General features: G+C 42.8%; 3 protein-coding genes across 5 annotated transcripts; 2 read left to right on the forward strand and 1 right to left on the reverse strand.

Annotated features, from left to right (window-relative positions):
• The first annotated feature begins 17,120 nt into the window (after positions 1–17,120).
• On the forward strand, positions 17,121–33,187 carry LOC147901076 (uncharacterized). The gene is made up of 3 exons (XM_087376378.1): positions 17,121–17,642; positions 17,731–17,889; positions 31,886–33,187. The coding sequence occupies exons 1-3, from the start codon at positions 17,328–17,330 to the stop codon at positions 32,267–32,269; spliced, it is 858 nt and encodes a 285-aa protein (XP_087232504.1). The 5' UTR covers positions 17,121–17,327; the 3' UTR covers positions 32,270–33,187.
• A 62,971-nt stretch (positions 33,188–96,158) lies between these two features.
• LOC147901077 (Pseudouridine synthase family protein) lies at positions 96,159–231,918 on the forward strand. 2 transcript variants are annotated; one of them, XM_087376333.1, is made up of 10 exons: positions 96,159–97,189; positions 105,307–105,362; positions 105,469–105,551; positions 123,157–123,222; positions 123,437–123,515; positions 163,870–163,980; positions 193,698–193,807; positions 208,447–208,530; positions 228,625–228,662; positions 231,008–231,918. In XM_087376333.1, exons 1-10 carry the CDS (start codon positions 96,208–96,210, stop codon positions 231,094–231,096), a joined length of 1,698 nt encoding a protein of 565 aa, XP_087232459.1. In that variant the 5' UTR covers positions 96,159–96,207; the 3' UTR covers positions 231,097–231,918. The 2 variants fall into 2 exon arrangements, with proteins under 2 accessions (XP_087232459.1, XP_087232460.1); XM_087376334.1 differs by lacking the exon at positions 123,157–123,222 and having other exon boundaries at positions 231,008–231,916.
• Positions 231,919–281,517: 49,599 nt separating this feature from the next.
• LOC147901078 (uncharacterized) lies at positions 281,518–284,735 on the reverse strand. Of its 2 annotated transcripts, none has more exons than XM_087375507.1 (2): positions 284,607–284,735; positions 281,518–284,576 (listed from the first exon to the last, which is right to left on the reverse strand). In XM_087375507.1, the coding sequence occupies exon 2, from the start codon at positions 284,475–284,477 to the stop codon at positions 282,045–282,047; it is 2,433 nt and encodes an 810-aa protein (XP_087231633.1). In that variant the 5' UTR covers positions 284,478–284,576; positions 284,607–284,735; the 3' UTR covers positions 281,518–282,044. The 2 variants fall into 2 exon arrangements, with proteins under 2 accessions (XP_087231633.1, XP_087231634.1); XM_087375508.1 differs by having other exon boundaries at positions 281,518–284,567; positions 284,607–284,721.
• Positions 284,736–288,358: the final 3,623 nt, after the last annotated feature.

A 288,358-nucleotide genomic window follows, 5' to 3' on the forward strand; every position in this document is an offset into this window, starting at 1 on the left:
TTAGGCTGCTAAGTTGGCATTGATATTTCAGTAGAGCAATACATGAGCTTCTGCTAGATTTTGAGGGGGCATAAAGTGAGATACTTAGGCTGCCAAGTTGACATTGATATTTCAATAGAGCACTAGATTTCCTTAGCACTTGGAGAGTGAAAGGTGCAAGCTTCTGTATTAGACCTCGGCCAAACTCTCTCTAGTAGGCAAGGGCCTTATGGTCAACCAGGTCCTCTTAGTGAAAGCGTGGTAAATAGCCTCATACTGGTCTTTCCATAGAGGTTGCATGGGGTAGCTTAGGCGCTTAGTGCACAATTTCTTGTGGATAGGATCGAATGGTATGAGGAACCCTAGAGCCAAGGTGGGCTAGTAGACAATGATCTCACTAGGTGCATGGGAGGACTTGGCATTATCAATCCCAAGATGTAGAACAAAGCCCTTCTGAGCAAGCTATTGGTACAAGATCTCACCCCAAGTTGGACCCCTAGAAACTCTTGCTTCAGCAAGGACTTTTAGAAGACCCTCACATAAGAGGACAGTGGCAACAGTCCCATAAATGGGTCTTCTCAAAGGCTGCCTTTATAGGAAAGGGCTCCCCTTTGATGTGGAGCCTTCACAAGGTGTGGCAATATTTAAGTGGACTCATCCAGGCCAACCCCTCATGCCCAATAGTTTCAGAGGTAGCCACTCATTTGGCACCTAGAGGTGTAAGATCAAGAGGGACTTATGCTACAGCAGCCAACATACATTGGCTAGGCATAGTGGGAAAGTGTCCCAGCTAGGTCTTTTGGGACTTGGAGATGCCTTCCCATGGAGATATAGCCATGGGGGTAGGCACTTCTCATCTAAGTTAGGAAGCCACCTAGATGATAGAGATTGATGTCGCAATCCCAAAGGCATGGTGGGAGGGATTGCACAATGCCTTGGCCCGCCAACATTGATATGGATAGTTCAAGGATTGGGGTGCCTCTAAGGATTCGATTTCTAGAGCAGTCCCTTGGCTCCTACTAGTGCAGACTCTACAGAGTAGGGCCATAGAGAATTTTCCAACCAAGAGAATGTGAGGGACCTGGTAGAGGATGGAGTTTTGGATTTGCTCGAGTGGCAGCAGTAAAGGGTTAGAGTGGTAGGCCACTTAGGCAAGGACTGGACCATTGACCCAATTCTAGTTTGGATAGGTTAGGAGGGAGCAAGGTGGTGCCTTTGGCTATGAGAGGATGGCTTCTTATAGAGATTCCATGGGATCCGAGGGAGTGGTTTTGACCAGTTCAAATAGGGCAGTCGCACAAAGAAGAGGAGATACCCTTTTTTTCTTACACCACTCAAATTGTGCAATGACTACAACTGGAGGTGTTAGCTTAGTCTCCCTCATGAGAGTGCCATTGGTTGGAGTAGCAGGCACCTATAGATGTGATTTCCCACTTTTTATAAATCTTTGGACCAACCTCAAGCCTCAAAAGATCTCCTACTTCTTCTAGATGGTGGCGCACAGAGGCTTGCCTATTGGTGTGTTGTTCAAATAGATGCAAGTGGATGGCAGATGTCTACATTGTGCAAATAGATTCTAAGATAATTTCACACTATCTTTAGGACTACTCAGTAGCAAAAAGGATTTTGTTGGAGTCCTCGAAAGCCACCTTGGTCGCTGTTCAGCAAGATATCATCTAAAACCTACATGCCATATGGAGCACAGGACTCCATGTTATAGAGCGATCACCCAAAGGCAGGATTGTCTCTACAAGGCTTGGCCTGCAAGTATATGCTATATCATTACCAAGAGAGGTATTCGCTAATTGTATAAACCTCCTTCGTGGCTATTAGCCTTTGTTCCATGGATTCCCTAGGTAGTAAGTTGGGTTCTCTAAAAACATGCTTTTGCCCTGTGGATTGCTAATTTATATGGTTGATTCTCAAGTTTTAATAGAAGGTTCTTTTCTCTAGAAAAAATAGAAGAAGACACCATATTCAAGCATGCATCTATGACAAACGATGTCTTAAAATATCTCTTTAATGAACCATCCCTAAAGCCTACAGAGTTAAAGATAATTTAAAAATCATTAATGTAGCCAACACCAACCAAAGAAGAGGCCAATGAACCATAGGAAGAATAGCTTCCCAAACAACAACAAGATGCAAATGCAAATGGGAAGTGGCAAGGAGAGCCAAGTGGGAGTGCACAACACTTATTTACAACTAGACATGTGGAGATCACCTATGAAGGATAATTCTTGTCATCGATTCCATGAATTGACATCAATAACGCTATTATTGCACTATAGCGATCTTTACTTTCAAACATTTTGGCAAGCCATCAATGTCATCGCCCGTGTTAAGAAAATTTCCAGCCTTGAGGAATCGATAATTCACCCTACAAGAGGCAAGGCTGATTTGCAAAGATTTAAAGCCATGTCCATCACCTCAGAGGCTGAACAATTGAATCCATCCATTCCTTGCCTTTGGGATGATAGAGATGATTTGAGGATGGAGGGAGGTTTTTAGTACAATTGAAACCATCAATGCATAGACCTTGGAGGACAGACATGATTCAAGTGTTAAGGGAGGTTACACAAGGGAAGAGGAAGCACATACATTTTATTATGTCTTGGAATTGAAAGTCAATGCCTTTTTATAGTTGTGGAGAGGTGAAGACATGGACCAAAAGACACAAACAGGTAAAAGACAATGAGAGGATTACAAGATGGCTTTTACAAGAAATAAGAAAGGACCTTATTGCACAAATTTGTTTGCAATTCTCACTAAATGCACTATTGAAGGATTGAAAGGAATTAGAGGAAGGAGTATGTGATAAATTGAGAGAGAGAGAGAGAGAGAGACGCTTTAAGGTCCATAGGCATATTGCTTTTCTCTACATTCTTTTTACATCTTTATTTTTTAAATCACTAATTTATGACCATTATTAACAATGTGTTGATTTTCTCTACCCTTTAGTATTGATTATTTAATGTAATGTGGTTGCATATGGTGATCACTTTTGAGAAGGTTGATGTAAGGCACATCACATTTGATTAGGGAAGCAATGTTAATGATATAAATCTCTTGCAGCAAGATGGATATTGTTGAAACAATTATGACATTATCTATGTGCCTTGTAGAAAATATCAACTCAACAAAATTTTGGAATTAGCTTATCAAATTGTTAGTTTTACATGTCCCTTGTGTGCAAGTAAGTATTATAGGAACATTATTTCTACCTATCCATGACAAGTAAGTATTTATTGTCCCTTATATGCAAGCAAGCATTATAGAAACATTATTTTACCTATCCATTGTGAGCAAATAAAGCATTCTTCTAAGGACGTATTCATTCTACCCATGCATTTTGAGCAAATAAGCCATGAACTTCTCATGGATTCAGCCTTTTCTCAACCTTTTTCCAATTGAAGACAAGTGGGGATACATGATTCAAGTTGCACTTAGAATGTGCCATGCGGAAGGAAGTGTGAAAGTTGAGTAAGCAATGGAAGATGATGAATTAAATGAAATGGCAACCTACACTTATTATGTACCTCTTGCACATGTTGTAAAGAATGAAAAATGGTTTATTAGCTAACTACGATTTGGAGATAAATGAAATGGCAACCTACACTTATGACAACTCTTACACTTCTTGCAAAAAATGACAAATGGTTTCTCAGATGACTATGATTTTGAGATCTACATTTATATTGCTGGAGTTGTGGGCCTTCACCCCTCAGTTTTGTGTGCGGAGCTTGAAGGAATGTCATGTGCATTGATACATGTACCGGTATTAGAGTTAGGGCTGATCCTTATGAAACGCATCATGGTTGTGCATGCATGACATGTGGCAGTGCAGCTATTTTTGGACTGGCATGCTTGCTATGGAGGTGTACTGATCCATGGCAAGTAGATTAAGTGCAACTTGACTATTTGTTTTGATGATAGTGGCAATTAAGTATAACTTGACCACTCATCATTTTGACAACAACTGACTATTCCTGACTGCTTTCACATGGAGCTCCTTGTGGACTTTCCCAACAAGCTACTCATGGAGCTTGGTGGCGGTTGGTCTTTATGGTTGGCATGGACTTTGGGGTGAATTTGGTCTCTTAACACTCATGCACGTTGCCTTTGGTTTGATCAGCTACTCATGTTGCTGTTTACCTTGGGTTTTGTCTATAGGGGGTGTTGGAGGTGTTGACTTTAACCCCTCATTTGGGCATGTGGAGCATGGTTACTTGAAGGAATGTTGTGCACATTAACGCATGCACTACTTGGAGGGAATTAATCCCATTTGCATATGTGCACTTCTATGACACTTAAATGTATTGGGTCTTGAACCCCTCTAAAGATGGAACTTGTGGAGGGCTCTGGAGGCTCCAACCTAGCTATTAGGTGGGAGTGGAACCTTGCACCTGATTCTATTCAACATGGATCCTTTTGGGCGCGAGCATATATTCATAGGATACACACGGCATGACTATGGATTATAGAGTCAACAACACAAAGCTCAAGAAGATAAATGCTGAGAACCATATGAGCTTCGCTTGACTACACACCTAAGGTTGAAGATGGACACACAATACTAGATCTGTTGTATATCATGTTTAATGTTTCCAAGCAATCCATATTAACTTTAATCATAGTATTCCCTCGAATTTTGTGTTTAGTAGCTCCAAACATATTTTAATGCCTATATCCAAGGTTTTTCTTATGCTTTTTTAAATGCTATTAGATGTTTTTTAAGGCCATTTTTGGATGATGTTTTTATAGATATTTTTTATGCCAATGTAGGCACTTATTTTGATATTTCAAAAAATATATTTTTATTCCCATCAATGTAAAATTAGTATTAAAAATGTTGTGTTTTATTGCAGTGGTTGTAAGTGATGCACATATAGACATGCTTCATAAACCTAGTCACATGAGGAAATGTAGCCTTGCTATCCCTGGGAGAAGTGGGCACTTCAATAACCATGTTAAATGGTCATTTCATTAAATGAAATGAGGGCATGGAGGTAATTTTTTAGGTTGTGCTGCTATCCACATGCTTTTCACCTCTCTTACATGCAACTGGATTATTTTCAAGGGTACAGATGGTTATGAATGTCTTACTGTGACTAATTATGGTATGCTTTTCAACTTTTTTTATTTTTTTATTCATAAAGAGAATATCTTAGTGAGCAATGAGTAGAGTATTATGTCTCAATATCAATCTATGTGCCAACATGACAAATTCATGGCAAAAAAAATCATGTTTTATCACCATAATCGACATGCAAGTCTATTATGGGCCATCACTCCTAAGAGTAGAACGCATGCTAAAATTCCAATTGCAAACTAAGCATCTATAATCACTACTAGCTAAATATAACAAAGTGTGAGCATAAAAATGCAAAGAGACTAAAGAGCATTTCTAAAGGTAACTCTTTGTAGCAATTTTGATACAAGCACGGCTCAATGAAACATACAAATGAGACTTGAAATGCAACATAAAATCCCTTAGCTAAATATAACAAAGTGTGAGCATAAAAATGCAAAGAGACTAGAGAGTGTTTCTAAAGGTAACTCTTTGTAGCAATTTTGATACAAGCATGGCTCAATGAAACAATACAAATGAGACCTGACATGCAACATAAAATAGCTTTTTGGCCAAAAGAAATAAGGGAGAGAGAGAGAGAGAGAGAGAAGCATGGCTCAATGAAACAATACAAATGAGACCTGACATGCAATATAAAATATCTTTTTGGCCAAAAGAGAGAGAGATTTTAAGGTATATAGGCATATTGGCTTTGTCTAGTACATTATTTTTATATGTTTTACAATGGCGATATGTGATTTGCACTTATGATGTGCAATGTGGTAGGACATGTGAAAGTTAAGCAATGGAAGAGGAGGAAATAGAGTAAAAAATAACAAAGGGTTTCTCAGATGACTACGGTTTGGAGATCTACATTTACATTCATAGGATGCACATGACTCAACTATAAATTATCAACTCAATGATACAAAGCTCAAAAGGATAAATGTTGAGAACCATATGAAGCTTATCTTGACTTGATAGCCAAGGTTGAACATGGACAAGCAATAATAGATATGGTGTATATCATGTTAATACTTCCCAGCAACCATATTAACTTGATTCATACTATGCCCTCAAACCTGTGGTGTGCAGTAGCTCCAAAATTACTTTAATGCTTATATCTAAGGTTTTTCTACACTTCTTTTGGTGCTATTAAATGTTTTTTAAGGCTCTATTTGATGTTTTGATGTCTTTTTTTATAGATATTTTGATACTAATCTGGGCACTTATTTTGATGTTTGTTTTTTTAAAAAAGATGCCCATTAAGGTCAAATTAACATTAAAGATATTGTGTATTATAGTAGCGATAAGTGATCCATTAAAAATGAGGTGTGGATTATTATAGTGGTTGTAATAATGCACATATCAACATGCTTCATAAAGCTAGTCACAAGACTTGCTATCCATAGGAGAAGTTGGCACTTAAATAACCATGTTAAACAATCAGTTCATTAGGCAAAATGGGGGCACAAAGATAGTTTTTTAGGTTGTGCTATTTAATCTCTTTTCACCTCTCTAACACTCGATCGGATCATTTTCAAGGGTACAAATGGATATGAAGGTCTCATTGACTACCTATGTTACTTGTGTAAAGATAGACTCTTCTCTAAGCAACAAAATGATCTTTTTTCTTTTCTAAACTAATGAGAATATCTAAATGATCCATTAGCTAATGAGAATATCTAGATGAGAATATGTCTCATTTCTCTTTCCTCTCCCTCCATTAGAGATTATTAAAATTCTTCGAAAGACCAAAGGGTATATGAGACTAAAAGAAGCCGAGAATCAACACCCATGATGAGTACAAAAGAAAAAGTCCATAATCATGATCATAACCATAATGGCATCAATATATAGAGAGCAAAGCTCTCTAAGGTAAGGTGTCAATCTCAAGAAGTGGGCACCACTGTGTGAGACTATTGTGGTGGCATAAAACCTATGATGGAGTGCTAGTGTTTGTCAACATGCGTGGCCTGCTGTCGTCTCTTGGCTATGGTCCTTCGATGAATAAGCACTATTGTCACACCTATGGATCCTGTTTCTAGTCTAGTGAGAATAGAGGGAAGGTCCCCTAACATGATCTATGCCTTAGACCACTAGCAAGTCTATCATATCTCTGGCTTGGGTTCTCATGTCTGTCCTCCTCACAAGTCTTGTTGATCAAAGCCATCTAGTTGGAAGAACTCGATGATCATGCTCTGAGAGGAGTTTGATTGGGTATCCTAATCATGCCTATGTGTCCAGAGCAAATAGTCCCTATTTTGGATGGCCTCATGAATGAAGGTTGCCAAACATCTCTATTTTTGGTATGAAAGGAGACTATAATCGTCATTGTGCATAAACACCCAAAAGATGGAGGCTTGAAAAGATGTAGAAGGAATTTTAAGTCTTTTTAAAAGAAGAGAATGTAAGCATTATAGAAACATTTTTCTACCTATCCATTGTGAGCAAATAAGCATTCTTCTAAGGACACATTCTTGTACCCATGCATTTTGAGCACATAAGTCATGCAACTATCATGGATTCACTCTTTTAAAATTCTCAACTTGTTTTCCATTCTGATTGAACCAATGATAAGTATTGATACATGATTTAAATTGCACTTAGGATGTGCCATGCATTAAGAACTATGAAAGTTAAGCAATGGAAGATGAGGTAATAGATGAAATGGCAACCTATAGGTATGGTGTGCCTCTTGCACATGTTCGAAAAAAGCAAAGGTTTTTAGATGACTATGACTTGGAGATCTATATTGATATTCATAGCATGCACATGATTGGCTATGGATTATCGAGTCAACTCAGCAACATAAGGCTAAAGAGCAAGAATCATATGAAGCGTCACTTGGCTAGATAGCCAAAGTTGAAGATGGAGAAGCAATATTGGATATGTTGTATATCATGTTAATAGCTCCAAGCGATCCATATTAACTTGAGTCATCTTATGCCCTTAGAGTTGGTGTGTTATTGCTTAAAACTTATTTCGATGCTTATATCCAAGATTCTTTTGACGCTTTTTTAAATGCTATTAAATGTTTTTAAAGGCCATATTCAGATGCTTATTTTGATTTAATTTTTTATGGATCTTTTGATACTAATCTAGGCACTTATTTTGATAGTAATGTTTATAAGTGATGCACATATATACATGCTTCATAAGGCTAATCACGTGAGGAAATGTGGCCTTGCTATCCATGGGAGAAGTGGGCACTTCAATAACCATGCTAAATAGTCCTTTCATTAAATAAAGGGGGCACAAAGTTAAATTTATAGGTTGTGCTATTCAATCACTTTTCACCTCTCTTACACTCAATCAGATTATTTTCTAGGGTATAGATGAATATGAAGGTCTCACTGACTACCCATGCTACTTTTGTAAAGATAGACTCCTCCCAAGAGACAAAATGTCCAAGCAAGGTTTTTCAACTTTTTCCTTTTTTTATATACAAAGAGAATATCTTAATGAGCCAACAGTAAAGACCTATAGGTCAACATGATAACTTTAACATAACTTCACACAAACCACTTTCCATGGTAATCAAAATCAAAATCATGCAAATCTATCATGGGACATCACTACTAAGAGTACAACCGATGCTTAAATTCCACTTGCAAAGTAGGCATCCATAGTCACTACTAGCTAAATATAAGGATGTGAAAGCACATTATGGAAACATACTAGAGATATTTTTAAAGTTAAGTCTTTGTAGCAATGTTGGTACACGCATGGCTCAATGCAATAATACAAACGAGATATAAAATGGAACATAAAATAACTTTTCAAATAAAACATACTAAGAGAGAGAGAGTGTGTGTGGGAGAGCCACTAGGCATACTTAAAGAAAGAAAATAACATCCTTTTAGAACCCTTTATGTGAACATCTATCTCTAAAATTTCTATGAAAATAATATTTTTAAAGAAAAACAAAACTAGGAAAGTGATAAGAAAGCAAATAATTTATTCTAAATTTAAACCATCGCGAAAGCCTCTCATAAACTAATCAATAGATTGAATAATTTTCTAAGAGTAGGCTTGATCTATTAAAATGTGACTTGATCAATGGATTAAATTATTTTTCAAGAGTAGGCTTGAGCTATGAAATGTGGCTTTGTAATACTTTTACATCAACTTGTATATAAAGCTCACTTTTACAAAATATCTATGTGAATTGTAGGTAAAGCACATAGAAGTTGAATGTCACAAACATTATCATATATTAAAGTAACTATACATCAATTTGTATATAAAGCTCACTTTTGCAAATATCTATGTGAATTGTAGGTAAAGCACATAGAAGTTGAATGTCACAAACATTATCATATATTAAAGTAACTATATGTTATAATTTGAAAAGAAAAAAAATTCATGTTGAATCACCAATAGAGAGACATTAAATGTGTTAGTACGTCACCCAAAAGGAAAATTTATAAGTTCAAGCATTGTTTCATTTCTATGTACACTATATATTTTCATTTTTGTAACATCCTTGACTCACACAAGTACTTTTTTAGCATATTTAGATGATTTAGTACAAATAGGAACCAAGAAGACACGAGATAAGAATCCCAGGAAGATTGCTTTCTTGATATCTGAAAGGGAACTATCTTTAAAATTTCTACAAAAATAATATGTTTAAAGAAAAAGAAAAATTAGAAAAATAAAAAGAAAGCAACTAATTTTTAATGCATTGCACATAAAAATGTCATTTTGATGTTTTGGCAAAAAACTCACAACTTGATGTAGATGTATTTTTTGACAATTCCCTCTCTTGAGCATAAGGTAGACTCATAGGACTATATTTGAAAAATATAAGGACCACATAAAATCATTCTATGTGATTACAAAATGCTCACAAATCTATGGTAACACAACTTTTCACTTAGGTAGTATTCAAACTTGAAACTTTGTCTAGCATGCTTGAAAATAAAAATGATTTTAATGAGCTAGCCATTTTTACAAAGTTTTTATAAGTATATCAAACACCAAATAACTATTGACAAAAATTTGTTAAAAATTAATTTTAGAAAGATTGATTTAACAAATAAAACGAGTGGTTAGCCTAATGGGTTGCATTGTAAGTTGCATTTCATAAATAAGCATCTTTATATAGTACATTTAATAGCCAACAAAGTGTCATATCTTAACAATACCAAAATTCTATCATAGGGAAAAGTCACCACATCATAATAAAGGCTACATGAAAAGAGTTTCAGTGCTCTTAATCTCAACTATCAAAATAAATTCCGCATTAAATCTTACTTTTATAGTTTGGAATTATCCCATATATACGTGTCTACATATAACTTTTTTAATTGGTATCACTCCTTCATGAGTAGAGGTAGCTCTATAAGTATAATTTAGATGTTTAAAGGTTCTTGGTTTACTATAGAATGAGGGCGGACTTGGTTTGGTAGACATGGAAATGCCAGCTGCAAGATTCATGGGGAGCTGAGCATGCTAGGCATCAAAGATGCAAAGTCTGGAAAGACTACCTTGAGCTATTAGCTCTATTTGGATAGGAGAAATGTATCACTCAAGGTTTAGGGATGGAAGGGTTTCTCTAGGAAAACTGTCACCTTTACAACTACAAAGACTCAATATGGTTTTTGATTACTTGGAAGGATGCTCCCCTATGGGATGAAAATCTAAAACTTGCACTCATGAATGAAGAGGAATCAACTCTTACAACATGAACTTAGACTTAACCGTTTACTTTTTCTCAAAAACATACTTAGGATGTGGGATAGAGACTCCCTAGTCTAGTTAAGGGTAGACAATTGGCATAAAGCCACAAAGAGACTTCTCCCTATTCCTGTCTTGTCAATCTAGCAAGATCTATAAATAAAAGGTCGTTGAGACATGATGGTCCAAATGTGTGGAAAAAGAGGTGTAGAAAATTTGTGACTCTGATATATCAAAATACATTCCTATCTACTAGTTTGGACTGGTGCTAGAGTAGGCTACTAAAGAGCAAGATTCAACAATATGCCAGCGCGATCATAGATCCCCTGAGGACATCTCCTGTCTCTTCCTAATCTGCAAATTGCCTCAAGCAGTCTGGGACAGCGCCAGACAAGTTTGTGGTTTTTTCCCTTTGAATTATGCTTATATTTTACTGGGTGGCTCTCCTATTAGGCTAGATGGAAAGGAGTAGGTTGTTAGGGGACAACTGCTGTGGTTTATTTGGTTGCAAAGAATGTCTTTGCTGTTTAAAAGTAAATTTGTTGATGCTTTTGAACTCACTATGCATTGGTGTTGCATACATGACATAAAGTTTTATATTTATGAAGCAAATGCACTTATTGATAAGATTACAGCTAAGCTTAAGAAGGACGTTGCTCTTGCTTGTAAAGATCTGGATATTACAAAGAAAGTGCCCCCTCTCTCAAAATGGAGGGAAGAAAGAATGGAGTTTGTTCAGTCTCTACTCTCAGAAGTTCTATTGATGTGTCCTGGTTATTAGTTGCATTGGTTACCACTTCTCTAATCACAATGATTTATCCAGTTTTGGCTTGCTCTTTTCAAAGGAGATGTACATTTGTTGAACTCTTTTTGATATAATAATAAAATAACCCTCTTTTTCTTTTTGACACTCAAAAGGCAAAGCCATAGAGTTTGTTTTGGATTCTCCTATGATGGGAATTGTGGAAGGGCCTTAAAAGAATGCTATGATAGAAGGTTAAAGTGAGAGGAGCTTGAACTTTGAAGGGTTGTCATAATGTAAGGGTGAGGTTGTGACATGTCCTTTGCTAATTTCTTGCATATTTCCCAAGCTGAATGCTAAGCTGAGGCTCTCTCTTTTCCAGACCCTTAGAGTTCTGAATGCTAAGCTGAGGCTCTCTTTTTTCTAGGCCCATAGAGTTCCAAGTTTCCATCTCTTCGGAAACATCTGATAAAACACATAATAATAGGGCTATCTTTTGCAATATGTCGGCTGAGTTTCCTCATTCGTCAGCCAGGTCGAGCTCTGCACGAGATCCCAAAGGAGGTGTTGTGCATGGCGAGAGACTGCCTCAGCAGTATACACTGCGAGCCATGCCCCATTCGCTTGAAGACATCTTGTTTTGTGTCGACGCCAATCGGCAGGTGGACGCAGAGATGAAAGTTACTGGTGTCAAAGGTCAAGTCATTCTTTGATGACATGATTACAGGGTAACTTCTTCTAGAAGCTCTGAAAGATAGGTGATTTTTTGGCTGATAGGCGACTGATCTAAAGACCTCCGAGAAGCCTGGGCTGGATGAAATCAATTGGGACAGCTCCAAGAAGATGAAAAGCAGCTAGGCGATCTGTCTAAGAGCTTTGATAGGCCTCCCATAGCTTCAAAACAGCTAGGCCACTAGTTTGGAAGCCTTGGTAGGGCTCTGGCAAGGGTATGAATCAATAAGTTGGGCTCTCGGAAGGTGTGCACTGCGAACAGCCAACTCCCCCCAAAAACGACCTACCTTGGATATATATAGTGCCTTGAAAAGCTAGGCACCCGATTGCTTGGCCCTCAAGTCATCTAATTTTGGAAAAGCTGCCTTTGCATGTCTTGCAAGTCACCTCATCCAAACTTGGCCTCCAAGCCCACTTAGCAAAAATGGATTTTTACCCCTCTCTAACCTTCAGTCCCTTGCCTAGGCCCATGGAACTGGCCTTTTAGCCATTAAATTCATCAAAAGGCCATGGTATTCACTGTAAATTGGTGACAGCAAGGTGCAAACATAAATTGTAGCATAATGAACAATCAAAAGAAGGCCATAAACTATTGGGTATCCCCATGGGGTTTTACATATCAATGAAAGACAAATGGGAATAGGTGTATTAAAGGATTAAAAAGAGACTTTAAAAATGGCATTGTCTACAACCTTCTTCAGCACATTGAAAATTCATTTTGAATCATCATTTATTTTATTTCTTATCGAGCTCCATCCAAGGCTCACCTTAGTTAATTAATCTCTTTTCGGGACTCTCCTATGGGGGGGAGATGAAGAATGCAAAAAAATTTCTAAGGTGATTGGGAGATTTGTGCTTTACTATAGAATGAGGGTGGACTTGGTTTGGTAGACATGGAAATGCCAGCTGCAAGATTCATGGGGAGCTGAGCATGCTAGGCATCAAAGATGCAAAGTCTGGAAAGACTACCTTGAGCTATTAGCTGTATTTGGACAGGAGAAATGTATCACTAAAGGTTTAGGGATTTGAAGATCAACGTGGAGAGATGGAAGGGTTTCTCTAGGAAAACTGTTACCTTTACTACAAAGACTCAATATGGTTTTTGATTACTTGGAAGGATGCTCCCCTATGGGATGAAAATCTGAAACTTGCACTCATGAATGTAAAGGAATCAACTCTTACAACATGAACTTAGACTTAGCCATTTACTTTTTCTCAAAAACATACTTAGGATGTGGGATAGAGACTCCCTAGTCTAGTTAAGGGTAGACAATCGGCATAAAGGCACAAAGAGACTTCTCCCTATCCTGTCTTGTCAATCTAGCAAGATCTATAAATAAAAGGTCGTTGAGACATGATGGTCCAAATGTGTGGAAAAAGAGGTGTGGTAAATTTGTGACTCTGATATTTCAAAATACATTCCTATCTACTATGTCTCATTCTACATAAAGCAGTTTGGACTGGTGCTAGAGTAGGCTACTAAAGAGCAAGAGTCAACAATATGCCAGCGCGATCATAGATCCCCTAAGGACATCTCCTGTCTCTTTCTAATCTGCAAATTGCCTCAAGCAGTCTGGGAGAGCGCCAGACAAGTTTGTGGTTTTTTCCCTTTGAATTATGCTTATATTTTACTGGGTAACTCTCCTATTAGGCTACAGGGAAAGGAGCAGGTTGTTAGGGGACAACTGCTGTGGTTTATTTGGTTGCAAAGAATGTCTTTGCTGTTTAAAAGTAAATTTGTTGATGCTTTTGAACTCACTATGCATTGGTGTTGCATACATGACATAAAGTTTTATATTTATGAAGCAAATGCACTTATTGATAAGATTACAGCTAAGCTTAAGAAGGACGTTGCTCTTGCTTGTAAAGATCTGGATATTACAAAGAAAGTGCCCCCTCTCTCAAAATGGAGGGAAGAAAGAATGGAGTTTGTTCAGTCTCTACTCTCAGAAGTTCTGTTGATGTGTCCTGGTTATTAGTTGCATTGGTTACCACTTCTCTGATCACAATGGTTTATCCAGTTCTGGCTTGCTCTTTTCAAAGGAGATGTACATTTGTTGAACTCTTTTTGATATAATAATAAAGTAACTCTCTTTTTCTTTTTGACACTCAAAAGGCAAAGCCATAGAGTTTGTTTTGGATTCTCCTATGATGGGAATTGTGGAAGGGCCTTAAAAGAATGCTATGATAGAAGGTTAAAGTGAGAGGAGCTTGAACTTTGAAGGGTTGTCATAATGTGAGGGTGAGGTTGTGACATGTCCTTTGCTAATTTCTTGCATATTTCCCAAGCTGAATGCTAAGCTGAGGCTCTCTCTTTTCCAGACCCTTAAGAGTTCTGAATGCTAAGCTGAGGTTCTCTTTTTTCCAGGCCCATAGAGTTCCAAGTTTCTATCTCTTCGGAAACATCTGATAAAACACATAATAATAGGGCTATCTTTTGCAATATGTCTGCCGAGTTTCCTCATTCGCCAGCCAGGTCGAGCTCTGCACGAGATCCCAAAGGAGGTGTTGTGCATGGCGAGAGACTGCCTCAGCAGTATACACTGCGAGCCATGCCCCATTCGCTTGAAGACATCTTGTTTTGTGTCGACGCCGATCGGCAGGTGGACGCAGAGATGAAAGTTACTGGTGTCAAAGGTCAAGTCATTCTTTGATGACATGATTACAGGGTAACTTCTTCTAGAAGCTCTGAAAGATAGGTGATTTTTTGGCTGATAGGCGACTGATCTAAAGACCTTCGAGAAGCCTGGGCTGGATGAAATCAATTGGGACAGCTCCAAGAAGATGAAAAGCAGCTAGGCAATCTGTCTAAGAGCTTTGACAAGCCTCCCATAGCTTCAAAACAGCTAGGCCACTAGTTTGGAAGCCTTGGTAGGGCTCTGGCAAGGGTATGAATCAATAAGTTGGGCTCTGGGAAGGTGTGCACTGCGAACAGCCAACTCCCCCTAAAAACGACCTGCCTTGGATATATATAGTGCCCTGAAAAAGCTAGGCACCCGATTGCTTGGCCCTCAAGTCATCTAATTTTGGAAAAGCTGCCTTTGCATGTCTTGCAAGTCACCTCATCCAAACTTGGCCTCCAAGCCCACTTAGCAAAAATGAATTTTTACCCCTCTCTAACCTTCAGTCCCTTGCCTAGGCCCATGGAACTGGCCTTTTAGCCATTAAATTCATCAAAAGGCCATGGTATTCACTGTAAATTGGTGACAGCAAGGTGCAAACATAAATTGTAGCATAATGAACAATCAAAAGAAGGCCATAAACTATTGGGTATCCCCATGGGGTTTTACATATCAATGAAAGACAAATGGGAATAGGTGTATTAAAGGATTAAAAAGAGACTTTAAAAATGGCATTGTCTACAACCTTCTTCAGCACATTGAAAATTCATTTTGAATCATCATTTATTTTATTTCTTATCGAGCTCCATCCAAGGCTCACCTTAGTTAATTACTCTCTTTTCGGGACTCTCCTATGGGGGGGAGATGAAGAATGCAAAAAAATTTCTAAGGTGATTGGGAGATTTGTGCTTTACTATAGAATGAGGGTGGACTTGGTTTGGTAGACATGGAAATGCCAGCTGCAAGATTCATGGGGAGCTGAGCATGCTAGGCATCAAAGATGCAAAGTCTGGAAAGACTACCTTGAGCTATTAGCTGTATTTGGACAGGAGAAATGTATCACTAAAGGTTTAGGGATTTGAAGATCAACGTGGAGAGATGGAAGGGTTTCTCTAGGAAAACTGTTACCTTTACTACAAAGACTCAATATGGTTTTTGATTACTTGGAAGGATGCTCCCCTATGGGATGAAAATCTGAAACTTGCACTCATGAATGTAAAGGAATCAACTCTTACAACATGAACTTAGACTTAGCCATTTACTTTTTCTCAAAAACATACTTAGGATGTGGGATAGAGACTCCCTAGTCTAGTTAAGGGTAGACAATCGGCATAAAGGCACAAAGAGACTTCTCCCTATCCTGTCTTGTCAATCTAGCAAGATCTATAAATAAAAGGTCGTTGAGACATGATGGTCCAAATGTGTGGAAAAAGAGGTGTGGTAAATTTGTGACTCTGATATTTCAAAATACATTCCTATCTACTATGTCTCATTCTACATAAAGCAGTTTGGACTGGTGCTAGAGTAGGCTACTAAAGAGCAAGAGTCAACAATATGCCAACGCGATCATAGATCCCCTGAGGACATCTCCTGTCTCTTTCTAATCTGCAAATTGCCTCAAGCAGTCTGGGACAGCGCCAGACAAGTTTGTGGTTTTTTCCCTTTGAATTATGCTTATATTTTACTGGGTAACTCTCCTATTAGGCTACAGGGAAAGGAGCAGGTTGTTAGGGGACAACTGCTGTGGTTTATTTGGTTGCAAAGAATGTCTTTGCTGTTTAAAAGTAAATTTGTTGATGCTTTTGAACTCACTATGCATTGGTGTTGCATACATGACATAAAGTTTTATATTTATGAAGCAAATGCACTTATTGATAAGATTACAGCTAAGCTTAAGAAGGACGTTGCTCTTGCTTGTAAAGATCTGGATATTACAAAGAAAGTGCCCCCTCTCTCAAAATGGAGGGAAGAAAGAATGGAGTTTGTTCAGTCTCTACTCTCAGAAGTTCTGTTGATGTGTCCTGGTTATTAGTTGCATTGGTTACCACTTCTCTGATCACAATGGTTTATCCAGTTCTGGCTTGCTCTTTTCAAAGGAGATGTACATTTGTTGAACTCTTTTTGATATAATAATAAAGTAACTCTCTTTTTCTTTTTGACACTCAAAAGGCAAAGCCATAGAGTTTGTTTTGGATTCTCCTATGATGGGAATTGTGGAAGGGCCTTAAAAGAATGCTATGATAGAAGGTTAAAGTGAGAGGAGCTTGAACTTTGAAGGGTTGTCATAATGTGAGGGTGAGGTTGTGACATGTCCTTTGCTAATTTCTTGCATATTTCCCAAGCTGAATGCTAAGCTGAGGCTCTCTCTTTTCCAGACCCTTAAGAGTTCTGAATGCTAAGCTGAGGTTCTCTTTTTTCCAGGCCCATAGAGTTCCAAGTTTCTATCTCTTCGGAAACATCTGATAAAACACATAATAATAGGGCTATCTTTTGCAATATGTCTGCCGAGTTTCCTCATTCGCCAGCCAGGTCGAGCTCTGCACGAGATCCCAAAGGAGGTGTTGTGCATGGCGAGAGACTGCCTCAGCAGTATACACTGCGAGCCATGCCCCATTCGCTTGAAGACATCTTGTTTTGTGTCGACGCCGATCGGCAGGTGGACGCAGAGATGAAAGTTACTGGTGTCAAAGGTCAAGTCCTCGCCAGACTCGATGCTATCAAGCAGGCCATCTTGCTGTTCGTTTATTCTAAGCTCATGCTGCATCCAAACCATCGGTTTGCCTTCGCTACCATCGGTCACACAGCTTCCTGGGTAAGCCCAAAATGCATTCCCAATCTTTTGTCCTAGGTCGATCGTTTGGTGCTTTTAATTTACATCGAGAATGTGCTTGTCACTACAGCTTCAACAGAACTTCACGAACGAGATGGATATAATCAACAATTCTGTGCGAGGTCTATGTTCCAATGGGTCTTTCCCTCAGTGCGATCTGTCTCAACTGTTCCGGATGGCCGCTTCTGAAGCTAAGAAAACTCAAGCCCACGGTCGGATTGTGAGAGTGGTAAAATATGCTCTTGCAATGTTTCTCCTGTTCTGAAATAGTTTATCTAGGTTTTTTGGCATACTTTTCTAAAGAGACAAGACCAGGGGCAGCAGCATCCTTCCTTCTTCTAATTAAAATCAATCTTGGACACCCAATTCCGATGATTTCGTTGTCAATAAGACTCTACAGATCTACTTTTCCACACAAACTTGAGCATCCATTTATACAAAGGTCTTTGTACGTCAGCACTTTGGAGGTGAAGAGCAAACTTAACTGTGACAAAGGCTAGTACTAAAGGAGAAGGCCAATAAAAAAGTAGTCCACATTCTCTTCCTTCGAGTTGCATTTTCTTGTGAAAATTGCAATGTCTATGATCAAGCATTTTCTTGTGAAAATTGCAATGTCTATGATTGATCAGCTCAAGGAAAAGGGAAGTATCTTTACCAAACAAATGAGGCTGAAAAATATTTTAACGCTTCAAACAGCTAATAGCCTAGGGTTAAAAGTAGGTGATCCAAATGAATCTTTTATCCATTTGAAACAGATGCAAATGATAGAATTGTAGGATTGTGGAACTCTAAACCCTTTTCCAAAATTAGAGAAAGTAGTAAAGTACCTATGGTTGTTGAAGCACATGTAGCTAACGCTAATGTGCCATGCAACTGCCAAATCTCTCGCCATGAGTGGTGCCACATTTCATATGTTAAAAGGTGCCATGTGCCATGTACTAGTGGTGCTAGGTATCAATTCCATGTCAAACTATATAAATTTGGCAATTTGAAGGTGGATGGATTTGAACCAACCATTTACTCATATTAATATGTCCAAAGAGTTCAAATATGAGCGTTCAATTCACAATATTTTGTCTAAATTATGGTTTTTTGAGAGGTTTAAGTAAGGCTTGAGAGCTCAAAAGTGTCCTTTTACAGCATTAATTCATTCTTTCTGCCAAAAGCCTTTAGAGGAGTGTTGTAATGGTTGCAAGTGTAAGGAAGAATCTCAATATGCACTTCCATGTAGGTGATAGTCCATCCTTTCTTCTTTTAACTGTGTTTGTGGTCGGAAAGCACCGGACTGTAGAGGGGAGGCATTCTTTCAAGCTTCTAGTTTGTCAGTCCAAGGTAGAAATGCATCGTATAAATTGATCGTGCACATTGATAGATACTTGTGTGTATGCGGACGAGTCGCCTAGTCTTGGATATATCATTGGCATACTAGTATGTCACCAAGATGTTGAAAAACTGGGAATTCCTATTAATTAGTTGTGGGGAAAAGAAGAGGGGTGAAAAGGAAGATGGAAAGGCCATGATTAAACTAAGGGATATAGGGGGGAAGGAAGGAGTTTCAATTAAAGAATAATGGAGGTAGGTGGCATTAAAGAAGGAGCCACGTGAGGTGAGATTGGGGAGGGGAGAAGGGACCACGTATGAAGGGGGCAATAAAGAGGAAGGGACATGGAGGGGGAGGAGGGACCATTTATAATATTATATTTATCTTTAGGGATGATGTTGTACTCTATAGCTTAGTGGTAAAGCTTAAGTGTGTGAAATAAAGGATTATGGGTTCGAATTTGCTCTTCCTTTGGTCAAGAACTTGTGCTTAAAGGCTCTCCCTGCACTTTTTTTCAAAGTTTGAGAGGGTTGCATGATAAATAAATCAAGGAAAAAGCTACTTTTTCAAACATAGATATATTACGTAATTAGATAGTGATAGTCAACCTTGTATATGACAACAAACAAATTCATAGTATTCTACCAACATCTTTGATTACTTTCTATGTTGGTTAGCAGACGATGCTAAAACATTTAATTCCGTAGGAAAATTTGAAGGTTACACATCCAAACTCTCACTCAACAGCTTTGGGTTGTGTGATTGGTGCACAAAGTGTCTCTTGGAACAACAATGGGTATATATAACAAATGTGCAAGCACTTACCATCTTGGTAATATTGTTATTGCAGCCACACGGCTGGCTCAATTTAGAATCACATTACTAGTTCAATGATATTGCTATGTATTTCTATTCCAATCATGTTGGTTTAGGACAATCACATAATTGGTATTTGATTGAACCAGATCGGTGGTCCAGAGCCCAACTTATTGATTCGTACCCTTGTCAGAGCCCTGCCAAGGCTTCCAGACTAGTGGCCTAGCTGTTTTGAAGCTGTCGGAGGCCTGTCAGAGCTCTTAGACAGATCGCCTAGCTGCTTTTCATCTTCTTGGAGCTGTCCCAGTTGATTTCGTCCAGCCCAGGCTTCTCAGAGGTCTTTAGATCAGTCGCCTATCAGCCAGAAGGCTTCTTGTGAAATCGCCTATCTTTCAGAGCTGCTAGAAGAAGTTACCCTGTAATCATGTCATCAAAGAATGTACCTACAAAGGCTGTGTGATTTCGAAATATCCTGTCCATCATGCGATTGAATGTTGCGGGAGCATTAGTGAGTCCAAAAGGCATGACCAAAAACTCATACAACTCGAAAGAAGTCCTGAATGCCGTCTTATGCACATCTTCTCGGCGTATGCGAACCTGGTGATACCCACTCTTTAAATCAATGTGGCTGAACACAGCTCCCCCCTTCAACCTATCCAGAAGATCATCTATCTTGGGTATCGGGAAGCGATTTTTAATGGTAATCTTGTTCAAGGCGCGATAGTAGATTCACATACGCCAAGAACCATCTTTCTTCTGCACCAACAGGACCGGATGATCTGGGCTGAATCAGCCCTTTCTCCAAGAGTTCATTAACTTGACTCATGATCTCCTCCTGCTGCGCCGCACTGACCCTATAAGATGGTTTATTAGGTGGACTACTACCAGGTATAATATTAATTCCACGGTCCTCTGGCCTATCTGGCGAAACCTCACTAGACAATTCATTTGAAAAGCAAAATGGTTTGGAAAAACAGAAAAACAGCCCTTTCTCTCTTCATACGAGAAATAGTATGCTCGTCATTTATTGGAGGAATCTCCCTAGTGAAAACCATGTATGCAAAAATATGACTTTTTATTACAGTTTTATGGTTGAAGCCATTACAACTGGGACAGATTCCCCTTTCAATTTTGCATCAATTACATGGGTCTTCCCTTTATGACAAGCTGTAATTTTTCTCTTTTTGGCTTCTATCACTACATCCAAACAGTGCATCCATGGAATTTCAAGCAAAACATCACAACCGGAGAGAGACATGATATAGAAGTCTTTGGTATTCACCAAATACTGAATATGCAAGTGAAGCTTCCCTATAATAGGAGTGATAGGAGTGCTAAACTCTGGGTTTGACATGCCGGGGCTAGCTTATCTTCTTCTTTGCAACAATCTTGAACCTGTAGCTGAAGTTGGCTAAGCCTTTGAAAATTATCTCTAAGTTCCTATGATCATCCACAAGTTTGAAAGTACCCATTAGCATCAAACTAAACATCATTGAAAACCTTAGTACACCTTTGATACCAAATGGTCCATATCGTGGAGATACGGATAACATTTCAGGGAGCTCTGCTTGGGGAATCTCCCAACAAGATGTAAGCATAGTGAAAAGGAAAAAAAGCCGAGTGTCTATGCACTGTGTCTCAAAGAGATTTAGAAAAACTGCAATTGAGGAAAAGATGATGAATATCTTCCTAAGCCCTGTGGCATCGTTTGCACAACTCGCCCCCAGACCTATCTTCCTCACCCGGCTTGCTATCCAGACACCCTCACAACTTGGCCCCATCTCATCTGCACGGATCCCCAATCTGGTTGCCATATTTGGAGAAATAAATTTGGCCTTGGTGCCAGGATCAAAGAAGATGAGGGCTGTTTGATCCCGAATCTTACCCCAAGCCCTACATAACTCTGTCTTTTCACCTTGGGGCTATTCATTGATTACATCTGGCATCAAACTAGCCATGGTCTTCGATTTCCTCGGGTCACCCTTGTCTGCACTTCTCCTCTTTCCACTGTGGACAATCCTTGGATATGTGTCCCGGTTCCTTGCATTTAAAGCACTTCTTTTCCTCATACAAAGACTTCAGCTCTTCTGGCATGTTCCTTTCTTTGAGCAGGTAGAAAAGTATTGTTGTGGTTTGCGAAAGGAGCTCAGAGACTATTGTACGAAGGCAAAGGTTTCTAACATGTCCCAACTGATTGAGAATGCTAGCACAGCATATGCCTTAATGCAGGGAGAGACGTCGAGATTCAAAGGCAGTCAGAAGCACGAAGCCAAGAACGACAGCATAGAGAGGAAATTTGGGTCTCGGCCTTTCAAGATAGAGAAGAAGGTTAATCGTGAGAAAGCCGTGTATATTGCAAGGCAGCGACAAAAGAATAAAAAGAAGCCACCCAAAATTTGCTGTTGTACTTCTCGAGATCTCGGCAGTTGCTTGAATTCAGCTCATGTCAGGCAGTCATAATGTCAACTTCAAAAGTCATGGTAAGCCACGCACCTGAAAACACTTGTTTGGAGCCTACCCAAGTAATAAGTGCTGTGTTCTGCATAAGCATAGTGGTCCACCACTGGAGAGCATTACCTTCCAAAAAGCTTGCAGCCCAACGTATCTTAGATGCTTTAGAAAAGTTCCCTCGTGTGTACGTTGCATCAAACTATTGGGAGCCTTGAGCTTGTCCTCTGAACCACTGAACATCTCAAATTTAACCGCAGCTCCAGCTTCCTTGTAATCTTTCACTTTACCTTTCAACACTATGAGGCAAAGCTGAATTATTCAAACCAGCGCCTGAATTTTGCATGTTTGGCATAAACATGTTGCCGGCTACTGCATTAGGCATTCCCGTTTGCATCCCTAGGGCTGCACCAACATTGGCATACATCAGATTCTGTCCCATGGGCTGCAAAGTAGTTTGAAACCCCACCATTTGACTCGTAGGCATACCAGCAAATTGTGCATGAGGGCTGACCATCGCCTAGAAACTGATCCTTCCCCAAAATAGGGTGCCATAACTCCTTGCTGTTCGGAAACCATGGACTGAAAATTATTGCCGTGACAGTACATTGCTGCAAACCATAAATGTTTTGTGAGGGCTGGTCTTGAAAGTTGGCATGCGGTCTCTTGTTAACTTCGAACTCCCTATCTGCCTCATCAAGCTGCCTTTTCTTTGGCTGTGCATCAGATTCAGCATCTTCTAGGAGCGAGGGTACTGTGTAAACTGCTTGAATGACTAATGAACCTCTACAATTGTTGATGGGATATCTCAAGGTGTATGCCCCAGGCACACCTTGGTTTCTCTGTGTGTGTGCTACAGGCACAGTTAGGTGCCCATAAGCACTGTTAGGTGGTGGTAGAAGCCACATAGGATGATTGAGAGAATCTAGGAGCTGATTGAGGAGATGATTGTGGAGCTCAGAGGTCATCAGTGATGTCAGTGATCATGTAAGAGGTGCCCACATAAGGACCTCACCTTTCTTCATTCCATAAGCAAGAATTCTCAGTTTGTGTTCACTCCATGCTTTCCTTTCAGTTCACCAACATGGTATTAGAGCACTTTGATCCTCCTTGAGTCCACTTGTGCCACATCATCTTCTTCTTCTCCATCTTCTTCTTCTTCATCTTCACCATTTCTTCCCTTTCTTCCCAAATCTTGCTAAAGCTTGTTCTCCCTCGGTTCTCCGCCATTCTCCAAGCCCTTCCTGCTGGAGATACCCCTCGTTTGGGCGAACTTCCACCTGCAAGCAATTGAAGAAAAGATGTCTCTGCTGGTCGCCATTCCCCAAATAGCGCATTTTTTCATCATTTTTCTGTTGCAGAATACTTCCTGCCCGCTGCACCATTGCTCGAGCCCTCTTAGGAGTAGATGGGCGACCTCAAGACGAACATTTTGAGTGACTTTGCAGCCCATTTGGTTCAGCAACGAAGGAGAAAACGTCAAAACACAGGTTCAGCCTGCAGCAACTCCCCCGGGCAAAACAGCACGCCATTTCGCCCAACCTCTGTGCTGGATCTTCTCTGGTATATGAGCTTTCTTTTGCTTCAGAAAGCCCTATTTTCTTTGTTTTGAAGAGTGAGATACAAGTCCTCCAAGTTCAGGCCTCTGTTTTGGACAGTTTTGACAAGGTTATGAGTTTGATGCTACATTAGATGCTACTTTAGCATTTCTGAGGTTTTAAAGTATTGAAAAGCATCAATACAACTGTGGCTATAACTTTCTTTTAAGTTGCTATACCTGGATTTGCTTGGAATACTTTCATTTAGTCATCTCTATGAAGCATGCAAGTGAAAGCATCATTGATTTGTAGTATGGATTTTGGTTGCAAGCCTTTGCTACTCTAAACGCTTGTATTTTGAAGCTCTTCAACTCTTTCTAGTCTTGTAAGAGAGTAGACACTGCCCGTTCTGGGTTAGACCCTCTCATGGCTACCATCTTGAATATGGATAAGTTCAATGGTAAGGGCTTTCACACATGGCAGATGAAGGTTAAGTTTGCATTGATGAGGGAAAACCTCTGGGGGCTTGTCAAACCGGTTTCAACTTCTTCTTCAACAGCCTCCAATGCTCAGCTCCGACACGCCCGGCAAGAGATCCTGCTAGAGAGGAGAAAGCCTATGGCATCATTGTTCTTGCCTTAGGAGATGACTATATTCATCACATCTCTGACTTAGAGTCTCCTTCAGAAGCTTGGCAGAAGCTTGACATTATTTTTTGTGCTAGCTCTCACATCTCAAAATTGTCACTTAAGATTGCTTTCTTTGAATTGGATGGTTAGTGGCACTCCTTTGGCTACCCATGTCAATTACATGCGGAGTCTCATGACTCAACTTGCTTCTATTAACTCTCCAATCACTACAGATGATGCAATGGCAGTGTTGCTCAAGAGTATGCCTAAAGATTATGATCATGTTGTTACCACTTTGAAAAATCTTCCTAATCCTAATCTTGAAGGTCTTATTTCTGCTCTTCAAGAAGAAGAAAGGCACATGGAACTCCGGAGAGGCAATGACACAGCCTATGCCATAAAAATCCAGAAGGGCAAGTTTTCACCTTGCAAACATTGTGGGAAGACTAATCACCTCTCAAAAGACTGCTTCAAGATCAATCCATGCAAGCACTGTGGCAAAAACAATCACCATGAAAAGTTTTGTAGAGCAAAAAAGGAAGCAACTACAAAGTCAGAAACTGCCAATCTACTTTCAGTTGATGTGCCTCCACAAGATGAGGCATCCTATGAAGATTATGCTTTTTGAATCATCTCCATATATGCTCCAGATCTCTCTCTTTTATGTTGAGTCAAGGTTCTCAGCCTGGATAGTCCTCCAAAATGAATGAAATAAGTTCTTTGTAAACACCTCTGGTCACCATATGATGTAGGCCATGTGTATGTGTTTTGCTTCATGGTACCTCCTGCAGACATTGTGTGCATGTACATGCAGGGGAGATAACCTTTGGAAGGTCTTTTGTATCCCTTTTGTTTACTTCACACCCTTGGGAACCCCTTGCTAGCATGAGAACCTAGCCATAGATTTATCCTTGACCACCATGAGATGGCATGAGAAACTATGAGACTAGATGTATCCTTGACATAGCATGAGGCATTCCCTTGAGGGGGGGTATGATGGGATATCTCAAGGTGTATGCCCCAGGCACACCTTGGTTTCTATGTGTGTGTGCTAGAGGCACAGTTAGGTGCCCATAAGCACTGTTAGGTGGTGGTAGAAGCCACATAGGATGATTGAGAGAATCTAGGAGCTAATTGAGGAGATGATTGTGGAGCTCAGAGGTCATCAGTGATGTCAGTGATCATGTAAGAGGTGCCTACATAAGGACCTCACCTTTCTTCATGCCATAAGCAAGAATTCTCAGTTTGTGTTCACTCCATGCTTTCCTTTCAGTTCACCAACAATCGCGCCTTGAATAAATCCACATTGTGAAAAGCCAGGCTTTTCGAGAATGCAAATGTGTGCAATGCATGCAGAATTTGAATGCCAATTGGTCCTCTAATGGGGAAGAGCGCCCTCCTGAGAGTTTCGACCTACATGCAAGGTGGGAGAGAGAAGGCAGATGAATGCAATGTGGTAGAGAGAATGCGACGTGAGATTCACAATGAAAGGGTGATACCCTTTCATTAATGTCCCTTGAGATCACTCAAGTTCCATCTTCCCATTTACACCTACCCTTATCGTATGACCCATGCACCTACCATTCGATGCACTCTAATGCACCCTTCCCTTTCCTATTGCCCCTAGGACCTAGACACGTGTGTGCACATCTTTATTACTAATCATTGGCCAATGTTACATAGTTTGCCGATACTATTTACACCGCTTGATCGATCATAAATACAAACATATAACCGCACCATCAAATTTGCGCCTAATAATAATAAGGTTCTGATGACTATTAATTAACTAAATAATCATTTCTTGTCATGACACTCCCTCTTGCTTGAATGAGCAGAAGTCCTCTTCTGGATTATTGCTGGTCTCTTCCTCTTATGTGCACTTTCTCTTGTTACTTCTGCAATTGCATCTCCTCTTTATAATCTGTGAGTATCTGTGGAAAATCTGTAAAGAACTCTTATTGTGCATCACTAGCTGGCTGGTTTTTAAACTTCAGTAAATACACTTATCTCTTCTTTCCACGAGTACTCTTCTCTTTATGGTACACAATTTGTTTCGGAGTAAGAACTTCAGTCCCATCTTCAAGTTCAGGTTCTTCTTGATGCTGATCATTTAAAAACGCAGAAGTATCGCCATGGTATCTCTTCAAATTGCTCACATGAAAGATATTCTTCATATGCGAGTGGGTTGGTAATTTCAGCTCATATGCTCTGGATCCTTCTTCTAGATATAAAGCTGCTGAAATCTGAAATGGACCATAAAACTTCGGTGCTAACTTGACATGTTTTGTAATTCCTCTCACTGACTTGATTCTTCTTTTATCAATCTTCTATAAAACCCAATCATCCTCCTTGTAATAAACTTCTTTTCTTTTTTTATTGGCTGCCTTGGATTGTTGAACCTGGGCCTTCTTAATATGTTCTTTTACCTGCTCAATAACGTGGGACATATCCTCAGCAAACTGGTCAGCAGCAAAAATTTGCTCCCCCAAGTGTGTTATTGGAGTGAGTAAACATTGCCCGTAGATAATTTCAAATGGGGCTTTCTTGGTGAAAGTATGTACAGTGTTATTATAAGCAAACTCTAACATGGATAAGAACTCTGGCCACCTTCAAGGTTGGTCATGGACATAAGCTCGAAGTAAAATAGATATGGTTTGATTTGCGTTCTCACTTTGTCCATCTCCTTGAGGATGGAAGGCTGTAGTAAATTTCAGTTTGGTTCCGAGATTCTCAAATAGGGCTGTCCAAAAGTTGCTAATGAAACGGCCATCATTATCGGATACAATAGATTTTCGTAACCCATGTAACCTAAAGATTTCCCTAATGAATAACCTTGCTGTTTCAAGAGCAAACAACTCTTTGTTACAGGGAATAAAATGAGGCTATTTATTCAGCCTATCTATAACAGTGAAAATCTGCTCAAACTGACCAACCTTGGGGAAACCTGACACAAAATCCATTGTACTGTGTTCCCACCTTTCAGAAGGAATAGGCAAAGGTTGCAAAAGACCAGCAGTCTTACTTGTGTCAGATTTAATGCGCTGACATACGTCACATTGTTGAACAAAGGTTGAAACTTCTTTGCGAAGTTTAGGCCAATGGAAGTACCTCTCAATATTGTCAATGGTCCCTCTAATGCCTCTATGTCCAGAATATGGACTCGCACGTAACTCAATAATGACTAGATACCGAAATGTTTTAGGTACACATATGGCACATCTCAACAATAAGTATCCATCACGATGGAATAAGCCTTTAAACCCTCGACCTCATTACGCTGAATCTTCCCATAAATGTCAGCAAAGTCCTCATCTAAAGGATAAGCTTTAACCTTTGCTCCTAATGATTTCTCCAATATAGGTGCTCCAAATGGAGAGCTGCTTGGTCAAATCAAGCCTTTTGGCAATAGATCTTCAATTTGTTTTTCTACCTCCTCTATTTCTATCCTGTATGAGACTCTACATGGAGGAGAAGCTCATGGCTCTAAGTCTATGGCATGATCGTCTTCTCTCTCCATAGGCAATTCGAATGAGTCATCTCTTGAAAATCGATCCTCAGAAGCTCTAAGGAACTCATTTCTCTCCCAATCTTCTTTTGAGATATGAAGATCTCGTGAATCCCGTATATACACAAGATTACACTTTACCTCTCTTTTTATCAATCTTTTCGCTTGGGAAGGAGTAATCAATGGAATTGTATACACGTCTCAATCCCCTACGATCCTTATGTTTTCATCCTTATGTACAAAGCAACAATGATGAGTATGAGGATGAAAAGCAAGGTTAAAATCGTACCGCCATGGTTTACCTAGATTCATGTCAACGTCTTATAAAGAAGCTTCTAGAAAATCCCTTCGATCTCTATATTTTTGTATACAAAAATGAATATTCCGTACTATGGATGTGTCTTCTTCATTGTGTCCCCTAAAAGCTCTTGAGAGTAACATGTTTTGGTTTAAGATGGAGTAATTTTACCAATCTATCACTTACTAAGTCATAATTACATCCATCGTCTAGGAGAACCACTATTCTCTGTCCATTCACGAATCCATACACCTTAAAAAGATCATGAGGCCCAAAGGTATTGGCTGAATGGACAGTATTCACTATTGGCTCAATGGTCATGGTAGATTTCGAGGGTGACAAGGTAGAAGCCTTACCCTCCTGCTTGGATGCCTTGGTTTTTCCTTTTACTGAATTTGTCTTGGCAATTTTAGCCAAGAGAACGGGACACTTATGCCATACGTGCCCTGGCTTATGTTTCTTACACCCAAGCATTTTTCTTTCTTAATCAACTTCTTCTTCTCTTCGTCCGTCATAGAAGGAAATGGCACCCATCTAGGACGTGATTGGCTATTCACATTCCTTACAAGAGCTTTACCCTGTGTGTTGGGTTTCGAGTTGAAGGTGTAAACTCATCACCTTGTTCTTGGCTGGTCTCATTTCTTCTTTCATTACAAAAGGAGAACTCCCTATCAAGAGGTTTTTGAAGGAGAGACTGCTGTAAATCTATTTGTGGGTTATCATACTCAAGATGTGTGTAACTCTCACCTAATCCATCCTCTTCAGGAGGGGGTGAAGGTGTTCTTTCTCTCTCTCCTTCAGGTAATGGAGGAAAAGGAATAAGTTCATTGTTATATCTCCCTTCCCCTTCCATTCTTTCCTTTTAGTAATACAAGAGAGAAAATGACTTGCTGTAATTTCTTTAAAAAAGGGTTTATTTTATAGGAAAAGTCAAGTGTTGTAGAGTTGGTGGTACTTATCCGACTCCCGCTTCACTTGTGTCCAAAAACCTCTTCAAATGACCTCTTCTTCCCTCTCTTTTATGCTTTTCTTCTTGTATTTCTATTGTAAACTGATACACTCTATTTGAGCTACTTATTTTGAGTGGATTGGAGCTCTACATCCCGTTATAGGAGGTACTTGGTGGGTGGATCACCCCCTTAAAACCTTGTTCTGATCCGACTTTTCGTTTGGGAGAACAAGGGGGTCCCTTTTCCACACGGTTTAAGGATTTTAAGGGTACATTCACAGCGGGGGGAGGGGAGTCACCCCGTTTATAGTTCAAGACAAAAAATTTCCAAGAAATCCCTCGTCTCAGAACCTCAAGAATTTAGGGTTGGGAGGAAAGGAGAAGCTGGTTTGCAGCCCTGGAAAAGTAGCAATGTGCGGAATGCACTATTCGTAGCAAATGCTTGCCAGCAAAGATTCCGTCATCCGTGTTTCAGTTCATGGGTTGTGCTGTCCACTCTTCCGCCCACGCTTGCTTCCATCATGGATCGTGCCTCCTTCTCTGCCGTCCGCAATTGCTCCCGTCATGGATCGTACCTTCTTCTCCGGCATTCGTGAGTGCTTCTACCGCACCCATCACAATTCCACGCGTTGCTCTCTCGCTCTCTTCTCGTCCTGGTCGTGGACCGTTACCGTTCTGATACCAAATGTGAAAAACCAGACTTTTCGAGAATGCAAATGTGTGCAATGCATGAAGAATTTGAATGCCAATTGGCCCTCCAATGGGGAAGAGCGCCCTCGTGAGAGTACTTGTTTCTATTTCGACCTACATGCAAGGTGGAAGAGAGAAGGCGGATGAATGCAATGTGGTAGAGAGAATGCTACGCGAGATTCACAATGAAAGGGTGCTACCCTTTCATTAATGTCCCTTCAGATCACTCAAGTTCCATCTTCCCATTTACACCTACCCTTATCCTATGACCCATGCAACTACCATGCGATGCACTCTAATGCACCCTTCCCTTTCCTATTGCCCCTAGGACCTAGACACGTGTGTGCACATCTTTATTACTAATCATTGGCCAATGTTACATAGTTTGGCGGTACTATTTACACCGCTTGATCGATCATAAATACAAACATATAACCGCACCATCAAATTGGCGCCTAACAATAATAAGGTTCTAATGACTATTAATTAACTAAATAATCATTTCTCTTCCAAAAAAGGAGTTTGGGTTCTATATTAGCCATCTTAAATGGGATTCTCCTTCATTCTCGGTGGATGTGCATATGGAAGAACTTGTGAGTGTTTCTCCCAACTCACTAATATAGTTTCTGCTATATGCAAGGAATACGTCGTCTAGGTAATACCGTTTTTCAAAGGTGCTACATTGCCTTGGTGATTCTGTTTAGTGTAGGGGTAAACCTCTTGGCTATATAATTTTTATGAGGCAGTGACAGAGTGGTGGGACACCAGTCCTCAATTTACTGTGTCTATATAAACCTCCAGCTAACCACGCTTCATTGGCCATCTCATCAGATCCGTTTCAGTGGTATTCTAGCAGTTGCCTTGATTCTATCTTCTTCATCACTTTCTGTCAAGTTAATGATTGTGGAGGTTTTGGTTACTTCTTGCTCAGAACTTTCTCTTCTTGTCTTTGAAAATCCTGATTCCATCAATGGATTCAGCGACATCATTCCACACTCTTTGTCTAAAAGTTCATCATCGTTGAGAAGTGTCATATTCAGTTCAAAACTGGTGGAAGACCGCTTCATGATGATTCTTTTTTCTGGGAATGAATGCATTTTATCCAGACTTGCTTGAGCTGTTTTGGTACCAAGTACGTATCGGCTTGTTTGATGATGTAGGGAATCTTTTATCCAGAGTAATTTCTCTTAATTATCATCTTTTGTCCAGAGTAATTTGTCTTAACTTTATATCGTTCTGTGCAATGAATTCATTCTTGCCCCAACCTGATCTTTACAACCCTGCACCATATTAACATCTTCTTGATATTCTCATTGTACATCTTCTTTGTTTATGGCATGGCCTTGCAGACCAAGAAACTGAACAACCTCGAAGGATGAAAGCCAGTGTGGAAATAAAAATGCACCGAAGCAATGAGAGAACAACTCTGCACAATGAGATTTAAAACCAGAATCAAGAAAGAGTTTACACTAACCTACTAATTGACCAAAGACACAAACAGAACTTTCAATTGACCATGCTCCACTGAAAAAGACTTTGTTTATCATGTGTTCAACGGGTCGCTTTGTATGGATTTTATGACTTTGTGAGAAACGTTCTGAGTGCCCATGCATATTTATTGTAATTTATTCAATATTTTTATGGATTCTGTACGTCTTTGTGAGAGCTCATGCAATTGTTTATTGTAATCTTTGAAGAATATTGGCTTTTATATTTGTACTGTGCTGGCAGATCTTTCATTGTATATTTCTTTTTTTAATTTTCTGCTTGTGTTCCTTAGAGGGTGGACGAATCTTGGTTTTTGTTTCCATGCACATGTAGTGCTCTTCTTTTCCGTTTGCTCATGTTTTGCACCTTAACGACATATGCTGTTTACCTCAAATCAAGATCTTTGAGAAGTCTCATAGAGACCGTCATATGTGAGATAGTGACTGGGGCTTTTTTAATGGTTAGGGAGAGAGTGGTTTGAGTGGAGGTTATGCACCTGTGGATTCCTTAGGTTTCTAACAAGTTGTACATTCAAATCAGATCCTTATTTATTGCCGTTCCGACTGCGTGCCGGAGTTCTCTTATTGGTCTGAAAGTCAGCGCTCATTTACATTTGATGCCATGTATCTTCATGACAAACCTACACAGTACAATTGTCCTCAACGAGTATATGATGCTTTGGTGGAAGCCCTTGAACGAGCCAGTTTATCAGAGGGCTACATATATGAGAGTGGCTCAGGCCTCTCTCGTGTTCTCTTTCGTCAGATGTGCTGTTTATTGTCACATACACAACAGCGGTGTGGACAGGATGATTTTGAAGTACCTAAGGACATTTCAAAAGTTGCAGCTCCTTTAGATGGAAGTATGAGTCCAGCATCTACAAAAAAGGAAGAGGATAGTGGTGCTTCACATTCGTTTGCATGAAATACAGCCTCCAGGCAGCTTGCAATTCATCAAAAATTATAATTTGCTGAAGGGCATCTTCTTATCATCAAATTGTATGTACACAGAAGCACCCTGTTTCCTGAAGTCCATTCATTCGAGTGTGTGAGTTTGCTTTAAATAACCAAATTTGCCAAGAATGAGCTGCCTTACTTTACGAGCCATAAGTGGGGCTGGCATCACGTTCATTTCTGAGTCTGACACTCTCTCTAGTCATGCCAAGAAACCTCGTTTAGTATTGAGAGTTTCTAGGCGATGAGAAAATCAAGGGGTGCAGACTGAAATATACTGGTCTTTGGAGTAGACCTCAGATCAGGAAGAGATGATTGTTGCAGGGTTTATCCTGGCAAGTGACGAATGTGACATGTTAATGACTAGAACACCAATGATAGTTGTGATGACTTTTGTATGGTCATTGGTCTCTTCTAAGTTCAAATGGCAAGGGAGGAATGCACCATAGTGACGAAAGTGAGGATGAGATGGGTGTCTTAAATATGTAATAACGGTGCAACTCAGGGCATCTTCCATGTTCCAGCTTCTGTGATGATATCTATAAAAATTCAGCTTGGCGGTTTGGTTGGCTCAACATTTTTTTTGTGCAGCAGCTGACACAATTTTTTGTTATATGCTTTGAAAGGACTCCAGCATTATGGCATTATGCTATGTTGCCACATAGTAACAAGTTAAAAGACAATTGAATGGTTCTTAAGGTTGGTCTATCCTGTTTTAGGGGGGCCCATTTTAGTAGCTATTAAGTTTGTACAAAGAAAAATTATGTGCGTGTTCACAAGTTCTTCAGAGTTTGGGTGGCATTGTCAATATTCACAAGTGGAGAAGCAGGCAAAGTATGTGTTTTAAGAGTAACTTTTATGTTTGATTTTTGGCAACGGTAGGCCCTAGTGGTGGAGGCATAGGGTCTTTGGTTATTGGGAGGTTTCAATAAATCTTTTTCAGGGGAAGCATGCTGCCTTTCTTATTCTCTTTATTTGGGCCTCATCTATCGAAGCTTCATCAGATCTGCGTTTGCACTTTATGTCATCGTTCAGGGTTTCTGACCTTGTGGCTTCAACATGAGGCTAAAGTTTTAATGAATCAAATATGCTTTTATATGATCAGTTTTCCCATGTATATATATGCACTGATTTTCATTGCTTATCACTTTGTGTATTGAATGTATGCGGTAAGTAGCCTTTAGTAACTAAATCTCTTTTAGGACAAAACATGTTATTTTGTTCTTTGGTTAAGGTAGTTTTTGTAGATAGTTGTGCATGTGAGCATCAGTGATCAGCAGCTTATGTGGATAGGCTATGAGCACTTCATCATTGAAGAATCTTTGGAAACTGGTAATGAAATCGTTGAGCACAAGAAAAGATTAGGGAAAACAAGTGGTGATTGGAAGGGATTTATCCTCTGCCAAAAAAAGGAAAATGGAATCATCATCTTGTATTTTTTACTTCCATTTGCCACAAGGACACTAGCTGAGGATAGGGGTAAGTACTTGGTTCCTGATCAATATGTGATGGATACAGATCAATAGATGAAGATCAAAGAGTTAATAGAGAGATGTAAGTGACAAGCAAACTTTGACGATCCATATCTGGAATTGCCTCGTTCGCTAGCCTTCCTTTTCCCCCTTGCATCTCCTCCTTTTCCTTACTTCGTCTTTGGCATAGTTTTGCTTAGTGTTGTTGCTTAGTTGGAGTGCCTTTTGCCACCCTTTCTCCCCTTGGTTGCATGACCGAGTTGGTCATTGCTTGTAGCCCCTTTGAGTCACTCCCATCTCTCCCATTCGCAAGCCCTCTCCTCACCCCCTCGACTCGTTGACCCTTATCTCCTACTATCGCTGCTTCAAGGCTTGTTTCCCTTGCTTGGTTTGGGTTGGCCCTAGGGCTAGCTAATTGGCACTTTTGAGTGGCTTTTGTAAGCCATGGGGTTGGTTGGCCCACTCTTTTGAGGTTCCTTCCTCACTATTTCTTCTTCCCTTTTTGCCACTCTTTCCCTTGGTTGTTTCTTCCCCTTGTCCTCTTGGCTCTTCTTTGTTGTCTTTTTGCTTGTCCAAGTCTTCCTTCCGCCTTTACTGCAACCTACATGCCTCCTCTTTCTTTCCATTATCTTTCTATTAGTAGATGTTCTTGGCTTTTTGTTTGACTAAAGAAAGGGGTTTCATTTGGTTTGGCAAGAGAAGCTCAAATGGTAAGTTTCCTCGAGCCCTACTAGTATTGGATTGTCCTTTTCCTCAATGACAAGTAGTAGGTACAGAAAGTTGTTTAGCCATGTAGGGTAAAGCTATGGCAGGACCCATTGTTAGCCTCGACGACAGATTGGGATTTGGATCTAGGTGAGTCTAGATCACATTTAGTAGCTCATCAAATATGAGAGAGGGGTTATCCTTTTTCCATGTGACTTCCTTAGAGACCATGCTAGAGTCCTAGTGTATTTGGGTTCACGTTTATTTTCATAGTGGATGATATGGGCTTGACTCATCATGTTCCCATCATGCCTCTAAGCCATTCCTTCATCCAAAGGTGCTTGTTTTAGGAGAGTGTTGGAGGGTCCTAGGAGAGTTAGTATACTCTAGCCATGGGTATAAAACATACGCCTAATGAAAGAAACACTCTTGCATATAAAAAGGGTAACATTGCACACAAGGGGAACTAATATATAATATGTTTTTTAAATGTAAATATTTGAGCCTTTGTTTCAATATTGAATAGATTGTTGTGCACTCACTCTAAAAAAAACATTGAAAAACAAAGGCTTGAATTTTGGGATTTTAAAAATGTGTAGTTTAGCAAATTCTTTAATATAGTTTACTTTAATAATATATATACTTTTGATATTGTCGCATAGTCAAGAATTCCATGCGGATCCTTTTAGTTGACATATGAGTAATGCATGTTAAATACTAATTAAATATGCTAGGAGCATAGTACATATGTTTTCTATGCACTAAAATGTGTGTTAGCTGCATCTCTCGTGAGTACATTGTACAAGCATATCAAATATTAGTCCTCATGAACACAAGTAGTTATAAGATGCAAAAATAAGTAGTTAATGTCTTGGAGGTGCAAGTAGAATCAAACAAGAAGTACCATTCCTTAGAGTCACTACATCGAAGGATTCTTCTTTTCTATTTTATTGTTAGTGAAGCTTTTATTTCCTCTCCTCCATATGAGGCTTTCGCTTCATATTAAATTGATGATATTCTAGAAGCACAAGAATGGTATTAGATATATTCACATACATAACGATCATCGCAGGAAATTTGATGCGAAGTCACATAAATGCATCATGGTTGGCTACAGTGAAGAAAGCAAAGCATACAAGTTGTATGATCCCATTAACCGAAAGGTCATTAGTTTCAGAGATGTAATCTTTGATGAGGAATCAGAATGGAAGACCTCAAACATACATGAGATAGACACACCGATTTCACAGTCATCTATAGAAAAGGTTGATGAAGAAGAGCAAGCATTGTCAGAAACACCCCGAGCAAAGCTACAACTCAGACGGTCTACTAGGGAAAGCAGACCTCTAGCCAGATTGACATATGCTCCAAAGCAATTCAAGTTGAAATCACCAACTATGCTCTTATGACTACCATCATGGCTACAGAAGAGCCAGTGTACTTCGAAGATGTAGTAGACAAGCCAGAATGGCAAACTGCCATGAATGAAGAAATGGAAGCTTTGTACAAGAATAATACTGGGAAATTATGCGACCTTCCACCAGAAAAGAAGACCATAGCAAACAAATGGGTATACAAAGTGAAGTACAATTCAAATGGCAGTATTTAAAGATACAAAACCAAACTAGTTGCAAAGGGAGTTGCATAGCAATATGGTCGGGATTACGATGAGACTTATGCTCTAGTAGCAAAGATGGATTCCATATGGTTCTTGATATCACTAGCGACACTCAGCAGATGGAATGTGTACCAGCTCGATGTCAAGAATGCATTTCTCAATGGTTATCTAGACGAGGAAGTCTACATGCAACAACTAGCATATTATGTTGAACCAGGAAAAGAGAATCAGGTTTGCCATCTCAAGAAAAGTCTCTACAACTTAAAGCAAGCACCCAGAAGTTAGTATAGCAGAATCGACAAGTATTTTGCTGATCTGGGATACATGAAATCTAATGCAGATCATGCTCTCTACTACAAAGTTTAAGAGGAAGACATTACTATTACACTTTTGTACATATGAATGCATTTCTCAATGGTTATCTAGGCGAGGAAGTCTACATGCAACAACTAGTAGGTTATGTTGAATCAGGAAAAGAGAATCATATTTGCCATCTCAAGAAAAGTCTCTACGACTTAAAGCAAGCACCCAAAAGTTAGTATAGCATAATCGACAAGTATTTTGTTAATCTGGGATACATGAAATCTAATGCAGATCATACTCTCTACTACAAAGTTCAAGAGGAAGACATTACTATTGCACTTTTGTACGTAGATGATCTGATTGTGACAGGAAGCAAGGATAGCTTCATCAAGAAATTGAAACAAGACTTATCTGCAGAGTTCGACATGAAAGATCTTGGACTTATGCACTATTGTCTTGGTATTGAGTACTGGGGAGATTCAGACAGCACCTTCATGAGTCAGCTCAAATATGTTGACAATCTCCTGAAGAAGTTTCATATGGCAAATTGCAAGATTGCAGCCACTCCCATGGAACAAAGTTTGGAACTTACTAAAGACTTAGAAAAGCCTACAGTTAATGACAAGTGAACTTATTGCATAACAAATATCTGACCATGTGATAATCAGATATATAAGAGATCCGATGAGCTGCTAGCATAGTTTATGATAAATCCAAAACATTCTCATTAGAATGTAGCCAAAAGAGTTTTGAGATACATCAGAGATACAAGACAGTTTGGGATAGAATACAGAGGAAGTCATCCACGGTTGCATGGATACTAGGAGATCATGAGACTAGGAGATCCACACAGAGGAAGTCATCCACGGTTACATGGATACCGGAGATCATGAGACTAGGAGATTCACACAGAGATATGTATTTTTTCTTGGTCAAGGTGCTATATCATGATTGTCAAACAAACAGCCAACTATTTCTTTGTCTTCGATTGAAGCTGAATATAGAGCACTCACTACAGGTGCATGTGAGGCTATATGGCTCAGAAGACTATTGTCAGAAACATATTACTTTGATTAATCAAAGCCAACAGCAATATACTGTGATAATCAATCAGCTCAAGCATTGGCCAAAATTTCAGTATATCACCCCAGGACAAAGCACATTGATGTCAGAGAGCACTTCATCAGAGAAAGAGTGTTACTTGGTGACATCACACTGTAACATTGTGATAGCAAAGAGAATGTTGCAGGCATCTTTACCAAACCACTCAAAGAGCTTTTCCAAAAACACCGACAAGCTCTTGGTTTGATGTAAAGGAAGGACATTCCCATTAAAGAGGTGTAATGGAATGTAATGTTCAGTCCTTCTTTGATTCCCAAGAATCATCATCTTGAGGGAAGGCCTACTTCATGATGTTGATCTTGAGGGAAGATGTTGAGAGACCGCACTCAACATCCTATGATTATATGTGCATAGCACTAACCGAATAGAGTGCTATAAAGGAAAGAGTTAGATGCCCTAATCCTAACCCTAAATGGGTTTGTATATATTCTATATTTTTAACTAAATCTAGCATATAGCTAGTCATTTGTGGTGTGCTCTCTAACTGTGCCCTCTCTCCTCATCTCCACTCTTCTCCTCTCCCCTCTTCATATTGTCACATACTTCTTCATAGTTCATACTTTTATGAGCCCTATTGCATGATATATTTTGTTATATCCTTTACTGATTTTCCTAAGAAGAATGATAGATACCTCCAAGGAATTTGTCCACTCGTTATTCCAAATAACGTAAAACAAAGGATTCATGACACAATTAGACTTATATATCCCTAGACTTTAAATCTAAAAAGAATTCATGACACAATTAGACTTATATATCCCTAGACTTTAAATCTAAAAAGGCTATTAGATTTTTGCAAAGTAGACTAAGATGGAATTTGATAATAACATCTCTAGAGTCAAGATGTGAGAGCGTATTTGCACAAGAAACAATTATTTGATATGCTTGATGTTAGGCCATGGAACTTACCCCCATGACCTCTATATGCTTGAAGCTAAGAAGATGAGGCTCTATGGTTAGAAGTTCCAAAGGTTGGGTGAAGACCATTGTGATTATCATGTTGCTTAGGAGGGCGAGGTAGAAACCGACGACATTAAAAACAATGGTATGTAACATTAGTCTCTTTCATGAGCACATTGATACACTATTAGTCCTCATGAACATGGGATGGGAAGACAAAGTCAAGTTTCATGAGTATACCTTTTTACAAGTAAAGTCTTGAAAATAAAGAAAAATCCTTGCAACTCAAACCACAGAGATATTAACATGTTTTTGAGACAAACCCAAAAGTTAGCATATGTCTTAAAGTAGTATTAAAACAACCTATGCAAAGCATACCTCTCAACTTTCAAAGATAAGTGCAAAGTACTATCCTTACCAAATTGTAAGTTATCATCCTTGACAAATATCCCATCAATTGAGTCCAAGAAAATGAATGTAATATCTTTTCAATGCCCAACTAAGACCAAAGCAAGATGGGGGTGCTGCATATATGTAATGTCTTCTCTATTTGGACAATTCCTAAGCCTTAACAAATATTTAAATAACTGTAGCTTTGTCGAGAAGTAGCTTAGTGTTAAAACTCATGCATTCAATCTCAAGCCCCAAGAAAAGTATTACCAAACCAAATTTGTTGATGGGATATATAGCCAACAAAAATTTCAGAATTTGGATCATGCTATTAACACCATATAATCTAAATATCATCATATAGATTATGATGTTTTCAACTCTTAACCTTAACAACCAAGAATCACACCACATAACACTATTTTCAACTCCTTTTCCAGCAAATATATGAGAGTCCAAATGTAATACAAAACTGATTTCATTTTGTGTAGTCCAAAACTCCAGACTATAGACAGCCCGAGGATTTGCTATGTGCAAAGAGGCATCCATAGTGCCATATACAGCCCAAGGCTTTGCTATGTGCAGAGAGGCTTTGGCAGTCCAAAACTATAGACAACCCAAGGCATTGCTAGGTACACTTACATTGTTTCCAGCTTCGAATCACACCTTCCTTCTTGCATTCAATTGTCCATTTGGGGACCTTTTCAAGGGTCCTGTCCTTTTCAGGAAGAGCAGCATTCTCTTCCTCGAATGCAAGTTTGGCAGAAAGGAGAACCTCATTCTCCAAGACTTGCGACCCCCCACCTTCGATACCATCGTCAGGTCCACCTTCCACAAGAGGCCCTTCATTTTCAGCTTTGGGATTAGCTTGCGCAGGTTTTTTCCCTCCCCTTTTTTTTGGAGTGCAAGGGCCAAGACCCCCCTGTTTCTTAGTGGAGCAGCGATCATTATCTCCTTTGGTTAAACCCTGCACATGCAACCAAATGTGAGAGTTGAGCTGCAGGAGGGTTCACAGGGTTTGCACACACGTAGCAAAAACACAAAGGGAGCAACAAAAAACACCTACCATAATGACGTCTACTAATCTAACTCCCTGTGTACACGAACGGACCTTCTACTAAGCGAGACGAGAGGCAGAGCGCGGCATCATTTGTGTTAGCAACCCGATCTCGGGCGGACTCCAAGGCTTTGCAATCCCTCACAAAAGATAGCGTAGGTTGAAGGAAAAAGGGTGGATCTTGGATGGCAACGCGGGGCCACAAAATGACATACTAACGAGGGAGGGAGTTAGTCGTAGAGCTTGCCTTGGAAGCAGGAACATGCCCTCGCATGGTATTGAAAGCATTCCGATTTGTCAGAGCAGCCAAAGGTGAACGTCTTACAGGTATTGGTTGATGTCCAAAGCATGAAGAAGATTGAAACTGAGTGCTAAGAACAACCTCGTCAAGCTGTGGAGATCGTGGGGGGGGAAGGCATTGGAACTGCATGCTGAAAACGACCTCCCCATTTTCTTCTTGACTCCAAGACTCATTGAGACCGAAAAACCACGCCATACTCAAAAAGAACACACAGACAGATCTGAGGAATGCAAACGAATAGGCCATGGTGCTTTACAGTTAGCCAGGCATGGGATTGCCTCCAAAACGAGTCGCAGGAGACTTGATATCTGCCATAAAGAGAGGGGACGGCATAGTAGAGAGGAGAAATGGGGGAGGGGGTTTGCATGATGGCGGAGGAAAAGCATCGTGAAGAGGATGGACTGTTAAGGTATCTCGTAGGGAGAGGTGTCATCCAACGTAGGGAGGGGGAGGAGAGGTGGTTCGGGTGCTCGACTGTGGAGGGGAAGGAGCAGAAGACCAAGGGGAGGTATTCCATAGGGAGAGGTCATCCAACGTAGGGAGAATCTCCTTCTCTGTGCACACTGTACAAGGAGCCCTTTCCCGATACGCAAGCAACTGCACCACTGGACTCCTTGATCTTGTTCATTCTGACGTCTGTGGCCTCCTTCCAAGTTCCCACTACCTCTCTCGGCGGCTCCAGGAACTACGTCGCTTTTATTGATGACTTTTACCACTACACTTTCATTTCTTTCGTCGCCCTCAAAAATGAAGTGCTTGCAAAATTCTGTGAATATAACAGTTCACGCATCTATATCTATATCGATATCTATATCTATAGCTATACTTCTATATCTATACTATCTATTATGGAGGGAGAGAACGAATCTTGGAGCCACGTGTCGCGAGCTTGCCTTGCCACGTGTAGCGAGGGGAGAGCAAAACGGCGATGGAGAGCAAAACGGCGCGACGGAGAGCAAAACGAGCGAATTTTAAATCTCCATCAATGCTCAGCACGCCACCAGCCGCCACAGGTCTTGGGCTCCACCCTCACGGCTCCCTCACGGCTCCCTCCTCACATCACCCTCTCCCTTTTCGCCGTTCCGCTCCGTTCTGCTGCCCGTTCCGCTCCGTTCTGCTGCGGCTCCCTCCAGCTCTGTCACGTTTCGTTTTTTGCTACCCGTTCTGCTGCTGCTCCGTTCTGCTCCCGCTCCGTTCTGCTGCCGCTCCGTTCTGCAAGGACGGAGGAGGACGTTACCTTGCCCTCCCATTCCATTGCCCTCCCATAGTATAGAAGGAGGGAGGAGGACGCACGCGCATGCAGACTGCACGCAGACCATCAGGCCGTGCTCCGTGCTCCGCGCTCCGTTCCATTGCTCTCCGTGCTCCGTTCTCTGTTGGAGTTTCTGTTCGACGGCTCTTCCTTGGATGTAAAGCTTCAATGCATTTTTATGCAAAGTTTCATATGTCAAGAGGTTTTTTAAGCATTGTATTCTTTCTTTCTTTTTTTTTTTGAGAGAGATAGAGAGAGAGGGGGGGAGAGAGAGAGAGAGAGAGAGAGATTATGTTTGTGTGTTTGTGTGTGTGTGTGTGTGTGTGTGTGAGAGAGAGAGAGAGAGAGAGAGATTCTCCCCCCCCCTTCTTCCACTTATCTTTCTCTTACTTGGGTAGAAAAGCACGCACTTTTGTACCTCTACCCTCTATGTATCGACACACTTACTTGGGTGGAAAAGCACGCACTTTTGACTTTCGACACTATCTGTCGAAATGCACATCTCAATATAGACACACAGAAAAACACATACATACACACACACACACACACACACACACATACACAACACACACACACACACACGCACGCACACACACAGTCTTACGCACATTTTTGGGAGATAGTGGCATTTGAAGTTTTGTATTTTTGTGCCTCTAGCCTCTATCTATAGCATCCATAGAAGTGTACATGCCATTTTTAGAGAGAGAGAGAGAGAGAGAGATTCTCCCCCCCCTTCTTCCACTTATCTTTCTCTTACTTGGGTAGAAAAGCACCCACTTTTGTACCTCTACCCTCTATCTATCGACATACTTACTTGGGTGGAAATGTGTTAACACCTCTAGCTACGGGTTTTTTTTTTGTGTGTGTGAGTTGAGATGTGCATTTTGAGAGATAGTGTCATTAGTCATTTGATAAACCCTTCCCCTCCCCCCTCCCCCCCCCCCCCCCTCTCTCTCTCTCTCTCTCTCTCTCTCTCTCTCTCTCTCTCTCTCTCTATAGCTATGGTTTTGTGTGTGTGTGTGTGTGTTGAGATACACATTTCCAGAGGCAGTGGCATTAGTCATTTGATAAACCCCTCACCCCCCCTCTCTCTCTCTCTCTCTCTCGCATTCACAAATCTTGCATGGCGCTCACATTCACACACAAATGTAAAAACATAACGTTTATAATCCTTATAATCCTTACAAGCTATATGTATATCTAATAAATTATGTGTGTGTGTATGTGTGCGCGTGTATGTGTGTGTGTGTGTGTTGTGTGTGTGTGTGTATGTGTTAACACGTCTAGCTACGGGTTTTTTTAATGTGTATTTTTGTGCCTCTAGCCTCTATCTATAGCATGCATAGAAGTGTACGTGCCATTTTTAGAGAGATAGAGAGAGATTATGTGTGTATGTGTTAACACCTCTAGCTACATGGGGGTGTATGTCATTATGTATTTCTATGAGAGAGAGAGAGAGAGAGATTGAGATTATGTGTGTGTGTGAGAGAGAGAGAGTGTGTTTGTGTGTGTGTGTGTGCTTTTGTGTTTTTGTGAGAGAGGGAGAGAGAGAGAGAGGGGGGGTAGAATTTTTGTATGTGGTTTTGAGAGAGAGAGAGAAAGAGAGGTGTAGGGGTTGATCGATGCTAGGGGAAGATGAAAGGGCATGAATATCTAAGGAAAGGAGATGAAAGAAAATGAAGATAATGGAGGAATGAAAAGAAGGTAGATTTGAGCAAGCAAGAAGAGATTTTCCTGAAGGAAAAGAGGTAGTGTGCACCCTACTATAGGTCAATCAATTGCCATCGTGCAACCTTGCATGTAGACACATATGCTACACCCTCCTTTCCCTTCAACTAATTAACTGATTTTAGCATATTCCTTAAGTTAGGGTACATGCTGGCGCCAATCTTACGTGCATTTTGGGAGATAGTGGCATGTGAAGTTTTTTATTTTTGTGCCTCTAGCCTCTATCTATAGCATGCATAGAAGTGTACGTGCCATTTTTAGAGAGATAGAGAGATTATGTGTGTATGTGTTAACACCTCTAGCTACGGTTTTTTTTTGTGTATGTGTGTGTTGAGATGTGCATTTTGAGAGATAGTGTCGTTAGTCATTTGATAAACCCTTCCCCTCCCCTCTCTCTCTCTCTCTCTCTCTCTCTCTCTCTCTCTAGCTATGGTTTTGTGTGTGTGTGTGTGTTGAGATACACATTTCCAGAGGCAGTGGCGTTAGTCATTTGATAAACCCCTCGCCCCCCCCCTCTCTCTCTCTCTCTCTCTCTCGCATTCACAAATCTTGCATGGTGCTCACATTCACACACAAATGTAAAAACATAACATTTATAATCCTTACAAGCTATATGTATATCTAATCAATTGTTTTTGTGTGTGTGCGTGTATGTGTGTGTGTGTGTATGTGTATGTGTTAACACCTCTAGCTACGGGTTTTTTTTGTGTGTGTGTGTGTTGAGATGTGCATTTCGAGAGACGGTGTCGTTAGTCATTTGATAAACCCTCCCCCTCCCCCCTCCCCTGTCTCTCTCTCTCTAGCTATGGTATTTCTATGAGAGAGAGAGAGAGAGAGAGAGAGAGAGAGAGATGTACAGTTATACGAGTGCCCTTGAGCATCTATCTTCTATCTATTGCCTTCCCTTCCTTGCCTCATCGCATGCTCCTCTAGCACATAACAAAAATCACTTCAAACATCCACTTTGAGACGTAACTGAGCATCATCGGCCCAAAAGTGAAGGAAAAGTATCTCCTCACTCATGGAGGTACATTGGAGGTTTGCGGCATAAAGAAAAAGGTGAGGGAGTGTGATTCAGTTTATGGAATCTAGACCATGGAGGGCCCATGTAGTGAGGCGAAGGGGTGCAATGACTATTTCATTGCATGCGCCGAAAACAAAAGAATATGGATTAAATCAAATATAAAGGAAATGGGGAGGGGGGGATAAAGGTGTAAGGCATTAGCTTAATTTATACGTGGGGGTGTATGTCATTACGTATTTCTATGAGAGAGAGAGAGAGAGAGAGAGAGAGAGAGAGAGAGAGAGATGTACAGTTCGCTTAGCGTTACTTTTTTTTGGGGTTGTTTTTCTTGCAGGTGCTTCAATTTATTGTTGGACTAGCACTAGCTTCTCTCCACAACTTTTGTTTATCCAGGTAGGTGATCACTTTTTTTCCAATTGACATTGTGTGTGTGTGTGTGTGTGTGTTTGCATCTTAAACATTTTCAAAATCATTGAAACCATTCCGATCTGATAATTCATGAATTCTCTGTTACATTCATGAAACCATTCTAATCGTAATTCATGGACGCTTAGATTCTTGGGAGGGGAAAATTGAACTAAGAACCATCTTTTTTCAAAAAGATAATGGAGGCGAGAGAGAGAGAGAGAGAGAGAGAGAGAGAGAGAAGCTTAGAAGCTACATTTTTAAAATCATCCAAACCATTATGACCTTATAGTTTCTAGATGATTATATTATTGAGACAGAAGAACTAAAAGATTATGGAGGCGAGAGAGAGAGAGAGAGAGGGAGAGAGAGAGAGAGAGGGAAAATATAATGGTGGATAGAAGTGAATTAAGTTAGTATATTAGTTAGAGACAAGGCGATGATGGGGTTGGACCAGTAATCATTAAATGTAATTGTATCTTTCATAGGGGCATCTTGATGACCTAGCAATATGTCTAGAGATAAGCTTGCACTGTCTACCCTAAGTGATCTAATCTAACCTTCATTTTTGAGAAGCAAGCCTTGCTTTTCAATTGACTTTGCTTTCTATTTGGAATTCTTTGCTTCCTTAGGATACGTTGTGTGTGTGTGTGTGTGTGTTTGCATCATTTAAGACAAGCTACATTTTCAAAATCATTGAAACCATTCCGATCTGATAATTCATGAATTCTTTGCTTCCTTAGGACACATTAGTTAGAGACAAGGCGATGATGTGGTTGGACCTTAAGTGATCTAATCAACCTCTCGAGGAGAGTAAAGGATTATGTATGTTTCATGTCATGTGCATTATACCCATGAGAAGTAACCTCCAGAGGTGAGGCAATTGGATATCAGTAATCATTAAATGTAATTGTATCTTTCCTAGGAGCATCTTGATGACTTGGCAATATGTCTAGAGATAAGCTTGCACCCTCTACCCTAAGTGATCTAATCTAACCTTCGTTTTGAGAAGCTAGCCTTGCTTCTCAATGAGAGTAAAGCATCAAATATGTTTCATGTCATGTGGACTATAGCCATGAGAACTAAGCTCGAGACGTGAGGCGATTGGATGATAGGTCGGGCTACACACACACACACACACACAGAGAGAGAAAGAGAGAGAGGGGACGAAAGAATATAATGGTAGGGCAGAAGTGAAATAAGACATGGCCATGATGTGGTTGGACCAGTAAGCATTAAATGTGATTATATCTTTCGTAGGAGCATCTTGATGACCTGGCAATATGTCTACAGCTAAGCTTGCACCCTCTACCCTAAGTGATCTAATCTAACCTTCGTTTTGAGAAGCTAGCCTTGCTTCTCAATGAGAGTAAAGCATCAAACAAATATGTTTCGTGTCATGTGGACTATAGCCATGAGAACTAAGCTTGAGACATGAGGTGATTGGATGATAGGTGGGGCTACACCGAGAGAGAGAGAGAGAGAGAGAGAGAGAGAGAGAGAGAAGGGACGAAAAAATATAATGGTAGGCCAGAAGTGAAATAAGACAAGGCCATGATGTGTTTGGACCAGTGATCATTAAATGTAAGCTACATTTTTAAAATCATCCAAACCATTATGATCTTATAGTTTCAAGATGATTATATTATTGAGACGGAAGAACTAAAAGATAATAGAGGCGAGAGAGAGAGAGAGAGGGAGAGAGAGGGAGAGAGAGGGAATATATTGATGGACAGAAGTGAATTAAGTTAGTGTATTAGTTAGAAACAAGGCGATGATGTGGTTGGACCCTAAGTGATCTAATCAACCTCTCAAGAAGAGTAAAGGATTATGTATGTTTCATGTCATGTGCATTATAGCCATGAGAAGTAACCTCCAGAGGTGAGGCGATTGGATATTAGTAATCATTAAATGTAATTGTATCTTTCCTAAGAGTATCTTGATTACTTGGCAATATGTCTAGAGATAAAGCTTGCACCCTCTACCCTAAGTGATCTAATCTAACCTTCGTTTTGAGAAGCTAGCCTTGCTTCTCAATGAGAGTAAAGCATCAAATATGTTTCATGTCATGTGGACTATAGCCATGAGAACTAAGCTCGAGATGTGAGGCAATTGGATGATAGGTGGGGCTACACAGAGAGAGAGAGAGAGAGAGAGGGGATGAAAGAATATAATGGTAGGGCAGAAGTGAAATAAGACAAGGCCATGATGTGGTTGGACCAGTAATCATTAAATGTGATTGTATCTTTCGTAGGAGCATCTTGATGACCTAGCAATATGTCTAGAGATAAGCTTGCACCCTCTACCCTAAGTGATCTAATCTAACCTTTGTTTTGAGAAGCTAGCCTTGCTTCTCAATGAGAGTAAAGCATCAAATATGTTTCATGTCATGTGGACTATAGCCATGAGAACTAAGCTTGAGACGTGAGGCGATTGGATGATAGGTGGGGCTACACCGAGAGAGAGAGAGAGAGAGAGAGAGAGAGAGAGAGACAGAAAGAGACAGAGAGAGAGAGAGAGAGAGAGAGAGAGAGAGAGAGAGAGGGGGGGGGGGGGGGGACAAAAAAATATGATGGTAGGCCAGAAGTGAAATAAGACAAGGCCATGATGTGTTTGGACCAGTAATCAATAAAGGTATTTGTATTTTTCTTAGGAGCATCGAGCTGGCAGTATGTCTAGAGATAAGCCAGCATCCTCTTCCCTAAGTGATCTAATCTAACCTCTTTCAGAAGTTAGCCTTGCTTCTCAAGGAGAGTAAAGGATTAAGTGTGTTTCACGTCATGTGCTTTATAGCCATGAGAACTAAGCTCGAGAGGTGAGACGATTGGATGATAGATGGGGCTACACACACACACAGAGACACACACACACACACACACACAGAGCAAAATATAATGGTGGACAGCAGAAGTGAAATAAGTCCATGATGTGGTTGGATACACCTTCATGAGTAGACAATAAGATTGCAGTAAGATTTCTTGGTGATGATCATAGGACTAAGGTCTCAGATTTAGGGTTGGGTAGAGGAGGCTAATGCATGGCAAGGGGAGGTTAGGGGGATTTGATTTTTGAAATAGACGCTAGGGCCATGTGCCCTCCATGTCGATTTCTCCTTTTAATATGTCCTATGATTTCTACTTCCTACCACCATATCCTTGGTCACTCTAAGCAACTTACCGCCTTTGAATCGGAAAATATTTGCACGAGTGCTTGGCAAGAGCTCATTCACAAATATCTCAATCCATCTAACTTGATTCCAAATTCTTTGTTGAGAGGAGATGGGCTACAATCTTTGGGTATCTACCTCCTATGCCAATTGATTTCTGCTCATGTTTATTCTATGGAATCTATGTGATCCAATTATACAATTGAGCCAATACATACCTGAAAAGGTTTTTGTATTTTATTATGGATGCAGCTCCAGAAATGGCTTCTACCGTTGTTTCAAATCTTGGGGAGTCGGGTTTCCATGGGCGATAAAGCCTTCGAGCAATAAAGCGAGCTGCAAGGGTGGAGGGCTCTGCAGTTTCTGACATTGTGTTGTCATCTTTTCCTGAGCCAGATAGCCTTCATGTGATAAATCAAGTTTTTGCAAGGGCTGAGACTTCAACCCCTGGAGCAAATCACGGTCCCAAGTTGCCTTCAAAGCAACTGAGCATTCAAGTCATTACAATCTTTTAAAGTCCATTCAAGCCATGTGCGAGAATAATAAGGATGCATGTGCCATGAACACACGATATTTGGGCTCTTTGTGGGGAGAAATCCATTCAGATGGTGCTGCAGTAATAGCGCAGGGCATGGCAGAATTGCCTGGAACTCTCATTGCAAGGATTTCTCAAATTGAGAATAGCGTTAAGGACTCTAATCAATGGATGCAGCAGATTTTGGGGAGAGGTGGAGAAGGGGCAGTTGTATGTGAGAATGGGTGTAGACTACAAGTTGATAAGCTGAAAGAACAAGTTCAGCTACTGTCCACTGAGGTGTCAATGTTCAAAGTTGGTTTAAATAGGCTAATTGCTTTGATGACCAGGATGAGCCGTAAACTAGAGCAGGTCGCAACCCGTGACAATTAAGAGAGTCCTGAGACTTTTATGTCACTTTTTGTACTGGAATCCCAAATGCTTCTATGGGATTCATGTACTTGGGTTGCCCTTATGTTATTTGGCAAGACAAGTTTGACTCCTGAGACTTTTGTGTCACCTTTTGTACTGTAATCCCAAATGCTTCTATGGGATTCATGTACTTGGGTTGCCCTTATGTTATTTGGCAAGACAAGTTTGACTCCTGAGACTTTTATGTCACTTTTTGTATTGGAATCCCAAATGCTTCTATGGGATTCATGTAGTTGAGTTGCCCTTATGTTATTTGGCAAGACAAGTTTTTTGCAAATGATTATATTTACTTTCATTTGACGTATATATGGCAATGGAAGCTAATTTAATTCAATATTTGAATTCCCTATTGTTCCTTCCCATTTTCGTTTTATTTAAGATATACTCAAATATTTGTGATTTTTTTGAATCATGTATTCGCATAAATGCTGATGCAATGCTTATACTTTTTTGAGATGATCAACTTTGAGTTTTTTTAGATATGTTAGCTTTGGGTTTTATGTTTCAAATGATGGTTGCACATATGGGATTGTATTTTGCTCACATGTTGAAAAAATATGAGCATTACTCTTACCAAAGATAGTGAGACACTGAAACTTGGTCATGGGACACTATGAGTTCAATGCATAGATGGTCCGCTCTCAATTTTAGATAGATGGGAAAGGGATGGCTTTGCTAATTAACCTTGCTTCTTGCTTTTCTAAATTATTTTCTTCCTAGGGCACATTTGTTGAGATCCATCAATTTTTGTCGTGGTTAGGGATGATGCATAAGTTTTTTGATTAAGCTATTTTTCCCTTTGAGGAATAGATATTTATGTAGTTGGTTGAGTGGATACAGAAGATGGCAAGACAAATAGAAGAGAGGCTACATTCAATATGTTCTCATAGGAGAAGATTGTTGGATTCAACGCGGGCGGCCCGTCGTGCTTATGCTATACAAAGAACAAGGTCTAAAACACAAGGTGCTAGAAGGATGAGGGTGGCTATGGAATCTATGGGTGTAGAAGTAGGAGTTTGCAGTCAACATAATCAGACACATGGATGCAATAATGTAGCGTGCATTGTGGCTGAAAATACAATGGACCTCAATACTTCAGTAACAGTAGGTAGAGTGCATCAACATGCTTCAGTGATAGGTACACCTACTCAAATGGATTCAACACGGGCGGCCCGTCGTAGTTATGCTATAAAAAGAACAAGGTCGAAAACACAAGGAGTTAGAAGCGTGAGGGTGGCTGTGGAATCTATGGATGTAGAAGACGGCCTTCGCAGACAACAGGACCAAATGTATGGGCACAGTAATGTAGCGTGCATTGTCGAAAATACAATGGACATCAATACTTTACGAACTGTAGATAATGAGCATGAACATGCTCCAGTAATAGGTACAACTACTCAAATGGATTCAACGCGGGCGGCCCGTCGTGTTTATGCTATACAAAGAACAAGGTTGAGAACACAAGTTGCTAGAAGCAGAGAACAGAATCAAATGCATGGGCACAGTAATGTAGCATGCACTGTTGAAAATACAATGGACCTCCATACTTCACCAATAGTACGTAATGAGCATGAACCTGCTTCAGTAGTATGTACAACTACTCAAATGGATGCAAGCAGGGATGCTACTCATTGAAGAGGCCGAAGGCGTGTTGTTCACAACAGGGCTGTGATTTTGGGTGCAGGGGGGAGCCTCTCTATCTTGCATACTTTTCCGTTAAGGGAAAATGTAGAGCATCCATCTTTGTATCCACTGGTCTTCAATGCTCCTTCTGTTCATGCACTTGGATCCATGGATCATACATGCAACTTTTGCCAAGCTCAACTGTGGAAACAAGAGACGCGAATGCATATGCATCAAGTTGTGGGCAAGCACTGTTGCAAAGTTGGTCGTGTGTCATTGTTGCCGTTAGAAGAACCACCAGAGATTTTGAGAGTTCTATTGCACGGACATGATGCTAGAAGCAAACTATTTAAGAAAAACATTAGGGCTTATAATAGTGCCATGGCATTTGTTTCATTGGGAGCTCATGTTGATCAAATGTTCCATGGGAATGGGGGTATACAAAACTTTCGGGTCCATGGTAGTGTGTATCATCGGATTGGAAATTTATTGCCCGATGAGGCTAGGCAAGCCACGTTTTGCACAGTTGTACGTGTATGACACTGATCATGAACTAGAACACCGTTTACATGGGATGCCTGGTTTGGATCCAGGCATTTTGGAGTTGTTGCAGAGAATGATGCACGAGTGCAATCCATATGCCAGTGCATTGATGGCTATTGGGCAAGTGCTAAGAACAAATCCACATACAAACCTGAGGATGGTTATTTGTGAGAGCCGCTCCACCTCAAGGCAGTACTTGGCTCCTATGGCTAGCGAGGTTGCTGCAATCATGCCAGGACAAGGGGATGACTTCGATATTGGAAATCGGGACATTCAGATTTTTAGCCGCAATGGGTTTGTGCGTAGAATATCTAATTTGCATCGATCATACATGCCTCTCATGTATGTTCTTTTGTTCCCTCAGGGGGAAGATGGTTGGCATCCATATATCCCATATAGTGATGTTCCTAATCACACACCATTGCACGAGATACATGGACAGAGTTGTGTCACCTAGAGACAATACTACGCATATCGTTTGCAAGTGAGATATGATACAAATGCATGTCTTTTGCGTGGGGGTAGATTGTTGCAGCAATACATGGTTGATGCCTACAGTAGCATGAAAGAGTCCAGGTTGGTGTGGATATGAAACAACCAAGCTTCCCTACGCGCTGAAGTCTATCAAGGGTTGATGGACATGGTGAATACAGCTGATGGGACACGTACTATGCTTGGCAATGTTGCAGGGCGTAGGGTGGTGTTGCCTTCTTCTTTTACGGGAGGGCCTCAGTATATATGTGTCAGCTATACCAAGATGCTATGGCAATTGTCAAAAAAAGGGGCAAACCTGATTTATTCATAACATTCACCTGTAATCCCAAATGGCCTGAAATATCTATAGCATTGTTGCCGGGGCAAACTGCGCAAGACCGTCCAGATTTGACAGCCCGTGTGTTTTTCCAAAAGCATAAGGACATGATGCAGTCAATTACAAAACATAATTTGTTTGGGAAGGTGGCTGGATATGTGAGTGTCATAGAGTTTCAAAAGAGAGGTCTGCCACACTCACACATATTGTTGATATTAGAAAGTGGTTTCAAACCCGTGGAGATCGGTCACTATGACCGATTAGTGTGTGCGGAGTTGCCAGATAAGGCTATGTTCCCAGAGTTGCATGATATTATTGTGCAATGTAATGTCCATGGTCCGTGTGGCGCACTAAATCCATCTGCAGCTTGCATGGTTGATGGAAAATGCATTCGTCATTATCCACGTGGATTCTCACAGACGACTACTATTGGCAATGATGGCTATCTAGTTTACATGCGTTGTGATGATGGTAGAAAGATACAAGTGAAAGGGGGTGTGATTGATAATCGTTGGATTGTGCCATTTAATCCTTTCCTCTCCGTGAAGTACAAGGCACACATAAATATTGAAATATGCTCCACAATCACTGCAGTTAAGTATTTGTATAAATATGTGTACAAAGGTCATGATAGAGCCATTATCAAGATGCAGGTAAATAATGCAGGAGAGCAAGGGCATTTGCACAACAGAGTTGACGGTGGCATTGATGAGATTAGTAGTTACTTAGATGCACGTTATGTGTCAACATCAGAAGCATGTTGGCGGATTTATGAGTATGCCACGCACGATGAAAAACCCGATGTGCAAAGATTGCAGGTTCATCTTCCAATGCGCAATAATGTCATCTTTCGAGATGATGATGATTTGCAAAATGTTGTAGGCAGGGAACAAAATCAAAAGACCACCCTCACAGAATGGTTCACTTATAATCAGTTGCAATCTGACGCAAGCAACTTGCTGTATGGTGACTTGCCAGACAAGTTGGTTTGGAACAAAACCAATAAGCGGTGGACTAGAAGACAAAAGAGGAATACCATAGGTCAGATGTACAATATTTCCCCCTCAGCTGGTGAGCTCTACTTCATGCGTATGCTTCTTAATGTGTGCACGGGATGCAAGTCCTTTGATGACCTATGTACTTTTGACAGCCAAGTGTACCCTACTTTCAAGGCAGCATGCATAGCACGGGGATTGTTGGAGAGTGATGATGAATGGTTTGTGTGTATGCAAGAGGCTGTGTTTTATCAAAATAGTGCACAACTGAGACATCTATTTGTGACAATATTGGTTTTTTGTGAGCCAACATCTCCTCGACTTTTGTGGGAAAAATTTTCCCTTGAGCTTTCGGATGATTTTTTTAATATATTGGAATCAAGTATGGGGAATTTAATTGGTCATCGTGAACTAGCAATAAAGAAAGCTGTATTGCACTTGGAGCACATTCTTCAACAACATGGGCGAAGGTTGGCTGAGTTTGACGGAATGCCTGTTGTAGATAGAACATCTTTGTTAGAAGCTGGAAATGGCTTATTGCAAGAAGAAAGAATGTTTGATTGTGTGAAAGAAGCACAGACTACCCAGCAAATGGAAATGTCCTTGAATCACTATCAACGTGCTGCATTCGATCGAATTTTGGCAAGGGTCTATAGAGATGGTGGTGAGGTCTTTTTTCTCGATGGTATAGGAGGGTCTGGAAAGACCTTTCTCTACAATTGCTTGATCTCTCGATTGCGTGGGGAGGGGCTCATCGCTTTGGCATGTGCATCTTCTGGGATTGCTGCATTGCTACTAGCCAATGGATGCATGGATGCACGGCACACTCACGATTCAAGATACCGTTGGAGCTGGATGGTACTAGCAGTTGCAATATTAAGGTTAATAGTCAACTCGCAGATGTTTTGAAGATGGCTAGGTTGATAATATGAGGCACCCATGACTCACCGGTTTGCTTTCGAGGCACTAGACAGAACTTTACGAGATATCATGTCCAATGAGCAACTTTTTGGTGGGAAGGTGGTATTGTTGGGGGGGGATTTTAGGCAAGTTTTGCCAGTTCTTCCAAAGGCAGGACGAGAGGACATTATCAATGCTACCTTATGCCACTCAAGGATTTGGGGTCACACTACAATATTGAAGTTGACGCAGAATATGCGGGTCCTTCAGAATGGTGATAATTGTGCTGAGCAAGAGTTCATGCAATGGGTTCTGGACATTGGCAATGGGATAAATAGATGTACACAAGAAGATACTGTTGTGATTCCATCGCATATGCTTTTAGAGACAAAGTCCATGGAAGGCCTCATTGGATGGGTGTATCGAGGGCTTGCAACTGTTTTGGACTGTGCAACATACTTTCGAGAGCACGCTATTCTTGCACCTCGAAACACCGAGGTTGATGCAATTAATGCTATGGCATTGAAGGCAATGCCCGGTGAGGAAAGGGAGTACCTAAGTGCAGACTCAGTGGACAACTTAGGGGGAGATTCCTTTTTGTTTGCAGTCGAGTATTTGAATAGTCTTGATCTTGGTGGTGGATATCCCCTGCATCGGTTGGTTTTGAAAAGGAATGCTCCTATAATTTTGTTGCGTAATTTGAATCCTCGCCAGGGTTTGTGCAATGGGACACGGTTGATATGCAAAGAGTTTCATACAAAAGTGTTAGAAGCTGAAATCATTACTGGTAACAATGCTGGTGATAGAACGTTTATTCCAAGGATAACATTCATTCCGACCAACCTTAAACTTCCATTTGACATGAGGAGACGGCAATTTCCTATCCGATTGGCATTTGGCATGACAATCAATAAGTCACAGGGTCAAACATTGTCAGTTTGGGGCTGTACTTGGCGACACCGGTATTCAGTCATGGCCAATTATATGTGGCATTTTCACGTATCCGAGCATCAAACGCTGTTAAGGTTTTCATTTCGCAGGGTGCGTCTGATGCCAGGGGTGAGGAGATGGATAATACTTCTACCACAAATGTTGTGTACAAGGAAGTTTTGCAATTGGCAACAGCAAGAGCCTAGGAGTATGACATTGCTCTTTCAAGCCCTCCTCAGACTTTCTTAGGTGGAAAATCTTCATTTCGGTAATCTTTGTATAGCTTTTTTTAAGTTCTTTCAATATTCCAACTATCATAGGTCTTTGGGAATGTTGGCTATTTATACAAAGATAGAGTGAGACGTAATATTTCATGACTTTGTCCTTGATAATGTTTGGATTTCATTTTTTATTTGAGTTATGGGTTTGTAATACACTAGAGGCTATTTTCTCTTCAAAGCCTATTGTTTTTTTTCAGTATATGTAGATTGACACATGCATTCTTTTTTTGCAATGTGATAGGATGTCTAGGCAATTCACGTTTGTCACCGAAACAAGAGCACAGGTGCAAGGTACATAGTTGCTTGACAACCACGTTTTATGTTGACACATTTAATAGTATAGTCACTCACTTTTTAGAAAATTGTAGATCCTGCGGGCTAGGGATCTCTGGAGAGCGCGCAACTGTTGTTGGATTTGCTTGAGCTGGAGAGCTACCTTGGGTAAGAACTATGTACATTGTTTAATGCTTTATTTTTGTTAAAATAAAAGTTTTTTTGGATTATATTTGAGTGGGAAAACATGCTATTGTTTGTCTTTTAGGAGTATTCCTGATTCAAGGTTTCTAATGAATCTCCACGTCCACAATCCTTTGGATGGACGAGTCCATTTGAGATATTACGCTGTCCTGGCTTGCCGGCTTCATAGGGATGATGGATCACAGACCATCACTGTTCACTGGCTGGGATACTATGAATGTGTGCGGACACGAATTTTCTATCGAGGGCGAAATGGGGACTACACGTATACCTTTCTCAGCGTTGTTGACAGCCCTTTGCATCTGAGTAAGTACTCTAAAGAATGAGTTGGGTTTTACCAACATACATATATAAAAGTTTTATGGCTCAATAATTATAGTTCCTAAATTATCTTTCTATGTGATGCTGGTCCAGATACTATTGTTGGTACTCCGTTGTATGTTCGTAGCCGCGGTGGACGCGGCGGACGTGGTGGACGTACAATGAATGGCCGTCGCAGGCTTTTCCCTGCAGTACATGGCCGCAGACTTTTCCCTTAGGGATGTTTGTGTGTGTATTGTAGATTTTGTATGTTCAGTTTATGACTTTATTTTGCGGCTGTGTATTTGGATATATCAATCAGTTCTTTGATGTAGCTATTGCATGTTCAGACATGTGACTGCACTTTTGGATGTGATATTTTTTGAAGTACTATGTCATAGAGAAGTTTATTTTGGACGTGGCAGATGTGGAGTACATGGCCGGCACAGGCTTTTCCCTATAGTGCATGGCCGCAGACTTTTCCCTTTAGGGATGTTTGTGTGTCTACTATAGATTTTGTATGTTCAGTTATGATTTTGTATGCGGATGTGTATTTGGACATATCAATGAGTTCTCTGGTTTCACTTTTGGATGTAATATTTTGAAGTACTATGTCATAGATATTTTTTTTTGTTAGAATATGTTGCTGGCTTTAGACATTTTAGCATCTTAAGACCCAGCAGAGCGGGTCGCTAGCCCGTCGTAGACGGGTCAGGTTACTCGAAAGAGTTTCACACGAAAGTGTTAGAAGTTGAAATCATTATTGGTACCAATGCTGGTGATACAATGTTTATTCAAAGGATAACATTTATTCCGACCAACCTTAAACTTCCATTCAACATGAGGAGACGACAGGAGTGCAGGTGCACGGTACATAGTTGCTTGACAACCATGTTTTATGTTGACATGTTTAATGGTATAGTCACTCACTTTTAGAAAATTGTAGATCCTGCGGGCTGGGGATCTCTGGAGAGCACGCAACTGTTGTTGGATTTGCTTGAGCTCGAGAGCTACCTTGGGTAAGAATCATGTACATTGTTTGTTGCTTTATTTTTTTGTACATGTTCATTGTTTGTTTTTGTTAAAACAAAAGGTTTTTTTTCGATTATATGTGAGTGGGAAAACATGGTATTGTTTGTCTTTTAGGACTCTGTTCGTGATTCAAGGTTTCTAATGAATCTCCACATCCACAATCCTTTGGACGGACGAGTCCATTTGGGATATTACGTTGTCCTAGCTTGCTGGCTTCATAGGGATGATGGACCATAGACCATCACTGTTCGCTGGCTGGGATACTATGAATGTATGGGGACACGAATTTTATATCGAAGGCAAAATGGGGACTACACGTACACCTATGTGAGCATTGTTGACAGCCCTTTGCGTCTGAGTAAGTACTCTAAAGAATGAGTTGGGTTTTACCAACATACATGTATAAAAGCTTTATGGCTCAATAATTAATGTTCCTCAATTATCTTTCTATGTGATGCTGGTCCAGATACGATTGTTGGTACTCCGTTGTATGTTCGTAGCCATGGTGGATGCGCCGGATGCAGTGGACATGGAGTGAATGGCCGTCGTAGGCTTTTCCGTGCAGTACATGGCCGCAGACTTTTCCCTTAGGGATGTTTGTGTGTCTATTGTAGATTTTGTATGTTTGGTTATGACTTTATTTTGCAGCTATGTATTTGGATATATCAATCAGTTCTTTAGGCTTTTCCCTATAGTACATGGCCGCAGACTTTCTCCTTTAGGGATGTTTGTGTGTCTATTGTAGATTTTGTATGTTCAGTTATGACTTTGTATACGGATGTGTATTTGGACATATCAATGAGTTGGGGGCTGTAGTTGGCGACACTGGTATTTAGTCATGGCCATCAATGCATGGCATTTTCACATATCTGAGCATCAAACACTGGGGATCTCTAGAGAGCACGCAACTGTTGTTGGTTTTGCTCGAGCTGGAGAGCTACCTTGGGTAAGAACCGTGTACATTGTTTGTTGCTTTATTTTTGTTAAAACAAAAGTTTTTATTTGAGCGGGAAAACATGCTATTGTTTGTCTTTTAGGACTGTTCCTGATTCAAGGTTTCTAATGAATTTCCATGCCCATAATCGTTTGGATCGACGAGTCCATTTGGGATATTACACTGTCCTAGATTGTCGGCTCAATAATTATAGTTCCCAAATTATCTTTTTGTGTGATGCTGGCCTAGATACGATTGTTGGTACCCCGTTGTATTTTCATAGCCGCGGTGGATGTGGCAAACGTCGCAGGCTTTTCCCTACAGTACATGGCCGCAGACTTTTCCCTTAGGGATGTTTGTGTATCTGTTGTAGATTTTGTATGTTCAGTTATGACTTTATTTGCGGCTGTGTATTTGGATATATATCAATCAGTTGTTTGATGTAGCTATTGCATGTTCAGAGATGTGATTGCACTTTTGGATGTGATATTTTTGAAGTACTCTGTCATAAAGAAATTTTTTTTGGACATGGCAGATGTGGTGTACATGGTCGGCGCAGGCTTTTTCCCTATAGTACATGGCCGCAGACTTTTCCCTTTAGAGATGTTTGTGTGTCTATTGTAGATTTTGTATGTTCAGTTATGACTTTGTTTGCGGATATGTATTTGGAAAGAGTTTCACACGAAAGTGTTAGAAGCTGAAATCATTACTGGTACCAATGCTGGTGATAGAACATTTATTCGAAGGATAACATTCATTCCGACCAACCTTAAACTCCCATTCGACATGAGGAGACAGTAATTTCCTATCCGATTGGCATTTGGCATGACAATCAATAAGCCACAGGGCCAAACATTGTTTGTTTTGGGGCTGTACTTGGTGACACCGGTATTCAATCATGGCCAACTATACGAGGCATTTTCACATATCCGAGCATCAAACGTTGTTACTTAAGGTTTTCATTTTGCAGAGTGCGTCTGATGCCAGGGGCGAGGAGATGGATAATACTTCTACCACAAATGTTGTGTACAAGGAAGTTTTGCAATTGGCAACAGCAAGAGCCTAGGAGTATGACATTGCTCTTTCAAGCCCGCTTGAGACTTTCTTGGGTGGCAATTGACATCTTGAGACCCGGCGGAGCGGGTCACTAGCCCGTTGTAGATGGGTCAGGTTACTCGTTTTCTTTAAGATGGCGGCTCAGCAGTGCTCAAGTGCTCTACTGCTTCTAGGAGCCAAGTCACGACAACACTGGACTTTGCCGACTCGCTCTCCAAGCCACTTTCACCTCTAGATGGAGGGTTTCTCTAAGTGTAGGGTATGCTGAACTGGGCAGACGGAGCAGGGTTTTTCATTTGTTTCTCCCTCCCTTGTGAACTATTTCACTTCAAATCTGGACACAGGCTAGCTCATGATGTTGTGTAAGCATGGCTCAGAGGAATTTTGAAATGGTTGCTCCAGCAAGTCGTATTGCATGAAATGGCATTAGGAAGAAGGCGGTTGTTGCGCAGGTCTGTGGGCACCATTGCCTAATTGCTCTGATGTGGAAGGTCGCCCATACAAAGGGTCTCTCCAACCAGAAGGACTCTGGGAATGGTTGCTTTAGGTAGAGAACTTAGCCCTCCAAGTGGTTGGGCAGAAAGGGGCAAAATGGAGAGGAAGGTGAAGAAGAAGAAGAAGAAGATAACATGGCATAAATGGGCTCAAGGAGGATTATAGTGCTCTGATACCATGTTGAAGAAGTGAAAGGAAAGCATGAAGCTAAACATGAAACAAGAGAATGATTGCTTATGGAATGAAGAAAGGTGAGGTCCATATGTAGGCACCTCTACATGAGCCACCAAGCTCCACAATCATCTCCTCAATCATCTCCTCAATCAGCTCCTAGAATCTCTCAATCATCCTATGTGGCATCTACCACCACCTAACAGTGCTTATGGGCACCTAACTGTGCCTCTAGCACACACACATAGAACCCAAGGTGTGCCTGGGGCATACACCTTGAGATATCCCATCATGTACAACATGGGCACAGGTTGTGGGACGTTGAGGAAGAGATAATACCCGCTTGCAGTTTCGTGGAGTGGCCTTCGACTGGGTCGCTACTGTTGAGAGGTGGTTGTATGCAATTGTGGTGGAGGCGCTATGGAGTTGTAGACTTCCCAACCGGCCTCCTTCTTTAGCTACGATGCTTAGTGAGCAAACACAAGCAGCCCATCAAAGATATGGCCACCGCATGAAAGATCAACCGCTTGCCAAAGACGCTTAGCAAGAGCCAACACAAGTAGCCAACGTTCTTCTTCAGCTACGACGCCCTATGGGAAGGCTAAGGCGCTGTCAGAGAGACGACAGTAGTCTATAGCTGTTGACATATGCAGCATCATTGGTAGCTCATTGAGGTCTTGTAGGAGTTGATGTTCTTTGTGCATTTGCTGGAGCTGTCTTAGCTTGGAGTGTAGCTGTGGAGCACTTAGTTGTAGCTCTGTGGATGTAGGGAGCCTTAGATCCCACTTGCTTGCTAGAAGTGTTCAGCTCTTTGGAGCTCGATTGGCCAAGGGGCTTTGGAGGTCACTATTTTTCTGAAGAGAGACCTAGCTCTTTCTTAGTGTCTCTCAAAGATGGGCAGTTCCCTCTTTCAAAATAAGAATCTCTCTCTCACAGCAACAAGATCTCTCTCTCTCCCAATGCAAACCTTTCTCAATACTCTCTCTCAAAGTAATGAATCGAAAGAACTCTCTCTCACACAAAAGAGTAGTGGACAGAAACTTTCTCTCTCAATCAAATGAATCGACATCTAATCTAGGAGAGCTAGGACCTAAGCTCTGATACCATGTTAAAGCGTATGGACCAAGCTCTCCTATGGACCCTAATCTACTCTAAAGACAACACTAATCTAAGGTGGATGAATCCTAAGAGTGATCATGATCTATATATAACTCAAGTCAATTAGGTTCCAAGATAGATTAGCTTGGACTCATAAAGAGAATCTTGAGATAGTGCAAAGTGCTTGATTGATATTACTTCAAATGAACCTCCCTTTCATAGGTGAGGGTACTTACATCCATATGCTTGCTCACATGTGGGATATGTCCTCCATGCCATGTGGCAGCTTGCCCTTTACTCATACCTTTGCTCTACATGTGCTCATGGCACCACAACTCTCAGCTAAAGCTCCATCATCTGCCCATATTTGTTAATCAAATCCTTCTGAAGAGAATAATTCTCTTAAGTCCCTCCTCATGGCAATTCTTGCCTTGTTTGGAAGTGTCTCTGAGGCCTTGAGTTCTGCTTACCTAGTGTAGAGTCTGCTTGACATTTCCTTGTTTTTCAAGTAGTAGGCCATTTTCTGGCTCCTTCTCCCTAGCTCTCTTTATAAGCATAACTTGAGGCTCCCCCAAATAGATAGGTGAGACTATAGGCTGTCCTTCATCCACCTTCTGCTTCCCTTTTTCTTCAAGTGTTTCCCTACTTGTGCTTGCTCTATCTGTGACCTATATGTCAAAATCATTGCCCCTATTATTCAAATTATTTGGCAATGGGAATGTATCTCCCTCTCTCCAAAGCGGCTTATCACAATTAGGCTGAGTATGACCCGATTCTCCACAATTGAAGCACTGATAAGGCTCATACCTTTTTGGTTTGCTCCTCTAACAAAACTGTACCTAGACCTGAATGCTCTCCCTTGTCCCCTTCCCACTCTTGCAAAGAGATTAAGGCTAAGATTCTTAAACATATTCACCACCTCATGCATCTCCTTGCATAAGCTGTTATCCTCTACACTCTGTACCGCCACTTGTAGGATCGAAGAACTGATAGAAGGGTGCTCCTACTCCTTGAGTACCTGCCGCACTACCATGCCCAACTGCTCCACTCCTTTCCTTTTTCCAAATCAACTACATCTTGGAATGTTGCTACCATTGGCTTCAATCCAATTGTCATTCAAAGTGGCCCTCTCCTTCTTAAGCATAAAAGGAGGTAGCTCATCTCCTACCATCTTGCACCATCGATCCCACAAGTGGCTAAATTGCTACACTTAATAGTTCAAATACCCCCTTTGTGTGGCATTTTGTATATGGTGCCACAACCTTGCAATCCTTTACCTTTCAATAGTGCTATAAAATGTGGCTTTAGCTAGCTTAAAAGTTACCTATATCGATAGTTCAACAGCTACCTGAGGGGCCTCATAAGTACGAAACCATTTTCTGGCTTCATCCTCCAATAAGCAATAAGTGAGAATCCATGACATGAACGTAGGATCCTATAGGTCCTTGATCAAACAATTTTTCTCCAGCTGTTTCATAAACTTCTCAGCATACTCTCTCTCAGTGTCTCATGAAACAAAGGGAAATCTTGCACCATGATTGTCGTGAACACCAACCAACTCAATCTTGTAAACTGAAGGTTCGGATTTTGATCCTCCCTAGAAGCACCAAAAACGTGATGAGTCAGAAGAGAAAACACCGAAATGCCTTTATAGCCAAATACACAAGTTGTGTTTACACTGAACGAAAAGAAAGAACACAACCCCGACAATTAAACCACAATAACCAAGATCACAACTAACAATGCCATGAACTAATAACTACCCATCTGGCATGTGGAGCCGCATGGTGGGTGGGGTATATGATAGTATGAGTGGATAGAGGCATGTATGGGTAGTGAGGGAGTGAAGAAGGGAGGTGGTAGGATGCGAAGGAGCATGGACGTTAAGTAATTAATGGCGTGAGGTCACCTCGAGGCACAATCGAGTGAAGGGCCAATAGCAATTGAATACTAAAGAGGCTACTTAAGGGCACACGGGCAGGTGAGGGGCCAACAGCTGAACGCTGCAGAGCGCAGAGGTTGCAGTAGGAGGAGCAAAGAGGAGTGATGGTGAGAATAGCACGAGAACGTAAGGGAGCTTATATAGGGTGAATAATCGAGGAGAAGTAGAAAAGGCGGGAATTGGAAGAGTAATGGGAGAAAGATAGAGGACCAAGGGGTCGGGGGGGTTTAGAGAGAGATTTAAGTAAATTTAGGGAAAATAGTAGCGATGAAGAGTAACCGAGAGAGAGAGAGAGAGAGAGAGAGAGAGAGAGAGAGGACGGGAGGGAGGGAGGGAGAAAAAAGGGGGTATTGAGGCAGAATTATAGAGAAAATTATGAAGAAGAAATAAATCGAGAGAAAAAATGAAAGAATAATAAATTAATTAAGAGAGTTAGAAAGAGAGAAGAAAAAAAGAAAATTAAGAAGTAATAAATTGTGAAAATAAAGGGTAAAATGAAGGACAAATTAAAATAAATGAAGTCGAAAGGAAAAGGATATTTTAAAAAAGGAAAATAGGAGATAATTTGGGAAATTAAAAACTAGTTTAAAATTAAGAAAAAATAGGGTAATTAGGAAATGAGGAAAAAAGAAAAAGTAGAAAAAATAAATAAAAGATTAGGGAAATTTTTAAAAATAGGAGAAATAGAGAGAAATTAGAAACAACTTAGGAAAAATTAGGAGAAATAGGGAGAAACAGGAAATAATTAGGGAGAATTATGAGATTGGGAGAGTAAGGAAAGTTAAGGAAAGAAAGGGGAGAATGGGAGAAAATACAAAAAATTAGGAGACAATTAGGAAAAATTAAGAAATAATTAGGTGCTAGAGTGGGGTAAAGTGAGAGGTTTGGGGAGTTTAGGAGAAAGAGAAGGGAGAAAAGAGTAGAGAGAGAGTGAGGGAAAAATCTAGAGGGAGGGAGAAAGAGGGAAAGGTAGTATGAAAGGGTATTCAAGGGATTATAAAGGGAAGAAAAGTAATTAGTATGTTTAAGAGAAAAAAGAGGATAGTAAGTGTGTGTGTGTGTGTGTGTGTGTGTGTAGAAGACATTACAACACCCCTTTTCATAGTGAAGAGAAAACAATTGAAAGTAAGAATGAGAAATGTTTAATGACAAACTTTAAAATAAATAGAAAATCCACTATGAATGAAGTAGCATCACTAGACGGTGAACTTTTTTTTTTGAAAAAAGGAAATGTGAGAAGTCGAGCTTTGATAAGTCGTTGGCAACATCATTTTTATTGTAGAGGAGAATTTGCCTACCTACCACCATCCAACAAGAAAAACGTAGTGAGAACCCAGTTAAACCTTAGTTGGGAGGACATGTGTCATAAACACCCCTCCCTTGTCATTGGGGTCACAATAAAAATAACTCATAACCATAAACCTATCAAGCGAGTTACTATTATTTAGGAAAATCAAGTCAATTGGAGTAACTATGAGTTTTGTGTTTAGAGGGTGAAATTGTGTAAGTAAAGAAGGGGGGATAAGTTGGTGGAATAATTAGGAGAACGTAGTTTTAAGATCATAGAGGGAAAAAGGACTTATAGAAGGGAATGAGATAGTGCAAAGGTTTTAAGAAAGGTGAAAAGCTATAGACAAGATAGAGATGGAAGGGTAATAAAAGAAGAGAGGGGGGGGGAGGTAAAATATAAGAGGAATTAAAAAGGGGGGTATAAGGGGAATTTTAGAAGGGAAAAATATAAGGGGAATTAAAAGGGGAAAAGTAAAGGGACAATAAAGTGTAAATGATATAGGTAGAGCAAGGGGAGGAAAAAAGGAAAGGGGGGAAACGAACAACAAAAATTAGAAAGAGATAGGAGGGGGGAGAGGGGAGAGAATGTTTGAATACAGAGGAGGGGGGGGTTAGGGATTTAAAAGGAGGAAGATGAAAGAACGAAGAAAGAGGGCGGGGGGGGGGAGGGTTAATAAAATGCAATGGAAAATACATTTAAGACACAGGGACCTACGAGTCCATCGTTCGGAGGAGGCATGTAAGAATTGAAGGCAATGCAGATTGGGTGGCGACCGACTTACCATGGTCTTGGAGTAAAAGCACAAAGTGAGGTAAAGCGTGCATAGCTCAAGGCCCATGAGTAGCAACAGTCACTCTGCAGCAGCGTGCGCAAAGGCCGAGATAGTAGTGCAAAGGACGAGGAGGAGAGGCTATACATAGTACAGAGGGGCAAAGTAGAAGGGGCCAAGGGCAATGCACCAAAGATTATGTACAAGGCACAGTGACTGCAAGGAGTCTAGAGCCGCATGCAGGCTAGAGGGTAGGGGGCGGGAGGGGCATGTGCAGTAGGTGTTGTGTAAGGTTGAGTACATGGGTGAGTGTGGAGGATTGTAAGGTGGTTTAAATAGGGTATGTAGTCAAGGGAGTCAAGAGAGAGAACGTCATAGGTTTGGAGAAAGTCAGAGGGGTTTGGGGGGGTGGTAAGGTTAGGTGGGTTTAGAAGGGTTAGGATAATAAATTAGAAAAACTAAGCAAACTAAACTAAACTAAAAATTAGAGGGGAAAATAGGAGAATTAGGAAAATAAAGAGAATTACAGGAAAGAAAGGTTAGCAAAAAATTAGGATAATTTTTAGGAAATATTTTTCCCCTCTTTCATGCTTGCAATGTGAAGAAATCTATTTGGTTTGAGGATAAAGAGGAGGGAGACAAAGAATGGAGCAGACGGAGAGAAGAAGATGACCTCTTTTTTTCCATCTTCTCCATTCTCTTTCTTCCCTCCTCTTTTCCTTCTTCCATTTTCCTTCTATGCCTATTAAAAGATCCTCCCCTCGCCTTCTCTTTTCTTCTCCCTCTCCATTTAAAATCGCAATGTGTTTGGGCAATGTACCTTTGGAAGGCATGATGTCAAGAAAAGGTTCAGGAGGAAGAAAAGGGGCTTGGTTACCACCTCAAGTAGTAGCATCAAGAAGGTGCATAAGTTGCTTGTGGATTTAAAGCTTAACACAAGGGTGAACCTCTAGCAAGAATTTGCAAAGCAAAGGTAGACCACTTGCCTCTATCTCTATCTCTCAAGTTTACACTTAGGGCAAGGGAGAGAGAGAGTTCTCATGATAAGACACTCTTCCATGGGACGTGGAAGTAGTACCATGGAAGTTGACTCCCAAGCTTCCACAACTCTACTCTATGATGACCAAAATCACATCGATTCAAGAGACAAAAGGGTCATCAATTGCATGCATTAACTCTATAGCTCTGCATTTAAGAGAGTAATGCAAGACTTTCATCAACAAAGTGAAAAGAAAAAGAATTGGGTTTTGAACTCTTTGAGGTTAAAATTCTTGAGTTAGATAAGCACAAGTTTCTCTTATTGGATGTTCATAGAATGTTTCAAGTGCTTAAATAAAAAAAGAACAAATATGTAGGGCAACAAGAGATGGGGAATGTAAGCCTACTTGGACCCAATTGATGATATCATCGACCAAGCACGCGTTTGGTCGATGACATCATCAGCCTGATGGGATATCTCAAGGTATATGCCTCAAGCAAACCTTGGTTTCTATGTGTGAGTGCTAGAGGCACAGTTAGGTGGTGGAGAGCCACATAGGATGATTGAGAGAATCTAGGAGTAGATTGAGGAGATGATTGTGGAGCTCTGAAGTCATCAGTGATGTCAGTGAGCATGTATGAGGTGCCTACTTAAGGACCTCACTCTTCTTCATTCCATAATGCAAGTATTCTGAGTTTGTGTCCACTCTTTGCTTTCCTTTCAGCTTACCAACATGGTATCAAAGCCCTTTGATCCCCCTTGAGCCCATTTCTGCCACATCATCTTCTTCTTCTTCATCTTCTTCTTCCCCATTTTCCTCCTTCTTCCCAAAATCTTTGAGAGCTTGGTTCTCTGCCTAACGACCATTGCCCAAACCCTCTGAGCTGCAAACTCCTCTATATGGGCGAACTTCCACCTGCAAGCAATTGAAAAAAAAACGTCTTTGTTGGCTGCCATTCTCCAAACAGTGCATTTTTTTGCCATTCTTCTATTGCACAATACTCCCTGCTTGCTATGCCATTGCTTGAGCCCTATTAGGAGTAGATGGGCGACCTCAAGACAAAGATTTTGAGTCATTTTTCAGCTCATTTGGTTTAGTAACGAAGGAGAAATCGTCAAAACTCAGGTTCAGCTTGCAGCAACTCCCCCGGGCAATAGCGCGCGCCATTTCGTCCAACCTCTGTGCTGGATCCTCTCTGGTATATGAGCTTTCTTTTGCTTCAAAAAGCCCTCTTTTCCTTGCTTTGAAGAGTGAGCTACAAGCCCTCCAAGTTCAGTCCTTTGGTTTTGACAGTTTTGACAAGTTTTTGAAGATGATGCTACATAAAATGCTACTCTAGCACTTCTGAGTTTTTGAAGTTTTCAATAGCATCAGTACAAGTGTGGCTTTAGTTTTTCTTTGAATTGCTAGACCTGATTTTGATTGGAAAGTATTCATTTTAGCCACCTCTATGAAGCATGTAAGAAGAAGCATCATTGATTGAATATTGGTCACTAGTCTTTGCTACATCAAGTGCTTATATTTTGGAAGCCTTTTAGTTATTTTTTGCCTTGTAAGAGAGAAAGACACTGCCCAATATCTAGGTTAGACCCTCTCATGGCTACCCTATTGAATCTAGAGAAGTTCAATGGAAAGGGCTTCCACACATGGTAGATGAAGGTGAAATTTGCATTGATGAGGGAGAACCTCTGGGGACTTGTCAAACTGACTCCAACCGCTTCTTCTACAGCCTCCAATGCTGGAGAATCCTCAACTCCGACATGCCTGGCAAGGGATCCCGCTAGAGAGGAGAAAGCATATGGTATCATTGCTCTTGCTTTAGGAGATGATTATATTCACCACATCTTTGACTTAGAGTCTTCTTCAGAAGCTTGGCAGAAGCTTGACATGATTTTTGGTGCTAGCTCTCACATCTCTAAATTATCACTTAAAATCTCTTTCTTTGAATTGAAGATGGTTAGTGGCACTACTTTGGTAGCTCATGTCAACTATATGTGGAGTCTTATGACTCAATTAGCTTCTATCAACTCTCCTATTACACCAGATGATGCTATGGCAGTGTTACTTAAGAGTATGCCTGAAGATTATGATCACATAGTTACCACTTTGAAAAATCTTCCTAATCCTAATCTTGAAGGTATTATCTTTGCTCTCCAAGAAGAAGAAAGGCATATGGAGCTCAGGAAAGGCAATGACACTGTTTATGCTGTAAAAGTCCAGAAGGGCAAGTATACCCCTTGCAATCACTGTGGAAAGACAAATCACCTTTCAAAGGACTGCTTCAAAATTAACTTATGCAAACACTATGGCAAGAACAACCATCATGAGAAGTTTGGTAGAGCCAAAGCAAAGACTGAAAATGCAAATCTACTTTCAATTGATGAGCCTCCACAAGATGAGGCATCCTTTGAAGATTATGCATTTTAAATCATCTCTATGTATGCTCCAGATCTCTCTTTTTATGTCAAGGTACTCAGCCTGGATAGTCCTCCAAAATGAATGAAATAAACTATTGTGTTTTGTGTGTTTTGTAAACACCTCTGGTCACCTTATGATGTAGGCCATGTGTATGTTTTGCTCCATGGTACCTCCTGCAGACATTGTGTGCATGTACATGCAGGGGAGATAACCATTGGAAGGTCTTTTTGTATCCCTTTTGTTTACCTTACACCCATGGGAACCCTTGCTAGCATGAGAACCTAGCCATAGATTTATCCTTGACCACCATGAGATGGCATGAGAAACTATGAGACTAGATGTATCCTTGACATAGCCTGAGGCATTCCCTTGAGGGGGGGTTTGATGGGATATCTCAAGGTGTATGCCTCAGGCACACCTTGGTTTCTATGTGTGAGTGCTAGAGGCACAGTTAGGTGCCCACAAGCACAGTTAGGTGGTGGAGAGCCACATAGGATGATTGAGAGAATCTAGGAGCAAATTAAGGAGATGATTGTGGAGCTTTGAAGTCATCAGTGATGTCAGTGAGCATGTATGAGGTGCCTACTTAAGGACCTCACTCTTCTTCATTCCATAATGCAAGTATTCTGAGTTTGTGTCCACTCTTTGTTTTCCTTTCAGTGTTGAGATGTATGCCTCAGGCACACCTTGGTTTCTATGTGTGAGTGCTAGAGGCACAGTTAGGTGCCCATAAGCACAGTTAGGTGGTGGAGAGCCACATAGGATGATTGAGAGAATCTAGGAGCAGATTGAGGAGATGATTGTGGAGCTCTGAAGTCATCAGTGATGTCAATGAGCATGTATGAGGTGCCTACTTAAGGACCTCACTCTTCTTCATTCCATAATGCAAGTATTTTGAGTTTGTGTCCACTCTTTGCTTTCCTTTCAGCTTACCAACACAGCCAAGAACGTTCTTGGTTGATAAACATACGCCAGATCGATGATATCATTGACCGAGAGCCAAGTGCATGCTTTTCCATTTAGGATTTTTGAAAAAATTATCGGAAGGTACCCATGTTTGCAGTCATTTTTATGGTTTTGGGGCCTTTTGAGCTCATTTCGGATGTCAAAAGTGCCAAACTATGTATGTATCAAAAGTTTTGATTTTTTTCTCAAGTAATTTAGAGGTTTTGGCTCACTGGAATTACATTTTTCCATTCTTTCTTTATGTGATTTAAAAGGAGAGGGAAAAGTATCATTTGGACAATAATGAGTAGAACATGCTATTAGGTGCAACAAGCTAAGATAATAAAAGTTATTTTTCGAGAGAAATACAAAGGTCACAGGGAGGAAAAAACTTTAAGACTTCGACAATAGAGAGAATCAAAATATATTTTACAATATAGTGGAGGTCCTTTTTAATTTCTAGGCATGATGTTTGAAAAATGCATGAATTTAGGAAGTTTTTAGATTTTGACTATGCAAAATATAGCTCTTTTTTTTAGTTATATTTTTTAATGAATTTTCAATGGGACCTTAAAATAGGTACCAATGTTATGTACCGAAAATAGATGCTACGTTGTTCTACTAAGTTGGCGAAAGTGGGCCAATCCCAACTAGGCTTAGAAGGCAAGGATGCCTTTAATGAATACTTTGTAAGCTCACTAATGTTTTCCTTGTTTTAAAAATTTTGATCGTAGCATCTAAATCATATGTACTAGCATGTATTCTTCTAAATGTTAGCATACCAAAATGAACAGGGGGTGTATGGAGGAAGAATATAAATATGAGTACCAACATCATATGAGTGCATCTTTGATTGGCTTGTGCAAAATGGGGAATTTGTTCCCTTTATTGATGTAAGCTGTTCAAATTATACATATTTATTTTCAAATTATCAAATTGAACAAGTAGAAGATGTAATAACCTCTAACACATGTGCTTGTTGAATAGCCCCAAGATGGAGATGAAATCTTGGAAGAGGCCCATCTTAATGAGCAATTGGAGGGCAAGATGATGATGAGCAATTGGAGGGCAAGATGATGATGAGGAAGGAGATGGTGCAACAATGATGAGGAAGGGGGTGGTGACAACAATGATGAGGACAATCAGATGATGACTAGGAGTGCTGAATACGATGAGATAAGTGGAACAATTTTGTTTACAAGCCCACAATTTTGTATATAAGCCTATGATTTTATAGTCACAAATAATGTAATACACAAATGGTAAAAGATAATGCAATATAGACATATACACAAATGGGTACATTAGGCAAGGCCAAGCCCTAATTTGCCCTTAAAAAAGTTTGCCACTAAAAAAAGGGTTTATATTACCTTCAAAAAACGTTCTATAGAAATTAATATTGTCAATATTACCAACCATGTAATCATCGATAGCACTCTAGAGATTTCTCAATGTTGGTAGTTTTCTCAATATATCTATCAAAAGTAGCATAGGGCAACAATCTTACATATCAATGGTAATATCAACATTACTCCATCAAATTTATGTCGATATACTCACATCAGATGTAATGTGATTTAGCGATGCTATTATTAACAAAAATATCGATGCTTTCCTTTTGATACTCACACCCATGCTAATATCCATGTTTTTCTAAGTTAGAAAAAATATATAATTTTAGTCAAAATGGAGTCAAATTCTTGTAGTGGAAAAAGCGAGGTGTAGGGTTGGAAAGGGTAAGCCAAGGATGATGACAACTTTAAAGGAAATAAGAAAAAAGATAGCGGACACAAGAAAAAGAGGAATTGAAACCAAAAGTGCTTCTACTGGGCCAAATGGGTATATTAGGCAAGGCCGAGCACTATATTTGTCCTTAAAAAAATGTGTCATAAAGTAAAGGGTTGATATTACCATCAAAAAGCATTCTATAGAACTAATATTGTCGATATAACCATCCATATTTAAATCATCAATAGCACTTTGGAGATTTTTTAGCATTGATAGTTTTGTCAATATCTACATCAAGTAACATTCTTACATATTAATGGAAATATCCTCTACTCTTTCTTGGGAATCTTTGTGATGATATTCTTCTTTGTCATCGTTGTTTTGCGATTGTATCTTGTGCTTTTAGTTCGAAATCCTCTACTACCCCGTCCTCAATCTCTTCGAGTTCCAAGAGATCTAGTGGCAATTCATCATCATCCTCCTTGTTTGTTTGAAGGAGGTCAAATGTTAGTCGGCGATTGATTCTTGTTGAATTCAATTTGCTTGCTCCAAGAATGCTTGAGGTTTTGTTATTCCCCTTGATTAATCCTATGGGCTTTTGACTTCGATTTATTCCCCTATCACCATTTGTATTACACCTTCCTTGCTTGATGAATGTGCTGGTGCCTTTCAAGCACTTACTTTCACTTCTTCATCATCTTTTTAATGTGCTTGCTCCTCATGGAGTCAGAGTTGCAAGTGTGTTCTTTGGGATATGGGATCATCATCTTGACAATTTACAGACATTCATTCTTCTGTATGTGCATTGCCATGCCAACCTGTATGTGCATAATCTATTCAAATCAATATGAATTGTACATGATTTTGAACTTGCTCAAGATTATTAGAGCCCACCTACTTCTGGAAACATCGGAATGAGATGATCTAATCCACCGAACTAAATGTTTTGCTCCACCTTTTCGGATGTGGCACAAAGACGATCGCACTATCGTTCCGATAATGTTTCATGGTGCACAAACATCTAATCTTAGTCTTCAATTACAAGATTACTAGTTAGGTATTTGAACCAACAGGATTGCCAGTGTTAAGAGAGCACAAGACATTGATGTATTTGCATGAATAGATTACTGAAACTACTAATGCATTACTGAAGTAGAACACTGGAATATGTAGAGCATCTAAGATCTCTCAATTACCAAGCAGAATGCATCTTATTGTCTCTCCTTTTGGATTATAAATGAAATAGATAAATGAAATACAGAATATAAGGTAGTTGGATCAGAGTCTTCATTACTCAATGAAATGGATCATTACAAGAATGCCTACTATGTATTCTCTTCTCATGCTCTATATCTTTCTTGCTCTCGCTCTCTCTTTTTCACTTGATTGGTAGTTATATATAGGTTGCACCTTCTCACTATCACTACACTTAGCCATCTTGATACTAGCTTTGAGTTAATGAATTGACCCTTTAACACTATCTCAATAGGTGTACTCAGTTTGAGGCTCACCTTAGGATTTTTCATTGATTCCTTACTCATTGCTTGAATCAATTATGGTTATTCCATGGGCAACTTGACCACAAGGTTTTTATCCTTCAGTTCCATGAGCCCTCGGGAGGAAGCCTCAATCTACCTTTTCCAATTAGAGTGTCCTTCGTGGCATTCTTCCCTTACCCCTTTGGCCAGAGTGTCTTGGGACCGCGTGATCATGTGCCTACACTGGTGGTAGTTAAAAAACCATTAGACTTGATTTCTCATCCTTCACATTGGTTTATAGGAGCCTCACATCCTCTTTCCATAGCTTGCATTTAGATTTAATGTGTCCTTTCTTCTCACTAAATAAACACTTTGCCAACCCCTTGCCACAATCCTAGTAGCCATTTTAAGGTTCTTGATCTTGAGGTTGGTTCTAATTGCATTTTTGCCTCAATAATTTATTGTGTCAATCCTACATCAAGGACCCTCGGTCTTTCTTGGAGACTTGATTGGCCTCATATGGTCTTATTGTTATACCAAAACTCCTCTATATCATGCCCTTCTTTGACACAAATGTCACAATACCTAGTTCAACATTTGGCACCATGTGGCCAAGCCGACTACAATTATTGCACCATCTCTATGGCTACTTGGTTACCATGTGGCTAGGCCAATTATAGTTCTCAATATCTATACTTTAACAAAGATGGCATGATACTTGGATCAAATTTTGGTTGCCATGTGGCAAAACCTATTACAGTTTTGCTTGGTTCAAAATTTTGTTCCATAAGGTCAAGATGATTATAGTTACACTTTGTGCACTATTTCTCATTATATTTGGGCCTCCCTCAAATTATCAATTCTTGGAGCACCTTCTTTAGCTCCATTGTGACTAATTATTTCTTTTATTTTATGGGGGAATCTCAACTACATCCTCCTCATCACCATTTCTAGCAAACTTCTTTTTAGGCTTAGAACTGCCCTTGTTCATAGCAATGGCACAATTCAGAAGCTCATCATATTTTGGTTTAGAATCCATTAGTGGAGGACCATTTTAGAGCCATCAATAGCCATGTTCACATAATCCTATTGTGAGGTTTAATGTTGATTTGATTGATGAGTGCCCTCATTTGAAGCATGAAGTCTTGCATGGGATCACTTTTTGTTTAATTTTATTCTAGCATCTTCTTTGTTGCTTCTGGCCATTATCACCATAGAATGTATCCTTCTTTTGTTTCCAATCCTATAAATATCCCATTAAAAGCTAGATAAACCAACACTAGGCTATTTTGTGCAAGGTACAAGGAAAATAGCTCCTCCACATTGCAGTCATTTATGATGCATAGTTAGTAAATGAATAAAGGAGATCTTTTTTTTGGGCAAAAAAGTTTATATTTGTATTAACATAAGATATTTATACAATACTACTCTAGGGCAGCTAGAAAAACATCAAAAGAGAATTAAGAGACATCAAAACAACTTCCATACCTAGAGTAGTCATGGGGTTGACATATGCAAGTGATTTTGGGCATAACTTGGTTTTGAAGACCTAGGATAAGATCTTTGTAGCTACTAAAAGTCCTATGATGTTCATTCACTCCTTCCTATGACTATGCCAGAGCTCATTGTCGTTAAAAATGTCCTAGTCAAGGAGCCACTTAGCCTTAGGAAGCAGTGTAATAGCATATTAGTAGCTATAAGCTAGAATAAATAATTTCAAGAAAAGAGAGACATTCCTTCTAAACCATTGAGAAAAGAGATCAATAGCACTAACAGACTCATCTTAAATTAAAGGGCATTTCTAGCAATCCAAATAAACCACAACCCAATAAGAATGATGCATCTTGAGTGAGTCGAACCCAATAAGAATGAGGCATCCTGAGTGAGTGCCCAAGCAAAATTACTTTGCAATTTATCAATTCCCCTACATGAATTTGCACAACTCGAAACTTTTCTAGCTCCAAGGAAAGCGATAAAAAGGGTGAAAAATGTCCTCTTTGTGGTTAGGGCATCTTTTACAATAACCATTGCCTTTCTAATCCTTTCACTTCTGTAGTTAGTACACACTTCCTTATGAAGGAAGAGCCAGACCAAAGTGGAGAATTTTTCTAGTATTTTCCTTTCCCATATCAATAGAAATATGCATTGCTACTTAAATTTGTTCTCTACAATCTCCCACTTGAGATTGAGAGTCCTAACTATGTCTTCTATGTCATTAAAAGGAGTTGGAACTGGGAGAAGATGAGTCTATCCCATCCAACTAAACTCTTTGGGAGATTTAAGACATGCCCTACTTTTGATGTAGGGTTTTGATTCCACAACTGTATCTTACTTATAGCCAACTCTTGGTCTTGGTTTGTAAGCATGAATTCCATTTTGATTTCAATCCAAGTTTTCCATATGAAATCATTATTTTGCCATACCTGATCCCAAGTCTGGAGCCCTTTTTCAAAAAATTTGAGTCATTAAGAGGATTTTGTTGAAGAAGAAAAAAACCCAGATGGAATCCAAACCCATAAAGAAACCCTTCCCATAAAAAATAATTTGACTCTTTACTTGCTCAAAAGCATACCATGAAGATTTTCAAAGTTGGCTTCCCTTAGTCTAACAAGGTTTAGGATTGCATAAAGGAGGAAGCCTTGGGTAATTTTTCCATTTTGGAGCTCTCAAGGGTCTAACATACTTGAAGTTTCTCATAAGAATATTTCCCCAGCTCATGTGAAGATGAAAATTTTATTTGATCACCCAGGTTACTACCAATTTTTAAGCTTACTTACTATATGTCCACAACACCAATCCTCCCTTAGCTTTTGGTCTTGTATGAAATGACCAACTTACCTTGGCAATTCTTCTTCTGGTTACCTCCCCACATAAGAGGTCTTCATAGCCTAATGAAATTCTCTAGACATGCCTTTGAAGGGCACCAACAAGAGAGGTAAAATATAGAGATGTGGTAAATGCAATGATTTAAGAGTACCCTTCTTCCAGCTAGATTAGCCTAGAAACCCCTCCATCTATCTATTTTACCTCTAAATCTATTAAGAAACCAATGCCATCTTTCCTTCATAGTGACATCAAAGCCCATGCCAATACCCAACATTCTAAAAATTTTGCCTTTAGGAATTGTTTTGTAGCTTAGTTGATCTAGTATGACCTAGACGTGATCTAACAACATTGGATAACATGCTTTGGCATGGCTTATGATTGACCTAAAGGCCAAGTAAAATGTATCCAAGTAGTTCAAAACCCTTGCTATGCCTTGGGGAGAATTTATAAGGGTAAGATTTGTATCATCAATAACTTTTGGTTGACAAGCTGCTTACCTAAAGGAAGTTCAATACCTTTGAGATAAACCTTGACCACCTAATCTTGGATCAACCATCCAAGGGCATCAATAGCTATTGCAAAATCCAGAGGAGCTAATAGACAGCCCTACCTCATAGATATCTTTAGCAAAAAAGGTTGATTCATTTCACCATTAATACATGTTTTTGAAGAGGCATTTTTAGGAGCAATTTGGCATAGGATATGTATTTCTTACCTAGTCCCAAGTCCTCTAGAGATTGAATGAATTTAAAAATCCCAATTTGACCTGTCCTAAAGCCTTGTCAAAATCTATTTTGAGGAAGCATATATCCTACCTTGTTTCTTTTGCATATTCACATCCTTTTGAGACATTTATTATAGGTGTCTTCCTTTTATAAAGCCTTCCTATTCCTATAATATCCACTTGTCCATTTTATTCTACAGTCTTAAAGCTAATGCTTTAACAAATATCTTATAGCTACAATTTAGCATTGTTAGAGGTCTCCAATTCTTAAGCACTCTTTTATCATCTTCTTTAGGAATACGTTTAATTACTTCTCCATTGAGGTGAATAGGGAGCTACTTTAAGCTCAAACTTTCCTGCCACAACTTCAGTAAACATGGCTTAGGTGTGTCCCAAAAGCATTTGTAAAATTGAATAGAGAGCCCATGTTCCCCTAGAGTCTTGCCATTAGCCATTGAAAAAACTACAGCATTGAGTTCCTAAGAGACAATGATTTGTCTAAATTAGAGATTATACTATGCCTAGCTTGTTGGCATCTAGTTCGTGCCCCATAGGACTTCCTTATCATTACCACAGTAGTTGTACTGAGAAGACTTTGAAAGTGTTTTCTTCTCTTCTTTAAGTCTATCCCTTCTTGTAATTTTAAAATTCTACCTTGAAGGTTGGTTTGTCTATCTCACCTATCCACCAGTCTCTAAGTATACTCTAAGTATACTTGTCTATCTCACCTATCCACCAGTCTCTAAGTATACTCTAAGTATACCTTAGCATCCCTTATAATGATTTGCTCTTGATGTTTGATCTCTTTTTTCTGTTTGCAACTTAGCCTGTGTGTCTTGATATCTAGCCCTTTGTTCAATGAATTCCAACTCTTCATTGAGCTTATGCATTCTCCTGGCTCTTTTCATTCTTAGCTTTTATAGTCCACCTTGTTTTTGTAAGTTGAGGAGCATGAGAATTTTCCTTGGGTGGCTTCGGTTTAATCCTCTTCAAAGGATAATTTTTCACTGTATGTGAAGAGATATCACACAAAAAATCAAGAATTGAGAAGGTTCTTGTAGACTAAGGGTTTATCTTTGTAAGTACCCCCATCCTATTAACAAGAACTTATGTGTCTAGGAGTTCTTCAACTACATCCAATTTAACACAAACCTATGGATTGCTTCTAGGTTGATAAAAAACTCCATCTCAATTCCCACTACGTTGCCTAAACTTCTATAAAGGTTTGCTACTTTATTGAAAAAGGAAAAAGGGAGGTTGAGTAGTTCTGCCCATCCTGAGGTGTCTCTCTTGTGGTCTCGCTCCACTTGTATGGATGGCTCTTCTGATGCATTCATTTTTTATGGAAAGGACTCGTTTTTCAAAATCATTGGGAGGGACGGATGGAATCTATGAACCACTCTCTTCTTCCTTGCCTTTAAAACCTTTTTTGGCTTCAATTGGCTTGTCACTGAGAGCTCACTTCTTCCATTGCTTCTTTGGCTTGGGTTTTGTTGTGCTTATTCTCTTGTGATTCCTAGAGACCTTGATCATTGTCATTCTCGTTTGCCAACCTATTCATCTAATTTCCTTGAGTTTCAAAGTTCTTATCTTGTGGTACAGGATTTAGGGAGACCTCCTCCAAGAGCCCCAGAAAAGCTTCTCCATCTTTTGTGTCCTTCCTTGTTGGGAGTGAAAGTATGGCACCATGGTTCTTTTTAAAAAAATAAAAGTATGGCTCCATGAAAAAGGAGGGGAAAACAATTTTCCTTTAAACTTCTTAAGCATTTTCGAGTAAGTGGACCGAGGATCTTTTGATGAACCTCCACTAGAAGGTTTGTTTCTATCAGATCCACTTTGAGTGGATGCAAGAACCATTGCATCCAAAAACATATATGAACACCCCAACAGATCATTTTGAATTTCCTTAGACACGCATCATAAAAGGACAAAACCTTTGCCCATGTATTAAATAGATTACCCTTTAGCAGGAACTTACATTCTGCTATGAGGATTGGAATATCCCAATAATTTAATCATTCAGTATTTAGTTTAGTGAGATCCATCATTTTTATCGCACAGTTGATGCATGTGTGCTCGTTGTTCCGTAGTGATGCATGTGTGCTCCTACATGGCTGGATATATGGCTATGGGCTGTATGAGTGTGTAGCATTGTGTGCACCACTTATGCAATGATGGTATGTGTAGCATGTGTGCACCATCCATACGATTTTATTCATGTGTACCATCAGGTGCACCATGAGATGGTATGTGTTGCATGTGTGCACCATTCATATGTGATTTATTAATTTCGTGTTGCTATAATACTAAAAGGTTGATTGATTGTGGTGATTAATTCCAAGGTTATCTTATGCTTGAAATATTTCATTACTATTGATCGTGTGAATCTAGGGGAAGAGTAATTGATTGGGCGATGGCATCTAGCAAGCATGATCCGCCATATTTTGGGCGCGTAGGCGCAACTCCAGTGATGTAGGGATGAATAAGGCTTATGCCTAATTTTTGATAGTACAAAAGCTTATGTACATATTTGAATTTTTGAATATTAGTGGCTTGGCTAAGTGTATAAACTAAAGTTAAAAAAAGCTTTATTTTTAGAAAAAGCCAACTATTCTAGAAGGTGGATGGGCTTTTTGTAAAAGAGTGCATGGAGGAAAGCACAGGGGGCTTTTGTATGATTTTTGCTCGGAAGCTTTTTGGGAAATATACATAAATACATAAGAGGTGGAAGGAGAGCACCACACCTATGGGGGGAGATTGTACCCAGCACACTTGTTCTGTCTCTTCCATTTGTGAGTTTTGAGAGTTTGTGCGTATTTTCAAAGAGTGTTACTATGTTTTTCAAGGATTTGCAAGTTCCATGAGTGTTTCCCATCGTAGTGGTATTAGAGCCAAGGTTTTGTCATCCATAGCTCGGGAAGCATACGCACGCCATGTCCTCGAACAAGAAACTGTAGCACGCATCAGATTGTGGACATGGACACCGCATACAAGAGGGCAATGAAGGTCGAAGAAGTAGAAGCAAACACCGCAAAACGGCTCATAGATAAGAAAATGTGTGATGAAAAAAAATCATAGCAAAAGAAGTCGGTCGTACGTAGACAAGTCGAAGCTTGTGAATGCACACCTGTACCTTAGCTCCCCCAAGCGTACAACAAAGGCGGTGACCAAGGCATAGTCCTTCGCATACCTAGCACTGAAGGCACTGTTGGTGCCATTGGCTATGTGTGAGGAAGCCTTGGGAGATTGCTCTTAAAACTTCCCGGGAGGTCCCCCATCCTGGTATTGTTCTTGCTCCTCAAGTCCCATTGACAATTGGTGACTATCCACTAGATCAAGTCACTTTGTTGCTCTAGTCTTTGAAGTTCCTAGTCATAAAGATATTCTTCAAGGCAAAAGTGCAAACAAGGGAGCAACCCAACGGATTTTGGAAGAGGAGAATCTCAAAAGCAAGTGTTTACAAGAGCAGGAGGCAGTCTACAAGTGCTATCAGACACGAGCTTTGCTTTGTACCTTGTAATGTGGATTCACTTGTTGGAATCATGTGAGTTCGAGAGCCCACAGAGATACTATTCAACGAAACCGAATTGAGATAAGTCTTGTGTTTGTGTGTATTTCCTTTCATAGTGATTTCTTCTTTGCATTGTGCACATACTTAACTATGTCTGGAAGGCATATTCCATCAGAGATAGGTTATCCTAAAGATCTACATCATGATGAGGATGTGGAAAACGATCACCATCGGTCAAGCAGAAGTTCAACATCGATGACACTTACTGAGGAAGAATGGTGAGAATGCTATCAGCATGAGAAGCAACAATGTCAAGAGTTTGAAGATGCTCTACGCCAAGTGACGACAACTTGGAAGCCACCTATATCGATTGAGGGCAAGGAACCTAGGCATGCATCAGATTCATTGGATGCATGGAAACATCATGGATGGGACCTTGAGCATGAACTTGAGTACATGTGCAACATGTGCGACATGCATAAAGCTAACAAAGAACGCGTAAATCGAGTGTTAAAAGAGACGACTGAAGTCACAAAGAAGCGTATGAAGGATAAAGATGATGAAAAGAGTGAAAGCAATAAATCATCAGACACTAGTGATAGTAAGTGTGGAAGAAGCAAGACGAGACATCAAAGGAAGAAGAAGCGACATGTGAAGACTTCACTACGACGACATCATGACACTACTCCTTCACATGAGTCCAACGATGAAGACAACATGGAAAAGGCCATCTTGAAAGCACTCAAGCTTCGCGATAAGAAGAAGTCTGGTAAGATTAATCACAAAACTTTTTCTTTTCCAAAATATGATGGTAAAATAGATGGATAAGCTTTACTTGCGTGGATTAGTTTTTTCAATCAATACTTTTTAGGAGAACGGTATGAAGAGATCAAGAAGGTAAAACTTGCTACGAGTCACATGACAAGCAGTGCACAATTATGGTGGAGTGTGGTTGCCAAAAGCACTCATCTTCCAAAGACATGGGAAGCATTCAAAGATAAAATCAAGAAGCGCTTCCTACCTACACAGTTTGAAGAGGATACTCGCAGGCAATGGCGAAGATTAAGGCAGTTGGATAATGAGAGTGTGGACACATACACCAAGAAATATCTTTCCTCTCTACTTCAATTGCAAACTATTAAGAAAGTGTCCTGAAAGGAGAAATATCGTACCTTTGTTGAGGGTTTACACCCTACTATTCGTGTTGATGTGCGTATGCTTCGACCATCTACAGCTTCTGATGCTATGGATTTGGCATTAGAGTCAGAAAGAAAGCAAGGAAGAAGCTTTGCTACTCGCACCCCTCGAGCAAAGAAGCATGCTTCATCTTCAAGCAGGAGGGTTTAAGAGGTAAAGTTGGTGGATATGATGGTAAGTCTAATTGGAAACCTGCTAAGTCACGTATTAATCGAAGAACCATAGAACTTGTCACATGTTACGAATGCAAAGAGAAGGGACACTACTCTTATGAATGTCCAAAGAATCCACTTGCTACACACAAGACAGGTACCCAAGCAAAGAATGCTACCAACAACAACCACGGAGGCAATGGAGGGAGAACCAATGGATGTACCAATAGTAATAGTCACCGCAACAACTCTACATGCATCAACTACATTGATGATGGATCCCATGATAAATCTTTCAAGCAAGAGGGCGAGGATGAGGACGATGACACTGAAGATGCCGACTACACCCCTTCAGGTAAGTGTTATTTAGGTAAAAGTGCATCTTACTTTCGTACTTCTTTGTTACATATGACTACACTATTGCACGAAAAAGAACATAGTGTGGGGGTTAAAGGTCGCTGTGCCTTTACCCTGGTTATGTACAATACTCAAACACATATATAAATGAATGAAAAAGATGATTAGGGTGGTTCTGCCCCCACCAAAGCTTGTGGCTCTCTGTCTCTCTCTCTCTCCTTCTTCCATTCTTGCTTCCGTTGAGAGCACTCTCAACTGATATCAGAGCCCGGGTGATCTAGTTGAGCGTGCGTGAATGCTTGAAGCTCAGCAGCTCTGTGGGAGGAAGGAGAAGCTCTATGGGAAGCTTTGTGGGTGACTTTACTTGCATCCGCGTGTATAGAGACCTTGGAGGAACCTTTGGAAAAGTCACTTTGGCTTTGCGAAGTGGTTTTGAGAGCCTACTAAGTGTTTTTCAAAGAAAAAGTCGTTTTTTGAGCTTTTCCCTGTTCTGTTCGATGACAGAGACTCTGTATTGACTTTTAGAGGCAACTATTGCTTGCTTTTGGTGTCCACTTCACTTCACGAGCTTGGAAACACCTTCATTCTTGAGTCTGGGATCATTTCATTGGATTTCTGACTCACTGTGTCAGTTTGTACGTTTTTTGCCTGGGTGTTGGAACTCAAGTTTGGAGCAACCATTTGCAGATCTATCAGTTTCGGTGGACTCAGGAGGTCCTAAAACTTCTACATTGCTCATCATTCGCACTCCAGTGGAGTTTACAAACAGCTCTGTTTCCAAAAACGTTTTTCAGTCCGTGTGTTGGACCCAGTGATTGAGACCACGGTTTCCAAAACCGTCTATCCCATTGCGTTCGGGATGCCCAAAAACCCCTACCTGTCAATTCTTGCGTGATTCGGTGGAGGATTTTCAGAGTTATAGATCTCTGTGTATTAGATTTCGTCTCTCTGTTATGCATTTTTCATTCTAAGGTTTTGAAACCTTAGATTTATGCCACATGGCAGTGGATAAGTGTTGACTCCCATTTCTCACTCATCGGTTCGGATTTTGGAGTTCTGGCAGAAGAGAGATATTTGCAGATTTTCTTGCTGAGTCCGATTATGCAATGGCGACCATGTTTTGAGGCATCTCAGGTTCTATTTTCAGTAGCGATCATTACCGTGGGACTATGATTTCTTGAGCATACGTTATGCAGATCACTCTGGTTGCAGTTTGAGCAGTGTGCGCTCATTCGTGGTATGCATTGGGTTGCAGTGGATGATTTATAGGCCATTTGGATGCATTGCGGTCCTTATTGGATGCGCTGATAGGCCCAAATTGCCTTGTGGGATGCTATTTTTATGGATGCTTTGCACATGGATGCTATTTTATGCTGAGGGACAGCTTTGACACATTGCAAGTGATGCACTGATAGTGCTATGCTCTCTTGGATGAGATATTATTGATGCATATGCCAGTGGACGGTGTTTATGCTTGAGTTATTTGGCACTTATTAGCATTTTCTTTTGGGCCAGATTTGCTCATATGGATGCATAGTATATGCACATGAGTCAGATGCATCTTTTGATGCTTTGAGCTTTGAGTTTTGGTGATATTTCACTCTATTGTGGCATACACATTTGGGTGAACCTGGTATTTGGTATGATTCTCTCTTGCAGGCACTAGCATTTGGGATTTTATTTCATTTGCATCATGGCATCCTCTTCCATGTCTGAAAAGGAGTTTTTCAGCATTAAAAAGTTTGATGGGACAAACTTTTCTTTGTGGAAAGAACAAATAAGGGATGTGCTTATTCAAAAGAAGCAGATTAAACCCTTGGCAGGTATTGAAGCTAAGCTTGTGGATATGTCTGAGGATGATTGGAATGAGTTGGATGCATTAGCAAAGTCTACTATTAGACTTCATCTTGCAAAGTCAGTTTATTTCACAATAGTAAATGAGCAGATACAGAAGATTTGTGGAAGAAACTGTGTGCCACTTATGAGAAGGAAACTGCCTCTAATAAAGTTTACCTCATGAAGAAGTTGTTTGAGCTACAGATGAAGGAAGGGGTCTCCATTGCTTCTCACTTGAATGAATTCAATATTATTTTCAGCCAGCTTCAGGCTCAGAAGATGAATTTTGATGCGGAGACTAAGGCAATATTTCTCTTATGTTCATTGCCATCCTCATGGGATACCTTCCGTACAGCTGTCAATAACTCTGCACCTGGTGGAGTACTGAAATTTGATGATGTTGTGGGTAGCTTGTTGGCCGAGGAGATTAGACGGAAGTCTATGGATGGCAACAAGCAGGATGCAGCCTTAAATGTGCAAAGGGGCAGATCACAGTTCAGGGGGAAGTCCCAAGAAAGAGGGAAGTCTCATAGCAAATCCAGGGCACGGAACATTGAGTGTTACCATTGTGGCAAGAAGGGCCATATGAAAAAGGATTGCTACAAGCTAAAAAGAGAGCAAAAGGATAAGAAAAAGAATGCAAATTGGGGTGCAAATCAAAAGGAAGAGAGTCCAAGGGAGGACAAAGGAAAAGTGAAGATCGAGGAGATCAATGCAGTCACACATGATAGTGACAATGATGTTCTCTTCATATCTAGTTTATCTGCAGAGTTGCTTACCACTTCAGATGATGCATATTCCCATGATTGGATTTTGGATTCTGGTGCTTCATTCCATGTTACTCCCCATAGGGAATGGTTCTCCACTTATGACAGTGGAAAGACAGATAGTGTGCATCTTGGAAATGACTATGCATGTGACATAGTGGGAGCAAGTGACATAAAGTTTTCTTTTGCCAATGGGTTCGCATTTATTTTGAAAGATGTGAGACATGTGCCTAAGCTGACCAAGAGTCTTATTTCAGTGGGTCAGCTAGATGATGGTGGTTTTCACACCACTTTTGGCTTTCAGAGTTGGAAAATTCAGAAGGGCTCTATGCTTTTGGCCAGGGGTGCCAAGTGTGGGACTTTGTATCCCTTACATGTATCAGGGGTATTTGATCATGTTGTTGCAATAACCGAGCAGCGAAGCACTTCTTTGTGGCATTGCAGATTAGGGCACATGAGCCAAAATGGAATGAAACTCTTATGCCGTTTGGATTATGTAAAGCATTTGAGTTTCTCTGATTTTGAATTTTGTGAGCACTGTCTCTATGGGAAGCAGACTAAATCAGCCCATAAAAGAAGGGGAAAGAAAGAGTTTGAAAAGCTTGATTTGCTGCATTCAGACGTATGTGGTCCCATGCCTACACGGTCATTAGGTGGGGCTGAGTACTATGTGACATTCATTGATGATGCAACTAGGAAAGTGTGGGCTTATGCTATAGCTCGGAAGAGTGATGTGTTCCAGGTATTTCAGAAATGGCTGGCCTTGCTTGAGAATCAATCAGGTAGAACGATTTGGACTGACAATGGTGGAGAGTATCTCTCTCATGACTTTCAGCAGTTCTATGATACACGTGGGATTAAGAGGGAGCTCACATCCCCTCGTACTCCAGAGCAAAATCCAGTTGCAGAAAAGATGAACCGTACCATTCAAGAAAGGCTGCAATGCATGCTTTCCAATGCAATTCTTTCTGGTGGTTTTTGGGCTGAGGCAATGAAGACTGCAGTGCATGTGATCAATAGATCACCTAGTAAGAGTTTGAATGGTGGTATTCCTGAAGAGGCATGGAGTGGCAAGAAGCCCTCTTACTCTCATTTGCGTATATTTGGGTGTGAGGCATATGCACATGTGCCAAAAGAGCTTCGAAAGAAGCTAGATCCTAAGTCTAGGAAATGCATCTTTCTAGGTTATGGTAAAAGTGGAGAGATGGGCTATCGTCTCTGGGATCCAGAAGCAAAAAAGATCATACGTAGCCATGATGTAGTCTTCAATGAGAAGATGCATAAGGCACCCATGAGGGATGTGGAAATGAGGAGAATCACTTTCCAGGATGTGAATCCACCTGCATATGTTGATAGCAAGTTATCCATGCACCAAATGTGCAAGAAATGGTACCACCAAGTACTCCCACAGGTATACAATCAAGGGTAGATGACGGATCATCTATTGGTGGAAATGATGAGCCAAATGTGGTTGATATCCAAGTGGGACGACAAGCTGAAATGCCCTTGAGAAGATCATCTAGAGTGTCTAGGCCACCTGATAAGTTTGTTCCAGGGGTAGACTATGTGATGCTTACTGATTGCGGGGAGCCTTCTTGCTACAGAGAGGCTATGATGCGTGAGGATCAACGCAAGTGGGAGTATGCTATGCAATCAGAGATGAGTTCACTTATGAAGAATAAGACTTGGGACTTGGTTTCTTTGCCACATGGAAAGAAAGCATTGCCATGTAAATGGGTCTACAAAATGAAGGTCACAGGTGATGATGTGCCTAGGTACAAGGCCCGTTTGGTTGCTAAAGGGTTCAAGCAAGAGAAGGGTGTGGACTTTGGTGAGATATTCTCTCCGGTTGTGAAGATGACCACACTTAGATGCATGCTTGGACTAGTGGCATCAGAGGATATGGAGCTTATGCAGATGGATGTCAAGACAGCTTTCTTGCATGGGGATTTGCATGAGGAAATTTACATGGTGCGACCGGAAGGCTTTGAAGAAAAGGGTAAAGAGCATTTAGTTTGCAAGCTGAAGAAGAGTCTCTATGGTCTTAAGCAAGCGCCTAGAGAATGGTATCAGAAGTTTGATGCTTTCATTCGGTCCCAGGGTTTTAGAAGGAGTGAAATTGATCACTGCCTCTACACTAAAAGGGCTAAGGATAATAGCTTGATAATCTTGGCACTATATGTGGATGATATGCTATTGGCTAGCAAGAATACTTATGAGCTAGATGCATTAAAGGCCAAGTTGCATGAGGCCTTTGATATGAAGGATTTGGGATTTGCAGGTCATATTCTTGGTATGCGCATCACGCGTGATCGGAGTAGGAAACTCCATTGGCTTTCACAAAAAGAGTATGTTATAAAAGTATTGCAGCGTTTCAATATGGAGGGGGGGAAGGTAGTGAGTACTCCATTGCCTTCATTTGTGAAACTGAGTCATACAGATAGTCCCAAATCAGATGAAGAAAGGGCCATGATGGCCAAGGTTCCTTATGCATCAGCAGTTGGGAGTCTTATGTATGCTATGATAGCTACTAGACCAGACATTGCATTTGCAGTGGGAGTTGTTAGCCGGTATATGGCTAATCCAGGAAAGAGGCATTGGGAGGCAGTTAAGTGCATCATGAGGTACATGAAGGGTACCAAGGAGATGTGCATCTGCTTTGGTAGAGGAGACATGCGTGTACTTGGGTACACAGATTCAGACTATGCAGGGCATGTGGATAGTAGGAGATCCACTTCTGGTTATGTGTTCACCTTTGCAGGTGGTGCAGTGTCGTGGATGTCTCGTGCACAAAAGTGCGTTGCTTTGTCTACCACAGAGGCTGAGTATGTTGCAGCCACAGAGGGTTGCAAGGAGACTATATGGCTTGACCGGCTAGTGGGAGATTTGGGGATTGATACAGGTGTACCGACATTGCATAGTGATTCCATGAGTGCTATTCACCTAGCACGGAATCCGGTCTTTCATGCAAAGACCAAACACATTGAGGTCAGGTACCATTTCATCAGGGAGGTACTTGAGGACAAGCGCATAGAGCTTGTCAAGGTTCATACAGATGATAACCTTGCAGATATGCTGACGAAGAGTCTACCTAGTCAGCGGTTTGAGTATTGTCGTGTATTGATGGGCATTGGATAGTATACTCATTGGTTGTTCTCCCTTAAAGGCACATTGTCCTTTAAGTGGGAGGTTGTGGGGGTTAAAGGTCACTGTGCCTTTACCCTGGTTATGTACAATACTCAAACACATATATAAATGAATGAAAAAGAAGATTAGGGTGGTTCTGCACCCACCAAAACTTGTGGCTCTTTGTCTCTCTCTCTCTCCTTCTTCCATTCTTGCTTCCGTTGAGAGCACTCTCACATAGTCTCTTATTTGATTATGGAAGCACCCACGATTTCATTTCGCAACGTTTAGTTGAAAAGTTAGGGCTCGCAACCATCAAAACAAAATATAAAGTCAAATCAGCTTTTCAAGGATCGAATTATAATTGTTTGCAAATGGTTAAGGATCTTGAGGTGACTTTAGGGCCATTAGTTGAGAGCCGTGATTTCTTAGTCGCTCCTTTGCATGAGCAAGATCTCATTCTAGGGATGCCCTGATGCGTTGATCATAATGCCAAACCTGATTATCTTGAATGCACCATTACTCTAACTCAAGGCACTGAGACTATGACTCTAGAATGCGACAAGAATCTTCCCTCTTGACCTATATTGTCACATACCCAAGCTAAAAGAGCTCTGCACAAATGTGAGAAAACTTATCTGGTTATGGTCAATAAGATTGAGGCTAGTCCTGAGACTAAGAAAACTAAGCAAGAGATTTTGGATCCTTTTCTAGCTACCTATGATGACTGCTTTATGGAAGACTTACCTAGACCTGAGGATCATAAGATTGACCTCATTCCAGGTAGCACACCACCGTGTAAATCACCATATAGGCACAATCCTACTGAGCAGCAAGAGATTCAATCCCAAATAGAAGATCTTTTGGCTAGAGGCCTAATTAAACCTAGTAGCTCACCATTTGGGGCACATGTTCTTCTTGTCAAGAAGAAAAATGGAACTTTCCGAATGTGCATCGATTATCATGCCTTAAATAAAATCACTGTGAAAATTTGATACCCGATTCCAAGAGTTGATGATCTACTCGACAAGTTGAAAGGATCCACAATCTTTAGCAAGATCGATCTTAAGTTAGGATATCATCAAGTGAGAGTGATCGAGCCCGATATTTTCAAGACTACTTTTAGACCCAAATTGGTCACTATAAATTTCTTGTTATGCCTTTTGGATTGACCAATGCACCTGCCACATTTAGTCGGATGATGAATCGTATCTTCCTACCCTATCAAGACTTTGTGGTAGTTTTCTTTGATGATATCATGATTTATAGCAAGAGTCGAGAGGAACATGAGAAACACTTGAATCTTGTTTTCTCTCTGTTATGTGAGAACCAACTGTATGCCAACCCAGAGAAAAGTTCTTTTTTTCTAGCCTAAAATTGAATATCTTGGACACATTGTTTTAGCTGAAGGCATTCGAGTAGATCCCAAGAAGGTAGAAGTGATAGTAAAGTGGCCACAGCCTAAAGATATCCATGAGTTACGATCTTTTCTAGGTCTGTGTAGTTTCTATCGCAGATTTGTTAGAAATTTTGCACACAAGGCACATCCATTGATTGATCTATTGTGTAAGACTCGTGCTTTCTCTTGGGGTGAGCAGCACACTTTAGCTTTTCAACAACTTAAGGGTGCAATGATGCACACACCAGTTTTGACCATGCTAGACTTTATGAGACCCTTCTTTGTCATGGTTATTGATGCTAGTGGACATGGTTTTGGGGTTGTGCTCATGCAAGAACCATCCAATTGCATTCGAGTCACGTAAATTAAAACTATGAGAGCTAAACTATTCCACGTATGATAAAGAATTAGCCGCTATAGTGCATGCCCTTAAACTCTTGAAACACTATCTTATGGGTTCCGAGTTACTCATTAAGACTGATCACCAGAGTCTTAGACATCTCCTTACTCAGCCGGTGATCTTGGATAGGCACATTAAATGGGCTGCCTTTATTGACAGCTTTAAACCGATGATCCAATATCAACTAGGCAAAGACAATGTAGTTGTTGATGCACTGAGCTGTCGACCTAGCATAAATAATATCTCAGTCATCGAGGGAGACCCTTTCGAGCCTATGAAGGTGGACTATCCTATTGATCGAGACTTTTCAAAAATTTAACATAAGATTAAGCAAGCTAATAGCACCCCTATGGCCTCATATTCCATTCACAATGACTATCTATTCCATGAAAAGCGCTTGTGTGTCACTGCACCATTTCGACGCTTGGTACTAGAAGAGGTACATCAGCCACCCTACATGGGACATAGAGGCGTTGTTGCTACGTATCAGACTGTAATTCAAGATTTTTTATGGCCTAAGCTTAAAGTGTTGTAGCTTTTGTTGCACAATGTCTTATTTGTCAAAAAGTCAAGAGCTAGAAGGGTAACTATCAAGGTTTACTTATGCCTTTACCAATTCCTGATGGCCCATGGGAGCAGATTTCTATGGACTTTATTACTGGATTTCCTATGACTGGCTCACGTTTTGATATGATTTGGACTATCATTGATAGATTTAGCAAGTAGGCTTACTTTATTCCTTGTAAGAAGATCTTCACCATAGTTCAGGCTGCTCATTTGTTCATCAAGAACATCTTTATGAACCATGGCCTTCCAAAAGTAATCGTGTCAGACCGGGATAGTAAATTTTGTAGTAACTTCTGGACCGCACTCTTTGACAATCTTGGTATGAAGTTAGATTTTTCCACTGCTTTTCATCCCAAGTCTAATGGCCAAACCGAGGTCACACAAAATACTATTTGTGGCATGTTACGTGCTTACGTGTCTGGTCAGCCAGGTAAATGGGACAAATTTATGCACATATTACAATTTGCCTACAACAACACTAAGCACTATGCTACATGTAAATCTCCATTCCAAATTGTCTATGGAAAGACCATTCCTACTCCATTGGCCCACCTTAAGCACCAAGTAGAGGCTGTTGATCGATTTACTAAAGATTTCTCTAGCATTTTGACTACTGTCAAAAAGAATATCGAGCATGCTCAAGCTCTGTATACTGCACGTGCAAACAAGGGTAGAAAGAAAGTTGTATTTGTTGAAGGTGACCTAGTCATGTTACGTATTGAGAAGCGCAGACTTAAGAGTATTGAGACACACCCTATGGTTAAGTTTGCTCCTAAATCCTATGGTCCCTTTAAAGTTTTGGAGCGCATTAATGACAATGCCTATTGGCTCGAATTACCACCCGATTGGAAATTTCATAATTCTTTTCATGTGCACCTTGAAACCTTTCCATGGAGACCTACCAGTTCGACCTATTTTAGATGATGCACCGTTACTTCAAGGGAGACCCAGCTCTTAGAGCCAGACTAGCTCATTGATCAACAAATCACTCAAACGAGATGTGGAAACTCGTATCCTATTTATCTTCTTACATTTAAGAACCACCCCATTGAGGATGCTAAGTGGATGCCCGATCGATATTTTCGCTAGTAACCTGATTTATTGACTACTTTTTTGTCGCGCAATTGAGGCCAATTGCGATTTTAAGCAAGAGGGATGTTACAAGAATTGGAATTATCCCAATAATTTAATCCTTCAGTATTTAGTTTAGTGAGATCTAGCATTTTTGTCACACAGCTGATGCATGTGTGCTCGTTGTTCCGTAGTGATGCATGTGTGCTCCTACATGGCTGGATATACGGCTGCGGGCTGTATGAATGTGTAGCATTGTGTGCACCACTTACACAATGACAATATGTGTAGCATGTGTGCACCATCCGTACGATTTTATTCATGTGTAGCATCAAGTATACCATGAGATAATATGTGTCGCATGTGTGCACCATTCATCTGTGATTTATTGATTTCGCGTTGCTATAATACTGAAAGGTTGATTGATTGTGGTGATTAATTCCAAGGTTATCTTATGCTTTAAATATTTCATTACTATTGATCGTGTGAATCCAGGGGAAGAGTAATTAATTGGGCGATGGCATCTGGCAAGCATGATCCACCATATTTTGGGCGCGTAGGCGCAACTTCAGCGATGCGGGGATGAATAAGGCTTATGCCTGATTTTTGATATTACAAAAGCTTATGTACACATTTGAATTTTGGAATATTAGTAGCTTGGCTAAGTGTATAAACTAAAGTTAGAAAAAGCTTTATTTTTAGAGAAAGCCAGCTATTCTAGAAGGTGGATGGGCTTTTTGTAAAAAGGTGCATGGAGGAAAGCACAGGGGGCTTTTGTATGATTTTTGCTTGGAAGATTTTTGGGAAATATACATAAAGACGTAGGAGGTGGAAGGAGAGCACCACACCTATGGGGGGAGATTGTACCCAGCATGCTTGTTCTGTCTCTTCTATTTGTGAGTTTTGAGAGTTTGTGCGTATTTTTGAAGAGTGTTGCTATGTTTTTCAAGGATTTGCAGGTTTCGTGAGCATTTCCCATTGCACATTTAAAGGCCATAAACTTCTTAACCTCACCGATTGAAGGAACATGATATGTGAAAAATAGGTACATCCCACTGTTTCCCAATTTTGTCGGCTTCAAGCTTGATGGCATCGAATTTAAGCCTGCAAATTGTCTTGTGTTTGACTTCAATCTCCCGTAGCTCTTGCTTAGAAGGCTCTATCTATCTATGATGTAGACCAAACCCAAAGCTTCCTCATCCATCAATTTGGAGGGGGTTTCCATTTTCCGAGCAAAAACCCCCGAGCGACGAGCAGACAAAAGGTAGGAGGGGTCAAAATATATAGGTTCAAGTCATTTTTGGGGAGCACAAAAATCCAAATTATTTCAAGGAATATGTAAGTAAATATGAAATATTGATAAATAGATATGGATATAAATATACCTTTATATAATATACATATATAATGTCCAAGTGGTGACTTATTTTATCACTTTCAAAAATCCTTTCTTTTCCTTCCACCATTGGTTGGATCATGAAATTTTGAGCAAATATCCTCTTTACAATTCCTCGGAATGACCTAAGAAAATAATATAATACTTTTTTAATAGACCCTCTAAGTGTATTTTTCCAGAGGAATATGGTTTGAAGAGCTTGCCCCAACCCTATTCCGCTGACAGAATACCCTTGGAGAGCCTACGCAGAAGGGGTCATAACTTTTGCTCCTTATCTCAGATTGAGGAGCTGTAAAAAGTAAAAATGCTCAAAATTTCATGATCTATGCAATGGTAGGCTTAAAATTATACTTTTAATAGTTATAAAAGAGGAAAAATGAAAATTTCAAGATGTATATGAGAGTTACAACTTCTCCCTAATTCATATTATGGTAAGAAGGAGTTCAGTAGAGACCATATTTCCTTAAAAGTACTTAGGTTTGGAGAATTGGGAATATTTTGAAAATTAGTTCCTTGCCTTCCCATATTTGATAATGTATTAGAGATTAATTTATGATCGATTATAATGGCCTCAAGTATGAGGTTTCCAATATCTTTTTCCTACTCATCCAAGGAATATGGTATACATTGTTATATGAGAGCTTCAAATATGGCCCTTACTAAAGCTTAGGGAAACTCTTTTAAATTGATTTAATTACCATAATCCTCAAAAGAGAGTATGGTAGGAAGGTATTTATAGGAGTTTCTAAAGTGTTCACTATTTGTTCATATATAGATGATGTTCTCTAAAATGAGGGTTATAATGAAAAATAAGTAAGTATATGGTTCCATAAATGAGAAATTAAGAAAGAATTGTATATTCTTTTGAGAAATATACAAGCATGGTTGGTGTCAAAAATTATCGCTCGAACTTTTTTGCTCGTAGGTTTTTGCTCAGAAAGTGTGCACATCCTCAATTTGGAGAAGCCATTCTTCAATTTCTTCATAAGAGTTTCCGCATAGGACGCCTGAGCGTCTTTCAAAACTTTAGCTGACAATCTCCTCTTTACTTGCTCTCTCTACATTGCCAAGCTCTAAGTCCATTGCATGAACCCTCATCTCACCTCTTTCCTACCCTTTAGAGCTGGTGCAAGCACCAAGATGAATTGATTTTGACTAGACAATGCCGAAACTTCTCACAAACCAACTTGTTGACCTCGATAAGCCCCGACAAACATTAATACTTTCTCAACAACCTCCCTGTAGGACACCTTACACCTACTCTCCTTTACTTGACCATGAGGGAGCTTAGCTTGATGAGCCTCCTTATGCATGACGAGAGGAAAGGCTCATCCGACAGAATAAACTAGAATCAGTGCATGCACCAGCTCACTCTTCCCCAATTGTTCAACCCAAACAGCTTTTGTGCTGTTGCTCGTGGGTCACTTGTGGTGTGGGGTTTTTGGGTACAATGTGTTTTAAATCTTCATGGCTTTATAATTTCATTTTGGTTTGTGTGTATGTGTAGTATAATTTCTTTCTTTAATGGTTTATCTATGGGGATTTTTTCCCATGGTGGTTTTGTGTTCGTTCAATGCTTATTTAGTCTATGCTGCATGTCTATTGCCTTTGTTTTTTTTTTTGCATGGCATAAGCATGTAGAATTTGGTTCTAATATCATGGCTTTTTGCTTTTAAACATTTTTGAGAGTCCTACATGAGTGGATAATTGTTGTGACTAATTCTTGTGTGTTACATTAGTGGGTAGTTGTGTCAGATTAATGTGTGTGATTGGCACGCCTTTGCAAATTTCTATCTTTGCTCTCTTGCCATGCTTCCATTGGATTTTTCTGTTTGGGCTTTTGTGTGTTTGACTACCTTGCTAGTCATAGTAATTATAATTTCACCTATTTTGTGGATTGCCTATTTTCACCTAGACCTAGGATGTGATCAATGAAATCAAATTTGTAGGGACTTCATGTATTTCTCCTTCCAAGCTGCGTATTTGCTGAGTGCACTTGTGAAGAGGGCAGAGAGCTGCACCTTGGAGTTGTGGAACAAACGACATCCTCAGCTTGTCGGTGTTGAATTGTGTGGTTCAAGCACTAGCATCTATTGGAAGCAATATGGTTTTAAGGCCCTCATAAACTTGAGGAATAGCAGTATGGTTTTAAGGCCCTCAATGGCACTTGTGAGTATGTCTATGCTTGAAGTTGGTACCTGTAGAGTAGGGTCAGCGAGCGGTAGCTTCTTGTGGTACTTCTCCACTTTAAGGATTAGGTTCTTGTGAGTCTACCGTGTATACTTAAGTGGAGTAGGTATTCTCTTTGCACAATTGAGAGTCCACTTGCACTCTAGCAGGCACAATGGTTAGATCATCCATGGCCTCAAAGTAATTATAATATTTTGTTTAAAAAGCAAAGGTCCCAATAATAGTGTATCTAGTGATCCTGCTTGTCCATAAATGGAGGCATTCTCAACATTGCTTTGTGAACTTAAAATAATTGAAGGCTTTCATGCCTTCATCTAATTGAAAAATATTAGACATATCATTCCATGGCTTAGTATGCATTCTTTACAAATGTGGCTCATGACCATTCAATCACTTGATCCACCAATCAATTATCTTCATCCTCTCCATTCCTCGTTTTCCAACTCATCATCCATATGCAAGTTACCAAATCATGTTCGCAACAATGTATTGTATCACCACTCAATTAATCCCAACACAATCATGTTTGACATCATATGAAAGTTACCAATCATGTTCGCAACAATGTATTGTATCACCAATCAATTAATTTAACACAATCATGTTTGAATCATAAACATCAAACACACCACCACCAAATATCCACATACCATGAATATTAATTAAAATCACAAAAAATGCAAAGTAATCAAGTTCGATATACACCCAGATGCACAAATAGGTGCCCACGACGTTCAAAAAATGGGTATTTGAATTAACGCAAGGGGTGGGAGGTGTGAATTAAGGGATTAACCTAAGCATTACAAGAAAAATTGGACGCATTAACAATAGTCACGAAGCATTCGAGAAGGGGGCATTCCAAAAGTTTTGTGATCCTCCCATCACCGCCTTACTGCCTCCATCTCTCTCTTACAGATATCTCCCCTTCCTCACCCTTTGAGTCTGCATCCAACTGCCTCTCTCTCTTCATTTGTCACCTCTCACCCACCATCATCTACCTAGAAAAAAAGCTGCATTGTAGGCTACCCATTTTGATTGTGGAGGCCTCTGTGTCACTATCCAACTCCATCACAACGTTTGCGATGGCAATTCCATGGCTCACTTGATGAAATCATGGGCTGAAATCATCCTCCATCCTTATCTATCACTCTCTCCTACAAGCCAAATAGCCTTCATCTCCCACCTTCGAGCATCCTAAGTGTCAAATGACTGAGGCAAACTTACCGAGCAGTTGGCGTGTCAGCCTTGAATGGGAAGGCAAGCAAGGATGAAAATGGGGCTTCAACTGCCTCAACTATGATAAATGAAGCTTAGAAACATTGCAAACAGCCGTCTTTGGGTCCCTATCATTCAAGATACAACAGCCACTCGGGGGGTCGTAGTTGACATTAGAGAGAATGAGAGAAGGGTAGAGGGCAGAGCCGAGAAGAGACAAGGCGGAGGGAGAGCAAACTAGATAATAGATTAAAGCTTAGGTTAATTTTGAGATTAGGAAAGGCGATTTAGATTAGTTAATTGAATTCGTAGAAGCAAAATAGGAGACAATTTCATAGGAGAGGTGAAAAACAAGGAGGGAGGAGGGAGGCAAAGCTGTATGGGAATTTTGTACGCAAAATTCGAGAAATGTTGTTGTGGGTTTGAAGTGAATTAGAGTTGTGAGGTGAGAGCTGTGATTTTTTGAAATCGGAGGAGCCATTAGGCAACCCTAAGGCTTGAGTACATGTTGTAACACCAGGCAACCTAGCAACATTGATATTATTCGGAATCACTCGCAATAGAAACCATCTGGCTTGGTAAAACATAGGCATAGTTAAGGGTCCCTAACTAAACCTCACATAATGCACCCTTCATAATCGACGACACATCTAGTGTGGTTCCATGGATCACCTTGCCATAGTCTCCAACTACGTCTCTTATATGAGTAATACTATAATCATAGTTACCCTAAGCAAGAAGATAATAATATATGAGTAATACTATAATCGTAATTACCCTAAGCAAGAAGATAATAATATATGAGTAATACTATAATCATAGTTACCCTAAGCAAATAGATAATAATGGAAAAACTATTTCCATGATTGTTAGTGTGTTGGTTGGTCCATTGTTGCGTGTTACACATGTTAGTTTGTATGTTGTTGTGTTTTTTGTTGTTTCTTTAAATCGTTTTGGATGCCTGCAAAGTGCCTTGTGTGGCATGGGCCGTTTTTTATGTTAGTTGGGTGGTGAAATCATTATGAAGCTAAAAAAATGAACTCTAACTATTTGTTATAAATTATGAACTTGAAAAAGGGATCATGAATCTAAAAAATGAATTATGACACTGAAGCTAAAAGTTTATGTTTGATGATTCAATATTTGATATGGCCATTTTGCTTTCTCTTTTTAGGCAAGAAACTAAGATTGTTATATTTTTTTGGTGAGCATATATGATTGTAGTAAGATTGGAACAATGACGTTGAAATTGAAAAAAAGGTATCATTAATCAAAAGATTAAAAATCGGTAATGAATGTGAAGCTTGCAAACTATTGAATTGCAAGAATAGGACATTAGTTGGACAATTGGAGAGAGAAGTGAAGAGTGTGCATGAGATGTGGACTCCGGAGCAGAGGATGGACGGTGTCGAGCGCATGTGCACTCCTGGGTTGTACAAATTTCAATGGGTGAGAGGTGCGAAGCTAATTATATATATATATATATATAAAGAATTGAAAAGAGGAAAGGAAAGGAAATTGGAAATGTAATGGAAGATTGGGGATGATGGAGGGAAAGGGTGATATTTTGTAATTGTAGCTTGGAAATGGCCGAAGTGTTTTCTGTGCATGACCATCTCTTACGAGCTGCCTTGCATTCATTCACTAGTACCCGAATGAAGGCCCTGACTCCATTTCTCAGATTGCATCCATTTTCCCCTCGTTCCAGCTTTCCTTCCCTTCAGTTTTCATCCCCCTTATCCTCCACCTGCCCCTTGCTCAAACGCCGTGTCGTTCAATCTGACAGCGAGGACTTGCCTTCCTCTGACAGTGATGCCGAACGTGACCTCAGGTACGCTCGAAAAGGCGACGTCGTTTGGCAGCCTCACGTCGTTGAATTTCCCAGTTATCATGCAATGGAAGAGGAAAAATTCTTTCACGAGCTTTTCGCTTTCCCTTGGGAAAAGGGACGCGCTGAACGTCTCGCTAGGAAGCTCGAAAAGAAGTACTTCCCTAAGCACGGCTTGGACTCTATGTTGTTACCCGAATACAGGGACAAAGCTAATGAGAGTTCGGCGAAAAAGCGCGGGGTGCCAGAACAGGAAGGTTTTCCAGATGATTACTTCGAAAAAACGAAGATGGATTATCCGACACTGGCGAAAGCGCTGAGCACTGGAATGACAAGCCAGGAGAAATTTCGCAGCCAACGCTCTACTCCAAGCTTAACAAAGAGAAATCTCAAAACTGAGGTGGGCAGTGGCCCCGATTTTGATTTGACACCCTCTATTCGGACAATTAGGGCCCCATTGAATCGTGATGCTTTGACTGATTCATCAGCAGTTACACATAATGGTAAAGATTCGGAAGTGCCAGTAGACACAGGGCTTGCCGCGACAACTGTAAATGGAAAACCAAACAAGGATAGTACAAATAGTCTGGATGACTCGAGTAATAAGACTTCCATCTGGCAAGGTAGTGCCGCGGTTGCTAATACTTTTACAAAGCTGCCAGTCTTGAAGCGTGGAATGGAGCTTCCTGAAAAGTGGAATGAGCCCGGTGGGACAGTCGTCCTCGTAGATAAGCCTAAAGGTAAGGGAATCTGGCTAATAGACAACAATGGATAGGTTGGAAGCAATTGAATGGTAGTATGCCTTGAGTTTTATTTTGGGATAGTCGTTCTGATGCCTAGAGTTGTGACCAGACTTGAGACGGATGAAGTCACACCAATTTTGCAGTATTTGACAAAGCTGTTGTTGTTTGAAAGGAGATCATAAACCACTGGATCAAGGTCTGAGAGTATCAGGTTTCCAATAGTCATATACTTTGCAAACCATTAGTTGAAGATACCGGCACTAGCTGCATAAAAGTTTGATACTAAAAAATTCAGCCATAAGATTACCAAACCAAAAGCAACCACACGCTTTCTACCTTATATAGAAGTATTATAAAACATCTTTGCTTATCTAGTCTCAAATGGAATACCTGATTAATTAGCGTCATCTCCAGTCCTTAGAATTCTATCACTCTTTGGCTCATAATTTCTACGTCCTTTTCCACCTTACCTTATATTAGATGCTATAATTGTGTCAATTAAGTTGTGTTGTATTGAAACCCTCTCCTTTATATTCTTGGAGCCAATCTTCTTAGGTAGAATGAAAATAACATGCTAAGAGCTTTTCTCTCATTTGCAGAAGGAATTGCTGTCTTTGGTTACTTTGGTATCGTTACAAGCCCTCCTATGCTGTTTATGAAGAGCCAAAGCTTGCCATTGTGCAAGGCGTTCCCTATCCTAAATTCAATCCAAACTTTGATTGGACGCAAGCCTACTTCATGCTTTATGGATGTCTTCCTTTGTTGCAAATGTTTGCACATTCTTCTGTGAAAGAAAAGAAAGAAAGTTTATGAAAGTCTTCGGAAGACCGATGGGTCTATGAGACTGTCAAAAACCTGATACAATGAGCTGTGGTAGTGGAGCTACTAAACGAGCATCCACACCAATGCAGAATGCAAAAAAATGCAAAATGGTAGTACTAAATCCTAAGTACAACATAGTCATATCTCGACTATATATACCAGTCTCAGCATCATCGTCGACATCATCATAACCATCATCATCAACAGCAGGACATCAGGATGGATGAGGCTGTGGAAGTGGAGGCATGAGGTCAGCAATAGAGCACTGTCGCCCCCCCAAGGGTGTAGTCTTGGTATGTCTCCTGGTCGTAGCTCTGCGTCTAACCAGGGCCACTGTGACTCCCGTCGGTCGGGCTCCGACCCTAAGCAAGGAGGGGATGGCCCCAAGCGTGATATGTGAGTCAACCCTTTGTCTGAGCTGTCGGGTCATAGGCTCTGGGTCACAGTCATGTCAAGGTCTCGCCTCGTGGGGGTTTGTGTGATCTGGCTGAAAAAACTCCGTGATAGAGCTCTGAGAGGTATCAGTCGAGGAAGAAGTTTGCTCCTGTCTCCGTGCTATCCTATCGCGGTGTCTGAGCACCTCATGAATGAAACTAGTCAAATATCGCTGGTCTGGGTAGGAGAGGAAACGGGCCAAAACCCCATAACTATCTCTGAAGAGGCAGTAGAAACGCCCTCGGATCTCATAGTAAACAGGACACCTGAAGATGAAATGCTCCTCTGTCTCAACCTCCTGCATGTCACAAAGTGTGCATATGCGCCTCTCCCTGGGTAACCGCTCTACTCTGCTGCTCTCGATACGAAGTCTTTGTGAAGAGACCCGGAACTGCCCAAGAGAGATCCTCAGCGAGTGGGGGTAGGTGAATCTGTGTATATCTTGGTGGATCAATGAAACCCTCTGCTGTGATATGTAAGAAGTGATCTCTGTAGAAGCCCAGCTTCACTGGGAGATCACTCGGGCCCAACCAAGTCCGGAATGTAGCTGTAGTAGATCCTCACGAATAACCTGGTTGACCTCGTGTGACAGGAGGGGAGAGAAAGGAGCATCCATGCTGTACTGGAAAGAAGGTAGTCTGTCCATGTGGAGCCCTAGTCTTGCAAACCATCTCTCAGTGCGTGCATACCAGCACCTCTGGTCCCCCCTGCTGCAAGTGCCATAGAAGAGGACAGTGCTAGCCATGGTATCCTGCTACGTTCGGATGTGTAGTCCCCATACTCCTTGACTCGGTACAGATACATAATGACCTGAAATGCAGCATCTAGCTGTAATGGGGGTGACCCAAGGTTCGCCTGAATGATCTGGTGAGGGACGCATGGCTTACCACGGATCATCCGTGATAACATGAGAACCTATAGCCGTTCCACCTTGGCCCACTTTGTATCCGACAAGGCTTGCCCCAAGCATGGACTGCCATACATCCCTGCTGGGCGGACCAAGGAGTCAAATTTGAATTACATTTCCATTTTCTGTAGGTGTTTAACATTGACTTCTAAATTGTTCTTGCCCTTCACCTCCAGAGTGCTGACAGAAACTCAGTAGGAAGAACCTTGTATAAATGGATGCTCAAGTACATGCGGGTGTGTAGATTTATGTGGGAGAGCCTATGTTTATACTACGATCTACACCCACTGTTGGACGTTGCTGATGTCCGTGGGGATGTCATAGTAGCTAGTCCTTGCTATGTGTGACAGTTTATGGTTTTCAACCTTACGAGTGACTATCATGAGATTGAAACTGCACTGTGTGTTGTATTTTTAGAGGATGAGTGGACGTGTTCCGGATTCATCTAGATATATATTATCAACATTAGATAATTTGCAAGTTGGCCTTTTTGAGGACTTTTTGAAATAGGAGAGGGATAAGTAGTTTTTATATCGTGCCCTCTTGTCCTTGCACGACAAATCCACTTGATTAAGTACATCACCTCCTTCAAGTCTCCATTGAGAAATGTAAACTTGATATTTCTCTTGTATACGGGCCACCCATAATCTTGAGCTAAGGAAGTAGATACGGATTGCTGTCATCTTTGCTACATGGCCTATGCTCTCATCATAATTAACCCCATCATCCAAAGCATAGAAGCTCCATTGGCAAGCTGGGCTTTGTTCTGGTTCACATTGCCATCTGGATGGTATTTCATTATGCAAACCTATATGCTTTCAATAGCAGTCACATATCACGCCATCCAGGTCTCATGTGTTATTCTCTATGATTGCAGAATAGTTCTGCTGCATGGCAAGCTGCTTAGCTCGCACATCTTTTGAGGGACTTGGGGTCACTAGTGCCTATAGTGGACACCAAGGTAGAATTTGTTTATTAGGGGGCTGTTTTGCTGTTTGCATCTTTGCATCATCCATTGTTTTAAAGTAGGCAATGTTTTCTGATCTGAAGGTGGTCCATGTTAGAAATGGACCAACTGAGGGTACGCACAGCGGAAGACTGATAGAATAGCCCAGGAGCTGACACAGTGTGTGTGGGGTGTGGAATCACAAACTTCTTTAACTTATGTGCATCAAATAGATGTGCAGACTCATCAATAGACAATGAACCAGCAGATATAGAAGCTACCAAAACAATATATTTTCGTCCAAAACCATGGACACAACAAAAGAGAGATAGATCCAAAGTCCCACCAGAGCGTGGTACTTTGATCTTTACCACAAGGTACTTCTACTATCTGCCGGCTATCTCTAGACTTGAGCCTGCGCACTCCACCTCTAGCATATGTAGACTCTTCGTCCTGATCACAACACCTTGCTGTCCAGAAGCCAGCCTAGGTGGGCAGCATTTACTAGCTCAGTCTGGAGCTCCTTTAGATCTCCTTCACCCTCTGGGAATGGGCCCAAGGAATCCCTAAGTGCTGCTCCTGTCTGCTCCGTGTTGGCTGTTCCAGGTGATGAATGAATGAGGCCCAATGGCCTCTTTATATAGGCCCAAGGCCTGCTCCAAAAAATGACCAGAAAGGCTGCCTCTGGCCAACCCAAACAGGCTGACGGGGCCTGATAGGCTGGCTATGACCAGCCCTATCATCCTTCCAGCTGATCAAGGTGCTGGCTCCCTTCGCCAGGTTGCGCCACATGCAGGGCCTGCTTCAGGCCTTTTCCTGCCCAGACCCGCTGCCACGTGGCTTGCCATATAAGCTTCTGTACCCCGGGATACCCCGCCATCTTACTGCTCATCAGAATCCTCTTGCCAGGGCAGATCCAAGGCATGCTGCCCCTGCGATCTCTCCTGCACAATGGCAATGAAAGATGCTTGCAATCACTCGACAACACTGCATCAAGGGGAGCCCTTCCTAGTGAGGGGGCTTCGTGAAGATCCATCTATGAGAAGGCTACCACTGCTTTCTTATCTTTGGAACACCCTTTCTACAACCGGAGCTTTAGGGTTCTGACCCTGGGGGAGGCCTTGTACTATAGCTTGCCCAAAAGGGCTCGACTTCTCTATCCCTTTATTACCTTTTAATTTGCAAATCTAAAATAAACAAAGAAAACGAACCAATTCGAAAATCATGTTAATAATTGTTACCTTGTGTTTGCATTGGTATTTCCTTTGTTTTCCTTCTATATACGTTGGTTTAAAATTGTTCCCTTGTGTTAGCATTACTTGTTGTTGTTGTTATTTCACCCCTGTTCCCCTCTCTCTCTCTCTCTCTCTCTCTCTCTCTCTCTCTCTCTCTCAGAAAAGACTTGGCATTTTTGCAAGATACTATGCAGGCTAAACATGCTGAATCCACCCAGAAGATCAAGAAAGGAGAGGCTGCAATCTTGAATTGGAGAGGTGTGGTCAAGAAAGGCACGGCTGCCCCCAAGAAAGACTTCATGTCAGATGCTCTGGAGGAGGATAAAAGGAGAAGCAGTAAAGCCCTAAATATTCTGGTTCGAGGTCTAACAGTGGGAGACACTCCTATGGCAGATGCAAAGGCCTTGTTCACCAAAATGGGTGTGAACGTGACATGTGAGACAGCTTGGAGAGTTGGCAAGCCCGATGCACCCACAAGGCCACTTGTGATGAAGCTCCGAACAGCCATGGATAGGAAGACCCTCATGAGCACGAGGGTGACTTAGAAAGGACCCCGGATCTACCTGGATGATGACCTCACCCTCCTACAGCAGGAACACTGGAGGGAAGGTGCCTCAATAGGGAAGATGCCACAGAACCCTTGGTATGATGATGAGTGCAGAGAGAGGAGAGCTCACCTCACACGTGAGCGAGCCCTTGGCCACTTGACATCACCCGAGGCACAACAAATCTCACGGTGGCTGACACGCCGTAAGCAGCGGGCCTTCCTCTCCCACAGGATGGACGAGATGATCAATTCATTTCGAGGGGGGGATCCCGGAGGGGAAGCCACCTATCCCCATCATAGACCTAGGTGTTTGGCACAGGTATGCATGCATGCTCTCTTTAAGATGTTCCGATGCAGGCACCGCCTAATATGTCCACTATGCCTAGGCCCACCACTTGTCACTTGTTCACTGCACAGAATGTGCGGGTTGCACTCAGCTGGCTTCATAATTGGAGTGCACAGGACCATGAGGGGCTACGGATTGAGCATTTCAATCATGGACAGGAGGTTTTGGCTCCGTTCCTAGTGCAGATGTTCAATCACGCCATATGTCACGGCTTCCCACCCTCCTGGATGTTGGAATGGTCACCTCCCCATCTGTAAGCCCCCATATGAGGAGAGCATGGGGGGGGTGAACCTGGGTCTGGAGGAGTCATGATAGCTGCAACAAATGGATGGAAAGTTGGCTATGGAGGTCTAGCTTGGATCTGGCCTGTCATAGGCTTGTTTGGAGCAGCACCAAATGGCGGAGAATACCCAGGAGAAAGGCGAGCCACGTGGCATTGCTTGTGGGTAGGTATATGACCTGCAACGGAGCTTGCAAGTGGCGCAGCAGAGATGACGGGTGGACAGTATAGGAGAAGGCCTGACTAGACAGGCTGGTTGGGCTAGATACAGCCAGCCAACCAGGCCTGATTGAAGGGCCAAACCAAGGCTGGAACCTGCATGAAGAAATGGGGCAGTCAGCCCCAGTTTTGGAGCCCTTAAAGGGCTGGTTTTGCAGCAGACGGGTTGGCCTGTTTGGGTCGGCCAGAATGATACTGCTGGTCGGTTTTTGGCAGCCTTTGAAGGGCCTATAAAAGGGGCCTCCAGCCCTCATTTATCATCACTTGGAGCAGCCCTCAGGACAGCAGACAGGAGCAGCAAAGGGGGAGCCTTAGGCCTACATTCAGGAGGACAAGGTGACCTAGGAGAAGCTGCAGACTGAGCTAGAGTGGCAGCCCACCTAGGCTGGCTTCCGGAGGCTGGCTTCCGGACAGCAAGGTGGAAGGGATCTAGATAGAGAGTCTACATATGCTCGAGGTGGAGCACGCGGGCTCAAAGATCTAGAAGTGCCAGGCTTGTAGTTGAAGAACCTTTTGGTATTGTATCTTGTCCTAGTTTCTCGATGGACGGAAATATAAAGTGTTACTTTTATATTTGTCTCAGAGCATTGTCTATTTTCTGGCTTGCACATCTATGCACATAAGTTAAGAAGTTTGTGATTCCACACCCTACATCACACTGTGTGAGCTCTTGGGCATTACTATCAATCTTCCGCTGTGTGTACCCTCTGTTGGGTCATTTCTAACACTGGAGTACCACCACCATTGTACCGATACACAAGGCAGGTGACCCCATGGATATTGGGAACTATCGCACTCTCATGATTGGCCATACGCTGGCCAAGATCTATGGATCAGTACTGGAGAGGGCGGTCAGCAGCCACACAGAGGCAAAAGGGCAGTGTGCTCTAGGGCAGGTAGGTTTCCGGAGACAACACTTCACACTAGACCACATCTTCACCTTGAGGACTATCATTGAGGAGGTGAGGTGAAGACGCGAGAGTCTACTCTTGTTTTGTAGACTTTTGGAAGGCCTTCGACATTGTCCGGTGATCCCGCATGATCTGGAGACTACAGGATATGTAGATTCCAGAGGTTTTGATCTAGGGAGCCTATATGAGTCTGTCAGAGGGAGAGTTCGTGCCCTAGGAGGCCTATCAGACTGGGTTGAGAGCACGATTGAGGTAAAACAGGGATGCCCTTTCTTACCGTCTCTCTTCGGACTCTACATTGATGAGATCACATCTTTCATAGACCGTAGAAAAGGGGCTAGGGGCAGATTTAGAGAAAGAGTGATAGACTAGCAGAAGGGAAGAGAGATAGGGGAAGAAGGGAGGAGAAGGGGCAGAGTGGGAGCGCGACCGACATGGGTCACGGTCGCCCTTGTTAGACGTTGAGCTGTGACCAGGGGACATCGTAGGACTGTGCCCACAGGCAGCTGGCAGCATTCTCTGTCTGATTTTATGCTCTCGCTCCTCCACCCTTGACGAGGGAGATAGGGTGGATCACAGTCGTGACATTGGTGCATATTTCACGTTGTATTCAGATGACATACGATCTGGTGTTGATGATAATAGTGATGATGGAGAGGACTATAATTCTGATATGACTATGTAGTATTTAGCTTTTTTTTTTGGGTTTTTTGTTGCATGGGTGTTGATGCTCATTAATAGCTCCACCCACACAGCTTGCTTGTATCAGGTTTCTCACAGTCTCATAGACCCATCGGTCTTTCGAAGACTTTAATGAACTTTCTTTCTTTCTTTTTCTCTCAAACCCATCCCTCTACAGATGTCAAGCCCCTTAGTCCTCATGTGGGAGCTTATAGGTGGGGCATTGACCCTGTTATTCCAACAATTATGCCTTTTCTTTTGCTGTCACTTGGTACAATCCTAGTTTGATTGGCCCTCATCTTTCTCTCTTTGTGCTGCCATTGGCAGCCTGGTCCACATCTTTTGCATTCTGAAATATGTTTCTCATGTATTTTTGGTTTGGGTATGTGCTTTCTTTCTTAATGCTGAAGTTCTCATTAGAGAGGTGCTGTTGCTGGTCTGGTCGTGTGACTTGATTACTTAGTGAGCAATTGCTCCTTTCATAAAATGATGCATAGAGGTGATTGCCTCTCTGGCTTTCTCATGCCTTCTCTCAACAGACAATATGGGATCTAAATTCTGTGGGGTATGCATGTAAGACCAACAGTATTGATGAAGCAAGATAGAAGATTTGTTATCTGTATTTGCTGATAGGTGCAAGAGATTTTGGTGAAACCTTTGTATATCTGTTAGCTTAAAGCTTGAATACTGTCTCCTATTGACCATTGTCATGAGTAGGGTTTTCTAATATTAAAATGATACTTAAGTGTTAACTTTTTTACAAAATGCTTTGGTGTGAATTTCAGGGTGGACATCATTCGATGTGTGTGATAAGATTCGACGTCTTGTTAGAGTGAAGAAGGTTAGTGGCAGGATCTGAAGTCATGCAGTGAGCATGTCTCATGATTCAATAATTCACCTATTTTTTGCACTTGTATTCTCATCTGCTTTCAGTCCATTCTTGCCAGGTGGGGCATGCTGGCACCCTGGATCCTATGGCTACAGGACTTTTGGTGATTTGTGTGGGCCCAGCAACCAAATTGGCTGACAGGTCCAACCTTTTAGTCACGAATCTCTTTTGTTTAAGTTATCTTTGATGTGACTTCTTCTAATAGTGAATTCTAACTTTTGATGCTGCTCAAACTTGTTCACTCTGGCTGCATCAGATCAACAAGAATATAGAAATGCAAATGCACATATACGACCTTTACCACAAATAATAATCTTCAATCCACTTGGGTGGTGGAAGATGGTTTGCTGGCTAGAAAACTTGCCATCCCTTGCAACCTTCTTGTTGTCTCTTTTCCTCTGACCTTTGACCCACCTTTTAGTTAGTGAGACCGAAGTTCTCAACTCGTCTAAAATCGTCAGTTGAAGAGGACATCCCTTTTCAAAGCATACATAAAATCTGTTAAGAAGACGCTCTCAAAGTTGATTTACTCAGCGTCCTTGGGTTTGTGGCTAGCTTCTCAGTTTAAGAAGAAGAGTTTTCAGCTACATGTAATTACACAGTTTGAGCTAGATATCTTGATTGCCAAGTTGTCTAAATCATTGTGTCACGTTTGATATACTGCTTGAGCATGGAGCACACATCACCCACTTACGAACCATGAACTCCCAAGCAAGAAGATTATCTGCTCAGCAAAACATACACAGTGTGCTAAACTCCGCAGAAAAACACAAAATGTGTAGAGAAACCCCCACTGAATTATAAAGAAAGCTATTTTCCGATCAAGCTGGATAACTGGCACCTATAGATCCTCTGAAAGTGTCCCTGGTTTACACCTGCTGTCAATCCTGCAAGCAATTCGTCACCCCTTCTCCACAGTTTGCTTCCACAACTCTGCGCAAAACCTTGCAAACACTTACTCTTCAACGCATGAAACATCTGATGCGAATTCGGCAATAACTTGCAAGCCAGTAGCCTGCAGAAAACTATGAAAAGCTATTGGCAGCCCCAAGACTTTCCTCACAACAACACTTGGGGTTCCAGCGCAAACCTCTGCGTATGGTCTTCCCTTCTCCTTTCGTTGAAGCACAAGAACCTCGCAAAACTCAATCAGTCACTTGTTGAGATAGTTTCATCATACACTTATCTTGGGGTTATCTTCTCCGGACCCAGCTTCACTATGAGACCCGCAATGCAGGCACGCTTGAGCAGAGGGTATGCTTCACTGGCCAAACTAGAGAGGCAGTGCTTCCGCTCACACTTTTAGGATCCACGCACCAAGGGGTTGCTTTTTGACTCCTTGGTTCGCTCAGCGGGGATGTACGGCAGCCCTTGTTGGGGGCCAGACTTTTCGGATACAGAGTGGGCCCGTAAGGAGCGGCTACAAGTTCTCATGTTATCACGGATGATTCGTGGTTAGCCATCCGTTCCTCACCAGATCATTCAGGCTGAGTTTGGGTCACCCCCTTTACAGCTAGATGCTGCATTTCAGGTCATCACGTATCTAAACTGAGTTAGGGAATATGGGGATTACACCTCGGGGCGTAGCAGGCTACCATGGATATCTCTATCCTCTTCTATGGCACTTGCAGTAGGAGGAGACTAGAGGTGCTGGTATGCACGCACAGAGAGATGGTTTGAGTGACTGGGGCTCCACATGGATAGATTACCTCCCTTCCAGTACAGCATGAATACTCTGTTTTCTCCCCTCCTATCACACGAGGTCAACCAGGTTATTCGTGAGGATCTACTTCAGCTACACACATTTCGGACCTGGTTGGGACCGAGTGAACTCCCAGTGAAGCTTAGCTTCTACAGAGATCACTTCTTACATATCACAGCGGAGGGTTTCATTGACCCACCGGGATACACGCAGATTCACCTACCCCACTCGCTGAGGATCTCTCTTGGGCAATTCCGGGTCTCTTCACACAGACTTCGCATCAAGAGCGGTAGAGCAGAGCGACTACCGAGGGAGAGGTGCATATGCACACTGTGTGACATGTAGGAGGTTGAGACAGAGGAGCATTTCATCTTCAGGTGTCCTGTGTACTATGAGATCCGAGGGTGTTTCCACTGCCTCTTCAGGGATAGTTCTGGAATTTTGGCCCGTTTCCTCTCCTACCCAGACCAGCGGTGTTTGGTAGGTTTCATTCATGAGGCACTTAGACACCGCGAGAGGATACTCCGAGCATGGAGACATGAGTAGACCTCTTCCTCGGTTGATCGCTCTCAGAGCTCTATCACAGAGTTCTTTCAGCTAGATCACATGGACCCCCACGAGACGAGGCCTCAACATGATCGTGACCCGGAGCCTGTGATCCGATAACTTAGACAGAGGGTCGACACACAGATCACACTTGGAGACAACTCCTCCTTGTTTAGAGTCGGAGCCCGATCGACGGGGGTGATAGTAGCCTTGGTCAGACACAGAGCTACGACTAGGAGACGTGCCAGGACCGCACCTCTGAGTGGCCGACATCACTCTATTGCCGATTTCATGCCTCCACTGCCTCATCCATCCTGATATCTTGCTGCTGCCGATGATGATGATGATATTGATGATGATGTTGAGATTGATATATAGTCGACCATCGACATGACTATGTTGTACTTAGGACTTAGTACTGTCATTCTGCATTTTTGCATTTTGCATTGGTATGGATGCTCGTTTAGTAGCTCCACTACCATAGCTTGTTGTATCAGGATTTTCAGTCTCATAGACCCATCGGTCTTTCGAAGACTTTAATAAATTTTCTTTTCTTTCTTTTCTTTCTTTCTCTTGCACAAGAATTCTCTCCAAAAACAACCCTTCCTGCAAAAAACGACGACCTCCTGTGCCAAACTCCCCTTGCATTCCCAAGCAGCCCCTTCCTGCCTTCCCAAAAACAGCCTTTTTTACAAAGATGACCTCGGTAGCGCCAAGATCTCCCACCATGCAAAAAACGACCTTTGTAGCTATTTTTAGCTTAGATGGGCCCATGCAAATTCTTGAGCTTTTACTTCAGCAAAAGATGTCTTGTAGAAATCCACAGGACTGCATGTAACTAATCGATGCTTTATTATTGGCTGCTCATGCGAACTTCCCGCAGCCATGCAACAACTACCTTTGTCAGGAAAACTCTAGGAGAGCGCGCTCATCTCCGAGTGCTTTCCTTGGTCTACATCCTCATCTCTCCAATGCATGCACTTTGCTACCAATTTTCAGAGGTCTGTGGGTACGCTAGTTATCCGAGAGGGGCCATGAGCATTTCATCATCACTTCTTGGAATCAGGATTCCCTACAAAGTCATATTGAGAAAATCAAAAGCAAAATCAAAGGCTCTTAACAATTACTCTCTATTGCTACTTCCTAGCTCTCATGTCTAGAGCTAATTCATACTAGCCTGCACTTGTGCTTAGCAGTGCTAATCCCACCCACCTATCGGTGCTCTTACATGCGAGATATGCAACATATACAATATATACAGTGATTTCCCGGGCTCCAAAAATAAGCCCATCATATTTTTCCCTCCCCCTAACTCTTAGGACATTGATGTCTAGCAGCTAAAAAGAAGAATGCTACTAGATCATAAACTTCACTTTCTGTCTTCGAGGGTTCTTCCGCCACTAGTCCATCTGCGTTATCTTGCAAAATGGTCATTAGTCGAACAATGTATATGTTCAAGCGATTGCCATTCACACTTAGCCTATGCTCTTTTCCATCCAAGTCGGCTAGTTGATAAGTGCCATTGGAAACTTCTTGACCACTATAAAAGCCCATCCCACTTTTATTTGAAACTTTGTTTGAAAGGTGTTGTCCAATGGATTGTTGTAACGAAGCACGAGATCATCTTCCTTGATACATTTGTGTTTCACTTTTGCATTGGCAATGGCTTTGTTCTTCTCCAACATTTGAGTGTAATGCTCATGAGCTTGTAAGCGTCCAGTTGCAGTTCTTGCAAATGTAAGAGTCCTTGTTGTAACGTGTTAGTATTATCATCCCATTAAGACCTTCACAACAACGGGGACCTCCACTTTTGTGGGAAGCAATGCCTCCCTCCCAAACACCAAAGGAGAAAATCTAGTTCCTGTCTTTATTACCACCCTATATGTCCACAAGGCTCCTTGCAATTCCAAATCCCATGTAGTACCATATCCTTTAATAGTCTTTGTCAACATCAGAAGAAAGTCCCTTCTAAAGTGTTCATTCATGCCATTACAAAATATATAAGAAATAAGCTTACTTCGAAATCTCAGCCGGAACTCCAAATTTACAGCATATATCTCCATAAACAAACTTTGCTACCTCTTTATCGTCTAGTTGCCGCCGCACCACACGCGCCTCAACCCACTTGGGAGAGAGAATCCATAGCTGTTAAAATGTAACACTTGCTTGTTGTTGTCATTGGCAAAGGTTCTACGACACCAAGATTCCAATGCTCAAAATTGTCAAAAGAATCAAAACATTCCTTCACCTAGGCTTTAGTATCCTTTTTTTCATCTGTTGGCATTATAGACACGATTTGCACTGATGTGCTACATCTTTTCTTATGGTTGGCCATGTATAGCCTTCCAATAAGATCTTGTGCAAAGTGATCTTCAGAGCCACAGGCGCATTCATTATTTGCCTCCAATATCCTGTGAATTTCCCTTTTCCAAGGAACTTTTCACTAAATAAGATCATCTCCTTTCATGAATAAGACATCACCAATTGAGATATACCGGGTTGCTCTTTTTATGTAAGCACACCTCCGTGATTTCTCCAAGTCCTTTGGTAACTATCCTGTCAATAAGAGGTTCTCTTCTCTTTCCCTTGCTACAATACAAAGTAGAGTCAGACTTGATTAAAAAAACATAAGAAACATTTTGTTGGGCCATAGCATGAGTCTCCTCATTCTTTCCTCGCTCTACATGCTTTATAGTCCAAGTCTCAAACTTTCTTAGCAATCTCTTCACCTTGTTGCATAGTTGCTTCAAAACCACATTCTTGCTTTACAAAATGCCCAAAACTTGCCTCACCACTAGTAAGGTATCATCCACCACTTAAACTCTTTTGATTCCCATATCCGTGACAAAATCAACCCTTTTTCAAGGTCATGTACTCTTTGCATTCAAGGACACACACCATGGTGTTAACTTTACCCTGTGATCATACAATATAATTCCACCAAAAGACTTGTTATGAGCGTTGCGAAAAGAGCCATATAAAAACATAACAAAAGCTCCCTGCAAGTCCACGGTCACCTCCTTATCTTCCTCTTGGGCTTTGATTTGCCTCACATGGATTGGACCTTCACGATCAGGGAGACTTGGTTTAGGCCAAGAGGGTTGACTTAAGTCAACCAAGATATTTCAACCTCGGTTGAAGAGAATTGGTTATAATTACGGCACCTTGACCATTGGCTAAAGCCCCTTAATTATGGTCAAAGAGGGTTGAGTCAACTAGAGAATAAATGTTTATGTATGCACATTGGTTTGCTTGGTGGGGATGCCCACAGAGACTAGGATTAGTCTATATATTATTTTTGCGAGCAAAAGCTAACGATTAATGGGTGCCATGGTGCTGTGTTTCATTAAATTGATGCAAGTACCAGGAGGGATCAAAATACCCTATTTTTCATGGAACCAAGGGAGAACCTTACCACAGCAAGTGACCATGGGAGTTAGAAGGATTCGAAAGACCCATATCCATAATAGTTATAAAGTATCCCATGCATACTCCTGGCTCATTGTGAAGAAAAAAATTCAATTAGTGGGTAACTCATGCTATCGAGGGAATAAGAGGCATTATTCAAGCAAAAATATCTATCAAGAGTTTATGCCACATAGATGGACCCATTAGCGCCCATAAAGCATGGGGGGCCATAAAGTTAATTCGGCCCTCTTTCCCCCCCCCCAAAGCCCATAATGGGGATGGCTCCACAAACCCAAGAAATTATCTCCTCTTCGAATTTCTATATACAATATTAGCTCTTAAAATGAATCTGAATCTCACCAAACATTAGACTGACATCCATATCCCCATGGGGACAATGTCTTCTCATTATCATCTTTTTATCCTAGTCACCTTCCCACCTAGGCTAGGGATGGAGACGAGAAGTAAGTGTGGTCAATCGCTAGTCACCTCCCCCTCTAAGCTAGGTAAGGGGACGGGAAGTAAGTGTGTGTGTTTGTGTGTGTGAAGGACTAAGTTAGATAGTGGCTATGATCATGACACATGGTGCTTGCCAAGCGAGGGGCACTCATCTCCCATTGTATTTCTGATTTTCTCATGTTTTGTAATCAGCCTGCGAGCTACGGATCTGGAACTTTGTAAATCTTTCATTGTGAAATAAAGAGCCTACGGGGGTCCAACCCAATTTGGTTATGGGCGGTGCTGCTGTGGAGAGAGGGGGCGAGAGAGAGAGAGAGAGAAAGAAAGAAATATTAACGTCCAGAGGAGGCCTCGTGGGCCTATGGGACAAAGTACACAGAAAAGCGTACTCATACAAGCCTCAGTGGGCTGAAGCAAAGGGCACGCTAGGACCCTTGCTAAGTACTAATCTATGCTAACAAAGTCATAATCATGAATAGCAATAGTCAACTGCAACTGCATCATGGGCTAGATCAATCTATCTAGTATTAGGAACAAACTGAAAAACTGAAAAACAAGTCAGTCTCGGCACTGGGACTCAAAACAGAATCAGAAACCGAAGCTTGGTATAGTGATGGCTCTTTGGTGGGCTGCGAAGATGTCTTGTATCTGTGTCTGTCGAGTTGTCTCGTGCTGTGGTGGAGGACGTGGTCTCCTTGCTCTCTAAACTCTTTGAACCATGTCGAGAGTGACCCCTCGTCTCTGTCGATCCCCCTTGAGGAAAGCCGTGATAGGTCGGACCTCAATGGAGTGTACTCTGGGGACTCTCTGTTGCGCATGTGGTCTTTGCGTCCCTCTCTTGATGGTACTGTGCGGGCTGCTCAACCAGACTGCTCTCATGTCGGCTAGCTCCTCCTCCACTCCATTGTGTCCTGGGGCTGACTCAAATGTCTGACGCGTTGCTGTGCCCGGTCATCCTCTATATGCTGTGGTGGTCTGGCCATCCCCTGCTGCTCTCTAATTTGTCGCAAAAGTGTCTCCCTGTGCTGACACATTTCCATCAGATAAATCCTGATATAGACCTGGTCATGGAAATGGATCAGTTGTGACAAAGGGCCGAAGCCACTCCCCTCTTGGTAGAGACAGTGGTAGCGCTCCCAGATCTCGTAGTAGGTATATATATATATATATATATATATAGAGAGAGAGAGAGAGAGAGAGAGAGAGAGAGAGAGAGAGAGAGAGAGAGAGAGAGAGAGAGAGAGACGTTTGCGAGAGGCCTCGCGGGCCTATGAGACAAAGTGCGAACCCAAGAAGTACCTCATACAAGCCACTGAGGGCTGAAGCAAAGGGTTCACTAAGACCCTTGCTGAGAACTGAAAACGGAAAAACTTAAAGCAAAAGCTAACATGCTAACATGCTCATCTAGTGAGCAAAGCAAGACACCAGAGTAGCAAAGTAACATAAGCGTGTTAGGCGGTCAAGGCTAGCACTCTAGTAGGTGCTCAGGTTCCATATATCCAGGTAACCTGATGGCACTCTGATGAGATGTGAGAAGCTCTCGTATCTGTGTCTGTCGAGAGCTGTCTCACGACGTGGGGGAGGGTGTGGTCTCCTCGATCTCTGGATCAAGTGGGCTACGTCAAGCATGATGCCTTGTCTCTGGCGGTCACCTCTGAGAAGGGAGGAGATAGGCTGGACCTCGATCGTGCGTACTCTGGGCCCTCTTCCGTGTCGTACGTGAAGAGTTTCACTCGTTTGACCGCATCCTGGTGGATAGTCCTGCTACTGATCCATGATGCTCTCATCTCATCAAGCTCCTCTCCCTCAGCTACACTGGCAGCTGACTCCGATGCATAGAAGTCTGTGACAAAAGTCCTGTAATTTGTCAATGGTGACCTGTGGCATCAGTCCATGCTGCTCTCTAGTTTGTCACATCAGTGTGTCTCTTTGTCGGCGCATCTCAAGCAGGTAGAGCCCAACATAGACTTGATCATGAAAATGTATCAAGCGTGTGAGTGGACCAAAGCCATGCCCCTCTTGAAAGAGACAGTGATATCGTCCTCGGATCTCATAGTAGACTGGATAGACACATAGAAAATGCTCTGTCTCGATCTCCCCCAGTTGGCAGTGTACAAGTCCTCAGCTCTTTAGGTATGCCTGTAGCTCTCCCTGTCTCAATCCGCAGCTGATGTGATGAGACTCGTATCTGACCAATGGCGATCCTCAGTGCATGTGAAACTCTCCTATCCTCAAGATATTGAGGGCTGATGACAAGACCGTGCACTGAGACCCTCAGGAAGTGATCATGGTAGAACTGGAGCTTGCTGGAGAGATCCTCTCCCCCCCAGGCCCTAGATGTATGGAGCTGGAGGATGTCCAACCATATTATACGGTTGATCTCATCTCGTGGGATCATCTCGGGTGGTGTGTCCAGGAAGTACTGAAAGGGGGGAAGTCTATCCATCTGAATGCCGTGACTACCAAACCATGTGGATATCCATGCGTACCATGCCGTATCAACACCACTCTCTACTAGTCGCCTGGAGGATTCAAGTGCTAAGCTCGGTAGTCTCCCCTGGGGTAGGGTCCAAACTCTATGGAGGAATGTCACTATCTTGAAGATGGCATCAGCTTGTAGAGGGGTCATGGCGAACTCTGCCTGTATAATCTGATGGGGGATTGAGGGTTTACTCCGAATCATCCTGGATCCCATGGTCACCTGCAATCTCTCAAATCTCTTCCACTCTATCACTGAAATATCAACTCCCCCAAAAAGGTGCTGCGTACATGGCAGTCGGTCTCACCAGTGTGTCGAAGAGCCAGCCCTTCGTCGGGGGGTCCTGGAAGTGTGCCGGAAGCATCTTCTCTCTAGTCGGAGCCAGACACCCCATCTTCGTGTGAGTCGTTCCGTACCCGCATGGATCATCGTGAAACTTGGTCTAGTGAACACTATCCCCAAATATGTGTAGGACTGCACTATCTCCACAGGCTCGCCATGGTATGTGAAACTATGATGACGGGACGTTGCTCGCCAGGTGTTGAAGACCATAACCTTGGTCTTCCCAAGGTTAATTGTCAAATCTCTCTCTTTGCAGAACACCTCCAGAGCCTCGAGATTGCTCTGCAGCCCTCTTGCTGAGGATGATAAGAGGACTATGTCATCGGCATACAACAATATCTGCACCATGAGGTCAGCCAGGAGCGAACCCTCTCCGCCTAGTTGATCGGCAAAAGAAGCAAGGCTGTCCGCCTAGTTGGTGATAGGGGACAGCCTTGCTTAACTCCGATGGTGCTCTCAATCCAATCTGATAAGCCTTTAGGGGCACGTATCCTCCCTCTGACAGACTCATGACCCCCCAAATCATGATATCTGGGAGCCGTAACTCATGTAGCCTCCTGATCAGGCGAGAGCGTGGGACAGTGTCAAATGCCTTAAGAAAATCTACGAAGCAAGTGTAGACATGCTGACGCCTGGACTTCACCTCCTCAATAATAGCCCTCAGGGTGAAAATGTGATCCAGGGTGGAGTGCTGTCTCCGAAATCCTGCCTGCCCAAGTGCCCGCTGTCCATGACCCTGTGTATGGCTGTTGATCTCCCTCTCTAGGACTGATCCATATATCTTAGCCAAGGTGTGGCCAATCATAAGAGTACGGTAATTCCCAGTGTCCATGGGATCACCTGCCTTGTGTATCGGTAACTATGGTGGTGGTGATCCAGGTAGGTGGGAAGCCATGGCATACGGCATGATTGAACAAATGTGCTAATATCGGGGTCAGGATCTCTTGCCCATGCGCAAAATGCTCAGTGCGTAGTCCCTCATGATCCGGTGATCATCGGTTATGAAGCCGAAGAAGGGCAGCTCGTACATTCTGCAAAGTAAACAGATGACATGTGGTGGGTTTGGGCATAGAGGACATATCAGGTGGTGCCTGACATGGGACATCATACAGAGAGCAAGCGTATGTGTGCTAGACTGTGGGATTTGTGATGGGAATGGGTGACTTCCCTTCTGCCCCATCCCGTGGTAGGATCTTCTCCGCAAAAAGAACTGATCACCTCATCCATCCTGTGCATGAGGAAAGCCCGCTTCTTACGCCGTCTCTCGGCGTGAGACCGAGTGTGCTTCTGGCGCAGTCAAATGTCCCAGTGCTATCTCACGTGTAAGGTGGGCTCTCATCTCTCTGCACTCATCATCAAACCATGGATTTTGGGGCATCTTCCCATTTGGAACACGTGTAGATTGCGTCGTGGGAAAGGATTTGGCGGCAACATCTTGTATCACCGATATAAGAGTGTTTGATGCATGTGTGAGGTCCATCCCATCACCAAGTAGTACTGGAAGCTGAGAGAGAGAGAGAGAGAGAGAGAGAGAGAGAGAGAGAGAGAGAGAGAGAGAGAGATTAACGTCCGCGGGAGACCTCTCGGGCCTATGGGACAAAAGTGCGGAATCAATGTAAGCTCATACAAGCCACTGTGGGCTGGAGCGAAGGGCTCGCTAAGACCTTTGTTGAGTACTAGAAAACACATAAACGGAAATACTAATGTAGTACATCATATCAAGTCAGGCCAGAAAAGCCAAATAGTGTGTAACATGAGTGAGGCATGTCAGGCGCTCAGGGCTAATGCTTCAAGAACATGATCTGGCTCCATGTATCCAGGCTTCGTGATAGTTGTCTGGTGTGACACAAAGAGCTCACGCATTTGCATCTGTCGAGCTGTCTGGTGCTGTGGTGGGGGGCGTAGTCTCCTCGATCTTTGGATCCGATGGGCTATGTCAAGTGTAATGCCACGTCTCTGTTGGTCTTCTCTAAGGAGAGTTGAGATAGGTCGAACCTCAATCGTGTGTGCTCTGGTCTCCTGTCGCATGTGAGATCCTCGTGTCCCTCGTCCAATGGTGGTGTCGTGTTGACTCCCTCTACTGACCCATCTATCTCTCATGTCAGCTAGCTCCTCCTCCTCTACTCCTGAGTGCCCTGGAGCTGACTCAAATGCATAGAAGTCGGTGACCTGCCTCTACGCTCGATCCACCTCAGTGTCTTGTGACGTGGTGGTCGCATCCTGTTGCTCTCTGATCCGTCGCAGTAGTGTCTCTCTGTATCTCTGCATCTCCATCAGGTAGAGCCCAATACAGACCTGATCTTGGAAGTGGATCAGTCGTGAGAGTGGGCCAAACCCATGTCCCTCCTGAAAAAGGCAACGGTAGCGCCCTTAGATCTCATAGTAGGCCGGACACATACAAAGAAAGTGCTCCTCGGTCTCAACTTGACCCATCGTGGGTATGCATGCAGCTCTCCGTGCCTCAATTCTCAGCTGATAGGAGGAGACTCGCATCTGTCCAATGGCAATCCTCAGAGCATGTGAGACTCCTCTGTCCTCAAGATACTGGGGTTTGATGATGAGGCCATCCTCCGATACTCTCAAGAAATGGTCATAGTAGAGCTGGGTCTTGGTGGGGAACTCCTGCCTCCCCCCCCCTCAAGTCCGAAATGTGTGAAGCTGGAGGAGGTCTAACCGTATGATGCGGTTAATCTCATCTCGCGGAATCAGCTCGGGGGGTGCATCCATGCTGTACTGAAAAGGGTTCGCTTGTCCATCTGAATGCCATGACTGACGAACCAAGCAGAGACGCGTGCATACCATGCTGTATCAAACCCACTTTGTGCCAGTCGGATAGAGGGTTCCAATAACAGTCTCGGTAGCCTCTCATGAGGTAGGTCCCAAACTCTATGGAGGAAGGTCACTGTCTGAAAGGTGGCATCGATCTCAAGAGGAGTCATAGCAAACTCTGCCTGTACTATCTGATGGGGGACTGAGGGCTTACTACGAATCATCTTGGATCCCATGATTATCTGTAGGCGCTCAAATTTCTTCCACTCTGCTGCTGAAATATCACACCCCCAGAACGGTGCTGCATACATGGCAGTTGGTCTCACTAGGGTGTCGAAAAGCCAGCACTTCGTCGGTGGGTCCTGGAATTGCACCTGGAAACACAGTCGCTCTAGTTGGGCCAAAGAACCATATCCTTGTTTGAGGCGTGCTCGAGCTTCATGGATCATCGTGAAAACTGGCCCAGTGAAAACTGCACCCAAGTATGTGTAGGACTGCACAATCTCTACTGGCTGACCTCGGTAAGTGAAGCTATGTCGATGGAGCACTGGGCATGAGGTGTTGAAGATCATAACCTTGGTCTTCCCAAGGTTAACTGTTAGATCTCTCTCTATGTTGAGAGAGAGAGAGAGAGAGAGAGAGAGAGAGAGAGAGAGAGAGAGAGAGAGAGAGAGAGATTTTATTAGAGTCTTCGGAAGACCGATGGGTCTATGAGACTGAAAGAAAACCTGATACAAATCACAGTAAGGGTGGAGCTATTGAAACGAGCATCATCACCTGTGTTGAATCCTAAGTCTGATCATACATAATCAAATACATTTGGATGTAACAATGAAAAGAAAAAGACTGGAGCGGAACGGAGTCCTATGTATGTCATGTCGCCCTGGCTGGTGCATAGTCGATGATGGGACGTTGGTGCCCGTCAAGGGGTGCCGTGTGTCTCGGTTCTTGGATGAGGCTTGACGCAAGACTAGAGCCACCGTGACTCTTGTGGGACGTATCCCAGGTCTAAACAATGATGAGAGGTCCCCTAGAGTGATCTGTGTCCCCCCTCGATGTCTGGTGTGTCGTGCTGTGGTCGTTGGGTCGGGGTCTTCGTCAGGTTTGTGGCTAGAGACTGGACAATCAATGTTACTCGATGGGAAGAACTCTGTGATCCTGCTCTGAGAGGTGTCTGATGATGTGGCCAAGCCCCGTCACCTGAGTAAGTACCCTCTGTGTCGGACCCCCTCGTGAATGAAGGCCGCGAGGCATCTCTGATCTGGGTAGGCAAGGAATCTGGAAAGAAGCGCGGAGCCATCTTTTGAAGAGACAGTGGTAGCGACCTCGGATCTCGTAGTACAATGGGCACCTGAAAATAAAATGCTCCTCCGACTCAACCTCCTGACAGTCGCACAATATGCATAAGCAATGCTCCCTAGGAATCCCCTCTGCTCTGCCGCTCTCTATGCGGAGGTGGTGTGATGATACCCGAAACTGTCCGATGGAGATCTGTAGTGAGTGAGGCATATGAAGCTCAGTGTACCGTGGTGGTGTGATGAATCCCTCCTCCGAAATACGAAGACAGTAATATCTGTAGAAACTCAGCTTCACTGGAAGCTCCCTCGGCTCCAACCAGGTCCTAAAGGTGTGTAGTTGCAGGAGATCCTCTCGAATGACCTGGTTGGTGTGTGGCCCGATCGGGATGGTGGGTGGGAGTACCGGAGGGGCATCTAAACTGTACTGAAAAGGAGGTATAATATTGATGTGAAACCCTAGTCTCACAAACCATCTGTGAGTCCGTGCATATCAGCATCGCTTGTCTCCCTCTGCTGCCAACCTCCTGGAGGAATCGAGAGCCAACCATGGCAACCTCTGTCTCCCTGATGTGCAGTCCCCATATGATCTAACCTGGTGTAGATATGTGATGGTCTGAAAGGCTGCATCTAGCTGGAGTGGAGAAGCACCAAACTCGACTTGAATGATGTGATGTGGTACATACGGTTTCCCTCGGATCATCCGTGAGAGCATGAGGATCTGCAGGCGCTCCACCCATGTCTACTCTATCTCTGACATGTCAGGTCCCAACAAGGGCTGCCATACATACCGGCTGGTCGGACCAAGGAGTCGAAGAGAAGAGCCTTGGTCCGAGGGTCCTGGAAGTGGGAGTGGAAGCATTGTCTCTCTAGCCGAGCCAGTGAGGTATATCCCCTACTCAGTCTGGCCTGCATCGCTGGTCTCATTGTGAAGATCGGGCCAGAGAAGATGACCCCCAAGTAAGTGTATGAGGATACGATCTCAACTAGTGACCCACCGAAAGTGAACTGCTTCCGTTGCATGTTTGCTCGAGAGGTGTTAAAGATCATGACCTTGGTCTTGCCAAGGTTGGGATCAGCCGAGGACGGAGTCTGCTCCTGTCTCTGTGCTCGGAGTATCCTCTCGCGGTGTCTAAGTGCCTCATGAATGAAACCTACCAAACACCGCTGGTCCGGGTAGGAGTGGAAACGGGCCAAAATCCCATAGCTATCCCTGAAGAGGCAGTGGAAATGCTCTCGGATCTCACAATAAATAGGACACCTGAAGATGAAATGCTCCTCTGTCTCAACCTCCTGCGTGTCACACAGTGTGCATATGCGCCTCTCCTTGGGTAGTTGCTCTACTGTGCCGCTCTGGATGCGAAGTCTGTGTGAAGATACCCGGAACTGCCCAAGAGAGACCCTCAATGAGTGGGGTAGGTGAATCTGCGTGCATCTTGGTGGGTCAATGAAACCCTCTGCTGTGTTATGTAAGAAGTGATCTCTGTAGAGGCTAAGCTTCACTGGGAGAAATCGGGACAACACCCAAGAACTGGCTCTGAAGAGGTAGTAGAAGCGTCCTCGGATCTCATAGTATACCGGACACTTGAAAATGAAATGCTCCTTTGACTCGACCTCTTGTATGTCACATAATGTGCATATGCGCCTCTCCCGGGTAGACCCTTTGCCTTGCCACTCTCAATGCACAGTCTATGTGAAGAGACCCAACACTACCCAATAGAGATCCTTAGTGAGTGGGGTAAGTGGATCTATGTATATCTTGGTGGGTCAATGAAACCCTCCTCTGTGATATGTAAACAATGATCCCTGTAGAAGCTGAGCTTCACTGGAAGCTTACTCGGTCCCAACCAGATCTGGAACGTGTGTAGCTGTAAAAGATCCTCGCGGATGACCTGGTTGATCTCCTATGATAGAAGAGAAGAAAACGGCTTGCAATGCTATACTGGAAGGGAGGGAGTCTATCCATGGGGAGCCCCAATCGCTCAAACCCTCTCTCTGTGCGTGCATACTAGCATCTCTGGTCACCTGTTGCTTTGCTGATAGTGCTATATCCCCCCGTCCACCCGTGTCTGCATAACTGTCTCAAGCTCATCAATGTCGAGGCCAAATAGGGTGGGTGAACACCCTTGTTTGACCCCAATAGTGCTCATGATCTCATCTGTCCACCCAGACCCTGCCCGGACTCTGCCTGAGACTCTCGTAAAGTGCCATGATGGCCCAAATGATCTCTTGGTCATACCCCAAATCATGTAGGTGTCGGAGGAGGCGGGCTCTTGGAACTGTATCGACGGCTTTGCGGAAATCCACAAAGCAACAATATATCCTTTGCTTCCGTGTCCTCGCCTCCTCGATGATGCACTTGAGTGTGAGAATGTGATCCATGGTCCCATGATCACGTCAGAATCCAGCCTGTCTAGCTGCTCTAAGTCCTCGGCACTGTACGAATCGACTGACCTTAGAATTAAGCATTGATGCATAAATCTTGGACATGACATGTCCGATCATGACGGTCCTGTAGTTCTCCGGGCTCATGTATCCCCTACCTTGTGGATGGGTGAGATAGTGTTAACAGTCCAGGTGCGTGGAAACCCCAAACAAACAGCTTTATTAAAGAGCTTTGCTAAGATCGGGGCTAAGAGATTAATCCCATATGCAATGAATTTAGTGCACAGGCCCTCATGATCTTTTGCTCGGCCATTATGACGTTTCATTACGGCATCCTTCACTCCCCACCCTAGTGAAGAGTGTGCAGGATGTAGGGCAGGGTATATGTGAGGTCAGGAAATGGCAGATTTGGGATATCGTAGAGCGTGCGTGCATAGTTATACCAGTTTTGAGTGTTTGTTATTGGTGAGGGGGACCACACCTCTAGAAATCTCCGCCAAAAGTCCTTAGAGTTGACTCTAAACAGAATGTTCAGTAGTTCCTCCTCGTTTCGACGAATGAAATCCAGCTTCTTTCTGCGTACCAATCGACAATACTCGTGTAGCATCTCTAGTTTGCTCGGAATGTTGTTTTTGATTTTGAATCTGAGCTGACGGCGTAAAGCCTTGTACTCATCATCGTACCGGCTATCAAGGTACGGTCCCAAGTGGTGGTGGACGGGTGGAGCGAGTGGTGTGAGGGAAAGTGTGAAGAGCAGCCTCGTGTAGTGAGCGGGTGATCAGGGCAGCACGGTCCTCTAGTAGGGTATGAAGTCAATATACGTAAAGTGTGTAAAGGTGGGCTGAGTATATAAGTGAAAGATCGCGATCGAAACTGATCAGCTCCTGGGGGAGGAGGTGTGACAATAAACTCAGTGATAGGAGATGTGAAGGCAGGGGATCCCATGATGTAATCGACAACGCTAGAACCCCCACCACGTGGGAAGCATGTGAGACAACCTGAAGCGGGCCATCTATCAAGATCATTATAGATAATGAGATTAGGCATCCTACCTAGATCTAATCCGGCCCGTCTATAAGATGTGACCAGGGCTTGCCTGTCAGCGGAAACACACAGCATACCTACTTCCTTTAGGTCAATGTCTAGCAGTAGAATGGAATTGTCCTTGAAGTCAAGGAGTGGTACCTGATGGGTGCTTGTGCTCGCGTTGAAGTCCCCAACCAGGAGGACTTTCCCATGGCTCGAGAAGTCGACAATGGACTGATAAAGAGCTGCATATGGTGATGTCTCAGCCTCCTCTCGGATATCTCGAGCAAAGTGGGAGGTCTTGGGAGGGGAGTAGCATGCTGTAATGAACAAATCCCGACTGTCCATGTGTCGGATCCGGATCCATAGAAATCTGGAGTGTGTATCTCTCTGCTCTACTGAGATGGTTCCCAAAAGGGTGGACCTGTAAAGAACTGCTACTCCTCCTGACCCTCGCACTCTCCCTGTGTCCCTCGTCTCATCTCTGTAAGTAGCCTCCCATGTGTACCCGCTGACTATTGGTAGTGGGTGCTTTGGACTCTGGTGTGTCTCTGTATAAAAGACTATGTCACGACCTGTATAGGATTCCGAGAAGTTCCCTGGTTCTGACCATAAGGTACCATTGCAGTTCCAAATGGTACATGATAGGGTCTCGGAGAACTGAGTCTCATACACTCTACCTCCCTATGTGGAAGGGGAGGTGGATGCCCGTTAGTCGCCCATCTCGAACCACCGCCCACTTCCCATCCTTGCGGGCCTGTGATCCCGCTGCTGTAACAGAGTGCGCCTCTCCTCAATTTGTAGGGGGGTGAGATCCTCATCCATGGAGATCGATGGCTGATCCCGTAAGACTGACCTATGCCGTAGAGCTGAAAAGTCGTGCCTGAGCAGGTATTGCCCTCGGATCTCGTAGTAGGCAGGGCAGGTGCAGAAAAAGTGCTCCTCTGTCTCAATCACCCCCAGTGTGCATAGCATGCATATCCGCTGCTCTTTGCGTAAACGTGCTGCTCTCCTTGTCTCAATCCTGAGCTGATGGGATGAAACCTGCATCTGCCCAATAGCAATTCTCAGTGCATGTGAGACTCCTATGTCCTCGAGGTAATGGGGTTTGATGATGAACCCTTCCTTTGAGAGGCTCAAGAAATGATCGTGGTAAAACTGGGCATGGGTGCTCGATTATACTAAGAGCTGCCATTTCTTGCATTGGCGGTTTTTGGCAATAATTTTTAAGGTTTGATAATTTGGAATATGCAAAAATCTAAGCAGTAGGATTTTGGACTATGCATATAGTGTTTGGGTTGAAGACTAAGCAGTTTTTGTTTTGGAAAAAAAAAGCAAAGAAATCTCCAGGCTAGTTTGGGCATGTCATCTAGAGATATATAGTACAGCCGGTGCGTGCAGGTCAGATTATGCAAACATGCTTTGCTACACATGAATGTTGAATTGCAGTTGCCTTTTCCAAAATAAGGGTCTGTTCAAATGCTGTGGTTTAACTTAACTTGTCCTCAAGAGCTATAAAGTTACACTTTTGCAATGCTATCATTCAAAATAAGTAAAAAAACAAAAGTAAGAAGAGACAAATGTTGTTTTTGAAAAATCAGACTGCTTGGTGCAGCTATCAAGCACTGACCAAAGTTTATACTGGGACTCTACGGCTTGGAGAGGGGACATCTTCATGTGATGCTGAATCACCGGTACAAATTTCAGATTGTAATATGGACTTGAGATTATATAACTGCTTTGTGTATGTTTTCCTTAAAATGATCATCATTTAAAACATGTTAGATGAAATTTGGATCCACCACTTTTATTCCTGAAAGTGATATAATAGCTAAGCAGAAGAGCTAGTAGTGCATGACAGAAGAATAAAATAAACTCACAAAGATGATGCTGGTCAATGACTGACTATGTAGCATTATAAACTAAATCTTTAAGTGGTGGATAAGATGGTTGAGTCTTCTCAAGCCCTTGTAGAAAGCTTGGGATTTCTCATGGCATAAAAACATGTGAATACTAAACCACATATCTTATGGTGTAGCCTGCACCTTTTGATGACATAAGTAGAGATGTATTTATATGCTATGGACTTTGTGACTTCAAGATTTATGAGTGGTTTCATTTAATGTGATATTGCAAATGTTTTGTTTGTGCTTACAATGTGAAGTTGACACACTTCTGTAATATGGTTTCCTGCCATATTAGCCAACATAAAAGCATTGCTTGAGATTTTCGACCATACCGATCGAACCCAAAACCATGAAAAGATGTCTCTCAACAGCTTTAGCTGAAGGTGGCAGCGGCATTTGAAGTCGATCAACTCTGTTTTCTGTGTTCTCCTTAACCATGGCTGAGTCTCCCCTATGCATATATATGCATATATAGGAGAGACAACACACTGTTCTATATGAGTAGAAACGTTGACATATCTGCCCTGCAAGAGGTTGCAGCTTGTTGCCCTTAGTGCTTTGCATGGAAAAGTTTGTGGTTTTAAGCTCTCACGGGAATTGCAATCTGTATGCCACCTCATTGATTTCATCTGTGACCTGGATAGGGCCATAGTCCCTGGTAGACAGCTTGGCATACACTTTCTCTTTGCCCTTAAGCTTGCAGAGCCTGGCTTTCTCAAATTTTAAAAGTACCCGATCACCTCTTTTGAGGTCAAGTTTCTTTCTATGCTTAGCTTTCTTTTGTTTCTCCTTAGACCTTTCTATTGCTGTCCGCACTAGGATGAATGCCGTATGGAGGTCTTTGACATACTAATCAGCTGCAAATATCTCGTCTTTGGTCCTCAGGATTGATGGCAAAATCATCTTTCCATATATGACCTCAAACAGTGCTTTACCTGTGGAGGCATGAAGTGTATTATTGTATGCAAACTCCACAAGTGGACGGTACTTTTCCCAATCTGGTTTTTGGTCAGCCACGTAGCATTTCAAAAGATCTAGCACTCTTGAATTTGCTACTTCAATTTGACCATTTGTCTGGGGATGCAAAGAAGAAGAAAATTTCAGATTTGTCCCCATATTATCAAATAAGGCTCTCCTGAATAGGCTGGTCATTCTGGGTTTCTATCACTAACAATGGACTTAGGCTTACCGTGGTGCTTGACACTATGAGCGAGAAAAAACTTTGGCCATATGATTTGCCTTGATTGTCGTCTGTACCGGAATGAAATGGGCCTGCTTATTGAATCTGTCTATAAAGAATCCATATCTCATTGTTTTCAGTTTTTGATTTTGTCAAATCGAAAATGAAGTCCATTGCTATGCTTTCCCATGGTCCTTGAGGCCAAGTGCCTTCCGTTTGTCATACTTGACTTTCTGACAATTGAGGCATTCTGTAACAAACTTATGTATATCTTTACACATGGCTGGCCTATAAAAATACCTCTCCAAAGCTTGAGTAGTAGCTGCAATTCCTCTATGCCCAACATATGGAGGTGCATGGCATTCCTCCAAAATTTTTTGCATCATATCTCGGGTGATGCATAGGCAGACATCCTTCATTAAATAGCCATCTTTCATGGAATACTGACTTGTTGACTGCGCCTCTGCATTCTCTCTCCAAAGTTTGGAACACTGGCATATTGTTGTCTCATCTCTTCAAGATCCCTATGATAGGCAATGGTCACATTATTGACCTGGGGTCTTTGAGGCAAGGCATCAGCCACTCTATTCTGAGCTCCCGGTGTATAGACAATCTGAAAATGATACATTGACAGCATATTTTCCCATTTCGTGTGCTTCTCTGAGAGCTTAGTTTGTGTCAGGAAGTATCTTAAACTTTTGTTATCAGTCTTTATAGTAGAATCTGCACCCAAGAGATAGTGCTTCCATGTATTAATGGCATGAATCACAGCTAGCCATTCTTTCTCCTAGGTATCCCTCAGCATCCCGTAGTCTTAGGCTTTCATAAGCCACTACATGGCCATTCTGATGAAGTGCAGCCCCATCACATTCTCCGCAAGCATCGCAGTCCACATCAAAAGGCTTGAACAAATTGGGGACTACCAGAATTGTTTCTGTAGTCAGCTTCGTTTTGAGTATATTGAATGCTATCCTTTGTGGCTCATGCCATCTGAAGGTTGCATTCTCTTTGTTCAAGTCATGAAGTGGAGCAGCTATGTCAGCAAAATGGCTGATAAGTCTTTGGTAGTACAAGCAAAGCTCTAGAACGCTGCGTACTTCATGAACACTTTTCAACTCAAGCCATTCTTGAATGGCTTGAATCTTAGCAGGATCCATTTGAGTTCCATTCTTGAAATGAAGTGCCCCAGATAATGGGTCTCTTCCAGGAAAAATTCACTCTTTTTGCTATTGGCATAGAGCGGATGATTTTGCAGCTCTTGGAAGACAGTAGCAAAGTGTTCCCTGTGCTCTTCTTCGGACTTGGAAAAGACTATGGTGTCATCGAAGACGGTACGAGTGAACTGCTTGTAAGGACGGAAGATAAGATCCATCATTTGACTGAAGGTAGCAGAAGCATTTGTCAACCATTACTAGTATTTATATAGACCAAAAGTAGTGCAGAATGCCATCTTGTGCACATCTTGTGGTTGTATGCGGACTTGGTGATAACCAGTTTTTCAGATCTATCCTGCTAAATACCGAAGCTCTACTGAGCCGGTCTAGCACATCATTTGTGCATGGAATAGGAAATCTATTTTTAATAGTCATTTTGTTTAGTGCGCGATAATCAACGCACATCCGGAAGGAACCATCCTTCTTCTGCACTAAAAGTATTGGAGAATAGAAAAGAGAGGAGCTGGGCTGAATTAACCCTTTGGACAGCAAGTCCTGAACTTGAGCCATAATGTCCTCTCTCTTGGTGGCACTGATCCTATAAGGTAATTTATTTGGTGGTTCACTACCTCGCATTTGTTCTATACAATGGTCTTCTAGTCTCTCAGGGGGTAACTCCCCTGGCAATGCATATGAGAAGCAATCTTTTCAATTTTCAAGAAACTGAAAATTTTCTCTGTTAGCATCATTCAAATCAGTATGCATTTCTAAATTTCTTTCTTTAATGAAAACCATGTACGCTGAAACTGCAGATTTCATTGCTTTACTAGCAGAAACATCAGATACAATAGGAATAGCCTCCCCGCTATTCCTGGCAACGATCCATTGCATTTTTCCCCTATGTATAAAATCAAAAACTCTTTCAAGAAGAGACAACTTCAAACCCCTACGGTGAAACGAGGGCATCCCTTGAACTACATCATGATGTTTAAGAGGGGAAATGAAAAAAGTCTTCCTAATCTACATAACTTTGTACATGTACAAGAAGCTTTCCAAACAAAGAAGTAATTGGCACAGGGTCCCCATGAAACATCTGATTCGGCATCTAGGGCCCTACCCAAATTCTTCAGTCTTTATTCTATGTCTAATAGCTAAGTCCTTTGATATAAAATTATCTGTTGCCCTTGGGTCCAACAAAATAAGTGCTTGCTGGTCTTTGATATTCCCCTATGCAAGTCATAGCTCTCTTGCTTTTTGGGTCACTAACCCGTCCTAGAACATCCGGGACGTCTCCCGCTACTGGCTGGTCCTTGTGGCTTCTTCTGCTCCTTTGAGAACAAAGGGCTCTTAGGGCATTGGGCAGCCACATACCCCTTGTTTCCACATTGGAAACACCTCCCCTCTTTGCGAAAAACAGCAACCTGCTTAGGGGTAAATTGGGACTTGCCCCTTCTATGCTCTCAGCATCTGATTGCCCTCCCTTTGGCTTCTAAGGCTGAAATCCTTTCTTCTTAGCCTTGGGGAACTCTTTCTTTTTTGACCTGGAGAAATCAGGTGTCTTTCTTTCATAGGCGCCTGCCTGCAAAGATGGCATGGTGGTAGGGTGTTGCATGTACATGAGACTGGCTACGGAGGTTGAGTGCATGATATCCTGTATGCCTTGTAGACGTTGGGGATTTACCACGCCTGTATCTTTGGTTGAGACCAGCCTTGTATTTCTTGAGTTGGTTTCTCTTGGAGATCTTTTTGAAGGGAGCGACCTGAAAATAGGCATCCCAAAACTCTTAATTATATACCTCAAATGTGTCCCTTGCATCCATATGCAAGCTTTCCCAACGACGGACATTGTCTCTGAACTGTTAGGGCATAAACTGTTTATAGAAGGCTTTCTTGAAGCCCTTCCATTTCTTTGGCGCTAAGCCATCTGTAGTTTGGGCACCCCACCATGCACTGGCTGTCCCTGTCAAATTCAAGCTAACCATGCACAGCTTGGAAAACTCAGAGAAGTTTTTTGTACCAAATGCAACATCAAACTGCTTGATAAACTGCATAGCCTTCGTAGTATGATGATAATTCGGGCGAAACGTAGTACATATTGGTAAGTAACGGTGGTACCAACCACACCCTCTCCTTGTTCAAAAACCACCATATTGGCTATTAAAGGTGACAAATTTGACAAATTTACCACCTTCTTTGAATTCTTTAGGCTTAGAGGCCTTTGCTGCAACGCACTTGTGCTTAATCACCCCTTTCTTTTTGGCCTTGGGCACAGGTGACCTAGATGAAGAGGTAGGAGGAAGAAAGACTCGGGGATTTATGATGATATCTGGTCCTTCTCTTTCTGGAATGAGATATCTCTTCATGGTCATCTCTTTTCCTCTTTTTCCTTGCCCTCATGGCGAGGCGTCTTACCCTTTCTAGATGCATGATCTGAGGAAGAAGAAGATGAACTTAGAGATCTTTCTCTTCTAATTTCCTTCTGGGTTGCTCCAGAAGAAGCTTTCTTTGTCCCTTTCTTTGCAAGAGGATGTTCTAATCTGCAAAACAGAGGATCCCTTTGTGCCTGTGCTAGCTGCGTAAGCAACTCCTTATAGGTGTTTTCTTTATCAGTATGAATGCCCTCTCTTATAGGGATCTAGAGCAAGCGACATGACAGCTCATACAAAGGATCGACACACATAATGTCACCACAATGTAAATATCCCAAGTCAAAGTACAGTTGATTGTTTATTTGATCATAATTAAAGAGTTTTTCCATCTGGGTTAATTATGGTCAAAATAGTTTTTCTATTGGTCAAAGAATTGACTACGGTCACAGATACTTGACTTCGGTCAAGTAAGCTTGATCTCGGTCAGGAAGACTTGGTTTATACCAAGAAGGTTAATTGCGGTTAACCAAGATGTGCCAACTTCGGTTGGAGAGACTTGACTATAATTAAGGCGATTATGATCAAGAGCGTTGACTTCGGTGCACATGTGTTCAGTGGGGATGCCCACCTTGACTAGAATTAGTCCACAGTGTCTTATTTGCATGCAAAGCGCTAACAATTAATGGGTACCATGGTGGTGCGCTTTAATTAATTGTTGCAGATACTAGGAAGAGTTATTTTCCTAAGGACAATGGAGCCTAACAAGAGTCTAGGAGGTGGTTGGCGTGACCAAGTGCTTCAAAGACTCGAGAGTTGCCCTTAGTGGTATGTAATTAGGAAAGTAATGTAGAAATTGACAAGTGGCTTGTTGCCAAGAAAGAGAGCCTAAGAGCTCATGTCATATGGATTCACGTTTTGGAATTATGTATGAGCAGCTCTACGCGGAACTGTGTATTGACTTTCTCTCAAGAAATAAAATACCTTCCGGGGGGGGGGGTCCAGCCCAACATATTGTCCTGGGCCCTGTCTGTAGAGAGAGGGAGAGAGAGAGCACTTATGAGAGTGTTTTTGCAGTAGTTTATAAGTGAGAGGATACATTGGTATTAGAGCCAGCCCTCTCAACCTTCCATGGTGGGAGCGATCAAGGCTGGAAAGAATTGTCAAAGCAATGTGTAGATTGATGGAGAGCTCTGACAGAACGGGGTTGTTGCCTGATACTATGCCTAAGGCCGCTTGTCAATGTTGACCGAGTTGATGGCCTGATTGAATCGTGCGTCAGACAAGGAAATGGACATCGATGGTCTTCACGTAGGCGTGACTTACATACAACGCATGTTTAGCGGGGGGGTCTCCAAGCGGCGTGACAACGAGCTAATGTCTTGAGCAAATAGTTGCGTAATGCCCCTGACGGAGAGTAAGCGCAGATGGAAGCGATTCTGGTGATTCTTGGCCTCCTAATTGGCGAAGGAGATAGCGCTTTGCAGGATAGGCAACGAATGCATATTAAGCCTTCCGCCTTACGAGATCACCCATGGAAATGGCAAAGCCAGGCGCCTGGCGGAAGAAGTCGAAGCAGAATTAAAGCGTGACTAATGGATTTGTTACGGGGTCATGCAACGTGACGATTCTTCACAACATCCCCAAGCTTACGGTGTCGGGCCTGCAGGCGTAGGCCTAATGACTCTTTGCAGCCACTCTGATATGTTGACGGAGCCCGCGACGTCACATGGAAGATTCTCAACCCAAGGTCTCAACCTTAGGCTAGGAGTACACGTGGCAGAAGAGCAGCAGGCAGGTGACGGGGCAGCACACGTGGCAGCCAGGGTGGCAGTACATGTGGCAGACAAGTGGCAGAACACGTGGCAGCCATGGTGGCAGTACACGTGGCAACCAGCTCAGATGCTGACATGGCAGCCAGCTCACAGATGATGTGGCAAGACACGTGGCAGGCTGATGTGGCAGGCCAGTGGTGAAGTCAACTCTGGTTAGTTAACCCTGGTCAAAGGTCCAGTTAGTTGACCCAACCAGACTAGACTGGTTCAGTTAATCAGTTTGGTTAAGTTAGTGGCCAAGTTACAGACTAACTAGTCTGTCAGTGTAACCAGACCAGAACAGGACTGATCTGGTTATTGTAACTAGCAGTTACCCATATAGTTACTGTCCCAAAAAAAAAAAGGGGACAGTTGCAGAGACTGTTTCTGCTAGCAGTTTTCACCTACCTGAGAGAGTATTTACTGTCAGAAAAAGCAGAAACACAGTAAAATCAGAGATTTGCAGAAAAGAGAAAATGCATGCCTTTGTGCACAGGAAAGAAGAACCAAATGCATTCTAAGTGCTTTTTGCAGCAACCAGGAAAGGGGCAACACAGTCATTGATGCTTTGGCCACTTTGTGGGTATATGCCTTGAGTTGACAGCCCGGTACTGGCATAGATTGTGAATGCAAGACACCTCTTGTTGAGGTAATTTTTCTCTTTGAAAAGCAAAGGTTGCATACACAGCGGGTATGAGAAACTTGGAGATCTCAGACAAGTTGAAGGAGAATGGCTCAATCACCTATCCAGTGGGATTCACAAGATAGGGGTGCACATCCAAGACAGAGAAGTGCACAGCAAACTCAGCAAGAATTTGAGCAGATGGTACGCATTCAGAAGGGATCCAAGAGCTCAGCATTTGTTTCAAGCAGAAAATATGCCTAATGCAGCTTATGATGTGCCAGTGCCAGAGGCACACTCTCGTGTACAGCCCGAGAGAGAGGGATCTCATAGGGGACGGTCTCATAGTAGGAAGAGATCGAGGCATCATCACCGATTTCCCAGTCCTCGAGCTCGACTTTTGTATCTTCTTCTTTATTAGATAAACCATCTAGGAAAAGAAGGAAACACAAGAAGTCTAGGAAGAGCAAGTCTTCCAGAGAGACCAAGGAATTCAAAGACGGAGGTAAATGTGTCAAGTTTATGACCTATAATGGACAATATGGTCATACAGACAAAGCATTGCAGTTCATCAGGCAATTTGATGCTGCATTCGGTACATAAAAGTTTTCAGAATCCTCCAAGTTAAGAATGGTCAGTTTGCACTTGACAGCGATAGCTAGTGCATGGTGGAGTGCACAGACCACAGATGGGTCAGCCCCAAAGAGGTGGAGGGGCTTCAAGAAAGCCTTCTACCAACAGTTCATGCCTAAATAGTTTAGAGATCATGTTCTTCAAGATTGGGACAGTTTACATATGGATGCAGGAGATACAGTGGATGTGTACAACCAAAAGCTTTGGGATGCTTATTTGCAGGTTGCACCTTTTAAAAAGATCTCCAAAAGAACCCAAATGAGAAAGTACAAAGCAGGTCTCAGTCCAAGAATTCAAGCAGTAGTGAATGCTTTGGGGGCAAAGAACATTCAAGACCTTATGCATTCAGCTTCAGTAGCTAGTCTTGTGCCGTTACAAGATCCATCCACAGTGCTATCCTTGCATGCAGGAGGTGCTGAAAGGAAGAAAACTGATTTTTCAAAATCAGAAAAGACAGAGTATACCAAGGTTGAAAAGAAAGGGTTTCAGCCTCAGAAGCCGAGGGGTACTCAGTTTCAAAGTCATATACCAACCTATGCTCGACAGATCAAAGATACCCGGGACTTGGCGTATAATGCATTCCGCATACCGGCGAGTGTTCTACCTCAGCAGATCTTCCCAGTCACCTTGGGCTGTGATTGGCTACTCGATCAAGGTGCTCTCATTGATTTTCAAACGAAAGTGTTTGTGCTTACCTAATTCTGAACCGATTCCGTGGTTGTAGTCTCGCTTGCTCGATGAACAGATAGCTGAATTCCGCAGAGATGGGAATGCTTTAGATGTGGGAAAGAGGGGCATATGGCTGCCCAGTGCCCTGAGAAGCCTTCGGGTTCCAAGGAGCAGAAAAAGCCACAAGTATCACCGAGGCCAATGGTGGAGCAATCCCAGATGTTTTGGGTAGTACCTCAGACCCAAAGGAAAAAGAGCTTTTGCTATCATGGGGAAAGATAAGAGATCAGCAAGCATTAATCCTATTTGATCTAGGGTCTACTGACAATTTCATATTTGAAGATTTAGCCCTGAGATTAGGGAATAAAACTGAAGAGCTAGGCAGAGCTCTTGATGCTGATCAAATGTTCCAGGGGAATCTAGTGCAAGTTACTCCTTTGATTGGAAAGCTTTGTGTCCATGTGCAGAGCTATGTAGATCAGGAGGACTTCTTAATCCCTCCTCTCAAGCAGCATGATCAAATGTTCCAGGGGAATCTAGTGCAAGTTACTCCTTTGATTGGAAAGCTTTGTGTCCATGTGCAGAGCTATGTAGATCAGGAGGACTTCTTAATCCCTCCTCTCAAGCAGCATGATGTTGTACTTGGTACACTGTGGTTCCATCGAAAGGAAGTAACGATAGAATACCTTGAGAGGGTGCTGAGTTTTATCCATAGGGGGAAAAACCAGCGTCTAGTTGCCAGGAATAAAGGGGAGACTATCCCCATTGTATTTTATGTTACATGTGATAAAGCAATAAAGTCTGCAATTTCTGCGTACATGGTTTTTGTAAAAGAAAAAGAGAATGATATGCATGCTGAAATGAATGATGTAGACAAAGATAAATTTCAGTTTCTTGTAAACTTTAAAGATTGCTTTTCTGATACTTTGCCAGGGGAGTTACCCCCAGAGAGACCAGAAGATCATCAGATAGAGTTAATGCCTGGTAGTGAGCCACCAAATAGACCACCTTGTAGAGTCAGTGCGACTCAGAGAGAGGAGATTATGGCTCAGGTGCAGGACTTGCTGTCCAAAGGGTTGATTCAGCTCAGCTCGTCTCCTTTTGCCTTACCAGTACTTCTAGTACAGAAGAAAGATGGTTCTTTTCGAATGTGCATTGATTATCGTGAATTGAATAAGATGACCATCAAAAATAGATTTCCGATACCACGCATAGATGATGTGCTTGACCAGCTCAGAGGAGCAACAGTTTTCAGTAGGATAGACTTGAAGAGTGGCTACTATCAAGTCAGAATACAACTACAAGATGTGCATAAGACAGCTTTTCGCACTACATTCGGGTTGTATGAATATTTAGTGATGCCTTTTGGGTTGACAAATGCTCCAGCCACATTTAATAGAATGATGGATCGCATCTTCCGAAAGTATAGGCATTTCACGTGTACTTTCTTTGATGATATCCTAGTCTTTTCAAAGACAGAAGAAGAGCACAGGGAACATCTTGCTTTGGTATTTCAAGAACTTCGAAATCATTAGCTTTTTGCCAATAGCAAGAAAAGTGAATTCTTTTTGGAAGAGATCCATTATCTGGGGCATATAATATCCAAGAATGGGATACAGATGGATCCTGCCGAGCCATCCAAGAATGGCTTGAGCTAGAAACTGTGCATGAAGTCCGTAGTTTTTTGGGACTTTGCTCCTATTATAGGAGATTCATTAGGCATTTTGCGATATCGCAGCTCCACTATATGACCTTACTTAGAAAAATGCAGCCTTCACATGGGGAATATCACGAAAGAAAGCATTCAATACACTTAAGGAGAAGTTGACTACAGAGCCTATTCTTGTAGTCCCGGATCTTTATCAACCTTTTGATGTTGATTGCGATGCCTGTGGAGAGTGTGTTGGCGCTGCATTACATCAGAATGGACATGTAGTAGCATATGAGAGCCGAAGATTGCGTGATGCTGAAAGATATTTGGGCATCTATGAAAAAGAATTGTTGGCTGTAGTTCGTGCTGTGAACACATGGAAGCATTATCTTTTGGGTGCAGATTTTACTGTTAAAACAGATCACCAAAGTTTGAGATATTTTCTAACTTAGACAAAACTTTCCGAGAAGCATATGAAATGGGCAAATATGCTGTCAATGTATCATTTTTAGATTGTCCATACTCCAGTAATTTGGAACAGAGTGGTAGATGCCTTGTCCCAAAGACCCCAGGTCAACAATGTGACTATTGCTTATCATCAGGACCCGGAAGGCATGAGGGAGCAATATGCTAATGATGCAGATTTTGGCGAGATTTTACAGCAAATGCAAGAGGGGCAGTCCACCAGTCACTATTCCCTGAAAGATGGGTATCTAATTAAAGATGACTGCCTATGCATCACCCAGGAGATGAGGAAAAAGATTTTGGAGCAATGCCATGCACCTCCCTATGCTGGACAAAGAGGAATTACAGCAACAACTCTAGCACTTGAGAGGTATTTCTTTTGGCCAGGGATGCGGAAAGATATACATCAGTTTGCTACTGAATGCCTTACGTGTCAGAAAGTGAAGTATGATAGGCGGAAGGCACCTAGCCTACTTATGCCTCTTTCCGTGCCTCGGGCACCGTGGGAAAGTTTTACAATGGACTTCATTTTTGATTTGCTAAGATCAAAGTCAAGGAATGATGGGATTTGGGCTATCATTGATAGATTCAGCAAGCAAGCTCATTTCATTCCGGTTCGTAAAAGCAGCAGATCATGAGGCTAAGCTTTTGATGGCACAGATGTTTAAGCATCATGGTATGCCTAAGTCCATTGTCAGTGATCGAGATCCCAGAATGACCGGTCTATTTTGGAGAGCTTTATTTGATAACACGGGAACGAATCTGAATTTTTCTTCTTCTTTCCATCCCCAGATAGATGGTCAAAGTGAAGTAGCAAATTCTACAGCATTGGATATGCTGAAATGCTATGTGGGTGACCAAGGTTCAGACTGGGAAAAGTACCTACCATTGGTAGAGTTTGCTTACAATAATATAGTACACAGCTCTACAGGGAAAGCCCCCTTTGAGGTCATCTATGGGAAGGTGATTCTGCCACCTATTCTGAGGACCAAGGATGAAATATTTGCAGCTGATCAGTTTGTGAGAGACCTTCAGGCAGCTTATAGCCAAGTCCGGACAGCAATTGAAAGGTCTCAAGAGAAGCATAAAAGAGCTGCAGATAAGCATAGGAGACAGTTAGAGAAAGCATAGGATTGGGTACTTTTAAAGTTCGAGAAAGCTAGGCTCCGCAAGTTCAAAGGCAAACATAAAGTGTCTGCAAAGTTATCTCCCAGGTACTATGGCCCTTTCAGGGTTATAGAAAGAATAAATGAGGTTGCATACAGGTTAGCATTGCCAGAGCATTGGAGGATTCACAATGCATTCCATGTGAGTCTTCTAAAGAAATTTCAGGGGCTAGAGCCTACTGAAGCAATATCAGAGGATCCACCAGAAGTGGATGAGCTGGAGGAGGTTCTTTAGCTAGAGCGGATCGTGTACCATACCGTATGCAAAGGCCCTCAGGGCAAAGAATTTTACAGGTTAACCAAGATGTGCCAACTTCGGTTAGAGAGTTGTGTCAACTTCGGTTGGAGATACTTGACTATAATTAAGGCGCCTCGACCCTTGGTCAAAGCCCCTTAATTATGATCAAGAGTGTTGACTTCGGTCAACCAAAGAATAAATATATATTTTTATATTTGTTATGTGTGCACATGTGTGCAGTGGGGACGCCCACCATGACTAGAATTAGTCCACAGTGTGTTATTTGCATGCAAAGCACTAACAATTAATGGGTACCATGGTGGTGCGCTTTAATTAATTGTTGCAAGTACTAGGAAGAGTTATTTTCCTAAGCGCAATGGAGCCTAACAAGAGTCTAGGAGGCGGTTGGCGTGACCAAGTGCTTCGAAGACTGAAGAGTTGCCCTTAGTGGCATGTAATTAGGAAAGTAATGTAGAAATTGACAAGTGGCTTGTTGCCAAGAAAGAGAGCCTAAGAGCTCATGTAATATGGATTCACGTTTTGGAATTATGTATGAGCAGCTCTATGCTGAACTGTGTATTCACTTTCTCTCAAGAAATAAAATACCTTTGGGGGAGTCCAGCCCGACATATTGTCGTGGGCCTAGCTGTCTATAGAGAGAGGGAGAGAGAGAGCGCTTATGAGAGTGTTTTTGCAGTAGTTTATAAGCGAGAGGTTACACATAATACACTTGGGGATATCCCCTCTTTGGTCAGAGTCGGGAGCTTTACCGACAGGGGTCATTGTAGCCCTTGTTAGGCGCAGAGCTATGACTAGGAGACGACACGGAACCACGCCCGTGAGCACCTGACAACACGCTATTGCCAACTTCATGCTCCTGCCGTCTCATCCACTTGGATGACTTGATGATGATGATGATGATGATGATGATGATGATGATACTGATGTGTAGTGGATTACTCTGACATGACTATGTAGTACTTAGCGCTAGCTTTTTGCATCATGCGTTGGTGTGGATGCTCGTTTAGTAGCTCCACCCTCACAGTTTGTTTGTATTAGGATTCTCATAGTCTCATAGACCCATCGGTCTTCTGAAGACTTTAATAAACTTTCTTTCTTTCTTTCTTTCTTCTTGCTTGACCCTATTAGTGTCTGCATTCCCTTCATAAGATGATCTAGCATGATCCGTGAGGCCATCATTGCAACCCGGCCTATAACTACAGCCCTCACATAAAAATATGACACTCACACTAATACACACAATCTCCTTTGTCCAAATTGAAAATTCCCTTAGCAAAAGGTGTATTGCATAACCCCCAAGTTTTTGTTAGACATCAAAGGGGGCTTTCCATATACCTCAATGTAGATTTGCTTGACATTTTGTCGAATCCATTCATCTCGGCAATTGGCTATCTCTTTTTAAAAAAGGAACCCCTCTTTTTTTGTCTTCAAAAAAGGGCATTAGGGCACTCAGACCAGCTCATTATACCAATGCAAATCACTGCGGAGCCTCTTTCTCTTTAGCTCTTTGCAATTCTCTCTAATCGACCAAAAAGCCTCAATTCCTGGCACGTGTGGCGAAATACGTTCGATTTCTTGGATCAAGTGTTGAATCAGGTGGCTCGGGAAGCACCTATCCAATTCACCTTGATAATACTCTAGAATTTCGTTCTACTATGCTTGAAAGTAGCTCATCAAGGGTCTTTGCCAACACCACAAGGACAATTCGTAGGACATTTTCCAATACGATTCACTTTTCCCCCTTTTTGATCACTGGTCCCGCTTGGCTTTTCATCAGTGTTCCCTATCATCTTGGTGGCATGTGTCCAGGGAATTACACCCAGGAGTATTACACCCAGGAGTATGGCGTTTCAACCACAAAGCATCATCACCATCAACGTTTTCCCCAAAGCTGCCTTCACGAATGCTCACGGAAAATGGGCAGTCTACCGAGATGGGCAAGCACTAATCAAAGAATTTAAGTCTAAACCCAAAGACCCTCAATCTTAAACTGATGTAATGAAAGGCCTTTTTGCTATAGGATTACAACTTAGAATTCTGTTATGCTATAATAAGCTCGAGCTGAGTTGCCATGTGCACTCCTCGACCCTCTTTGGATTATCCAGAGGATGTAAGGATTTTGGTTTTGCACTTTGTCCCATAAGCCCGTGGGCTTTCTGCGGACGTTCATAGATCTCTCTCTCTCTCTCTCTCTCTCCTCTCAGCCCTTCACTATGCGTTGCCTTAGCCCGTCACCTCAGCTCGTCACCTCCCGTTGCTCGTCACCTCAGCCTCATCACCGTCTAAACTTTGTTTTTAAGAGGGCATTTTGTGATGTGGAGATGATGAGTTTGGTATTTGCAATTAACTAAATATTGTACTTTGTAGCATTTGTACCCTAGTTTTAGGACCTTCCTATATCATCATAGATTTGAGGAGAAATGAGGGCACGACCATGCGTTGCCCAAAATTTAGAAATTGGCCAAAATGGGTTCGTGAAAAGGTGGGATTGGTTCCCCTAACACAATGAAGTATCACCCTTCCTTAGGACGAGGGGCTCCTCATCCAAACCTGCTTCCCTCATTAATGGACACCACTTGAGGCAATAGGATGATGCAAATAAGTCCTTCTACAACTTTTAGGGTTTTAATGTACTCCTATCAATGCATGCTCAGCCAATGGTAGCTACTTGCTCTGTCGTCTCCTACATTTGCACGTGATTGTAGTCCCCTCACTTGGAACAATGAACTATGGGCCATGTGTGAATGTGTCCTAAGCATGTGAATCGCTTCCTCTTTGCTTACGAGATGTTCTACCATCATGTTTCACTGCATTGCTTGCCTACCAATGTTAGAGTTTCTCCAAGGAAGCCCTCTAGAGGATTTCTACCTCATTTTTACCACATATTCAAAAATACCAAACAAAGAATGACAGGTGGCTTCTATTCTTCTTCCCGCCTCGCTACCACTTGATACCATCCCTTGAAAGTTGATCATGTCTCCCTTTTGTGGCTATCTCCAATGGTATTTTCCAAGCTCATCATATTGACATTGCCCCTCCTCCTCACTCGCTACCTCGCCAGCACCACGAACGTATTCCCCACCCCCATCCTTGGCCCATAGCCTAGACCATCCTTGCTTCTTTATTGCAAATTGGAAATTGAAGGCCTCGAAAACTCCCCCTAGCTTCTTCACCGTTGCCTCGAAGTCCCCCCCCCTCAACCCCAATCATCTCAGGGAGCAAGTCCCGATACGCCACCGTTGCAGCTATGACACCCTCTTTGTATGCACATACATACCTACGAGGAGGTTTGGACCGACCCATCATTGGGCACCATGAACATGAACATATTTTTTATCTACAAGAAAGAAAAAGAAAGAAAGAAAGTTTATTAAAGTCTTCGGAAGACTGATGGGTCGATGAGATTGTGAAAAACCTGATACAATGAGTTGTGGTAGTGGAGCTACTAAACGAGCATCCACACCAATGCAGAATGAAAGAAAATGCAAAATGGCAGTACTAAGTCCTAAGTACAACATAGTCATATCCCGACTATATATCAATCTCAGCATCATCGTCGGGATCATCATAACCATCATCATCATCATCATCATTATCATCACCAGCAGTAGGACATTAGGATGAATGGGGCTGCGGAAGTGGAGGCATGAGGTCAGCAATAGAACACTGTCGCCCCCTCAAGGGTGCAGTCTTGGTATGTCTCCTAGTCATAGCTCTGCGTCTAACCAAGGTCACTGTGACCCCCGTTGGTCGGGCTCCAACCCTAAACAAGGAGGGGATGCTCCCAAGTATGATTTGTGAGTCAACCCTCTGTCTGAGTTGTCGGGTCACAGGCTCCGAATCACGGTCATGTCGAGGGCTTTCCTCCTGGGGGTCTATGTGATCTAGATGAAAGAACTGCGTGATAGAGCTTTGAGAGGTATCAGTCAAGGGAGAAGTCTGCTCCTGTCTTTGTGCTCGGAGTATCCTATCGCGGTGTCTGAGCACCTCATGAATGAAACTAGCCAAACATCGTTGGTCTGGGTAGGAGAGGAAACGGGCCAACATCCCATAACTATCTTTGAAGAGGTAGTAGAAACGCCCTCGGATCTCATAGTAAATTGGGCACCTGAAGATGAAATGCTCCTTTGTCTCAACCTCCTGCATGTCACAAAGTGTGCATATGCGCCTCTCCTTGGGTAACCGCTCTGCTCTGCCGCTTTCGATACGAAGTTTGTGTGAAGAGAGACTCGAAACTGCCCAAGGTAGATCCTTAGTGAGTGGGGTAGGTGAATGTCGTGTATCCTGGCAGATCAATGAAACCCTCTGCTGTGATATGTAAGAATTGATCTCTGTAGAATCCCAGCTTCACTGGGAGATCACTCGGGCCCAACCAAGTCTGGAATGTGTGTAGTTGTAGTAGATCCTCACGGATAACCTGGTTGATCTCGTGTGATAGGAGGGGAGAGAGAGGAGCATCCATGCTGTACTCTAAAGGAGGTAGTTTGTCCATGTGGAGCCCTAGTCCTGCAAACCATCTCTCTGTACGTGCATACTGGCACCTCTGATCTCCCCCTGTTGCAAGTGCCATAGAAGAGGACAGTGCTAGCCATGGTATCCTGCTACGCCCGGATGTGTAATCCCCATACTCCCTGACTTGGTACAGATATGTAATGACCTGAAATGCAGCATCTAGCTGTAATGGGGGTGACCCAAACTCCGCCCGAATGATCTGGTGAGGGACGGATGGCTTACCACGGATCATCCATGATAACATGAGAACTTGTAGCCGCTCCACCCTGGCCCACTCTGTTTCCGACAAGTCTGGCCCCTAGTGTGGACTGCCATACATCCTTGCTGGGCGGACCAAGGAGTCAAAAAGCAACCCTTTGATCCGTGGATCGTGAAAGTGAGAGCGGAAGCACTGTCTCTCTAGTCTAGCCAATGAAGCATATCCTCTGCTTAGGCGCCTGCAACACGGGTCTCATGGTGAAGATGGGTTCGGAAAAGACGACCCCCAAATAAGTGTATGATGAAACTACCTCAACAGGGAACCCATCAAATGTGAAATGCTCATCGTGCATGACGACTTAAGTTGTATTGAAGATCATAACCTTGGTTTTATCCAAGTTGACCTTCAAATCATGAGACTCACAAAAGGACTGAAGTGCGTCAAGGTGTCTCTAGAGCCCCTCTGCTGAGGAGGACAAGAAAGCCACGTCATTTGCGTAAAGTAATATCTGGATCAGCGTGCCCACTAGAGAGCAGTCTATCCCACCCTATGCCTGCATCACTGTCTCAAGCTCGTTAATGTAGCAAGGTAGGTGATAATGGACACCCTTGTTTGACCCTGATAGAGCTCATGATCTCATCTGTCCATCCAGATCTTGTTCGGACTCTATCTAAAACTCGCTCATAAAGTGCCATGATAGTCCAAATGATCTCCTGGTGGTAACCCAGGTCCTGTAGGCACCGTATGAGGCGTGCTCTCAGAACGGTGTCAAATGCCTTTCGGAAGTCCACAAAGCAATAGTAAATCCTCTGCTTCTGTGCCCTTGCCTCCTCGATGATACATTTGAGTGCGAGGATGTGGTCCATGGTCCCATGATCCCGCTTGAAATCGGCCTGTCCCGCTGCTCTGAGCCCTCGATACTCCGCCAATCTGCTGACCTTAGAATCAAGTACTGATGCATTAATCTTCGACATGACATGCCCAATCATAATGGTCCTGTAGTTCTCTGGGTTCATGGGATCCCCTGCTTTGTGGATGGGTGAGATAGTGTTGATGGTCTAGGTGTGTGGAAACCCCAAGCAAACGGCTTCATTAAATAGCTTGGCTAAGATCGAGGCAAGGAGGTTAATCCCATATGCAATGAACTCAGTGCATAGTCCCTCATGATCCTTCGCTCGGCCATTATGAAGTTTCATTATGGCATCCTTTACCCCCTCCCTAGTGAAGAGGGTGCAAGATGTGGGGCGTGGCATATGTGATAGGTTAGGGGCTGGCTGATTTGGGATATCATAGAGCGTGCATGCACAATCAGACCAAACCTGATTGTTAGTGAGTGGTGGGGGGAACCGTCCCTCTAGAAATATCCACCAGAAGTCCTTAGAGTTGTTATTGATTAGAATGTTCAGTAGCTCCTCCTCGTTCCGACACACGAAGTCAAGTTTCTTCCTGCGTACCAGATGACGGTACTCGCGTAGCGTCTCTGGTTCACTCGAAAGGATGTTTTTTGTCTCGAATTTGAGCTGATGGCGTATAGCCTTACACTCATATCGTACCAGCTATTACAGGGTACGGTCCCAGGAGGTGGTGGGCGGGTGGAGTGGGTGGTGTGGGGGAAGGGGTGACGAGCAGCCTCGTGTAGTGAGCGAGTGAGTAGGGCAGCACGGTCCTCTAATAAGGGTATAAAGTCAATGTATGTGAGAAGTATGTACAGATGGCCAGAGTAAGTAGGTGAGTGATTGCGATCAAAGCGTATATCATGGTAGGTGGAGTAAGAACTGAATGAGGTAGAGAGTGCTGTGCGGCGGGGGATAGAAATGCTAAAGAAAAGATAGGTATGATCAGCCCCTGGAGGGAGAGGTGCTACGGTAAAGTCAGTGATGCAAGATGTGAAGGCATGGGATCCCATGATGTAGTCCACAACACTGAAGGCTCCCCCGTGTGGAAAGCAAGTGAAGCCACTTGAAGCGGGCCATCTATCCAGACCATTATAGATAATGAGATCATGCATCCTGCGGAGGTCGAATAGGGCCTATCCATAGGATGTGAGCGGTCCTCGTCTGTCAGCCAAAACTCGTAGCATACCTCCCTCCTTAAGCTCAATGTCTGACAGTAGAGTGGAATCATTCCTGAAGTCGAGGAGTGGTGCCTGACGAGCGCCTATTCTCATGTTGAAGTCCCTAACTAGGAGGACTTCCCCATGGCTAGAGAAGTCAACAATGGATTGATAAAGAGTAGCAAATGGGGATGTCTCATCCTCCCCTCGAATGTATCTGGCAAAGCGGGAGGTCTCGGGAGGGAAGTAGCAAACTGCAATAAACAAATCCCGGCTATCCATGTGTCGAATCCGGATCTAGAGAAACCTAGAGTGTGGATCTTTCTGCTCCATTGAGATGGCTCCCAAAAGTGTGGATTTGTAAAGGACTGAGACTCCTCCTGATCCTCGAACCCCTCCTGTATCCCTCGTCTCATCTTTGTAGGCACACTCCCATGTATACCTGTTGACTACACTACTGGTAGTGGGCGCTGTGGACTCTGATGTGTCTCTGTGTAAAAGACTATGTTGTGACCTGTATAGGATTTCGAGAAGTTACCTAGTTCTGACCGTAAGGTACCATTACAGATCCAGATGGTACAGGTAGGGTCTCATAGACCCCGCCTGTCACCACAATGTAAATATCCTAAGTCAAAGTACAGTTGACCATTTATTTGATCATAATTAAAGAGTTTTATATGTGTTAATTACGATCAAAGAGTTATTTTAATGGTCAAAGGATTGACTACGGTCAAAGATACTTGACTCTAGTCAAGTAAACCTGACTACGGTCAGAGAGTGTTGACTTCGGTCAACAAGACTTGGCATGCGCCAAGAGGGTTAACCCCGGTTAACCAAGATGTGCCAACCTCGGTTGGAGAGACCTGGTTATAATTAAGGCGCCTTGACCTTTGGTCAAAGCTCTTTAATTATAATCAAGAGTGTTGACTCCGGTCAACCAGAGAAAATATATATATTTATTTATATATATATATTTGTTTAGATGTGCACATGTGTTTAGTGGGGACGCCCACCGTGACTAGGATTAGTCCACAGTGTGTTATTTGCATGCAAAGTGCTAACAATTAATGGGTACCATGGTGGTGCGCTTTTAATTAATTGTTGCAGGTACTAGCAAGGATTATTTTTCCTAAGCGAAATGGGAGCCTGACAAGCATCTAGGAGGCGGTTCGTGTGACCGAGAGCTTTGAAGACTCCAGAATGGCCCTTAGAGGCTTGTAATAGGTTTTAGTCTAGATTTTAGACAAGTGGCATGTTGCCAATTTGAAAGGGGGCTTGAAGCTCTTGTAAAAGAAGAATTCTTTTCACGTTTGAAAGGGGAGAGACTTACGAGACAGCTTGAAGCTGAACTTCTGTAATAGATTTTCTGAAATGAATAAAGACCTTCGGGGGGGTCCAGCCCGACATTTTGTCCTGGGCCCTAGTGTATTTTCAGAGAGAGGGAGTGAGGGAGAGCCTTTGGAGCATGTAATTCCGTCGTTGACGTGAAGCTACTGCTGTTCTTCCACTCTCAGTGCTGTTTCGTCAATTACGGTTGTATCATCATTATCGGTTGTATTGGTATCAGAGCGAAGGTTCATAGCCTCTCAAGGCTGTGACGATTCTAGCAAAGGAGCTAGCTGGTAGGCCTACGGACGATTGACGAAATGTTTTTATTAAAAGCATTAACGAAAAAGGCAGCCGGACAGACGGGAATCACCGGGTGAAGGTTTTGCATCGCCAATCGATGCTCAATGCTATGCTTTATAGGCGCTTGCGCTAAATTGGTGATTCGTAATCTGTTTCGTTGGGCAGCCCTCGTCGAAATCCTGAGCCATAGTCGACCATAGAAGAAATGATGGTTCTGACGCAGAGCTAACGCGAAGCAAATAACTATGCGTGAAGTGATGCATAAAGAGGCTTAAGATATCTAGTGGAAAGCCCACGCAGGGTGCCGTGGAGATTTTCGCAGGTGACGAAGGCGCTATAGCGTGAGTCGTGAAAAGAGGCGTGGAGGTTTGCAGGCGCTGACGTGGCGCTGACGTGGCACGGGACACGTGGCAGAGGTCTTGCAAGGTGCTGATGTGGCACACGTGTGTATTCTGACACGTGGCAGGTGACGTGGCAGACACGTGTGGATTCCTGACGTGGCAGTACAGGTGGCAGTCAGCTCAGATGCTGACATAGCACTGACACGTGGCAGACAGGTGGTAAAACTGTGGTTAGTGTAAGTCTGGTTAGCTGGACTTTGATCAGATGTCCAGTTAGTTGGCCCAACCAAACCAGACCAGAGCAGAACCAGTCTGGTCAGTTTGACCAGACAGTAACTATCCAGTCACAGACTAACCAGACCAGAACCAGTTAGTCTGGTTAGACTAACTAGCAGTTACTCCATCTGGTTACTGTTCTAAAAAAAAAAAAAAAAAAAAAGACAGTTGCAGAGACAGTTTTGGCTATCAAAATTTTTCCCTGCCTGTCAGACTTTTACTGTCAGAAAAGTAGCAGAAAACCAGAGAAAGCAGAGAAAACAGAAATTTGCAGAAAAAGGAGTATGCATGCCTTTGAGCAGTAAAAAGAGGGAAAAACAGATGCCTTTTGAAGCCATCTGCAGCAGCCAGAAAAGGGCAATATAGTTGATGATGCTTTGGCAACTGTGTGGGTACATGCCTTGAACTGACAGCCCGTACTGGCATAGATTGTGAATGCAAAACACCTCTCGTTGAGGTACTTTTTCTGTTAGAAAAGCAAAGGTAGTGTGCATTAGTTACTTGCACAGTGTGAGAAAATCTACAGATCTCAGAATATGGATCAATCACCTATCCAGTGGGATTCTCAAGATAGGGATGTGCATCCAAGACAGAGGAATGTGCCGCAAACTCAACAAGAATTTGAACAAATGGTACGCACTCGTATACAAGAGCTGGAAAATCTAAAAAGAGATCCCAGGGCTCAGCATTTGTTTCCAGCAGAAGCTATGCCTAATCCAGTATATGACGTGCCAATGCCAGAGGCACACTCTCGTGTACAGTCTGAGAGAGAGAGATCTCATAGATCTCATAGGAGACGGTCCCATAGTAAAAAGAGATCGAGGCGTCATCACCGATCTCCTAGTCCATCACCGTCTACCTCGAGTTCGACTTCTGTGTCTTCTTCTTTCTTATCAGATAAACCATCCAGGAAAAGAAGGAAACACGAGAAGTCTGGGAAGAGAAAGTCTTCCAAAGCGACCAGGGAATTTAAAGAGGGAGGAAAATCTGTTAAGTCTATGACCTACAATGGACAGTATGGTCATACAGACAAAGCATTGCAGTTCATCAGACAGTTTGATGCTGCATTCGGTACTGAGAAATTTTCAGAATCCTCCAAGTTAAGAATGGTCAGCCTACATTTAACAGCAACGGCTAGTGCATGGTGGAGTGCACTGACCACAGATGGATCAGCCCCAAGAAAGTGGAAGGGCTTCAAGAAAGCCTTCTACCAGCAGTTCATGCCTAAACAGTTTAGAGACCATGTTCTTCAAGACTGGGACAGCTTGCACATGGATGCAAGAGATACAGTGGATGGGTACAACCAAAAGTTTTGGGATGCTTATTTGCAGGTTGCACCGTTCAAAAAGATCTCCAAAGGTACCTAGATGAGGAAGTACAGAGCATGTCTCACTCCAAGAATTCAGGCAGTAGTGAATGCTTTGGGAGCAAAGAATATTCAAGATCTTATGCATTCAGCCTCAGTAGCGAGTCTTGTGCCGCTACAAGATCCATCTACAGTGCCATCCTTGCATGCAGGACGTGCTGATAAAAAGAAAACTGATTTTCAAAAATCAGAAAAGAAAGAGTCCCCTAAGGCTGAAAAGAAAGGGTTTCAGCCTCAGAAGCCGAGGGGTACTCAGTTCTCAAAGACCTATAAGGGCAAATCTCTATTCACCCCTGAACAGATAGCGGAATTCCGTAGAGATGGGAAATGCTTTAGGTGCGGTAAAGAGGGGCATGTGGCTGCCCAGTGCCCAGAAAAGCCTTCATCATCGAAGGGAAAAGAGGCAGAGAAGCCACGAGGACCGCAAAAGCCAATGGCGGGGGGTATTCCTGATATACTGGGTCATGCTTTGAACCCAGAAGAACGAGAATTGCTGCTATCATGGGGCAAAGTTAGAGACCAGCAAGCGCTAATTTTATTTGATCCACGGGCTACTGATAATTTCATATCAGAGGATCTAGCCCTGAGGCTGGGAATTAAGACGGAAGAGTTAGGCAGGGCTTTGGATGCTGATCAAATGTTTTGTGGGAACCCTGTGCCAGTTACTCCCTTGATAGGGAAGCTCCGTCTACATGTTCAGAGTTATGTGGATCAGGAAGATTTCTTCATTTCTCCATTGAAACATTATGATGTAGTTTTGGGGATGCCTTGGTTTCACCGCAAGGCAGTGAAGTTGACTCTTCCTGAAAGAGTGCTGGAATTTGTGCATAGGGGGAAAAATCAGCGTGTAATTGCCAGGAATAAAGGGGACACTATCCCCATTGTATCTGATGTTTCATGCGGTAAAGCAATAAAGTCTGCAATTTCTGCGTACATGGTTTTTGTAAAAGAAAAAGAGAATGATATGCATGCTGAAATGAATGATGCAGACAAAAATAAGTTTCAGTTTCTTGTAAACTTTAAAGATTGCTTTTCTGATGTTTTGCTAGGGGAGTTACCCCCAGAGAGACCAGAAGATCATCAGATAGAGTTAATGCCTGGTAGTGAGCCACCAAACAGACCCCCTTATAGAGTCAGTGCGACTCAGAGAGAGGAGATTATGGCTCAGGTACAGGACTTGCTGTCCAAAGGGTTGATTCAGCCCAGCTCGTCTCCTTTTTGTTCCCCTGTACTGTTAGTACAGAAGAAAGATGGTTCATTTTGTATGTGCGTCGATTATCGCGCACTGAACAAAATGACCATCAAGAATAGATTCCCTATTCCGCGCATTGATGATGTCCTGGATCAGTTAAATGGAGCTTCAGTTTTCAGCAGGATAGACTTAAAGAGTGGCTACCACCAAGTGAGGATACAGCCTCAGGATGTGCACAAGACAGCATTCCGCACTACATTCGGGTTGTATGAATACTTAGTGATGCCTTTTGGGTTGACAAATGCTCCAGCCACTTTCAATAGAATGATGGATCGCATCTTCCGGAAGTACAGGCATTTTACGGGTACTTTCTTTGATGATATCTTAGTTTTTTCTAAGACAGAGGAAGAGCACAGAGAACATCTTGCTATAGTGTTTCAAGAGCTGAGAAATCATCAGCTCTATGCAAACAGCAAGAAAAGTGAGTTCTTCTTGGAAGAAATCCACTATCTGGGGCATATAATATCCAAGAATGGGATACAAATGGATCCAGCGAAGATACGTGCCATCCAGGAATGGCCAGAGCTGAAAACTGTGCATGAAGTTCGAAGCTTTTTAGGCTTGTGTTCTTACTACAGAAGATTTATCAGACATTTTGCTGATATCGCAGCTCCATTACATGACCTTACTAAGAAAAATGCAGCCTTCACCTGGGGATTATCACAGAAGAAAGCATTCAACACACTCAAGGAAAAGTTGACTACAGAGCCTATTCTGGTAGTCCCGGATCTTTATCAGTCTTTTGATGTTGATTGTGATGCTTGTGGAGAATGTGTTGGGGCTGCATTGCATCAGAATGGTCATGTAGTAGCCTATGAAAGCAGACGACTTCGGGATGCGGAAAGATATTTAGGAATCTATGAGAAAGAGTTATTGGCTGTAATTCATGCCATCCATACATGGAAACATTATCTTTTGGGTGTAGATTTTACTGTCAAAACAGATCACCAAAGTCTGAAATACTTTTTGACTCAGACCAAGCTTTCAGAGAAGCATATGAAATGGGCAAACATGCTGTCAATGTATCATTTTCAGATTGTCCATACTCCAGGAATTCGGAACAGAGTGGCAGATGCCTTGTCCCGAAGACCCCAGGTCAATAATGTAACTATTGCATATCATCAGGACCTGGAAGGCATGAGGGAACAATATGCTCATGATTCTGATTTTGGTGAAATTTTACAGCAGATGCAAGAAGGACAATCTACCAGTCACTATTCCCTGAAAGATGGGTATTTAATGAAAGATGATTGCCTATGCATCACCCAGGAGATGAGGAAAAAGATTTTGGGGGAATGCCATGCACCTCCCTATGCTGGACATAGAGGAATTACAGCAACAACTCTAGCACTAGAGAGGTATTTCTTTTGGCCAGGAATGCGGAAAGATATACATCAGTTTGTTACTGAATGCCTTACGTGTCAGAAAATAAAGTACGATAGACGGAAGGCACCTGGCCTACTTATGCCTCTTCCCGTGCCTCAGGCACCATGGGAAAGTATTACAATGGACTTTATTTTTGATTTGCCGAGATCAAAGTCAGGGAATGATGGGATTTGGACTATCATTGATAGATTCAGCAAGCAAGCTCATTTCATTCCGGTTCGCAAAACCATAAAGGCAGATCATATGGCTAAGCTATTCATGGCACAGATCTTTAAACATCATGGTATGCCTAAGTCCATTGTTAGTGATCGAGATCCCAGAATGACCAGTCTATTCTGGAGAGCTTTATTTGATAACATGGGGACGAATCTGAATTTTTCTTCTTCTTTCCATCCCCAGACAGATGGTCAAAGTGAAGTAGCAAATTCTACCATTTTGGATATGCTGAAATGCTACGTAGGTGACCAGAGTTCAGACTGGGAAAAGTACCTACCCTTAGTAGAGTTTGCTTACAATAATACAGTACATAGCTCTACAGGGAAAGCCCCTTTTGAAGTCATATATGGAAAGGTGATTTTGCCACCTATATTGAGGACTAAAGATGAAATATTTGCAGCTGATCAGTTTGTAAGAGACCTCCAGACAGCTTACAGCCAAGTCCGGACAGCAATTGAAAGGTCTCAAGAGAAACATAAAAAGGCTGCAGATAAACATAGGAGACAGCTAGATCTCAAGGAAGGGGACTGGATACTTTTGAGGTTTGAAAAAGCTAGGCTCCGCAAGTTTAAAGGCAAACAGAAAGTGTATGCAAAGTTATCTCCCAGATATTATGGCCCTTTTAGGGTTACAGAAAGAATAAATGAGGTTGCATACAGATTAGCATTGCCAGAGCATTGGAGGATTCACAATGCATTCCATGTGAGTCTTCTAAAGAAATTCCAGGGACTAGAGCCTACAGAACCAGTATCAGAGGATCCACCAGAAGTGGATGAGCTGGAGGAAGTCCTTCAGCCAGAGCAAATTGTGTACCATACTGTACGTAAAGGCCCTCAGGGTAAGGAATTTTGCAGGTATCTTGTAAGATTCAAGAATTATACGGCATTAGATGCCAAGTGGATGGACGAAGATATGTTATCCGATCATCCACAGCTTTTGGATGTTTACAAGGAAGCTTTTCAGTCGAGGTCAACTGAATAGAAGTCGAGGGGATGTCACCACAGTGTAAATATCCTAAGTCAAAGTACAGTTGACCATTTATTTGATCATAATTAAAGAGTTTTATATGTGTTAATTACGATCAAAGAGTTATTTTAATGGTCAAAGGATTGACTACGGTCAAAGATACTTGACTCTAGTCAAGTAAACCTGACTACAGTCAGAGAGTGTTGACTTCGGTCAACAAGACTTGGCATGCGCCAAGAGGGTTAACCTCGGTTAACCAAGATGTGCCAACCTCGGTTGGAGAGACCTGGTTATAATTAAGGCGCCTTGACCTTTGGTCAAAGCTCTTTAATTATAATCAAGAGTGTTGACTCCGGTCAACCAGAGAAAATATATATATTTATTTATATATATATATTTGTTTAGATGTGCACATGTGTTTAGTGGGGACGCCCACCGTGACTAGGATTAGTCCACAGTGTGTTATTTGCATGCAAAGTGCTAACAATTAATGGGTACCATGGTGGTGCGCTTTTAATTAATTGTTGCAGGTACTAGCAAGGATTATTTTTCCTAAGCGAAATGGGAGCCTGACAAGCATCTAGGAGGCGGTTCGTGTGACCGAGAGCTTTGAAGACTCCAGAATGGCCCTTAGAGGCTTGTAATAGGTTTTAGTCTAGATTTTAGACAAGTGGCATGTTGCCAATTTGAAAGGGGGCTTGAAGCTCTTGTAAAAGAAGAATTCTTTTCACGTTTGAAAGGGGAGAGACTTACGAGACAGCTTGAAGGTGAACTTCTGTAATAGATTTTCTGAAATGAATAAAGACCTTCGGGGGGGTCCAGCCCAACATTTTGTCCTGGGCCCTAGTGTATTTTCAGAGAGAGGGAGTGAGGGAGAGCCTTTGGAGCATGTAATTCCGTCGTTGACGTGAAGCTACTGCTGTTCTTCCACTCTCAGTGCTGTTTCGTCAATTACGGTTGTATCGTCATTATCGGTTGTACCGCCTTCCTATGCGGGAGGAGAGGTGGGTGCCCGACGGGGGCCTGTAAGGAGTCGTCCATCTCGTACTACTGGCCACTTCCCCTCTTTGTGGGCCTGATCCCGCTACTGCAACAGAAAACACCTCTCCTCAACCTGTGGCGGAGTGAGGTCCTCGTTCATGCAGATCGTTGGTTGGTCTCGTAAGGCTGACCTATGATGTAAAGCTGAAAGTCGTGCCTGGGTGTCATGGAACCGTATGATAAGGGGCTGCTTTCGGTTGGGGTCCCTCCCAACCCGCCATGCTCTCTCAATCCTATGCTCAGTCACCCCTAGGGTAGTGGTCACAAAGGCCTGCGCATCTGCCATTGGGGTAAGCTCAGTGCAGGGAATCCCACGTACTCTGATGTTGAGAGCCTTGCTGGCTCTCTGCTGTTGCTCTAGGAGAGCAGGTAAGAGAGTTAAAGATGCAATTACTAGATACAGTAGCTAGACTTCAGGTTCTAGAAAGACCTAGCAAGCAGGGAGTCATCGATGAGGTTGTAAAATCTTACAAGGATTCCCCCCTACCCCCAAGCTAGTCTCCACCGTCAAAGACCTAGTTCACATTGAAGTAGAGACCGCAAAGAAGGAAGTGATTGTGGAGTTTGATGCAAAGGTTAATAAGGATGACATTCAGGAAGAGATTAAAAAACATGCAGCTAGGCGTGATAATGCTTTAAAGATTAGAATAGGGGGACTCCCCGAAGGATGGTACAAAGAGGAGGACTCTTTCAGTGACACCTTAGCACATGTCAAAGCAGCCATGCCTAATATTGATTGGACAGTTGATAAGAATGATGCTCTTGATGATGACGATGAACCAAGAGCAATGCGTATCTTACAGTCTAAAGGTCATGCTATCATTAGGCTTAACTCACGGGATCTACGAGTCAAGCTTCTCCGACAATCCTACAAGCTGAAAGGAACTAAGATATGGATAGCTGAAGAACTTACACGAGCTAAATTGAAAAATAAGGTAGTGAAATTAGCTAAGGTCAATGTTGCAAGGAATGATGGAAAATGGGCAGTGTACCGTAAGGGCATAGCACTCATTAAACTGATGTATGGCCGATTATATTTCTTTCCAAGTCATAATGTAGGTACTCTAAATAATTGGAGCTGCTTTATACACTCCCTGGGAGCTACCCTCCCTAAGCTGATGTACTAGTTGGTTTTCATGTTGTCCCATAGACTTCTTGGTCTCCCATGGACGTTAATAGACTTTCTTTGTCTCTCTCTCTCTCTCTCTCTCTCTCTCTCTTCCTGTCATACTCTCTCTTCCTGTCATACTCTCTCTCTTTGCACACATTAGGGCCTAGAACCAAATGAGGCTGGGCCCTCCCGTAGGTACTTTATTTCTCAAAATGAAAGATTTACAGAGAGTTCAAATATCTACAGCTCGAAGCTGATTATAAATGTGAGAAAACCCATGATACAATGGGAGACATCTCTCCTCTCATGGCAAGCGCCATGTGTCATTTTCCTAGCCATCACTATCACATGCCAAATAGATTGGCAGCTGTGGAGGCTTCCAAGCCTGGGGTCACATGAACAACTCCTGTTTGCTTGCTAGGCTCCATAAGCTTGGGATATTAAACCACTCTTGAAGACCTGCAGCAATTACTTAAATGCACATAGCCACGACACCCATTAATTGTTAGCCTTTTGCATGCTAAAAATAATCTCTAGACTAATCCTAGTCTCTGTGGGCGACTCCACCAAGCAAACCAAAGCGCACACCAAACAATAATTCTCTGGTTGACTGAGGTCAAACCCTCTTTGACTATAATTAAGGAGGCCAATGGTCAAGGTGCCTTAATTATAACCAATTCTCTCCAACTGACGGTGGAACATCTTGGTTGACTAAAGTCAACCCTCTTGGCCTAAACCAAGTCTCTCGAATCGAAGTCAGGCCTTCTTGATTGGAGTCAATTGTCTTTGACGAAGTCAAAGCTTTGTCCAATTACAAGAAGTCTTTGACCATATTTAAAACTAGATAAAGAACTTTTTAATTATGATCAAATAAATGGCCAACTTTGTACTTCTTTTGTATATGTACGCTTGGTAACTTTTTCCCTATGCGAAAGTCCCCTTTGGACAAAGATGAGAAAAAGACCGTATTTGGTACAACAACTAGAGATACTAAAGGTAACATACAAGAGAAATACAAAGGTCAAGTTAAATAGGAGAAAATGTTTAGATTCCGAGAATACAAAAAATAATTAGATATTTTGCAATGTAGTGGAGGTACCTATTACTATGCAAAATAGTTTTTGTTGAAACATTTATTAGAAGGAATCTTAGAATGGGTACTAGTGTTACATACCCAGTATAGATGTTACGTTGTTTTTTTAAAAACAAGATAGATGGGCATCGATATAAGCATTGAAATAGAGGTTGGAATTAGCATTTATATAAGTCTTGATAATGACTATTCTAAGATAAACTCTCGTGCAAACTTGCCACTTTGAGTTTTCATAGTGTAGTGCATGGAAATTGTGTATAAAACTTTAGCATACAAGAAGCTGGATTTAAACCAGAATATAATTCATGAATGCATGAACTCTTGAAAGATGAGCATGGCATGAACTCTTGAATGAGGCGTACGGCATGAACTCTTGAAAGATGAGTATAACATAACGAATTTGTTAGCATTGTCCCTAAAAGGGGCGGGCTATAGCATTAATTCACTTTTCCTTTGAATTCGGGTTACTCTACACGTGCCACCCATAGAACTAGTTCTCACTTGAGTACTCTCTTCTCATAGCTTCACCTGCGTTCAATGTTGGACGTTGAAGAGCAGTGCTTGCATACACCCATGCGTCTTGTTTTATGTAGTTAGTTATGTGAATCATTGGATGAATTCTTTTGCATGATCTTCTAATGACACATCGACCCCATCATGTTCATCGTGTGCTAAGTTTTTAATGTCCTCCACATCAAAGCTGGATCACGCACGTATATGTTTGAGTAATGATCTGAAGTGCTTAAACTGTCAGTGTCTTGTGGAGGTTGTACATACTTGGCTTAAGAGCTAGGGGAGGAAGTCATCTATTGTGAAAATTTGCATCTCTTCCTTGGCATCCTGATCGTCCTTGTTAGGTGGATCAACAATCACAAAACGTACGGTCCAAATCGTCCAATAAGAATATACAAAAATGTATATGCCTTGTCACAACGATGAGGTAGCACAAATGTATGTGCAAGGCATTGACATTGTTTTGGTAACAATAACATGAGAGTTTCTCCAAACAAGGAGGACATCTAAAGGCTATGGAAAAGATGCAAAGAGTATGCCAATATCATACACATGCTTAACACAACAGATGTTAAGTAATAGTCTGTGAACAAAAGGGTGTGAGCAGGAAGGAGAGCAACGTCAGTTGTATTGAAAAAGAGAGATACACAACATACAAAACTAGGGGTTTTGTAAAAGTGACAAAATCCTAACTAACCCAACCACTAACTACTAACTGTAGTTGGGTATACTAACTGCGGTTAGGAAAAAAAACCTCTAATGAGGGGAAAGTGCCCCTAACTGACTTATTAGTCATACATTGGTCACTGCCATGAATTATGGCGATAATTCCAACACCCCCCTGCAGTGCCAATGTGATGATGTACAAGGAAAAGATCAATTACCAAAAGGAGATAAGTTGAGAGCATTGCGGAATGCCTCAGACTTCTCACGTGGAAGTGCTTTGGTGAAGATGTTTGCAACATTGTCATGTGTGGAGACATAGATCATATTGATCTCCCTTGCATGCAACTTCTCTCTGACACAATGATAATGAACCTCAATGTGCTTCGTGGGAGCATGAAACACAGGATTCTTGGGAATTGCAGTAGCACTCTAACTATCAGTGAGAATTGGAGAAGGACCCTCCAATGCTAGATGAAGATCAGCCACTAAACGATGCAGCCAAACACACTCAACTGTTGCTATGAAAGCTGCCCTGTACTCAACTTCACATGAGGAGGTAGCCACTATAGGTTGTTTCTTGCTCAACCAAGAAATGCAAGCATTACTAAAAAAGAAACAATTACCACTAGTGGACTACCTTGTGTCATAATCTCCAGCCCAATCTAAGTCACTGTAAGGAGGCACCTGCAAGTCACCCCCCCTGGGAATCATCAAGCCTAAGACTTAGTGCCGTGCAAGTAACGAAAGATGCGTTTTACAGCCTGCCAATGGATAGTCTTTGGGCTGTGCATATATCTGCTCACTTATGAAACTGCAAACTGAATATCAGGCCGAGTATTGCGCAGATAAATTAGGCATCCAACAGCCTGGCTGTAAAGTGTGGCATCAACCGGTTCACCTTCATCATACATAGTAAGTTTCAGCCCTGGCTCCATGGAAGTGGCTATGGGCTTGCAATCATGCATCCTGAAGTGATCCAATAGCTTCCGCACATACTTGGATTGAGACATAATGATGCCACGTCTCTCTCTTGTATGAATTGGATCCCCAAATAGAAATGAAGTATGCTCAAATCTGTTGCAATTATTCTTTCATTTGAACCTGTGAGCAGCATGTCATCTACATAAAGAATGATGACCAAAATATTTCCCCCATCCTTTTTGATGTAGAGGGTACTTTCAGTTGGACTATTAGTGAGACCCTTGCTGGTCAGAAAGGCATCAATCTTCGAATACCAAGCTCGTGGAGCTTGTTTCAGCCCATACAAAGCCTTATTCAGCTTGCATACTTTATGGGCTGCACCTGACACCTCAAAACCGGGAGGTTGCTTCACATAAACCTCTTCCAACAAGTCTCCATTAAGGAAAGCTGTTTTTATATCCAACTGATGTACACACCAATCAAAATGTGCAGCCATGGCAATTGCTGACCTGATAGTAGTCATCCTGGAAGTAGGAGCAAAAGTCTCCTCATAATCAATGTCCTTTTTCTGAGCATAACCTTTTGTAACCAGCCTTGCCTTGTACCTATCAATAGACCCATTTGGCTTTCGCTTGACCTTGAAAACCCATTTGGTACCTGTGGCATTCTTCCGTGGTGGCAAATCCACAAGATTCGAAGTTTGATTCTTATCAATGGACTGCAACTCATCCTTCATGGCATTCATCCAATGCACATTATCCTGGGCCTCCTCAAAAGAGTCAGGCTCTTCTTCATCCAGAAGTGCACCAATAAAAACTGAATCCACAAAATGTGACCCCTCTGCATGTTTGGATGCACTACGAGTTCTGCCAGCCAAAGGAGCATCAAGCCTACTCTCCGTGAGAGTTTGAAGCAGTGAACGAGGAACTGATTTTGCTGCTTGTATTTCTGTCCTTTCCTGGCTGACGGCATCTTCCACTGCCTGTGGTGGAACTAAATCAGCTTGAGGCTGAATCGGGGCATGTGGAACAAGAGGAGCTTGCTGTAAAATCTGATTTTCAGTAGGGATATCAGCTCTAGAACCCAATGCAATGGGTAACAATCCCTCAAAAACATCATTTGAGATGGAATAAGGTGGAACATTAAAGTCAGCATGTGCATGCACTGATTTTTCAGAAAAGATTATATCTCTGCTAACAAAAATCTTGCGTGAAGCAGGATTGTAGAGACGGCAACCTTTGCTCTTGGCACTATACCCAACAAATATGCTCTTAATTGCCTTGTTGGACAGCTTATGTCGAAACTCAACAGGCACATGGGCATATGCAACACATCCAAAGACACGAAAATGATCCATTGAAGGCTTTCTGCCATGCCAAACTTCATAAGGAGTTTTTGTTCGCAAAGGGGAGCCCAATTCACAACATAATTGGCCCACATGAGACCTTCAAGCCAAAATTGGTGAGGCAACTTTTTGCATGTAAGCATGCATCTATCCATCTCCATAAGAGTTTGTTTTTTCTGCTCAGCTTCCATTTTGTTGAGGGGTAAGCCGCACTGTAAGCTGATGTGTGATGCCCTTCTATTTCAAATAAGCCTCAAATTCATAAGACGTATACTCATTCCCTTTATTTGTGCGTAGAATTTGAACTATGAGGCCTATTTCATTCTCAACCTTGGTAACAAAGTGTCGAAAATGCTTAAATACATCTGATTTTTCTGCAAACCATAAACCCAAGTGTAGTTTGAGTAGTCATCAATAAATGTGACATAATAGAGATAACCACCCAATGCAGGAGTCCTCATGGGACCACTGACATCACTATGAATGAGCTGCAATTTTCGAACAGCTCGTACTGCACCATCTTTCTTGAAGGGAAACCTGTGCATCTTCCCAAGTATGCACCCTTCACATGCATGAGGGGGAGGTGACTCCAAAGGAGGCAAAGCATCAACCATAGAATGTTTTAGTGTCCTCAAGTTGCCATAACTCATATGTCCATATCTAGCATGCCATAACTCTGCATTTTGCATAGCATTAGTGGGAGAAGAAACTACAAGTGCATCATCTAGTCTTTTTTCAAAAACATCAAGCTGAAAAAGACCACGAAATAGTATGCTAGATAGTCTCAAGGCATAGTCACCTTCCCTATCTCGGACAACACACTTGTCATCTTCAAAGACAACCTGAAATCCTCTTCTATTGAGAGGGGACATTGAAAACAAATTTTTCTTGATTCCAGGTATATAAAGCACATCATGAATTCTGAAATTTGTGCCCTCTGTGGCTGTAAATACAATCTCACCAATGCCATGAACGGAATAAGATGAATTATTGGCACAAGGTCCCTTTTTCCAACGTGTGATAGATGCATAAAATCAAACAAACAATTCCCGGAAGTGATATGTTTGGTGGCACCACTATCAAAGTACCAATTATTCAATGTCTCATTGACATTGAAAGCACACGAATCCTTAGAAGGATCATAGCTGCAAGTTAGAAAAGCATAAGAGTCATCCTCAGAGGTGGCTGTAATATCAGGAGCAACCACCTCAAAATCAGGACTACAAGTCAGAAAGGCATACTCTTCTAAGTTGGCTGAAGCATCGCCACTATCATGTGCATGAGGAGCTGAATCTGTGACAGCCATACCAGAATCCTTTTTCTTTTCCTTGGTAATTCTTATCTTGCATTCCCCAATGTAGTGACCCGGCTTCTTGTAATAATGACAAACACCCTTTTGGTTGGGCTTCTATGCATCATTCTTAGCCTTGTGAGAAGGCTGTCCAGAATCAGCTTTATACTGATGTGAAGGCTGATTTGCATGCTGCTTATGCTGCCCCTTTCCTTTGGGCTTGAATTTCGAAAGCATCGCATGTTCACCAGCTCGTGAAGCCATGTTCTTTCTGGTTTGTTCTTCCTGCAACAAAAGTCCTATCAACTCATGAAAAGTGAGAGGGTTGCCACCCCCCCTCAATGACAAATTCAATGAGGTGTGAAAGCCAAGATAAGACTTAGGTAGAGAATTCAGAGTGGTAGTGACCATCTCTGAATCTAGAATGATCTCATCAATATTCAACAATTGCTCTCTCAACTCCTGAACTTTAGTGAGGTGCTCAGACATAGAGTCACCCTTATCCATATGAGTATGAGTCAACTCTAGTGCATCGTGCGAATCCCACCTTTTCTGATCGTGTGTAGGAGCTACCGCTGCATCTAGCACTTGTCTTCCATCTTGAGCTTGTCTTCTACCCCTTCCTCCACCTTGTTGAGGAGGAGTGGTAGGTGCAACCACATTCCCTGGGCATGGCTCATCCCCATTGGCATAGTCCCGTAAGTGTTTGCCAACTAGGATATTGCGAACCATAAAACTCCATAGGGAGTAGTTGGTACCATCCAACTTATCCTCCTGTGTGAGGACTCCAAACACTTCATTGGGATTGTTCTGGGCCATAACTGCCAGAGAAATTGCAGCAAATACCAACCAAAAAATTCCCTTTCTGGGAATGAAGGTGCACAACACAAATCTTTACTGGGATATTGATGCAAACTGGGCACTTCTGGAAAAACAGCCAATCAATGGCTCAAATTGCAACAGCCCACAATCATAAATTGACTTGAATCTCTATTGGATCTCTCTATAGAACACCTGCAAAGAATCCAAAAGCCCAAAATATAGGTAAATGGGTGTCCAAAACCAAAGGACAGCTTACTGTCTCAGCCTATCAAAGGCTCAAAATGCACCCAAATGTCCTGCAAATGTCAAGAACTCCCAAAATGACATTGCAAAAGATGGCATATGTTTGCAATGTCACGAAATGTAGGTAGGTACGGACAGCGTAAGATTGTATGGACAATTGACGCGAAGATTGTATGGTAGGTGGCGCAAATTGTATGGCGGGTGGCATAGGTTGTACGGCGGGTGGCGGCAGGTTGTACGGGACGTATGGCGAGCAGCAGGTCGGGCACGAAATTCCAAAACTTCATGAAGGGCACGATAGACGTGAGGCAAACTTGACGATGGGCGTTAGATTCAAGAGCAGAGGCAGGTGAGGGAGAAATGGACGTCAAGTCCTGGAGCTAGCTGGCTGTGATACCAAATGTGAACAAAAGGGTGTGAGCAGGAAGGAGAGCAACATCAGTTGTATTGCAAAAGAGAGATACACAACATACAAAACTAGGGGTTTTGTCAAAGTTGCAAAACCCTAACTAACCCAACCACTAACTACTAACTGTAGTTCGGTATATTGGTTGCGGTTAGGGAGAAAAACCTCTAATGAGGGAAAAGTGCCCCTAACGCACTTATTAGTCATAAATTGGTCACTGCCATAAATTATGGCGATATTTCCAGCATAGTCAACCCTCTGACATTGTTTGCTGTTACCTTCTTTGCCCCAAAAACATTATGTTGCTTTCTTTTCATTTACATCATTGTAAACTTGAGAAGAGAGAGAGAGAGAGAGAGAGAGAGAGAGAGAGAGAGAGAGAGAGAGAGAGAGGTGTAAGAAGATCTGTAACATTCTTGGAAGGCCTTGCGGGCCTATGGGACAAAGTACACCAAGCGAAAATAACTCATACAAGCCTCGAAGGGCTGAAGCAAAGGGTGCTCTAGGGCCCTTACTGAGTGAAATATTAAGCTAAAGAGCTAAAGAGCTCAGACAAAACTCACATACAAATTGAAACTGAAAGTTGAGACTTAGAAGCCGAAACTTGGCACTGTAGTGGCTCTTCGGTGGACTGCGTGAATATCCTGGATCTGTGCTTGTCGAGCTGTCTCGTGCTGTGGAAGACGTGGTCTCCTCAATCTTTGGATCCGATGGGCTATATCAAGAGTGATGCCTTGTCTCTGGTGGTCCTCTTTGAGGAGACCTGAGATAGGCCTAACCTCGATTGTATGTGCTCTGGCTACTCTCTGTGTCGTGTGTGGTCTCTGCGTCCCTCGCTCGACAGTATTGTGTCGGCTCTCTCTACTGATCAATCCTGCCCTCATATTAGCTAACTCCTCCTCCTCCACCCCACTATGTCCTGGAGCTGATTCAAATGCATAGAAATATGTGAAATGCCTTCGGTCTCTGATGACGAGTTCATCTTGCGATACTCTCAAAAAGTGGTCGCGATAGAATTGGATCTTGGTGGGGAACTCCTAGTCCCCACCCCCCCACCCAAGTCCGAGACGTATGGAGTTGGAGGAGATCTAATTGTATGATATGGTTAATCTCATCTTGTGGGATCGACTTAGGTGGTGCATCCATGTTGTACTGAAAGGGGAAGCTGGTCCATTTGGATACTGTGAGACTAGCAAACCATGTGGATATGCGTACATAATATACTGTATCAAGCCCACTCTTTGCTAGTTGCCTGGATGACTCTAGTGCGAGCCTTGGTAATCTCTAGTGGGGTAGGGCCCAACTTTGTCGAGGAATGTCACTCTCTGAAAATGGCATCAACTTGGAGAGGTGTCATGGCGTATGCCACCTGGACTATTGGATGAGGAATTGAGGGCTTACTCCGAATCATCCTACATCCCATAGTCACCTGTAGTAGCTTAGATCTCCTCCATCTGCCATAGTAAGATCACTCCCCAAAAAGGTGCTTCATACATGGCAGTGGGCCTTAATAGGGTGTCGAAAAGCCAACCTTCATTGGTGGATCATGTAAATTTTCTTGGAAGCACTACCTCTCTAGTTGGGCCAAGGCACCCCGTCCTAGTTTGAGTTGTGCTCCGGCTACATGGGTCATTGTGAAAACTGGCCATGTGAAAACTGGCCATGTGAATGTTTTTTGCAGGTATGTGTAGGACTGCACTATCATCTCGGTAAGTGAAGCTGTGTCGGTGAAGCACTATACGTGAGGTGTTGAAGATCATAATCTTGGTTTTCCCAAGGTTGACTCTCAGGACTCTCTCTATGCAGAACACGTCTAGGGATTCGAGATGTCTTTGCAATCCCTCTGCTAAAGATAATCAGGTCGTCTGCATATGTGAGTATCTAGATCATGAGGTAAACCAATATTGATCCCTCGCCTCTGAGGCGGTCTCTAAAGGATGTGATCTCATCAATGTAGAGCCTGAAGAGAGTTGGTGAGAGGGGGGCATCCCTTCTTCACCCTGATCGTGCTCTTAGTTCAATCTGATAGACCTCTTGGGGCGCGAACTCCCCCTCTAGCGGACTCGTATAGGCTCACCTTCTCCCAAACCATAATCTTTGGAATCTGCATCTCATGCAGCCTTCTGATTAGGTGGGATCGTGGAACAGTGTCGAAGGCTTTCTGTAAGTCTACAAAGCAAGCGTAGACTTTTTGACATCTCGACCTCGCCTCCTCAATGATAGTCCTCAAGGTAAAATGTGGTCTAGGGTGGAGTGCTGTGTCCGAAATCCTGCTTGCCCTAGTGCGTGCTGCCCACGAGTCTCTGTGTGGCCATTGATCTCCCTCTCTAGTATTGATCTATAAATCTTGGCTAAAGTGTGGCCAATCATAAGAGTGTGGTAGTTCCTAGTGTCTAGGGGGTCCCCTGCTTTGTGTATTGTTACAATAGTGGTGCTGCTCCAAGCAGGTGGGAAGCTGTGACATACCGCATGGGTGAACATCCGCGCCTGACCGGAGCCAAGGCCTCTTGCCCATGTGCGAAGTGCTCAGTCTGTAGTCCATGATCCTGTGCCCTCCTGTTATGGAGCTGACAGACTGCATCACATACATTCTGTGAAGTGAATAGATGACAAGCAGTGGGCCTGGGCATAGAGGATATATCGGGTGGTGCTTACATCGTAGAGAGAGCATGCGTATGTGTGCCAAGTATTTGGGTCTATGATGGGAATAGGTGGCTTCCCTTCTGATAAAAGCCCCCATCCAATGTTAGGATCTCCCCCTCGGAATGATCTGATCACCTGATCCATTTTGTGTGAGAGGAAAATCCGACTCTTATGATGTGTCAATTATTGCGTGAGATCACTGTGCCTTAGCTAATGTCAGATGGCCTAGGGCTCGCTCACGTGTGAGGTGAGCTCTCATCTTTTTGTACTCATCGTTGAACCGAGGGTTTTAAGGCATCTTTGACTGGGACGTGCAGATTGACTCATGGGGAAAGATTTGGTGGTAGGGTCCTGCACCACTAAGACGAGTGTCAGAGGCGTGGGCGAGGCCTATATCATCTCCAAGTAGGGCTTGAAGCTCTCGAGCTAGGTGGCTTATAGACACTGGATCAAGGGCACAGTCAAAGTGGATCTGGACATGAGTGAGCGTGGGAGGGGTCCTCCTTGTGACTGTTGGCATGGTAGAAGAGATACAAAAGGCTAGGTATGATTTATCAGCACTGACTGGGGGAGGAGGCACAACAAAGTCGTGTATCCGTGAGGCAAAGGCTAAGGGACCTAGCAAGTAGTCCACTGTACTTGTCCCCTTGCCATGTGGGAAACAAGTCCTGTTTCCTTCTGGACAGAGTTGGTTGTAGACCTTGCCATTCGGTGATTTTGTCTCTGACTTTGTCAATTACTCGGTCCCATCTGTCCTTCATTGAGCATCTGAAACCCATGGGAATACCTAGCAGGCTGAAAACTTCTCCCTCCTTTATGACTTTGCAACCTAGGACTGTAATCTTGAAGTAGGATGAGGGAAGAAACATAATGAAATTTATAAGTTTTAAAGTTAAGGAAAATGTTTATGTAGATCTTGTGCGGTTCCACAATTGTGGATCAATAAAAAGCAATGCTACATCCTTTCTGAAAGTATGTGTCATCTTGTTTGTGGGGTGGACATCCTGCAATTTTGAATGGTTGAAATTTTGCTGCTGTACAATGGTGGAGTGCAAGAATATTTGCTTCTAAGCTGCTATTGAGTGCCTAGCTCTCTTCTTCCTTGTTTCATATCTATGATTGCCAGCACGTCCTTTGTGGCTTCAACAACTTCCTAGGTGTTGTGCTCTAGAAACCCATCTCAACTGATAAAGGTGGTTGGGTTGTAAGCCCCGTAACCTTTGACTCTACACTGTATCCATTTTTCTATAGAAAAGTACCTTTGATTGAAACTGAAATTAATAAAAAGAGTCAGCTATCCAAGAGGCGACCTGAATCACAGCACACCTTCATTAATTTCCTGTTTCTTTGCATCCTTGAGATTTTACCTCTATCTTTGGCCCTCGGAGTGCCTCTTAGACCCTGTCCCCCCCCCTCCCCCCCCCTTCACCTTCCCTTCCGCCCTCTTACTATTTTGTTCGCTTTATTCTTCTTGTGATGGTGATTTTTGAGATTGAGAGCTTCAAACCTATGAGGAGGAGGAGAAAATGTTTTAATTTCTCCTTCAAGTAAGTTTTCTAGCCTTCCTCTCTCTATTTCTACACTTTTAGGAAGCTCCATTATTGTTCTTCATATCTTCTTTGCTTTTTCTAATGTACAAAGGGACAAAATAGGGTTTTCATGGGGCGATGTTGTTGAATTTTTCCCATGAATGCTTACTTTGATTTTATCATGTGGTCTTTCCCTCCATTGATGGATACTCTAAAGTGTATGCTATGAGTTTCACTTCAAGCTTTGTCCTATGCTCATTTGGGACATGCATGGAAACACTTAGATCAAAACCTTCAAATGCTTAAAAAGATCCTTGATCGTGTGCATATTTTCATGTTCAGGTGAATGAGCGAAAGCCATGGCAGCATATTACAGACACAGAAATACAACATGCAAAGGAAGCTTTTGTTGGTGACATAATGCAAATTCCACCCATGTTCTCTGCTATTAAGGTTTGTTGCCAACATTCTTGATGATGCCTCAAATGATTTTTCCTAGTTATCACAGTGCAACAATATGTCTGATTTGAAATGTCCTTTTCTTTGCAGCAATTTTTAGTAAATGAAAACCATACAAAGTAAAAGCTGGGATACCTATTTATAATATGAAGGCAGTGGAAGAGACATGTTAACTGGATTATAGTATTTATGCAAGAGAGCTAGAATGTCGGTATCTGCTTTTCTCAATATTTCAATGAATTTGTTGCAATGGTTGAAAAACAAACTAGCAAATGTACAAAGAACCTCATATTAAATAAGGCGGTGAAGTAGAAATCAATTGAATATATTGAATTCTAGAGTAATATAATTCTAAGTTGAATATTCCTTGAAGGCGCCTCATAGAGGCACCATCGTAACAAGCTTCTGTTGGAGCAACAAAAGTGACTCAACGCCCAATTTTGGGAAGAAAGCACGTGGCAAGGGGGGAAACTTTTTGAGAAGAAGGCTATTGCTTTCTAGAGAAAAGCGCCTATTTTTGTCAAGAAAAGCAGGCCCAGCTTTTAGAAAGCACATGCTTTCTAGCTGGCTGGCCTAGTCTATAAATAAGGGCCTGTAGGCTCCCAGTTGTATGAAAAATCCAAGGTATCTGTCTATTGCGCCTGGCAGAGAGGCATCCTGCTCCAAAATTACGGCTCTAATGGCAGAAATGATTTGCACAACCCTTCTAGTCGAAGATGTGACTCAGCTGGTGACGAGAAAACTGGATTTGGAGCAAGATTTCCAGGAATTTCAAGCAAATTTGAGAACTGCCTGTTTGGCTTAAAGTGCAAAATTCTGTTTCTAGAATATCCTATGATTTTTATGCTCCCACACCACTGAAACCGAACTAGCTCTATCTCTAACTAGTTCTAACTCGTTGAAGCCCCGTGAGACCTATACCAGACTACCTCCCAAAACTAGATCAGAAATTGCCAAATTAAGCAGGAGAATGCGTAGGGTAGAATGAGGTACCTTTTAGCATTTGGAAAATTGTTAAGTCATGGGCTGGACTTAACATAGTGACGTGTGATGGGCTGCATTAGGACAGAAAAAGGGTCACTCCTTTTTGAATTTCCAGCTGAGCAATTGGCTCTGCTGTACAATCTAGTTTCATTCAATGAATGGAAGTGCAATCATAAGATGACTGCATGTGGGACAGCCAAGCCTTTGATAGAAATTAGGGCAGGCTATTTTACAAGTGTGCATATGGGAATTCCCTCAAAACTACCACGTGGCATCATCCTAACAGCCTAAGTACAAAGTACTAACTACAAGGCCAATTAAAAACCACTAGGCTTTACACTTCGGAGTACCACACCAAGTCTCTATACTACTCTTGATAGATCAGCCCAACCTTTGACAGAAGTCATACTTCTCTAACCTCTTAGACCTAATATTCTGGTCCACCCAATGCGTTGTAGCCGCCATCTGCACCAGCTCTCACATATTACGTTGTGAGAATGGATGATGGCATATAGCATTAAGGCCTCCATTAGCAGTCGACCGAATCTGGATTTGCTGTGACTCTACATTAGTTGAGGATGAGCACCGTGCTTTACTCCACTGCATTAGGACATCAGAGTGGAGTCCCATAGCTCTTTTCCTTGATCTTGGTTTCCCTCTCTCAACCAGGACGGACGACAATGCTCGCAGCTTTAATCACCAAGGTTTTCAATATGCAAGACACGCTTGCTAGTGCCAGGGAGACACTGATCATATGGCACCCCTTGGGGATACACGGTAGTATACCTATGTTCAACGCTAGATTAGCACATCTCCCCACATGCTCACACACGCATAGTGTCATAGTTGCCAGACGTTTGGAAACGCGTTTCCAAACATTTGCAAAATTTTCCAAATGCGTTTCGATTCAAATGTTTCCCTAAGTGCATGTTTTACCAAAAATTATACACCTACTATATAAGTCACATTCTTGGGACCTAAAATGCATGATTTCATGCACTAATAGCACCTCAGAACACTAAGAAACATAGAGGAAAACATTTCAGCAATCTAATATGCTCATACACTCAGAAGTCAGCCCAAGAAGGTGTTTTCCAACAAAGCGTGACTGTTTTGATTAAAAAATTAGGCAAAAAAAATGACCTCAGGGCCTTTTGCCCCAAAAACCAATGCAAAAAAAACACGTTTTTTATTTCCAAACGTTTGGCAACGTTTCAAAAAATAAAAAATGTGTTTCATTGCAACAATGACAAACACGCACATGCAGACCCACACAACATACACGCACATGCAGACGCACATACACATGTGCACACACACACACACGCACCCGCACACGCACACGCATGTGCACGTGCACACACACATCACATTTCTCTTCTTTCATTACCTGTTTCTCGGGAAGTTTGATAGACACCCCCAATTCTATCATGTTGAGTTTAGTTCCTTTGGTCTCATAGGCTTTTTTGGCAATCTGCAACAAACATTAAAATCTCCCTCTCCGTACTAGAGAGAGAGATCAACTCCTACACGGAAGCGTATGGGTAGAGGGCAATGGGACAAGCTAGGTTTCAGAGACATCACTCCACCCTTGATCACATCTTCACTTTGCGGGCAATCATCGAGGAGGTGAGGTCGAGATTCGCAAAAGGTCTATGCATGTTTTGTAGACTTTTGGAAGGCCTTCGATACAGTCCCACGATTTCGCATGATCAGATGACTTGAGGAGATGCACATCCCAGGAGACATGATATGGGGAGTGATGAGCTTATATGAGTCGGTCAGAGGGAGAGCACACACTCCTAGAGGCCAATCAGACTGAATTGAGAGCACAATAGGGGTGTGAAGCAGGGATCTTCTCTCTCATAGACATTATTTGGGCTATACATTGACGAGATCACGACCTTCATAGACCATGTGGGGGGGAGGCATCATTGCTAGCTGATCTAATGATACATATATTATTGTATGCAGATGACATAGTCATCCTATCTTCTTGAGCAGCGGGCGTACAGTGGCACCTAGATACCCTAGAGGTGTTTTGCAGAGAGAGACTTGAGTCAACCTTGGGAAGACCAAGAATATGATTTTCAACACCTCACGAGTAGCTCTTTTCGATACAACTTCACTTATCGAGGGAGCCAGTGGAGATTGTACAGTCGTACACTTACCTAGGGGCAGTCTTTGCGGGTCCAGTATTCACGATGATGACTCACGCAGCTAGGGCTCTACTTACGCAGGGCAGGGAGCTCTAGCTCGACTAGAGAGACTATGCTTTTAGGCACATTTCTAGGACCCCTCAACGAAGGGATGGCTATTCGACACATTAGTGAGATCGTATGCAGCACCCTTCTAGGGGGCCGATCTAGCATCGACTAAGTGGCGGCGTTTAAAGAGGTTGCAGGTGACGATGGGATCCCGATGATTCGGAGCAAACCCTCAATCCCCCACCAGATCATACAGGCAGAGTTTGGCCTGACACCACTCTAGGTTGATGCCATCTTCCAGACGGTCACTTTTCTCCATAGGATTTGGGGCTTACCTAGAGGGAGACTACCTAGATTGGCACAAGGGAGTCGTCTATACGCCTAGCTGAGAGGGGAATTAGCATGGCTTTGTACGCATGCATATCCAAATGGTTTCGCAGCCAAGGCATCCAGATGGATCGTCTCCCCCCCTCTGAGTACAGCGTAGATGCTCAGCGTAGATGCTCTCGACGACTTGGTAGATGGAGTGATTATCAGACCCTAGTACTTGGAGGATAGATGAGTTTCACATGCCTTGAGAATATCCATTGGACAGATGCGGGTCTCGTCCCATTAGTTGAGGATTGAGATAGAGAGAGTCACAGGTACACAGAGACTCCAGAGAACAATGGATTTGTAGACTATGTACCTTGGAGGAGGTGGAGATAGAGGAGCATTGTGTACTTGCCTTGTATACTATGAGATCCGAGGGAGATGCCATTTCTTATTTTAGTAGGGACACCAGTTTGGACCTCTCTCCCAGCTGATTCATTTCTAGGACCAGGTCTACATTGGTCTCTATTTGATGGAGATGCGACAGCGTAGAGAGACCTTATTGCACCGCATCAGAGAGTAGGAGGAGACAATGGCACGTGCGACTGAGCTAGATCTAGCCTAGTGACATGTTATAGATTTTTACACCTTTGATTCTGCGCCTGGACATAGTGGAGTTAAGGAGGAGGAGATAGATGACATGAGGGATGAGTGGGTCAGTGGGATGAGATGACAACGTGGAGAGACGCAGCCAGAGTTGCACAGATGGACCAGGGCATGCACGATGGAGGTCCAGCCCATCACAACCATATTCGGAGGGGATCGCCCGACGAGAGGGATCACTATCCACATGGCCCGCCGGATATAGAGATCATGGAGACCATGCCCCCCACCGTCGAGAGAGATGAGCCGGAGGACACAAGTACGTGGTATTTTCGTAGCTCATAGGAGAGCCACCTTGGTGCGGGGCTATGTATTTTGACCTTGCTTTGTTGTATTTGCTTTAGGTTAGTGCTTAGTACTTAGCGAAGGGCCTTAGTGAGAATTTTTGCTTCAGGCCATAGTGGCTTGTATGGGTTACTTTTGTGATTGTACTTTGTCTCATAGGCATGTCGAGCCTCTAGAAGACGTTAATACATCTCTCTCTCTCTCTCTCTCTCTCTCTTTCTCTTTTGTGCAACCTACAAGAGGTTGAGTCGGAGGAACATTTAATCTTCAGATGCCTGTTTACTATGAGATCAGAAGATGTTTTAATTGCCTATTCAGAGATAGCTCCGGGCTGTTATCCCATTTTCCCTCTTTTCAGGATTAGAGGTGCCTGGCTGCGTTCATTCATGAGGCTGTTAAGCATCGTGAGTGCTTACTCCGATCTCAGAGAGATGAGGAGCATACCTTGGTGGACTATTCTTGGAGCATGATCACGGATTATATAGACCAGCGGGACTATATAGACCCCCCTCTACAGGTCATAGGCATGACCGAATCCCAGAGCCAGTGACATAGCAGCTCCGACATAGGATTAAAGCACAGTTCAGTAGCTCCACCCCCTTAGCTAGTTTGTATCAGGTTTCTCACTTTCTCATAGACCCATCGATCTTCCGAAGACTTTAATAAGCTTTCTTTCTTTCATTCTTTCTCTTGTTTGTCTCTCTCTCTCTCTCTCCGCTCCCCCTCCGCTCCCCCCTGCGCTACCCCCTGCTCTCTCCCTGCGCTACCCCTGTGCTACCCCCTGCTCTCTCTCCCGCTACCCCCTGCTCTCTCTGCTACCCCCTCGCTACCCCCTCCGCTACCCCTCTGTACCCCCTCTGCTACCCCTCGCTATCCCCTGCTCTCTCTCTCCCGCTACCCCCTACTCTCTCTGCTACCCCCTCGCTACCCCTCTCTCTCCCCCGCTACCCCCTCGCTACCCCCCCGCCGCTACCCCTCTGCTACCCCCTCCGCTACCCCTGCTACCCCCCCCCCCCCCCCCCCCCCCTACCCCTCTACTACTTCCACTACCCCCCCACTACCCCCTCTGCTACCCCCCCGCTACCCCTCTGCTCCCCCCTCGCTACCCCTCGCTCAGCCCCCCCCTTTTTGTTTTTAATATATTAAAAAAAAAAGTCGGAGCTGCGAGCGGGGGTTCTCCAACAGCTCCGACCTATTGCAATCCCTTCTTTGCCCGCTACTGCCTCCCCCATAATGATGGGAACAAGGGGATGAGGACAGGAGACTAGGCGGGAGACCCTTCGGTCCAAATTTGCATATGCGTGGAGATGGGGAAGGGGAACGGTGACAAGGTGAAAACACAAAAGCAACTCAATCTGGAGGACTTCAACAAACGCATCAACCGGAGCGGTTTGACAGTAGATAGCCTCGCGGCACAGAAGAAAGGGGCCCACCCAAAGCCCATGCCGCTCACCACATCCTCGACCTCTATGGTTACCACCACTATTTCACCACCATCATCCGCCTCATCATCTATGCCACCTCTCTCCTCCCCCTCTTCTGCATCATCATCACAGGTCTCCTCTCCAGTAGCCTCACCACTGGCCCCACCGGCCACGGCTCCATAGTACTTTCCCCTCGTATCACCTCTACCTCTCAGTCAGCCACCTTTCATCACCTCGTCTGGCCTCGCTACTCCTACATACCACTCCCCCGCCCAGATCATGCTGTCCCCACCCTCAGTACAACCTGAGCAGCCCACCTTCATTCCAACCCCTCTCGAGATCGAGTTCCCACCTGGGGACCAGGACATCTTAGGCCCCCACCAGATGCTTGGGACTCCCTATTGGCTGAGATACACAGCATCTGGGCCCGTCAGGCAGAGCTAACACATTACACCTAGGAGCAGGCCCGCATTTTACACGAGCAGGGCACCCTTATCCAGGGACTCAGGCACAACATCACACAGCTTCGAGAGGAGCTCGGGTCCCTCAGAGCAGCGCCTGGAGGGACCCGAGTCATAGAGATGGAGGCACAGATAGCCACGATACAGTTGGCTATAGCAGAGACGACTAGATGGGTAGACGTGGTGAAACGGGAGCCCGCAAAGGCAATTGTTTTAGCCGCCATACAGGAGCAGCAGCAGAGGGCTTTGAAGACCCTTAACATCCGGATACGAGGGATCACACGAGACAGCACGAGCACCACTACGACACCCATGGAGGAGGCGATCACCTTTGTGACCACCACCATGGGGGTCCCCGACCATGGCATAGAGGGAGTATGGCGTGTTGGGAGAGATCCCAACCGAGAGCAGCCCCTAGTCATTCGCTTCAGAGATTCAGATGCTCGACTAGTGACACTCCAACGCCGAGCCACTCTACGAGAGCATCCCACCCTGTCCATGGACAAGGATTTGACACCACTACAGATTGAGGAGCGACGAGTTCTTTTGCAGCAATGGGATGTTGCCCGCAAGGAGGGAAAATGGGCCGTGGTCTGAGATGGTAGGTTGTTGATCGGCACCCATCGGGCTCCCACCCGTACCCCCTAGGGGGACGGGGCCTATGAGACTCAGGTTTCTGAGACCCTAGATTGCACCATTTGGAACTGTAATGGTACCTTATGGTCAGACCCAGGGAACTTCTCGGAGTCTTATACAGTACAAGACATAGTCTTTTACATGGAGACACACCAGAGCTTAGAGCGTCCACTACCGATAGTCAGTGGCTACGCATGGGAGTCAACCTTCAGGGATGAGACGAGGGATGCAGGAGGAGTTCGAGGATCAGGCGGGGTTGCATTATTGTACAAGTCTTCCCTCGTTGGAGCCATCTCCATTGAGAGGAAGGACGCACACTCCCGATTCATGTGGATCCGGATCCGACGCATAGACACCCGTGACCTTTTCATAGCAATATGCTACTTCCCGCCCGACACATCCCACTTCGCTAGAGTGGCACGAGTGGAGGGTGAGACATTGCCATATGCACCCTTACATCAGGATATCTGAGACATTTCAGCCCGCGGGGAAGTTCTCCTTGTTGGGGACTTCAACGCCAGGACGAGCATGCGCCAGGCACCACTCATGGACTTCCGAGACGACTCTATCATGCTACCAGACATGGACCTAGACGGAGCAAGTATGACTAGGACCTCATCGGACCGACACGGGCCTACTACACCATATGGACACGCGCTCCTTGATCTGGGCAGGATGCATGATCTCATCATCTACAATGGGCTTGACCTATGGCCCTCCTCAGGTGGCTTTACTTGCTTCCCACACGGGGGGGCACTAGTGTAGTAGATTACATCATGGGATCCGCTACCTTCACTTCATGTATCACCAACTTTACCGTAGCACCACTCCCTCTAGGAGCTGATCACACATACCTATTCTTCACTATCGCCGCCCCACGCTTAGCCACACCACACACACCACATAGGAAGCACGACACCTACCACGACATTCACTTTGATCACAGCCTCTCACCCGCCTACTCTAGACGCCTAAACAGACTCCTAACCTACATCGATCACATACCACTCATAGAGGACCGTGCTGCCCTGATTAGTCGCACACTCCATGAGGCCGCCCTCCAAATCTTTCCCCACACCACACGGTCTACTAGACCACCACCTCTTGGTTTTGTACCCTGCAATAATTGGTACGATGCAGAGTGCAAGGCTTATCGCTGACAGCTCCGACTTGAAACCAAATGTCACCTCCCGAACACACCAGACACGGTACGTAAGTACCGACGTCTCGTACATCGGAAGAAGCATGCATTTCTTTGTTGAAATGAGGAGGAGCTGCTGCACATCTTGTATAGCAACAACTCTTGGCGGAGATTCCTTGAGCATAGGTCTCCATCACCCCTCACCGACACGAGAGTCTGGCACACGTATGCACACCATCTTTATAATGTCCCACACCAGCCCACTCCAGATCTCATACACACACGTCGCCCCACCACTTGCACGTTGTTCACTAGAGGGGGACTCAAGGACGCGACATTGAAACTGCACAATGGCTGAGCTAAGGATCACGAGGGGCTATGCACTGAGTTTATCGCATATTGGATCGACACGTTAGTCCCGATCCTAGCAAAGCTATTCAATGATGATGTTTGCCTTGGCTTCCCCCGCACCTGGACACTCAACACCATCACCCCCATCCACAAGGCAAGGGATCCCATGGACCCGAGTAACTACAGGACTATCATGATTGGACATGTGATGTCCAAGATCTATGCAGCCGTATTGGATGCGTCGGTCAACTGTTCGCTGAGATGAGAGGGCTCAGAGCAGAGGGTCAGGTCGGTTTCAGGCGAGACCATGGGACTATGGATCACATACTCACACTCAGGAGTGTCATTGAGGAGGCGAGATCACGGAAGGAGAGGGTATATTGCTGCTTTGTGGATTTCCACAAAGCCTTTGACACAGTACCTCGAGCTCGTCTCATCACACGCCTACAGACACCGGGATTTGATTAGGAGATCATCTGGGCAGTCATGGCACTGTATGAGAGAGTCTCAGGCTGAGTTCGTACAGGTGCAGGTTGGACAAATGAGATCTTGAGTACCATAGGAGTCAAACGGGGTTGTCCCTTATCACCGACCTTGTTTGGCCTCTACATCGATGAGCTTGAGACTTTCATGGGGACGTTCGGAGGGACCGGTTGCTCAGTTGCCGGGATCATCATCAGGATTCTTCCTTATGCAGATGATGTGGCACTCTTGTCGTCCACACCCGAGGGGCTCTAGCGACACTTGGATGCACTGCAAACTTTTTGTTTATCCCATGATTTGGAGGTTAACCTTGGCAAGACCAGTGTCATGATCTTTAACACCTCTCGAGCAAACATGCAACGGAAGCAGTTTACTTTTACTTTCAGTGGGTCACCAGTTGAGATCGTATCCTCATACACTTAGTTGGGGGTCATTTTCTCCGGCCCGATCTTCACGATGAGACCAGCGATGCAGGCCACATTGAGCAGGGTGTACGCCTCACTGGCTCAGCTAGAGAGACAATGCTTCCACTCCCACTTCCAGGACCCTCGGACCAAGGCTCTTCTCTTCGACTCCTTGGTCCGACCAGTTGGTATGTATGGCAGCCCTTGTTGGGGGCCTGACATGTCAGAGATAGAGTGAACACGGGTGGAGCGCCTGCAGATCCTCATGCTCTCACGGATGATCCGGGGGAAACCGTCTGTACCACATCACATCATTCAGGCCGAGGCTGGCAGCAGAGGGAGACGAGCGATGCTGGTATGCACGCACTCACAGATGGTTTGTGAGACTAGGGTTCCACATCGATAGGATACCTCCTTTTCAGTACGGTTTGGATGCCCCTCCGGTACTTCCACCCACCATCGTGATTGGGCCACACACCAACTAGGTCATTCGTGAGGATCTCCTGCAGCTACACACCTTTAGGACCTGGTTAGAGCCGAGGGAGCTTCCAGTGAAGCTGAGTTTCTACAGAGATTACTGTCTTCGTATTTCGGAGGAGGGATTCATCACACCACCGGGGTACACCGAGCTTCATATGCCTCACTCACTACGGATCTCCATTGTATAGTTTCGGGTATCATCACACCGCCTCCGCATAGAGAGCGGTAGAGCAGAGGCGATTCCTAGGGAGCATCGCTTATGCATATTGTGCGACTGTCAGGAGGTCGAGTCGGAGGAGCATTTTATTTTCAGGTGCCCAGTGTACTACGAGATCTGAGGTCGCTACCACTGCGTCTTAAGAGACAGCTACGGGCTCCTTTTCAGATTCCTCGCCTACCCAGATCAGAGATGCCTCGTGGCCTTCATTCACGAGGGGGTCCGACACAGAGAGTACGTACTCAGGCGATGGGGCTTGGCCACATCATCATACACCTCTCAGAGCAGGATCATAGAGTTCTTCCCATCGAGTGACATTGATCATCCAGTCTCTAGCCGCAGACGCGACAGACCCCGACCCGACGACTGCAGCACGACACACGAGACATCGAGGGGACACACAGATCACTCTGGGGGACCTCTCGTGACCCGTCATTGTTTAGACCCGGGATACGTCCCACGGGAGTCACGATGGCTCTGGTCTTGCGTCGAGCCTCGTCCAGGAGACCAAGACGTACAACATCCCTTAACGGGCACCAGTGTCCCATCACCGGCTATGCACCAGCTAGGGCGACATGACATACGAAGGATTCCGTCCCGCTCCAGTCCTTTTCTTTTCTTTTCTTTTCATTGTTACATCCAGATGTATTTGATTTAATTATGTATGATCAGACTTAGGATTTAGCATGGGTGATGATGCTCGTTTCAGTAGCTTCACCCTTATTGTTATTTGTATCAGGTTTTCTTTCAGTGTCATAGACCCATCGGTCTTCTGAAGACTCCAATAAAATTTCTCTCTGTCTCTGTCTCTCTCTCTCTCTCTTACTCTCTCTCTCTCTCTCGCTCTCTTTCTCTCTCTCTCTCTCTTTGTGTGTGTGTGGAATGGCAGCAAGATAGGAAGGGAAGTGGGCTGTGTACCGAGATGGCAAAGTGATCATACTAGAGAGAGCAGAAAGGACAGAAAGTGGAGTGGACAGCACACATGATGGTGTCTCCCCTCAGGAGGCGGTGGAGAATAGCTTGAAGATGGAGTATGGAACTGCAATGGCACCCTCTGGTTTGACCCGGGAGGTTCTCAGAAACATACATCGGCAGAGACAAGATCTTCTACACCGAGACGCCTGAGAGCCCGGAGAGAGGACTGCCCACAATGATAGGATACGCTTGGGAGTTAGCCCATAGGAAGGAGATTAGGAGAGACAGTGGGGTATGCAAGTCTGGGGGGGTGGCTGTCCTTCTCAGGTCACACATGAGATCACTCATATCTGTAGTACAGAGAGAGGAGCACGCTCAACATATGTGGATACGGATCCAACTACTAGATACATGACTGATATTCATTGTGGTGTGCTAATTCCTCAACATATGTGGATACGGATCCAACTACTAGATACATGACTGATATTCATTGTGGTGTGCTAATTCCCCCCGGATGCATCATCCTATGCACACGAGGTCAGTACAGAGGAACACAGCCCATATGAGACGATACATGATGACATCATAGAGTTCTCTAGGCAGGTTGATATCTTTCTTTTGGGTGATTTCAATACACGTACAGGAGACAGACAGGTAGGTCTACTGGACTTTGCATTTGATTCCCTCATTCTGTCGGAGCTAGATGCCACTCAGTAGATGCAGCACATGTGATAGGATATGGACGACACCTACTTGAGCTGGGGGTAGTTCATGATCTAATCATATGTAATGGTCTCCAGAGATGGCTATCATCAGGCGGGCTCACTTGTTTCCCACATGGAGGAACGAGCACAGTGGACTACCTAGTGGGTCCTTTAACCTTCGCCTCACAGATACATGACTTTATTGTGCCTCCCCCCCCACTCGGTGCTAATCACTCATACCTAGCCTTTCGTTTATTTGCTATTCTGCTAATCACAAGGAGGGCCCATCCCACATCCACTCAGATCCAAATCCACTTTGACCATGCCCTTGACACCGTCTATGTGAGTCACTTAGCCTAGGAGCTTCCGGTCTCACTACTTGGAGGTGATGGATATCTCGCCCATGCCTCGGACACCCTTGCCTCAGTGGTACAGGATGCTTCCATCAGATCTTTCCCCACGACTCAGACCCACACATGCCCCAACTGTGAAGATGGCCCAAAAATCTTGGTATGATGATGAGTGTAGAGAGATGAGAGCTTACCTCACACATGAGCGAGCCCTAGGCCATCTGACGTGAGGCGCAACGGATCTCTCGACAATTGACACGTCGTAAGAGGCGGGCTTTCTCACGCACAGGATGGATGAGGTGATCAGACCATTCAGAGGGGGAGATCCTACCATTCGATGGGGGCTTCTATCGGAGGGGAGGCCGCCTATTCACATCACAGATCTAGGGGTCTGGCACACATATGCATGCTCTCTCTATGACGTCCCGATGCAAGCACCACCGGACATGTCCTCTATGCCCAAGCCCACTATTTGTCATTTGTTCACCGCACAGAACGTGCGGGCTGCACTACGTCGGCTTCATATCCAGAGAGCATAGGATCATGAAGGGCTACGAACTGAGCACTTCGCACATGGGTAGGAGGTCTTGACTCTGATCCTAGCATAGATGTTCAACCATGCGGTGTGCCATGGTTTCCCACTTGCTTTGGAGCACTACCACCATTGTGCTGATACACAAAGCAGGTGATCCCATGGACACTGGGAACAACCGTACCCTCACGATTGGCCACACTTTGGCCAAGATTTTATGGCTCAGTACTAGAGAAAGAAAGAAAGAAAGGTGTATTAACATCTTCAGGAGACTTCGCGGGTCTATGAGACAAGATACAAGATATATGTAACCCATACAAGCCACTGTGGGCTGAAGCAAAGGGCTCACTAAAGCCCTTGTTGAGTACCAAGTGCTAAAATGCAAATGTGCAAAAAGCTAGTGCAAAATATAGTAGGAAAACAGGAGCAGTCAACGGCCACACAGAGGCCCATGGACAAAGGGCTCTAGGTCAGGCAGGTTTTTGGAGATAGCACTCCACCCCAGACCACATCTTCAGCTTGAGGGCTATCATTGAGGAGGCGAGGTCGAGACGTCAAAAAGTCTACGATTTGGGGGGTGAGAGCCTGTACGAGTCCGTCAGAAGGAGAGTCCGTACCCAAGGAGGCCATCACCATAGAAGAGAGCTAAATCATGAGTGCCTCTGAGATATCTGAAGACTCTTTGTACTGCCTGCCAATGCTATGAATTGGGCATGTGTATGAATCTGCTGAGCTGAGATACTGCTTACTGTAAGTCAGGTCTGGTGTGACATAAATAAATAAGGCATCCAACAGCCTGCTGATAAAGAGTGATATCACATGGTGGGCTCCCATCATGAGCTGAGAATTTGAAGCCAGGGTCCACTGGAGTAGAGATTGGCTTGCAATCCTCAAATTGAAAACGATCAAGGAGCTGTCCAATATACTTGGACTGAGACATCATGATACCCCCCTCAACATGAGCAAAATGAATGCCCAAATAATAACGGAGCTGTCCCATGTCTGACATGTCAAAAATCTGCTGCAAATCAGCCTCGAAAGCTGCAATTTGCTGAGTATCTGGGCCCGTGATGAGCATATCATCCGCATATAAAATCAGCACTAAAAATTCAGATCCACTTCCACGGACATAAAGAGTGGGTTTTGTGGGACTATTCTGAAAACCAAGGGATAGTAAGTGTGCATGAATTTTGGCATACCATGCCCTAAAAAGAACATTTGTTAGAGTGACAGGATGGCTTGAAATGGATGTGAGCTGCACATCTCCAATTCCTTTACAGCATATGAAGCATTATTAGCACATGTGACAGTCCCCCCTCGAGGTGCATCAACTAAAGACTGAAACAACTGTCTGCAAGATGTGACATGCTTGGAAGGACCACTATCAAAGTACCAGGACTGAGCATCATTAGCAGTAAAGAATGCAGCAACTTTGGAGGGATCAAATAAGCAATGGACAGCCCATGCCCAATCATCCTGAAGAGCATGTGCATGTGAAGCATCTTCTGGCTCATGGGATTCAATAGCATGAGAGGCATTAACTGTCAATCCTGCTTTCTTTTTCTCCGAAGCAATGCGCTTCGTGCATTCTGAAATGTCATGTCCGGGCTTGCGACAATAGTTGCATCTTTTCTTCTTTGACTTATCTGCTGTATTTTTAGATGCATGGGAGGAATTGCAGCTGCTATGTGCAGATTTTGGCTTGCCCATAGGCTTGGAAGCCTAGTCTCTTCTTGTCTGTTGTGAAGCAAATGCATGATCAGGAATAATGGCTTGTCTATTAGCTCTACTTTGCTCTTCCCGCAAAAGCAAAGTAACTAGCTGATCAAAAGAATAGTGGTCTAGATTACCCATGGCCACTAATCGAAGGGTTGTAGCAAACCCTTATATGTATCTGGCAGTCCATTCAATGTGGTACTAACAAGCTGTGAATTTGGCACCACCTCATCAACGTTGGCAAGTTGTTCCATGAGGTCCTTGACCTTTGTCAGGTATGCATCCATAGAGTCACCTTCATTCATGCTGACTTCCTGTAATTGCCTTCTCAAATATGCAACATGTGCCTCATTGCGAATCTGATAGAGAGAAGCCAATTTATCCCAAGCATCGGATGTGTGGAATAATGATTTTGTTGCATGATAAAGCAATACATGAATGTGCATTTGCATCTCTTGCATCCCATCTTGTCTGTTCCTGAGTTGGAAGAGTAGTAGTAGGAGTGCTAGAAGATGAGGCATTAGGAGGAGTACCTCTTGTAGAGGGACCAGCAGTAGAGGCAACCATTGTAGCATTGGCTGGCCTCAGATCAACCCCAGAAACAATATTCCACAAATGCTTTGCAACAAGAATATGTTTCATGAGGTAAGACCACATCGGATAATTGGTGCCATCCAACTTATCATCTTCACGAAGAACACCAAATAGATCCTGATTGTTCCCAACCATAGCAAATGTGATACCTTGAAAGAGACCTGAAAACCCAAAAGCCTCAAGGTTATCACTGCAAAAAGCTGGCTGTCCAAAAATGACAGCAAATATCTGCAAATTTTCGACCCAAATCAAAGGGCAAATGCAGATTTGACCCAAATATGACTGTGGGAGGCAATGTTCACTGCAAAAACAGCAAATTTGGCAAAAGTCCCAATTTATTGAGGGCAAATAGGCCAAAAAGAGGGCAAATACAGAAAAGCCCCAAATTTTGCTGAAATTTTTGCAAATGTGACCCAATGAATGCGAATCTGACTCAATGTCCTGCAAAAGTGACTCAATGTAGTGCAATCAAAATAGAAATTGTATACCAAATCCCGAAAAGTAGCCTCAAGTTTTGCAACTGCCAAAAAATTAGGACTTGCTGTCCACAAATTGACTGCAAAAATGCACTTGTTCCAAAGTATAGATCCCAAAATGTAGACTTTCCAAATTGTTGAAATGGCTTGAGAAGATTTCAAACAGTAGAAGGGAGATAATGATAGCAAAAGCCCTCAAAAGCCCCAAATTTTGAGAGTGTCCTGCAAATTTCACACGTGCCAAACCTGTATGGAACTCCCAAAACAAGTACAACTGTATGGAAGCAGGTACAATGTACGGATGTACGGAACAGAGCCAACATACAATGTACGGATTGTACCGTATCCAATGTACGATGTACGGCGATGCAGGTACGGTTTGTGCAGTTGTATGGTGAAGGAAGTATGAAACAAGTACGACACAAGTATGGATCAGGTACGAGGTACGTCATGGGTACAACGTATGTAACAGATACTTTGCAGATACTTGTACGGAATAGGTACTCTGTAGGTATTGTGTACGGCGATGCATGTACAGCGAGTGAGTACGATGGTTGTACGGTGCAGGTACGTAGTACGGAGAAGTACAGAGCGGAGCAGTACCGAGCGGTACAGTTGTATAGCGCATGTACAAGGGGCGTCCGTACAGTCGTACGGACTGTACGAAAAAGGAGGCTGGTGCAAATCCGGGCTCTGATACCACTGTAGGATCAATTGAGAGAGAGAGAGTGCAGGTAGCAAAGCGTCACACAAGTCTTAGCCGTCACGTCAAACTTGGATTATGAAAAACAAAGGAGTACAAGGTACAAGTATCTAGACCTAGGACTAAGTGTCCTAGGTGTCACATATGACTAAGTGTCCTATGTGGCCTAAAAGGCACTAACACTACAAGTGCCTATATTTATGCCTACAAGACACATACCATGGCCTATAGGGCATCACTAGAACCACCAGGAGATGGCCTACATTGACAGGGGTCACAGTAGCCCTGGTTAGATGCAGAGCTACGACCAGGAGACGTGCGAGGACCGCACCTTTGAGTGGCCAACAACACTCTATTGCCGACTTCATGTCTCCACTGCCTCATCCATCCTGATATCTTGCTACTGCCGATGATGATGATGATATTGATGACGATGCTGAGATTGATATATAGTCGATCGTCGACATGACTATGTTGTACTTAGGACTTAGTACTGCCATTCTGCATTTTTGCATTTTGCATTGGTATGGATGCTTGTTTAGTAGCTCCACTACCACAACTTGTTGTATCAGGATTTTCACAGTCTCAAAGACCCATCGGTCTTCCGAAGACTTTAATAAACTCTCTCTCTCTCTCTCTCTCTCTCTCTCTCTCTCTCCCCCCCCCCCCCTGCGCTACCCCCTTCGCTACCCCTACTACCCCCCCGCTACCTTTGCTAACCTGCTCTCTCCCTGCGCTACCCCCTTAGATAACCCCTCCGTACCCCCTCGCTACCTCTGCTACCCCCCGCTACCTCTGCTAACCCTCCCCGCTACCCCCTCCGCTACCCCTACTACCCCCCCCGCTACCCCTCTGTTAACCCCCACGCTACGTCGCCACCCCCAGCTACCCTTCTCGCTACTCCCCCTCCGCTACCTCTAACCCCCCCGCTACCTTGCTACCCCCCCGCTACCTCGCTTACACCCCCCGCTACCCCTCTTGCTACCCCCTCCGCTACCCCTTTCTACCACCCGCTACTCCCTCCGCTAACCCCCCTGCTACCCCTCTCTACCCCCCGCTAGCCCCTCCGCTAACCCCTCGCTACCTCCCCTTCCCCCCCGAGGGGAAAAAAAGAAGAAGAAGAAGAAGAAGAAGAAGAAGAAGAGGAAAAAAAAAAAGCAGCTTTGATCTCCTGTAGTCCCTTCTTTGCCCCCATAATGAAAGGAACAGGGGGATGAGGACAGGAGACTAGGCTGGAGACCCCTCGATCCAAATCTGCATATGCGTGGAGATGGGGAAGGGGAATGGTGACAAGGCGAAAACACAAAAGCAACTCAATCTAGAGGACTTAAACAAATGCAGCAACCAGAGCGGTTTGACAGTGGACAGCACTGCGGCCCAGAAGAAAGGCGCCCACCCAAAGCCCATGCCGCTCACCACATCCTCGACCTCTATGGTTACCACCACTATTTCACCACCATCATCTGCCTCATCATCTACGCCACCTCTCTCCTCCCCCTCTCTTGCATCATCATCACAGGTCTCCTCTCCAGTAGCCTCACCACTGGCCCCATCAGCCACGACTCCACAGTACTTTCCCTTAGTATCACCTCTACCTCTCAGTCAGCCATCCTTCATCACCTCGTCCGACCTCGCTACTCCTACATATCACTCCCCCGCCCAGATCATATTGTCCCCATCCTCAGTACAACCTCAGCAGCCCACCTTCATTCCAACCCCTCTCGAGATCCAGTTCCCACTTGGACCAGGACATATTAGGCCCCCGCGAGATGCTTGGGACTCCCTATTGGTTGAGATACACAACATTCGGGCCCGTCAGGCAGAGCTGACACATTACACCCAGGAGCAGGCCCGATACACCCAGGAGCAGGCCCGCATTATACACGAGCAGGGCACCCTTATCCAGGGACTTAGGCACGACATCACATAGCTTCGAGAGGAGCTCGAGACCCTCAGAGCAGTGCCTGGAGGGACCCCAGTCATAGAGATGCAGGCATAGATAGCCACGATACAGTCGCCTATAGCAGAGACGACTAGATGGGTGGACGTGGCAAAACGGGAGCCCGCAAAGGCAACGGTTTCAGCCGCCATACAGGAATAGCAGCAGAGGGCTTCAAAGGCCCTCAACATCCGGATACGAGGGATCACGCGAGACAGCACCAGCACCACTACGACGCCCATGGAGGAGGCGATTACCTTTGTGACTACCACCATGGGGGTCCCGGACCATGGCAAAGAGGGAGCATGGCGTGTTGGGAGAGATCCCAACCGAGAGTAGCCCCTAGTCATTCGCTTTAGGGATTCACATGCTCGTCTAGCGACACTCCGACGCCGAGCCTCTCTACGAGAGCATCCCACCCTGTCCATGGATGAGGACTTGACACCACTACAGATTGAGGAGCGACGAGTTCTTCTACAGCAGCGGGATGTTGCCCGCAAGGAGGGGAAATGGGCCGTGGTCTGAGATGGTAGGTTGTTGACCGGCACCCTTGGGGTTCCCACCCGTACCCCCTAGGGGGACGGGGCCTATGAGACTCAGGTTTTCAAGACCCTAGACTGCACCATTTGGAACTGTAATGGCACCTTATGGTCAGACCCAGGAAACTTCTCGGAGTCTTATACATGACGAGACATAGTTTTTTACACGGAGACACACCAGAGCCCAGAGCGTCCAGTACCGATAGTCAGTGGCTACACATGGGAGTCAGCCTTCAGGGATGAGACGAGGGATACAGGAGTCCGAGGATCAGGCGGGGTCGCAGTATTGTACAGGTCTTCCCTCGTTGGAGCCATCTCCATTGAGAGGAAGGACGCACACTCCCGATTCATGTGGATCGGGATCCGATGCACAGACACCCGTGACCTCTTCATAGCAATATGCTACTTCCCGCCAAACACATCCCACTTCGTCGGAGTGGCACGAGAAGAGGGTGAGGCATCTCCATATGCACCCTTACATCAGGATATCCCAGACCTTTCAGCCCGCGGGGAAGTTCTCCTTGTTGGGGACTTCAACGCCAGGACGAGTATGCGACAGGCACCACTCCTGGACTTCCGAGACGACTCTATCATGCTTCCAAACAAGGACCTAGACGGAGCAGGTATGACTAGGACCTCATCAGACCGACACGGGCCTGTTACACCATATGGACACGCGCTCCTTGATTTGGGCAGGATGCATGATCTCATCATCTACAACGGGCTCGACCTATGGCCCTCCTTAGGTGGTTTTACTTGCTTCCCACACGGGGGGGGGGCACTAGTGTAGTAGATTACATCATGGGATCCCCTACCTTCACTTCATGTATCACCGACTTTATCGTAGCACCACTCCCTCCAGGAGCTGATCACACATACCTATTCTTCACTATCGCCACCCCATGCTTAGCCACACCACACACGCCACATAGGAAGTACGACCTCTACCACGACATACACTTTGATCACAGCCTCTCATTGGCCTACTCTGGATGCCTAAACAGACTCCCAACCTACATCGATCACATACCACTCATAGAGGACCGTGCTGCCCTGATTAGTCGCACACTCCATGAGGCTGTCCTCCAAATCTTTCCCCACACCACACGGTCCACTAGACCACCACCTCTTGGTTCTGTACCCTGTAACAATTGGTATGATGCGGAGTGCAAGGCTTATCGCCGACAGCTCCGACTTGAAACCAGATGTCACCTCCCAAACACACCAGACACGGTACGCAAGTACGGACGTCTCGTATGTCGGAAGAAGCAAGCTTTTCTTCGTCAAAATGAGGAGGAGCTTCTGCACATCTTGTACAGCAACAACTCTTTAAGGATTTTTGGCGGAGATTCCTTGAGCATAGGTCCCCATCACCCCTCACCGACACGAGAGTCTGGCACACGTATGCACACCATCTATATAATGTCCCACACCAGCCCACTCCAGACCTCATACACACACCTCGTCCCACCACTTGTACGTTGTTCACCAGAGGGGGAGTCAAGGACGCGACATTGAAACTGTACAATGGTCGAGCTAAGGATCACGAGGGGCTATGCACTGAGTTTATCGCTTATGGGATCGACACGTTAGCCCCGATCCTAGCAAAGCTATTCAATGACACTCTTTGCCTTGGCTTCCCCCGCACTTGGACACTCAACACCATCACCCCCATCCGCAAGGTAGGGGATCCCATGGACCCGAGTAACTACAGGACTATCATGATTGGACATGTGAAGTCCAAGATCTATGCAGCTGTATTGGATGCATCGGTCAGCCTGTTCGTAGAGATGAGAGGGCTCAGAGTAGAGGGTCAGGCCGGTTTCAGGCGAGACCATGGGACTATAGCCGGTATGTATGGTAGCCCTTGTTGGGGGCCTGACATGTTAGAGATAGAGTGGACACGGGTGGAGCGCTTGCAGATCCTCATGCTCTCACGGATGATCCGGGGGAAACCGTCTGTACCACATCACATCATTCAGGCCGAGTTTGGTGCTTCTCCACTCCAGCTCGATATAGCCTTTTAGACCATCACATATCTACACCGGGTTAGATCATATGGGGACTGCACATCAGGGAGACAGAGGTTGCCGTGGTTGGCTCTCGATTCCTCCATGAGGTTGGCAGCAGAGGGAGATGAGCGATACTGGTATGCATGGACTCACAAATGGTGTGTGAGACTAGGGTTCCACATCGATAGGATACCTCCTTTTCAGTACAGTTTAGATGCCCCTTCGGTACTTCCACCCACCATCCCGATTGGGCCACATACCAACCAGGACATTCAAGAGGATCTCCTGCAGCTACACACCTTTAGGACCTGGTTGGAGCCGAGGGAGCTTCCAGTGAAGCTGAGTTTCTACAGAGATTACTGTCTTCGCATTTTTGAGGAGGGATTCATCACACCACCGCCGGGGTACACTGAGCTTCATATGCCTCACTCACTACGGATCTCCATCGGACAGTTTCCGGTATCATCACACCACCTCCGCATAGAGAGCGGCAGAGTAGAGGGGATTCCTAGGGAGCATCGCTTATGCATACTGTGCGACTGTCAGGAGGTTGAGTCGGAGGAGCATTTTATTTTCAGGTGCCTAGTGTACTACGAGATCCGAGGTCGCTACCACTGTCTCTTTAGAGACGGCTCCAGGCTCCTTTCGAGATTCCTCGCCTACCCAGATCAGAGATGCCTCGCGGCCTTCATTCACGAGGGAATCCGACATAGAGAGTACTTACTCAGGCGACGGGGCTTGGTCACATCATCAGACACCTCTTAGAGAAGGATCACAGAGTTCTTCCCATCAAGTGACATTGATTGTCCAGTCTCTAGCCGCCGACGTGAGAGAGATCCCGACCCGACGATCGCAGCACGACACACGAGACATCGAGGGGACACACAGATCACTCTGGGGGACCTCCCGTCATTGTTTAGAGCCAGGATACGTTCCACGGGAATCACGGTGGCTCTGGTCTTGCGTCGAGCCTCGTGCAGGAGATCGAGACGCACGGCACGCCTTGACGGGCAATAGCGTCCCATCACCAGCTATGCACCAGCCAGGGGGACATGACATACGGAGGATTCCGCTCTGCTCCACTAGTCCTTTTCTTTTCATTGTTACATCCATATGTATTTGATTATGTATGATCAGACTTAGGATTCAGCACGGGTGATGATGCTCGTTTCAGTAGCTCCACCCTTACTGTGATTTGTATCAGGTTTTCTTTCAGTCTCATAGACCCATCGGTCTTCCGAAGACTCTAATAAAAATTCTCTCTCTCTCTCTCTCTCTCTCTCTCTCTCTCTCCACACACACATACACACACGCACGCAAGGCAACGCGCAGGCACACGCATCGACCTTCTTAGATGGCCGTCAGCCGGAGGGTTCACTCGCTTACCGCATGGAGGGGGAATGAACCTGGATTTCGGAGATAACATTCCACTCTTGATCGCGTTTTCATGTTGCGGGTAATTATCGAGGAGGTGAGATCGAGATCCCAGAAAGTCTATTTTGTTTTGTAGACTTTTGTAAGGCCTTTGACAACATGATCATGCGACTTCAGGAGATGTAGATCCCAAGAGTCATGCCCCTGGAGGCCTATTAGACTGGATCGAGAGCACAATAGGGCTGAAGTAGGAATGCCCTCTCTCACCAACATTATTCAGGCTATACATTTATGAGATAATGACTTTCATTGACCGCCTAGGAGGTGTCAGGGTCAGTGCTGGTTGATTTCATGATACAGATATTGCTGCATGTAGATGACATAGTCCTCCTGTCTTCCTAAGCAACAGGTCTACAGAGACACTTGGATGCCCTAGAGGTGTTTTGCACAGAGAGAGACTTGACAACCACCCTTTGTAAGATTAGTGTCATGACCAACACCTGACATGCAGTGCTTCACCGACACAGCTTCACTTATCGATGGGAGCCAGTGGACATTGTACAGTCATACACTCACCGAGGGTAGCGAGTGGGCATTGTTTTGCAGTTAGGGCATTCAGATGGACCGTCTCCCCCCCTTTCAGCTGCCTCTGGTCATCTGCTCCCATGGGATGAGGTCAACCTTATTATACGAGTAGATCTACTCCAGAGTAGTTTCCCACGAAGATCCGATTCTATCGTGATGACTTTCGGAGAGTATCGGAGGACAGAGTGATTATCAGACCCTAGTATCTAGAGGATAGACAAGTCTCACATGCTCTGAGGATTCGTCCCATGAGCTAAGGGAGAGCCACTAATATGACTAGAGAGCAGTGGATTTTTAGGCTATGCATATTGGAGGAGGTGGAGACAGAGGAGCACTTCTTGTGTACTTGCCCCATTTACAATGAGATCCGAGGGAGATAGCATTGCCTATTTCAGGACGGATTTGGTTTTGGACATCTCATCGACTTCCAGGGCTAGGTTTGCATCGGTCATCGATCGAGCCTAGTGACATGTCACAGATTTTTATACTTTTGAGTCTGCCCCTAGGGATGGCGGAGTGGAGGAGGAGGAGATAGATGATATGAGGGCCACGTGGGCAAGTGGGAGGAGACGGCGGTGAGCAAAGACACAACCGGAGTTGCGGATTTGGACCACGATACGTATGATGGAGGTTCAGCCCATCACAGCTCTACTCGGAGGGGAGCGCTCGACCACATGTGCCACTCTCAACATGACTAGTGCCCCCCACCACATAGAGAGGCGACTCAGGAGACATAGATAAGAGACATTTTCGCAGCCATAGGAGAACCACCATGGCACTTGGCTTTGTATTTTGACTCTAAGATGGAGTGCTAGTTTTGTTTATTGAGGTTTGAATTTTTTAGTTTAGCATAATACTCAGCAAAGGGCCTTAAGGAGGCCTTGGCTTCAGCCCACAGTGGGTTGTATGAGTTGCTCTATGATTGTACTTTGTGTCATAGGCCCGCGAGGCCTCCTGAAGATGGTAATACGTCTCTCTCTCTCTCTCTCTCTCTCCCCCCCCCCCCCCTCTAAGACTTTTAATTCTCTCTATGAGTGCTACAGGCTAAATTGAGCACGGGGTACTCCGCGTTGGCTAGACTCTAGCAGATAGTGCTTTCATTCCCACTTTCAGGACCCCTAGACCAAGACTCTTCTCTTCGACTCTCTAGTTCGACCAGCAGGTATGTATGGCAGCCCTTGTTGGGGGCCTGATCTATCAGAGATGGAGTGGGCTCGAGTTGAGAGGCTTTAGGTTCTCATGCACTCACAGATGATCCGTTGTAAGCCTTCTGTATCACATCAAATAGTTCTGGCTGAGTTTGGGGCATCCCCACTACATGCAGCACTCGAGATCATCACATATCTCTTCTGCATTTGGCAGTATGATCTTGCACCACAGGGCGGCGTAGGCTCCCTTGGTTGGCTTTATCCTACTCCATGGCATTGGCAGCACAGGGTGATCAGAGGTGTTCGTATGTACGTACTTGCAAATGGTTTGAGAGCCGCCTTCTGTATCACATCAAATAGTTTTGGCTGAGTTTAAGGGATCCCCACTACACACAGCACTTGAGATCATCACATATCTGTTCTGCATTTGGCAGTATGATCTTGCACCATAGGGTGGTGTAGGCTCCCTTGGTTGGCTATATTCTACTCCATGGCATTGGCAGCAGAGGGTGATCAGAGGTGTTGGTATGTACGTACTTGTAGATGGTTTGAGAGCCTTGACCTCTATATAGACAAGCTACCCTCCTTTCAGAATAGCATTGAGGCTCGCTCTAGCCTCCCACGTATTAGGAGGTGAACTAGGTCATCTAAGAGGATCTCCTACAGCTACACACATTTAGGAATTGGTTGGCACCTTGTGAGCTCCGAGTGAAGCTCAGCTTGTACAAAGAGAGTGACCGCCTATCGACTCTTGACAAGATCCAAACCGATTCCCATTGACACACCCACCTAGGGAGGTGGGATCAATGAGATTTAGAGGACCGAGACCTTGATGTGAACCATTTGGAATTGCAATGGGGCCTTGTGGTCAGAGCCATGGAACTTCTCAAAGTTGTACACAACACATAATATTGTCTTCTACAAAGAGGGTCATTAGAGTCGAGAGTGCCCACTACCGCTACTTTGTGGATAGACTTGTGTGTTGGCCTACTAGGACGAGACTAGAGAGACATGCTGAGTACGCAGATCGTGCAGAGTCACTTTTCCATACTTATCTTCTCTCACTTGGATAATCTCAGTAGAGAGACGTGACCCACATGCAAGATTTCTATGGACTTGGATCAGGGGAAAACGTTAGTGAGACCTTTTCGTCATGGTTTGCTACTTCCCTCTAGAGACCTCGCATTTTGTGTTCAGGCCCATTCTTTACGATGAGACCAATTATGCCGGCCTGATTGAGCAGGGGGTATGCCACACTTAGTAGACTTGAGCATTAGTGGTTCTAGTGCCTTTTTCAGGATCCCAGGACCAAATCTCTCACTTGTCTTGTTCGTCTAGTCGAGATGTATGGTAGCCCCTTTTGGGGACCAGATCTACGAGAGGCAGAGTGGGCCAGAATGTAGGGACTACATGTTTTACTTCTTGCATGGATGATAAGCAGCAAGTCGTCGGTCCCATACCATATCTTGCTAGAGCTATTCTCTTACATCTTAATGCAGCCTTTCAGATGGTCACATACTTGCATAGAGTCAAGGACTTGGGCACCACCACATCAGGTGGGGCCATCTTGGCTAACCATGACCTCGTCTATGGCACTAGCGGAGACTGAGGGAGACTTGCGGAGTTGGTATGCTTGAACATGCACATGGTTTGCAAGCCTATATTCTCAATATGGATTGATTCCCTGGACTTAGTATAATAGCCTTGAGGCCTTGTCCACCTTGCTTACCTATCATGCGATGAACGAGGTTATCAAAGAGGATCGTCTATAGCTTTGCATGTGGATGAACTAGCTAGCACCCCATGAGCCTTTGGTAAAATTGAGCTTCTATGGAGAGCATTGCATGCAGATCTTAGAGGAGGGTTTTATCGATCCCATGGCTATACTTGGATCCATCTCCCACATGCCTTGAGGATCTCGATTGGCCAGTTCCGAGTGTCCGCTCACTGACTAGCTCCTCAAGAATGCTCGATGCATTGAGACAAGACGAGCAAGGGTATCCCATGTAAGGGACGGATGTGCACCCTATGCGATGTGCAGGAGGTTGATTAAAGCAGCACTTTGTATTCATAAGCCCCATGTAACATGTGTCATGAGGATGCCACCATTGCTTATACAAGAGTGGATTTGGACTAGTCTTAGTTTTCTTGGCCCATCTTGATGAGTGACACATGGTGACCTTCCTACGTTAGGCTCAACCATAGAGATTGACTTCGTTGAGTGCAAAGAGGGCCTGTTAGAGTCCAATCAGAGGATCGTTCAAGATTTCACCCACTCAGGAGTTCTTTTTCCTCTTTTTTTTTTTGTATGTGTGTATTTGTGTTGTAGGGGTACATTTAAACTCATACAGCCCAAAGGTGTCCTTGAAAGCTATCTTAGACACATCCTCCGGTAGAGCGGACAGATTTTCTTAGTCAATTTGGGGACTGTTTCTCTGACTCTTTTCCAGTGGCAAATCCACCTAAAAGGCCCGAGGATCATGGTATTGATATAGTGCCAGGTAGTTGTCCACCGAACAAGCCACCATATAGAGTTAGTGGAGCGCAACAAGAAGAGATCATGAGCTGGGTGAAGGACTTATTGAAAAATGGGCTGATTTAGCCTAGTTCATCTCCCTATTGTTCACCAGTGTGGTTAGTCCAAAAGAGGGATGGTTCATGGCAAATGTGCATAGACTATCGCGCATTGAACAAGATAACAATCAGGAATTGACTCCCCATTCTGAGAATTGATGGTATCTTGAATCGGTTGGAGAGATCAGCCATTTTCAGCTGTAAGAGTCGGTAGAGAAAACAAAGTGTGGATCATTAGCCTTATCATCCTTTGCAAATACTAAGTACCCAGAAAGATGAATTTTCATTATCGAGCAAATCATAGAAGCAGATACAGGGACTGAATCTCCCTTGAGTTTGACATCCAAAACATGAGTAGTGGTCTTCCGATTGTAAGTATCGAGTATAGCATGAACCCTGTGACACCATTGCATTCCCAACAAGACATCTCAGCCCTGAGGTGGCATGATATCGAACTCCTCAATGTCCACAAAACTCTGTATATGCAAGCGGAGCTTCCCAATGATTGGGGTAACAAGTGTACTGAAATCAGGATGAGCCAAGCTTGCCTCACTCATGTGTCCCATCTCTTTTGTACGGATTCCCAACTTGCTTGCTAGCACGGGAGAAATTTTTATGTGCATGAGCCCTTTGGTCAAAGAAGATGAAAGACATTTGCTCTCTCACCTTGCCCCATGCCCTACATGCATCTCCATTTGACTGCTGACCAATGACTTCAGGCATCGACCCTGCAGTGGGCTTAGGCTTCTCGTGTTTTTGTTCATCCCTATCATCAGCTTTCCCCTTTAATTTGTGATTTTGACATTCTCGTGCTACATGTCCCTCTTCTTTGCAATGAAAGATTTATTGGCATTCATTAAGGCGAGTTTTTCTTCACACGACATCCAGGTAGAGCCCGACCTATCACGTTTCTTTCCTTTATTGAAAGGAGCCTTGGGAACATTCTTGGGCTTCCCTTCTTTCTTAGGATTATCATTCTTATTGCTGTTGTAACCCCTAGTCTTTCCAAGCAGCAATGCATCAGCTGTAGTTGCATTGTGTGACATGTTGATTACTCTAGTCTTAGTGCAACTAGTCTCTGACTTTTTTGGGTCTGATCGAGATGCGACGACATAGAGAAAGAAAGAAAGTTTAAAGTCTTCGGAAGATTGATGGGTCTATGAGACTGTGAGAAACCTGATATATATCAGAATAATAATCCTCTGCATTATCACTATCATCATCATCATCATCGTTAGATCATCTGCCATCTAAATAGAAAGTGAAATATGCTCGAATGTCATGACTGTGGTCCATTCTCTCTCTCCTCGTCAAGGGTGGGGGAGCTATAGTATAAAATCAGAGATAGAATGCTACCGGATGCATGTGGGCACAATCTTGCGCTCTCTCCTGGTCATTGCTTTACATCTAACAAGGGCGATAGTGACCCCTGTCGGTCGCACTCCCACTTTGAACAAGGAGGGAATGTCCCCAAGTGTAATCAGTGGGCCAACCCTCTACCTGAGTTGTCGTATTACTGGCTTTGGGTCCTAATCGTGTCTAGGGCCTATAGGGTGGGAGCTTGTATGGTCTGGTTGGAAAAACTCCATGATCATGCTCTGAGAAGAGTCTACCAGGGTACGCTCCTCGTGTCTCTATGATCGAAGTAGGTGCTCACGATGTTTGAGTGCCTTGTGAATGAACGCGGTCAAGCATCTCTGATCTGGAAAAGAGAGGAAGCGGGTTAACAAACCGGAGCTATCTCTAAATAGACAATAGAAGCCCCCCCGAATCTCATAGTACACTGGGCATCTGAAAATGAAATGCTCCTCAGAGTCAATCTCTCAGAGGTCACATAAGGTGCATATGCGTCTCTCCCTAGGTAAACCCTTTGCCCTGTGACTCTCAATACAAAGTCTATGTGAAGAGACCCAAAACTGCCCAATAGAGATCCTCAGTGAACGAGGTAGATCAATCCGCGTATATCCCGGTGGGTCAATAAACCTATTATTTGAGATAAGTAGGCAATGATCTCTGTAGAAGCTGAGCTTCACTAGGAGCTCATTTGGTTCCAACCAGGTCTGGAATGTGTGTAGCTGCAGAAGATCCTCACATATGACTTGGTTGACCTCATGATACCGGAGTGGGGAGAACGGCGCATCAATGGTGTACTGGAAGGGAGGAAGTTTGTCTATGTGGAGATCCTGATGAGACACATTAGACAGCAGAAGTTGGTGGCGGCATAGGGGAAGACTAGACATAGTGACATGTCATAATTTACAAACTTCTACATGTTTGAGTCAAGCCCAGGACATAGTGGAGCGGAGGAGGAAGAGCAAGTTGATATGAGGGCAAGGTGGATTAGTGGGAAGAAATGACGTGAAGTTGTGGTACCAAAGATAGAGAGACCACACACACTATCCTGGTGCTACTCAGAGGGGATTGTCGTTGTCAAGGTGTCACTCTTGATAGGTGCATCATAAACATAGATCATAGAGGCCCCCCCTCCCCCCCGGGCGAGAGACCACACGGCAGAGACAAATATGAGATATATCCCATTGAGGGCTGCCATGGCACTAGGATCATAGCTGATACTTGGTCACATCTCCCCAATTATATAGTTGATCATAGCTGATACTCGGTCACATCTCCCCATTTATATAGTTGATCACATCTCCTGCTCTCTCACAATTTTGGAGTTTTGATTTCTGCTTTCTAGCTCTAATACTTGAGTTTCTTAGTGTAGCACTTAGCAAGTGCCCTAGTAAGCCCTTGCCTCAGCCCATAGTGGCTTGTATGAGTTACTTTTCCAGATTTTACTTTTGTCTCATAAGCCAGTGAGGCCTCCCGAAGGCGTTAATATATTGTTGTTTCTTTCTCTATGCCTCCCTCTCCCCCCTACTTTTTTATGTGAAAAAATAATAATTTACAAAGGGGATGTACTTGACGTACCTTAATTTTGTTTCGTAAGGCACACATATCGATACTCGTGCTATAGTACGTATGGTACCTAACGTATGGTACCACCTTGGTCCAGGTTGAGCATTAGCGATGTCTTACCAATAGCTTCCTCTTTTGATGATGCCAGCCTTCGCCAAAGACATCGTTGGCTGAGATCATCTCTTCTATGCTTGGCCGGATGGCAGATTTGGTCCCCAAGACAACATACAGAGGTTCTGATACATTGTTGGCCAGTTGACTATTTGGTTCCCTTGCAAGGATCTGCCATGGCCCATGGCTCTCAGGTGGACAGTTACAGTAGCGTAGAGACATTGCGGTGTACTCTAGTTGTTCCTCTCATCTTCAACGGGAGTGGATGCCCACTTTAGTGGCTGTATGCATAAACTTTTTGTAATTGTATTTTGTCTTCTTCAGTCTCATAGATGCTTCGGTCTTTCGAAGACTTTAGTTAGCTTTCTTTCTTTCTTTGTTTCTCACTTTCTTTAAAAAGAGTTCTCATTTTGTTAGATCAATATACTCTAGCTTTATCAAGATTCATACTGTGGTGAAATGTCTTTAGGTGGAAGGAGAACGACTGTATCACAAGGCTAGACGTGGAGAGCATCTAGATATCCCTGCTCGGAAAATAAGTGTCTATGAGTTCCAAATAGAGCGGAACAAGGACAATAGGTTTGCTTCTATTTCATTTGTAATAACTTCCTATCTGAATCAAGAAGAATACAGTAAGGAAAACATGCTTGGATCAATTATGTGCAATTACAAAAAATTTCTACGGTTGCATGTCTTTGTTTCTCTTTTCTTGATCTTATTTTTGTTCCTTTTATGTGTTTACAATGAGAAGGAATCCATCTTCATTGACTCCATTAGATCATTTGAGTACTACCCGCAGTGTGGTGCTGTCCAGGCTTATTTACATATGCAGTAAAAATTTCATAAACTATAGCCTTGTGTGTGGGGCTAGCACACCAACCAATAAACAATTGCAAGTAAATGAGTGGGATATGAGAGAATGTAGAAACACACAAAAGTTAAGCCAATCATGAGCCATCTTCATGTTCTACAGGGTTGTATTCACCCTGTCATAATGCAGTAGGAGTGCAAGTAAGCTAAGGTGGATCCTTAATTGGCTGAACCTGTGGATAACTTTCCTGCATCACCAATGAATATCTATAAAGATAACATCAAAATAATTATCATAACTATTTAAAATTCAGAATCCATCCTGATTTTGGATATTGCTGTGGCTGCCTTATTAAGTAGACGCAGATTCAGAGAATTTGATGATGTGTCCATTTTTTATATGGCTGCTTCTTGTACAGGTGATAGGAAAGCATGGACTGCCATAAGATGGTCATATAGCATGAGGAATGTAATGTTTAAAGAATTGATAGAGTCATATCTATGCCCACATAAAACACATTGTGTATGAGAACCTTTGTATACATGTGTGGGGGTGTGGGAATGTGTATATGTGTGAGAGTATACGTTTATACTAATTTCTATACCCACCATTGGGTGCTGGTGGGCATGTCATAGTAGCTGGTCCCTGCGATGCATGATGGAGTTTTATGGTTTAACCTTGTGGGTGACTATCACTAGGCTAAAACTGCATTTATATATTGGTTTTAGAGGATGAGTCTGCTCGTGTTCCCGGATCCATCTATGGGCTTGCTGCTGGACTCATCTGTAATGGCAAAAGTCTCACGAGAAGTGGAGAGGCAACCTCCACAAAGAGCCCAAACTCTCATATGAAAACTCTTCATACTAGTCGGATGTCTTTTGTCAGTAATCCAAACTTGCCAATCAGAGCCAAAAGTTTTCTCCCGGAAGGAAAGTAATCAAACCGTTGCCATCGTGTGGAGTATAGCCATTTATCAATGCAGCAGCCTTTGCTACAATGCAAAGGTCTGATTGAGGTATACTACTTTTTCAGAGAGTAACGCTTGGGAACAAGCTCTACCTTGTATGATTAAATAGATTTATCTGACTCAACTTTCATTTTAGGCACCCACTCGCATCGTAACCATTTTTTTTGGAAAGTCAACGAGTTAATTAAATCAATACAAGAGCACATCACGGGAATCCCTAGATCCAAGCATTATCATTGTTCAGAACTCTAAATATGACACACATAAATTGCAATTTAGATTTTCAAGAACAGAGCAGCAGCCTGTTTGTGCAGTGGTATCAAGGAAGAATGTGAGAAACTCCAAAATTTTTGATGTACAAAGCACTGCAGACTGATACATTGGTCTAGTTGGATTAAGAATCAGAATCTGGATTAGGGAAATATGCCAAAAGAAGAATTTCTGCTCAGGAAGACTTGAGACAGCAACTTGATGGCCTCCGCAAAGAGTGGTGTAACTTTTAGGTAGGATGCAAGTAGGTTGCAAGTGGACACATTGGAGCCCATGATGAAGGTAATGGCTTTGGACAAAGGAGTTATGGCCAAATTTAAATTCAGCTACAGGGGAGATCGGGACAGTGAGTGCAACTTAATGAGCAAGAGAGCACATGGAAGGCCAAAGCAAATTAAGAAAGAGAAGTAAGCAACTGAAGAGCAGCCAGCCCTGGCCAGCCTCATTTGGTTGACCACGAGAAAGAAATTGTGGAGGATTCTATATGCATATTATTGAGGCATGGTAGGATCCTATATTACTGAGTGAGGCGTGAAAGTTTGTCGCTGTCATCTTGCAAACATGAATGTCTGGTGTCTAATGCTGCAATTACTTGATATCCCTTATGCCTTAGTTTGAGCACACAGCTTGCGGAGGGTGATTTTTGGAAGTTGCTAGAGGGTGGTCCTATGTTTGAAATGATCTAAGATAAAGCAGGATAGGCACACACGTCTATTGGAGGCGTGGAGGCAGGAAAATGCAGGCAGATATGGAAAAAGCAGGCCGCATCTTTCAGAAAAAGCAGCTGTTGCTTTTTTTTTTTGGTTTTTTGGCAAGAAATAGACTTCTATTAAGTAAGAGAAAAAACGCGCGAGAGCAAGCTCAAAGCGGAATACATCATGAAACCATGAGGATAAATAAACCCTCTCAAAATGAGGTGGAAAACAACCAAGGCTGAGGCTGAAAGTGCCACCTCAACCTTGTAAGAGTCTCAGAGAAGAAAGGAGAATCTTTCCATTCCCTGAAGAAAGAAGCCCTCCTAGCCGAGGTTGCACGGGAGTCTCCCTGCATACTCATCCATATGGCCATCAAGGTATGTATGGTGTCTGTCTAGATGTCTGTCTAGATACTAGCCAATGTGTGCGAGGGATGAACCTGAGTCCCCTCCAATGCCTCTGTGCATCTGGCTCTCCAGATATGCCAGGCTGCTATGCTCGCCAGAATCTCCCAAGAGGTATCCATGGAGGCATGTACAGCTGCAAAAGGAAGGTGTGGTACCACATCCAAAGAACAGGACTCAACTTGATGACGTCGAATCGAAATGGCCCGAGAAGAGTGAAGTCTCTCATAGAAGACCTAAGGCCCCGTTAGAGAAAGCCAAGTCACTGAACCCCATGTCATAAAGAATGGGGAGTGGACAAAGTGACTGAAAATCCTGGCTACTCCCATCCAAATCATCCTCGCCTATTTGCAATTCCATAAGCAATGCTGAATCGTCTCCAAAGCAGAGAGGCAACGAGGGCAAGTAGGTCAGCTGGATCTCCAAAGATTCACTGCAATCCCACCATGGATAGAAAGCCAAAAGAAAAGAGTGATCTTTCTATTCCTGTGGGATTTCCAGAGTCTCTTCCAAAAGCACCTCTGCAAATTCGCAGTGATATCAAATGCCTCCCAATGAGGAACTCTAGAAGGTCTCCAACCTCTACTACTGAGCTGGAATTTCCTGGCATTACTGACCGTGTAGCGAAAGAAAGGGATGCTCTTCTCTCGATGCCCTGTGTCAATCCACTCCCAATGGGAACTCCCCCGTAGAGCTGAAGTCTCCAAGATTCGGTGGAGAGAAGCGGGGGGTGTGGGTCAAGGAACCACTTTGAATCTGATCCTTGCACCAAAAGACCTACAAGCTTGATAGGCTGAAAGGCAGACTCAAGCAAGATGTCCTCTGTGGACGTGAACAATCTGCCACCATCATGCACACCAAAAACCAAGGCATCCTCATGCGCATCTCGAAAGGCCGAAACCTGAAGAGGAACACCCCCTCTCATAAAAGCACTTGCCCAAGTGAAGCAAGTGAGTGGCATATCATTTGTGTCCACCCAATCCGCTGAAAGGGCTGCCTAAACCCCATGTGAGTTAATAAGCTGGGATACACTCTCTCTACTATGTCTAGGGCCAAGAGTAGAGAAAAAGTGTTCATTGACTCTGCCACCTATCTGAATCCAGAAGGACTCCCGTGCATGAAAGGCATACTCTGCTCTCTGATCAAGCAATGTCTACTGATGAGTCCTTGTTGCAGCAAGGCGCTCCTAAATCCAAGCATCTGAAGGCTGTTTCTGCTCTTTTCTCTGTAAAGCTGCCAACTGTTGGCGAACACCAATCTCACGTCTGAGAATTTCTCGTCTCCTGGTACTAGCAACTGAGTGGTAGAAGTCGCTAATACTAGAAAGGGCAGCAGCAACATGTGATGGAGATGGTTGCCCACATCCTGGACATGAGAAACCCATATCTGCAGGGCTGCCCCTGTAAGGTCCTCCTCTGTGTACAAGGCATCTGGAATCTTGATGTTGGGAGACCGGCCTCTCATGTGAAGCTCTGAGATGGCCAGCATAAAAGGGAAGTGGTTTGAAGTGGAAACCCTAGCAGCAATGCATACCGATCCACCTCTGTCTAGTGCCCACAATCATCTACATAGAATCTCTCAATGCGTGCATGAATAGGCATTTGCTGCCTCCTGTTCGACCAAGAGAACAGGAGGGACTGTGGCTGAATAAGAAAGGCATCGTCCAACCAAGTATCTCTACCACAATAGTGAAAGGGACAGCCCGAGCTGAAGCACAGTCCACTAGTGCATCCTCGTGAACTGAAAGTGGAATGTGCAGACGAACCGGAACCCAATGGTATGCAGCGGGTGCCCTTGAAGGTCGTGAAGCACCGGAGGCAAAAGGCAGCGGTACCAAAGGAGCGCTCAGTCGATGAGCACTTTGGCGAGTAGGAGCTGTACCACCACCCTGTCGAGGCCGAGGAGCAGGTGCTGGACTTGTACCACCCCCCTGTCGAGACCGAGGAGCAGGTGCTGGACTTGTACCACCCCCTTGTCGAGGCCGTGGGGCAGTAGCTGTACTAGAGGGCTTTTTGGGCCTTTTCTTCTTCCTGAGGCAATCCTTGGCAAAGTGTCCTAGCATAACATGGTCCATCGTGAGGTTAGGATCCTTATGGAGGACCCTAACTCTAGGTACCCCATCATCCTTGGTTGCCTTTGCTGCAGTCAACGACAACCCAGGGAGGGGTGGGATCTCAGCAACCACGCCAAAATGCTCCCTAATAATAGAAAGAAGTCGATGGTAAACTTGGGGAAGCCCGGGAAATCTGATGAAGAGCGAAAAATTTTCCTTATCTGCCTCCACTAGGTCGAAACCAATATTGAAGGCGTCAAAGAAAATCTTCCTCTGTCCTAGGTGAAAAAACTCAGCTTTGAGCATGGTGCTCACAGCCTCTGGAGTGTCAAAGACAACCTGGAAAAAACCTCGTCCCAGAAGACGAACATCTAAAAGTCGTGGAGTGAGGTCTGGGGGAAGAGCCGTAAGCATCCAATCTCTGGCTTGGGATCTGGAAGGGTGAGACCCGAAGATGTGTGCGATCAACGTGGTAGAGCATTCAACCTCTACGTCCTTCTTGAGCTGTTGCAACTCGTCTTTAGAAAATGTAATAGTTTTCGCGGCTGGTGGAGGTGGAATAGGATTGGCTGACGGAATATCCATCACCAATCGAGGTGAGGAGGCCGATTCGAACACTTTTGAGGCTCCGTCCGCTCCAAGAAATGCTGCGGGAGAAGGAAAGAGGGGGGAGACAGGAAGAAGGGTAGGGAGCGGGAGAGAGGAGAGGGCTGAGGCGGGGGGTAGGGAGCGGGGTAGAAGAGAAGGGGGTAGAGGAGAGTAGGGTAGGATAGGGAGGAAGAGGCAGGGGGGTAGGGAGCGGGTAGGAGGGGGGGGGCTGAGGCGTAGGGAAGGGAGCGGGGTATAGGGTGGAGTAAGGGGCGGGGTGAAGGCGGAGGGAAGGGAGCGAGGTAGAGGGCGGGGTAGAGGGGGGGTAGAAGGCGAGGTAGAGGGGGGGCTGAGGCGTAGGGAGAGCGGGGTAGAGGGCGCACCCCAAACATGTAGGCCTTGTGCAATATGCGAACTTCACAAAATAACCAGAAACGTACCGTTCTCAAATCACGAAAAGCCTTTTTAAAGAGGACAACCGACCGCTTCCTTGAAAAAATACAGAATGCATGTAGAACCTCGTAATCTCCATAGAAACTGATGAAAGAGCACGCGTACAACCACTCCCAAACACCACGCAATACCAACACAACTCTCGCAGAACTCGCAAGCTACCAATCACCGTGGACAGAGGAAAAGGGCGAGATCTACATGAAAACTAAAAGAGAATTGAAGAAAACACATGTGAAACCCTCAAGAAACTGATATATCATGAATAGAATAGAGAAGATACAAGGTAGAACAACAAGATGTGCTCAAAAACTGAGTGATACAATGCAAGGAGAGAACTAGGCGCACCAAGGCTAGGCAACTCCATCAGTCCATAGGCAGCCCTAAAGCTCAATTTATAGATGTAGAGGGGGCCAAGAACAGCCAAAAGCATGGCTTGTACTCCACATAAGTTTTGCTTCTCCTAGAAGGCTCTTCCATTAATAGTATCTTTTCAAAAAACGAATTGCCTTTAACCAAAAGCTAGGTAGCACTACGTAAATCAGATTTTCGACCTGATATATCACAGATTCAGATCTTGACTTCATCTAGAGAGTTGTAGGGTGCAACTTCAGCTTTCTAACAAACAAAAGAGCTCTTCAATCTGAGTTATGGATCAAAGGTTATGATAAAAATAGCAACAGCATTGCGAAGCCAAATTGGAGAGCTGCTGCTCCTCCCTGCTCCCTTGCTGACCCCTCTCCCTCAGCCTCTCCCTCAGCCCCTCCCTCCCTCCCTCCCTCCCTCCCTCCCTCGCCCTCAGCCCCTCCCCTCCCCCTCCCTCAGCCCCTCGCTCCCTCCTCCTCCTCTCCCTCTCAGCCTGCCCCCTCCCCTCTCAGCCTGCCCCTCCTTGCCTCTCAGCCCACCCCCTCCCCTCTCAGCCCGCTCCCCTCCCCTTCCCTGCTCAGCCGCTCCCTACCGCTCGGCTATCAGTTATCAGATATTGCATAGCCCTTTTCTTTTTTAGCTAGCAATAGCTAGTGCGTGGAAGTTGAAAATTGCTCTCAATGTGTTGCTTATTCCTATCACTTATCTCTCATGAGAGCTGTTCCTGCTCTTGTGAGAGACACACATGATATGTATTATGTGGTTGATTATTCCTATCACGCATCTCTTAGCGGGGTAGTTCTTGCTCCATTCACAAGATTCCACAACTGCATAGGTCAAATACCCTATCCTTGTTCTTGGAAAACAAATACCCTATCCTTGATGTCTAGAGACTCGCTTACATGTATCTCCAAATTTGGAGTGAATTTGACTTTCCCTCTTACACATTTTCTACGTCTTTCGGGTATGCCATATTGTATTCTTACTTGTCAAGGTACTTACGTTTGACTCAATTAGTTTCAGCCCTTAGTTTCAGCCCTTATGTTCTGGGGATCCTTCAATTCTTTCTAGTAGTTCTTGAAACTTTGAGCATTGGGGACAAGTGTGCTCCCAGTCCTCGGGCTGGTGAATGGAAATCACCCAGATTCGAATGTAGCAAGAGAACACATAAGATTGAATAATTAATAAACACCAACTTTCTAAAGAGTAGATATAATGGTTTTCTTAATACGGTGACATGCGGCACTTCATTGGCTGCTCTTTACTAAAACAAAGGGTTACTTAAGAGGGTTATTTACTAAAACAAAGGGTTATTTAAGTCTTTTAGGGTTTTATCGAACTTTTGCTTATGAGACTCTTAAACATCATTTTGTTTGTAAATGAATCCATTCCCTTGTTGTGTTGTGCTTCATCTGTATTGTGTTTTGGTGTGTAATTTTGTGGTGTTTGGTCATTGTATTGTGGCGCTCTAATCGACGATTGGATAAGGCTTGATATATAAGTGGTTGATAGTGATCGCCAATCCCCATGGACTTTAATATAATCATATTGTGTGTGTGTGTGTGTGTTTGGTGATCCTTCTCTAAACAAGTTCTCTTTGTTTCGAGCGTCCCTCAGGCAATCCTTTTATGACTGGTTGCATGCGGGCTAGTTGGATTACTCTCATTACCTGGCATATATGCTAGTTTTCTAAAGATGTAATTGCTCTCCTTCTTGGAGACATCTTCTTAATATAATTATCTATATTTCACCACCCAAAAAAAAGTGTGTGTGTGTGTTGACTCTAAGATTGAGTACTTGTTTTGAGATGCAAGTTTTGAGTTGAGTTTAGTTTAGCATAGTACTCAGCAGATGGCCTTAGCGAGTCCTTTGCTTCAGCCCATAGTGGCTTGTATGAGTTACCCTTGGATTTTATTGTCTCATAGGCCCGTGAGGCCTCTCGAAGACGGTAATGCAGCACGACTCACACGAGGACGGGGTGCTCTGGCCCGACTAGAGAGGCGGTGCTTCCAAGCACACTTCCAGGACCCTCTGACGAAGGGTTGGCTTTTTGACACACTGGTGAGACCGACTGCCATATATGCAACACCTTTCGGGGGGAGTGATATTTCAGTGACAGAGTGGAAGAGATTTGAGGGGCTACAGGTGATTCTGGGATCCAGGATGATTCGGAGCAAGTCCTCAGTCCTCCATCAAATTGTAAACACAGAGTTCGCCATGACTACTCTTTGGGTTGATGCCATCTTTCAGACAGTGACTTTCCTCCACAGAGGCTGGGCCTTACCCCAGTGGAGATTACCGAGGCTAGCATTGGAGTCTTCCAAGCGACTAGCAAAGATCGGTGTTGATACAACATGGTATGCACGGGTATCCACATGGTTTGGTAGTCACGGCATTCAAATGGACAGACTTTCCCCCTTTTAGTCCAGCATGGATGCACCACCCAAGATGATCCCACGAGATGAGATCAACTGTATCATATGGTTGGACCTCCTCTAGCTCCATACATCTAGGGCTTGGGGAGAGGAGTTCCCCACCATGATCCAGCTCTACCATGACGACTTCCTGAGGGTCTCGGAGCATGGTCTCATCATCAGACCTCAATACCTCGAGGATAGGAGAGTCTCACATGCATTGAGGATTGCAATTGGTCAGTTAAGAGTCTCGTCACATCAGCTGAAGATTGAGGCAGCGAGAGCTGTAGGCATATCCAAAGAGTAGATGATTTGCACACTATGCCGGATGGCGGAGATCGATACAGAGGAGCACTTTCTGTGTGGCTGCCCAGTCTACTATGAGACCCGAGGGCGATATCACTACCTCTTTCAGGAGGGACATGGCTTTGGTCCACTTACACGGTTGATCTATTTTCCTGATCAGGTTTGTGTTGGGCTGTATCTGACTGAGAGGCAACGACAGAGAGATATACTGATCCGACAGACCAGAGAGCAGCAAGGATTGATGCCATAGGTCACGAGATCGACATAGCACAGACAGTTGTTACATATTTCTACGCATCTGAGTCAGCTGCCAGTGGGACTGAGGGAGACAAGCTCGATGAGATGAGAGCATCATGGATTAGCAGTGGGAGTCTCTGCAAAGATGTTGCAGACATGCACTCTACATGCGACATAGAGAGGGACCAGAGCATGGACGATCAAGGTCCGATCTATTTCAGCCCTCCTCTGAGGTGATCGCGAGAGACGAGGCGTCACCCTTGACGTAGCCCATTGGATATAGGAGAGCACGTCCTCCACCGCATCGAGAGACAGCTCGACAGACACAGATACGAGAGCTCCTCACATCTTATCAAAGAGCCACTAGGTTACCTGGATATATGGAACCTGGGCATGTACTAGGAGCATTAGTTTTGAGCACCTGATACTCTTTTGATATTTTGCTACTTTACTATTTTGTTCTCTAGCTTAGCACTTTAGCTTTCAGCAAGGGCCTTAGTTAGCCCTTTGCTTCAGCCCTTAGTGGCTTGTATGAGTTACCTTTGGTTTTGCACTTTGTCTCATAGGCCCGCGAGGCCTCCTGTATACGTTACTACATCTCTCTCTCTCTCTCTCTCTCTCTCTATCATGCCAAGACACGAGACATGCAAGCAAAGATCTTTGGATTTTTACGAGGATGCCATCGTGCTTTCATAAATAGTCGTGTTTTTGCCTTGTAGAGCTTTGATCACATAGTTCACCTACTTATTTTAAGAGCTAACCACTCACATCATCTAGTCTTTCACTTGGCCATACCTAGACCTATCTAGCCCATCCCACATCACCTCCTCCCCTTATTACTACTACTAGTTTGACCACGCGGCAGATCACATATAAGGGAGCCACTTGTTTGCACTTCTAGAGGACATAGACAACTAACCAACCTTGGATACTATAGATCAACCGCTCAACCACATCATCTACCTAGCTATAAAACACTCATTTCCTTAACATGGTAAAGTCCTTAAGAAAGCAATCAAGGGGACCTGTGCCTCAAATTAGTTGGTACGATGAAGAGTGCAAGGTGCTTATGTATCACTAGCATTCTAAGACCGGGCAAGGGTGCCTAGATAAAGAATAGATTAGGAAAAAATATATGTGAGGCAAAGAACGATAGTTCCTAAAAAAATCTGAGAAGGGACTCTCAAGTACCCTCTCTAGTAGTAACTCCAAAGTCTTCTAAATGACACTCTTGGAAAAATATCACAATGCCCCATCCAAGATCCTAGTCTTTGTAAGAGCCTATAATGAGGACTCTTGTAAATGCTTTGCCATTTTTTAAACCATAAGCGCCATTATCCTCATCCACATCATGGGATGCCTCATGGATGTCGGTTACTGATGAACCATTATGGCTGAGGTATATGGATCAACATTGGAGATACCCATCAACGAGCATGCTGAGTGAGCGTTTTCGAGCAGTTCCAGCCCTGCCAGTACTGTGTGGAGGCTATCCTCTGCATTTCGGAGCAGTTTCCAAGGGTTGTGTGCGTTTTGGAGCAGACCTGAATTGCACGCGTGGAGATTCGAACCATTTCAGCGCATCTACAATGCCATTTTAGGGTTTTCAGGCCTGCTGCAGCAGAGGTGTTCAGTCACGCACGTCGGTTGCAGCATCTTGGGTGATTTGGGGGCCTCCTTGACTGATTTTGGAGCAGCTGTTTCTATTTGCAAGCTGTTTTAGGGTTGCTGTTGTAGAGCCGCCTCTTTCATACTCATTTTCGGGGCTGCTCCTTGCCTCTTCTTCATCCCGGGGCTGCTCTAGGCCATTGCTTTGCATTTTGGAGCATTTCTTTGGCTTTCCTTTTGCATCTCGGGTTCGCTGTCCACTTTCATCAAGCTCCTTGCCATCATGACTTCATTATCCTCCAGCTCTTTGCTCGTGGAGAAATTCAAAGGGGAAGGCTTTTCCACTTGGCAAACCAAGATGCCTTATTCGTGAAGGTGTTTGGGATGTTGTTGAGGATGACAAGGTGGAGGTACTTGATCAGCAACACCAAAGGATTTGGAAGCAGCATAATGCTAAGGCTATTGCCCTCATTGGTCTTTGCTTGGCCGACACTCTTATTGATCATGTGAACGTCGAGTCAATAGTTAAGGAGATGCCTCGAGACATGGTTTGGTAATAAAATCACCAACTCTAAAGTCTTTCTGAAGCTCAAGTTTTATGATTTGAGAATGGAAGAGAGTGATGAGTTGAGTGATCATCTAGCACGGTTTCAACCTCTTGTTCAACAACTCTCAAGTTTGAAAAGTGCGCCAAATGATGAAGATAAGATGGCTGTCCTTATGAAGAGTATGCATTGTGCCAAATCATGGATAACATTGCAAATGCTTATATTGGCATTGAATATGCCAAATACACTCATCAAGATGTCCTAATCATGTAGGTGGATATTGAGAAATCTTTTGACACAGCCAGATGGGATTTTACTGTGGCTGACATGGGGTAGTCGCATTTTGTTTCTAAGGTGCAAAATGCTGTTTATTGGCTTTATGAAGATGGCATGGCTTCTTGTTTATTATCTGATTCCCTCTTTTCTTCTTCGTCATTGGGCCGCTCTGTTCATCAAGGCTGTCCTCTTAGTGCCCTACTTTTTGTGATTTCTACACATCCATTGCTAATGCATATGGATGCTTTATTTTTGCAGGGTTGCTTGCATAGTATTGACTTTCTTGGAGGCATACCATTTCTGAGCCATGCTCATGCATATGATTCCTTTTTCTTTCTATGGGATTTGGATGCAGATGTTCGCTATCTTGTGTAGGCCTTGGATCTTTTTAGTCTCACAGTTTAGCTGAAAGTTAGTTTTGCTAAATCAAATCTTGAGAGTGTGATTGGCATTGTCTTCTGTGGCCGTTGCATGTTCCCCTTCGGATTGAGTCTATCTATACAGCATATGTGCAGTTTTATTTGCCCGATTCCCTGTGGCTCTCTTGATCTTCAAAAGTTTATCACTAAGATCATGGAATGTCTTTAGCGCACCAAGCATGATCGCAAGGCACTTGACCTGCTTAAATACACGTTCGTCTGTTCGCCAAGGATGCAAGGGGGTTTGAACATTCTTAACATTCACATTCACATGTTGGCTTGTGAGGCCACCCTCTTGCTCTCCTTTTTGGAGCAAAGTCAATCATGGGTTGTCATGCTTTCTTGTCTGGTTGGTTCTCTTCGCACATATGCTTTTGGTAATTGATTCCAGCCGTTTCCAATGTTATTTTTGGGCACATGTGTGGGCATATTCTTGGCTTCCTGTTTTCCTCTCGCCTGATACATGATTGGCATCAGCTTCTAGCTCATTACACTGGTCGGGTCGTGCTCTAGATCGAGGCAATTCCTTCCGGTTGCAGAGTATCTATTGGAGCAAGGTGTTTGATCCCTCCTTGGCTTGCCTTTAGCCTAGAAAGGCGTATTTCCTGCATCGTTTGGGTATTTCTACAATGCTGGATGTCATGGATGATTGGGGCTGCACTCTCTTTTTGGCAGGCCATGAGACAGTATTGTTTGGGTATGCATCACAAATCTATTTGGCATACTCTTACTGCTATGATGTAGCCTTTTCAGCCTGTCCCTTGTATGTTTACCACTCTTCCTTTGTTGGATTGGAAGTTTGATCGGGACTCTTTGGGCTATACCTCCTTTTCGTTTGTAGATCTTTCTGCTCTGAAAGTTTTGCTTCCACAACCTTGGATTCAACAGCGTGGGAATCTCTTTTGGCATCTTCATAAGCCCTTGCTTGGTGGAAGGGCTTCTGATTGATGCATTTGGAGTATATTAAAGTATGGATAGCAGAGGAATGTACTAGATTCCAACTTAGGAAAAAGGCCATTGAGATAGCAAGGGTGAGGGCAGCTAGAAAGGAGGGTAAGTGGGCCATCTATTGTTAAGGTAAGGCTCTCATCAAGGATAAAAATTTGAAAGCTAAAGACTCTTTGTCTATGATTGATGTTAGCAAGTAAATAAGTAGTTTTTGAGGACTGAATGCCCACGTTAGTGGCTCCACTCTTCAATCTTTCTATTGTATTTGGTTTTTGTTAGTCTCATGGACTTTTTGGTCTCCCAGAGAGTATAATCTCTCTCTCTCTCTATCTATCTCTCTCTCTCTCTCTCTAGCTTGAGCAGCTCGAGGGGCAGGTCACATAGCAGGAGTAGCAGTATTTTGGGGGGCAGATTGTGCAGCAAGAAGAGCCGCCTCAACTGCCTTATCGTCATGCACAACAAGTCGAGGTTTAGCTCCAAGGTTGCGCCGTGTTGCAGGAAGTATAGTTTGTTGGATTGCTTCATTAATAAGATTAGCCCACATTGGTGCATGCTAAGGCTAGGAATATAGAGAATGTGCTTTTTTAGATGGGTTGTGCGAGTACTACATGGCTTGCACTTTGTTCTTTTTCGTCCTAGAAGTGCTATTTGGTGGCAAATTCAACCTACTCCCCAAGCTCATCTTTTTCATGACACATTTTTTAAAGCCTTAGAGGGCTCTCTGTGAAGGGAGGGGTTGTGAGAAGGTCTTTTTGGACGTTGGGAGCATGAAGGAGGGTAGACCTTAGGGGAGCTTTTGAGGGATAGTGTAACCAGACAGTAAGTTTAGTACAGGTAAAAAGGAGGCAGGCAAGGACAGTGTAGGTTGAATCAACTGGGAGGAAAGGGGGGAGTGTGAGGTCCAAAAGGGTAGTGGGAAGCAGGAAGTAGTCACAATGTGCCATGGCACTATGAGAGGGGGCAGAAAGGGAGGCGTGTGATGTTGGAAGAATTGGGGATTGGAGTAGGCATCGTGAATTAAACATGGAGAGAATGAAGATGTGAGAGCAAGTAGTGGGATCTGTAAACAGGAATTGCGAAGGGCCCCCAAAATGGGGGTCCATAAGAGCGGAGAGCTGGGGTTTTTTGGGGAGGGTGGCATTTGAGAGATTGGAAGAGGGTAGCATGTGAATCGTGTTGTGAAACTTCTTAGGGTTAAGAAAAGTGGAAGAAAGATAGAAGGTGTGTTTGGGTGTATGGACTACTTAAGCACCTATCCTACGATGTGCATGACAATAAGAGCTAATCTTACAAATTCTTTTGGTTTCAAACTCTTTCCTGTGTTTAAAAGCTGGCTTAAAGGTTGTGCCAAGCTGAAGCAACTAAAAATTGGTCTACTTTTAGTTTAGGCAAAGAAAATCTTGATTATTTGAGTTTTGAGCATCGTTGATGGATTCTTTGTTGTGTGAGCTACGAAAACTGGCCTCGTAACACCATGAAATTTATTGAAGCTATCTAAATTGTTTACCCTTTCCTATATGTCACTTGTCACGTTTTGATATTTTGTCATATTTTCTCTTCATTCAGAGTGATCTATTGGTGGCAAGTTGTAAGTACAACCTAATTTAGGCTGCCCCTTAAAGTAAAACAGCTGAGGCGGAATTCTGAGATGCTTATACTACACAGGGATAAGGGTAAAATAGCCTGCAAATTTTTATGGATCTGTGGAAGGCATAAACTCATTTAAGTTTAAAAGTGAGTGCCACCTGTTCTGTTTCATAATGAGTTATTCAAGGAGCAGCTGTTGTAAGAATATGGCTTTAGTCCTCTTTATGGTCTACATCGTGCATAGGAATAATGCTTGTGAAGTATTTTGCAGGCAAGATCTGGATTTCAGGGTATGCTGCTCCAAAGGCACATACATCCGTTCATTATGTGCAGATTTGGGCAGGGCTCTGAACTGGTACAGCTCACTATTTTGCAATAGCCATAACTGTCTCTTTGTAGGTGGTGTGTGTTTAAATGGATGATGATGAATGAAAGGATTGTGGACTACTTTTTTGGTTAGTCTCCTCTTTTTGTGGTAATGGTTGACTTTAATACATACTACCAGTATGAACAAGAGTAGCTCAAAAGGAACATCTCCATCAAATGTTGGAGGGAGTGTATGAATGAATGATCAAGTGTGTTTTGGTGCATGGATATGTATGTATGTTTATATGTCCCCCCTTTGGGCACTGATGGCGTGGTTGGGTATATCATAGTAGCTAGTACCTGCTATTGCATCATGGAGTTTATGGTTTTCAACCTTGTGACTGGAACTGCACTACTTTTTTGATTTTTAAGAGGATGAATTTGTGCTTGGTTGTGGATTCATCTAGATATATGTTTCCGCTGTATTAGCAGACATGCAACTTTCACATGTGAAGTTTTTTTCCATGTTGCAATTGCCGATATTGCTTTAGCCTTTAACTTCTTTCTGCCTATTAGTAGTATGTTGCCTATCCACTGCCTTTCCTAAGCTTTTTTGGTTAGAATGCTCATCTGAAATGGATGCTGATGTGAGACCATATGTTTATATTATGGTCTAAACCCACTATTATGGGTGGATTCCATGGAGTGGAGCAGGAGGTGAAAGATACCTGGTGCTTAAATGGTAACATCTTGATTGTGATGGTGGTAGGGAGAGACTGACTTGAAGCTGATCACAGCATCATCAACCATGAAGCAACAGACTTAACACTCTGCCTAGTCTAGCTTATGCTTGTACTTGCTGGCATGTATGAGCAGTGCACCCCACTGCTGCCTACCTTGGAGCTCGTGAATTGTGCTTTGGACCTGGCTGCTTGTCCTCTGGGGAAAGGGGAATCAGAGCGCTGATGGAGTAGAGAGACTTGCCATTTGAGCCTTCATTGCCAGAGCAATCATGTGTCCTGAACACAAAAACCCCTATATGATCAGTCCAAGCCTCCAAACAATGAAGAAGGGGCGTGAATCCCTGTGGGGATGGGTGAAAAAAGGGAAGAAAACAATGAAGAAGGGGAGTGAAAGCAGCGGGGACGGGTGGAAAAAGGGACGGTCCCCTCTAAGTAGAGCTTAGAGAGGCTGGACCTCCATTGCAGGTGCTCTGGTCAACTTTTGCACCATGAATGGTCTCTGTGCCTCTACCTCCACAGCTTTGCATCATCTCTTCCCACTGATCCACTCTGCCCTCATATCAGCTAGCTCCTCCTCCTCCACCCTACTATGTCCTGTAGTTGACTCAAATGCGTAGAAATCTGTGACATGCGGTTGTGCTTGATCTATCTGTGTCTCATGTGACGCTGTCACCTCATGTTGTCTGATCTGTCTAAGTAGGGTCTCTTTGTGTCACCGCATCTCAATCAGATAGAGACCATGAAAATGGATTAGATTGAGAGTGGCCCAAAACTGTGCCCCTACTGAAGAAGGCGGTGGTATTGTCCACGGATCTCATAATAAACTAGGCAAGTACATAGGAAATGCTAGTCTCCATTGCATGCACTGTGAATAGCCGACAGATTTAGAGCTCTGTAGGTGTGCCTGCAGCTCTCTCTACCGCAATCCTTAGTTGATGGGACGAGACCTGCATCGGGGGTTTCCATTTTCCGAGCAAAAACCCCTGAGCGACGAGCGGACAAAAGGTGGGAGGGTCCAAATATATAGGCTCAAGTCATTTTTTGGGAGCAAAAAAATCCAAATTATTTCAAGGAATATGTAAGTAAATATGAAATATTGATAAATAGATATAGATATAAATATGCCTTTATATAATATACATATATAATGTCTAAGTGGTGACTTATTTACGACTTTCAAAAATCCTTTCTTTTCCTTTCACCATTGGTTGGATCATGAAATCTTGAGCAAATATCCTTTTTACAGTTCCTCAGAATGACCTAAGAAAAATATATAATACCTTTTTAATAGACCCTCTAAGTGTATTTTGCCAGAGGAATATGGTTTGAAGAGCTTGCCCCAACCCTATTCCGCCGGCAGAATACCCTTGGAGAGCCTACACAGAAGGAGTCATAACTTTTGCTCCTTAGCTCACATTGAGGAGCTGTAAAAGGGAAAAATGTTCAGAATCTCATGATCTATGCAATGGTAGGCTTAAAATTATACTTTTTATAGTTATAAAAGAGAAAAATTAAAAATTTCAAGATGTATATGAGAGTTACAACTTCTCCCTAATTCATATTATGGTAAGAAGGAGTTCAATAGAGACCACATTTCCTTAAAAGTACTTTAGGTTTGGAGAATTGGGAATATTTTGAAAATCCCTCCCTTGCCTTCCCATATTTGATAATGTATTAGAGATTAATTTATGATCAATTATAATGGCTTCAAGTATGAGGTTTCCAATATCTTTTTCCTACTCATCCAAGGAATATGGTATATATTGTTATATGAGAGCTTCAAATATGGGATTGCTAAAGATTAGGGAAACTCTTTTAAATCGATTGAATTACCATAATCCTCAAAAGAGAGTATGGTAGGGAGGTATTTATAGGAGTTTCTAAAGTGTTCACTGTTTGTTAATATATAGATGATGTTCTCTAAAATGAGGGTTATAATGAAAAGTAAGTAAGTATATGGTTCCATAAATGAGAAATTAAGAAAGAATTGTATATTCCTTTGAGAAATATACAAGCATGGTTGGTGTCAAAAATTATTGCTCGGACTTTTTTGCTCGTAGGTTTTTGCTCGGAAACTGTGCACATCCGACCTGCACTTCCTGAGACTAGCACAGAATGGTGTGATTATCAAACCCCACTCAAATGCACTAAGGATTGCCATTGGCAGATCCCGAGCAGGATGGACAGCCGGCCAGCAAGCGAGAGCACTTAGTCATCGGATGGGGCTTGGAGCAAGGCAAGCAGGGCGGTGACCAAGGTGCGAGGGGAGGGCGCGGGGGGAGACGGGCGGAAGTGGTAGGGCAAGAGCCAAGGCAGCGTGAGGGGCTGGGACAGCAGCGGGCGGGGTGAAGGTCGCGTTTTAGGCATGGATGGATCTTGGCAAATCCCTTACTCCCCTATTAGGAAGCATTTATGTAAAGTTTCTATTCTTTCCCAGTGAATCCTAGATAGCCCAAGTGCCCAAGCGGGGCATCCGTAAAAGATTACTGTCTGCACAAGCATGTTGTACATAAACTTTTTCATTTCCCAATTCCACAGATGCGCTTTGCTGCATTTATTTTGGAAGCTATATACAGCTTTTAAACCTCCAAAATTCCTCCTTTCCACGTATACATTGCATTTGTAGTTGTCGGTGAAATCTAGCCTACCGTCCTCGAGAGGCCTTGTGGGCCAATGAGATGAGGCACAATATCAGAGTAGTACATGCTCATACAAGCCGCTATGGGCTGAGGGAAAGGGCTCACTAAGATTCTTTGTTGAGTACTATACTAAACTAAGCTTGAAAGTACAAACTCAAACTCAAAGCTTAAAACTAGGAGCTAATAGCTAACTCAATCTCTAAGTCAGAGTCAGAATGCATAGCTAGGTGCCATGGTGGCTCTCCTGTGCGCTGTGAAAATATCTTATATGTATGTCTGTTTGGTTGTCTCGTGTTGTGGTGGGGGGTGTGGTCTCTGTGATCTGTGTATTCGGTGGGCCATTTCGAGAGTGACGGCTCTGGTCGGATGGACAACCATCGTGCGTGCTTTGGTCTGTAGCTGCATCGTATATGGCTCCTGTGTCTCTGGCTACATCCCTCCTCATCGTCATCTTATCCTATTGATCCATATGGCCGTAATGTTGACGTCAAGCTCTACTCTCAGCTAATTGTACAGATGACTCTAGTGCCACCCTCGGTAGCCTGCCTCTAGGCAAGGCCAATACCTTGTGAAGATAAGTAACCGTTTGGAAGATGGCATCAATCTCGAGCGGTGTCATGGCAAACTCTGGTGGGGGGGTTGAAGGCTTACTCCAAATTATCCTAGATTCCATAGTCACTTGCAGCGTCTCTAAATGTCACCACTCGATCGTTGTCAGGTCACATTCCGAGAAGGGGCTGCGTACATGGTTGTTGGCCTCACCAATGTGTCAAATATCCCACCCTTTGTTGGGGTGTCCCAAAAATGTGCCTGAAAGCAGTTTCACTCTAGTTCAGCCAGAGCTCCTACATGCAAGTCATGCCCTAATTGCGTGGGTCATCGTGATGACTGGCCCCGCAAAGACTGTAAAGGATGCAAGAGGGAGCAAGAAGAGTGCAAACGTAGGATAGATAAGATAGCTGAAAACATACAAGAGGTGAAGGTTTTGTCCAAGTGACACAACCTAAACCTATCCACTTACTGTGGTTAGGGGAAAAAACCTCTAATGAGGGAAAAGTGCCCCTAACTCACTTATTGACTATACATTGTTCATCGCCAGGCCAATGTTGATATACAAGGAAAAGATCAATCACCAAAAGGAGATAAGTTCAGGGCATTGCAAAATGCCTCAAACTTCTCACGTGGAAGTGCTTTGGTAAAGATGTCTGCAACATTGTCATGTGTGGAGACATAGATCATATTGATCTCCCCTGCATGCAACTTCTCTCTGACGTAATAATTATGAAGCTCAATGTGCTTCGTGCGAGCATGAAACACATGACTTTTTGCAACTGCTATAGCACTTTGACTATCAGTGAGAATTGGAGAAGGACCCTCCAATGATAGGTGAAGATCAGCAAAATAAGCGATGTAGCCACACACACTCAACTGTTGCTGTAAAAGCTGCCCTGTACTCAGCTTTACATGAGGAAGTAGCCACAGTAGATTGTTTCTTACTTAGCCAAGAAATGCAAGCATGTTCCAAAACGAAACAATTACCACTTGTGGACTACCTAGTGTCATAATCGCCAGCCCAATCTGAGTCACTGTAAGCATGCATCTACAAGTTACCCCCCCTAGTAAAAATCAAGTCATAAGACTTAATGCCTTGCAAGTAACGAAAGATGCGTTTTACAACTTGCCAATGTGCTATCTTTGGGATGTGCATATACCTGCTCACCTGTGATACTGCAAATTGAATATCGGGCCTTGTATTGCACAAATAAATGAGGCATCCAACGGCCTGGCTGTAGAGTGTGGCATCTAGTGATTCACATGCATCATACATAGTAAGCTTCAACGCTGGTTCCATGGGAGTGGCCATATGCTTGCAATCTTGCATGTTGAACCGATCCAAGAGCTTTTGCACATACTTACACGTCTCTCTTGTATAAACTGGATCCCTAAATAAAAATGTAACATGCCCAAATTTGACATGTCAAATGTGGCTTTCGATTTAGCTTTCAAATCTGCAATTTTCTCTTCATGTGACCTTGTGAGCAGCATGTCATCTACATAAAGAATGATGACCAAAATATCCCCGCTATCCTTCTTGATGTAGAGGGTACTTAAAGTTGGATTGTTATGAAGCCCCTTGCTGGTTAGAAAGGCATCAATCTTGGAGTACCATGCACATGGGGCTTGTTTCAGCCCATACAAAGCTTTATTCAGCTTGTAAACTTCATGTGCATTACCCGAAATTTCAAAGCCAGAAGGTTGTTTGACATAAACCTTTTTCAACAAGTCTCCATTAAGAAAATGAACATTCCAATCGAAATGTGCAGCCATAGCAATAACTGATGTGATAGTTGTCATCCTGGAAGTAGGAGCAAATGTCTCCTCATAATCAATGCCCTTCTTCGGAGCATAGCCTTTTGCAACCAGCCGTGCCTTGTACCTATCAATGTCTCCATCTAACTTTCCTTTTACTTTGAAAATCCATTTGGTACCTATGGCATTCTTTCTTGGTGGCAAATCCACAAGATTCCAAGTCTGCTTTTTTTCAATGGACTGCAACTCATCTTGCATGGCATTCATCCAATGCATATTGTCCTTGGCTTCTTCAAAAGTATCAAGCTCTTCCTCATGAAGAAGAGTACCCGCATAAGCTGATTCAACAGAAAGAGCCCCCTTTTCGTGCCTTGCTGTACTACGAGTTCTGTCAGGCAAAGAAGCATCAAGCTTACTCTCCCTGAGAGTTTGGAGCAGCCAATTAGCCAATTGGAATAGATTTGGCTGCATGTATTTCTGTAATCTCTTGCCTGACAGCATCTTCGAGCCTGTGGAGGAACTAAATCAGCTGGTGGCTGAATCGGGGCATGTGGAACATTAGGAGCTTGCTGCAAATTCTGATTTTCAGCAGGGATGTCAGATGCGGAACCCAAAGCAATGAGTTTAACCCCTCAAAAACATCATCTGATGTAGAAGAAGCTGACACATTAAATTCAGCTTGTGTATGTGCTGAATTTTTTGAAAAGATTGCATCTCTGCTAACAAAAGTCTTGCGTTTAGCAAGATTGTAGAGACGGTAACCTTTGCTCTCTGCACTATACCCAACAAATATGCATTTAATTGCCTTGCCTGACAGCTTATGTCGAAACTCAATAGGCACATGGGAATATGCAACACATCCAAAGACACGAAAATGATCTAGTGAAGGCTTTCTCCCATGCCAAACTTCATAAGGAGTCTTTGTTCTCAAAGCCTTAGTGGGTGCCCGATTTAAAACATAGTTGGCACACATGAGACCCTCAAGCCAAAACCTGTGAGGAAACTTTTTGCTTGTCATAAGAGTCCTATTCTTCCGCTCAGCTTTGCCATTTTGCTAAGGAGTAAGCCTCACTGTAAGCTGATGTGTGATGTCTTTCTCTTTCAAGTAAGCCTCAAATTCATGAGACACATACTCCCCCCCTTTATCCGTGTGTAGTGTCTGCACCTTGAGTCCTGTTTCATTCTCAACCCTTGCCACAAAGTGTCGAAAATGCTTAAACACATCTGATTTTTCTTTAAACCATAGACCCAAATGTAGTTTAAGTAGTCATCACAATAAATGTGACATACTAGAGATAACCACCCAATGCAGGAGTCCTCATGGGACCATAGACATCACTATGAATGAGATGTAATTTTCAAACAGCTCGTACTGTACTATCCTTCTTGAAGGGAAACCTGTGCATCAACCATAGAATGTTTTTGAATTGTCATCAAGTTGCCATAACTCATATGCCCATATCTAGCATGCCATAGCTCCGCAGTCTGCATAGCAGTAGTGGGAGTAGAAACTGCAAGTGCATCATTTGATCTTTTCTCAAAAACATCAAGCTGAAAATGACCACAAAACAACGTGCCAGCTAGTCTCAAAGCATAATCATTTTCCCTATCTCAGATTGAACACGTGTCATGTTCAAAGACAACCTGAAATTCTCTTTTATTGAGAGAGGACACTGAAAGCAAATTCTTATTGATTCCAGGTACATAAAGCACATCATGAATTCTGAATTTTGTGTCATCTGTGGCTGTAAGTACAATCTCACCAATACCACGAACTGAATAAGAAGAATCATTTGGACAAAACACCCTTTTCCTTGCGGGTGATGAAAGGATCATGACTAAGAGTCTGAAAAGCATAAGAGTCATCCTCACATGTGGCTGTAATATATGGATCAACCACCTGAAAATCAGAACTGCAAGTTAAAAAGGCATACTCTTATTCCACTAAGTTGGCTGAAGCATAACCGCCATCTTGTGCATGAGGAGCTGAATCTGTGACATGTTTACCTGAATCCTTTTTCTCCTTAGTGACTCGGCTTCTTGCAATATTGACAAACACCCTTTCTTTTGGACTTCTTTGCATCACTCTTAGCCTTGTGAGAAGACTGTCTAGAATCAACTTTATGCTGATGTGAAGGGTGATTTGCATGCTGCCTATGTTGAACCTTCCCTTTGGGCTTGAATTTCGAAAGCATGGCATGCTCACCAGCTCGTGAAGCCATGTTCTTCCTGCAACAAAAGCCCTATTACCTCATGAAAGGTGAGAGGGTTGCCACCCCCCCTCAAAGACAAGTTCAATGAGGTGTGAAAACCAAGATAAGACTCAGGAAGAGAATTCAAAGTGGTAGTGACCATCTCTGAATTTGGAATGATCTCATCAATATTCAACAATTGCTCTCTTAAATCCTGAAGTTTTGTGAGGTGCTCAGACATAGAGTCACCCTCATCCATATGAGTATGAGTCAACTCTCTCTTCAGGAAAGAGACCCTGGCATCATTGCGGTCTGAAAACATACTCATCCCAAGCTGCCTTTGAGGTCTTGCATGACCGAATGTGCGGAATAATAAACCTTTTGACAGATTGGGAGATAGGTGAAAGTGCTAGTGCATCACATGAATCCCACCTTTTTTGTTCTTGTGTGGGAGGCACCACTGCAGCAGCTACTGCACCTAGCACTTGTCCTGCACCATGTGCTTGTCTTGTACCCCTTCCTCCACCTTGTTGAGGAGTGCGAGGCACAACCACTCTTTGGCCGTGTCTCATCCCCATTGACATAATCCCATAAGTGTTTGCCAAGTTAAATATTGCGTACCATGAAACTCCATAAGGAGTAGTTGGTACCATCCAACTTATCCTCCTGTGTGAGGATGCCAAACACTTCATTCGGATTGTTCTGGGCCATAACTGCCAAAGAAAATGCAGCAAATTTGACAAGAATGTCCTTTCTTGGGATTTCAGATGCACAACCCATAGTGCGAAGAAATTTGTCAACAATGACAGCTCACTGTCAAAGCCAATCAAAGGCTCAAAATGCACCCAAAGTGTCCTGCAAATGCCCAAAAATTGCCAAAATAACAATGCAAAGATGGCAAATGTCTGCAATGTCACTCAAACTGAGTCCAAAACTTCCTGCAACAGTCCCAAACTGCTAGTACACTGCCAAATTGCATCCAAATGTCAGAAGCCCCAATTTCTTTAGGAAAATTGCATCCAAAAGAGGGAAAATTAGCTGAAACCCCCGAATTTTGCAATTATCTACAAAAGCCCCAAATTTCTCTGTAAAATATCAAGCAAAACCAAAAGCCTCAAATTCTGGAGCAAATCTTGTCAACAGATTGCAATGTTTGCAAAAACAAAATGCTCCAAATGCAATCTGCACCCATCACTTGCAAATGTAACCTGCAAAGGTCGTTTGCAAAGAGAACCTGCAAAAACAACCTATACAGAATATCTGCTTTCAATAGCTGCAAGTACACAAGCAGCCCATATGGATAGCAGCAATGCTGTCGCAACAGATGTGCAGGTACGGATTGTACGGCGCTACATGTGCGCGTGAGGAAATGTACGGCGTTGACGTCAACGCAAAAAAAGTACCGGATAATGTACAGCGCTGCACGCTTGTAGGTATGGAAATTCGTTCGAAAATGTGCGGACGGGTTGTCAGCAGGGTGTACGGATGGGAAGTAGCAGTTGTACGATGAGCTTGACGATGGACTCTAGGTGCAGGAGCAGAGAGGCAAGCTTGACGATGGGCTCTAGGTTCGGAGCAGAGACATGCTATAATACCAAATGAAGGATGCAAGAGGGAGCAAGAAGAGTGTAACGTAGAATAGATAAGATAGATGAAAACATAGAATAGGTGAAGGTTTTGTCCAAGTTACAAAACCTAAACCTATCCACTAACTGTAGTTAGAGATCCTAATTGTGATTAAGGAGAAAAACCTCTAATGAGGGAAAAGTGCCCCTAACTCACTTATTGACTATACATTGGTCACTTCCATGAATTATGGCGATAATTCCAACAGACTGTCCCTAAGTAGGTGTAGGACTGTATGGTCTCCACTGGCTCTCCTCGGTAGGTGAAGTTGTGTTGATGAAGTGCTGGCCATGAGGTGTTAAATAATAATCTTTGTTTTGCCAAGGTTAACTGTTAAGTCTCTCTCTACAAAACATCTCTAGGGCATCTAGATGTCCTTGTGAGCTTGCTATCGAGGAGGATAGAAGGACTATATCATCTACATATACTAATATTTCTATCATCTGATCTGCAAGCCATGATCCCTTGCCTCCTAGGCGGTCAATGAATGTCGTGAACTTGCCAATATATAACCCGAATAGTGTCGGTGAGAGAGGGCATTTCTTCCTCACACTTATTGTGCTCTCGACCTAGTTTGACAGGCTTCCAGGGGCATGTACTCTCCCTCTGACTGACTTATATAGACTCACCATCCCCCAAATCATGACATATGATCATGCGAGATCATGGGACTGTGTCAGATGCCTTCCGAAAGTCTCCAAAGCAGGCGTAGACTTTTTGGGATCTCGATCTCGCCTCCTCAATGTCTACCTGCAAAGTGAAGATATGATCAAGAGTGGAATGTTGTCTCCGAAAATCAGGTTGTCCCAGTGCTCGCTGCCTGTGCTGATCTCTCTCTCTAGTACCGACTCGTAAATCTTGGCTACTGTATGACCAATCATGAAAGTGCGGTAGTTCCCAGTATCCATGGGATCTCTTGCTTTGTGTATCGGCACAATGGTGGTGGTACTCCAAGCAGGGGAAAAGCCAGGTTGAACATCTATGCTAGGATTAGGGCCAAAACATCCTGTCCATGTGCGAAGTGCTCAGCCCGTAGTCCCTCATGGTCCTGGGCTCTCCGGTTGTGGAGCTGGCATAATGCAGCTCGCACATTTTGTGAAGTGAATAGGATGCGAGTGGTGGGCTTGGGGAGAGCGGACTTATCGGGTGGTGCCTGAGCCGTGGGACGTCATAGACAGGTGTCACATAGTGTGTGCCATACATATGGGTCTATGATGGGAATAGGTGGCTTTCCCCTTGGATAAGAGCCCCCATGCAAAGGTGGGATAACCTCCACGAAAAGATCGAATCACCTCATCCTTCCTATGTAAGAGGAACGCTCACCTCTTACACCACATCAAACGTCGTGAAATTCATTGTGCCTCAGATCTCGTCACGTGTCCCAAAGCCTATTGCCGTATGAGGTGGGATCTCATGATTCATCTCCCAGCACTCACCATCAAACCATGGGTTTTGTGGCATCTTTCCAACAAGGGGCAAACTGTAGATCCGGTCATGGGGAATGATCTGGTGGCAGAATCATGGATCACTGATACCAGTGTGTCTGAGGTACGAGCAAGGCCTACATCATAAGTCACTAGTCCGCAGGATAAGTGGCTCATGTATACTGCATCAGGGACATGATCGAAGTGTACCCGGACTTGGGCAAGGGCAGGTGGATCACAAACTATGTCTGGTAGTGTAGTCAATATACTAGATGAAAGGTATGAGTGGTTGGTGCCAAGAGGGGGGGGTAGGGACATGAAGTCATGTACCTGTGCCACAAAGGTCCGGGAGCCGCTAAGTAGTCTAAGTGCTACTACCTCCTCTGTGTGGGAAGCAGATAAGCCCTCCAGACAATGGCCATATATGATTAGATCATGTACCGCTCCCATCTCCAATATGTGTCTCCCATATATTGTCACATGTGGTGCAACCACTGAGTGTCTCACTATCCCAAGCTCTGCTGGGTCTATCTTTGGCACTCTGAGGGGTTCTGACTCAAAATCAAGCAACTCCACTTGTCCGTTCCCTGTGCGTGCATTGAAGTTACCTAGGAGGAGTACCTCTTCTTGTCTAGAAAACTCCATGATATCATCATATATTTTCTCATATGGGCTATGACCCTTTGTATTGCCCTCATGCACATATGATAATGTGTCTAGGGGAAAATAGCATACTGTGATAAAGAGTGGTCATGTATCAGGTGGCTGAAATCGCACCCACATATGCCGTGCATGTTCCTCCTTCCGCATCGCAGAGATAAGCGTTCTCAAGTGTGACCTAAACAGAATTGCTACCCCTCTAGAACGTTGTATCCTACTATCACTCCTCGTATCCCGACTCCCAAGTGTATCCTGTGCTATTCATTGAAGTCACATAGGAGGAGTAGCTCTCCTTGTCTCATATATTCTGTCATATGGGCTATGACCCTTTGTACTGACCTCATGCACATATGATAATGTGTCTGGAGGAAAATAGCATAGTATGATCAAGAGTGTTCATGTATTAGGTGGCTGAAATCGCACCCACACATGCTGTGCATGTTCCTCCTTCCGTATCGCAGAGAAGCGTTCTCAGGTGTGACCTAAACAGAAATGCTACCTCTTCAGAACCTCGTATCCTACTATCCCTCCTCGTATCCTTTTTGAAGGCTGACTCCCAAGTTATCCCATGATTATGGTTAGTCCTCTCTCTGGACTCTCAGAATATCACCTCCTTGTCGGTGCAAATCTCTGAGAAGCCCCTTGGTTCTAACCATAAGGTGCCATTGTAGTTCCATACTGCTATCTTCAATTCGTGTTGATCCCTCACCCCATGGCCTCGACATCGTCATGTGTTGTCCCCACCTCTCCCCCCCCTCCCCTCCCCTCTTTCTTTTCTCTCTCGAATTATGACTATCCCATCTCTATAGATAGCCCACCTTTCCTTCTTCTTTGGCTGCCATTACATGTATCATGCCCTCTCTAAAGACGAAAGGGTCTAGGAGACTGAAAAAACGATACATTCAGGTGAATGGGTGGGCCTTCAAGTGGGCATCTACATCCGCCTAGTGGGTGTAGGGGTTCCACATCCGGAGCCCACTAAATTGGGCTCCGGATGTGGAGAGGTTTGGTGTCATGGAGAAAGAAAGAAAGATTTTATTCAAGTCTTTGAAAGATTGAAGATCTATGAGACTAAAAAAAACTAATACAATGAGCTGTATGGGTGGAGCCTCTAAGTAGGCATGTGCACCGAAGACAAATACAACATAAACATAAACTAGTACCAAGTGTTTGAGCCCATGGAGAGGATAGGGACTTCAACATGGCGTCACAGTGGTGGCCTCTGTATGTTGTCCAAGGAACCAAGTCCATGTGGCATACTCAATGCCCCTTCAAAGGTGAGATTGATTAGTGATAGTGCCTTGACATCTGCCATTGGAGTGTCCCCCACTAGTAGGCCTCTAACAAGGACATTCAATGATTTATGGTGTCTTCTTTTCTCCTCCTCTAATGCATCAGAAGTAAATTCTTTTTTTGGGGCTGATGTGCCTTTCTTGACCACTTCAGTCCACACTTTCATTTTTCCTTTCCTTTCACTTATTTGCTGAGAGATTTCTCCGTGTTTGCCTTGCATGGTGACTTATAGGACTGCGATATCCTTCTTGAGTTTTGCAATTCTCTGCTTTGAATTCCTCTAGTGCCTTGCCATAGTTACCAGCCGAAACGGAAACGGAAGAAACGGAAACGGAAGAAACGGAAGAAACGGAGTTTCCGGGCCCCGCCGAAACGGAAACGGAAGAAACGGCAATATGATACAATTTATGTATAAAAATTTATTTTTTATACATAATATAATTATCAATAGAGTGCAAATCATACATAATACAAATTACAATTATCTATACTTGAAGGCTGAAGCTTCAGGCTTCAGCCTTCAAGCATCAATGCATCATTCATGATTCATGCCTCTATGATTCTAAATTCTTGAATGATGCTTCAATAATCTGAAATCAACATGTATCATGAGTCATGACTAACAAGTTTGGCATTACAAGAATCTGAAATTTAGAAGTTTGAAGTACTTAAATGTTTAAACTTAGCACACAAGTTGAAACTTGAAACTTGAAACTTGAAACTTGAAACTTGAAAGTATTCAATGTCCAGACTCCATAGATGATCATGATTCATGGTCCACAAATTTCATGATCATGATTCATGACTCATGACTCATGAGTCATGCAAGACTCAAAATAAAAGCACTCATGGATGATATAAAAAAACAGCAGGACTACTGATCATCTGCATCATCCATGGCCTCCTCGTCATCGTCATCCTCTGCGTCCTCAGATAAGTTCGAGGCATCTGTGTCACTGTTTGAAGAAGAATCATCAACATCAGGATCAGGACCATCGGGTGCAACTGAAGTACTAGCACCATCTCCAGATAGTTGAGTGTATGATCGTGTGTGGTGTGCTGGTGCTGACAGCTCCTCATACAACATGGTGTATATGTCCAGCTCCTCCCGTGGGATATCTGGTATGACCTCCATCTTCTCCACGTCCACCTTGTCTACATTCACTTGGCGAGGTTCGGGGCAGCCGGCGGTGAACTCAAGGAGACGGAGGTTGCAATGACAAAACACCAACCGCTCCAATTGAGCCGTGCTCAATCTGTTCCTCTTCTTTGTGTGAAAGAGGGCCCAAGTGCTCCAGTTCCTCTCACAAGGACCGGAACTGCAGTCCTGTGAGAGAACACGTATAGCAAGGCGTTTCTGCCATAAGCCAATTAAGCCGAGATAAGTATCAGGAACTTGATAACTTTAAACATATTTGTAGTAGATAAAACTTCAAATTACTTAACGACTAAGCTCCAACTAGTGGCGTTGGAACTTGTCTCTTAGACTCTTACCAAAGTAGGAGTACAGTTGCCATATTTCACCAGGAGACAGGTTGCAACTGTGTCTCTCAGAGCCTAGCTGTAGGTCGACCAAAGGAGAGGCTATGATTGCGGAACAATAGAAGTTCATCCTCCAGTCTTCGTTGCATCTCCAAGTCACCACCCGTCCAATTTTGTAGATACTGTTGCATCCCCTCCTCCAACTCGTCATTCTCATATTGCTCTTGACTGCGCCAGAGCGGATGCAATACATGTGCCACCGCATGGATTGGGCGGTGGAACCAATTCCACCGCTTATTCCATATAGCACGGATGGACTCAACCCTAAATCATGCCACAAGAAATTAGAATGCATTATGCATGCAAAATTCATAGACTATAGATAATAGTACATACATAATATATATCTGAAAATTCCAGGCTTCATGATAACAAATTGCCATTTAGTAACTGCAATAATTATACATATTACAAAAGTAAAAAGTCTTACTTATCAGGCGATAGGGAAGTGTTTCTGTTGAGGGCCTCTCCAATCTTGTCCATAAACTCGTACAAGAGCCCTAATGTGCTTCCCTCCATGTCTGTGATGCGAAGCACCGTGTAGATAGGATTAATCAATTTGATTAATGCCTCCGCCTCATTCCACCAAGACTCATCCATGATCATGCGAAAAAATTTGATAGACTTTGCTTGGCCTCTATCATCCCAATCTCCCCACTCCCGAGACACAACCGTGCGCAACAAGCCCTGGCGCACTCGCACATGCCTCTCCACCACTATGAACATGTAAGCAAACCTTGTGGTTGGAGGTTTCAATAGCTCAAGGTCACTGTAAGCCCGATAGATGCCGAGGACTTTGGGTCTCTTCGTGACAAACTTCACGATACTGCGGGCTGTGGAGAAGATGGCATCAATCCAAGGTATCTTCCCTAGGTCCTCGATCAAAAGATCAAGGCAATGTGAGGCACAGGGTGTCCACACAATCTTAGGAAACTCATCTTCTAACATGGCACCCATTGACACACAATTGCTGCCATTATCTGTCACCACCTACACCACATACTCAACACCTATCTCCATAATGGCTGCCCATAAATGCTTCCAAATATACAGCCCTGTAATCACTGTACCTGCAGTGGAAGCGTCTATGGCTCTCAAGAACATGGTTCCCTTGCAAGAAGATACTAAAATATTGTACACATTCCTCTTGCGTGCATCTGACCATCCATCGCATAAGAGTGTGCATCCATATTTTTTCCAAGTCTCTTTAAGGGCTTCATTTGGTCTTCCACACATTCCCTCTCTCTTCTTAGCTCTCTTGTCCGCAAGGCCTCATATGTAGGCCCTTCCCATTCATACCCAATGCGGCTTACGACTCTCATGGCCTTCCTCCATCGTGTAGTCTTCGCCACATGAAAGGGTATTGCACATTGTATGAAGAGCTTTGTGAGCTCACTAGTGGCCTCCTTCACTGCTTGCTTTTGCAAGCGTGCTTGAATGCTAGACCTTTGCAGTGATCCTCTTTTCCCCGCACTAGCATCCACACTAATTGATCCATGTGGCAAGGGTGTTCTTGTGGCACTAGGACCTGCGCTCGATGTAGTTGATGCCCCTTTACTTCTCTTTGCAGAACCCAATGTGCTGGCATCATCCAATGGCTCAGTGTCAGCAGCCTCTTCTTCATCTTGCAGCCCTTGTCCTCCACTTTTTGCAGCCAAGGCTGCCATACGCGCACGCTTCCATTCTGCTAGGCCACCTTTCACTGTAGTAGGCACGAACTCACAAGGTCCTACATCCTTGCAGGGAACACCTGCTAGATGGTCTTTCACCCGTGTGACAGACCCCGTCTTGCTTATGCCGCAATAGTTGCATCTCCACTTCTTGGAGCCACCGCCTCCTTTATAACTATCCAGGAGGGAGACATGGACCCAATAAGCATCTCTCGGCATTGAAGAGGATGGAGAGGTGAGAAGGAGGATGGAGAGGTCACAAGTGACTCGTGAGAAAGGATGGGAGGTAGACTGTAGAAGGAGGATGGAGAGATAGAGGTAATTTGTAAAAGAGGATGGAGAGGATGGAGAGGTAGAAGTGAAGGAGAATGGAGAGGAGGAGGATGGAGAGGTAGAAGATAAGATTAAAGAGAGGATGGAGAGAAGAAGGATGGAGGGATGGAGTCAGGAGAGCAGGCTGCCAAGGATGGAGAAGATGGAGCAAAGGATGAAGAGGATGGAGAGAGCTCAGAGAAGGATGGAGGTGAGGGCAGGTCCAAGAGCAAAGGATGGGATGGAGAGAGCTTGAAGGATGCTGGAAGGAGGCTGGATTCTGGAAGGAGGCTGAAAGAAAGCGGGAGCCGGCGAAAAACGGAGCAGGCCGCGGCGAATTTCTGATAGAAAACAGGGAAAACCCGTTTTTAGGGTTTTTGGGAAAAACAGCAAAAACGAAACGCCGTTTCTTGACGAAACGGCGTTTCCGTTTCACCGTTTCCGTTTCCTGTCACGAAACGTGCGTTTCGTGCAACTATGTGCCTTGCATGCATTAGTCTCCTTCCCCTCTAGCGCTTGTAAGGTCTGCATTTGTTACTTGAGCATATTCAATTCCTCATTCAAGAGGGGCTGGATTTCACCGTCTTCCATTTGGATGTGTGCCTTTAGGGCCTCATTTTCAGCTTGTAGGCTAATCACTTTATCTTCCAACTCCTTTATCCTCCAGGAACTCCTTTATCCTCCAGGCATGTGGGGAGTTTAGCCCTATCCAAATACTTGCAAGAAATAAAACATCCCCAAGCACATTTGCGCCCGTTAACGGTTAGCCCATGCATGCATTCTATTTCTCTGGATTAATCCTAGTCTTCCATGGCGTTTCCACCATGCAGCTCACAAACACAATAAAAAAGATAGAAACTTTCTTGTTGCTAGAAGTCAACTTTCTTTGACCGAAGCCAATAACCTTTAACCAAAGACTATATATTTTCTCTTTATTTTTGGGGATAAACATGGGCTTGTGACATCCCCTGGTAAGCTTTTTGATGTAGCTACAAAACTTGTAGATACGCTGAGGAAAATCCCTCATCCACGTACTTGGCATGTATGTTTGTTTGAAGACCTAACACCCCTATATGGCAATGAACGGAGAAAGTGGATTATTTTTCTTGAATAAGTATCCGTAGGCATGGTTGACGTGTATGATCACGTTCGATACATACCGTTCAATATTAGTGCAGTACTAAACAAACTAAAAAATCTTAGGCGTACGTCCGATGGTACGTTCGATACCCAAAAAAAAGACAAAGATTTTAGAGTTTTGGAGTACTTGTACAAGCTTTAACTAGTACAAACATGTTATATAGGTGCTTGATGGAGATAAAGAGGGAGAGAGATGAAGATGTTTGATGCAGCTTGAGTCACGTCACTTGTTGGAGATGGAGAGGGGAGAGTCGAGACTCAAAGTCGGAGGTAGATGCTTAGTGTGAGATCATAGTGAGGGGAGAGGGGGTTTATATGGAACCTTGCCATTTGGGAGGCCCAAAATCAGTTTGGCACAACCACCACCAATAACAAAACCAGCCATGCAAAACAAACGAACGAAAGGGGAGGGGGGAGGCGAACATAACGTACGGATCGTATGGTACGGTATGGAACAATACGGAACGTACGGGATGTTCCATATGTCGAACGAGGGCAACCATGTCTGTAGGATTGCCACAATCATTGTTGCTTCCAATTCAATGAAGGATTTGACGCTTCAGGACCTCATGCACTTAGTAAATGTTAGAGCATGTGATAGATGAATTTGCAAGTATCATAGTGGCTCAATGAAACCATGCTTAGTGGGACGGAGGAAGTGATCTATGTATAATGCCATCTTATTGGCAAGCAGCTCCGTTGGAGAGATCCATGTTTGTTGAATGTAAACCTTCGGCAAATCATCCCTGATAACCTGATGGATCTCTTGTCATGTCATATGTAGAGTATGTGCATTCAAGGAGTACTGGTATGGAGGAAGATGATCCATGGTTATCCTAGTGCCTAGAGTACTGGTGGCCTGTGGTCTGGAATGAGAGGCCTATGTGCATGGGATGGGCTGCGAACCCGGCTAGTATCGCGTTAGGTGGTATGCACTTTTTGCTGCAGATCATGCAAGAGAGCGACCTGTAGGCTCTCAAAACCAGCCCACTCAGATCCTATGAAATCTAGTCCCCAAAAGGCTCCTACATATAAAGCAGCTGGTTTGACTAAAGAAGGAAGTCTTCGAAAGACCGAAGGATCTATGAGATTCGAAAAAACCAAATACAATGAGCTGAATGGGTGGAGCCACTAAGCGGGCATTTGCACCCAAGACAAATACAAACATGAATACTAAATATATGAACCCATGGGCGGAAGAAAAATCTATACGGTGAAATGACTGTGGTGGCCCTCTGTATGTTGTTTGACAAACCAAGTCCACGGGGGTCTAAGAGTGAATAAGAGGGTCTCAGCACAGGTGATCAGTGCTATGGGGGTATGAAACCCATGATGGAGCGCTGGCATTGGTCGATCTGTGTGGTCCCTTGTAGTCTCCTAGCAATAGCTCACCGTACGACTATTCACTACTTTGAAGTAGTGTATTGCACTTTTTGACAGCTTTCCACCACTTTTTAGTAGTAGCCGGCTTTATGTCATTTTCTTTTCAACTATGACCTTTCAAGTAACGTATTGTTAAGTTTTGAATATATGGTATTGCATGAAAGTTATTAACTTCCATCGGTGCACAATGAAAGTGAGAACAAATTGAATCCAAAAGTGGTTGCTTTGAGTACTTTCCACCACATTTTAGAAGTGATCATACTACACAAGGAGCCATTTCAGATGTGTATTTGCAATGCGTTTATGTACTTATAATTTTTTCTCAACTAAAAAACAGATGTTTCGTCAAAAAAAGTAGCAAAGCATTAGTAACCAAGTCATTGTCGGAAAAACAGTCAATATTATCAATGGTGTTTATGTTGGTATATTCATTGACATATCCACAGTATAGGCATCAGTATCTGCATTGGTATAAGACACCATCACCGAGATCTATTCCGACGGTAATACTAACTACTAACAATGAGGCCGCCCTAAAATTCGCAAAAAATATTTTTGGATACCTCCCATAAAATACTTCTTTGTACTTTTGATAGAAAAAAAGTAAAAATGTTGAGAACCTATACATGAAGTTTGGGTTGACATACCTTCAAATAATCATGATGAAAGTACAAAAAAGAAAAAGTTAATTGGAAAAGGAATAAAGCTCTACCTAGGATAAATTATTGAAGAATTGGTATTTACATCAATATTCTCATTCTCAACCAAGTCCCGCATTCCAAATAAGTGTATATTCTGTAGTTCTATCCCTAAGTCTCCTATAATAGTCGGAGCCAGAGTTGGTGGCGGAGGAGCAGAGCTGGAGGGGCAGAGTTGGAGGGGCAGAACAGGGCGGGAGGGAGCGGACGAGCAGAGCGGGAGAGGCAGAGCAGAGTGGGAGCAAAGTGGAGGAGCAGGGTGGGAGGGAGCAGAGCAGGAGGGGCGGAGGAGCAGCGCAGAAGGGGTGCTGGGGGGAGAGAGAGAGAGAGAGAGAGAGAGAGAGAGAGAGAGAGAGAGAGGGAGGGAGGGAGATGTCTTGTTATTTTTGGTTTTCCTTTGAGTTTTTGTTGATTGGCAAGGGGGGGGGAGGAGAGAGAGAGAGAGAGAGAGAGAGAGAGAGAGAGAGAGAGAGAGAACTAATCTCTTTTACCTCCATTTTGTGTTGCGCAGCTGTGCACATTTGACAAAATTACGGCGTGAGAAAATAGGTCAATTTTCGGCCTCTTGTCTATTTGGTTTTTTCTTCTGTAGGGATTTCCCTTCTTACAATTAACTCCATGGTAGAGTGAGTATTTTCCGTTCAAGTACATTGCAATTGCATAGGCTCTTCATAGGAGCTGAACTTTTGTTATCACACATCCATAAATGCATTACCATCCACACGACTAGTTGGCTCTCGTATTTATGAATGAGTCTTTAAAGCGAGGGCATACATCAGTTATCATCTTTCTTGTCAATCTTGTTCAAAGCTATCAATAGATTGTCTATTCAAAGCTGATATGAGGCTTATGCCCTTGCTTTTTTATGTATATATCCCATGAGAGTTTCAGACGTTGGATGCATCCTGTCTTTACCTGCAGCTGTGGCTTCAATTGTTAGCAAATGGCTTATTTTGAAATTTAGATTCAAGTTTTACAACTAGCCACTGGGTCTGGTCAGAAAGAAAGTATCATCTATACAATTCCATCTTTGTGCAAAATTAACTAGCTGGAGTGATGATGCATATGAATGCAATATCATGTGAAGCTGCTTGGACATGCCCAATCTGATTTGTTTCCAGCAATGCCGATTCACAATTTTGTAGGGATAGCTCCGTCATCAAATTTTACAGAAGGTAAAGTCTGTTTGTGGAGGCTCCACCAGACTGACTCAATAGAACTGTGATTCACAAATTTTGTTATGAAGAGACTTGGAATTCCAGAAAAGAGCGATAAATCCTTCAAATAGCTTTGAATATATTTTCTCTAATGTCAGGGACATTAAAGAAACTCCCTGAAATGTGTAGTGTCCTAAAGAGACAAGTCGATAAACTCTATTGTTTGGCAGAGTGATGTGGAGAGCTCCATTCTATTGCAGGGACACCACACGAATAATGTGAGAATGTGTAAGCTTTTGGATGATAACAGGTTTTCGCCAGGGTGATCGGACCAAAACCAGAGTTGTATCACCGTTGAAAGAATCCTGTGTTTCATGCTTGTAGAAAGCACATGAAGATTCAGTACCAGCCCGAGAAAAAATCATGACGAGGACATCAGTCTTATTTATTGGCCAAACAAGGAGAATGTTTTAGACATCTTCGTGAAGGCACTCACTCAGGAGACATGACCACCTGTTGAAGCTGCTTGGTATCGGACCAAAGCAATCAATACCCTGGTCTTGCATCTCCTTCATGGAATAAAGAGTACCTGGATAAGGAAGGTGTTCCATCTTGGGACCTTGATTACTAAATTACCTGGAAAAGGAAGGTATCCTGTCTTGGCAGCTTAGATCTTGTCTTCCTATCCAAGAAAATTTTTATGCAACTGAGTCTCTGCTTTTTAATATTTCAAAATTCAAGCAAGCAATTTTGCACATTTTAAAATGGTGCTCCAAATCCCCTTTAAGAAAGCACTAAGGTGTTTCATGCGGCATCCATACAGTTGGCATATGGCATGGAAAGGTCTGCAGTCCACATGGTTCTCAGGCAGATGCAGCAGACTTCACGCATGGCATTCGGGCCACTTGGCAAGTTAGCCTGCTACGGGTCAGCCTAGATACAGATTGACCTCCTTTGGTATATAAAGTGGGGGTGTCACTCCCATCATACCTTGTCACTCAGTCATTGTGAAAGCGAATGACCTCCAGCTGTGTGCTTATCGTTGGCAGTACATTGTCCATAACTCCTCCCTTGTTAGGAGAGTGCTTGCAGGCTGCTGAGATCCAGTACTTGTTCTTGTATTATTGTGGAGTTTCTACATGAACCTGCTGGAGCAGCATCTGTACAGATCTACTTGTCTATCTCCTCTCTCTTTAGTCTATCTTCTCTCTCTACGCCATGTGTGGACTAATTTTGGATTTAGATTTCTTCCACTGTCTTGAATAAATGTGTGGTGCATCCTCTCACAGACCATGTATGCTATATTTCTGGAAGAGGATGCGCCAGAACAGCCACACCCACGATTATGTGTTTGGCATGTATATTGGTAGGTGGGGAGTCATTCGTAGAAGCCATATCCATGCTAGGCCTGTCACCCAAGGGTGGTGTCAACTTAAGAGTCCAACACAATTTCAAAATGGCAATTGCCCCAATTAATAGTCCGCAATTTGGTGACCACATCGCCCACACAATGGGGATGCACTGTGTTTGTCTCTTATATCAGGGAACGGGGTTATTACTCATCTAACATTTAGAAAGACATTTTTTTTGGAACATAGGAGTTAGTATAAAAAAGTAGTAATTTTAGTCGAGCAAACATCAGAGTTAGCTTTTCCTAGCTATTATTTTGTATGCATTTTTCAGAAATTTAGTGTATGCTTTTGCTAACCAAGTGCATGCTGTTTCTGATAATTACAGGTGACCTCTCTGTAAATGATGCTTGGACCTATGACGATTTGGCAGACACCTACACTAGACTCTACAATAAACCACCTCTCGAACTGTAAGAGCCCTCATTGTCTAAAATTCTAAACGTAAATAATCGTTTGTGAACCCTTCTTTAAGAAACATGTTTTCCCACATTTTGTGAGTTTTGATCTGATCATCTCTTCCCGTCTTCAATGTTTTTCTCAACGAGCATCAATGTATGGATGCCTGCTAAAGTACCATTTGAGCTAGGTCATCAATTGTGAGGTTGCATTATAATGACATCCAAAGTTTGCCTTCGTTAGGAGGATCCTATTACAAACTTGGATGTACTTATTTTCCCAAACAAAATTTTTTGGTTACACAATACACCATTTAAGAGGCTGCCATATTATTTTTCACCACTGAAGTCGCAATAGCTTGATTTTTGCACGTCTTCTGGCTAAAGCCATCCTTAGAACAAGGTTCTATCTCAACTTTCAGAGCCAACTGCAGTGGACAAAAACAAATATGTACACCAAAAACAAGTCTTACTATTGTCATGGTGCTGACATTACATTCTGTAAAGGAACTCACATTAAGAAGCCAAAGCTGTAACACCACAAATACTTCTTATGAACACAGTTCTAAATCAGCGCTCAGCCACAAGAAGCCTTTATATGGATGATGAACAGGTCATTTTCATCATTCAAAAGGTTCTATTATTGTTCTTCTCAAATTTGTAGTGTAAGTGATTCTTAGAACCACTCCTTTTGCGAACACAATTTTGATTGTTTGGAGTATTCCCATTATTTAAGGGATAGAACACAAGATTATCAAAGATAGCTTAGAGTATGATCTGAATGGCCAGGATTTGTTTGTGTTCTGGTGAGTATGGTAAGTGGAGCAAATAGCTTGCTTTTCTTTGCTTGTGTCGTTTCTAGGAAGGTATCTGAACCCTCTATAGACCCTGCAAATTTTATAATGCACACATTTTCCAGTCTGAATCTTGCTAGAGCTAATTTACATGCTCAAGCAATTCTGTTAGTGCAATCATGTTCGACAGACCACTCATCTTTGAATGTTCATGATGCAAAATTTTCCCAAGCTTTAGGTTTTGTTCCTTGTTTAAGTAGCCATGAAAATTTTACAAGACTGTCAACAAGTGTTCAAGAAAGTATATTGCTTTGCATTGCTCATATCCAAACGTATGTTTTGACGATTCAATGCAGCTGCATTAACATTCTGCGTTTGTTATATAAAATGTGGGAGAAGTTTCTTTTAGTGTTGTAATATAGTTACTTCAAATACTAACATGCTCTGTGAAAGAGTTGAGATATACAATCATTAAAGAGGATAACTGTGCAATTGTGCTGGCCGGAGAACATCAAATGAATTGGTCTAGTTTTTGAAAGTAGGAATTTGCATTTAACACCCAACGGGCAATGAGTGAGCTTATTGTAATGTGCTAGCTGAATGCTTTCTGAAGTGTAACGTATTGACCATCAACTTGAATTGCTCCTGGTATCATCTTATCTCAGCAATTGAGAAGGGGCTAAATAAAAGAAGAAGAATCTTCTTGTGGATTTGTGTATCTGACACGGTTGTTTCAAAATGAAAGTAAATTGTAAACACCACAAGGTCCCTTGGCTGACTTGGAAAGGTAAGTTGAACCTAAAATTCTATGTGATGTTAAGAAAACGAATTTATGGCATGTGTGATTCTAGAGGTAGATGTGAAGCTATAAAAGGTCTTTTAACAGGAGCCAATATTCAGGAATCATTTTCACACAAGTCGAGCTTCATAGGCTTGAGATGACTTTGTGGGCCATTTTGACCTTGAGAAAGCACTTTCATTCAAACATGTGAAGGGAATACAATCTCCCTTGGCTTTGATGTGGAAAGGTAATTCGAACATAAAATTTTATGTGATGCTAAAAAGGGAGCTTCATGTTGTGTGATTCTAAAAGGGGCGTGAAGCTATACAAGGGCTTTCAATGGAGCCATTATTTAGGAATCACTTCAACAAAAGTCGAGCTTCTTAGGCTTGAGATGACTTTGTGAGCGATTTTGGCCGTAAGAAAGCACTTTCATTCAAACATGTAAAGGGCATACTATTTTGACTGGGACATGTTTTGTCAAATGTCCCTTAATTGGTATTGAAAAACAAATGTCTTGTGCATTTGATGTGAAGTAATGGGGTCATCAATATCATGCTCGGAACATTCAATTGATATTTTACGTTCTTGATTGTCATAACTTATAAGAGCATATGTATAAATTGATGTATGAAATTTGCACGCACTATATATACGACATGTTCCTAGATGTCATCTTGATTGCCTCTCTTCACATTGTGCATACAAATGTTTGCTAAATCTTAGAATTTCCTTTCACATAAGTTATGTAAGTACATTAAAAAATTATGGTCATTTAAGATTATTAAGAATGGTGCATTTTTTATGAACTCAACAAAGCCTACCACATTTGTTCTCCAATAATCTAGTTTCATTTGAGGTATAGGTGTCAGTAAAATAGTCAAATCTTTATACATGATGCATGCCTTTTTTTGAAACTAATTGTAGTATTCCTGTAATATGTTTTAAAGCACCTAACAAAGCTTGTCATATTTGTTCTTCAATCAGCTAGTTTCCTTTGACATAAAGATATCACTAAAATAGTTAAATGTATATGCCTCATGCATGCCTTCTTAAAACTAATAATTATAGTATTGTTGTACTGTTTTACAAATTATATATTAAACATAACTAGAAGAACAATAATATGTGTTTGGATCAAAATCAAGAGATGTTAGTTTGTCTCAATTAGAGGCTTATACAGATGTTGCCCACAAAATAAACGTAGAAAATTTTAAGTGGTGATTGCTTTATTGGGAAAAATATATATAGTTACCTATACATTAATTAGAGGCTTATAAAGATGTTGTCCATAGATAACGTAGAAAATTTGAAGTGGTGATTGCATTATTGTGAAAAACATGTATATTTACCTATACATTAAATTTAATGGAAAAGTATAACCAAATTTCTAGAAAGGAAGAAAAATTAGATGTGTCTGCACGTCTAAGCTTAATTTTTCAAGGTTAATATAAGGATTATTGTCTATTTTACTTAAAGAAAAGGAACAAGTTTGTTGAAGTAAATATGAAATTGACAGACTATACATGTTAGAAACAAATGATAAGAAAAAGAAAATGCACCAGTGATTTTAAATTTGAAAAAGTGTATAGACATAAAATAAACACATATATTCATTATGAATGTTCAAAGGAATTGAAAAGTCATGGACTATGTGCAATTAGTTCCATTAGAAACACAAGACAAAATATGACTGTCAAATTTGGAAATGTTCATGCAAGGTAGATGATAAAGACACAAGTATGTTTTAATAAAGAGGATTCACAAGAAAGAAGACATCTTTGGTATTCAAATTAAGTATTGATACAAGCTACAACAAAAATACTTAAAAATATAGTGGCATATTGATTTCAAAAAGAAGAATGGGGATTCCTTTCTATTTAAATATAGTGATATATTAATAAGGAAGATTCCTTTCTATTTGAGCAAAGAGGGGTATTGATACAAAATACAATTAAAAATGCATTGATTTTTTTATTTTAAAAAAAGAAGGCATTTTGTGAAACACTAAACCCAACTAGCACAAACTTAAGATTGAAGAAAAACATCAACTACAAATGTGAATTTTTGAGTTAGAACAATCAAAACCTTGATATTAAATGTGTAACAATTACGAAGCAAGTAATTAAGTATGTTTTCTTTATACATCCCAAAAAAGAATGAAAATAAAATTGCAATGAGAGAAAGTATTGATCGAACCTTATCTTTCAATGCTTTGCATTTTATAACAAAGTACTCATAACACGAGGTGACTACAAGGATTACCAAAAAGTGAGCGATAAGGTTTATAAACTCCTTATTTAAGAAGGAAAAAATATAATTTATGTAAAAATCCATATGTTTCCTCAATGCTAGAAGGTTAAATATACATATAACATTACAGCCAATAACACTGATTTCACATCCCACATAAGAGAGTTTTTATGTTTTAGTCTCAAGTCATCATTTAGAATAAAAAACAAATCCTACCGCAATCAAATTCTCTCTTTTCACCATAGTAATTGAGATCATCAATGCAACCTTTCAAGTGGGGCATTTCCAAGGACTCTTTAAGTGGATTAGTCTACATTCCATGCATATGTAAATGCTTAGTTGTTTTACTTTATTCACCGTTGGAACAAAACCCATGTTTCTTTGTTACTACCCTCCTCAATGATTCACTCTTACATCCCACTCATCCACCCAGTGTAACAAATTGATCACAAATTCATATTTTAGTGCATGAAATTTTACCTGATGGTGTAAAAAGACATGATAATCATCTAAATTATGCCTTGCCATTTGATTTGATATGTAACATGATCCCATTTGAACTTGTAAATCAACAGATACAGGAATATAAAAATTTTATCTTTTGGGCTAATATTGGGAGCACAATTCATCTAAATCATGCTCATTTAAAAGATGCACGGATGTCACAAACTCATCTTTTGAGCCAAAACAAGAAAATTTTGACAACTTGGAAAGATACAAGAATGTGAAAATGTCATCTTTTGGACCAAAACAGGGAGCGTGTTTTATTTGGGCCAAAATAAGGAGTGTGTTAAAACGAGCTTCCTATTTTGGCCCAAAAGATGACATTTTCACATCCTTGTATCTTTCTAAGTTGTCAAAATTTGGTTGTTTTGGCTTAAAAGATGAGTTTGTGACATCCCTGCATCTTTTAAGTGGGCATTATTTAGATGAATATCATACATTTTTGCACTAACAATAAAAATTGTGTGCATTATGAATTTTATGAATTTTTGGATGATTTGTTATACCAAATTGAAATCAAGGTTTCCCATAATAGGCAGCGAGAAGACATTGTCTATTTTGGTCAAAAAATTAGCCAAATTTTAATATTCCTACCTTCTAATTGCGGTTGAGGGTCACTCTTCATAAACCCATAAAGCATGTGCGAGCAAGAATGTGTTAAAAATTATCGTTGTTCTTGCTTTTTTTTCATTTTCTCATGTAATTGGTTAAATCCATGTACGTTTTTACATTTTTAATCTTAAAATTGTGACACCCCTTCATAAATCTACATATATAAAAATTATGTTAAATTGCTATTTTATAAATCCTTTCATGCACATAAACGGCATGTAAGTTCCCCCATTCAAAAAATACCCCTAAGTACAATAAAGTGTTATGCTACACGTTTATGAGCGACCCCTCAGGTAAGTGCCAAACCCAAATGGGGTCACGCTAAATTAGCCTTAACTTTGGACTCTCAATTTCAAGAAATGTGACACATAATCCCCCTTTTGAATACTTTCTACTTTAAGAAATTATTTTATGGGATGCTTAGATTCTTTCTTTGCTTGCTTAACTTTCCTACTACTTCAACAATTCTCGTTCACTTTTTTGGGCTCGCTCGCTTTTTCCTACACGCTCTATCGACTGCTTCTTTGAGACAATACAAGTTATGATAAACATAAATTTAACATATGAAGAATTATAACCAAGTATAGTATAACAATTAAGCAATTCATTACAAAATAATGAAAGAGACGCTATATATTGTTTTCACAATTTCTTATCTTTGACTCATTTACAAGGTACACATAACACAAATAGTATTGAGGAATATTTATCATACATGAGCATTTCCATGACAAGGAATGGATCATGGGGTGATCATCTTTATCTTCAATGGACTTCATTATTCTTTAAGAAACCTATTAATTGTGATGGGGACACTTAAGGAAATGTACACACGTTATGGAAATCATTATGATTCTGAACCATTACGTATCATATACCACGGTCAACCTAGACATTCAAACAATTTGAGCCAATTCTTTAAAATGAAAGACAAAAAAAAAATTCTTTTACAAAAAAAAGAAATATAACATGAATGTACTGAACAACTCTTTCCATTTGTGGAAAAATGCTCCTCTTTCTAGAATTGAAAGAGCACAATGCTTGTTATTTCAAAATCCAACTAAAGAAGTAAATTTATGAAAAATATTATGACTCACAAACTATTGATAGATATAAAATTAAATATTTAGTTCAACCTATGATTGGACAAAGCAATAAAGAAATCAAATTACTATACTCAATGAAAATATACAATATTTACTAATTCTCACATATAATTCACGAATACAAGGACATATTAAAAAACAAAAAATAAACCAAGGAACAAAAGAACAAAATATTTAATGTTCAAATAACATCAATAAGAAAATTCAAAAACCAACGTAACAAAACACACACTGTATGATATCTAGAAATGTCATTCTAAAATAGATTTTTTTTTTGAAGAGGTTGTAGATCACAATGAATACATATTGAAATCAATTTCATGAATGATAGAAAACTAGAAAAGGACACATAACAATATACCTTGAAAGTACATGCACAAAAAGACCAAGAGCATAAAGCGATCAATGGACAACCACCTATATTCATTGATGCAACATATGAAAAAAAGAATACATATAGTGAGAAGTTCTTTATATTATATAAAGTCATGTTCCTCATTCCAAAGTAGAACATTTCTTACTTCAAAATCAAGACTACTACAAGAATGTGTTTTTAAACATATTCAGTTGTATTTACAAAAGGGCAAATGGACCACCAATTGTATCTACAAAAGGAAAAAAAGAAAAAAAATCAACTAAAGAGCAATAATAGCATTTAAGGCAAAGATGCAAGATGTTACACAAAGAGATACAATAGAGGGATTTGACCATAGGAAAATACATCCTCTTGTAGATCCATGATGTGTCACACAAAACAAGGTTATCCAAAATGTAGAGATATTTTCTAAACTTGGAGAAAGATTAACTACATCACATGCAATATTTGGTTAGTTAAGACAATACTCCCATTTTGGACAATACCTAGTAAAAGGAGCATTATAGATATCGTGAAAAACCTAGAAAGTGTACAAAAAATTCTCCTATGTAACCCAAATGACATGATGATGAATGGTCATTTCATAGAGGAAATTGCAATACAAGAATCCATACACAAATGGTAATGTTCAACCACATTTGATCATGAAATCACGTCAAGATTTAATAGATACAACATTTATAAACAAGAATGAGTCACAACCTATTAGTTTGGGCTACCATTTTTCTGTGTTGATGTTAAAAACAATAATGAAGATGAATTCACAAATAATAATCAAGAAGAGCCTTGCGGTGATACATTAATCCATTCTTACATTAATGCAAATAAGGTTTATAATAGAAATAAAATAATAATGCTTTGATTTATATTTTCTTAGGATATTTCATTCCTTTTTAAGAAAATTAAAATCACTCAACAACACAAACATACATGGACATGTCAAAAAAACAAGACATTGTTTGTAGATTCCACTTCCCACTACCTCCAATGTAAGAAACTACTATACTTAAACTTGAGTTGGTTGTAGCCTTTGAGGGCACTAATTTTCTACCCGCCTGAGCACATCCTAGAATGCTTTGCAGAGATTGGCTATGTTTCCCCCTTACGGCTTACAATATTGATGGAGCCACACTTGCCATATCTATTAATTGTAAAAGTAGACAATACTTGACTTAAATATTGACAAACTTAACATGTTAATAAAAGAAATTCCATAACATAATTTTGGACTAGAATTTTTTAATTGATAAAAAACATTTAGAGGAAGATGATAACCGATTGCAAAGCATTAAGCATAATTGTAGCCTGCTATTTAGAGGAGTGAATTCTATAATGATAAGAGTAGATGGTATAGTGATAGGAGACTTGTATCAAGTTTCAACTTTTAGAATGACTATATATGATGTTATGAACTTTTAAAAACCATGTGCTAAGAAGACGATATAAACTTGACATGTGTGAGAAAACCTCCTATTGACTTAACAATCCCTCATATGTTCAATGTACAAGCACTAACTCAACTCCATGATGAGCATATTTAAAAAAAAACACATAGTGAGGTATACATTTTTCAAGAAAGTGACAAACATCATTGATTAAAGACACATTATGCAAAGGCATCAATATAATAGGGGTACTAGCCCAGGTCATATAAAAGGCCCTCACCTCCTCAATTCAATTTTGTGTTGTCACTCCAATTCCAACATCGAGTTCTAGTTCTTAGGTCATAGAAGCTCTTTGTTTCATCTTGCAGTTTAGTTCAACTATCCTCCAATTAAGTTCAGATCAATCCCCCATTACCCCAAGTTGGGTTGAACCCCAAGACCAACGTGGGGGTTAGTTCTAGCAGGGGGTATTAGTTCTCATAGGTAAAAAAATTTGTCACCTCGACCCCAATTTAGCAGAATTTCTTACTCAACCGTTGCAACTTTTTGTTCGACTCCTACCACAAAGACATATCAAAGAATGAAGACCGTATAAATTCACAAGAGTGTCCTTATTACCTATAACTTGAAGTTAGCTTGCATCTCTAGATAGAAGAGTTCATGATATGGAGGCAATGGAAAGCAAGAAGTCATCGATGAGGTACTACACAAATGTAATGCATGTCTACTAATGCCACAACTAGCTTCTAAGTGCAAGAAATGGTCACCACTCACGTAAAATCAATGAAGGAAAAGATGATAGGTAATGTAAACACCAAAGTAAATAAGTTGATTTTTACATGGAAGTGAAAGAGCAAGAATCTAGAATGAATAATAGAATAATATTACGCATTGGGGGGTTGAAAGATGGATGCCTTTGTGATGATGAAGAGAAATACATAGATCACATAATCATCTACCTTAAAAAGGAAGTACCACAAGCTGAATGGGATAAGAATGATATATGCAATATCAGTCAAAATGCTACACAAGCATGCAACTACTTCACAGGGGACAATAGCCAAACTGAAGATCCTTAAACAAACACATAAGCTGAGGGGTACAAATATTTGGATATCTGAGGAGCTCACTCCAATGAAACTCAAACAAAGAAATAGTAAACTAAACAAAATAAAGGAAGCATGCAAAACAGGCAAATGGGCAGTTTATCGAGATGGGCAAGCACTGATTAGGGACTTCAAATCCAAACCCAAAGACTCTCAATCTTAAACTGATGTTATAAAGGCCCACTTTATGATAGTATTAGAATGTGGTTATGCCTTATAATAATTCGGAAGGAGATGAGCTTTGTGCACTCTTGTGAAATTTTGGCTATCCAGATGTAGTAAGTCACTTTTTGGTGTTGTACTTTGTCTCATTGACATGTGAGGTCTTCTACAGATGTTAATAGATCTATGTGTGTGTTTGCATGTGTGTGTGCGCACGCGCATGCATGTGCACGTGTGTGTGTGTGTGTGTGTGTGTGCATGTGCATGTGTGTGCGTGTGCATATGTGTGTGCATGTGCGTGTGTGTGTGCGTCTATGTGAGTGGAAGTACACCATCCAAAAAAGGTCCAAAAACATTGTATGAGGGAATGAGATGTTTGGATATGTGAACTCAATAGCAACAAGCTATTTTGAGAATGACATCATTTAAGGGATTAAAAAATCCTACAAATAGCAAGGAGATTGACCTATAACTCTTGGGTGGTGTCGTGGATCAAACAACCATCACCAAATGAATAAGTACAAAACCATCATGGTGACTACTATTGACAAAATATTTAGACACTCATAGTGACAAAACCAACCACTATAGTAAGCATAGGACAACAACAGGCAAAAACAAAAAGGAAAAATATAAGGAAATCACGATTTGGCGAGAATTACATTTAGTGGGCCATTCAATCATATGAGTGCTCACAAAGTAGAGACAACTTCAAGGAAGGGGTTGTACTAGTATTTTCATACCTTAAGAAATCTTTTCACACAATGCATGAGCTCTCGTTTTGGAATAGAATGCAAGAGCTATAGTTGTAACAAATATCTATGAGGTTGTATGATGCTGAGTAGATGAAGGAGGGAGTGTCAATGGTGACTACTATTGACAAAATATTTAGCCACTCATAGTGACAAAACCAACCACTATAGTAAGCATAGGACAACAACAAGCAAAAACAAAAAGGGAAAATATAAGGAAATCACGATTTGGCGAGAATTACATTTAGTGGGCCATTCAATCATATGAGTGCTCACAAAGTAGAGACAACTTCAAGAAAGGGGTTGTACTAGTATTTTCATACCTTAAGAAATCTTTTCACACAATGCATGAGCTCTCGTTTTGGAATAGAACGCAAGAGCTAGAGTTGTAAACAATATCTACAAGGTTGTATGATGCTGAGTAGATGAAGGAGGGAGTGTCAATGGTCACTAGAATTCAGGTAGTTAGGCTAAGTAGGAATGCTCCTTTCCTACACACCCTTTTCAAGCTATAATTGTTGCTAGAATATAGACATAATGAAGACACCTCATTGTTAAATGAGGGGAATAGCAAAGACACATGAGGACCATCATGTTTTCATCACCTAACTTAGTGAAATCAATAAATAACTTCAATTAGTTCATTTCTGAGTTTCATTTAGCCATCCATGACGTAGAAATAGGACAAGAAATAAAGGCATGGTAGCAAAAATATGAATTTCAAAACTTGTGTAAGTTAGAGAGACCAACCATAACCTATTATTCCTCTCTTAGAAATAAGGAGTTGAATACATCAATATCATATATAGAGAGGCTTGTTAGCTACTTTCAAAAGTGCAAGATGTCTCGACTACATGCTTCCCTACTTAGATGAGACAGCTAGCCTTAGAACATAAAATGTTGCCAATCAGACAATGGATACTTCCACTTTGGTCAAGGATTGAAGCAATGAAGGAAGCTCCACAAGTCCTAGCTTTGTTGATTTTGGCATGGTCTTTGCACGAGACATGTAAGCTCTATCACAACAAGGACCAACACCTTCGACCAAGCCATGCTGGAAGAATAGCAAGCTTAATATGAAAGATAAGTGTGTGGAAAAAAGGTGAATAAGAAGCCTAATCATGATAAGCGACACAGACTATCATAAGGAGAGCAATCTCATTTGCCCATGCTATGCCTCACTTGGACAAATAAAATCTATCATAAGAAGAGCAATCTCATTTGACCATGCTATGCTTCACTTGGACAAATAAAATCGAGAAACAACTTGTGTGAAAGAGGACATAAGCATGGTTGATTTATCATGGATTATACATGGGTCGACTGGGGATTATAAGCATACTACGAAGGCAAACAACTACACGCTCTTTACATAAAAGGAGTTGTCTCATACAAGAGGCTTGCAAAGGCAAATCGCTACCTTGTCGTGGCTACCCAATCAAAGGCTTAATCATAGCGTGGGATATTAGAGATAGATTATGAAGCAAGGATAATAGTGTAAGGAAACATCCTCGTGCATATTACTAGACCAACTTGGCCACACATTGTAAGAAACTGAGAGAGAGGGGCTTAACAGTAAATGTGGGCATGAAACATTCCATGGGCAATGCTTGGGATAGTAGCACAGAAGCTACAAGTTAGTGTTCATAGAAAACATTTTTCTCAACAAATCACAAGACTTGGTCAAAATTTAAAGGTTTTCCCTAAGAATTTGTTGATAATTTTGGTAGAATATAACTGAATTGCCTTTTTTCTTTGAACACTGCTACAAGTAATGCAAGATGGCAAGGAGGCCTCACTTGGGTAAACTGAGAATCCCATGTCCTGATAGTTTGTTGGAGTAAGTTCCATGCAAGTGATTTGAAGCAGCTTTATTTAGGCAAGTAGCATTGTGGGATGAAATGAAAACCTAGCCAACTCATTGAGCCACGTGTCAAGAGATTTTAATTTCAAATCTAAACTTTAATTTAAAAAAATTCCTTTTGTGAAGGCCAAGGGATGCCACATTCCCTAACTTCCATCATTTTCTTTCTTGCTTCTTATTTCTTCTCTTGTTTGTGTTTCATACGCTCGCAGCTATGGAGCCTATGCTCATTCCTCACCTCATTGCCCATGTTTCCAAGGTGCACTATGTGCTCATCGATATTCTATCAAGATTTGTGTATGTTCTCTTTTGGTTTCCTTCAATTGGTTTGCATCTTGGATGAATTGCTTACTTTCTCTCGATCATTTTTTGTGTTGGGTTGCTGGGACATTTGACCTTTTCTGGGAGTTTCATCTTCCCCACCTCATTTTCTATTGCCTTTCGCTCTCAGCGTGAGAGAATCCCACAAATGAACACTCACAGTGTTGATAAAATCGTATTTTGTCATGGAAAGATTTCTAAGTTGTGGTCTCTACCTAAACTTTTGTTGTGAATTATTTGCTTATCTTGCAGACCCATCACAATTTAGACAATCACTTACTCTTATTCGAAGGTGGCAGATTCTCTTATGTTTTGGTTCCGCCCTTGCTCTCTCTACAAGGCAAAGAGCCCCAGTTCTGCTTTAAGAATCACAATAATGGTGTAGGAGATCCGAGATCCGAGCAATGTTGCCTTCGAGAAGGTGGTCATATTCACGCACACATTCATCACGGTGGAGAGATAATGGAAGAGGTGCTTTTGGAGGAGGTTAGTACTAAGAATGCCAAAGAATTAAGGAGATAGTGACGTGATAGCCCGATCCTCAATTTCTATTTTTGTTTGTGTTTGCGTGACAAGTTGGACAAGGAATGAACGAACATGAGATTTGAAGAGGTCTGTTTTCTAAGGCATCCAAGTCTCTCTTTCTCTCTCAAAATTCTTATGAACGGAACACATTTGATCATTGGACCAATTTAAATACATTGGCGCACTAGGCTTTGAAAGGACTGGTTGGTTGCTGCCTGCGATAAACACTCCTAAGTGTTGCTGAGTACTCTGTGCCTTACTGGTTTTATGAGGGTGCAGCCTGTAAAGCCTTGCATGGACTTCTCTTTGTGGAGTGGGTTTGTATATCATTAGCACTCGGCCTATATAGTGTGTGACTGGAGATTACTAGAGTCCCTGCACAACTGTTTGGACAACAGGGAGTGAAATGGTTGTTTTCTAACGAGCTCCAATTAAACAATTTATTGTATGAAAGGAGCTGAGTTCTGGCTAAATAGCTTGCTTGGGAAACTAGAGCAAATCTGAAGCCTCTTAGGTGAGATTCTATGCAATTTTTAATTATATATTAGGTGGTCGCAACATCAATACGGACTCACCCGAGCTCTCACTGATTTTATTGCATCCATAGCCAAATCCAAGCGCTTTTGCACATGTATTTCCTTCTAAAACTAATATGTGCATTTTTTATTATGGAAAAGATCATTAGTCAAGATGGCCGCTTGCAAATCCATCGCCAGATCCAAGCTATTTGCATTGTGGAAGATACTATGGATTGACAACATGTTGAAGGCATCCATTGCAATTGTTTGCACATTGCTAGCTTGAAGAATATAATAGGGGTGGATTCCGTCAACCAAGCCTTTGACATGAGACATGAGGAGGGAGTGACAAGATACGGGGGCCATAGGGATTGAGTGCCATGGTTTCCAACCAATTCCCCACATATCAATGGGCTTTGACTCTACCTTAATATGCTCATTGCACTATCCCAATGGTGTAGTATTCTGAGTACAAATCGTGCAAATTGTTTGGTATGCCAGATAATTGAATTTTCTTGGAATGAGGGAAATCTACCACATAATCAAATTATGTGATTTTGTCATAGTGTTAGTTGGTAGGGTGACATCCTCTCAAGGTTAGTACTCACATCTCAAGGGTGAAGTGAGTGTGCATCTACACCAAGGTTTGACTAGCAAAAGGAGGGCTATATACTACAAAATGTAAACAGATGGGATGACAAAGTACCCAAAATACACACTATTGCAACCAAATGCATGTCTCAAACTTATTTGGTCAAGATTGTGTGTGTGTGTGTGTGCCAAGCCTCTTAGGTGAGATTCTATGCAATTTTTCATTATATATTAGGTGGTCGCAACATCAATACGGACTCACCCGAGCTCTCACTGATTTTATTGCATCCATGGCCAAATCCAAGGGCTTTTGCACATGTATTGCCTTCTAAAACTAATATGTGCATTTTTTATTATGGAAAAGATCATTAGTCAAGATGGCCACTTGCAAATCCATCGCCAGATCTAAGCTATTTGCCTTATGGAAGATACTATGGATTAACAACATGTTGAAGATATCCATTGCAATTGTTTGCACATTGCTAGCTTGAAGAATATAATAGGGGTGGATTTCGTCAACCAAGCCTTTGACATGAGACATGAGGAGGGAGTGACAAGATACGGGGGCCATAGGGCCTGAGTGCCACAGTTTCCAACCAATTCCCCACATATTAATGGGCTTTGACTCTACCTTAATATGCTCATTGCACTATCCCAATGGTGTAGTATTCTGAGTACAAATCGTGCAAATTGTTTGGTATGCTAGATCTTAACCACTGTAACTAATTGAATTTTCATGGAATGAGGGAAATCTACCACATAATCAAATTATGTGATTTTGTTATAGTGTTAGTTGGTAGGGTGACATCCTCTCAATGTTAGTACTCACATCCCATGCAAGAAGTCCAATCTCAAGGGTGAAGTGAGTGTGCATCTAGACCAAGGTTTCACTAGCAAAAGGAGGGTTATATACTACAAAATGTGCACAAATGGGATGACAAAGTACCCAAAATACACACTATTGCAACCAAATGCGTGTCTCAAACTCATTTGGTCGAGATTGTGTGTGTGTGTGCGTACCCACATGCGTGTGTCTGTGTGTGTGTGCATGCGCATGCACATCGTACATGTGTGTGCATGTGCATGTGTCATACGTGCGCGTGCATGTGAATGTGTGTTGTACATGTGTGCATGTGCATGTGTGTGTTTATGTGTTTTTGAGAGAGAGAGAGAGAGAGAGAGAGAGAGAGAGAGAGAGAGAGAGAGAGAGAGAGAGAGAGGAAGATGTGTTTGTATGTATTTTCGTCCTATACAAAGATACCTCGTTAGGTGACAACACACTTGTCTCATTAATAGGTCCAATCAACACCATGAAAAAAAGACAGTACTTATGAACTTGCAAAAAAGATTGTACTCATGATAGCATTTGGGAGATAGAGAACAATTTAAGCTTTTGCATTCACAAGAATGTCCTTCATTGTTATATTGCTTTGCATGATTCCAAAACCCTATATACATCGAAGGATAGGATATGCTACCTGCATCCAACATCCACAACACAAGCCACAATGGGACTCATGTGTGTGGGTAGTATAGGTTTCAATGACCCTTTCCTTGTTAAGAGCTACTTAAGGAAAAACTGAGTTCATAAATAATGGAAAACATATTGTAAGTGAATCTATAAACAATTTAAATGTACACAAATAACTTAAAAATTTGTATATCTAGAACCTAGATCAAGCACACCTAGAATGAATGGCCTCAGAATTTGAGATAGTGAATCTAGAATCAAGGACCCTAAATTAGTGACCGGAATTAGATACATTCAAAACCTAGACATATTGAATTTGAAATGAATGAATGCTAAATCTAGAGCAAATGATTGGAAGTCTCATAAGAAGCATATCCTACCATCAAAATAAGTATGTCTAGAATTAGGATCTTGGAATAAATGACCAAGATCTCGTAGATACTCTGGAGAACCAAACTAAGTATTGCTTGCAAATAGATCCAAAACCAAGACTCTAATGGATCTCAAAAGTTTGTAGTTAAAATAGATGACTCTGGGGCTTGCAAGAAGCATACACCTTGGATCTTACAACTTGGAGCATGTGAGTTTGAGATCTTCTAGAATATGTACTCCCAAATACCATATCAACTATATCCTAGATATGAAGTAGTGTAGGTGCAAGAAGGATCAGTGAGATAGTGGGTGCAATAGAGAATGGTAAGGAATCAAGTTAGACTTCTATAACCCTTATAATAGAGCTCAAGCCATCAATGCAGTGTGGACCGCACTCATGAGGAGTCCACTCTTTCCTTTACCGAATGCACAAGCCATGTTTTAAAGCTAGTTACAACTCAAGGTTCGTCTTTTGGATAGCCATTCTCTGCTCTCCAAATTTATTCCTCAGTGCCCTCTATGTAGTCATGCCATTGATGCCAACAAGCTTGTAAGGTCATGGGACCAACAACCATTGAAAGAAAGGCTATTCCACAAGAGTTCATTTTTCGGGTTGCTGCCACGCTCTCTCTATTATAGGGTCATTGCCCATCTCATTACTAAACTTTGTTGAGCTATGCATGGTTCCCCGCTTGTTTTTATACGGTTATAGTTTTCTCGAAGGACAGGGGGTAGTTTATAAGCGACCATTTTCCTCGAGACAACTTTCTCTCGGGGATAATCTTTCTTACACTACCAATGTTGTGGTTTTCTTATACCCTAGAGGGGTGCATCTTGAATCTGAGAGTGCTCTCAAACAATGAAAGCAGAATGAAAGAGGGTGAGAGATAGAGGGAGAGCCAAAAGAGAGCCATGCAAGTTTTGGTGGGTACATAACACCCTAATCTTCTATGTTATCCATATATATATGTGTTTGAGTATTGTACATAACAAGGGTTAAGGCATAGTGGCCTTTAACCCCTACAACCTCTCACTTAAAGGCCAATGTGACTTTAAGGGAGAACAACTAGTGGACATAATATCCAATGCCATCAATACATGTCAATACTCAAACCACAAACTAGGTAGACTCTTTGTCAGCATACTATAGGGTTATCATCTATATGAACCTTGACAAGCTCTATGCACTTGTCTTCAAGTACCTCCTTGATGAAATGGTACCTAACCTCAATGTGTTTGGTCTTTGCATGAAAACCTAGATTTCGTGCTAGCTGAATAGCACTCATAGAATCACTATGCAATGTCGGTACACTTGTCTGAATCCCCAAATCTCCCAGTAGCCGATCAAGCCATATAGCCTCCTTGCAACCCTTTGTAGTGGCTGTAACATACTCGGGCTTTGTGGTAGACAAAGCAACACACTTCTGTGTGTAAGACATCCATAACACTGCACCATCTACAAAGATGAATACATAACCAGAAGTGGATCTTTTGCTAGCCACATGCCTTGCATAGTTTGAATCCATGGACCTAAGTACATGCATCTCTCCTCTGCCAAAGCAGATGCACATCTCCTTGGTACCCTTCATGTACCTCATGATGCACTCAACAGCCATATGCCAACTAATAACTCCCACTACAAATGCAATGTCCGGTCTAGTAGCTATCATAGCATACATAAGACTCCCAACCGCTGATGCATAAGGAACCTTGGCCACCATGGCCCATCTGATTAGATTCAGTTTCACATATGGAGAAAATGGAGTACTTACATCCTTCCCCCCCTCCATAGTAAAACGATGCAATACTTTTGTAACAACCCTTCTGTGAAATCCAAAGGAGTTTCCTACTCCGGTCACGCATAATGCGCATACCAAGAATATGATCTACAGGTCTTAAATCCCTCATGTCAAAGGCCTCATGCAACTTGGCCTTCAATTCATCCAGATCATAAGTGTTCTTGCTAGCCAATAGCATATCATCCACATAGTGCTAGGACTATTAGGCTATTATGGCAATTTGATCAATCTCACTTCTTCTGAAACCCTAGGACCGAATGAAAGCATCAAACTTCTGATACCATTCTCTAAGCCTTGATTAAAGCTATAAAGACTCTTTTTTAAGCTTGCAAACCACATGCTCTTTGCCGTTTTCTTCTAGCCTTTTGGCTATACCATGTAAATTTCCTCATGCAGATCCCCATGCAAGCAAGTTGTCTTAACATCCATCTGCATAAGCTCCATATCCTCTACTACCACAAGACCAAGTATGCATCTAAGTGGTCATCTTCACAACCTAAGAAGAATATCTCATCAAAATCCACACCCTTCTCTTGCTTGAACCCTTTAGCAACCAAAGAGGCCTTGTACTTGGGCACATCATCACGTGTGACCTTCATCTTGTAGACCCATTTACATGGCAATGCTTTCTTTCTATGTGGCAAAGAAACCAAGTCCCAAGTCTTATTCTTCATGAGTGAATTCATCTCTGATTTCATAGCATACTCCCACTTGCATTGATCCTCTCGCTGAGTATGATTTTTCTCCGAGTTGAAACCCACGAGCTTAGAGTTTCGAGATTACTTCCTATGAGATTTCACAACACACCCTTTCTTTGGAAAATAGTACAAGATTTTATAGGATTTTGCCAGTATGTCGAAGACGCAACACTAGTTCATGATTACAAAGCTAAAGTTGCATGCAAGTCATAGAGCAATCCAAATAGTAGCATAGACTATGTTGTCAAAAACATACATAGTGTAATAAATTTTGCATAGAACTTATGTGTATATAGCATGTTATAAAATCATACATTATATTACATAAAAGTTATTATGTTAAAAAATAAGATATTATGCACCACAAATGAATGATGTACACCATGACTCATATATGTGACTAAAAGAGAAATCCAAACACTACATGTCCATATCATGATCTCATGTTTATTGCGTGACTAATATGTATGGCAAAAGATTGTCCATATTATTCTAACATATATCACAAGGAAACTATGTCCATAGCTCATCAAACATAATAAAATATCTTGTAGAACAACTGAACTATGTGTACCATGACTAGTACATCTAATCACAAAATTAATGCAACTACATGTCCATGTCATTATGTCATGTCCCCTGCAACTAATGGAGTGGAAAAAAAACTAATATAAACTTAGCGAGTCCATTTCATGCCACCATATAGCACAAGCAAAGGATGTCCATGGCAAGGTAGAGCCCTAGTTGTCACTCTCTTGAGCCATATCATCAAATATGAGATGGAAAATATCATGAACCACTTAAAATTATAAAAAATCCCAAGATAGCATATTCTTAAACAAAAACAAACATAGGTTTCATATGTAGACTAAACTAATGAACGCCTACATGTCATGGCTCTCCTTAGCCATGTCATCTACAAAAATTGACCGAAATGGTCATCACCTTTGCCCCAGTAGATTGGAACTGGAATCAAAGATTGGAGTCTGCTCCATGTGTGCAGCCTGCATAACAAGGAAGAGTGCTATTTTCAATATTCTCAAAAATCTTACCTTGGTGATTTGGGGAGCTCAATGCATAGAATACAAAAGACTACTCACTAATCCAAAGGAGCATGGAATGCCAGCTCAACATCATCATTTGTGTCCACTTCAACTGATATGTTACTTGGCATACATCCCTATACAAAAAAAAAATGTTTAGAAACAAAGAACACTAAGATACAAACAATTTTGAGATCATGTTTCTCACCTTCATCCTTTGGATGGCTCAATACCTTCTCTAAACTCCATAACAGCACCCCCTCTAGGACATAGAAACTCCATAAAGCATAACAAAAAAGACGGGCTTTTCTCAAGCCCCACATGCCGTCTCTTTGCCTTCCTTTTTCACTCGATCTACTGATGGCAAGTAATGAGAAAGCACGTAGTCACTAAGACTCAATCATAACTTGGAGCGCACACCGTTTGCTACCCAAGCATATGTACATGCCTTGTGGCAACCATGTTGCAATGCCATGACATGAAAAGTTGTAACTTGCAAAAGGACATTCCTACTTATTTAACAAAACCAAATAATCAACATCATCCTACCATATTCATGTTGTTTGAAGCCAATAGAATACCTTCATTTGAAGGTTTTTCGCTTGTGCATAACAATAGGCATCACCAATATCACTCATGCAAACCTCTAATCTCACCCACATGGCAACTTGCTCCACCATGGAAATGGCCATAGGAGAGCACATGACTAACATCCAACCATAGTCATTAACTACAACTGCAGAGACATCGAGGGAGTATGTGATATGATCCTCTATGAGAATGTTTCATGGGGGAATATCAGTTGACTCGGAAGACAACCATGTTCCTGTAGGAAGATCCACAACACAAAGATCGACACTCCAAGCACGTGTTGGAGCTCCGCTGTTTTGGAGGCTTTCCCAAAGAGGAGAAGAACTGCCTAACCACCTCAAACTCCCCTTTGTAGTTTCCTTGTAGAACTTGCCATCCTAGAACAATGTAATCACCAATCCACACCTTCACAACATCTTTACCAAGAGGACCGTAGGACTCCAAAGCCATTGTAGAGAATGGTAGGTGAACCATCTCCAAACGACTAGTTTTTCTTCTCTTTAGGAGCATATCTCCATCACAACCTACCTCAACACCACCAAAATCTACAAATCACCATCATATCTTAATGAGGTTCAATTATAGACAGTTTTGTGGGTATACATATGTGCAAGCAACATATAATTTTAGGCATGTACACATATCTTAGTGTAGGCGTACATGTTTTTCACATGTGTTTGTGCATATTTAGATGCTTTTTAGGTATATCCTACAAGATTGACCATGAAATTGAATGACAACTAATTTACACGAAGTAGTTGGACTCACCAAGAAAATCAAGAAGTGGTTGTTTTGGTCTATCAACTTTCCCCACACCATGTTTAGCCAAGCTCTCTTGATGTTGTTTTTTAACCAAAGATAATTGCAATTCATGTTCTTTCCTTCTTTCTTCCTCACCTGCATTACCATAAGATCATCAACTAGACTTGCAATCCCCACTCGCATGTTTCTCATAGGCATCCTTCTCCTCCTCAATGAATGTACTAGGCTTCATATCAACCCACCATGGGTAGTTCTTGTGCTCCCAATCTGTCAATGTTATCTTACCTTTTGGATCTTTATTCTCTCAAAACAAAGGAGATGTGTACATACAAAAAGTAGGTGGACTAAGCATTGTCCATGCCTTGCAAACATGGGACACACTCTCCACATGCTTTAAGGCTACAAGGGACAACAAGAATCAGTAAAATAAGAGTACACAAAGTCTAATTCTCACATAAAAATACACAAGTGCAAACTTAATTAAACCATTCATTTTCAAAGTACTCACTTTTCTTAAACAAAGAAAGATAGTATACCTATAAACCACTCTTCTAGTACAATTGAACATATCCACTTGCTTGGATGGTGGTGCACTCACTGCCATGAACTCATTCAAAGGTTAAAATATATCTTGTCTATGTTGTATGACGGTATCTTCAAGATACTCTTTCAAAGTTGGATGACTTGGCAAAACAACTTGAGCACTACTCATTGAAGCATCAATGACTTGTTAAAGTAGACGTTCACTCTCTTCCAAAAGTTGTACCATCCAAACCTCCTTAAATGCCATCCATGCAATGAATTCTTGATCACCATGTGGAATACCATATGAGTCATGAAGGTTCTTATCGTCACCATGCAAAGTAAGAACCCAAACTTTTTTCTCGATGGAGCAGCATGAAATAGAAACTTAGTAAAGCTAGTCTAATGTTACAATTGGCCTCTTTCCCTTATAGGACAAGTGTTACAAAACCTTAAATCATGCCTCTCTATTGCTTGGATTCACTATGGAGAGAAGCTGCACATAAATACCATATAAGCGTATTGCGTAATATTTATTATTTATATGCAATATGTCCAATTATAAAACAACACTTTACCCATTGCATCTTCTGGGCATAAGCTTGACCTACAACCTTTCTTGCATCAGCCACACAAGCTTCATAAGATTCCTTTGGAAGCCTACTTGGAATCTCCTTGATCTTTTCCTCAAAGTCCATCTTCCATTTCCCCTACAATGACAACATGCTTTAGGTTACAACAAAGAACATTTGGTATTATTCACTTCCTTGAAAGAAAAACACAAATGGAAAAACCTCACTCACATAAAATATCATGCGTCCCCAAATGGTTCGTGTTAAGAGATACCATGGTCTTTGACTTTGCAAAATCTCCATTTGACATGACTATTCTAAGCTCTTTTTCTCCTCGTCATAAAAACTATCAATGAATTGCTCATGATCACAAACACACATAGTGCTACAATGCCATAATATATCTTTAAGATTTGTAGTCACAATTGCATTCTCATTCATCCTATCAAGTCATGAGAAAGAATAATGAAGATTATTTTTTTCTTAATGTAAATCTTCAAGAGCCTTAACTAAAATATGAGAATACTTACAGATTAAACCTTTGAAGTGCAGCTAGCAACTTGATTTCATCTCTCTCTGTGGGTGATATGAATTGAGCATGAACTCTTATGTGCCTTGCCTTCACTCCTTTGAAGAGCTCTTCAATACTCTTCATCCATGAAGCTGTGCGATGATTTCCTTTCCATACAAAAAACATGTGAGTACTTAAAAACGCCTATCCTCATCTTCAACTATTTCCCTTTCAAATGCTTTATTGGCTTCCACCCAATATCTATCCCAACTTGCCTTGATTTGATCATCAACCATTCTTGTCTCACCATTTGGCAATTTTATAGATAGGTAAATAACCCTGAGTCTCAAAAGCAAGCTTCAAGTTAAAAGAGGTCATTTCTTAGGACACCTTCATTTGAAGCTCAAGCTCTCGGATCGCTTTCCATTTTCGTTAGTCCCCTGCATTTCGTTCAGTCAAAGCTAAAGCTCTCGGAACGTCTTCCATTCGTCAGTCCCCTGCATTTCACTTCCCTTCCCTGCTTTTTGGTTTCTCCTTCCCTTTCAACCACCTCTTGGAATCATAGATTTTTTGCTTCTTTCGTCCTTGCGCATGCTTGGAAAGCTTCGCTCACAATTCTGTGGAACAAGAGATCCCATTCGCTATTGATTTGTATCATTGCCCAGGTGGTTGCGTTTGCTTGCAGTGAAGACGTTCAACGCTAATGCAGGCTGTGTTTGCTTGCAGTGTGACGGGAATGAGAAGACATTCAAGTCTAATGAGAACATTGGCTCGCAATGACTTATTTCGGACCAACCAACTAATTTCGAGCGGAAGAAAAACAGTCGGCTCGAATGAAGGAAAACCCACTCCTTTCTATAATTGTAAGGGCCAGTGGATGAGGTACAGGTCCAGATAATAAAGTTGTGCACGATGAAGAATTGATGCGGGCATTACAAAACATAAGCAGAGAAGAGCAAGAGACATGCTTCGACTTGTGGATGCAGGCAAAACGAGCACCACCTCACGAGTGACTCATCTTACTCGCAAAAACCTCCACACACACTCATCCTACTTGAATGAGTCTCAAGGTTCTCATGTTTCCGCCATAACGATGGCTAGTATACTGTGAACGTCCAAGGGAGCCTGTCTGCAAAACCTCCCTCTTCATTTCTCTGCGTCTCCCCCACGACAAAGATTGCCATTTCCTCTCGCCATAGTTGCCTTCTCGCAATTTGCCAATCCCACCTTGTCTCCTCATCAATCATTCTCCTCGTCAATCTTGCTGCTGTCCTCATAGTTTTTCTCCAAGGATCCAGAGCTGGAGTTCGCGGACTCTGACGAGCAGAGCGACATGGAGCAGCCCTCGCCCTCTGTTTGCTGCCAACAAAATACTCCGAGGGCCTCTAATGGTGCAGGGATTGCAAGCAAGGGCACGCTTTTGCAAATTGAGGTGGCCTCACGGAGTATGCTCGTACAGTCAAGGACTCGTCCATGCACATCGTTCTTTGACGAGAGGTTTAGTCAGAGTAGGTCCAGTGGTGGCGATGGCACTCATCGAAAACAATAGAAGCATTCACAAAGATCGGCAGAGAACTCCCCATGCAACTCGTCGAAAACAAGAGAGCATTCACAAAGAGAGAACTCCCCTTGGCAACAAGACCACTAACTGAGGGAGACGGATTCAGCAACGTAAAGAAAGCAACGAACTGTGAGACGGATTCGAAGAAGTGATAACAATGTCGGGCTCCGCCTTTGAGGCTAACGTCACCTTTGAGGGTCGACTGAGGTAAAGGGGCTAACCCGCGCCTGGAAAACTATTTCGAGCTCCGATTCACCGGAGAAGCGAGTGTTCAACGGCAATGAATTGTCAGGAATCATGGGGGAAGCAAGAATGAATGAAAAAGGTCACAAGAACTAGGTGAGGATGGGATTGTCTCACGATGAGATTGAGCGATTTGCTGGTGCTCGTGGGTACAAAGCATTGCAAATTCATCCCAGTTCGAGAGAAGATCTTCTTTCAGTGAGGAACGAATCCATGGATGGAAATAAACTTTGCAATAGCTTCGTCAACGGTCTCTGGCTAGATGAGGATAAGTTCAAGCTTACAAAATAAGAGAGAGAGCAGACACACACAGTTTTAGGATGTCTATCACCTGAAATTTCTCCAGCTAGGACACCCCCTCAACGACGGCTTGGCGAGATATAAAATGATGACTTTCAGCATTGGAGGCTCCATTAATGGGTCATGAATAGGTCTCATTAATGGGTTACATGCTGCATTAGCTCAAAGCGGCGTCATTAATATTCTACCGCAGGAAGCCGACAATGGGTTGCAGGTTGTGTTTTATGGTTCATTTATTGTCTGCAATGGGAAGACGGTAATATTTTATTGTTCATTAATCGTCTCATGGAATTTTCAAATCTTCCGGGATAGACTTGATTCCTCTGAAGAGTCTTTGTCTCTGATATTGATTCAGAGCCTCAATTAAACGATTCAATTTTGTGATCGCATTCAGTTTTCTAATCATATTTCTTTGAGGTTGTGCAGTGTGTGCAAGTGTGTGCAGTGTGCACCTGCGAGCCACAAAATGTGCTAGTTTTGGATCACATCATGAAGCTCATCCAACCTTTCATCCTTGAGGGCGACCCATGAAGGATCATTGACAAGAGGCTTGCTAGAATTCGGCGTCAATCTTCTTTTCTCAGCAACCAAAGGTTGGATGTTTTTTCCCCAATTCTGCTTTCAATGTTGCAATCCCCTCGATCTCTCATTCTGGCTTCTGATTAATTCGTTGTCTGATCTCCAATATCGCAGCTCGTTCCTCTCCAAAGTACGCCACCTTGACAGTTAATTCTTGGGTTGGCTTTCAAACGTGCCACCACTATTTGCTTTGAAAGTCCTGCAAATCACCTTTCTCGAACCATCTAAGGAATGATCAGACAAGCAAGGAGGAGAGCTCTACACTAAGCATCTTGGGCACTCAAGGGAGGAGATTGTAGTCAATGCTATCTTGACAATTTGACCATCAACATTTGAAGCATTTTGTTTTGTTTCTATGGAGAGATCTTCCTTGGATACATTGACTTCTGCTATACTAGAGGATGAAAGAGGTTTAAGAACATTAAGGAAGCTCACCCAAAATGGTGTTTGTGTTATCGGGGTTAAAGAGATTTCTTCTTACTTTGGCTTTGATAGTGCGACTATCAGACTACATCAACTATTTCATTAATCCAATGAGGACATTTCATTTGAAGTTCCTTCTAGATTGAGAGGGGTTGAGAAGGAGTTCATCCTAGATGTTCAATTTGGGCATAGATTTAAGGTTACTACATCAATGTCTCCTAAATCTTGCAGTGAGGAAAAGATGTTATGGAGTGTGATTGATTTGATCAAAGAATTACACTCTAAAAGCACATTGTATACTGCTTTTCAAATGGTGTTGATAATTCAAAATGTCAATGAACTTCCTAGCTTGTATGACGGCAATATTCTTTTTGAGTTTCCACCTGCATATGCAGATGTGAGGACAAAAGGAATGGAGCTAAAATTTAATGGCCATGTTTAGAGTGAAGAGGTGACAACTAATATTTAGGGATTTAATGGTGTTGTGAGATTAAGGAGGTGTGGGGTCCATTTGGTGTGCAACAACAAGCTTTGTCCATTTTTTATTCGATCTAGCATAGAAAATGATTGTCAATGGAAGGGTCGACTTTATAAAGTGGTTGGTGATGGCCAAGGTATAGAAGAATTGGGAACTTTGAAATGTTACAATCGTGGAAAAAATACATAATGCATAGCATCTTGCCCATGTAAAATGTATATGTGTTACCTGAATGACATAGATGGAAGAAAGGTTACAAGATGCATAATTCATATTGGATGTTATTTACATGCTGTCGCAGAGGGCACATCTAGAAAGAAAGCCAAGATTACTACTTTTGTGAAAAGTGTTGGTCAAATGAGTCCTAAATATATCCATAAAATAATGGCCAAAGATATTAGACTTGAGGCACTCATTCTTAACAATGATGTGCCTAGTATTGAAAGAATGAGTGAGTTGGAACTTGATGCCTTATTGACAAAGGTTTCTCCATTGTTGGACACAAAGAGGTAAAACACTTTCTCTCAATCATGCTTGTGGTTTGACTCCAAAGGGCTATGTTTCCTAAGTAGAGTGAGTTTTTTGTTTAGGATATATAAGTGGAAGAAGGATGCATTGCATGAAGGTGGAGGCATTTAAACTAGCTTTGACAAAATTTTGCAGTTAAAGGTAAAGAGCAAGCATGATTACTTCCAAAGCCTTGTGTTCCCAGGGCAGTTAACTTTTTCATCTTTCAGTAGGTGTCATGTGTTTAAGATGTCAACCCAAGGTCTAGGTTCAAGTGTTGATTTGGTGAACAAGATGCACCCTGGGGGGGAGCTTGAGGGTTGTTGGGTTTGTTTTGATTTTGTGAAAAGGATTCATGATTAGGAAACAATGGCATGTCATGTTTACAATCCATTTACTCAGGAACTTGAAACCATAGCTACATGTGATTTTAAAGTTGAGGATACTGATGCTCAAGTGCTTTTTTGGACTCTCCTTAATAAAGTCATGGAAAGAGAAGGATATGGCATGGTAGAGTTTAAGGGCTTCTTGGGTGATGAAGCACAAGCAAACTAGAGGGCAGTAAGGACTGTTTTCAATGGTAGTCCAGATAATGTGATGGAAACTAAGGAAAGGTCTTGCTTGTGGATTGGGAGGATAATCTAGAGAAGCATTCTAAGAAGTGTGTGCCATCTCATGATCAACAAGAATTCAAGATGAGATGCCGACATTCTAAAAACGCTCCTTCAAAATCAAGTGCCAAGGTGGAAATCAAGTCTTTATGCTCATGGTTAAATGAGGGTCATGTGCTGAAGGAAAGAGTGAGGATCATAGAAACATGGTTGGCTTGGTGGCATGGAAGGGTTTCTCGTTGGAGTGAATATATGCTTAAGGTAAGTATTGCCTTACTCTTTGCATTGGATATTTCAATATGAATGACGTTTGCGACATTAAACCAAGATAGAAGATACTATCTTTGATGGTGTGATACTAACTACAAAATATCTTCTACAGGGTATGGATAAAGATGAAATATATCTTATTCCAAGAACTAATTTAGCAAAGTCTGTCCATGGTAGTTGGCTAGCTTCAAACAATGGTGTTAAGTACATGTCACTATATGATGCGCTCTTCCAAGATATAGCATAAGCCCACACTTTCCTAGTTGCATCATCAATGAATGTCACATAGTATTCAGGCCTAGCTAATGACCGTGTAGGCATGGGACCACATACATCTGAATGCACCAAATCAAGTCCTTCAAGCTCTGTATTTCCCCTTTTTTTATGGGCTGATTTCATCTACTTCCCATAGAGACAGTGCTCACAAAATTCAAAATTAAGAAAACTCAAACGCAGTACAAACCCAAATGGCATAAGAGTTTCATTCCATTCTGGCTCATGTGCCCCAACCGGCAATGCCACAAAGAAGTACTTGGTCGCTCGGTTATTGCAACAACATGATTAGACACCCGTGATACATGTAAGGGATACAATGTCCCACACTTGGCACCTCTTGTCGAAACTATAGAGCCCTCTTGAATTTTCTAGCTCTGAAAGCCAAAGGTGGTCTGAAAACCAGAATCATCTAGCTAACCCACTAGAACGAGACTTTTGGTCAACTTAGGCACATGTCTCACATTTTTCAAAACATATCCGGACCCATTTGCCAAAGAAAACTTTATGTCACCTGCTCCCACTATGTCACATGCATAGTTATTTCCAAGATGCACACAACATGTCTTTCCACTGTTATAAGTGGATAACCATTCCCTTTGGAGAGTAAAATGGAATGAAGCATCAGACTCCAAAATCCAATCCTGGGAATATTCATCATGTGAAGTGGTAAGCAACTCTACAGGTAGAGTAGACATGAAGAGAATGTCATTGTCACTATTATCAGTGAGACTGATTGCATTGATCTCCTTGATTTTCACTTTCCTTTGTCCTCCCTTCAATTCTCTTCCTTCTTATTTGCACCTCAATTTGCATTCTTTTTCTTATCCTTGGGAATACTATCAATCTTCAACTTCATTCCAAGCCTTGATCAACATAGTGCAAAGAGAATTCACATGCTAGGAACTTTTCAACATGAACAATGTGAGTTGACTCAATATTATGCAAATGACAATCAATCTCAACTTTTTGATGGTTTAATTGGATCCTTCTAAGACTCTTTTGACATATGTGACATTGCAACACTCTCCACGTGATCAAAGTCATCCTTGGGTGAGATTCCATCCTCTTCCTTTTCTTGCACCTCATGCATTCTCATGATTGTACACTTTCTAATGGGCCCCCTCAATCATGATTTAGGATTTCACTTGCCATTGATTTCATCCTAATGTGCTCCTTTTACGATCCATGGGTTCAATTTGCCATTGGATTTCACATTGTGAGTTCGTTGCCCATCAGCTTTTTACTTGTGACACTATCTCATCTAGTTATGACAAGTGCTAGATTCAATAAATTTCATAATTTCATCATATCTCAATACAAGATATATTAAAGAAATTTAATTGTCACAAAATTTAATCCCATATCATGCTTTAACAAAAGTTGTAAAGAAAACTTATTTGTACTATTGTAGTCTTTGTTTTGGATCTTCTTTCCCCTCATTAATATGACAAGCTTGTCAAGCCTTTTCTGTAATCTTTTGCTGCCATGGCATTTGTTCTCAAGGAACTAGTAGTATTACAATTTCTTTCAATATTGCCATCGTCTATATGCACATTTCCTGATGGATTTTAAAAAATGCCGTGCTTTTGCTCCTTCGAAAAAAGTTATTAGCCAAAAGTAGCAAGTTGAAGAAACTCTCTTCATCTTGCATATTGTATGCATAATATGTATGTAAATGTAAGCATTTGTCTATAATTTTCATTTCTACATGAAGTCTACAAGAAAGGAAGTATGGACTTTAATTGGTTACATCATCAATGTCTCTTGATGGTGTGTTGGTACTTTACTTGATAATTTGTTCACCTATAATTATTTGTTTTGGGTATGTGCTCTCTCACAATCAAGTTGAATGGGCAACAATATTGAGTATTTGGACCACGTTGGAACTTATTAAAGATCTTGCCATTCATTAACTTAGACTTTTTTCACTATTTTGAACCTATACGTGTTCTCTAGAGACTAATTTTCTTAATAGAATAAATAAACTACTACACAATACATGTCAAAGGTTTTATAATCATTGCAAACATCTACATGCATAAAATGAAAAACTTTCCATATCTTGAGGGAGAGTTTTCCAAACTAGTGCATGTCAAAGGTTTTGTATTCATCATTGCACATAAAATAGGAATCTTCCAAGAAAAGAGAATGGATGGAATTCTCTCAAAATGGATGAACATCTTCTCTCTACGGAAGACAATGTAATGAACTCAAGAACTTCCAATCTCCCAATCACTCAATCACACTCTCACAAGGATGGTGCCTCGGTAGAAGGGACAACCATGCTTTGATACCATGACAAAATATGAAGAGGAAAGAGGAGAAGAGTGGGGATGAGGAGAGAGGGCAGAGCTACAAAGCACACCACAAATGACTAATTGTACACTAGATTTAGTTGAAAATGTAGAATATATACAAACCCATTTAGGGTTTGGGTTAGGGCATCTAACCCTTTCCTTTATAGCACTCTATTGGGTTAGTGCTATGCACATATAATCACAAGATGTTGAGCATGGTCTCTCAACAGTATGTTCTCATTTCACATATTTTCTAGCATGTAAATGACGAGCATGGCCTGATTGACAAGAGATGGCTATGGTCGAAGGGTGTGGAATGGCGATGGAAGGAGTGGACTGCTGCTGGTTGCGAGCGATGGTGATGGAGTGGAGTGGACTGCTACTAGTAGAGAGCTCCGGCAATGGAGGGGAGTGGAATGGTGATGCCTGGGAGAGCGATGGCAGAGGGGAAGGCTTATAGACAAAATTGTTGGATGCAAGCAGTGGAGACATAGGAAGCGATGGAGGAGGTAGAAACAACATTACGGTGGAGGAAAAGCGTCAAGACAAGTTGCATGCACATGGAAAGATAGCAAACCACCTTTTTTGAAAAATGGCACGTGAACTTCTAAAGTCGATGGCGGTTTGGCAACCCCACGGCCACTAGTGGCACTGAGGGGAATCAAGATGGCACGTTCATTGGTGCATGGAAATAGGTCGTTGATAGATAGTCAAATGATCTTGAATCCATCAACAAGCACATGTTTGGCCATGGTTTCTAGTTTTTTATTGCCGAGGTGACCAGATCTACTGTGCCAAAACTGGTCATGGCGATTGCTGAGCCTTGGCAACTGCTACCATTTCTTGCGGTGTGGCAGAGGGATAGTCGGTGGTGGCATCAAGTTGGTAGAGAGCCACCAGTGTGGGTACCACTAGAGTAGATGGCTTTGGGAGTGTAGCAGTGTGCACTATGCAGCGTCTGCCATGGTTGGAGGGAAAGTGCTTCGGGAGCACTTTCCCGCGAGGGAAGCCATGGGAATGTGGTGAGCAGCTGGAAGGTTGCGAGCCACTTTTTGGGTAGCTCCCCGATCGAGAAAGGGCGACTAGAGTACTTTCCCGACCATCAAGGGCAAAGGGAGCTAGTGAAACATGTGTGTGAGAGTTGGCGGACTGGCAGTTGTCAATGGGTGTTGACGCATGCCAGTGGCATTTGAATATGCATGTTATTTGTTATCATTTGCTAATGTGGTCCGTTGCATGCGGGTCGATGGTCCGTTGGTTTTGGATGCTACGTGGTTTGCTTGTTGAGTGTATGCTCGTGGTATGGGGTTTGCTCATTGAGTGTATACTGAGTCTGCTTGGATGGCGGAAGGTCCTTCATTCTCTCTTGGGTTGATGCAGGAGATGTGTGGCATTGTAGGATGCTTCTGCTTGCTGTGATGCTATTGAGAACACTGGTTCTGGTTTGAGAGCTTCTGGAGAGTTGGTTGGTTCTAAAGTTGTGCAGGTTGAGCCTGGAGGTGTTGTTGGTTGCGGGTATGGTTTTGCGATTGCTGATTCTAACGTATCGGAGGATTCTCGCGACATTGGAGGTTGGTCTGGTGTCTTTTTTCATATGTTTTGTTAGTTTGCAGAGTGTTTTTGTTGTTTGATTCGTTTTTTGTTGCATGCAAGTACTGGAGTGTGTGGTCGTGGTGTATCTCGAGGTGGAAGATGTGGTCGAGGCAGATCAGGTTGAGGTGGAAGGAGCGTTCGTAGTTCTGTTGCATCTTTTCGTTTGGATTGTGATGTTGAGAGACAGATTGAGGAATGTGCAAGGGGAAGTAAAGAGAAGGAGACGTGGGCTAGGAGGCATTTTGATTTGTGGCATATGTCAAATTGTATTGATACATCTATCTCGATTGAGGATCTTGATCTGTGTGTGTTTGATGGGATGCTTAAGAAGTTTATTGTATGGGAGCTTCTATGTGCCTGGTACAATCATGGCTTTGTTTAACGCTTTCGATCGGATTTTGAGGCACTAGTAGAAATGTAGGATCGCTCGAATGGGCATCGATAAAGTTCCATTTAGTTTTTTGAAGAATCCTATTTTTAAAAGGAGCTAGTGGCTTTGGGCGTAGCTATGAATTGGAGTGTGGAGAGATGGGTTGCACGATACAAGGAAGTCGCAGGTCATGGGATTGAGAGATGAAGTTATGGTTCTGAGTGATCTCTGTGCTCACTTCCACCTGCTCTTTGGCTCCAAACCCAATTGACTGATAGAATACCACTTGATTACGGAACTCCACACTGCTAAATGTAAGGCCACCCTGACATAGGGCCAACAGGATGCAAGTGTTGAAGGTGAAACCAAGACCTCCCCATGAATTCCATTTGCCATCTACCTTTGATATAAAAGCGAGACATCTTTTCCATACTGTAGCCTCTATAGAGCTCACACAGCTTGAACAAGGTCCATAACAGATGCTTGACCTCCTAAACTATTCCCCCACAAAAAGGACAGATTGGATTGATTCCCACCCATCTTGATAGCTTACCTGCCGTTATTGGCAACCAAAGATGCAACGCCTTCTACAATAGAAAGCTGGCATGACCTACCCTACATTTCTTCAAGATATCATGGAATCTAGCTGCCCACCACCTGGGACTCATCCTTAGGTTCCACTTCTTGTGTGGTACCATAAACAACACAGTCTGTTCAATCAATCTCCTATATACCAATATGAGATTTTGCACATGCCATTTCACCCAAAGACCATTGAGTTACGAAGTGGTTCTAAGCTGCATGGAGTGTAGTGTGCTCAGCTTGTTCGAGACAACGATTCCTTTGTTTGTGTTTAGTTTTGTAGGTTTAATGAGAGGTTGTCAAAGAATCATAAGCTGAATCTAAAGAGCTATACTGTTGAACATTTATGTAAACCTATAAAGTCTTATGAATTTGACATGGTGTTCATTTACGATCGGCGGCTGTGTAGACATAGGTCTCCGATTGTGCCTGGAGATGATAACTTGTTGTACATGTTTCTTCAGCCTATCGATAGTCCTCACACAGTTGTAAGTATTTTCTTGGTTGTGTATTTTGTTTTTGTTGATTTTCTTTGTGTAGTTTGTTGCTTGCAGGTGTGGTATAATCACAATAGAGTGGGTGAGAAGATGCTGAAAGGTTTGGTCTCGACTATGGTGGATACATCGTACGCTGAAAGGTTTGGTCTCGACTATGGTGGATACTGCTATCGATGGGTCTTCTGGCAAGTTTACCAACAAGAGTTTGCATTTGACTGTTGTTACAAGATTGTCTCTGGCTGGTGGAGTTCCAAGTGATGTGGCTATACTCTTCACTAGCATAAGTGCATTAGTAGTCTTCAAAAATATGATGCTAGTGGGAGTTTGAGAATTGCCACATGTCAATCTATCGTTTCGCATCCTTATAATGAAGATGGGAGTTGAAGAATGTGGGATGATGTTCGTTCAGAGTGTTCTGAAGGTTATGCTGCTTCAAGTGGATGTTGTGTCTATTTCAGCTTCAGCTTTAGTTTTGCTGGTTTATCTTCTGGATCTAGTGATGTGTGTTCTTCAGAGTCTTCTGCTGGAGGTATTTCTTGCTCATTTGTGGAGAAAGTTTTCCTAGCAGATGGTGGTGGATCTTTGGGTGTTCCTATTGGAGGTGGTTTTGATTTAGAATTTGGTTATCCTGCTATGTGTGTTTCTGAGAAGCCTTCTATTACAGGTTCTTTGGGTGAAAATTTGCGGTGGAATGCTGGCGTGGGTTTTCGTGCTCTAATTTCTGGTAGTCTTTATCTTTGTTCGTATGCGCAGGGTTTTACTGCAACTGTAGGTGCTTTGTTTGGTGGAGATTTAGTCTCTTTTGGTGGATTATGTGGACCTGTTCATGGAGATGCTTCTTTTAGTCGGGGATTTGGTGCAAGTTCTGCTCTGGCTTTTTGTGGAGATTTCATGTCTGTTCGTGGTTGTCTGTCTGGTATTCGTTCGGAGTTTTTTGGTGTGGGATTTAGTGTGGCATCTGGTTTTGCAATTGGGGGAGTTGGTACTGGTTCTGCTGTTGGAGTTGATTGTCATCGGAGTTCCAAATATGTTACGGATTTTGGTGCCGTGCTTCAGGAGGATGAAGGGTTTCTGAAATCTTTGGCGGAGTGTGTGGTAGATGGTACGACGTGACGGCCTGAATGTTGCAGGGTCATTCTCGAATTGTGCGTTTTCAATTTCTACGGTGGTGATGGTGGTGGGTTTCCAAGTTCATCTTGTTCTCAGAAAATTTTGACAAAATTTGTTGGAGGTTCTAGTTCTGGTTCTAATGTGTAGGAGTTTTGGATGGAATCATGTTCCGTCGGGTTATCACAACTTTTTGTTATGACCATTTAGTTATAAATGTAAATATGTTATATGCATCCGGTTACCGGTTTTTGAAATGCATTTGGTTTACCGGTTTATGATGTTCAGTTAATTTTACTTTTATTGTGTTTTATCTTGGTAATTTTTGACACATGTTTTTGGTAATTTTGTCTATTGTCATTTTTAGTTGTGTGGAATGTTGAGGTGTCTGGTTTTGGTTTGTCAGGTCACGTAGGTTTTTAACTTTATTTTTTATCAAGAACGTACTTTAATCTAATGGTGTAGATTAAAGTTCGAGCGACCTCGGCCCTTGACGAAAACAGATTTCGAGGCCACGTTGGTCAAGAATTCTCACGGAGATTAAATTTTTTGCAAGTTGGGGAGCGTGCAGGACTCCGTTATTGTATAGGGGGAGGAAACCGGGCAACCCAACGATCGGCCGTAGGCTGAAAGTTGGTTGCCTCGGTTTTCGACCGCAAATCGATGACCGGGGCTGATTTTCGACCATCAATGGATGTGGAAGGTGGCAGTAAACACGTGTCATTTGTGGATTTGTTGTTTTGGCGGCGATAGTCATGGTGTTTATTCGATGAAGAGATTTTGATCTACGGTCCAAATGAGATGCTTTGCGTGAGCCGTTGATGTCTTTTGCATTGCATGGTCATGATTGGAGCAGGTTGGCAAGTAAACCGCATCACGCAACATGGAATGCAATCAGACTCGCTGCCTTTTGTGGACGCTTGGATCTAGTTTTAGATCTAATGGCTGAAATTGTGCGCTTCTCGTGAGCCGTTGGATAGAGAGATGATCCAATGATTGAGGTGGATTACGAGGGCCCTTCTCTTCTTGATTATGACTTCAGTACAGCCATTGGTTTATGGAGAAGTAGTGCTAGAACCAGTCGCCATATATATGGTGAGCGCACAAGGTATCCTTCTCAAAATTTTAAATTAGTCATTGGCAAATATCTAGAAAGAGTTGCCTTATTTTAGACTAACCTCATTTGTTTACATGTAGGCTTGAAGGAATTCAATGAGACTAAAGCTTTTTCCATGACAATAGTAAGTTTTGTTTTAAAAGGCTGTCTTTTATGTAAATAGTGAACATTTTAATGTTGTACTCTATAGTTTGTCGTGAATAAATTTTTACTTATGTATCTTCTAACTTCTGATGTTTGCATTCAAGCTATTTTTTACAAGAATATGCTACACTTGTTACGATGGCAGTATGGTATACCGTATATATTATAGCAACCATGGCTATATATATATATATTCGATAGATAAGTTCACATGCTCTTACTTAATATGCCTATTTTGAAGATATTGAATGGTAATATTTTCTGTTAATATAAGAAGCTAATCATGTTTTATAGCTTAAGTTGGAAAATGCATGTCTTTTAGCATCTAATGTCATTTGATTTTGCAGAATTGTTTTGATGAACTCTCTTTTTCTCTATAAAAGCTTTCTAAGTATCATATGCTTACCATGGAGATAGAATTTTAGTAACTATAGTCGATGCCATACAAGCCTTACAAGTCAAGAGGTGAATTCTCTGATATAATTTCAGTTTATAGTTCATCATGTGGTGATATTTTTTGCTAAGTATAAAAATGCTAATCATGTTTTATAGCTTAAGTTGAAAACTGCGTGTCTTTCAACCAGTTGTTTTTTATAAAAATTTTCTAAGCATCATACGCTTGTGGGGGAGCCTTACAAGGCAACATGGTAAATTGCCTAATGTTCAATTCATACTTTATCATGCTAGTTTGGTAAGTTCAATTGTCAATATGCACTTATATTACACTGTTTTTTGTGTGTAGCTCCTCTCTTTCAACATGTATAGGAAGACTCTACTATGGATTCGTTTTGCCATAGCTTTTGCTTCAATAGACATTTATGCCATCTCTGGCTCTATGTCCATGTTGCCTTATGCCCAAAGGGAACCCTCTCTCTATTTTGCATATGCCCAGGCTCCATAGCTATCCCTCATGTGTCCTCCACAGTCATGCTTCATATACTCACATCTAGTCCTATCCTATTGAAATAAACACAAGCTTTACATTACAAGAGCAATGTCTAGAGTGACATTCTAAATAAGACGCATCATAAAAATACTTAAACTACATATGACCAAAACAAGTTAAAGCTTGCTAAAAAGTTTTCTTCTTACATTCTAAAATAGTTGTTTAAACAAGCTACATGCCAAAAAGCTATTTCCAAAACATTACAGCCTTTTCTTTTATCATGTTTATCCGTTGATGACTACTTCAGGCCATTATATTATTGTTGACCTTGGTTGATCGTTGCCCACAGATCCCTCTGTTATGAGTTTTACAACCTCTCCTTGAGTAGCTTGTAGAGGAGTTCCAATTTTAGGAATCTAAAGAGACGAGGTGCCAATACTTTGCAAATCACTCTGAGGTGACATCAGTGGTGGCATTTGTGGTGAGGTTGGAGACTTCTGTTGCTGCACTTGTTGAAACATGTTCAGGGATTGATGGGATGTTGTTGATGAAACAACGGTTGCTTCATAACTGCAGCTTGCTTCACCACTTTAATGTCAGCTAAAGTGTCAGGCATCATCTGAAGCTGAGTTTGTTGTACTTGCATAAGATGAGAATTCTGTTGCTACTTCTGTTGCTGCTGATGCTGGAATTGATGTTGTTGCATATGTTGTTTAAATTGTTCTTGGTCTTTCAGTATTCGTTGCTAAAATAGTCGTTGCTCATGTTGCATTGCTTGTTGTTGCTACTGCTACTAGTGTTGATGCATCAAGGGAGGGCTGATTGTTGGCATATGTAACACATCGAGAGGACTTGCAAGACGTATCCCCAAAAGAGAGAGGGTTGGCTGTTGGCATACATAGCATAGAGAAAGGATTGACAAGACATATGCAACAAGAGAGAGGGCTAACTCTTGGCATATGTAGCATAGAGAAAGGGCTAGCAAGACTTGTGCAAAAGGAGAGAGGGTTGGTTGTTGGTATATGTGGGTTGTTGGCATGTGTAGCATAGAGAGCGGACTGGTAGGTTTCTTGTGCACACGCTTATTGCTTTACTGCATCAACCAAGCAAAGGCTTGTCCTATGAGCAATACAATGAATTGATGTCATGTAAGGGCTTGCTCGTTTCATATGGCCAACTTGCCCATTTACATGTCCGATCATGGCTGCAGCCCCTTCAGTACCCAAACACACCATGTTGTTAATATCAAGATTTAGTTGTGATAAGAAGAAACGACAAGATTCATACAAGTGACTTCCAGTACCACCTTGAATTTCTAGCAATCCTAAAAGACCGTTACAGGTTGAAAGTCCTCTATAAACAATGCATACACAATCTGATGGAGTAAGACCAATGTCAATGGACTCATCCATCATGAGACTGAAGTACTGAGAGGCCTTCATCCTTTGTAGAATTTGCTGTAATAATGCCTCACTTATGCAATTAACAAACATTGCACAAGCTTTATCACTATGATACAAATCATGTGTGATATGTGGACACTTGCAATATGATAAAAGCTGTAAAACATCAGGGTATTTCGTAAAAGAAAGATAATCTTTGGCAACATGATAAGCTTTTGCAAAAAGAGTGAGTGTAGCTTGATCTGTTGCCTCTCTAGACCTGTTCATCCTATCCTCAAGTAAGATTCTCTTGGGTCTGTACATATATTTAACATCTTCATGGGCTCTACTTCTCGCATGCTTTGTTAGAGCACTATGTTGTGTGTTACTAGAGCCTGCTTTTCCACATTCGCTTTTTGAGCGAATGTCATTTTTACAATATTTGCAGAACATTGTGGCAATAGAGTTATCAAAATATGCCCACTCAAATGCGGCTGGCCATTCCTCAGTCCAAGCTTGCCTACGTTGCTCCATCTCCAAGTCTTTCTATAGCTCTAAAGCATTTAAATCTACCTCAACTGAAATTTCCTCTTCCTCAACTTCCTGCAAGATTCTACCTCTAGACTTCTGCCACTTCTTAGAGCCTTAGAGAGTGGGTCTTGCTTGGTAAAGCGAGGCAAGTTGAATAAGGTTCTTTGTCGAGGAGGCATCTCTCTAGAGGCTAGTCAACAAAAAATATAATCAAGTTCTTTTCCTAAAAGCTACTTCTCTCTTCATAGACTTTTAGCTTTCTAAATTCCAATTCTTAATAAACTAATAAGATGGCATTTCCTTTAAAATTTTCAAAGCATGTAAAAAGCATCATAGGTATAATAAAAAGACAAATTTACACTATATTCACTTGCAATAGGCCTATTTGATTTCAAAGATCCAATTTTCTAGTATAAACGTCCTTGCGGCATGCATATGCCCAAGGCCTCAAAGAGACCAAAATATGATCACAATGTAGTAATAAAAAGCAATGCATCTCTTCATTATCTAGTATTATTATAAGAAATCAGTAGACCCAAAAGCATGGAGGCAACAAGGAAATGAAATTGGAAGTATTCTCTTCTACAAAGCATGAAAGTAACTACTCCTAATACTTGATCGAAAGTTCATTTGGATATACAATAAATCCCTTGGAGTGCCACTGCTATCTATGCAACCTCCTTGCAGCTTAGTGCCCCTGCAATTAATGTAATCCAAGTAATCAAAAAATCCCAATTTTCATATTTCTCGAAGGAGCAACAATTTGATAGGATCCAATCTTGAAATGTAGAAGCTTGTAATCAAAAGATATCAAGAACAACATAAAGAAAATGCAATTCCAACCAATTCATAAATTTATTTAAACGAGGCTCCATATTGTATACCAAAAAGCAGAACCCGAGAGCTTGGGCGTAATGTTCCAATTCCAGATGATGGCTTGGTGCATAAAACCCAGAACACTTTTTCCTCTAATGTTGCGGATGTTAGAAGTAACATTCTGATCACAGAGAGAAGCAAAATCTAGAAAATGACCATGATGATGGCATCTCAAACACACGCAAGCATAAAACATGGGTGACAATGATGAAAACAAGATTAATCGGACAAGAAGATGAAAAGTACATTTACAATCTTCATTTGAGCTTCGAATTTGCATAGAATAGGGCGTGTAAGAGTATGGTGCTTTGAGCATGCATCACTACAAAAGCATTGAAAGCTCTCCTATAGCTAATAACTGCAAGCCCAACTTTGCTCGGATTTATTAGTGCGAGCAGAAATGTTGACAGCACCTCCACTAGCGGCATTGATAGGGATCTTTACTCTAATCAACATTCTGCTACCTTCTACTACCTTCTGCTACAATGATGACACATTCAAAGTCCTACCCCTAAAATGCTACTCACAACGTTTCTTTGTCGGCAATCCTATCTTGGTGCTCTCCAAGCGATGTTCCCTCGTTGCAGCGTGGCGATCATCATTGCAATGTGTGTCTTCTCTTGTGCAATGATGTGCCTCATATCTTTGATGGTGAATTTGACGGTCCTATTGACTCTGCTCCCATTTCTTTAATTGGCAGTTCTCTCAGATTGGCAGATGCCAGTGGATCTTAGATTGCTTAATTAAAGGAGCTTAGTTGAAGTGATCGACTGGTCACTCAAGGAGCTAGTTTTAAGCAAAATCAAACGTACTATGTAGATCTACATTGCAAGCTCTTGTCTGATCGCCAAGCAATTGCGTTGTAGCATTTCCATGCCCACGGGCCACAAGACTATTGTGGCGAATCCAAGCGATGCTCCTTTACTATTTGCTCAATAATCACGACACTCCTAGGGTATGAGTTTGGAAAAATGAAGAGATGGGAGAAGATGCAAGGAGCAGGGGAGATGGAGAGAGATACAACTTTGTCATTTCGTTTTGTTTCTTGAAGCACCATGAAAACCCACGCCTTGCTTGCAGGCATCCTCTATGCAACTCGCATCCACTTACAATGAAGTCTGCGAGGAGGGATGCGCCAAAAGAAATGATGCAGGGAATGCAATTGAGCAAGCTAAAGGAGAGCAAGAAGCAAGCCGCACGGGAGAAAGGGTGAGCTATCCTAAATATGGAGAAAGCAGCTAAGAAAGGCGATGGGTTGTAACCAAAAAAGCCCACATCTCAAAAAACTCCACATCGTTTAGGATAAGCGATCATAGCAGACGTGAATCGACCATGAAAGGCTCAAGGTTCATACCTCTTCTTGACTCATATCCTCCACAGTCCCGACTCCTTAAGAGACATCGAAAGTCTCTACCGGTTCATCCAAACCCCACGATAGTAGGGACAAAGCGGGCATTGGAGAGACGAATCCAGAATCCCTTTGTTGAATGTTTTCTTGCGATGGATTTTCGCCTACCTTCCCTCAAAATCTCGGTGTCTGTCTCTTGGTTGTCCTGCTGCTTGTCTATTCACTTGCTCGCTTGCATTTTGAATGATCCTGATTCTGACAAGATGAACTTTCAAGCTTGGGCGATGGCAGATTGCACAACTTAGAGTGACCACTGTTCAAAAGTTGTGAGGGAGGAAATTTCAAAACGCGGGACTCGGGAGGGAGGCCAGAGAAATCTGAGTATGGTAGGTGTAAAATTAATGAGGATGTGAGTTGTAACTTGTGACTATACCTACAAACGTGAGGATTGATCATTCATGATTCGACCATGGCTAATTTGTAAATAGATTATAGCTCTAAGCTAATAATACATCTTATATAAATTCTATATTTTATTATATATATATATATATATATATATATAATTTAATAAAGGCACTTTGCAAAGCTACCCCTTATTTGAAAGACTAGTTATGCCCCAACCTTTTACTTAAGGTTTATTTTCATATGTGCCTTTAAATAAAGGTCTTGTCTAAAACAAGGTGAATGATATTTAATCATTCATAAGGCTTGCCCAAGATTAACAAGTTGAATACATTCAAAAGGCCTGCCTTAGAAGCTAAGAGAGAGAAGATAACGAAGAAGAAGAAGAAGAAGAGAGAGAGGGGGGGGGGAAGAAAAAAATGGGGACACAAATAGCAAGCAAGAAGAAGAAGAAGAGAGAGAGAGAGAGAGAGAGAAAGGGGGACAAAAATGGGGACAAAAATAGTAGCGGTGGACAGCCAATCACCCGTTTGCACGAGTCAACAAAGAAAATCCACCACCCGTCAAATTCTGCCACCCGGCCAGCCCCAGATAGAAAATTTATCATCTTTGACATTGCAGACCGATTACTATAACCTTTCCTCCTCGGGCAGGCAAAAAAGCGAAAAAGTGTGTAGGAAGACACAATAGATAAAGAAAGGAGAGAGATGGAGGATTCCAAGGGAAAGAAATAGAAAGTGGAGAAAAAGGTGGAGGATTCCAAGGGAAAGAAATAGAAAGTGGGGAGGTGGACCAATCATAAAATTTAGACTTTCACAAAAAGAAATCTCTGAATTTTGGCTTTCATGGAACACACCTTGGTCACTATACCCTTCTCCCTTGGGGCAGGCCAAAAAGGCATACCATCTTTAACCTATTAACCCCAGACACAAAAAAAAAGGAGAGGACACATGGCAGCTTGGAGGAGAAGGGCTTGCCATGTGTCACAAAGAAGGAGCTCTGGAAAGACAAGAGGTAGGCTTTGGGAAGGAGGTGGAAAGACAAGAGGCAGCTTTAGGGGGAAAGGAGGAAATAGAAGGTCTCAATGGAATGGAACGGAGTAGATGGAAGGTCAAGGTGGGGAGGAAGGAGGAGGGAGGAAGGAGGAGATGGAAGGTTAATGGAATGAAAGGAGGATGTGGAAGGTCTCGAGCCATTTAGCCAAAATTTAAGAATCAAAGATGCACCTTGACATGCATGCATCTTTGCCTGTGCAAAGCACGGGTTCGGTACTCGTTCTTTTTACTAATCGGGATTTCTCAATTCAACCTGCGGTTTTTCGTGAGCACTGCCGGCGCCGCCAAGCCTCAAGGGCTTTGGTGGTACCTCTTCAGTGACGTGAGCGACGTGTGCTCGCATCTGATCACGGCTCGCTTCGGACAGTCTTCGGAAATTGGCATAATGCCCGCAGTCGCTGCAGTAGTAACCAATCGGGTCAGATTTTGGCTTGGCATCTCGGCTAGCCTTCTTTGCATTGTATGAATAATGAGCGTTCCCCATGGTTGATCTTGACAGCGGGCAGGGTGGCCTTCTTAAATGCGTCCTTCTTCTTGAAAGAGCCGTCTCAGCCGTGTACTGACGAAAGGAACCAGCTCGCGACGACGTGTACTGACGAAAGGAACTGCTATTTCATCAGCTCGTCCCTCAATCGTCATGATCATGGGATCCAATGAGGTGGGCATGCCGTTCAGAATGGTGAACGCCAATTGGGTCGGAGGGACAGGAGCTCCAGCTGCTTTGAGGGCATGATCAGCAACATTCTTGATCTCTTCGAGGTGAGGTGTCATTGCATCTCCCTCCTTTAGTTTGATGGAGAGTGCGTTGAAGGGTCAGGATGCTTCCTACATTGCGTTCTTCGTAAGTTGTACGACGAAGGGTAGGGAGTGTAGGCACGGCTTCCTCTGGACTAGTGGAAGCTTGCACGGGTCCGGTGGCGGCCTGAGGCGTCGGGATGCCAGCAGGAGTGGAGGATGCGCTTCCAAGTTCTGAGGATGGTTGCGCTAAGGGAAGAGTGTTGGGATCGAGCGCTTCCCCAGTGACGATCTCCCCGAAATCTTTTTCCTCCAAGACCATCCTTATCTTCCATTTCCATCCTTATCTTTTTCCTCCAAGACCATCCTTAACTTCCAAGAAGGCATTTGTGCACTTGTTGGGCAGGTCTTAACAGATTAGCTCGTTGGTGCCTAACTAGAGAGTGGAGGATCTCCTCAGATCCTGGAGTGGACAATAACTCACAGTCACGAATGATCCTAGCGTGGAGTGAGTTTTAGGTGTTCACTGTTGATAGCAAGAGAGAGGCCGTTACTGTAAGAGCAATCGACAGGTGCAATTGATTATTTGCTTTGTAACTTGTAAGGTTGCTGTGCTCCCAATCGTGGCTTCTACAAGCCTACAATAGTGCATATTTGAAGACTACATATGTGTTCGTAAGGATCTCCTCCATCAAAGGGCTCGCTTGGAAATGAGGGAGAGAGAGAGAGAGACGACTTGGATGTGCAGGAGAGAGAGAGAGAGAGAGAGAGAGAGAGGGTGGGGGGGCGGGCCTTGAAATTAAAAGAGAGAAAGAGGGAGGAATAGGTGGAGATCACATGCCCTCAATCAATCATTAAAAACAAAAACCAGGCACGTGGACCAATAAACAATTCACGAAAAAAAACAAAAACAAATTTCAAATTTTGCCCATCTCCAAGAAGGGAGGTGCTTGTAAGGCATGTTTTATTTTGTTGTCTCAAGAGTTTCTAAGCCGTGGCGTGTTTTATTTAGTTGGCTCAAGAGTTTGCAAGGCGGGATAAGGAGTTGTGCATTGAAAACAAGGTTCAAGATTTCCTTTGAGCTTTTTGGCAATCCAAACAATCTAAGTGGCAGCAAGTTCTTCTGATCCTACAGGGAATTCTCTTGTAAACTCGTGATTGTCGTATTTTCCAGCGTCATGGCTGAGTTTGCCATTCACCTCCGGAGTGCCGACAAAAACTCAGTACGAAGACTTCGTATAAATGGATGCTCAAGTTTGTGTGGGTGTATGGATTTGTATGTGTGAGAGCATACTTTATACTATGGTCTACACCTACTATTGGGCGCTCATGACGTTAGTGGGGATGTCATAGTAGCTATTCCCTGCTATGCGTGATGGAGTTTATGGTTTTCAATCTTATGAGTGACTATCTTTGTTATCTTATCGTGAGTGTGTTTTTAGAGGATGAGTTCGGGAATGTTCCTGGATTCATCTAGGTATATATTAGTCTAAGTTACGTTAGCTAAATCTATCAAATTATATGTTGCCTTTTGAAGTTATGTTAGTATAAGGTCCAATTAATGTGGATTTGAAGTTGTGAATTGAATATGTTTTTTTGTCATAGCATTTTTCTACACAAAAATAGAAAAATTTAGGCTTTAGTAGTGTGATGATTAGAGTTGTTGATTGAGAGCTGAGAGCTATGGATGAACAAAGTGTACCCATTATTTATGTCTAGAATATGTTGCACGTAATATACCTGCAAAAAGAATTCGGTTACAAATGAGCATTTTGGATGCGTTTTTACCTAAATATGGCTTCAATATCTTGAAACCATGCTAAATATGTTATTGTCTCAATTATTTTAACTATTTCTAAAGATGTTCAAACCATGCTTAGTATGTGTGGGTTATAAAATGCTAAGAGTAGTAGAATAATTGTGTATATTTTTAGCATGTTTTTGCAAGTTTTTCTATGAGCAACATGAAAGTCTGAGCAAATTGCATTTCTTATCACAATCACTTTATGAGATGCTTATCCTACAGTCTATAACATTTTCCAAAAGCACCCATTTACGTCATTATTTGCTCAAATGATGGAAGGGCATGCATAAGTTAATATGAATACTTTAAAAATATGTATATTTAAAAGCGTCATAGGCTGCCATGTGGGCAGTATCCAAATCTGCCTCTTGGGCCATGAGGAGCTGCCACAAGACAGCATAGCATGCTGGAGTGTGAGCCACGTGGACTGCACAAACAGGACAGCAGACCTGGCATGAGAGGGCCAAGGTTTGGGGCAGGAAAGTGCCCAGCAAAGGGCCTGCAATGGGAGGACTGGGGGCTTATATAGCCCCAAGCATTAGGTCAGCAATCGACAGACGGGCCAGCCACAGTTATTGGGGGGCCAGCAGCAGGTCTGTGAGGTTGGCCAGTTCAAGGGTAGGGGGCCAGCAGCCCCTCACCTATAAACAGGGGCCCAAGGCCTATGTCTCAGTAGCAAGTTAGGGATCTCAGTCCAGAGTTCAGGGACTCTCTCACAGCCACTGAAACTCAGCGGGGACCATGTGGCAGATCTAGAAGTGATGATTGAGGGTGTACGTCTCGAGGTGTTCCAGGCCATGTATGGCATCCTCTAGGTCATTTTGTGACAGATTATCCTTTTGTGAAGCTTTATGTACATGTATGCTGCCTACATACCTCAGTATATCTCTTCTGATCTGGAGTGTTTATGTTTGCAGTACCTGTTAAAGATTAACAGTGAAAGGGCCTTGCGTGTCAGGGCAAGCCCAAACCACTAAATGCAGCAGAAAATATTTGACTACACAAGATCACACCCAGAACTTGATGTTCTGTATGCACACAAGCTTGTGAAAATTTCACACACAGACTAGAAGTAGACAACACGATATAGCACCTGAAAACTATATAGACATGTCCACAGATAGGACCAAAAGATACGTACAAATGGCACTCACAACCTACACCACATGGACAGCAAGATTGCTCCTCTGTTGGGTGCTGGATCTGAAGGCACAAAGCACTGCCCGATCTCCTGCTCTCTCCTTATGCTGCATGTCTCCCAAACAAGGTCTTCAGTGGCTTAGGGAGGAGCCCCCAATCGCCTATGTCAGAACCCTATTTGCACTTCTGTGTTCTGCTCACGAAATAAGTTCTCACATCTGCTGAGGGCTGCTTATATCCTCTGCTTGCTGGTGCCTTTGCTGCACCCTGCTGCTGCCAAACACCTGCTCCTAATGCCTGGATAGAACCCTACACAGTGCTGGACTGTAGTGTCAAACTGTTCCACTTCTGCCCTGCTACTGATCTGACCAACCAGATCTAGTGGGTCAACCCAGTCCCAGACCCAGTCTGTGCTCGCCAGGACTGGCCAACCAGTCCCTCCTTCCTGGCCCATAATGGCCCATATGCAGGCCTATGCCTGCCCACATGCAGGCGCTGCTGCTGTACCATCCGCCCCACGAAATGGGGTGTGCCATGGCAACCCCCCCCACCATATGGGCCTATGTGTGGTCGAAGGGATGGCCACCACCATGGCTGTTCCATGGACAGATCTGCCCTTGTGGGTGGATCTAAAATGAATGTAAGAAGGATATGTGATCTTGTCCACATGGCAGCCACTGTGCTGCTGATGGGGCAACCCCTCTCTCTCTTCTATCTCTCTACAGGAGTCACTCCCCCATGCTCTTCTCATATGGGGGTTTACGTGTGGGGGAGTTGACCCTCATTTCCAACAACCCCTCTCCAAGCCAATGTGAGCCAAAACCCACTCCTCCAAGAATCGGCTGCATCTGCTCCCTAGGAAACACTCTCAAGAGCCTCTTCCCAGTCTAGTCCAAGCACCCATATCTCAAACTCAATTTTCCCATGCTTAGCATCCAACCAATCAGCGAACACACCCCCCAGCCAGGACACCACAACTCCATTTGTCAACACGCATCACAACTTACCACGAAGTTGGCCCAACTCCACATAAGCCATGTTCTTTGAGGTCCAGTCCACAAAGATAGTTTCTCGGACTAACCCAGCCCATTATCTATAACCAAAGATCCCTCAACAAGCTCTACTGCCTCATCCCTGCAAGCTGTTATACCCTCAAACACATCATCAGAGTCATCAACAAATCCCAAGAGCAAACGAGCATCCTCTCGCTAAGCACCAAGTCCCCAATGAAAGCCTTATCCTCACTCACATCCTTTTTCAGAGCCATCATGCACAACTGGAGTATCCTCTTGGACACTGACCATCTTCATTTCCTCTCACACAACCACATCATCACCCCCCCTTTCCTCCTTTACCAAAGATGGAGGCAACATAGCATCAACACAATCGGCGTGGGAAACCGGTTTACAATTTATAACTTCCATTCTAAAGAGCTGCTTCATCAAAAGACACAGTCCCCTTTACAAAACATACCTTAACTTCCATTCTAAAGAGCTGCTTCTATGCCAATGGATTGCCATTTGCTCTTGCACGGTTTCATGAGGAGGAAGAGGAAGACTGTGCACTTTCCATGTAATCTCAAATTTTTCAGTGATGTTGTAATGCGTAGTGCATTGTGCACTTTTTAATTTAACTGCTGGAATTAATGGAGCATGTCATGTAGCTGGAATATTGTGTCTGCATATGTTGCTGTAATTGTTGCAGAATTCCTAGTGATATGTTGTTCTAATTGCTGCAAATTTCCTTAAGCAATTGTGTGTGTAGATGTTGCTGTGATTGCTGCAGAATTCCTAGTGATATGTTATTGTAATTGCTACAAATTTCCTTAAGTAATTGTGCGTGGGATGTTGCTGTAATTGCTGTTATTACTTCAGAATTCCTAGTGATATGTTATTGTAATTGCTGTTATTACTTCAGAATTCCTAGTGATATGTTATTGTAATTGCTACAAATTTCCTCAAGTAATTGTGTGTGGGATGTTGCTGTAATTGCTGTTATTACTTCAGAATTCCTAGTTGTTATTACTTCACTCCTAAAGTTGTATGTGTGTGGGATGTTGATGAAATAACAGGCCGTTATGACTTTCAGAATTCCTAAAGGTATATGAGTTCACAAATTCTCTTTACTTATTACTTCACAATTTCTGATGTTATATGTGTGTGGGATGTTGCTGTAATAACAGCCTGTTATTACTTCAGAATTCTTAAAGGTATATGGTTTCACAAGTTCTCTTTACTCAGCCTACCCCCGCCGTTTCCTATCCATTGAATTGGTGTTTCGGAAATGTTTCTAGACTCAGACGTTCCCTGCAACTTACATACCTTTGAAACTGTGGTAGCAATACATCCACGAAACACTTTACTTTTAAATGTTCCAAGCCACCCTCATCCCGAACAAAAATGCATCCGAACACTTTGCCCACAATTCCCTGAACCTCAGTGCCACCTGAAAGACATGCTCCCCTTCTAATGCTTCAAACCTACAATCAGCTGCAAAAAACTGAAGGAGAATCTTGCAGCTTAAACTGCTCAACCAAGGCACTCAAGGGCACCACCAGGAGTGGAGCCTGCGGCTTAATTTGACTCAACACGGGGAAACTTACCAGGTCCAGACATAGCAAGGATTGACAGATTGAGAGCTCTTCTTGATTCTGTGGGTGGTGGTGCATGGCCGTTCTTAGTTGGTGGAGTGATTTGTCTGGTTAATTCGGTTAACGAATGAGACCTCAGCTTGCTAACTAGTCACACGAAGGATCCTCTTCGTGGCCAACTTCTTAGAGGGACTATGGCCGTCTAGGCCACGGAAGTTTGAGGCAATAACAGGTCTGTGATGCCCTTAGATGTTCTTGGCCGCACGCGCACTACACTGATGAATTCAACGAGTTTACCACCTGGACCGAGAGGCCCGGGTAATCTTTTGAAATTTCATTGTGATGGGGATAGATCAGGTATCCCAACAGCCCCTCATTATCAGAGGCAAAGATCTATACTATATAAGTGCACTGCTCTCAAGAAAATCACTCAGGACATCAGTCCATTCTGCCTCGGTTGACTTCTCTGAAATGCATGCACGACAGAAGACACACAGATAGCCCCCGGAGTCCTCCCGGCAACTCCATCAAAGGTGAGCCGCAAACTGCCACCCAGCAAACAGCAACCAAATCCCAAACTCTTCACAATGCACATCCTCACTGTAGTCTTTCCATCATCTTACCCTAATAATACCAAATGCTTCAAACAGCTTCAACTGACGCTGGCCAGTACTTCACCTCAGCAAAACACTTCTGCTCAACGCCAATTCACGTCCACTCCCTTAGCACCAATAAGGAAGCGCAGCAGAAAACACACCCCTGCCATCGGCGTTGCCATACAAGATGAACAATCAAACAGATCATGAACATCAATCGGGAAGACACAACCACCACCAGTGTTGACACTATAAGCCCAGCGCAAACACTGCGATCAACCCGCCGTTCGGGCAGATCTTCACGGTATGCTTTGAAATGGAGCCATCAGTAGCACTTGTTCCTGCTCATCAACTATGTAGTTCATCGTTTCCACCAGCAAGTCTTGAGAAAACAATTCCAGCCCTCCTCACCTATGTTGCTCCTCAAAGCAAGGCACGAAGTATCAGATTTATCACGTTGCTGCCATTGTGTCGCAGTTCATCACACGAGATCTAGTCCTCCTCTAATTCTTCCATCAGAATATGACCACCTCTTCCATCACGTCACTCAACTCCTCGTTAACGCACACATCAATTGAGGCATCGCACATATGTGAGTATCCAAAGCAACGCATAAATTGTTTCCAATTGCCGCCTACATCCTTCTCAGAAGATAGCATAAAAGTGTTTGTCTATTGCTACTTGCATCATTTCTCATAGACTCACACGATTACCTCCTTGACAGGCCGACTCGTTTGTTTTATGCTTCAACTGCCTTCTTCCTGCTATCGCCCCTCCCTGCATGACCAAAGCATATGCACCCAGATGTGAACTTCCCTCTCCCACCATGACGTCAGGCCTCCATGCTCACTGCACCATATGCATCAGGACTAAAAATCTACAGATCAACGGCCAACTACCACGTCCATGGAAGCAAGGGTGAAGGAGGGGAAAGAACATTCCTCTAGATCCTTCCTTTTTTCCTTATTTACATTACATCTTAATCATTCAATAACCTAACCATCCTACCCCCCAACACGTATTTAATTACACAATGTAGGCTCCAACAACCCGATTGGTCTGGAATGAGTCATGTCTGGAAGCCCCCGTGAAACCCCACCTCTGAACTCCATAGCGGAAGTGGTTTACAAAAAACCCCTTGTGGCCATTAACTAATTTTTCACCTAACAATGCCAATCTCTGGGTCCTTTGGAATTTGGAAACCAACTTATCACCTCCTCGGCTCACCAGTCAGGTCGACCACAGGCTGTCCCATGGACAGATCTTCCCTTCTAGGTGTATCTCAATCAAACCTAAGGAGGATATGTGCATGCTGCCCAAATGGCAGCCTATGTGCTGCCCATACGGCAACTCCTCTTTCCCTTATCATTCCCTCTATTCTTCTACAGGTGTCATTCCCCTGTGCCCTCTTCATATGAGGGTTAAGTTGACCCTCATTCTCCAACAGTGCCTCTGTCCACACATCATCTATGAGTCAATTGTAGCACAAAAGATTTTCCTCCTTTGTAAAGACGATAGAGAAACGACGCTTCTCATTTCCATAGGGGAGTGATATAGATCGATACAGGTGAGACTTGCCAAAGCTTTGAGAAAGCATCTAAAGAAACCGATGTAGCAACACATCACCATAGACCTTCATCACCAGCTTTGATTACTGAGTCCTTTTTTTACACCTTGTGTGCCCAGTGTCAACTTTTTGAAGACTGATATCACAGACACACACATCACCTTATGCATGAAACAGTCCACAATGTTTCCTTTTCTTGGAACAACCGCAAACTATAATTTCCAAAAAATAAGTGACTACCGACCCAATAACAAGTACCAATGTGAAACTAAGAATATACCCAACTCATGAAGTAAACAAACAAACCAACAAAAAAGGAGTGCAGTTTTCAACCCAGGACATCATCAACAAGTTTACATCAACCTCATCATGCACAGGAGGGACCAAGGCTACAAAATCCATTACCCCACCCATTTCAATGTTCATGAACAGTCACGTGCGCATGCCCACATACACACCCATAAGCATACATACATTTCTACAAATGTCTTAGGAGGGGTCAGGCCTCCAAAGATAGACTGAGTCATCACAATTAGAGGGAAGGCTGATCAAAATGCAATCCACTTAACCATGTGTGCCTTGGCATCTGAAATGTACAAGAAGCTTAGAAATACTAAATCAAGGGTGGCTTACTAGAAGTAAAATGCGAAGATGCCTTCTGCAATACATGTGATATTGCTGTAAGAAAGGCCCCCTTTCTGATCCATGGCCTTTTAAACACAGATACCACTGGCAGATTATATTCCTAGCTCATAAGAACTGTGCATGATCTCATGTCGAAAAGAGCTATAACAAAAAGCTGGAAGCAAATAGCAAAGGGATTCAAACTCTGCCACCTTTCCCACCAAAGAGTCCTAGGCATTCATCAGGTACAAAATCCACCATGCCGTTGAACCAGATGATACAGATTATGAAGCTTAAATCATTTTGTATGTTTAGAATTAAAAATGGATCTGACTCAGAGAGATCACAATACATTTATGTATGACAAGCCTCACCCTAAGCCCCACTTAAATCAGAAGCGGACATGCGAGGAGTCCCACAGGGAAAGATAAATTTTGGGTAAAAGATCTATGACAGTCTTTGTCTCAAAAATATATGGAGTTTCATTTTCTGAACTTCTGATGGCCTGTTCCTATATGTCTCGTCTTTGAGGTGCCTTTTTTGGCAGAGGATATAAGCTTACTTGCCTCTTTCTTCTTTTTGTCATGACACCTACTCGCCTCTTTCTTGCGAGGTGTCCCATCCAGCTTCCTATTCTCAGTAGAGTCTGGAAGATAAACGATTCCAAACAGTTCCTTGATATACTTATGGATCCTCTTGGCATCTTTCTGGCTGATGTTCTGAAAAAGTATTTTCAAAGTCACGTCATTTGGAGGACACCCTCTAACCCTCATGTCATTTAAAAGTTCAAGGACTCTGTTTAGTCTGCCAGCCTGAGAAAACCCGCCAAGCAACACACTATATGTAACAATGTCTGGCATACTACTCTTGGTCGTCATTTCTTTGTACAGAATGTCAGCTTCGTCCATTTGACCTGCATTGCAGTGACCCTGAATTAGAGCTGTGTACGTAGCAGTGCCTGGCATACACCCATTTGCCTTCATGCTTTCAAAAAATTCCATTGCTTCATCTAGCTTCTTGCTCTTACAGAGACCATCAATAAGCGCAGTATACGTGAAACTGTTTGGTGTACACGCTACTCTCCACATTTCTTGGAAAATCTTAGGTGCCAGTTCAATCTCTCCAGATTTAAATAGTCCATCAATCAGTACTGTGTACCTGTTTACATCAAGAATGACATCGCTTCCAAGCAGTGACCTGAAGAGATCCACTGTCCCTGGAATTTGGTGAGCACGGCCATCTATTAGAGTACAATACGTTACCTTATCTGGCATAAAACCTTTCTGAGTCATTTCACCCAAAATCCTCCTGACATCATCTAGCCTCCCAGCTTTGCATAGGCCATTTATGATAGCATTATATGTGATTTTGTTGGGTCTGCACCCTTTCTCTGATATCATGTCCAGAAGCTTCAGAGCCTCATCTATTCTATCAGCGCTACAAAGACTCTGAAGAATTGGCGTCCAGGTGACAATGTCAGGAACACAGCCGCTGTTCAACACATCTTCATTAACAAACTTCATTGCCTCAGAAATTCTGCCTGCCTTGCAAAGACCGCTAATAATTGAACTGTATGTATAAATGTCAGGAGCACAACCTCTCTCCGCTATTGTTTGAAGAAAAGTAAGGGCATTATCGACCTTTCCTGCCCCACAAAGGCCATCAATAAGTTCATTGTAAAGGACAATGTCCGGAACGATACCCTTGTCCTTCAGAGAATCCATCACTTTATTAGCTTCCTTGACTTTACCTAACTTGAAAAGTCCATGAACAATAGCAGTGTAAGTGTGAACAGTCGGCGTGTACCCTTTTGCAATCATTTCATAAATAAGAGTTTGGCTTTCGTCAACTCTTCTTTTCTTGCACAAGCCCCTGATGATAACGTTGTACGTTGTGACGTCTGGATCAGCAGCCTCTTTCATTCTGTTAAAAAGCTTCCACGCCTCATCAATTCTTGCTTGCTTGCACAAACCATCAATAAGTGTGTTATACGTGACTGTGCTAGGATTGATCAATTTCTCTGGCATCTTGTCAAGAAGCCCTACAGCTTCATCCACCTTACCCAGCTTGCAAAGCCCAGCCAACAATTTGTTGTATGTGACAACATCAGGAGAGACAGCAAAGCCTTTCATTTTGTCTATGAATTTATAAGCTTCATAGACTTTCCCGCATTTACATAGGCATCCAACTAGGCCATTCAGAGTCAAAGAATCGACACTGCCAGGCTTCCCAGCTACGTCATCCACCAACTTCAAAGCCTCGTCCAATCTACCAGATTTGCATAGGCTGTTTGTCAGCATGCCCACAGTAAGACTGTCCGGATTGAAGTTCGAGATTTTCATTTTCGTATATAACTTCAAAGCCTCGTCCAAATTCCGGCACTTAATGAGAGCGCTGAGAACACAATTGTACGTTACAGGCGTTGGTTCACAACCAAAATCGGCCATTCGGTCTATCAGTTGTACAGATTCCTCAATCAAACCTTCCTCACCCATACTTTTTAACACGAACGTGAAGGTGGGAGCTTTCACCGTGCAACTTTCGTTTTTCATTTCTTCTAGTACCGGCCCTAACAAATGAAAACGCTTGGTTTTACACAAAGAATGTATCATAGCACTGTACGCCACTCCATTGTGCTTGTACCCACTTTGCTGCCGAGCCAAATTGAAAAATTTGTAAGCTACTTCTGGATCGGCTTGCCCGAGCACAAAGGCACGTACAGCAGATGGAGTCAGTTCAGCGCCATACTGCAATAAAGTTTCCTCTGCATTCATTCCAGAAGCCCGCTGCGCCAAGCTTTTGCTCAGCTTCATATGGAGAGCTCTGGAATGCAAAAGGGAAGAACTGAGTCTTCTGCCATTGCAGGGCAAAACAAAAATCCGACCAGCCATGGGGAAGCAACGGGTCTGAAGCATCAAAGGTCAAAAAACTGCAGAAAGCTCTGAGAAAAAGATATGCAATCACGAAGGTGAGAGATTTTCAAAGGGGAGAATTGTCTCAAGCTACTACTGCTGCTGCGATTGAAGCTTTCAGGATGTGGAGACCTAATCAAGCGACCCAAAATCCCAATTTCTGCAAACGACATGGCTATGGCGGCACATGCCTCCATTGATCTTTGTTGCAAAAGCTTGCTCCTGCATCCTTCAAGATATAAACCCATATCAAAATCCAGATATCCTTCCTCCCTTAGGTAAACAAGATGAATAAGGCCTCCCCCAAGTAAATGGGTATTGAATTATAATGCCTTCCCCAAGAATAGGTTGAATGAATAGGTACCCCAAGACATTAATGGAAGAAAATGACTATATTGATTTTATAAGTGGAGAGTCCCACTTTGACTTTAGTAGCCAAGAGGCATAGTTAATGCTCGGAGCTCATTTGCTTGTTGGTTTTCGACTTGGCCTAGTAGTGGAGAAAATTGGCCGACCAACTGAGTCGAAAGTCAACTAGCCAATCAGATAGAGAGTCTTAGGTCCATAACACGAGAATTTGCAGTAATTGGTCGTGCTAGTGGCTTTCTCCATTAGTCATAGATCTCAAGCTAAGACTCTTTACACACCGCTAAAGGGTGCCCAAGTACAGTCCTAGGCGGTCTGGAATGCGCACACCCCATAACATACTAGCTGTCCCCAGTACAACCCAACGTGTGGGCGCTCAAAAAAAGTCCTAGGCAGTCTTGAATGGGCACACTCCATTACACACTAGCTGCCCAGAGTGGTTAAAAATTTGAGTGTCTGCTTATGGGCACCCCCTTTACACACCGCCCAAAGGTTGCCCAACAATGGTTTAGTAATTTACGGGACCCTGAACACAGAGGTGATTGGCAAATTTGAAGGGTGTTGGGCAACCAAGCTTGGTTGCCTATAGAAAGGCTTTCCAAGGGCAGTACGTGGAGTCCACATATGACTGGAAGGTTTGGTCATGGATTGCGTGTGTGTGTGTGTGTGTAATGAGATGCTCGCCCATTGCTTGCTCATCGTTAAAAAACTCACCTTCTATTGGTTTGATTGTTGCCCAGGGATGGGCATGTCCCTGTGTAAAAACAGGACTCAATGTTAAGAAAAGGAAGGGTAGGGTCGAGGGAAGGTAAGAGGTAGCAAAATTTGGAAGCGAGGGTGTTCGGAGATCTAAATGCTGATGTCTCTTCAGTATTCAATTGAGGGAATGTTGTCGAGCGTAGTGTAGTGTAGAGTAGGGAATGATCAAACCAATAGATGAAGTTAGTCCCGCATGTTTCGTAGTTGGTTGGCATGCTGGTGGTCCAAAGTTGATCCATGGATTGTTGTGGGCTTATGGATGAGTTGTTCCATATTGTGTGTTGGCATGAATTGTTGGAGTTGTTTGTAGATTGTGGTTGAAGTGTTGTAGTAAATGGTGAAATCTCCCATTATGTATGTTACAGTCCTTACTTTCAAAGTGGTAAGCATTTGGTGGAGGGTGTGACATAGAATGTGTACCTTGGTCTTAGGTGACTTGTAGACATTAAATATAGCTACAAGGAGGCATTTTTTGGGAATGCAATATGGAAAGCAAACATTCAACACCATTGTGGAAACTATAGTCCTCTGTCATGTTTTGGAGTTCTCTTTGTAAGATAATTCCTAGACCTTGTATTCTAGAAATGTATTGGAAGTCAAGGAGGCATGTGCTATGTGTTGGAGCAACATGCATTTCTTAAACAGAGGATTGTTGCTACAAGAATGCTTTTATTGGAGAGGATGTCGAGCTTATGAGTAGCAAATGACACGGTGTTAAGAAATTGCAATGTCCACTCATACCACTTCTGTGCAGAGAGGTTGATCTAGTCTAGTGACCAAAGAGATTGTGATTTCAATCGCTCAATTTCTTGGAAGACTATTATATGCTTTTCTTCTAGCTTCATTAGAAGGTATGGGATCAAAGGCAAGAGAATCCAAAGCCCTTGAGCACGGTGGATGGTTCACACTGCAGCAACAGGCTAGTTGGGGAATTGCGTACGACACACAGTGTTTAAATGATTCTTTCCAATTTGAAATTGGATTGCAATCTATGTTTTTTGCATGTCATTTGGGAATAAGAAGTTGTCATTGCTGGGTGTTCACATTCCTATGTTGGAGTCCTGAAATTGGATCCAGGCAATGGGAGGCCCGGTGTTTGTTTGTGAGTGTTTGAAAATACCATCTACATTGTTCACAAGTCTGTCGCTCCATGAGAGTTCAAGGCAAACAAAGCATCAGTATTTGTGAGTGTTTGAAAATACCATCTGCACTATTCACAAGTTTGTCGCTCCATGAGGGTTCAAGACAAACAAGACATCAGTGCCTAAGGTACTAGGATCGTTCTTCAAGAAAGTTTTAAGTGCTTGGAGTCTATGAACATAGTACTAAGCTATAGTGACAAGGTCCGAACAGATCAAATTTTGAGTACTGTGTAGACAACATCAATCGTTGTTGCTAGAAAAGCATTGTTCCAGGCTCTTAAATGATTACCAATGGTGCCTAAAGTTTTTTCGTTGCTGCTGTCCGGATCAATCAGTTCACATTGAGGCACATCTTGATAGTTAGTGTGTGTAGGGATATTGTAATTGCATGCACAACCATAGAATAGTATAGGAAAAGCCAACTCCTCACAAAATTTGTCCTTGAATATGCTCAGAGCAAGAAACCTTCAAAGGGAGCAACCATGATAGATTTGTCCTTTAAGTCAATGACTTGTTGACTAGTGTGAATTCCATGCACAAGAGTGTTTATTTTGAAATCTTCTTGCAAAGTGTGATCTGTATTTTCATGGCACTTTGTATGTTGTTGCACGGTGGGTGCCTTGCATATTGTGTATGTGGTCTACCCAGATTGAATTTAGTTCGACATTATATTCTCTGTACAAAGGGCTATTGACCAACTCCTTCAATGCACACATTCTTAAAGTAGGTCTCACAAGGCCACTCATATAATTGTGTGTGTATTATGTTCTTCCCTATATAGCAACCATTTTGGTGGCATTGTCTATCAAAAAGTGTGGAAGGACGTGTTGTGCTTTGTCAAATGTCTGGGAAAACTTTGACCAAACTCCCACAAAATCCAAATTGTCCTTCATAGGTCAGCTCTTGAATCTGGGCAAATAGTATCCAACTGGCAATTAAGGGAGCCTCGATGTCATGAATTGAACATGGGCAAAGTGGAACACACACTTTTTTGTTGCGAGGGTACGTGGTTAATAAGAAAACCATGTTGTTCCAATAAAGGGGTAGTTGTTAGCTTTAATCTCCTTACTCTACAAGAGAACATCAAGCAGCCACAAGACAAACATAGGAACTTGACAGTGTCCTCAATTTTCTACATGTAAGATGCTTGCAACCTCGTGAACCTCATTTTTGTTTCCTCTGTGCATTAGTGGAGAAATGGGGTCTCAAAAGGGCCTCCAATTAGTGTTTCCTAATTTCAAGGGATTAGAGAGGGATTTGAGGTGTACCAATGAGAGTGCTCCTTTGTGTGGGGCAATGGTATGTTGAGGTGGAGGGATGGTAGGTATGCAGAGATCCCCTATTCGCTATTCCTCTTACATTGGGGACCACCCAAACCATCCTCCCCCCCCTTAACCCATGCTTGACCACCCTCCCATGTGCACCCACCCCAGATCATCCCCAAATCTCATTTATGTCTTTGTGGGCCCTTGTGGGTGAATTTCTCTTCTCCTTAGGTGTGTTGCAGGTCTGCCCCCTCTTTCTTTGCTCCTCTGCTCTGGTCCAACTGCCCTCTCCCTCCATTGTGGGACCTTTTGGACAAATTTCTTTTGTCCTCTAGCCTACTGCAGGTCTACC

This window comes from Dipteris shenzhenensis, chromosome 6, assembly GCF_047967505.1.
Source record: "Dipteris shenzhenensis isolate YYH24624 ecotype China chromosome 6, Dip_SZ_1.0, whole genome shotgun sequence".
Taxonomy (NCBI): domain Eukaryota; kingdom Viridiplantae; phylum Streptophyta; class Polypodiopsida; order Gleicheniales; family Dipteridaceae; genus Dipteris; species Dipteris shenzhenensis.

Coding starts and splice junctions, on each gene's coding strand:
- LOC147901076 (XM_087376378.1), top strand. CDS start 17,328: ATGTCTGCCGAGTTTCCTCATTCGCCAGCCAGGTCGAGCTCTGCACGA. Junction 17,643..17,730: donor TCGGTCACACAGCTTCCTGG/GTAAGCCCAAAA, acceptor TTGTCACTACAG/CTTCAACAGAACTTCACGAA. Junction 17,890..31,885: donor ACGGTCGGATTGTGAGAGTG/GTAAAATATGCT, acceptor CATTCAAATCAG/ATCCTTATTTATTGCCGTTC.
- LOC147901077 (XM_087376333.1), top strand. CDS start 96,208: ATGGCCGAAGTGTTTTCTGTGCATGACCATCTCTTACGAGCTGCCTTG. Junction 105,552..123,156: donor GCAACCAAATTGGCTGACAG/GTCCAACCTTTT, acceptor GGAAAAAAAAAG/CAAAGAAATCTCCAGGCTAG. Junction 163,981..193,697: donor CCATGTTCTCTGCTATTAAG/GTTTGTTGCCAA, acceptor AAATGTCTTTAG/GTGGAAGGAGAACGACTGTA.
- LOC147901078 (XM_087375507.1), bottom strand. CDS start 284,477: ATGCTTCAGACCCGTTGCTTCCCCATGGCTGGTCGGATTTTTGTTTTG.